Raw genomic sequence first — 260,592 nt, forward strand, 5'->3', positions numbered from 1 at the left:
GGGGAGAATAACTAAAAATACCCTTTATCACATTTGTATCATATAACAATAGAATGGGAAACACCAAAGATCTGTTCAAGAAAATTGGAGATATGAAAGGAACATTTCGGGCAAAAATTACCATAATAAAGGACAAAAGTGGTCCGGAGTTACAGTGTGGGAGGGGGGTGAGTATTTGACCCCCTGCTAAATTTGCCTGTTTGCCCTTTGATGGAGAAATAAGCCATCCCTCATTTTAATGGTATGTTTATTTGTAGCTGTGAGAGACAGAATAACAACAAGAAAAACCCCAGAAACCCAGAAGACAAAAGTCAGAGATTGATGTGCTGTGCATTATAATGAGTGAAATAAGTATTTGATCCCTTTGCAAAAGATGACTTCGTCCTTGGTGGCAAAACCCTTGTTGGCAATTACAGAGGTCAGTCGTTTCTTGTCGGTGGCCACCAGGTTTGCACACGTCTCAGGAGGTATTTTGTCTCACTCTTTGCAGATCCTCTCCAACTCAGTAAGATTTCAAGGCTGATGTGTAGCTACTCGAACCTTCAGCTCCCTTCACAGATTTTTTATTGGGATTAAGGTCTGGAGACTGGCTAGGCCACTCCAGGACCTGAATGTGCTTCTTCTTGAGCCATTCCTTTGTTGCCTTGGCCGTGTGTTTTGGGTAATTTCCATGCTGGAATACCTATTCTCGACCCATTTTCAATGCCCTGGTATGGTTGATTGCTTCTGTCAACAGGTGTCTTTTGTACAGGTACTGTAACAACCTGGGATAACAGGTAAGATCTCTGCCTTACAGCAGGTGCTTCTAATCTCAGTTTATTACATACAGTGAAGATACCAGGTAGATTTGACATCTGGCTGGTTGATAGGGGATCAAATACTTATTTCACTCATTATAATGCGCATCAATCTCTGACTTTTGTCTTCTGGGTTTCTGGGGATTTTCCTGTTGTTATTTTGTCTCTCACAGCTACAATAAACCTACCGTTAAAATTATGGACTGGTCATTTCTTCATCAGAGGGCAGCGATGGGTAATTTTGGGAATATATGCTCCCAATGAGAGGACACCTGAACTTTATAAAGGGGGGATATAAACTTTATAGGGAATATAATGTTAATGGGAGATCTAAATGGGGCCGTTTTATTAGGTTAGGACAGGATAATATGGAAATTAGGACACAAAAGGAGGGGGAAATGCCTAATTCCTTTTTGAACATGACAACAAATTAGTGGACCTACGGAGAGAAACATCTATTAGACAGGGAATATACATTTTAATAATAATAATAATAATATAATAATAATAATAATAATTTATTATTTATACCCCGCCCATCTGGCTGGGCATCCCCAGCCACTCTGGGCGGCTTCCATAAAACCAAAAATACAGTAAAATCACACGTTAAAAACTTCCCTGAACAGGGCTGCCTTAAGATGTCTTCTGAATGCCAGGTAGTTGTTTATCACTTTGACATCTGCTGGAAGGGCGTTCCACAGGCGGGCGCCACTACCGAGAAGGCCCTCTGCCTGGTTCCCTGTAGCTTTGCTTCTCGCAATGAGGGAACCGCCAGAAGGCCCTCGGCGCTGGACCTCAGCGTCCGGGTAGAATGATGGGGGTGGAGACGCTCCTTCAGGTATACTGGGCCGAGGCCGTTTAGGGCTTTAAAGATCAGCACCAACACTTTGAATTGTGCTCGGAAACGTACTGGGAGCCAATGTAGGTCTTTCAAGACTGGTGTTATATGGTCTCGGCGGCCGCCCCCAGTCACCAGTCTAGCTGCCGCATTCTGGATTAGTTGTAGTTTCAGAGTCACATTCAAAGGTAGCCCCACGTAGAGTGCATTGCAGTAGTCCAAGCGGGAGATAACCAGAGCATGCACCACTCTGGCGAGACAGTCCGCAGGCAGATAGGGTCTCAGCCTACGTACCAGATGGAGCTGGTAAACAGCTGCCCTGGACACAGATTTGACCTGTGCCTCCATGGACAGCTGTGAGTCCAAAATGACTCCCAGGCTGCGCACCTGGTCCTTCAACAAGTAGAAGAGATGTGGTGTGGGCAACAAAAAGAACTGGCTCTTTTGTTGGAAAGTGGAAATACAACTGAGAACAATCTTAAGTATTAGTTATATGTCAAAGGGAACAATTAACACATAGAAGATGGAGACTAAATGAAGCTTCTGGGAGGGGGCCAAGCTCACTAGCCATCAAAGAATTCATACAGGGGAGAAATCTTTTCAATGCCATGAGCGTGGAAAGAGCTTTTGTCACAGTTCGTCTCACTTCCCATCAAAGAACTCATACAGGTCAGAAACCGTATCAGTGCTTTGAATATATTTTCCAGTTTCTACCCTCAAGACTTTTGCCATGACATTCTACCCCTCTGCCAGAAGAGCATCTTTAGCTCCCTAGTTTCTGTGGCAACACTTTTTGGGATGTGGTTCTTTGCAGGCACAATTGTATTCAATAAAAGGCCTATCTTTCCACTTGGACACTTCCTCCTCTTCTTTTGGTTTTCTACGGGTAACCTCCAGTCTAGGATTCTCTTTTTGAATTTCTCCTGCATACACATGACTGAATGGAAAAAATAAATAAATATGAAAATGATTTATAATGAGACTGAAACACTAAATTTTTTGGTCGGAACAACTCTTTAAAACATTCAAAAAATGAATCAGCGACAAATTTTAAAACATATTTTTTTCATACTGTGAAGTTCATTTTACAGGTGGTTTGGGGGGGCATTATTCCAAAGCAGAACCCATCTTTTTCACAGGATCCTTATGAAATTTGGGGATGTCTGCATGTGATCCCATCTCTACAGCTCACATATAAACACCACAGAGAAGGTGGCCGGAGCCTGAAAGGCGAAAGCATCGGCCTCAAATGCAGGCCTCAGGGATGCTTCCCCTCCATGGAGACCTGGGACCCCTTCTCCTTCGGAAGGGACCTCCGAGAAGGAAGCCAGGGCAGATCAGTCCCTGGACCTTGGAGGCAATTCCTAGACTATTCTGTAAAGATGTGTGATGGAAATGACCGGGGGGGGGGGGGCACATCATTAAAATTGTTAAATGTTACCAGTATTCTGCCTGAATTTATCCTTTCAACTTGACAGCTCAGGGAAGATACTTAGCTTTAAAAATATAAAATTACCTCCTTTGCCAGTTTCCTCCATTCCATTGCCCTTGGAAAAAGGACTCTTTCCCCTGCCACCTCTCCAAGCATGAAGACATGTATACACACCTCCTAACCCAGGAAATGCCCAGAGGTGACAATTGCTGGGCTCACTGTTCTCCAAGGGAAGCCAGATCTCATCACCGGACTTGCCTCAGGCTCCAGACATGCAAAGGAAGTTCTGTTGTACTTTTGGGTGGTGGGTACTTAAGACATGTTTGCCTGTGCTAATCTTATACTTGGGTGTTGTCCTGACACATTTGCCTATGCTAATCTTGTGTAACCCTCCCCTTTCTGACATTTTAGCGATGTAGCAATGATGTATTGATGGTCGGCCAATTGGTGCCAAAGAAGGATAGAACTTTTTTTATGTATGCTACAGCAGCATCAAGAATACTCATCGCGAAGTATTGGAAGACACAAGATTTACCCACCCGGGAAGAATGGCAGGTGAAGTTGATGGACTATATCAGGGGTCTACAACCCGCGGCTCCGGAGCCGCATGTGGCTCTTTTACACCTTTGCCACGGCTCCGGGGCGGATACTAGCGAGGGGAGGAGGCGCATTGTGCGCCCCGACACTCCCCACTGTGGCGGGCGCTGTACTGGCTGTGATGTCGCATGGGGGCGGTGTGTGCGTTAGTCACCTTCCCGCCCGCCTGCTACATTGTAAGGGGCATGTACGCTGGTCACTGTTTTGAAGGGGAGTGAAGAACACACACACACAAAAAGGTAACTTGTTAATTTAACATTTATTTCTATGAGGAGGAGTAATTCTGAGGAGTCAAACAAAGAAATAATAAAAAAGTGACAAAAAAGTTATTTTTATAATGACGGGTTTTGCGGCTCCCGGGTTTTTTTAACCTTCAGAAACGGGTCCAAGTGGCTCTTTTTGTCTTAAAGGTTGCAGACCCCTGGACTATAGGGAATTGGCGGAAATGACTGGCAGAATCCGAGACCAGGGAGAAGAGTCGGTGGAAGAAGATTGGAAGAAATTAAAAGACTATTTAGAGAAATATTGCAAAATTAATGAATGTTAGAATGATGTTAGAATGAAGTAATACGGCTTTAGTAGAAATATTATAAGGAATTAAGTATAGATAGGTTAATAGAGTATTAAATGAAAAAAACAAGGTTAGAATGAGTTAAGATAATTATAGGATTGAAAACAGAGGAGGATGGAAAGGAATTGCTGAAATAACTAACAGAAGTGGAATACAAAAAGGGAGGTGTGAGGAGGTCGTGGAAATAAGTGAATGAAAGATGGGATAATGAAATTGGTTGATTTATTTTATTGCCTTAACCTTGTTTTGTTAATTTGATGTCTTGTGTTGTTGTTTTTTCTTTCAGTGTTTTTGGAAAAATAATAAATATTATTTTAAAAAAAGATGTATTGATGATTCTGTGCAATGTATTGATGATCCCCCCTCCCGCCGCGAAAGGCAATCAGGCCGTGTTTGCGGCCTAGCCGGTCCCGCGATGTCCTCCCGGGTCAGCAGGGGCCCCGGGCCGGCGTTAAGCGATGCCTCCCCTGCTGCCGCAAAAGGCGAGCAGGCCGCACTAGAAGCCCCGCCAGTGGAAGAGCAGTCAAGCTCCCTCCCACGCCGCGGAAAAAAAGCCGAAAAGGCCGCAACGTGCCCAACCGAGGACGCCAAAAATGCGGCATAGCCTGGCGGAGGGGCCAAATCTCTTCCCCCGCCCCCCATCCAGGGAAAGCAAAGAAGGCTGGCTACTTACCTCAATCCAGCCGCCTGGACACGCTCCTGATATTGATCCTGATCCTGGAAGGAAGAAGAGCAAAAGAGGCTTGAGCAACGGAGTCATCCTCTTTTCTTTTGGCCTTAGGCCCACCCCCGGCCGGCCGTCCATTGTCCTCCCTGGCCAAGGGCAGGTCAGAGCCCGGATCAAGCAGGTAGGTGGCACCCGCCTAGGTGAGCCCTGCTCGGTGCTGCAAACCCCGCCCACCTGTGGGGAAGGGAGGTTGGATATTCTGGGATATGGTGCGAAAGTTTTAAAAGTTAATGTCTCCCCATGCTCAGAGTTCATACTGCTATTTGAACCTGTTGCGCAACAATAAAGGCTCTAAGTCTACTGACTGCTGTTTTGCTCCAAATTACTTGGCTGCAATTTCCTTCTTTTACTGACCACATGGACCAGTGGGAGACTTGTACCCCAACGAGCTGGGCTGCTGAGTAGTCTCTCAACCCAGAGTTTTCTTTCACAGAGGCCATATAAAGTTCCTTTCCCCATTTGTCAGGAGCCTGATCTGCATTTGGGGTTCCTCCTTCCACACCCCAAGGTTCCTCCAAGGCCTTGGGAAAGGAAACTGATGCAGGCTCTGGTTGCTGCCCAGGGCCCTGCAGGGGATTCAGGCTGGGGGGGGGCCTGTCTCTTCCTCTGGCCATTGCAGCCCCCAGGAAGCCTTGGAAGAAAGGCAGGAGACCCTCAGCAGACAACAGCCAAGCTTGTTTCTTCTCCAAAATGGCTTCCTCTTCTGAAGCCGCTTGCCTGGCCTCTTCCAATGGAGAGGCCTTCTCTGTTGGGCAAACATGGCGAGGAAAGAGGCCGCCCTGCGGAGGCAAAGCCATCATGGCAGGAAGGCGGCTGTGGATACCCCGTGAGTGCTGGCACCCAAAGGTGCCACCCTCCTTCAGCCAGGAGGAGAAACCCCAAGACCGTGGGACCCATGTGGCCCACAGGGGAGCCATGGCATCTCTGGGAGCGGCTGGGGCCTCCAGAAGATACAATATGGTGTTCCTGCCTAATTCAGAAAAGGGCGGGAAATGCCATCTCCCAGCACTGCTGCCTCTGTGGGCTCCTCCTGGCCATGGGGGGGGACCCAGCTGACCCCCAAACAATGGGGGAAAGAGGAACAGGGAGAGAATGAAGGAGAAATGAAGAAGAAGCTGGGAGGGGGAGCAGACAAGACTCGGGAGGAAAACTCCCTCACGAAAGTGGGTGAAGATTCAGATGTCTCTGTGAAAGGAGTCACAGCACTGCACGGGCAAAGACCCCCCCCCCCCAGCTCATGCTGGAAAGAGGGAGTGTGCATTCCAGTTCACATCACAGATAATATTAGGTTAAATTTTTTAACCTAAGACCGTCCGAATATCCCTCCTCCAGTTCCTATTGAAGCCTTTTCTAATTGGGGATCCCAAGGGCCGGAGCCCATTTGCCCGCAATTCCCCAGGCCCGGAGGAGACAAAGGCACCAGGGAAGCAACTTCTTTGGAGAAAAGAGTTTTATTGAGATCGGCGCAGAGGCAGCCAGTGGAATATCTTCCAAAGACTGGCGGCCCCTATACTGTGTCCAGCAAGCATTCTTATACCTGGGAGCATGCATTCGTCTCCCCAATCAGCTGGCAAGGTTACAACTTATTATCTTATATGGCATATGGCTAGCTAAGCTCCCCTCCCTCCCTTGTATGTGTGCTCTTCTTCTCTTGCATTTCTGTATCTCTGAAGCAGGAAACAGCTTCTGGCCTACATGGCTGAAGCAATTGCGGTCTGACCACAGCTGCTGCTAGCTGCTTAACCACAACTGCAGCAGTTCGCTTGGGTCCTGATATTATGGAGATTAACCCTTCCCTCTCCCGTCACTATTGGTTAAGAAAATACACTTTACAGGCTTCCCGCAAGGCCTTCCTCATTTTGGCTCCTTAATATGTTCTCCCACCTGTTACATACATTACCTGGTCATTCAAATGAGCCATTTCTCCCGCAGAGGTGTGTTCTATAATATTCATGAAGCGTTTGAGCATGCGCCCTCATTCTTCAGCTACCACCTGCTATTTCCCCTTCTTATCTCGAGTCACCTCTCAACTGTAAATCTGTCCCTCTTTCAAGGCAAACCTCCGACTTCTGACACGTTCTTCACTTAGTTGTAACACCAGCAGGGAAAGGCGCCTCTGAGGGAGTCTTCCCACTTGTCATGTCCAACATCTGCTTTGCCTCATCTGTAGTGTCTCCAGCAACTCAGGTTGTCAAGATCCACCATTCCCCGAAGGGACCCCCTTCTTTTGCTTTTGCAAGCAGAGGTTGAAACAGAACCTCCGTATTTGAAGGCAGGCATGGTTGCTTCTTTTCTCCAAGGCCTTCCACCATGAGAGGAACGCCATGGGGGAGAGAGACGAGAGACCCCCCTGCCGCCCCCTTGTCTGAGAGCCCCCCTTTCTGCTCCCCTCACAAGAGGGTCCCCGTTGTGTCTCTGAGGGGCAAGAGAGGAGGAGCCCCTCCCCCCGCTGCTTCCTCCCCTCAGCGGCTCTGAGGGAAACGACTTTTCCCGCCTTTCAAAATCGGAGCCTCGCCTCAGGTTGAGGCGCCAAGGAGGCCGGTTCCTGGCAGGCCAGGCTGCAGTATCCCTGCAGGGCTGCCTCGCTTCTCGGGGGGTTTCTTCTAATCCGCCCTCATTTCTCTTCCTATCTCTCGCTTTTCAAGCTTCTCTCTCTCCAGAAAGGCTGTCTAAACAACCCCTTCGCCACTGCCTGCATCCCTCCCAGCATTTAAAAGTCCGACTTCTTTTCATTTGCTGCGTATAATCCTAACACCAGGACTTTTATTCCTTCCTGGCAATGTCTTTTTTCGATTTATCTGAAGGTATAAATTACTGGCCTCAAGCTTTACTGATTAACCATTTTCCACGGGTCCTTTTTACGTGGGTCTCCTGCAAGCTTATTAAATCTCATTTCTGCTTTCTTAATACATGTGTTATCTTATAGAATAGAATAGAATAGAATAGATTCTTTATTGTCATTACACAAGTGCAACATTGTACAAAGTGCAACGAAATTGGATGCCATCCCTTAAAACATCAAAAGCAAAACAACAACAACAACCAAACAAACCACATTCCAGCCACACCCACACCACACCCATCAAACTCCCAGGTCACACTATCGAGTTACAGCATTCAAAAAGGCCACAGCTCTTGGATAGAAACTGTTTTTCAGTCTATTTGTCTTTGACTTGATGTTTCTATATCTCCTGCCAGAAGGCAGTAGTGCAAACAGACCGTGTCCCGGGTGAGATGAATCCTGCAGGATGTTATTTGCTTTCCTAAGACAACGGGAACCGTACAGTTCTTCCAAAGATGGGAGAGGGTGACCAATAATCCTTTGGGCTGTGGTTATGACCTTCTGGAGCACCTTCCTCTCCCTAGCTGTACAACTGGAGAACCAAGCACAAATACAGTATGTAAGAATGCTCTCTATGGAGCCTCGGTAGAAGCACACCAGCAGTCTCTCACTCAGATTGTTCTTCTTTAAAAGTCTGAGGAAATAAATTCTCTGCTGGGCCTTCTTCACCAGAGCAGTGGTATGTGCGCTCCAAGTCATGCTCTGATCGATAGCTACTCCCAAAAACCTGAATTCCGCCACCCTCTCCACCCGTTCCCCGTTGATATACAAGGGCTGAATGTCCGCCTTTTTCCCCCTGTAATCCACCACCAATTTCTTGGTCTTAGCCGTATTAAGAGCCAGATTGTTCTCTCCACACCAAACACAGAGCCGCTCCACCTCGTCCCGATAGGCGGACTCATCCCCTCCTTATGCCTTTCGGAGTTCATATTTAGTCCATCACATTCCAGGCTAGAGATTTATAAGCCATATTTTAGAAACCCGAGTCTTTCTTTTCGCAAAGAAAACAACACAAGTCCAGCCCCAATAATTCTGACATTGCTCTTCTTCATGAGATTCCACCTGTGCAGGATCTCCCAGCTCCTTCTATTTCTTCCTCCAGAATTCCTCCGCTTTCAGAATCGTAACTGTCAACTTTTCCCTTTTCTTGCGAGGAATCCTATTCGGAATAAGGGAATTTCCCTTAAAAAAGGGAAACGTTGGCAGCCATGTTCAGAATCCACACACACTTTTCTTTCTTGGCTTTCCAAGTGAAGCAGATCCCTTCAGGAAACTCCCAGCAAAAGGGTCCCTATTGCATCACCTGCAGTTACACGCAGGGGTTTGTGAACCCTTGTATGTGTGAATTAATTTCGTGAGATCCGCACACTGATCCCATCACTTTTGGAAGCGTTGCTATGCAGCCCCACCCGATGCATGCTTACTCAGAAGTAAGTCCTACTCTCCGATGCAGACAGGCATGGTCATTTCTTTTCTCTTCCACATCTGCCCCCCCCTTGAGTCTCCCCCACCCAAAGGATCGCGTGGGCGTTTCATTCCTTGCATGGGACACTTTCTCCTCTCTTTTTCCTGGGATGAAAAGCGGCTGCAGAAGCAGGAAAATCCGCTTGGCGGGGGGAAGAGATCATTTTCGGGGGGGGGAATCTCCTGGCCGGGAAGCCACCCCCTCCTTCCTCCCCCCCCCACTTCCTGAGCTGTGGGGTTTTCCCCCGGGGGGGGTGTCTTGATGGAGCCATCTCTGAGCCCAAGACACCTCCTGCCACTGCGCAGACCTTCGCCTCTTCTCCATCCCAGCCTTTCCTTGGGATCCTGGAGCCTCTCTTTTGGGGGAGGGGCAGAGCCAAGGTAACCCCCCCCATGGCCACCCCCCGCCTCCCTTGCTGTTGGTCTGCTTAGATGTGGGCTCCTTGGGGCAGAGTCCTTGGCCCAGAGGGAGGGAAGGGGGCAGCCCCTGGAGCGCAGGCGCAGAAGCAGGAGAAACTGCAGCCAGGGAGAGGGAGGGAGGGGAGGATTTGGTGCTTTCAGCTTGGCAAGGGTTAAAAGGAGCCGAGCTGGATTCCTAGAGAGGACAGGAAGTGAAGGGGGCGCAGGTCCTCCCTCCCTGCCCAGTTCCCTTCCTGCCAGCCGAGAGGAGGCGGCTTTCTTCTCTCCCTTGGCCCAAGCTTCCTGGGTGAGTCTCCTCTCTCTTCCCCCGGGGGGCGCCGTGGGGAGAAGGGGGTCCCAGGGGGCGGGGAGGGGCATGGGGGGCCCTGCTCGGTGGGGGGAGACCCCCAAGTCATGGCAGAAGGCAAAGGAGGCGCAGAAATGGCAGGCAGGCGTCGCCCCAGGAGTTGGGGGGAGAGGGGCGGGGAGGAGGAGGGGGAGAGGGGCCGAAAGAAGCCGGGGAAGGAAGGTGGGGCGCCCGGGGGGGGGAGGGAGGTCATCAAGTACCTTTGGCTGCTTCCTTCCTGTGCTTCAGGGAGAGTTGCACCTTTGGTGGGGCAAAATACAGGTGGGGGGGGCGGAGTGTAATTGGGGGCTACAGATTCCTTGACCTGGTGCAGAAATCCCTTCGTGACCCCCTGGACCAGAGCAGGCCAGGCCCCCCTGTCTTCCACTGCCCCCCACAATTTGGTCAAACTCATGTTCATAGCTTTGCGAACCCTGTCCCACCATCTCGTCCTCTGCCATCCCCTTCTCCTTGTGCCCTCCATCTTTCCCAACATCAGGGTCTTTTCCAGGTAGTCTTCTCTTCCCATGAGGGAAGAAAAACCTGCAAGATCAGACTTTGATGGCTTCCATGCCAGGGTGGGGGCCACATTTTGAGACTGGAGACTTGCGAAGGTGGTGTATAAACACAGACAATATCTAAGGAGGAGCGGTGTATTCGTCTCATGATATTTCAGAAATGTGGCATCACCAGCTCCTCTGCTTCCACATACAGATTTGGTCCCCAGGCATCCCCTGACAGAGGCAAATAGGGCCACAACATCTGCCTGGCTTGCAGTGAGAGAGCTCAAAGAGTGTGAACTGGGCTCTCCATTAAAAGCACCTAGCATGGGGGCACCCACATGTAATAGCTACTTGTCTACTTTCTGCCCATGCTCTGGGGTTGCAGTTTTCAGGATTGGGGACAGGGGGCCACTGGTTTTGCCACCAAGTTCTGTCCAAAAGCCCCACTGAGTTCAATGGGATCTACTCTCTGGTCACTACTGTGCAGACCATGCCAGCCTTCGGAAGTGGGGTGAGGAGCAAACAGGTGAAATTGGAACCACTGGAGATGTTTAGAAAAAGGGCTTCTGTTGGGAAGGGGCTGCCCCATTTGTGCTTCTCCAGGGGCAGGAGAATATCTAGGGCAGGAGAATCCCTGCAGGGCCTCTGAGGTCCCCTTTGCTTCTTCCTCTCTCCCAGGCTCCTCGACTCCTTAGGAAGGATGAAAGAGACGGATCCTGCAAAGCTAGCAAGGATGGAAGGGGGAAGATGGACGGTTGACCTGATCAGGTTGTCTCCCGCATCCCTCCCCACAACCTCTGAGCGTTCCCTCTCAGGGACCTCCGAGAGATCTGGTGAGTTCCAGGAGAGTGGTGATGCAGACGTGGATGGATGGAGCTGGAGAGATATTGGAGCTTGTTCAGCTTGGGGGTGGGGGGAGACAGACAGGCAGATGGAGATGGAGAAGAGGAGACCTTTTCAGGCTCCTCCACCTGCCTGCCTGAACCTCCGCTGTTTGGATTCTGTCTGGGATTCTAACATTCCCACTGTGAACTCTGAATGGAGGGATATCAACTCTTTCCTCTGTGAATGTTCTCCATCTAGTCATGCCTTTTTAAACAAGGACCAGGCTTGTCTGAACCTCCCAGGCCTTCTTCAATATTGGCTTCAGAGCTTTTAGGGAAGTTGAAATAACTTCTGTGAGGTCTGTTGTTTTGGCTTCTGTCTGCATTTGACTGACCTCGGAGATGGAGTGGATTCCAGGATTGAGCCAAACAAAATCTATCCCAGATTAAAGCCAAGCAGTATGTCAGTTAATACCAATCAACAAAGGCAGTGAAAACTATAGTAAGGCCTCACACCTAACTCTCTCCAGTTCTTCCTCTGTCACAAGCATTTATTAACTTGCTTCAATAATGGATGTGAACCATGTCCCCTTCGCTCTGAGTGGGGTTTGGGTCCAGGACAGCGCTGCAGAGTTTGCATGACTTACATTAACGTGGCAGTGCATTGCTGGGGGGGGGGTCCAGGTGTTGGATTTGATGCTTCTGTGTCACCTGTCACAGTATGCTGGCAGTGTGGCCCCACCGGTTTCAAGAGAGTCATGTGCCCCGCATGCGTGCTGAAACGCTGAGGGGTTGAAGATGCCACACATCAACAATGACATTAAGTTAGACTCCATGGATGTCCGCTTGAGGCTGAAACGGAGCACTCTCAAGTCTCACAGTGTGGTGGGGGGAGGGATTTGTTCAATATTCTGGAGCACCATTTCTTTTTGAGGTTCTAATTAGCTTTTCTCTTCATTGCAGATGGTGATGAATTGGAAGGGAAGAACAAGGGGGACCAGAACAGAATCCACATAGCAGAGAAGTCATATAAATATTCAGAGTGTGGAGAGAACATCCGTCAGAGCTCCCAGTCCACCTCCCATCAAAGAAAGAGCTTCTTTAGGAGTGATAGCTTCACTTCACACGAAAGAACAAAGAGTAGGGAGAAATTGTATCAGTGCAGAGAATGTGGAAAGAGCTTCACTCGGAAGGACAGTCTCGGTTCCCATCATAGAATTCATACAGGGGAGAAACCCTATAACTGCATGGAATGTGGAAAGAGCTTTAGTTGCAGCCACCATCTGACTTCCCATCAAAGAATTCATACGAGGGAGAAACCCTATCATTGCTTGCAGTGTGGAAAGAGCTTCAGGCGGAAGCATCATCTCACTCCCCACCAAAGAATTCATACGGGGGAGAAACCCTATCAGTGCTTGGAATGTGGGAAGAGCTTCAGTCAAGGCTCCCATCTCACTTCCCATCAAAAAATTCATACAGGGGAGAAATTGTATCAGTGCTTTGAATGTGGGAAGAGCTTCAGTCAAAGTGCATCTCTCACTTCCCATCATAGAATTCATACAGGGGAGAAACCCTATCAGTGCTTCGAATGTGGGAAGAGCTTCAGTCGAAGTGCATCTCTCACTTCCCATCAAAGAATTCATACAGGGGAGAAACCCTATCAGTGTTTTGAATGTGGGAAGAGTTTCAGTCAGGGGATTTCTCTCACTTCCCATCAAAGAATTCACACTGAGGGACAACCAAAAAGGAAAAAAGGAAAAAATATTAAACAACCCTTACAAAACACAAGTGTATAAAAAAGAGAAGGGGGGAGAATAACTAAAAATACCCTTTGTCACCTTTGTATCATATATATCATATCATTTATCAACCCATAGAAAGGCAGGCTCCCCCAGCTCTCCCCTGGTGCCCCCCTCTTTTCCCCGTCTCCCACCCTGAGAGATCTTTCCTTCCCTGCATTCCTTGCAGGCCCCTCCCCCCTCTTCCTGTTTTTTTTGTTGTTGTTTAGTCGTTTAGTCATGTCCGACTCTTCATGACCCCATGGACCAGAGCACACCAGGCACCTCTGTCTTCCACTGCCTCCTGCAGTTTGGTCAAAGTCATGCTGGTAGCTTCGAGAAACAGGTATCTTCCTGTTTTAGATAATTTTTAAACCTTTATTATACCGAAATTTTAAAAATACATACAATATAAAACATTACATTCAAACATTACAGATTATGAATACACAAAAAGTATAAATGAAAGAAAAGAGAGAGAAAAAGTAGAAGAATAGAAAATAATGTTATTTACGATAAAGAAAAGCCTTCCGACTATACTCATTGTACTATTTTGAACTTATTTTTTTTACAGTTTCCTAAATCTTCGCCCCCACACACCTCACATTCTCCTTTTTGGTTCTAGTTTTCTCCAATATTTCCTTATATTAAAGGACTCATTCGATATACTGTTGTTACCTGCTCTGAGCCCGGCTTCGGCTGGGGTGGGCAGGATATAAATAAAATATTATTATCATCTGCCATAAAGCTTTTGTTATCACAGTAATCTTTAAGATATTCTTTGATTACTTTCCATTCTTTATTACCATCTTGTATTTCCTCTTACTGCTCTGGTTATTCTTGCTAATAATAATAATAATAATAATAATAATAATAATAATAATAATAATAATAATTTATTTATACCCCGCCCATTTGGCTGGGTTTCCCCAGCCACTCTGGGCGGCTTCCAACAAAACACTAAAATACAGTAACCTATTAAACATTAAAAGCTTCCCTAAAGAGGGCTGCCTTCAGATGTCTTCTAAAAGTTTGGTAGTTATTTTTCTCTTTGACATCTGGTGGGAGGGTGTTCCACAGGGCGGGTGCCGCTACCAAGAAGGCCTTCTGCCTGGTTCCCTGTAACTTAGCTTCTCTCAGTGAGAGAACCACCAGAAGGCCCTTGGAGCTGGACCTCAGTGTCCGGGCAGAACGATGGAGGTAGAGATGCTCCTTCAGGTATCCTGGGCCGAGACCGTTTAGGGCTTTAAAGGTCAGCACCAACACTTTGAATTGTGCTCAGAAACGTACTTGGAGCCAGTGTAGGTCTTTCAAGACCGGTGTCATGTGGTCTCGGCAGCCGCTCCCAGTCACCAGTCTAGCTGCTGCACTGTGGATTAGTTGTAGTTTCCGGGTCACCTTCAAAGGTAGCCCCACGTAGAGCGCATTGCAGTAGTCCAAGGGAGAGATAACCAGAGCATGCACCACTCTGGCGAGACAGTCTGCGGGCAAGGAGGGTCTCATCCTGCGTACCAGATGGAGCTGATAAACAGCTGCCCTGGACACAGAATTGACCTGCGCTTCCATGGACAGCTGTGAGTCCAAAATGACTCCCAGGCTGCGCAGCTGGTCCTTTAGGGGCACAGTTACCCCATTCAGGATCAGGGAGTCTTCCACACCCACCTGCCTCCTGTCCCCCCAAAACAGTACTTCTGTCTTTTCAGGATTCAACCTCAATCTGTTAGCCGCCATCCATCCTCCAACCACCTCCAGGCACTCACACAGGAACTTCACCGCCTTCACTGCTTCCGATTTGAAAGAGAGGTAGAGCTGGGTATCATCCGCTTACTGATGAACACCCAGCCCAAACCCCCTGATGATCTCTCCCAGCGGCTGCATGTAGATGTTGGAAAGCATGGGGGAGAGGACAGAACCCTGAGGTACCCCACAAGTGAGAGCCCAGGGGTCTGAACACTCATCCCCCACCACCACTTTCTGAACACGGCCCTGAACTGTAAGTATGCTGGCAATTTCGTTTGCCATTTGAGTTTTGAGGGGATGGTTTCGCTTTTCCAACTTTTCGCAATTCGAATCCTGGCAGCAGTTGTGGCATACATAAATAATGGTCTATTTGACTTCTTGATTTCCGTTGTCATGATTCCTAACAAAAAAGTCTCCGGGCTCTTGGAACGCGTGAATACTGGAAAACTGTCCTCCTCCTTTGTGTGTCCTCCTTCATTCAAAATAAAGGAATCTTAATATAAAACATGGGGCTCAGGCCAGCAGCCAGTGGCAGAGCAGTCAAGCTCTCTCCCACGCCGCGGGAAAAAAGCCGAAAAGGCCACAACGTGCCCAACCGAGGACGCCAAAAATGCGGCATAGCCTGGCGGAGGGGCCAAATCTCTTCCCCCGCCCCCCATCCAGGCAAAGCAAAGAAGGCCGGCTACTTACCTCAATCCAGCCGCCTGGACACGCTCCTGATCTTGATCCTGATCCTGGAAGGAAGAAGAGCAAAAGAGGCTTGAGCAACGGAGTCATCCTCTTTTCTTTTGGCCTTAGACCCACCCCCGGCCAGCCGTCCATTGTCCTCCCTGGCCAAGGGCAGGTCAGAGCCCGGATCAAGCAGGTAGGTGGCACCCGCCCAGGTGAGCCCCGCTCGGTGCTGCAAACCCCGCCCACCTGTGGGGAAGGGAGGTTGGATATTCTGGGATATGGTGCGAAAGTTTTAAAAGTTAATGTTGCCCCATGCTCAGAGTTCATACTGCTATTTGAACCTGTTGCACAACAATAAAGAATCTAAGTCTACTGAGTGCTGTTTTGCTCCAAATTACTTGGCTGGAATTTCCAACTTTTACTGACCACATGGACCAGTGGGGGACTTGTACCCCAACGAGTTGGGCTGCCGAGTAGTCTCTCAACCCAGAGTTTTCTTTCACAGAGGCCATATACGGTTCCTTTCCCCATTTGTCAGGAGCCTGATCTCCATTTGTGGTTCCTCCTTCCACACCCCAAGGTTCCTCCAAGGCCTTGGGAAAGGAAACTGATGCAGGCTCTGGTTGCTGCCCAGAGCCCTGCAGGGGATTCAGGCTGGGGGGGGGGCTGTCTCTTCCTCTGGCCATTGCAGCCCCCAGGAAGCCTTGGAAGAAAGGCAGGAGACCCTCAGCAGACAACAGCCAAGCTTGTTTCTTCTCCAAAATGGCTTCCTCTTCTGAAGCCGCTTGCCTGGCCTCTTCCAATGGAGAGGCCTCCTCTGTTGGGCAAACATGGCGAGGAAAGAGGCCGCCCTGCGGAGACAAAGCCATCATGGCAGGAAGGCGGCTGTGGATACCCCGTGAGCGCAGACACCCAAAGGTGCCACCCTCCTTCACCCAGGAGAAACCCCAAGGGTGTGGGACCCATGTGGCCCACAGGGGAGCCATGGCATCTCTGGGAGCGGCTGGGGCCTCCAGAAGATACAACATGGTGTTCCTGCCTATTTCAGAAAAGGGCGGGAAATGCCACCTCCTAGCACTGCAGCCTCTGTGGGCTCCTCCTGGCCATGGGGGGGGGGACCCAGCTGACCCCCAAACAATGGGGGAAAGAGGAACAGGAAGAGAATGAAGGAGAAATGAAGAAGAAGCTGGGAGGGGGAGCAGACAAGACTCAGGAGGAAAACTCCCTCAGGAAAGTGGGTGAAGAAAGCGGATTGGCCAGCTGTCCAATGCAGAGGCTTCTGAGGTGGGAAATGGGGTCAGATGGTTCTGGGAGCCCAGTATAAACTGGTGTTCTGGCTGGAAACACAGGGAAAGGATGGCAGGTGTCCCTCTTCTTTTTAACTGGCGTTGGGAGAGTCCCATGGTGAGGGGCTGCCCCCTGAGCAACATGCACCCCTCCCTCTCCCCACCTTCCTGGGCTTCCCCATTCCTGCCTGTGGGACTTTTATTGGGGGGGGCTTGTTAGACAAAAACTGTCCAGGGGATCTTTCCCAGAGGGATTCAGATGTCTCTGTGAAAGGAGTCACAGCACTGCACGGGCAAAGACCCCCCCCCCAGCTCATGCTGGAAAGAGGGAGTGCGCACTCCAGTTCACATCACAGATAATATTATTAGGTTAAACCGTCCGAATATCCCTCCTCCAGTTCCTATTGGTTAAGAAAATACACTTTACAGGCTTCCCGCAAGGCCTTCTTCGTTTTTGCTCCTTAATATGTTCTCCCACCTGCTACATACATTACCTTGAAGCCTTATTTAATTGGGGATCCCAAGGGCCGGAGCCCATACGCCCGCAATCCCCCTGACAAAGGCACCAGGAACACATCTTCGGAGAAAAGAGTTTATTGAGTTCTGTGCAGAGGCAGCCAGCAGAATAGTTTCCAAAGACTGGCGGCCCCAATATGATGTTCAGTAAGCATTCTTATACCTAACAGCGTTCATTTACTTCCCCAATCCGCTGGCAGAGTTACAACTTATTACCTTATGTGGCATATGGCTAGTCAGGCTAAGCTGCTCCCCTCCCTTCTATGTGTTTTCTCTACCTTGCATTTCTGCATCTCTGAAGCAGGAAACAGCTTCTGGCCTACATGGCTGAAGCAATTGCGGTCTGACCACAGCTGCTGCTAGCTGCTTAACCACAACTGCAGCAGTTAGCTTGGGTCCTGATATTATTGAGATTAACCCTTCCCTCTCCCTTCAAGCTGGTCATTCAAATTACCCATTTCTCCAGAATTCCTCCGCTTTCAGAATCATAACTGTCAACTTTTCCCTTTTCCTGCGAGGAATCCTATTTGGAATAAGGGAATTTCCCTTAAAAAAGGGAAACGTTGGCAGCCATGTTCAGAATCCACACACACTTTTCTTTCTTGGCTTTCCAAGTGAAGCAGATCCCTTCAGGAAACTCCCAGCAAAAGGGTCCCTATTGCATCACCTGCAGTTACACGCAGGGGTTTGTGAACCCTTGTATGTGTGAATGCACTTATCCCTGTGCATTTAGAAGAGCACGGCATTAATTTCGTGAGATCCGCACACTGATCCCATCACTTTTGGAAGCACTGCTGTGCAGCCCCACCCGATGCATGCTTACTCCGAAGTAAGTCCTACTCTCCCATGCAGGCAGGCATGGTCATTTCTTTTCCACATCTGTCCCCCCCCCTTGAGTCTCCCCCACCCAAAGGATCGCGTGTGCGTTTAATTCCTTGCATGGGACACTTTCTCCCTGGAGCCTCTATTTTGGGTGAGGGGCAGAGCCAAGGTAACCCCCCCATGACCACCCCCGCCTCCCTTGCTGTTATGCTAGTCTGCTTCGATGTGGGCTCCTTGGGGCAGAGGCCTTGGCCCAGAGGGAGGGAAGGGGGCAGCCCCTGGAGCGCAGGCGCAGAAGCAGGAGAAACTGCAGCCAGGGAGAGGGAGAGGCGGGCTCGGTGCCCTCGGCTTGGCAAGGGTTAAAAGGAGCCGAGCTGGATTCCTAGAGAGGACAGGAAGTGAAGGGGGCGCAGGTCCTCCCTCCCTGCCCACTTCCCTTCCTGCCAGCCGCGAGGAGGCGGCTTTCTTCTCTCCCTTGGCCCAAGCTTCCTGGGTGAGTCTCCTCTCTCTTCCCCCGGAGGGCGCCGTGGGGAGAAGGGGGTCCCAGGGGGCAGGGAGGGGCATGGGGGGCCCTGCTCGGTGGGGGGAGACCCCCAAGTCATGGCAGAAGGCAAAGGAGACGCAGAAATGGCAGGCAGGCGTCGCCCCAGGAGTTGGGGGGAGAGGGGCGGGGAGGAGGAGGGGGAGAGGGGCCGAAAGAAGCCGGGGAAGGAAGGTGGGGCGCCCGGGGGGGGGGAGGGAGGTCATCAAGTACCTTTGGCTGCTTCCTTCCTGTGCTTCAGGTAGAGTTGCACCTTTGGTGGGGCAAAATACAGGTGTGTGGGGGCGGAGTGTAATTGGGGGGCTACAGATTCCTTGACCTGGTGCAGAAACCCCTTCAAAGCAATCCGTTCTTGTTGTTGAGTCGTGTCCGCCTCTTCGCGACCCCCTGGACCAGAGCACGCCAGGCCCTCCTGTCTTCCACCGCCTCCCGCAGTTTGGTCACACTCATGCTGGTAGCTTCGAGAACACTGTCCCACCATCTCGTCCTCTGCCGTCCCCTTCTCCTTGCATCAGGGTCTTTTCCAGGGAGGCTTCTCTTCTCATGAGGTGGCCAAAGTCTTAGAGCCTCGGCTTCAGGATCTGTCCTTCCAGTGAGCACTCAGGGCTGATTTCCTTCAGAATGGAGAGGTTTGATCATCTTGCAGTCCATGGGACTATGCACCATAATTCAAATGCAGGTTTTTGCCTGGCACCTCAAGATGTCAGGAAGGGGCCAGGCGTGCCTCTCTTGGGAGAGCTTCCCCCAAATGGGGAGCCACTGCAGAAAAGGTTCGCTTTTGTGTTGCCACCACCCAGACCTCTCATGGAGAAGGCACACAGAGAAGAGGCTGGATGACCATCGGTCAGGGATGGTCTAGTGGAGATTGCTGCATTGCCCCAGGGGGTTGGCTAGATGACCCTCAGGGGTCCCTTCCTACTCTACAACTCTCTGGTGCAGGTTTGTGAAGATTTTTAGGTACAAGTTGGATGCAGGGGGTGCATAGGATTCTAGCCCACCTTATGCACCGTCGGCTCAGGAATAAGTAAGTCCCACTGATCATGATGAGACTCCCAGGCAGTGCAGTCTTGCTTTTTAAATAAATGTTTTCCTTTTCAGATAATACAGAGCATGGTGAAATCCCAATAAATAGTGCCTTTGCTAGACTCTTTTCAGGCACCTGCTAAAAGCAGTCTTGTTTAGGCAAGCTTACTCAGATGCTTGGGAAGCTGAAGGAATTTTAATCTGTTTTAATAGTTTAGATTTTGTATGTTTTAAAGTAGGGTTGTTAATTTTTCTTGAATTTACTGCTGTGATTTTTTGTTTTGTTTTATGTTTTGGTAAACAGTTTTGCAGGTTTTTAAAAATAAACTTTATTAAATAAACAATAAATATAAATAAAATAACAGAACCCATCCTGTGGATTTAAGTATCTGCCCCCAGTGGCCTCCTTGCTATCAGAGGCCCAGAATCCACATTCCTTTGTAAGAAAATATGAAATAAAGTCAAAACAAAATCAACGGGGGGGGGGGGAGTTACAAGAAATTTGCCGCACCAGCTAACACCTGACCTTGCTATGCCACTGCATGGGGGCATGCAAAGAAACCCCCTTCAGAATGAGGGATAAGTCACATTTCTGAACAGAGGCTGTAGCCAGATGGGAACATTTGCACATGGGAGGAGCACAGGGAGAAGAAAAGCCCTTCTGCATCTGCAGCAGCACAACTGGGCCACTTCCTCTGTCCCACATGCAACAAAACATGTCTCTCCCCTATTCAGGCTAAACAAGTAGACAAACTAATGTGAAAGCAGATTTATCCTCAGGAAATGCTAAACAAGGATAAAAGACTCCTCCCAACCTTCTGGGATTATCAGTCATTGGGTGGCTTGTACTATTAACAGAGGACATGGAACACATAAAATCCTTTTTGGCTATCTGTAATAAAATTCTAACCATCTTGAAAGGTACTTGTAAAACCTTCTGGAAAAATCTAGCAGAGCGTCTGTGAGTTTTGATAAAAAAGAAATGGAAATTGGTGCAGTCTCAAAATAGGCTAGTTCTTTCAAGCTACCCTCAGCCTTTGGGAATCTTGTCACAAGAGGAGTGTAAAGCTCACCTCAGGAGTTTATAAAGGGTATACATGCCTGGTGTTCTTAAGAACACTACAGATTTAGGACATGTGGAAGATCTATACTTTGATGGCTTCCATGCCAGGGTGGGGGCCACATTTTGAGACTGGAGACTTGCGAAGGTTGTGTATAAACACAGACAATATCTAAGGAGGAGTGGTGTTTTTGTCTCATGATATTTCAGAAATGTGGCATCACCAGCTCCTCTGCTTCTACATACAGATTTGGTCCCTAGGGAACCCCTGACAGAGGAAAATAGGGCCACAACATCTGCCTGGCTTGCAGTGAGAGAGCTCAAAGAGTGTGAACTGGGCTCTCCATTCAAAGCACCTAGCATGGGGGCACCCACATGTAATAGCTACTTGTCTACTTTCTGCCCATGCTCTGGGGTTGCAGTTTTCAGGATTGGGGACACGATGGTGACTGGTTTTGGCACCAAGTTCTGTCCATAAGCCCCACTGAGTTCAATGGGATATGTGAGAGAGTATAGGCCCATACCCCAGAACGAACCTAAGGATTAGGTTGTTCATAAGAAGAGGAGGGAGTGAAGGGAGAGGGAAGGGTTAATCTCAATAATATCAGGACCCAAGCTAACTGCTGCAGTTGTGGTTAAGCAGCTAGCAGCAGCTGTGGTTAAAACCACAATTGCTTCAGCTATGTAGGCCAGAAGCTGTTTCCTGTTTCCTGCTTCCTGCTTCAGTAATGCAAGAGAAGAAGAACACACATACAAGGGAGGGAGGGGAGCTTAGCTAGCCATATAGCAGGGGTCTGCAACCTTTAAGACAAAAAGAGCCACTTGGACCCGTTTCTGAAGGGGGAAAAAACTGGGAGCCGCAAAACCATTGCGACATTTAAAACAAATATATCTCCGGAGCCGCGATCTGACAGCGTGCGGGAAGGTGACGTCGGGACGGTGCGTGACTAACGCACACACCGCCCCCATGCGACGTCACAGCCAGTACAGTGCCCGCCACAGTGGGGAGTGTCGGGGCGCCTCCTCCCCTCGCTAGTATCCGCCCCGGAGCCGCGGCAAAGGTGTAAAAGAGCCACATGCGGCTCCGGACCCGCGGGTTGCAGACCCCTGCCATATAGCCATATGCCATATAAGGTAATAAGTTGTAACCTTGCAGCTGATTGGGGAGACGAATGCATGCTCCCAGGTATAAGAATGCTTGCTGAACACAGTATACGGGCCGCCAGTCTTTGGAAGATATTCCACTGGCTGCCTCTGCGCAGATCTCAATAAAACTCTTTTCCCCGAAGAAGTTGCTTCCCTGGTGCTTTTGTTCTCTCCTCGGTCCTGGGCAAACGGGCAAATGAATCCCCTGTAAGCTAAGGCTTCATTGTCAACCTACGTATACAAGCTGACGTGGTTGGAAGGAGGGAGAGGGTGCCTGGAGGGTATATATGCTGCATGTAACTTGTCATTTCTTTGGACTTGCTGTGGACTCACCATGCAAGTGCCTTCTGCTATCCGGAGAGCAGAATAAACTCTTTCTTTGAACCAACTTGGTGTCATTTTGACTTCCTTCCTCCTGTCACGGAGCAACGCAGACCCAGTCGGTGAACTCCAATAAGGCTACATTGGAACCACTGGAGATGTTTAGGAAAAGGGCTTGTGTTGGGAAGGGGCTGCCCCATTTGTGCTTCTTCAGGGGCAGGAGAATATCTAGGGCAGGAGAAGCCCTGCAGGGCCTCTGAGGTTCCCTTTGCTTCTTCCTCTCTCCCAGGCTCCTCGACTCCTCAGGAAGGATGAAAGAGACGGATCCTGCAAAGCTAGCGAGGATGGAAGGGGGAAGATGGACGGTTGACCTGATCAGGTTGTCTCCCGCATCCCTCCCCACAACCTCTGAGCGTTCCCTCTCAGGGACCTCCAAGAGATCTGGTGACTTGGATGGATGGAGCTGGAGAGGTATTGGGGCTTGCTCAGCTTGGGGGTGGGGGGAGGCAGGCAGGCGGATGGAGATGGAGAAGGGGAGCACCTTTTCAGGCTCCTCCACCTGCCTGCCTGAACCTGCCTGCCTGAACCTCCACTGTTTGGAGGCAGACCAGGCAGATGGAGATGGAGAAGAGGAGACCTTTTCAGGCTCCTCCACCTGCCTGCCTGAACCTCCACTGTTTGGAGGGAGACCAACAGCGTCTGGGATTCTAACATCCCCACGGTGAACCCTGAATGGAGGAATATCAACTCTTTCCTCTGTGAATGTTCTCCATCTAGTCATGCCTTTTTAAACAAGGACCAGGCTTGTCTGAAGCTCCAGGCCTTCTTCAATATTGGCTTCAGAGCTTTTAGGGAAGTTGAAATAACTTCTGTGAGGTCTGTTGTTTTGGCTCTGTCTGCATTTGACTGACCTCGGAGATGGAGTGGATTCCAGGATTGAGCCAAACAAAATCTATCCCAGATTAAACCAAGTAGTATGTCAGTTAATACCAATCAACAAAGGCAGTGAAAACTATAGTAAGGCCTCACACCTAACTCCAGTTCTTCCTCTGTCACAAGCATTTATTAACTTTGTTCAATAATGGATGTGAACCATGTCACCTTCGCTCTGAGTGGGATTTGGGTCCAGGACAGCGCTGCAGAGTGACTTACACTAACATGGCAGTGCATTGCTGGGGGAGGGGGGGCAGGTGTTGGATTTGATGCTTCTGTGTCATCTGTGCCCCGTCACGGTATGCTGGCAGTGTGGCCCCACCGGTTTCAAGAGAGTCAGGTGCCCCGCAGGTATGCAGAAATGCTGGGGGGGTCAAAGATGCCACACATCGACAATGACATTAAGTTAGACTCCAAGGATGTCTGCTTGAGGCTGAAACAGAGCACTCTCAAGTCTCGCGGGGGGGGGATTTTGTTCAATAATCTGGAGCGCCATTTCTTTCCGAGGCTCCAATTAGCTTCTCTTTTCATTGCAGATGGTGAAGAACTGGAAGAGAAGAACAAGGGGGACCAGAACAGAATCCACATAGCAGAGAAGTCATATAAATATTCAGAGTGTGGAGAGAACATCCATCAGAGCTCCCAGTCCACCTCCCATCAAAGAAAGAGCTTCGTTAGGAGGGATAGCTTCACTTCACACGAAAGAACAAAGAGTAGGGAGAAATTGTATCAGTGCAGAGAATGTGGAAAGAGTTTCACTCGGAAGGACAGTCTCGCTTCCCATCATAGAATTCATACAGGGGAGAAACCCTATAACTGCATGGAATGTGGAAAGAGCTTTAGTTACAGCCACCATTTCACTTCCCATCAAAGAATTCATACAGGGGAGAAACCCTATCATTGCTTGCAGTGTGGGAAGAGCTTCAATCGGAAGGATCATCTCACTTCCCATCAAAGAATTCATATGGGGGAGAAACCCTATCAGTGCTTCGAATGTGGAACGAGCTTCAGAAAAAGTTCCCATCTCAGTTCTCATCAAAGAATTCATACAGGGGAGAAACCCTATCAGTGCTTCGAATGTGGAAAGAGCTTCAAGGAGGGGGCAACGCTCTCTTCCCATCAAAGAATTCATACTGGAGACAAACCTTATAAGTGCCCAGAATGTGAAAAAAGCTTCAGCCAGAAGGGTAATCTCACTTCACATCAAAGGATTCATACAGGGGAGAAAACATATCAGTGTTTGGAATGTGGAAAGAGCTTCCGGACGGAGATTAAGCTCACAAGCCATCAAATAATTCATAGAGGGGAGAAACCTTTTCAATGCCATGAGTGTGGAAAGAGCTTTCGTATCCGGCTGAGTCTCACATTCCATCAAAGAATTCATACAGGGGAGAAACCCTATCAGTGCTTAGAATGTGGAAAGAGCTTTAGTCAAAGTGCACATCTCACTTCCCATCAAAGAATTCATACAGGGGAGAAACCCTATCAGTGCTTCGAATGTGGAAAGAGCTTCAGTCTCAGCCATAGTCTCACTTCCCATCAAAGAATTCATACAGGGGAGAAACCCTATCAGTGCTTGGAATGTGGAAAGAGTTTCAGGGATAGGTCAAAGCTCTCTTCCCATCAAAGAATTCATACAGGGGAGAAACCTTTTCAATGCCATGAGTGTGAAAAGAGCTTTCGTCACAGTTCCAGTCTCACTTCCCATCAAAGAATTCATACTGGGGAAAAACCCTATCAGTGCTTGGAATGTGGGATGAGGTTCAATCGGAAGGATGGTCTCACTTCTCATCAAAGAATTCACACAGGGGAGAAACCTTTTCAATGCCACGAGTGTGAAAAGAGCTTCAGTCAGAGCTCCAATCTCACTTCCCATCAAAGAATTCATACAGGGCAGAAACCATATCAGTGCTTGGAATGTGGAAAGAGCTTTCGTCAGAGAGGTGATCTCACTTCCCATCAAAGAATTCATACAGGGGAGAAACCCTTTCAATGCCTGGAATGTGGGAAAAGCTTCAGTCTCAGTCACAGTCTCACTTCACATCAAAGAATTCATACAGGGGAGAAACCATATCCATGCCTGGAATGTGGAAAGAGCTTCAGAAACAGTGCCCATTTCACAGTCCATCAAAGAATTCATACAGGGGAGAAACCATATAAATGCCTGGAATGTGGGAAGAGCTTCAGTCACAGGAAGACTCTCACTTTGCACCAAATAATTCATACAGAGGAGAAACCATATCAGTGCTGGGAATGTGGAAAGAGCTTTAGTCAAAGTGCACATCTCACTTCCCATCAAAGAATTCATACAGGGGAGAAACCCTATCAGTGCTTCGAATGTGGAAAGAGCTTCAGTCTCAGCCATAGTCTCACTTCCCATCAAAGAATTCATACAGGGGAGAAACCCTATCAGTGCTTGGAATGTGGAAAGAGTTTCAGGGATAGGTCAAAGCTCTCTTCCCATCAAAGAATTCATACAGGGGAGAAACCCTTTCAATGCCTGGAATGTGGGAAAAGCTTCAGTCTCAGTCACAGTCTCACTTCACATCAAAGAATTCATACAGGGGAGAAACCATATCCATGCCTGGAATGTGGAAAGAGCTTCAGAAACAGTGCCCATTTCACAGTCCATCAAAGAATTCATACAGGGGAGAAACCATATAAATGCCTGGAATGTGGGAAGAGCTTCAGTCACAGGAAGACTCTCACTTTGCACCAAATAATTCATACAGAGGAGAAACCATATCAGTGCTGGGAATGTGGAAAGAGCTTCAGTCAAAGTGGAACGCTCTCTCACCATCAAAGAATTCATACAGGGGAGAAACCCTATCAGTGCTTGGACTGTGGAAAGAGCTTCAATCGGAAGGATGGTCTCAATTCCCATCAAAGAATTCACGCAGAGGGAAGACCAAAAAGGAAAAGTAATGAAGCAAAAATTATTAAACAACCTGTACAAAACACAGTTGAATGGGAAAGAGAAAGGGACGGGGGAGAATAACTAAAAATACCCTTTATCACATTTGTATCATATAACAATAGAATGGGAAACACCAAAGATCTGTTCAAGAAAATTGGAGATATGAAAGGAACATTTCATGCAAAAATTACCATAATAAAGGACAAAAGTGGTCCGGAGTTACAGTGAGGGAAGGGGGTGAGTATTTGACCCCCTGCTAAACTTGCCTGTTTGCCCTCTGACGGAGAAATAAGCCATCCTTCATTTTAATGGTATGTTTATTTGTAGCTGTGAGAGACAGAATAACAACAAGAAAAACCCCAGAAACCCAGAAGACAAAAGTCAGAGATTGATGTGCTGTGCATTATAATGAGTGAAATAAGTATTTGATCCCTTTGCAAAAGATGACTTCGTCCTTGGTGGCAAAACCCTTGTTGGCAATTACAGAGGTCAGACGTTTCTTGTAGGTGGCCCCCAGGTTTGCACACGTCTCAGGAGGTATTTTGTCTCACTCCTCTTTGCAGATCCTCTCCAAGCCAGTAAGATTTCAAGGCTGATGTGTAGCTACTCGAACCTTCAGCTCCCTTCACAGATTTTTGATGGGATTAAGGTCTGGAGACTGGCTAGGCCACTCCAGGACCTTAATGTGCTGCTTCTTGAGCCATTCCTTTGTTGCCTTGGCTGTGTGTTTTGGGTAATTTCCATGCTGGAATACCTATCCTCGACCCATTTTCAATGCCCTGGTATGATTGATTGCTTCTGTCAACAGGTGTCTTTTGTACAGGTACTGTAACAACCTGGGATAACAGGTAAGATCTCTGCCTTACAGCAGGTGCTTCTAATCTCCGTTTATTACATACAGTGAAGATACCAGGTAGATTTGACATCTGGCTGGTTGATAGGGGATCAAATACTTATTTCACTCATTATAATGCACATCAATCTCTGACTTTTGTCTTCTGGGTTTCTGGGGATTTTCCTGTTATTCTGTCTCTTACAGCTACAATAAACCTATCGTTAAAATTATGGACTGGTCATTTCTTCATCAGAGGGCAGCGATGGATAATTTTGGGAATATATGCTCCCAATGGGAGGACATCTGAACTTTATAAAGGGGATATAAACTTTATAGGGAATATAATGTTAATGGGAGATCTAAATGGGGCCGTTTCATTAGGTTAGGCAGGATAATATAGAAATTGGACATCAGAGGGGGAAATTTGTTGTACATGACAACAAACTAGTGGACTTATGGAGACAAACATCCATTAGACAGGGAACTTATGGAGACAAACATCCATTAGACAGGGAATACACATTTTATTATAATGCTTTTTTTTTTTGCAATTAGATTTTTATTCAGTTTTCCTTTTACTTATATTGGTTACAACATAATTACATATTTACAGTTTTGGAACCTCCACCAGCACCTCCCACAATCATCCATTGTTCTTATTTTCTCGCATTTTCCTATATAATATTGCTAGCTTGCTATTAGTTTACACCTCTCTAATTCTATCTTGCAATATTCCTTACAGTATTACAAAGTCTCTTTAAATCCCACTAGCGTTGTTTGTTGATCACATATGGTTTCCAGATATACCGCAAACTTCCCCCAGTCCTCGATGAATTTTTGATCTTTTTGATATCTTATTCTTCCAGTCAATTTGTCCAATTCTGCGTAATCTATAAGTTTCATCCTCCATTCGCTCAAAGTCGGCATTTCCTCCTGTCTCCACCTCTGGGCCATCAGTATTCTTGCCGCTGTCACAGCATATTGGAACAATTTATAGTCCCGTCTTTTTATCTCTCTTCCTGTTATACCTAGTAAGAAGGACTCTGGCTTCTTAACAAACGAGTATTTAAATATCTTTTTCAGCTCACAGTAAATCGATTCCCAGAAACCCCTCACCTTCCTACAATCCCACCACATGTGAAAGAGAGATCCCTCTTTTTCTTTGCATTTCCAGCACTTATTACATGTCTTATACATTTTTGACAGTTTTACCGGTGTGATATACCACCTGTACACCATCTTCATTATATTTTCCTTCAGTGCTGTACATGCAGTGAATTTCATATTTTCGTTCCATACCTTTTCCCAGTCCTCTAGTTGTATGCTGTAACCAAAATCTCTGGCCCACTTAATCATGACCGACTTGATTTCCTCGTCCTTTGTTTGCCATTCCAAAAGTATTTTATACATTTTCGAAATTATCTTAACATCATTATCAATTATATCTGATTGAAATTTAGACGCTTTTTCTATATATCCCCTTTCTTTGAGATCTTTGTTAAACATTGCATTTGCCTGGAAATAGTGTAGCCAATCATAGACCTGATCCTTCACTTGTTCATATGGCTTAAATTTCCATTTCTCCCCCACTTTCACTACCAATTCACCATATGTTATCCAATTTGGTCTCATATTAATTTTTTTTACCGACATTACCTCTAGTGGTGACAACCAATGCGGAACTTTAAATTCCAAAATATTTTTGTACCTGTCCCAAACCTCTATTATAGAGCCCCTAATGACATGATTAGTAAAACTTTTGTGGATTTTCTTCTTCTCCCGCCACAAATAGGCGTGCCATCCAAACCTATTATCATGGCCCTCTAGATCTAACAATTTATTATTATTTAATTTTATCCACTCCTTTAACCAGCAAAGACAGGACGCCTCGTAATATAGTTTTAGGTCTGGCAGGGCAAAACCGCCTCTTTCCTTGGCGTCTGTCAACAGCTTAAATTGTATTCTTGGCTTCTTGCCCTGCCAGATATATCTCGAAAGCGTTCTTTGCCACTCTTTGAATACACTTGTTCCCCTGATTATAGGGATCATCTGAAACAGAAATATCATCTTTGGAAGCACACACATTTTGATCGCTGATATTCTGCCCCAAAAGGACAGTTTCATTCTAACCCCGGTTTCTAAATCTTTCTTAATTCCGTTCCACACCTGAATATAATTGTTCTGATATAAATCAATATTTTTGGGGGTCAACCATATTCCCAAATATTTTACCTTTTTGGCCACATCAATTCCTGATTCTCGTTGCAGTTCATCCACTATGGACTGCTCATTTCTTCGTCAGAGGGCAGCGATGGATAATTTTGGGAATATATGCTCCCAATGGGAGGACATCTGAACTTTATAAAGGGGATATAAACTTTATAGGGAGTATAATGTTAATGGGAGATCGAAATGGGGCTGTTTCATTAGGTTAGGCAGGATAATATAGAAATTGGACACAAAACGAGGGGGAAATGCCTAATTCCTTTTTGTACATGACAACAAATTAGTGGACTTATGGAGACAAACATCCATTAGACAAGGAATATACATTTTATTATAATGCTTAAAACTCAACAAGTAGAAGAGATGTGGTGTGGGCAACAAAAGAATTGGCTCTTTTGTTGGAAAGTGGAAATACAGGGACCTCCGGGTCAGTGCCATCGGCAATGGCGGAATTCCTCTGACCCGAGGAATTTGCCCCGTGAAAAATAGGGTCTGACTGCTATGGCGAAGGCAGAGACCCGGGAAAAATCACAGGCAGGAGAAGCCTGTGAACGTGGGACTCGGTGGGCACCTTCTGCGCCTCCCCTACTCGCAGGGAAACCCGATTTCGGGGTTCCGGAGTGATGTGGGGTGAGTAGCGCAGTGCTTCTAGTCGTCTGCTTCTTTAACGGAGTGAAGCTGCATAGCTGTTGCCGGAGAGTGCTGACTTTTTCCTGTGGACAATTTGAACCTAAAGTAATTACCCGTGAGTAGAGCTGGAACGGGAGAATTAGACTTTTAAACATACAATTTGGCATCAAAGCAGGGAGGATCAAAACAGGAAGTCCGCCTTCCCCTTTTTGTAAATAGACTGAGGCAAAAAGGCTGTAAGCTGAAGCCTTGGAAAGCCTTTCGCAAAAGACTAAAATTTCAAAGGTAAAGAACATTTCCCCCCCTCGAGGGCAGGAGAAGAGGGGGGAAGTTGTGGACTGAGCAGACCTGCAGGAGAGAGTGAAGAGAGTTAGAATTCTGCCACTCTGACCTGGAATCGGACTGCCTGCTGGATTGACGTTTTTTGGAATGTTCAGTGACAGCTAGCTGACAGCTAGCTAAGCAAGATAAATACTTTATTTCTATATTGCTTCTACAGTTTTGGGGTCTTTTTTTAAAAAAGAACAAATAGTAGCAGAAAACTGAAACTAATTTTGGATCCTTGAATTGTGTTTAAAAGGGCGGAAATGACTGGCAGAATCCGAGACCAGGGAGAAGTGTCGGTGGAAGAATATTGGAAAAAGTTTAAAGACTATTTACAGAAATATTGTAAAATTAATGAATGTTAGAAAAATGTTGGAATGAAGTTATATGGCTTCAGTAGAAATGTTATAAGGAATTAAGTATAGATTAATAGAGAATTAAAGGGGAAAATAAGGTTAAAATGTGTTATGATAATTATGGGATGGAAAGCAGAGGAAGATGGAAAGGAATTGCTGAAACAACTAAATAGAAGTGGAATACAAAAAGGGAGGTGTGAAGAGGTCATGGAAATAAGTGAATGAAAGATTGAAATTATTTCATGTGTTTTAAATTGTTTCTGTCTTGTTTTCTTAGTTTAAATTGTTTTTGTTTTGTTTTCTTAGTTTAAATTGTTTTTGTTAGTTTAGTGTTAGGTATTGTTTTTGTATTGTACTGTTTATTTTCTTTTTCTATGTATGTTCAATTTGTTGGAAAGTAATATTATTTTTTTTTAAAGGAAAGTGGAAATACAACTGAGAACAATCTAAGACCACTATTCAATATTAGTTATATGTCAAATGTTACAAATATTCTGCCTGAATTTATCCTTTCAACTTGACAGTTCAGGGAAGATACTTAGCTTTAAAAATATAAAATTACCTCCTTTGCCAGTTTCCTCCATTCCATTGCCCTTGGAAAAAGGACTCTTTCCCCTGCCACCTCTCCAAGTGTGAAGACATGTATACACACCTCCTAACCCAGGAAATGCCCAGAGGTGACAATTGCTGGGCTCACTGTTCTCCAAGGGAAGCCAGATCTCATCACCGGACTTGCCTCAGGCTCCAGACATGCAAAGGAAGTTCTGTTGTACTTCTGGGTTTCTGGGGATTTTCCTGTTGTTATTTTGTCTCTCACAGCTACAATAAACCTACCGTTAAAATTATGGACTGGTCATTTCTTCGTCAGAGGGCAGCGATGGATAATTTTGGGAATATATGCTCCCAATGAGAGGACACCTGAACTTTATAAAGGGGGGATATAAACTTTATAGGGAATATAATGTTAATGGGATCTAAATGGGGCTGTTTCATTAGGTTAGGACAGGATAATATGGAAATTAGGACACAAAAGGAGGGGGAAATGCCTAATTCCTTTTTGAACATGACAACAAATTAGTGGACTTATGGAGAGAAACATCTATTAGACAGGGAATATACATTTTAATAATAATAATAATAATAATAATAATAATAATAATAATAATAATTTATTATTTATACCCTGCCCATCTGGCTGGGCATCCCCAGCCACTCTGGGCGGCTTCCATAAAACCAAAAATACAGTAAAATCACACGTTAAAAACTTCCCTGAACAGGGCTGCCTTAAGATGTCTTCTGAATGCCAGGTAGTTGTTTATCGCTTTGACATCTGCTGGAAGGGCGTTCCACAGGGCGGGCGCCACCACCGAGAAGGCCCTCTGCCTGGTTCCCTGTAGCTTTGCTTCTCGCAGGGAGGGAACCGCCAGAAGGCCCTCGGAGCTGGACCTCAGTGTCCGGGTAGAATGATGGGGGTGGAGACACTCCTTCAGGTGGTCAGCACCAACACTTTGAATTGTGCTCGGAAACGTACTGGGAGCCAATGTAGGTCTTTCAAGACTGGTGTTATATGGTCTCGGCGGCCGCCCCCAGTCACCAGTCTAGCTGCCGCATTCTGGATTAGTTGTAGTTTCCGAGTCATCTTCAAAGGTAGCCCCACGTAGAGTGCATTGCAGTAGTCCAAGCGGGAGATAACCAGAGCATGCACCACTCTGGCGAGACAGTCCGCAGGAAGATAGGGTCTCAGCCTACATACCAGATGGAGCTGGTAAACAGCTGCCCTGGACACAGATTTGACCTGTGCCTCCATGGACAGCTGTGAGTCCAAAATGACTCCCAGGCTGCGCACCTGGTTCTTCAACAAGTAGAAGAGATGCGGTGTGGGCAACAAAAAGAACTGGCTCTTTTGTTGGAAAGTGGAAATACAACTGAGAACAATCTTAAGTATTAGTTATATGTCAAAGGGAACAATCAACACATAGAAGATGGAGACTAAATGAAGCTTCCGGGAGGGGGCCAAGCTCACTAGCCATCAAAGAAATCATACAGGGGAGAAATCTTTTCAATGCCATGAGCGTGGAAAGAGCTTTTGTCACAGTTCGTCTCACTTCCCATCAAAGAACTCATACAGGTCAGAAACCGTATCAGTGCTTTGAATGTATTTTCCAGTTTCTACCCTCAAGACTTTTGCCATGACATTCTACCCCTCTGCCAGAAGAGCATCTTTAGCTCCCTAGTTTCTGTGGCAACACTTTTTGGGATGTGGTTCTTTGCAGGCACAATTGTATTCAATAAAGGCCTATCTTTCCACTTGGAGACTTCCTCCTTTTCTTTTGGTTTTCTGCGGGTAACCTCCAGTCTAGGATTCTCTTTTTGAATTTCTCCTGCATACACATGACTGAATTAAAAAAATAAATAAATATGAAAATGCTTTATAATGAGACTGAAACACTAAAATTTTAAAACATTCAAAAAATGAATCAGCGACAAATTTTAAAACATATTTTTTTCATACTGTGAAGTTCATTTTACAGGTGGTTTGGGGGGCATTATTCCAAAGCAGAACCCATCTTTTTCACAGGATCCTTATGAAATTTGGGGATGTCTGCATGTGATCCCATCTCTACAGCTCACATATAAACACCACAGAGAAGGTGGCCGGAGCCTGAAAGGCGAAAGCATCGGCCTCAAATGCAGGCCTCAGGGATGCTTCCCCTCCATGGAGACCTGGGACCCCTTCTCCTTCGGAAGGGACCTCCGAGAAGGAAGCCAGGGCAGATCAGTCCCTGGACCTTGGAGGCAGTTCCTAGACTATTCTGTAAAGATGTGTGATGGAAATGACCGGGGGGGGCCACATCATTAAAATTGTTAAATGTTACAAATATTCTGCCTGAATTTATCCTTTCAACTTGACAGCTCAGGGAAGATACTTAGCTTTAAAAATATAAAATTACCTCCTTTGCCAGTTTCCTCCATTCCATTGCCCTTGGAAAAAGGACTCTTTCCCCTGCCACCTCTCCAAGCATGAAGACATGAATACACACCTCCTAACCCAGGAAATGCCCAGAGGTGACAATTGCTGGGCTCATTGTTCTCCAAGGGAAGCCAGATCTCGTCACCGGACTTGCCTCAGGCTCCAGACATGCAAAGGAAGTTCTGTTGTACTTTTGGGTGGTGGGTACTTAAGACATGTCTGCCTATGCTAATCTTATACTTGGGTGTTGTCCTGACACATTTGCCTATGCTAATCTTGTGTAACCCTCCCCTTTCTGAAATTTAGCGATGTAGCAATGATGTATTGATGGTCGGCCAATTGGTGCCAAAGAATGGCAGATGAAGTTGATGGACTATATGGAATTGGCGGAAATGACTGGCAGAATCCAAGACCAGGGAGAAGAGTCGGTGGAAGAAGATTGGAAAAAGTTTAAAGACTATTTACAGAAATATTGTAAAATTAATGAATGTTAGAAAAATGTTGGAATGAAGTAATATGGCTTTAGTAGAAATATTATAAGGAATTAAGTATAGATAGGTTAATAGAGTATTAAAGGAAAAAAATAAGGTTAGAATGAGTTAAGATAATTATACGAATGAAAACAGAGGAGGATGGAAAGGAATTGCTGAAGTAACTAACAGAAGTGGAATACAAAAAGGGAGGTGTGAGGAGGTCGTGGAAATAAGTGAATGAAAGATGGGATAACGAAATTGGTTGATTTATTTTATTGTCTTAATATTGTTTTGTTAATTTGATGTGTTGTATTGTTTTTCTTGTTTTTTCTTTTCTTTTTTCTTTCAGTGTTTTTGGAAAAATAATAAATATTATTTAAAGAAAAGATGTATTGATGATTCTGTGCAATGTATTGATGATCCCCCCTCCCGCCGCAAAAGGCAATCAGGCCGTGTTTGCAGCCTAGCCGGGCGCGCGATGTCCTCCCGGGTCAGCAGGGGCCCCGGGCTGGCGTTTAGCGATGCCTCCCCCGCCGCCGCAAAAGGCGAGCAGGCCGCACTAGAAGCCCCGCTGGGGCTCAGGCCTGCAGCCAGTGGAAGAGCAGTCAAGCTCCCTCCCACGCCGCGGAAAAAAAGCCGAAAAGGCCGCAACGTGCCCAACCGAGCACGCCAAAAATGCGGCCTAGCCTGGCGGAGGGGCCAAATCTCTCCCCCGCCCCCCATCCAGGCAAAGCAAAGAAGGCCGGCTACTTGCCTCAATCCAGCCGCCTGGACACGCTCCTGATATTGATCCTGATCCTGGAAGGAAGAAGAGCAAAAGAGGCTTGAGCAACGGAGTCATCCTCTTTTCTTTTGGCCTTAGGCCCACCCCCGGCCGGCCGTCCATTGTCCTCCCTGGCCAAGGGCAGGTCAGAGCCCGGATCAAGCAGGTAGGTGGCACCCGCCTAGGTGAGCCCTGCTCGGTGCTGCAAACCCTGCCCACCTGTGGGGAAGGGAGGTTGGATATTCTGGGATATGGTGGGAAAGTTTTAAAAGTTAATGTCTCCCCATGCTCAGAGTTCATACTGCTATTTGAACCTGTTGCACAACAATAAAGGATCTAAGTCTACTGACTGCTGTTTTGCTCCAAATTACTTGGCTGCAATTTCCTTCTTTTACTGACCGCATGGACCAGTGGGGGACTTGTACCCCAACGAGCTGGGCTGCTGAGTAGTCTCTCAACCCAGAGTTTTCTTTAACAGAGGCCATATAAAGTTCCTTTCCCCATTTGTCAGGAGCCTGATCTCCATTTGGGGTTCCTCCTTCCGCACCCCAAGGTTCTTCCAAGGCCTTGGGAAAGGAAACTGATGCAGGCTCTGGTTGCTGCCCAGGGCCCTGCAGGGGATTCAGGCTGGGGGGGGGCTGTCTCTTCCTCTGGCCATTGCAGCCCCCAGGAAGCCTTGGAAGAAAGGCAGGAGACCCTCAGCAGACAACAAACAAGCTTGTTTCTTCTCCAAAATGGCTTCCTCTTCTGAAGCCGCTTGCCTGGCCTCTTCCAATGGAGAGGCCTCCTCTGTTGGGCAAACATGGCGAGGAAAGAGGCTGCCCTGCGGAGGCAAAACCATTGTTGCCGGAACCCCCCCCCCCCACTCACTGACACGTGTTACACAAGCACCACACTCACACACGCACACATCTCCCCTTCCAGACACTGGAGATGTCCCTTTTAGAGGGCCATCCCTTAAAGCCTTCCGTAAATAAGGAAGCGCTGGCTTGACAGCTTCCCGCTATAGCGCTCCGCATAGTCCTATCTTTATTGCGAGTAGACCGGCCGGCCGAGCTCTGCTGTCAATCGGCGGCCGCCTCAGCCAATCAGTGTTACCGAACAGCGCCCCTTGCGGCGGCCACGCAGGTACTGCACGCTATTGCCGCTCTCTTCCCTTACCTTTGACAGCTCTCAATACAAAGTTTCCGTGTTCAATTGACCGTGACTGATTTAATCAAAATGTAGCAAGCCGCTTCCTGAAGGCAAAAGTGCTTTGAACTTCAAGGACAATATTCTTTATAAATTCACTAAAAATCAACCGTACTTCGGATTTTCACCGGACCACTTTTATTCTGCTGGATATTACAAAGGCTATCAAAGGGGGGTGGCCTGGTATCAAGCGGCCATAATCCTCTGACCGAGCAGTCACGTACCCTGCGCTCCCTCCAGGTAGACGTGACAACCTTGATAGCCATCGTGATGGGTTCAGACAGAAGGCTATCAAGGACACAATGGACTGTATACTTTAGTGTATTCCGCACGGACTTTCACAAAGGAACTGTGGCCGGATTCCCCTCAGGGGGCAGGAAACTTCGTCTTTCTCCTTTGTTTTCGCGTATGACTCATGCGGGGAGGGGGAAGGAGGCTTCGACCAGGTGTCAGGACACTCGGGTTACCTGTGCAGCCCCTCCCCGACTCCTCCTATTTTTAATATAATCATGATGTAAATATGATGTAATTCTGAGGGTGTAGCTAAGGGGATTAGCAACTAATAAAAGTTAGGGTCTCCCTTTGTTCAGGGCTTCCATTTTGCTTCACCTTGTGGGCGGTGGGAGCCCTGTCACGACAGTCTTTCTCTAAATAAAGACCGGGCCTACTGGCTGCTGTTTTGCTCTGAATTGCTCTGGCTGGTGTCTTTACTTTTGTCCAAGGGAGCCCTCAGATTTTTCCGTTAACACCATCATGGCAGGAAGGCTGCTGTGGATACCCCGTGAGCGCTGGCACCCAAAGGTGCCACCCTCCTTCAGCCAGGAGGAGAAACCCCAAGAGCGTGGGACCCATGTGGCCCACAGGGGAGCCATGGCATCTCTGGGAGCGGCTGGGGCCTCCAGAAGATACAACATGGTGTTCCTGCCTATTTCAGAAAAGGGCGGGAAATGCCATCTCCTGGCCCTGCCGCCTCTGTGGGCTCCTCCTGGCCATTGGGGGGGGGGACCCAGCTGACCCCCAAACAATGGGGGAAAGAGGAACAGGGAGAGAATGAAGGAGAAATGAAGAAGAAGCTGGGAGGGGGAGCAGACAAGACTCGGGAGGAAAACTCCCTCAGGAAAGTGGGCGAAGAAAGCAGATTGGCCAGCTGTCGAATGCAGAGGCTTCTGATTGGTCCAGCCCCGCTCTGGGGTGGGAAATGGGGTCAGGTGGTTCTGGGAGCCCAGTATAAACTGGTTTTCTGGCTGGAAACACAGGGAAAGGATGGCAGGTGTCCCTCTTGCTTTGAACTGGCCTTGGGAGTCAGGAGGGAGAGTCCCATGGTGAGGGGCTGCCCCCCTTATCAACATGCACCCCCACCTTCCCCATCCCTCTCCCCTCCTTCCTGCGCTTCCATGCCTGCCTGTGGGGCTTTTATGGGGGGGGCTGTTAGACAAAAACTGTCCAGGGACTCTTTCCCAGAGGGATTCAGATGTCTCTGTGAAAGAAGGAGTCACAGCACTGCACAGGCAAAGACCCCCCCCCCAGCTCATGCTGGAAAGAGGGAGTGCGCATTCCAGTTCACATCACAGATAATTTTTAACCTAAGACCGTCCGAATATCCCTCCTCCAATTCCTATTGGTTAAGAAATTGCACTTTACAGGCTTCCCGCGAGGCCTTCTTCGTTTTTGCTCCTTAATATGTTCTCCCACCTGTTACCTACATTACCTGGTCATTCAAATGAGCCATTTCTCCCACAGAGGTGTGTTCTATGATATTCATGAAGCGTTTGCGCATGCGCACTCATTCTTCAGCTACCACCTGCTCTTTCTCCTTCTTATCTCGAGTCGCCTCTCAACTGTAAATTATCTGTCCCTCTTTCAAGGCAAACCTCCGACTTCTGACACGTTCTTCACTTGGTTGTAACACCAGCAGGGAAAGGCGCCTCGGAGGGAGTCTTCTCACTTGTCGGGTCCAACATCTGCTTTGCCTCATCTGTAGTGTCTCCAGCAACTCAGGTTGTCAAGATCCACCATTCCCCGAAGGGACCCCCTTCTTTTGCTTTTGCAAGCAGAGGTTGAAACAGAACCTCCGTATTTGAAGGCAGGCATGGTCGCTTCTTTTCTCCAAGGCCTTCCACCATGAGAGGAACGCCATGGGGGAGAGAGACGAGAGACCCCCCTGCCGCCCCCTTGTCTGAGAGCCCCCCTTTCTGCTCCCCTCACAAGAGGGTCCCCGTTGTGTCTCTGAGGGGCAAGAGAGGAGGAGCCCCTCCCCCCGCTCCTTCCTCCCCTCAGCGGCTCTGAGGGAAACGACTTTGCCCGCCTTTCGAAATCGGAGCCTCGCCTCAGGTTGAGGCGCCAAGGAGGCCGGTTCCTGGCAGGCCAGGCTGCACTATCCCTGCAGGGCTGCCTCGCTTCTCGGGGGATTTCTTCTAATCCACCCTCATTTCTCTTCCTTTCTCTCGCTTTTCAAGCTTCTCTCTCTCCAGAAAGGCTGTCTAAACAACCCCTTCGCCACTGCCTGCATCCCTCCCAGCCTTTAAAAGTCCGACTTCTTTTCATTTGCTGCGTATAATCCTAACACCAGGACTTTTATTCCTTCCTGGCAATGTCTTTTTTCGATTTATCTGAAGGTATAAATTACTGGCCTCAAGCTTTACTGATTAACCATTTTCCACGGGTCCTTTTTACGTGGGTCTCCTGCAAGCTTATTCAATCTCATTCCTGCTTTCTTAATACATGTGTTATCTTATGCCTTTCGGAGTTCATATTTAGTCCATCACAATCCAGGCTAGAGATTTATAAGCCATATTTTAGAAACCCGAGTCTTTCTTTTCACAAAGAAAACAATGAAGGATGGTGAGGAGAGGTGACCCGAAGTCTAGGCCCGAAGTCACCCCCCCCCCAAAGCAGGCTCAAAGCTTCTCAAAGCTTTTTGAAATCATTTTCTCAGCCGCTAAGCATCAGAAACATTCCGCTTGCTGTAACTAAAAAGATTGCAACAAGGTAGAGAACAGAGCCCATTGTCTTCTCAGGCCTTTCTCAGAACCACATTGCAACTTGCTTTCTCTCCGGGAACCATGCCAAAGCCAAGAATGAAACAACGGGAACACTCTGAAAACCCCCTCACCCCCTTTCCTTGCCAAGAGTCCACAATGGTTCCAAGACAGCTTTCTGTTCATGCTCAGAGGAACCTCAACATGGGGCAGGACTCCTGAGGGAGGAGAAAGGAGGAGGGAACTGGAAAGGGGTAGATATGATTGTGCACATGATTGTGAACTCGTGCATGCTTTTTGTGACTTATCACACTTGCTCCTTCTACCAGTTCATGGATGGTAGAAATAAAAAGCCTTTTCTCCGAAACTATTCCTTGAGTGTCTGCTGACTCCCACTTCCCTTTCCCAGGCGCAATATTTTTCCCACCCGAGGGCAAAGCCTCATAAGGCTACATTTCTTGGTGCGTTGGCCGGGAGAAACTGAATCCCTGAGGATAAGGGATGTGGGTTCAAGGCGTCCCTGCGGTGACCAGCTCGGTTCGTGTCAGCAGTTCCAGTGTACATCCTGCCAAGTTCGTGGGAGGAATTGCCACCCGTTCCTGAGTGGACACACTGCAAGGACCGGAGAAAAAGCAACGGCCGAAGGAAGGGACCTCGAGGAAAAAGGTAGGCTCCACAGGGTATAGGTGGAAGCAAACAAACAGGGCCTGATCAGCCCGACCAGTAGGGCAGAAAAAGTGCCACTGGTTTTGCCCAGAAGCAGCAGTAAAGGGTGCTGCTGGGCCCCGGTCGAAGTCTAAGCGCTGCCGGTTGGTTGGTTGGTTGGTTGGTTGGTTTTGGTAAAAAAGGGGAATTTGGGGAGGTGCATGGATTTTTCTGAATGTGGGTGTGGGGACACTCCAGTGAATGTTTTGAGTGTGTGAGACGTTGGAAGCAACGTCTGGCCTGTGACTGAGTGGAAAAATAACGTTAGGAGGAGGGAGTGTCCCAGTATCCCAAGTGTCCAAGTGTTCCAGGGTCATGGAGAAAAAGCAGTAAAACAACTCCCACGACCCCCCTGCAATGTTTCCTGAAGAGAAAAAAATCTGATGAAAAATAGACTCCAACACTTATGTGAAGTTCCTGACCGTCCCCCATGGCTTAGGAAAAGCAGAACTGTGATTACCCGTGCCGTGCCAAACGGTGCCCAGTATGGCAGCAAGTACAAGTTAGGAAAAAACTAACTGAGGGAGGAGGGAACTGGAAAGGGGTAGATATGATTGTGCACATGACTGTGAACTTCATGCATGCTTTTTGTGACTTATCACACTTGCTCCTTCTACCAGTTCATGGATGGTAGAAATAAAAGCCTTTTCCTCCGAAACTATTCCTTGAGTGTCTGTTGACTCCCACTTCCCTTTCCCAGGCGCAATATTTTTCCCACCCGAGGGCAAAGCCTCATAAGGCTACAGCAACACAAGTCCAGCCCCAATAATTCCGACTTGCTCTTCTTCATGAGATTCCACCTCTGCAGGATCTCCCAGCTCCTTCTAATTCTTCCTCCAGAATTTCTCCGCTTTCAAAATCGTAACTGTCAACTTTTCCCTTTTCTTGCGAGGAATCCTATTCGGAATAAGGGAATTCCCCTTAAAAAAGGGAAACGTTGGCAGCCATGTTCAGAATCCACACACACGTTTCTTTCTTGGCTTTCCAAGTGAAGCAGATCCCTTCAGGAAACTCCCAGCAAAAGGGTCCCTATTGCATCACCTGCAGTTACACGCAGGGGTTTGTGAACCCTTGTATGTGTGAATGCACTTATCCCTGTGCATTTAGAAGAGCACGGCATTAATTTCGTGAGATCCGCACACTGATCCCATCACTTTTGGAAGCACTGCTGTGCAGCCCCACCCGATGCATGCTTACTCCGAAGTAAGTCCTACTCTCCGATGCAGGCAGGCATGGTCATTTCTCTTCCACATCTGTCCCCCCCCCCTTGAGTCTCCCCCACCCAAAGGATCGCGTGGGCGTTTCATTCCTTGCATGGGACACTTTCTCCTCTCTTTTTCCTGGGATGAAAAGCGGCTGCAGAAGCAGGAAAATCCGCTTGGCGGGGGGAAGAGATCATTTTCGGGAGGGGGGGGAATCTCCTGGCCGGGAAGCCACCCCCTCTTTCCTCCCCCCCCCCACTCGCTGAGCTGGGGGGGTTTTTTAAAAGGGGTGTCTTGATGGAGCCATCTCTGAGCCCAAGACACCTCCTGCCACTGCGCAGACCTTCGCCTCTTCTCCATCCCAGCCTTTCCTTGGGATCCTGGAGCCTCTCTTTGGGGGAGGGGCAGAGCCAAGGTAACCCCCCCCATGCCCCCCCCGCCTCCCTTGCTGTTATGTTAGGGGTCTGCTTCGATGGGGGCTCCTTGGGGCAGAGGCCTTGGCCCAGAGGGAGGGGGGAAGGGGGCAGCCCCTGGAGCGCAGGCGCAGAAGCAGGGAAAACTGCAGCCAGGGAGAGGGGGAGGCGGGCTCGGTGCCCTCGGCTTGGCAAGGGTTAAGAGGAGCCGAGCTGGATTCCTAGAGAGGACAGGAAGTGAGGGGGGCGCAGGTCCTCCCTGCCCACTTCCCTTCCTGCCAGCCGAGAGGAGGCTGCTGCTTTCTTCTCTCGCCTGGGCCCAAGCTTCCTGGGTGAGTCTCCTCTCTCTTCCCCCGGGGGGCGCCGTGGGGAGAAGGGGGTCCCAGGGGGCAGGGGGGTCCCTGCTCGGTGGGGGGAGACCCCCAAGTCAGGGCAGAAGGCAAAGGAGGCGCGGAAATGGCAGGCAGGCGTCGCCCCAGGAGTTGGGGGGAGAGGGGCGGGGAGGGGGAGGGGGAGAGGGGCCGAAGGAAGCCGGGGAAGGAAGGTGGGGCGCCCGGGGGGGGGAGGGAGGTCATCAAGTACCTTTTGCTGCTTCGTTCCTGTGCTTCAGGTAGAGTTGCACCTTTGGTTGGGCAAAATACAGGTGTGGGGGGGCGGAGTGTAATTGGGGGGCTACAGATTCCTTGACCTGGTGCAGAAATCCCTTCAAAGCAATCCATTCTTGTTGTTGAGTCGTGTCCGCCTCTTCGTGACCCCCTGGACCAGAGCACGCCAGGCCCTCCTGTCTTCCACCGCCTCCCGCAGTTTGGTCAAACTCATGTTCATAGCTTTGAGAACCCTGTCCCACCATCTCGTCCTCTGTCGTCCCCTTCTCCTTGTGCCCTCCATCTTTCCCAACATCAGGGTCTTTTCCAGGTAGTCTTCTCTTCCCATGAGGGAAGAAAAACCTGCAAGATCAGACTTTGATGGCTTCCATGCCAGGGTGGGGGCCACATTTTGAGACTGGAGACTTGCAAAGGTTGTGTATAAACACAGACAGTACCTAAGGAGGAGTGGTGTATTCGTCTCATGATATTTCAGAAATGTGGCATCACCAGCTCCTCTGCTTCCACATACAGATTTGGTTCCTAGGCAACCCCTGACAGAGGCAAATAGGGCCACAACATCTGCCTGGCTTGCAGTGAGAGAGCTCAAAGAGTGTGAACTGGGCTCTCCATTCAAAGCACCTAGCATGGGGGCACCCACAGGTAATAGCTACTTGTCTACTTTCTGCCCATGCTCTGGGGTTGCAGTTTTCAGGATTGGGGACAGGGGGCCACTGGTTTTGCCACCAAGTTCTGTCCAAAAGCCCCACTGAGTTCAATGGGATCTACTCTCTGGTCACTACTGTGCAGACCATGCCAGCCTTCGGAAGTGGGGTGAGGAGCAAACAGGTGAAATTGGAACCACTGGAGATGTTTAGAAAAAGGGCTTCTGTTGGGAAGGGGCTGCCCCATTTGTGCTTCTCCAGGGGCAGGAGAATATCTAGGGCAGGAGAATCCCTGCAGGGCCTCTGAGGTCCCCTTTGCTTCTTCCTCTCTCCCAGGCTCCTCGACTCCTTAGGAAGGATGAAAGAGACGGATCCTGCAAAGCTAGCAAGGATGGAAGGGGGAAGATGGACGGTTGACCTGATCAGGTTGTCTCCCGCATCCCTCCCCACAACCTCTGAGCGTTCCCTCTCAGGGACCTCCGAGAGATCTGGTGAGTTCCAGGAGAGTGGTGATGCAGACGTGGATGGATGGAGCTGGAGAGATATTGGAGCTTGTTCAGCTTGGGGGTGGGGGGAGACAGACAGGCAGATGGAGATGGAGAAGAGGAGACCTTTTCAGGCTCCTCCACCTGCCTGCCTGAACCTCCGCTGTTTGGATTCTGTCTGGGATTCTAACATTCCCACTGTGAACTCTGAATGGAGGGATATCAACTCTTTCCTCTGTGAATGTTCTCCATCTAGTCATGCCTTTTTAAACAAGGACCAGGCTTGTCTGAACCTCCCAGGCCTTCTTCAATATTGGCTTCAGAGCTTTTAGGGAAGTTGAAATAACTTCTGTGAGGTCTGTTGTTTTGGCTTCTGTCTGCATTTGACTGACCTCGGAGATGGAGTGGATTCCAGGATTGAGCCAAACAAAATCTATCCCAGATTAAAGCCAAGCAGTATGTCAGTTAATACCAATCAACAAAGGCAGTGAAAACTATAGTAAGGCCTCACACCTAACTCTCTCCAGTTCTTCCTCTGTCACAAGCATTTATTAACTTGCTTCAATAATGGATGTGAACCATGTCCCCTTCGCTCTGAGTGGGGTTTGGGTCCAGGACAGCGCTGCAGAGTTTGCATGACTTACATTAACGTGGCAGTGCATTGCTGGGGGGGGGGGTCCAGGTGTTGGATTTGATGCTTCTGTGTCACCTGTCACAGTATGCTGGCAGTGTGGCCCCACCGGTTTCAAGAGAGTCATGTGCCCCGCATGCGTGATGAAACGCTGAGGGGTTGAAGATGCCACACATCAACAATGACATTAAGTTAGACTCCATGGATGTCCGCTTGAGGCTGAAACGGAGCACTCTCAAGTCTCACAGTGAGGTGGGGGGAGGGATTTGTTCAATATTCTGGAGCACCATTTCTTTTTGAGGTTCTAATTAGCTTTTCTCTTCATTGCAGATGGTGATGAATTGGAAGGGAAGAACAAGGGGGACCAGAACAGAATCCACATAGCAGAGAAGTCATATAAATATTCAGAGTGTGGAGAGAACATCCGTCAGAGCTCCCAGTCCACCTCCCATCAAAGAAAGAGCTTCTTTAGGAGTGATAGCTTCACTTCACACGAAAGAACAAAGAGTAGGGAGAAATTGTATCAGTGCAGAGAATGTGGAAAGAGCTTCACTCGGAAGGACAGTCTCGCTTCCCATCATAGAATTCATACAGGAGAGAAACCCTATAACTGCATGGAATGTGGAAAGAGCTTTAGTTACAGCCACAATTTCACTTCCCATCAAAGAATTCATACAGGGGAGAAACCCTATCATTGCTTGCAGTGTGGAAAGAGCTTCAGGCAGAAGCATCATCTCACTCCCCACCAAAGAATTCATACGGGGGAGAAACCCTATCAGTGCTTGGAATGTGGGAAGAGCTTCAGTCAAGGCTCCCATCTCACTTCCCATCAAAAAATTCATGCAGGGGAGAAATTGTATCAGTGCTTTGAATGTGGGAAGAGCTTCAGTCAAAGTGCATCTCTCACTTCCCATCATAGAATTCATACAGGGGAGAAACCCTATCAGTGCTTCGAATGTGGGAAGAGCTTCAGTCGAAGTGCATTTCTCACTTCCCATCAAAGAATTCATACAGGGGAGAAACCCTATCAGTGCTTCGAATGTGGGAAGAGCTTCAGTGAAAGAACCAACCTCACTTCCCATCAAAGAATTCATACGGGGGAGAAACCCTATCAGTGCTTCGAATGTGGGAAGAGCTTCAGTCAGGGGATCAGTCTCACTTCCCATCAAAGAATTCATACGGGGGAGAAACCCTATCAGTGCTTCGAATGTGGGAAGAGCTTCAGTCAAAGTGCATCTCTCACTTCCCATCAAAGAATTCATACAGGGGAGAAACCCTATCAGTGCTTCGAATGTGGGAAGAGCTTCAGTCAGGGGATCAGTCTCACTTCCCATCAAAGAATTCATACAGGGGAGAAACCCTATCAGTGCTTCGAATGTGGGAAGAGCTTCAGTCAGGGGATTTCTCTCACTTCCCATCAAAGAATTCACACTGAGGGACAACCAAAAAGGAAAAAAAGGAAAAAATATTAAACAATCCTTACAAAACACAAGTGTATAAAAAAGAGAAGGGGGGAGAATAACTAAAAATACCCTTTATCACCTTTGTATCATATATATCATATCATTTCTCAACCCATAGAAAGGCAGGCTCCCCCAGCTCTCCCCTGGTGCCCCCCTCTTTTCCCCGTCTCCCACCCTGAGAGATCCTTCCTTCCCTGCATTCCTTGCAGGTCCCTCCCCCCTCTTCCTGTTTTTGTTGTGGTCGTTTAGTCATGTCCGACTCTTCATGACCCCATGGACCAGAGCACACCAGGCACCTCTGTCTTCCACTGCCTCCCGCAGTTTGGTCAAAGTCATGCTGGTAGCTTTGAGAAACAGGTATCTTCCTGTTTTAGATAATTTTTAAACCTTTATTATACCGAAATTTTAAAAATACATACAATATAAAACATTACATTCAAACATTACAGATTATGAATACACAAAAAGTATAAATGAAAGAAAAGAGAGAGAAAAAGTAGAAGAATAGAAAATGATGTTATTTACGATAAAGAAAAGCCTTCCGACTATACTCATTGTACTATTTTGAACTTAAATTTTTTACAGTTTCCTAAATCTTCGCCCCCACACACCTCACATTCTCCTTTTTGGTTCTAGTTTTCTCCAATATTTCCTTCTATTAAAGGAGTCATTCGATGTACTGTTGTTTCCTGCTCTGAGCCCGGCTTCGGCTGGGGTGGGCAGGATATAAATAAAATATTATTATCATCTGCCATAAAGCTTTTGTTATCACAGTAATCTTTAAGATATTCTTTGATTACTTTCCATTCTTTATTACCATCTTGTATTTCCTCTTACTGCTCTGGTTATTCTTGCTAATAATAATAATAATAATAATAATAATAATAATAATTTTTTATTTATACCCCACCCATCTGGCTGGGTTTCCCCAGCCACTCTGGGCGGCTTCCAACAAAACACTAAAATACAGTAACCTATTAAACATTAAAAGCTTCCCTAAAGAGGGCTGCCTTCAGATGTCTTCTAAAAGTTTGGTAGTTATTTTTCTCTTTGACATCTGGTGGGAGGGTGTTCCACAGGGCGGGTGCCACTACCAAGAAGGCCCTCTGCCTGGTTCCCTGTAACTTAGCTTCTCTCAGTGAGAGAACCACCAGAAGGCCCTTGGAGCTGGACCTCAGTGTCTGGGCAGAACGATGGAGGTAGAGATGCTCCTTCAGGTATCCTGGGTCGAGACCATTTAGGGCTTTAAAGGTCAGCACCAACACTTTGAATTGTGCCCAGAAACGTCCTGGGAGCCAGTGTAGGTCTTTTAAGACTGGTGTTATGTGGTCTCGGCAGCCGCTCCCAGTCACCAGTCTAGCTGCTGCACTGTGGATTAGTTGTAGTTTCCGGGTCACCTTCAAAGGTAGCCCCACATAGAGCGCATTGCAGTAGTCCAAGCGAGAGATAACCAGAGCATGTACCACTCTGGCGAGACAGTCTGCAGGCGGGTAGGGTCTCAGCCTACGTACCAGATGGAGCTGGTAAACAGCTGCCCTGGACACAGAATTGACCTGCGCCTCCATGGACAGCTGTGAGTCCAAAATGACTCCCAGGCTGCGCAGCTGGTCCTTCAGGGGCACAGTTACCCCATTCAGGATCAGGGAGTCCTCCACACCCACCTGCCTCCCCAAAACAGTACTTCTGTCTTGTCAGGATTCAACCTCAATCTGTTAGCTGCCATCCATCCTCCAACCACCTCCAGGCACTCACACAGGAACTTCACCACCTTCACTGCTTCCGATTTGAAAGAGAGGTAGAGCTGGGTATCATCTGCTTAGTGATGAACACCCAGCCCAAACCCCCTGATGATCTCTCCCAGCGGCTGCATGTAGATGTTGAAAAGGATGGGGGAGAGGGCAGAACCCTGAGGTATCCCACAAGTGAGAGCCCAGGGGTCTGAACACTCATCCCCCACCACCACTTTCTGAACACGGCCCTGAACTGTAAGTATGCTGGCAATTTCGTTTGCCATTTGAGTTTTGAGGGGATGGTTTCGCTTTACCAACTTTTCGCACTTAGAATCCTGGCAGCAGTTGTGGCATACACAAATAATGGTCTATTTGACTTCTTGATTTCCGTTGTCATGATTCCTAACAAAAAAGTCTCCGGGCTCTTGGAACGCGTGAATACTGGAAAACTGTCCTCCTCCGTTGTGTGTCCTCCTTCATTCAAAATAAAGGAATCTTAATATAAAACATGGGGCTCAGGCCAGCAGCCAGTGGCAGAGCAGTCAAGCTCCCTCCCACGCTGCGGACAAAAAGCAGAAAAGGCTGCAACGTGCCCAACCGAGCACGCCAAAAATGCGGCCTAGCCTGGCGGAGGGGCCAAATCTCTCCTCCGCCCCCCATCCAGGCAAAGCAAAGAAGGCCGGCTACTTGCCTCAATCCAGCCGCCTGGACACGCTCCTGATCTTGGAAGGAAGAAGAGCAAAAGAGGCTTGAGCAACGGAGTCATCCTCTTTTCTTTTGGCCTTAGGCCCACCCCCGGCCGGCCGTCCATTGTCCTCCCTGGCCAAGGGCAGGTCAGAGCCCGGATCAAGCAGGTAGGTGGCACCCGCCCAGGTGAGCCCCACTCGGTGCTGCAAACCCCGCCCACCTGTGGGGAAGGGAGGGTGGATATTCTGGGATATGGTGGGAAAGTTTTAAAAGTTAATGTCTCCCCATGCTCAGAGTTCATACTGCTATTTGAACCTGTTGCGCAACAATAAAGACTCTAAGTCTACTGACTGCTGTTTTGCTCCAAATTACTTGGCTGCAATTTCCTTCTTTTACTGACCACATGGACCAGTGGGGGACTTGTACCCCAACGAGCTGGGCTGCTGAGTAGTCTCTCAACCCAGAGTTTTCTTTCACAGAGGCCATATAAAGTTCCTTTCCCCATTTGTCAGGAGCCTGATCTCCACTTGGGGTTCCTCCTTCCGCACCCCAAGGTTCCTCCAAGGCCTTGGGAAAGGAAACTGATGCAGGCTCTGGTTGCTGCCCAGGGCCCTGCAGGGGATTCAGGCTGGGGGGGGCTGTCTCTGTTAGTATCTCGGCTCACAGGCAGAGGTACCTGGCCTCCCCCGAGGCAATTGAGCGAGATACTGTGCTTACCGTCCGTCTGCGACCTCGGCAGGCTAGGTAAACAAACCCGGCGATTCTTCTCATTAGTCGTGAGAAGAACACACCCTCTGCTTCTCCCTCCCTGCATTCTCCCAGGGAGGAGAAATGAGACAGACAGGAGTCCTTTCTACATGTTTTATTCCTGTCACTCAACAGTACATAGAAAAGTAACTGCACCCTTCAGACTCCATTAGAAGAGTCACACTCCTCCCCTGTACTTCCAGCACAGGTCATATGACACACTGAGCTAACATCCGGTGCTCAGTACAGAGAATAGGCTCCACCTTTCCTCCAACAGTACAGTGAGAAACCACAACATCCTGTTTTGCATTCCAGCTATCTGGAGCTGGCTTTTGCCTTGGTGCTTTTTCCTGACAGTCTCTTCCTCTGGCCATTGCAGCCCCCAGGAAACCTTGGAAGAAAGGCAGGAGACCCTCAGCAGACAACAAACAAGCTTGTTTCTTCTCCAAAATGGCTTCCTCTTCTGAAGCCGCTTGCCTGGCCTCTTCCAATGGAGAGGCCTCCTCTGTTGGGCAAACATGGCGAGGAAAGAGGCCGCCCTGCGGAGGCAAAGCCATCATGGCAGGAAGGCGGCTGTGGATACCCCGTGAGTGCTGACACCCAAAGGTGCCACCCTCCTTCAGCCAGGAGGAGAAACCCCAAGACCGTGGGACCCATGTGGCCCACAGGGGAGCCATGGCATCTCTGGGAGCGGCTGGGGCCTCCAGAAATGAATAATATGATGGACTGAGGAAATGGAAATGTAAATGTATGGGGGGTGGGTGGGAAGGCAATGGTCTTGACTTTGGTACATCTGTATTGTAAAGTACAGTACTGTAATATGTGAAAACTAATAATTAAAAAAAAGGAGCTGAGCTGGATTCCTAAAGAGAACAGGAAGCGGAGATTTCGCTGCACTTCAACCCCTGCATGCGCGCAGACACGCACACGTGGGAATTCACGCCAGTCCCGTGTACACCCGCCACCCTCGCGCGAGTCAGCGGCCATATGTCCGTTCTCAGCGGCTCCCACCCAGTTTCATGTTTTTCTAAACCCCAGAAGAGGCTGGCGGTGCTGCTTGGGCTGCGCTTGGCCCGGGATGCGAGTTGCAAGCCAGTCTGGTCCTCCTCACACACACCCCCAGTTCTGCCTGAGAGACTCAGCAGGGGGAGGGGGGCTGTTGCCACCTGCTGCTGCACCCCCAGAATTATTCTTCGGGGGGGGGGAGGCCAGGAAGATGCTCTGGGAGCAGAGCCCCCCCCCCCCGCCGTCAGGGGGCGCACAGAGCAAAGAGACGCCTGGCCGGAGAGAGAGAGAGAGAGGGACGAATGGGAAGAATCCAGACCCGGGACCCTGGAATAAATGCCTTGACATTATGACAACACTCGCCCCTTAGGAACAGGCTGCTTACAGACGAAGACATGGTTTGGAAAATCATTTGTATTAGTTTTCAGTTACAATATTCCAATAAAAGCCTCATTATAACTATGACAAATTATAATACCATTAATAATATGAATCATTCAAAAGCCAAATTGTACAATTTAGGTGCCCCCTCACGAGCTAGAATTAACAGTTTGATGATTTACTTTATTTCTGCTTTGCAAAATCTTATAGATTTCCACCACACTCCAGTCAGAAAAACAAACCCTTATACACCAACTGTAATTTTAACGACTTCCTTCTCATTAACACATTCAGTGATTTATAGTCCTGCAGGTGAAGCGTTTAAACTCTTTGTTCTTTTTGGTATTCTGTCCATGATGTTTCTTCCTGTCCTTGTAATATATTGTCTATCTTTTGTCAGTTGCTGTTCTCCATCATTCCTTGGGCAGAGCTAGTGTCCCATTGTTGTTTCAGAAGTTCTCCGTTGCTCTGTCCCCAGGTTCAGTGTTTTGCAACATTAGCAGCAGCTGCAAAAATCATAGTGTTCCTAAAAAATATCCTGTTTTCGCCATTTTTCTCTCAGCCCGGGGAGTAGAGCAAGCTGTCGAACTTAAAATAACTCAGTAATGAACCTTTTTTGGTAAGCTCACAGCTTCCTCTTATCCCTCCATTCAGCCAAAGATAAAGGGTTACACTTCCAATTACCGTATTTTTTGCACCATAACACTCACTTTTTTCCTCCTAAAAAGTAAGGGGAAATGTCTGTGCGTGTTATGGAGGGAATGCCTACGGGTGGCATGCCTACGGCTTTTCCTCCTCTAAAAACTACGGGCGTCTTATGGTCAGGTGCGTGTTATAGAGCGAAAAATACGGTAAATTAAATTCAGTTTAGTCCGAGGATGATAAAGACTAGGGAAGAGTCCGCTCTTAAGTTTCTGTAGCACCCTGCTTGTGGTTAACGCTTAGCTGGAATGAAATATTCAACGCAGCAATAGAGAAATTAAAATAATTATTTATTTGTCAGACAAATAAATGAGAGACACAGTGGTATATGGTTACCAAGCTCTGGCCTGCTCTCCTGCCATTATGGCCAGCACTTATATTCCCTCAGTCCAGCCCCCTTTGCTCCTCCTCTGGCTGCCTCTGTCCAATCAGCCTGGTTGAATTTCCTATTGGCTGTTTGCTAGGACCAATCATAAAAGATACACCCATTTCCTATTACCTTTTATGGGAGACAAAGAGCTATATTTCCTTCTATTTATAATTGGCAAACAAGTAGCCATTAACCTCTACAAGGCACCTTAATTACCAGATAACCTTTGGCCCCTCTTTCCCTATTCCCTACTGTTACGGAAAATCTGGGTGCGTGTTTACCCTGCCACCCAGCTAATCGGACCAAGTCCGTGGATTCTAGCGGAAGAAAAAGAAGCTCAGCCGGACGCAGGAGCAAAATGCGAAGATCCAAGTTTATTGCGCAACAGGTTCAAAGTGGAATTGAACCCCGAGCATGGGGTGACAAAGACTTTTAAAAGTTCCCCCCATCACCCAGAATACAGTGCAGGAAACGTCATGAATACATTATGGAAAGGTCATGTTTCGTGGGTTACATCATGAATACATTTCACACGTCATGAATAGATTATGGAAGGGGTGGGACCACATTCATTAACATTTCAGATGAGGGAGGGGGAATATGCGGAGGGAGAAATATGCATAGATAAACATTTATCAAGTACCGGTGGTGGCCAGACAATGGGTCAGAGATATGCATCGTCTGCCACTTAATATTGCCTAGAGGAAGGGTTTGGCGAAACGACCTGACAGGATTAGGAAGTTCCTGTGTACGTGACCCACCGCTTTGGGGATTATGGAAGTAGGGACAGCATCATGGAGTCCAGGGGGGGCTGAGTTGAATGACACCAAGTGTGAGGAAATCGGAGCTACGGTTGATTTTATATCAATTTATAAAGATTTCAAAGGTTTCCAGGCTATTCCGCACTGCAGGGTAAAAGGTAGAGCAGAATGGATACATTTTGACAGGCGGAAGAAGAATGGATACATTGTAACTGGATTTTGACAGGTTTACGAGGTTTCTGGTTTCGGATCCATTGTTCTCGCAGCGGGGGGCCGTCCGCAGCTTGTTAGGAGTGAAATGAGGCGTGCAAGAGCTCCTTGAGCTAGCTCTTGCAGGATGAATGCATGGCTGTGATTGGCTAAAGCGCGGCCATAGGAATAAGCGGAGAAGAGAAACACTCGGTCTACTCGTTCTAAGTATGGGGCGCAGATAGGCATAGGAAAGACAGGGAGCATATTTATATAGTCGAGCTTATTTCGCTCGGGAAAGGATCAGGAAAAGTGTGGTGCTTGTGTAACAATGAAGGGGGCTCCGAGGGTGGGTGTGTGGTGGCACCCTCGAGGTCATCGCCTCGGTCAGTCAAGAAAAGGGGAAAACAGGCAACGCCCCCCCTCGGTCCGTATCACCTACAAACCAGATGGTTTTTAATTTCATTTTAAACAGAGGCCCGGCAACCATATGTCAGGAGGGCAACCATATGTCAGGAGTGCTCCGATAGTGCTTCCCGCTTGGCATGGGTCTGTGGTCTCTTCCAACTCTAGGACTCTATGTCTCTATGAAATAAGAATCTAACATCTAAATTTCTTGCTTTCTAAATCCTTTGCATAATTACATTTAAGCCAATATATTTAATACATTAATATATATAGATTTTTAGAAGAAAGGGAACTTAGTAAAAAAACAGTTTCCAGAATCAACTTCCGAGAGAAGCCTCTTAGTTTACAGCCCCCCTTTTGCTGCTGAAACAGCTGCTGTTCTAAAAGCAACTTCTTCAATTTACCCTTTTGGCTTAAGTCTCAAATGGGAGGCATAATAATTGTGTTTTTGCAACTTGATTATTCTGTAATTTGTAAGGTCAGTGACCTCGCTTCTCAGCCTTTTTATGACCGCAATAAACCAAAGGGGCCCTCTTTAAGATGAGCACATCTGCCGATGCACTCACTGCCTGGCATGAGAGATGCTGCCTGGCATGAGAGATACAGATATTTTAAAATATATTTTAAGCTCATTTTAAGAATACAGGTATCTGATCAAAATATAAGCCTTGATTAAAATGCAGACTATGAACAGATGCCTCATTTCCATCATAAACCTTTTGTAGAATAGAGCTTCTCTCCCTTTCCCCCCTTTTTATTTTTACTTTACACACCCAAATCCATTTGATGTTATATTCCATCTCTGCAATCCATTTTTCACTGCTAGACATTGTTAAGATAAACATGACAACATCTGAAATGAGTTTATGGCTAGTAACATCTACATGTGTATTAGGATAACGACCCTGTATCAATTTATATAAGAATGTTTGAGAGTATATTGCATTGCATTTTTGTATATTGTTATTTTTTCTTACACATCTTTGTTATCCCCCCTTCCCCACTTTTTTCTCTGTATCACTTAATTTTTTTATACCTGAAATTCTTTCAATAAAATATTAACATTGCGGAGAGAGAGAGAGAGAGCGAGAGAGAGCGTGCGTGCGCACCACCCATCTAGCTCAGCATCCTGTTCTCCCGAAGGTTTAGCCCCCTGGCAGGACTCGAACGCAAGACCAGTGCTCTCCCCTCCTGCAGCTTCCAGCACCTGCTATTCAGAAGAACTGCTGCCTTCAGCTGTGGGGGCAGAGCATAATTATGACATGCAAAAGTAATATTATTTAATTATTATGCAATTCTACTTTTATTGTCCCCCCCCAAAAAAAAAAACAACTTCCACTGATTCCAACTAGTTAAAAGCTTTTCCAGATATATAGTGAATTATCCTAAATATTAAGAAAGCATGAGCTGTTTAACCATTAGGGCTGTGCAGAGTCACCCTGATCTCCCCTGGATCAGTCAGGCCAGGGGTCAAGCACCGAGATCAGTTCAGGGACAGAGCTAATGTTTAAGTAGGGGGTGGCATCTCTTCTCCGCCTACAGAGAGGAAGAGTAGCAGTAGGGAGACAGTGCTTTGATGGAGGTAAGAAACACCTTATTTTTCCAAGTCTGCCCTGTGACGTTTTAGAACAATATATCTGATATCGTTCTAATAACTTTGAACAGGTCAGTGTAGATCCAGCCTCAGAGTCCCTGCACTTAGCGAAAAGGATATGGGGGGGGGCGCTTATACAGAGATCTAAGGCTGAACAGGCGCTGTTGTGTTGCCCCTTCATTTAGGGAGAATATTCATCGCCCTTCTCTTCCAATATCTGGCTATCAAGAGGAATTTTCCTTTGTCCCCCCTTTCGCTCATCATCTCCTCCTCCTCTGGCAGAAGAGCCTCCTTCTTCGCAATCTTCTGTATGATCTCTGCTTCTTTCTTCACCTCCTTCAGCAACTGGATCCTTTTCTGATATCCAAGCTTGCATTCCTCCTCTTCAGACGCAATGAGCATGTCGATGTATTCTGGGGTGGAGAGCGGGTTGGGCTTCAGGGCAATTTCCTCCAGGCGCCGCAGGCTTTGAGATGCTCTCTCGATGTTTTCGAACAAATTTTCTCTTACTTTGATGTACTCCTGGCTGAGGTGCCAAATCAGCTGCTCTGCTGTCATAACCCCATGGTAGGCGTGCTCATACTTTTTCTTCAGCTCCGCATATGTCTTCTTCTCTTTCCTTATTTCGTCCTTAAATTGGTAATTCTGGTTGTGGTGGTCGCTGGCTGAGCACTTGCTGGGACAAACGTTGCATTTTCCTGAGAAGAAACTGATAGCGGAGCAAAGGCGGTTCAACCGGTCCCAGGTACCCCAGCAAGGATAGTGGCAGGTGACCTTGCAGTTCTTGCAGTTGGTTGCATATTGATGAGCTCCAGAGAGATCTTGCTTCACTTTGACGGTGACTGGGATCTCATACTCAAAATCTCTGTTGGCCGCCATGTCAGCTTTGTGCTGGTCAAGGACTTGTTCCGTTTCCTTCAGTTCTTCCAGTTTGACCAGCCCGGTTTTGATCTGGGGCAACAGGCCCTGCACAACCGTCTCCAACTCTTTCCGCTCCCTGAGAACTTCCTTCGTCAAAGACAAACTCCTCGTGTTCAGTTTGCTTAGCGAGTCAAAGTAGGTCTTCATGCTGATCATACCCATTTTCCAAAACATTTCGTCAAAGTTAGGGCTCTCCCCATCCCCCACGACATTGTTGGCAAACAGGGCGGAATTGTTGAATTTGAAATGCACGGGGTTCCCCTTGCCATCTTTGGCGCATGGAACGTTGGCCGTCTTAATGGCCTCAAGGACCAGGGGAGTCTGTGAATCTGCAAAGGTGATCAGGAACTGGATGTTCTCCTTGATATCTTTCCCAAAGATGGAGAGCACGGAATCAAAGACGTATTTCTCGGCTGCTGTTAAGCGGTTTGTGGAAGCCTTGACCACAAAGCAGACACAATCGATGTGGTCGATTCCTCCTGGGATGGAGAAAAACTCCCGGATCTTCTCCACTAACTTTTTGTCCTGTTCTATTCCTCTCGTGTCTCCGAATCCTGGAGTGTCAACAAAAGTGAGGGAGCAAGGGATCTTGAGACCCTCTTGATAGTTCACCACATAAGCCCTCACTTCAGATGTCTGGCTTTCTGCTTGGTTTCTGCCGGTCATTTCATGAATAAGTTTGAACCGGAATTCATCTCCCCATTGCACGCCCAGGATGTAGTTGATCATCCCATTGATGAGAGTGGTTTTCCCTGATCCAGACGCTCCCATCATCATGATCACTTTGTTGGCGATCTGCAAGTTCTCTTTTCCTAGATGGTACTTTGGAGACGTTTCAGATGCCTTTTTCAGTTTTAATGCATAAACAGAAGGTTCACCCCTTTCTACAAGGATACTTTCTTTGAGATATTTCTGAGGTGGTTTGTTCTCACTTGTTTCCTGTGTTCTGGAAGATGCCATCTTCTTTTTAACAAACTTGCTGTCACAATTAAAAGAGAAACACATGTATTAGAAAAATAAATGTACTTTTCTTCCTATCATTATGATTTTATTGCTTTCAACACAAAATGCAATAAAAACAGTTCAAAAATATTCTAAAACAAATAGTAGCAAATTACAAAATAAAAAACCCAGTGCCAAACAGACTGTCAAGGCAAAAACTTGTTGGAACAGAAAGATGTCTTCTATTTTTTTCTGGGTGCCTGTCCCATCTTGACAGAAATGCTGTTCCGCAGATCAGAGGCAGACACACTAAAGGCCCTGCTCTGAGTTACCAGTTGGAACCTGGGTGCATATCTCAGGTAAGAATTTCTCAGTTATCAAAGAAACAAACAAAATCAGGACTGTCCCAAGTCGGAACATTCAGGTGTGATTCCAGTAATGCAGAGGATCAGGCCCCTTCCAACTCTGCAATTCTATCACTCTATGATTTGGAGCATATGGGAGACCCAAATGCCATCATCCCACTCACCCCAAAGTAACATAACTCACACATCCCCCGTCCCAAAGTCTCTGCTGTGGAGCTGAAGGAACCAAATTGTTCAGAACGAAACAGACTTGATTCCCATCACTTGGGGGTAACCAAGGGCAGAGGTGAAATCTAGCCCCCACTGCTATGTTATGTCTTAGCCACCATGTTGCACTCTGAACCCTACGCATATGGAAGCCACCTTTTCCAAGAAGGCTTCTGGTCTCACCAAGCATCCACTAGTCTACTTGTGAGGTGACAAGGGTTAGGCCCAACATGACCACAGGGCTCATTCGCAGTGAGAGCCGGGCTCTCAACCAGGCCCTCTGGCTTGCAGCCAGCTGAGATGCTATGGTTGACACCCAGAATTTAAAATGTTAACTATTAGCAAAGAGGTTTTTGGATCCGGGGCTGTTATTCTTTGGCCAGAGTGTGTAGGTGTGTACTGCCTCCTCACACTTGCTTTGCAAAAAGCAAATAACCAAACATTTATTCTTGCATCAAAAGATACCTACACCCTGACACCAATCACCCTCTTCTTTCTGTTTCCAAATACACTTTGCCAGGTGCTCAGGTCACCTCTTAAAAATCATTTCCTTGTCTTCTCCAAGGGCAATGATGTGGGTTGGCCTTCCTAATCTCAGTCGTCTAAAGATATGGACAATTTGCCCTTTGCTTACTGCTCTCTTCCTCTGTTTACAGAGTCCCTCTCCCCAGCTATCCAACTCTTGTAGAAATATTGAATGTCGGAAACTGGAAAACATTCTTTTGTGTGTCTTGGGAGGGGTGTGTGTTTCAGAGTTTACTTTCAGACAGAGGGAGACATGCCGGGAGTGAGAGGCAGAGAGAAGCAATCCTATGCTCATGCAGAAAGTTGGCAGCAGCAGAATAGACCCAGCGGTGGAGAAGAAATTGAAATTGAAATACTTTATTGTCACTTGTACAACTTGTATACAGTGAGATTACACAAACACCCCCCACTCGGCTTGGTCTTAATTCCCATTGTTTACTGACCCACACCCACCAAACCCGAAAGTCAGTTGCCCTATTGTTCTCTTCATTCAGCAGCCTAACAGCCCACGGATAGAAGCTGTTCTTCACGTTCTTCGTGTTGGTGCGACTAATCCTGCTTCTACATCTTCTGCCCGAGGGCAGGAGAGCAAGAAATTGCCGGCCAGGGTGTGAATAATCATCCCTGAGAATTTTCCTCACTCTCCTGAGGCAACGTTCTTCTGCTATTTCATCCAGTGGATTTACGGGACAGCCCATAATATCTTGTGCTGAGTTTGGATTTGATACCCTGCTTTATCACTACCCGAGGGAGTCTCAAAGCGGCTAACATTCTCCTTTCCCTTCCTTCCCCACAACAAACACTCTGTGAGGTGAGTGGGGCTGAGAGACTTCAAAGAAGTGTGACCATCCCAAGGTCACCCAGCAGCTGCAGGTGGAGGAGCGGAGACGCGAACCCGGTTCCCCAGATTACGAGTCTACCACTCTTAACCACTACACCACACTGGTGCCCTCCCAGGTGCGGGATAGCTGCTCAGGTGCACGGAGCAGTGAATGCGCCGTGCAGCCGGGGGCGAAGCAAGCTGCTCACAGGGGTGGAATGAGACACCGATGGCGGACATTTAGTGCGCTGTCCGCCTGCGACTCCTAAGCCTCCCCCAGCTGGCAAAACGAAGGGGAAAGGGGGGAATGCCACCGGCAAAGTGGCGCAGCTCCCCCTGACAGCGAAGACACCCGGAGCGATCCACCCCCACCGCACCCCCTTCCTCTGCCCCTGAATAGACCATGTTGGCTGCAGTCTCTTATCCTCCTGTCTGTCTCTGCTTGTTTCTTAACTGAGTCACATGTCCACACGGGTTTTCACTTGCTGCTGGGATTTGGGACTCTTGGGCTTATTTTCAAAGTTTTTGGAGGGACTTCAGTGCAACTAACAGAGAGAGAGAGAGAGAGAGCCCTCTCTGTGCTGGTCTTGCAGTAAAAATTGCAGTTTTCGTGGTTTCATTTTGTTTTTCCTTTTAATTTATATTTAACTAACATTTCCACGTTAATCTTTCTGTAAAGCTGGTAAAAACTACTGTATGGTAGGCTTCAAAAGCAATAATGAGAGGTCAAATAATTCAAAAGTCATCATTAAAATAAGCAAAGGGAGAAGGCAACTTATGGTCCAAACTGAGCAGCTGTGGGGGTTGCTCTACAAAACCATTATAGAAAATTAGAGGGATTAAGAAAACAATATGGTCTCATAAACTGTGCTCAAACAGAAAAAAGCTGAGGTTTGTAAGACAGTGTTTCTTTGGAAAAGGAAACAAACCTGGCAAATTGTTACCAGATTTTCTAACAAAGAGCAATATATAAAAAAGCAGCACAACCATCTTCTCCACCCCTCCATTGTCTCTTGAGACAGACAGATGCCAACATCCCGTTCCCACGCAATCACCCTACAGCAGCTCCAATCTCACCTTTTCTCTCTCTTCCAGATTTCCAGGGTCCTGGTGAAATCTGAGAGGAGAAATCACACTCTCCTCTGCTCTTTGTGGTTCCTGGCTCCTGGCTGTTTGCTTCTCCTGGCCTACTTAAATACCCTTCCCACTGCACACCCCACCCAGCTCCTCCAGAGTCCTCATTGCCCTGGTTATTATGGGTGGCTGTCCGCAGAATCATGCATCCCACCCAGAGGCGGAGCTAGCTGCTCTGGCACCCAGGGGCGGGGGCATGGGGGCAGGGCAAGCATCCCAGGGGGCAAGATGCCCGTGGGGGCTGAGCAAGCCACCCATGGGGGGGGGGTGGAGCGAGCTGCCCATGGCAGGCTGCTTCCTGGGCAGCAGTGGGGAGGGAGCTGCACCGCTTGGCCAGCAGCCTTCCTCCCTTCCCTCTTCCTTTTGACAGCTTGGAGGGGACTTTCCTCCCCAAGGAAGCAGCCCGGGAGCGGGGGGCAACGGCACGCCACCCACCCGCGACTCCCAAACCTCCTCTGAGCTGTCAAAATGAAGGGGGAAGGGGGGTAGGCTGCCGGTAAGGCAGCGCAGCTCTGCTTCTTCCCTCAATGGCTCGGGATGGGCTTGGGAGTCTCAGGTGGGCAGGTGGCACGCCAAATGTCACCCCCCTCAGTGATGACACCCGGGGCGAACCACCACCCCCGCCCCTTTCTCTGCCCCTGATCCCACCTCCCCTGTCATGGAATCACAGAACTGAAGAGTTGATAGGTACCCAACTCCTGCAATGTCATGCAGGAATCTCAGCTAAGCAATCCAGCCTCAGTTTAATAACCTCCAATGAAGGTGAGACCAGCTCTTATCACCAGGAAGTTCTCCCTCATGTCTAGTAAGAATCACCTTTTGTGTACTTTGAAACCATTGGCTTGGGTGCAGCAAGAAACGAACTTTTTCCGGAAAGGGCAATCTGAAGTTTACAGCATGTTATTCCCTGAGGGAGAATTATCTAAAATGATTTACAGGTGTTATCTGACTCCGAGTAGGCTTGCTAAGATGTATAAGACTGAATCAGATAAGTGCTGGAGATGCAATGAGGTCGAGGGGACGTTCTTTCATATGTAGTGGACCTGTACAAGGGTAAAAGAGTATTGGGAAATAATTTATAATGAATTTTAAAAAATGTTTAAAAGCACTTTTCCAAAAAAGCCAGTGTCCTTTTTGTTGGGGATAATTCAGAAGGAAATTCCCACATGTCAAAAAAAGGTTATTTCTGTATGCCACTACTGCGGCCTGTGTTTTGTTAGCCCCAAAATGGAAAACCATCGAGGTCCCACCCAAAGAAGAACGGCAACTGAAGCTGATGGAAAATGTGCAGCTTGCAGACCTAACATATAGAATAAGAGAACAAGAAGAACATATAGTGGCACCTCTACTTACAGGCGCGATCCATTCCAGGGTGCCGTTTGTACCCCGAAAAGTCTGTAAGTAGAGCACTGCACATGTGTGTGGCACAATATAGCGCTCCTGCACATGTGCGAAGTGCACAGATTGCTCCTGCGCATTTGTGAAGTGGCGAACTTCCAGGTTTGCCGCATTCGTAACCAGAAAAAACACAACATGAAGCAAACGCAGCTCAAGGTATGACTGTGTATTTAAAGAAGACTGGGAGGTATGGGGGGGAATTGTGTACATCTTAAAACGTTGGCAGCATTAAGATAAATTCAACAATGTAAATAAGTTTTAATGGATGTAATAATGGAATACTGAATGGTTTAATTTATATAAGATATGTGAGGATTTATGTTATGCAAAATGAACCATGGGAAGAGAAGAAGGGAAGTCATCAGTATTTAAAGGTTGTTTAAATGAATATTCTAAATTGTAAAACAGAAAATTTAATAAAAATTATAACCACCCCCCCCAAAAAAAACTTCTATTCCCTCTTCTCATCCATGTAACAGCGCTCCAGCTAGTTGAACATGACTGTCCTATCACCTCTGAGTCTTCTCTTTTTCAGGTGAAACATACCCACTCTCTTAACAATTCCTTTCTTTTCATCTTCCAAATGCATTCCCCTCCATGAATGTAGCCAGGGGGTTGGGGTGAGGCACCTGCCCCCCCAAAAAAATCAAGTAAAAGAATGAAAATACTTAACTAAAAGTATAAATTGTAGAAAGATTTGGGCAGGTTGTTCTGAGCACTTGGGGTAAAAAGAAAAGAAAAAGCAATTTAAAACAACTGTTGTTGAGACATTTCATTCTGAATCTGCTAGACAGAGCCAGAGAGAGGATAATGACAGGCGGGTGTCCTGTCCTGTCCGCCCCCCCCCCCCAGCACAAATACTGGCTGCCCTTCTGGCCTGGGTGAAACTAAAAGCATTATTTTCTGTGTGCGCACAGGCTATGAGTCACTGAAAAGTCCCTGTGTCAGGGATGAGAAAGGACAACACAAATTCACAAGTTTTTAAAAACAACTTACCGTATTTCTAAGCACCCTGATTGGCTCTCAGCCAAATACGGAGGGAGGTGTGTTTCCTGCACCCTGATTGGCTCTGGGGTGGGGGGCAAACAGCCAAATATGGAGGGAGGTATCTTTCCTCCAAACCTTTTGCTCTTCCAAAAGTGTGTGCGTGTCCACACTCCCAAACACTTATCGGTGTTTACCTCCAACCACTTGTCACCACTCCCTTTCAGAACCCGCTTCTTTGGTCACCTTCCTGGAAACACACCTATTTCGAGAAGCTATTCAAATAAAAAGTTGGATGGCAGTGTGTGGGTTTGTTTGTTTTTTATATAGCTGGTTGAGTGACACCCCAGAGGACAGGATCACACTTCAAAACGACCTTGACAAATTAGAGAACTGGGCCAAAACAAACAAGATGAATTTTAACAGGGAGAAATGTAAAGTATTGCACTTGGGCAAAAATAATGAGAGGCACAAATACAAGATGGGTGACACCTGGCTTGAGAGCAGTACATGTGAAAAGGATCTAGGAGTCTTGGTTGACCACAAACTTGACATGAGCCAACAGTGTGACGCTGCAGCTAAAAAAGCCAATGCAATTCTGGGCTGCATCAATAGGAGTATAGCATCTAGATCGAGGGAAGTAATAGTGCCACTGTATTCTGCTCTGGTCAGACCTCACCTGGAGTACTGTGTCCAGTTCTGGGCACCACAGTTCAAGAAGGACACTGACAAACTGGAACGTGTCCAGAGGAGGGCAACCAAAATGGTCAAAGGCCTGGAAACAATGCCTTATGAGGAATGGCTAAGGGAGCTGGGCATGTTTAGCCTGGAGAAGAGGAGGTTAAGGGGTGATATGATAGCCATGTTCAAATATATCAAAGGATGTCACATAGAGGAGGGAGAAAGGTTGTTTTCTGCTGCTCCAGAGAAGCGGACATGGAGCAATGGATCCAAACTACAAGAAAGAAGATTCCACCTAAACATTAGGAAGAACTTCCTGACAGTAAGAGCTGTTGGACAGTGGAATTTGCTGCCCAGGAGTGTGGTGGAGTCTCCTCCTTTGGAGGTCTTTAAGCAGAGGCTTGACAACCATATGTCAGGAGTGCTCTGATGGTGTTTCCTGCTTGGCAGGGGGTTGGACTCGATGGCCCTTGTGGTCTCTTCCAACTCTATGATTCTATGATTCTATGAGTGTGGAGAGATTAACTGGACCGTCGTGGCTCATTTTCCCACAGAGCAGTTGAAACTTGAATTTCAGATGAGAGCAGGGAGACCACAGAGTGAAAACAGAGCAGAAGCTAAATGAGGTGGGGGAGAGCACAGCTACAGGTACAAGACTGATAATGGGGCTGGAACACCCCCTCTTAGTTCCTCCCTGGGGCTGCTAAAGGTTCTGCCACTGACCCCAGATCCACAGGATCACCAGCTCAGTTGGTAGGGCACAAGATTCCTGGGGTCATAGGTCTGAGCCCCACATTGGATGAAAAAATTCTGCATTGCAAGCATGGGCATTGTCAAGGGCAGGGGTGGGGGGGGGGCAGCTGCCCCCTTGGATCAAGTAAAACAATAGAAATACTTAACTGACTGCCACCGAGAACACATAACACCGGTCCTGAAAGACCTACAGTACGTTTCCGAGCACAATTCAAAGTGTTGGTGCTGACCTTTCAAGCCCTAAACAGCCTCAGCCCTGTAGACCTGAAGGAGCGTCTCCACCCCCATCATTCTGCCCGGACACTGAGGTCCAGCTCTGAGGGCCTTCTGGCGGTTCCCTCATTGCAAGAAGCGAAGTTACAGGAAACCAGGCAGAGGGCCTTCTTGGTAGTGGCGCCCGCCCTGAGGAACGCCCTCCCATCAGATGACAAGAAGATGAGTAACTATATAACCTTTAGAAGACACCCAGAGTCGTCCGCGACTGGACCTAATGGTCAGGGGTCCCTTTACCTTTACCGTTTACAAGTTACTCTATACAAGATACAGATACGGATCTCTCTCTTAACATACTCCAAACGACTCTCAGAACACCACTGACCAACAACCTAACGAACAAGGAAGGTCATGAGCCATCATGCCGATGTGGAGACCTTGACCAATAGCAGAGGCCCCGTATCTCTAGGCAGAATAACTCCCTCTGCTCAGTCTTCTTGGCCTCCAGCCAACTTCTTAATTGCTTTTGTGGGAAGCTGCATCAAACAGCACGTAGGCAAAAAAATCCCAGCATAACGATGGAAACCAGGGCGGGGCGGAGGAAAGTCTGCGGGTTCAGAGAATCCTATGTATACATGATTATGATTTATTTTTGATGATAAGAGAAAAATGAATAAAAATATTTGTTTAAGAAAAGAGAGTGACGGAGCCCAAGTCACCACGTGACCTTTGTGGCGGCGGGGGGGGGGGTTGGTACATGCCATAAGACCCTCCCTCCCTCCCTATCAGCCCCCCCACCCTCAGAGCACCCACTGCTTTCTTAGCTGGCACAGGTGAAGGGGCTTCTTTCAGAGCCAAGAAGCACTGAACATCCCTGTGACCAGGGATAGGCAACCTAAGGCCCGTGGGCCAGATGTGGCCCAATTGCCTTCTCAATCCGGCCCACGGACAGTCCGGAAATCAGCGTGTTTTTACATGAGTAGAATGTGTCCTTTTATTTAAAATGCATCTCTGGGTTATTTGTGGGGCAGAGGAATTCGTTCCCCCCCCCCAATATGCCGGTCCCCCACATGGTCTGACGGACGGTGGACGGGCCCACAGCTGAAAAAGGTCGCTGACCCCCGCCTGTGACTTTAATTTTAAGGCGCTTCTGGGTTCTCATCCCTGCTTATAAGAGCAGAGGGCGACGAAGTCTGCCAAATCCTTTCTTTTCTAGATTGCCTGCTGGGCTCAGCCACGGCTGCTACTGTTCCCGGACAGCCTTGAACACGTTTGAATTGCTTCCTGCACTTCAAAGAAGCACGAGATGAACTTGGCCGCGGAAGGTGAAAGTGAAAGTGAAAGTGCCGCGCGGCGGCGGGGGAGGCGCGTCTCCGTTGCCCGGACGGAGCATTGCAAAATCTTCCCCTTGCAGCCTGTCTGAGTGACGCGTCTCTCCCTCTCCGCGTCCGGGGCTTCCAGAAATCCCCGGGGACGGGGGGGGGGGGAACTCCCTGGTGGCCTCATCTTGCTCCCAAATGTCGCGGACTTTGCAGAAACCCGTGATTCCTTTTCAATCCCTTAACGTGGAACCGTTCCCCGAGCGCGGCGGCGGCTTAATATAATGGATCCTTGGAAACTTTTTGTGAAACAAAACAAAATAAAATTTACCGGGTTTTTTTTATATATAGGGGGAAATCATTTTTTGTAGTTGCGGTTTGCTGTTTTGCTGCTTGGGGTTGTCGGTTTCTTCTCTCATTGAATCCTGTCAATGCTTATCATTTAATTTCAAATTGCTTTTATATGTTGAGTGTGCCTCTCACATTTTTTATGCAGACTTTTGTGAAAGCCAAGAGGCATGTTTTCAGGGAATATAATATGTGAGGTATAAATGAATGAATGAATGAAATGAATGAATGGCTGGTATTTTAGTCTGGAGGTGGGGGATGTTTTTAGCTGTGGCCCATGAAGGAGATGGGTCACTAGCAGCTGCTCACATTCCTGATGTGCATTTTCACAGGAGACAAACAGATTTCAGGGGCATAAATTGGGTGGCAAATGTAAGGGAAGGCTTTGAGTCCCTGGGATTTAAATGGCACCGACCTCCCATCTCATAACAGGGAAAGGCAGATTCAGGTAGGTAGCCGTGTTGGTCTGACGCAGTTGAAGTACATTAAAACAAAAAAATTATAATTGTCCAGTAGCACCTTAGAGACCAACTAAGTTTGATGTGGGTATAAGCTTTCGTGTGCATGCACACTTCTTCAGCTACCAGGGAAAGGCAGGTGCAGGCAGAAGCAGCAGGCAGGAGGCAGGTGGCGCTGTGGTCTAAACCACTGAGCCTCTTGGGCTTGCTGATCAGAAGGTCAGCGGTTCGAATCCCCGCAACTGAGTGAGCTCCCGTTGCTCTGTCCCGGCTCCTGCCGACCTAGCAGTTTGAAAGCATGCCAGTGCAAGTAGATAAATAGGTACTGCTGTGGCGGGAAGGTAAACGACATTTCTGTGCTCTCTGATTTCCGTCACAGTGTTCTGTTGTGGCAGAAGCGGTTTAGTCCTGCTGGCCACATGAACCGGAAAGCTGCCTGCGGACAACGTCGGCTTCCTCGGCCTGAAAAGCAAGATGAGCGCCGCAACCCAATAGTTGCCTTTGACTGGACTTAACCATCCAGGGGTCGTTTACCCACCTTTACCTTATATCCAAACCCTTGGATCCCTCCTGTTGCTAACAGCCGAGGGGAAGAGAGAGGGAACCTTCAGTACTCCCAGAGACCGCATGCTGAGCAAGCCCGGCCCAGCAAGCAAGGCGGAGCTTAAACGCTCCTTTGGTACCAATACCCCAGGTGGACCTGGCGCAGAAAGAGCTTTTAAGCTCCCTGCCTTGCTTGCTGGGCAAAGCCCACTCTGCACTCCAGCTCTGGGGGGCTAAGGACGCTCACACCAGATCCTGTGGGTGTCAGAGTTAGGTCCCTGAGGGCTTTTGGGATCTGGGGACACTGGTGACCCTGGGAGCTGTCCTCCTTAGAGGTTTTCTGCATGGAGAAAGACTTTGGGTTTCACCTTCAGACTTCAGAAGGTGAATTGCAATAAAAACCTTTCCTCTCCCTATTTCTTTAGCCCCCTTTTCCTGCTTCCCAGCAAGATGGCTTTGCTGGAAGAGAAATTATTATTTTCTCCAACACACACACAGACACACCCCTGACCAGAAAACCCTGACCAGATGTAGGCTGGGATGTATTTACACTGGTGAAAGCAAATCTCTCCCTTTCTGGGAAAGGCTCTGGCTGGGGAGAAACCTTCCTTACAACTGGCCTTGACCGGCTGTGAACTTGAGCTTCCTGTGCCTTCGCCTCTTCCGCTTTCACTTCACTTGGCAGAGCCCAGTTTGAACCCCCTGCACTCTCCCCATTAGATCCAGCCAAATCTCGAAGCTGCCAAAAGGGAGAAGAGCAGGGCCAAGCTTACAAGACAAGGCTGCTAACATTTGCTCATATTTCTTTCCCTTTTTGTAGTAATTTAGATAAATGTGTTTTTGAAATGTGAGAAAACGTACACACGATGCCAGTGTCCACCAGGGCTGGTGAACCTCAACACAGGGCAGCAACTCTAACCCTGCAGCAGCAGGACCCAGTCTGGCCTGGCCTCAGGCTGTCCCCTCACTGGCCCTGCTCCATGCCTCCCATCCCAAGGGCTTTTTGCCTTGCCGGAATATGTACTTGGACTGTGATAACGTTGCAGTCCTCTATCAGGGTGACCAAGTCTGTTTCAGTAGCACCAGACAAAAGGATAGCCCAGGGTCATCCAAGAATATCTGGAGTTGAACAGCCCCAACCCACTCATGTGTTTTCCCTCACAGAGATGACTTCACAAGAGCCTGAGAGTTGGAGCTGTCTTTGCATCCGAGGAGGGCTTCCTTCAGAGGAGTCTCCTTACCCCCACATTCAAGGAGACCAGGACCACACCTGATGGGGCATTAGGTGTCTCCAGCACCCAGCTGTTCATCTCACCACAGACATGTCTGTGATGTTCTACCAGGGAAGGTCATCCTAACCACCTTCCAGCTTGTCAATCTCCTTCTTAAATTGTGGTGCCCAGAACGGGACACAGTATTCCAGGTGAGGTCTGACCAAGGCAGAAGAGAGTGGGACTATTACTTCCCTTCATCTGGACTCTAGACTTCTGTTGATGCAGCCTAGGATTGCATTAAGTTTTTTGTTGTTTTTACTGCTGCATCTCACTGTGGAGTCATGTTAAACTTGTGGTCCACTAAGACCCCTGGATCCTTTTCACATGTACTGCTAGTAAGCCCCATCCTATATTTGTACATCTGGTTTTTCCTGCCTAAGTGCAGAACTTTACATTTGTCCCTATTGCTACGAGCGCAGCAACAGCCTGCCGTGGAAGAACTCGCAGGGCGTGGGGGCACTGAGGGGGCAGTTCTGGCACCTTTTTTCTAGAGAGAAAGCGCTGCATTTACTGTTGCGGTGTACTAGGTTATGAAGTCCTCAAGCCCTCCTTGTCTGTCCCAGGATCCTTCGAAGACCATGAAATCCCCGAAGACTCCTGGCAAACCCTGCTCTCAGAGCGAGTTGGCCTTCTTGTCAGGATAGGATCACTTCTTCCCTGAAATTCCTCTCTGCCTCTTGACCTTCACTGTTCCCTTTTGGGCTCCTGCTCAAAATATGCTTGTCAGGCAAGCATTTCTGGACACATAGATGTTGATGTGTTTTAGTCTTGTACTGTTAATATTAATGTTGCAGTCTGCTATCAGAGTCTGTTTCAGTAGCACCAGACTAGGGAAGGTCATCCTAACCATGAAAAATTGTTCCCATAGCAATTTCCACGAAGCACAACTCTCTCTTTCAGGCCCTTGCTCCCTGTTAGAAAGGAAGGAGTTAGCTAATTCCCTGTTTAGGGAAGCTTTTAATGTTTGATGCATTACTGTATTTTAATATTGTGTTGGAAGCCGCCCAGAGTGGCTGGGGAAGCCCAATCAGATGGACAGGGTATAAATAATATATTCTTATTCTTGTTATTATTATTATTATTCTCTTTTTGAACCACAATACGCTCTGCTGCTTATGTCCTGCACCAGACTGGTGACTGGAATGTCATGGAGGACCCTTTGAACATCTGCAACAATCATCGCCCCTTTTGGAACTGGTTTCAGAATAACACTGCCACAGAGGCCACAAGTCCTTTCAAAAATCTCATACAATAATGAAAATAAATACCTCAGCAAAAATCTGCTCAACTGAGGAAGGAAGTTGAGAGGTTCCTCCAGGTCAGCAGCACTTCGTGGAAATCAGTCTCTTCCTCCTGAGTTGGAAGGGACCCCCCCCCCAAGTCTCATAAGAACGTAGAAAAGAACATAAGAAACCCCCCTCTTGTACAACCCTCTTTTAAATAATAATTATTATTATTATTATTATTATTATTATTATTATTATTATTATTTATACCCCACCCATCTGGCTGAGTTTCCCCAGCCACTCTGGACGGCTCCCAATCAAGTGTTAAAAACAATACAGCATTAAATATTAAAAGCTTCCCTAAACAGGGCTGCCTCCAGATGTCTCTTAAAAATAGGATAGCTGCTTATTTCCTTGACATCTAGTGGGAGGGTGTTCCACAGGGCGGGTGCCACTACCGAGAAGGCCCTCTATCTGGTTCCCTGTAACCTCACTTCTCGCAATGAGGGAACCGCCAGAAGGTCCTCGGAGCTGGACCTCAGTGTCCAGGCTGAACAATGGGGGTGGAGACGCTCCTTCAGGTATATTGGACCGAGGCCGTTTAGGGCTTTAAAGGTCAGCACCAACACTTTGAATTGTGCTCAGAAACGTACTGGGAGCCAATGCAGATCTCTCAGGACTGGTGTTATGTGGTCCTGGCAGCCACTCCCAGTCAACCAGTCTAACTGCCACATTCTGGATTAATTGCAGTTTCCGGGTCACCTTCAAAGGTAGCCCCACGTAGAGCGCATTGCAGTAGTCCAAGCGGGAGATAACTAGAGCATGCACCACTCTGGCAAGACAGTCTGTGGGCAGGGAAGGTCTCATCCTGTGTACCAGACGGAGCTGGTAGACAGCCGCCCTGGACACAGAATTAACCTGCACCTCCATGGACAGCTGTGAGTCCAAAATGACTCCCAGGCTGCGCACCTGGTCCTTCAGCAGCACAGTTACCCTATTCAGGACCATGGAGTCCCCCACACCCATCCATCCCCTGTCCCCCAAAAACAGTACTTCTGTCTTGTCAGGATTCAACCTCAATCTGTTAGCTGCCATCCAACCTCCAACCGCCTCCAGGCACTCACACAGGACCTTCACCGCCTTCACTGGTTGTGATTTAAAAGAGAGGTAGAGCTGGGTATCATCTGCATATTGATGGACACCCAGTCCAAACCCCCTGATGATCTCTCCCAGCGGCTTCATGTAGATGTTAAATAGCATGGGGGAGAGGACAGAACCCTGAGGCACCCCACAAGTGAGAGCCCAGGGGTCTGAACACTCATCCCCCCCCACCACTTTCTGAACACGGCCCAGGAGGAAGGAGCGGAACCACTGTATAACAGTGCCCCCAGCTCCCAGCACCTCAAGACGGTCCAGAAGGATGTTATGGTCGATGGTATCAAACGCCGCTGAGAGATCCAGCAGAACTAGGAAACAGCTCTCACCTTTGTCCCTAGCCCACCGGAGATCATCAACCAGTGCAACCAAGGCAGTTTCAGTCCCGTGATGAGGCCTGAATCCTGATTTGAAGGGATCCAAATGGTCCGCTTCCTCCAGGCGTGCTTGGAGTTGTTAGCAACCACCCGCTCAATCACCTTGCCCAATAATGGTAGATTTGAGACTGGGCGATAGTTGGCCTTATTGGCCGGGTCTAAAGATATTTTTTTTAAGAAGCGATTTAATGACCGCCTCTTTCAGCGGGTCTGGGAAGGCTCCCTCACAGAGGGAAGCATTCACCACCCCGCAGAGCCCATCGCCCAGCCCTTCCCGGCTAGCTTTTATAAGCCAGGATGGGCAAGGATCCAGGAGACAGGTGGTTGGTTTCACTCATCCAAGCAGCCTGTCCACATCCTCGAGGGTAACGCATTGAAATTGGCAGTGAGATATTTTACTTCCTTGGGTTCCATGATCACTGCAGATGGTGACAGCAGTCACAAAATTAAGACAACTGCTTCTTGGGAGAAAAGCAATGACAAACCTAGACAGCATCTTAAAAAGCAGAGACATCACCTTGCCAACAAAGGTCCGTACAGTGGTACCTCGGGTTAAGTACTTTGTTCTGGGGGTCCATTCTTAACCTGAAACTGTTCTTAACCTGAAGCACCACTTTAGCTAATGGGGCCTCCTGCTGTCACCGCGCTGCCAGAGCACAATTTCTGTTCTTATCCTGAAGCAAAGTTCTTAACCAGAGGTAATATTCCTGGGTTAGTGGAGTCTGTAACATGAAGCGTATGTAACCCGAGGTACCACTGTATAGTTAAAGCTAAGGCTTTCCCAATAGTGATGTATGGAAGTGAGAGCTGGACCATAAAGAAGGCTGATCCCCAAAGAATGGATGCTTTTGAATTCTGGTGCTGGAGGAGACTCTTGAGAGTCCCATGGACTGCAAGAAGATCCAACCTCTCCATTCTGAAGGAAATCAGCCCTGAGTGCTCACTGGAAGGACAGATCCTGAAGCTGAGGCTCCAAGACTTTGGCCACCTCATGAGAAGAGAAGACTCCCTGGAAAAGCCCCTGATGTTGGGAAAGATGGAGGGCACAAGGAGAAGGGGACGACAGAGGACGAGATGGCTGGACAGTGTTCTTGAAGCTACCAGCATGAGTTTGACTGAACTGTGGGAGGCAGTGGAAGACAGGAGTGCCTGGCGTGCTCTGGTCCAGGGGGTCACGAAGAGGCGGACACGACTAAACGACTAAACAATAACATGACTAGACATGACTCCAGCACTCACAGGACTCCAAAAGCTATTTGTGTAAGAGGACTTCTGCGCAGAAGAGACGTTTTTAAAATACACATACTACAAATGGGCCTTCGGTGGAGAAAGGGAGGCTGCATGTGGGTCAATGGAACCCAAAGCACATGGATGCCACATGGAAACAACGCCCCACAAATACATGTACTCCCAAGGGGCCCATCCTTGTGGGGAGATCACCGCTAGAGGCTTTTGAGGCCAGAATGCTGAGCACTGCAACTAGTTCATACAATCTCTTGACTTCCTTCTCATGCAAGGCATGTTTTTTGCCTACACGTAAACTTTCATTATCAACCAGATAAAAGGAGAAGTGGTCTGTGTGCCTTGAAACAGACTTGGGCCAAAGAGGAGACGCACATCTTTTGTAGGTTTCCTCAAGACGACGCGGAAAAATCTTGAGGCGAACAGGAGATTCCTCTGATTTCCACAGCCTTGGTAAGTAGCTGAAAGGCGGAGGGAAAGTATTGCTTAGAAATGCTAAACGTCTGCAGCAGTTCCTCTTGTGTGAAGGCTGTTATCCATTCAATTTGGGATACTGAAAGAGAACACCAACAGTGTGGGGCAATGGTTAGAGTGCTGGACTAGGACCCAGGAGACCCAGGTAAAAATCCCCACTGAGTCATGAAGCTCACGGGGTCAGCCTAACTTTCCTTGCAAGGTTGTTGTGAGGATAAAGGGGAGACAGGAGAAGCATGCAGACCGCCTTGAGCTCCTGGGGGGGGGGGAGGTGGCAGGTAAATTATTTATTTATTTATTTATTTATTTCATTTCTATACCGCTTTATATTTTTAAGAAAAATCTCAAAGCGGTTTACAAAATATTAAAACATCAATGAAACAATCTGAAGAAAGTCAAATATAGTACACAGTCAAAGCAACACAATTAACAGAAAACTAAAATATTATCTTAAGGATTTCAAAATAAAGACACTTGTGGAATATTTTTTGTAAATATTGTTATATAATAGATAGATAAGGGTAAAAGATGCAGTAAATTTAAAGATGGAATCCATGGAGGGAGGAAAGGATGTCTAAGGGTTCGAAAGAACTCTGTATTGTAATGTTGGAAATCGTTTTGTTTTATATGTATTTTCCCCCCAAAAAACTCATTTAAAAATTATAAAAAATAAACTTGCATTTTAATGACTGCAGCTGCAGCTAGTGCTGAGAGATATCTGGTTTCCCACATACACCACCAGCTAAATATCGCCATATACCAATATATCACAATGTCTGAAATAAGGGTGGAGCGACCTATGTAAAGGCATTGGCTGGCTTCACGGTTTTCCCCACATTGTGATTTTTTGCATTACACACATGCATGTCATGACTGCCAGCTCAGAAATTATGAAACTGATATCACAATAGGGACTTCAAACCCATTTTGGACGATATATTGCTATATCCCCCAGCGCTCGCTGCAGCAGCATTTTCCTGCAATGTATGTTTGCAGGAACTCTGGTTTTGCTGAGAAGCCAGCCGGGCAAATTCTTGCTCTCTTGGGCACTTTTTTCAGGGCAGTGCGTAGTTAGAACTATGGAACTCCCTGCCACAAGGGGCTGTGATGGCCACCAGGAGGAGAGAGGGCTTTGCGCTCCAATCCTGTCTGCAGGTTTCCCAAATAACCATGAGTGGTCACCACTTTGCTTCCAGCTCCATTCAAGGTGTTGGCTTTGACCTTCAAAGCCCTAAATGACCGAGGAACAAGTATCTCCCTGACCCTCTTTGGGCTGCACCTGCTGAGGAACTCAGATCAGATTGCAGGCCCTCCTTTCATACCCTCCTTGTTTCTCAGGTGAAAATAGAGACACCTTGAGACAATTACAACCTCTCCGCCAAACCTATCTCCCAGGATTGTTGTAAGGAAAAAATGTACAGGGGAAAAGGTCGTGTTCAACACTTTCAACAGATAAATGGACTGAAATATGATTTTAGCTGTAAGATGCCTTGAGTCCCTGTCAGGGAAAAGGTGAGTAAACATCATCATCATCATCAGTGTTTCTTTCTGGGGGTATGCAGGGGTACATATACCCCTAAACATTTTGTGAATCTTTGTACTTTTGTCCATTTACTGTTTTTATTTCCCCTGACTTGAAATATAAAATGGTGATTTTCTTGAGTCAAAATGAGAATACCCCTAAACATTTTGTTTAGAAAAAAGCACTAATAATAATAATAAAAATAAAAATAAAAATAATTGCTCTTTTCCTGAAAAAAAGAGGTGAACACCTTCCTTGTTCTCTTATAATGGCAATGGTGCCCACCTGAGAAGTGCAGGTGATTCTGGCTGGGGGAAAAAGCCCTGATGATGATGATGATATAAACTGTGATCATGATCAAGAACATACCAGAGAGTAAATCCTATAGAACTCAGTGGGACTTAGTTTGGAGTCTAAATGCTTTGGATTCAGTTGTAAGGCTGCCCATTCTTGACCCTGTTACCTGGGAGTAAGCTCCACTGAGTAGACGGTGTCAGGCTCCATTTCCAATAAAGGAACCAACACTCCCTGCGTTTCCCAAGACATGCCTGGCTGCTGAGGCATCGCAATTGCAGAATGCCAAGTGGTGACCTTTTCCTTCAACGATATAGGAAGGGCTTCGTACGCCAGCTTCATCATGTCAACGCGAGGGCCCTGATCCAGATTGCTCCCCGGCTTTAGAAAAAGAGAATCACAGAATCATACAGTTGGAAGAAACCGCGAGGGTCATCTAGTCTGACCCCCCTGCAATGCAGGAATTTTTTGCCCAATGTGGGGCTTGAACCCACGACCCTGTTAGGAGATCTACTTAAGGCTGAATGAAAGCCACACACACACACACACACACACACACACACACACACACACACACACACACTTTTTACTATTTGGATAGACTATATTTTCTTCAGCCTCTTTCAAACCACAGGCATTAGCACACTTTTTTTCTTTTCTCCTTTCTCAAAACTGGCCATGTTTTAAGTTCATCAAACCAAATACAAAGGTGTTGAGGTGTGCATGCATGTGCAAACATGGGGAGGGGGGTGTCAAACGGAGCCTTTTACCCAGATGAAAGAAAGTCTAGTCTTCCAAGGGAATTGGTTCCAAGGGAACTGTCAAACAGTTCTCACCCTCACAAAGTTACTTTATAATGTTTAGCCAGAATCCTGTCATTTGAATCCTCTGGTTCAGTCCTGCCCTTGGAGCAGCAGAAAACAAGCTGGCTCCATCTGGCATCTTCTTGGATAAAGGTAAAGGGACCCCTGTAGGTCCAGTCGCAGACGACTCTGGGTTTGTGGCACTCATCTCACTTTACTGGCCGAGGGAGCCGGCATTTGTCTGCAGACAGTTTTTTCCGGGTCATGTGGCCAGCATGACTAAGCTGCTTCTGGCGAACCAGAGCAGCACATGGAAATGCTGTTTACCTTCCCACTGGAGCGGGACCTATTTATCTACTTGCACTTTGACGTGCTTTCGAACTGCTAGGTTGGCAGGAGCAGGGACTGAGCAACGGGAGCTCACCCCGTCTCGGGGATTCGAACCGCCAACCATCTGATTCGCAAGCCCTAGGCTCTGTGGTTCAACTCACAGCACCACCCGCTGAAATAAGCATCTTATTTCACTATGCAACATTCCCCCCTCTTTTTTGGTTCCAGCCTTGCTGGCACCCCTCTTGATGGTGCCGCTAGTCCTCCTCATGCTTCAAAGTCTGCCCTGGCTCCTTCACAGCTCCTGTTTCTTGCAGGGAAGTGAAAGCGGGAGAGGAGCGTGACCTGAGCCATGGCGGGAACAGACAACACGATTGACATCCCGGCCCTGGGCCGCCCGTTCCAGCTGGGAATGCTGTACGACTGCCGCAAAGACTCCCTGATCCCAGGTAAAGCTGGCAGAGAGGTGGGAAGATCACTTTGGGTGGGACGTCTGGGGCAGAAAATGGTATTTCATGCGGTATATGAAATACAGAGAGACTTCGGGTGCATAAACGCCCCCACCCTCCAAAAAGGATCCTGGGAACTGTTTTCTACCCTCACAGAGCTACAATTTCAGCACCCGTAACAAAATGACGTTCCCAGGACTAGGGGGCTTGATTTAAATGCATCATACAGTGGTACCTTGGATCTCAAACTTAATCTGTTCCGGAAGTCCGTTCCAAAACCAAGGCGTTCCAAAACCAATGCGCGCTTTCCCATAGAAAGTAATGCAGAACGGATTAATCCGATCCAGACTTTTAAAAACAACCCCTAAAGCAGCAATTTAGCATGAATTTTAGTATCCAACAAGACTATTGGTCCATAAAATGAAAGCAATAATCAATGTGCTGTACTATAAAATAAATAAGACAGTATTGTAGATGATAACAACAACAATAATAATTATACATTTTTCTTACCTGCACTGATGATAGTCATTGTTTGAATGGGGGGCTTTTATTAAAAACATAAATGCAAAATAAATAGCAAAAACAAAAGTGCCAATCTTAATCCATTCCAGAAGTCCGTTTGACTTCTGAAATGTTCGGAAACCAAGACGCAGCTTCTGATTAGTGCAGGTGCCCCAGAAACAATAGCTGTCCCTATTTTAATTGGAAAAATGTTGGCGGGGATACAGATTATTCCAACAAACCAGTGTTAGTGGCAAGATGCATCACTTATGATGATGATCGTTTATTAAATTTGTTAGTCACTTTATGGAGCCCAAGGCAACTCCAAGCAACTGACAACCAACCAAAAGAAGCCCAAACCCAGGGGCGTCTTGCCCAGAGAGGCTAGTGGCACGGGGCGCCAAGTTCTGGAGGGCGCCAGGGAAGAGGCGGAGGCTGGACACGGCGCCTCCCGGCATCAGCTCGCAGCCCTCACCATGCCACGCCAAAGCAGCGCCATGCCCGGAGCCTCCGTCTGCCATGGCCACCGCGGCACAAAGCGGCCAGCTGCTGCGTCCAGCCTCCGCTTCTTCCCCACCGGAGTAGCCACCCTCCAGCCGCTGCCCGCCTCCTCCAGCCCCACCAGCCCCACCAAACCCCACAAAGATACATGAAAAACAATAGGGAAAGATACAGTTAAAACACCCCCTTTTAAAAGGCCTCAGATAGTTTGAGGCCAAAGACCTGGTTATAAAGATTCTGCCCGGAACCTAAAGATATGTAATGGTGGTGCCAGGCGAGCATCCCTGGGGAGAGAATCCCACAAATGGAGCTACTGCAGAAAAGGCCCCGTTCTCGTGTTGCCACCCTCTGGACCTCTTGCGGAGGGGACACACAAAGAAGGGTCTCACACGATGATCTCGGGGTCTGGGTTGGCTCATTTGGGAAGAGGCGGCCTTGAGATCCTGGGATCCACTTGCTTCCTTGTGGGTTAGCTGTGTTTGGTGGCTTCCTGCTGTTGACGCTGCCTTTCCTACCCTTGTTTGGGCACCCAGCTCAACAGGCAGGCAGGTGGTAGCAATGGCAGGCCTTGGGGTCTCAAATTCCAGCGGGACCCTGTGCAACAGCAGAATTTGGCGGCCCCTCTCTTGTGCTCCATTCTAACTGGCCATGCTCCCTTAAACTTGCCTCTGGTGGCAGAGGGGGCACCTCAGTGGGCCACAGCCTTTGCCTCGCTCGAGGGGTGCAAGAGGTTGGGCCTCCATCTGAGGTGCCTTTCCCTGCAAAGTCCTCCCATCAATTGGTGGCCTCACCAGTTCCCAGGATTCTTTGAGGTAAGCCATGTGCTTCGAATGGGCTCTGTGCAAGCTGAGCAGCATTAAGGATCCCAGAACAACCTGTTCCTCCATTAGGTTTCTAAGGGGCTAAGAGCAGCATAGGGTTCTTCCAGCTTCCTGGGTCCCGCTACACCTGTGGATGCAAACCTCAGGAATCATCTTTCACCTGCAAAAACGTCACAGGGTGGTCACCTTTTGCTCAGGTGTGAACAAAACCTTACAGGGAACCAGGCAGAGGGCCTTCTCCATAGTAACACCCATTCTGTGGAACACCCTCCCATCAGGTCAAGGAGAAGACATCTGAAGGCAACCCTATTTGTTGTTGTTGTTGTTTAGTCGTTTAGTCGTGTCCGCCTCTTCGTGACCCCCTGGACAAGAGCACACCAGGAACTCCTGTCTCCCACTGCCTCCCGCAGTTTGGTCAGACTCATGTTAGTAGCTTCCAGAACACTGTCCCACCATCTCGTCCTTCTCCTTGTGCCCTCCATCTTTCCCAGCATCAGGGTCTTTTCCACGGAGTCTTCTCTTCTCATGAGGTGGCCAAAGTACTGGAGCCTCAGCTTCAGGATCTGTCCTTCCAGGGAGCACTCAGGGCTGATTTCCTTCAGAATGGAGAGGTTTGATCTTCTTGCAGTCCATGGGACTCTCAAGAGTCTCCTCCAGCACCAGAATTCAAAAGCATCCATTCTTTGGCGATCAGCCTTCTTGATGGGCCCCTCAGCCCTATTTAGGGAAGTTTTTAATGTTTGATGTTTTATCATGTTTTTAATATTCTGTTGGGAGCCACCCAGAGTGGCTGGGGAAACCCAGGCAGATGGGCGGGGGTATAAATAAATTATTATTATTATAATTATTATTATTATTATTATCATCATCATCATCATAATCAGGAGCATATGCTAAAGAGAAAGCACCTCCTCGCTGCCCTCCATGTGTGGTTTGTATAGTTTTTTTCATCATATATTGCTCACTTCCTAAACAGAAGAGAACCATCACTTTAGATATTTTCAAGGGCTTGGGAAAATTTTCTGCTCAGGCTTCGGTAATTTCAAAGTTCTCAGACAGCAGTGGTGCTTATCAAAAAGGTATTCTTGGTTGAAATAGAAGATCAGAACGGGGAACAGGAGACATGTTCCCTATGCTCACCTATGAAGAGAAACAAATCCATCTTCTGAGAGCGTTGAAGGTGGCAAATCGGGGCTCATCCATACTTTCACTTGACCTGTATTTTGTGTACAGATCCCTGGGTCCAAGAGTTTTTCTTGTTCTTTGGCAGGTGTGACTTGCAAAAGCCTATCTCAGCCACTAACTGAAGCTCAGTTCAGCACAATCTCTCTTTGCATCTAATCCATGCATCTAATAAGATCTGATTCAGTGGCTAAGATCGGGTTTTTGCAATCACAGCAATGGAGCAACGAGAAAAGCTCTCGGACCCTGGTGGAATTAATTGGCACACGATACAATTAAAATAAAGGTCAAAGGAAAGTGTGGGCGAGACCCTGAATCACCTCTGGTCAAACAGCTTAGGAGTCATTTTGGAGACCTTTACAAAGCTGCACAAAACTGCTCAAGCGGGGATGATAATGGGAGAAAAGAAATGCGTGCCCCATTCTGGGCAACAATGGCTCTATAGGGCCACTTTTAACACAACTATTTCCCTATGCAGGCTTAAGCGTTTTGGATAGAGGGGATCGATATTTATCTGAACATCACTAAAACCTTGTGTGGTTGTTTCTCTGTTTGATTCCAGGAATCACCCTTTGGGACCAAGACTCCCTTCAGAAGGACCTGGATATCAAACCCCAGCCCAAGACGGAATCTGAGATCATTGCTTCCGACTCCATCGATGATAAGGCCTCTGCCCTCAATGTCTCTGCATCTCTCAAGGCCAGCTTTTTGGGGGGGTTGGTTAAAGTGGAAGGGTCAGCCAAGTACCTTCAAGACACCAAGCAGTCCAAGCAACAGGCCAGAGTCACTCTGCAGTACAAAGCTACCACCAAGTATTCACAGCTGACCATGAGCCATTTGGGAATCCAAAATGTCTCTTATCCAGCAGTTTTCGACCATGGCACAGCCACCCACGTTGTCACTGCCATCTTGTATGGAGCCCAGGCTTTCTTTGTGTTTGACCGAAATGTCTCTTCTTCCGAGTCCGTGCAAGGCATACAAGGAAGCCTCAAAGTTATGATACAGAAGATGGTCACTATTGAAGGCGAGGCAGCCCTCCACATGAACGACCAGGAAAGAAACCATGCAAGTCAGTTCAACTGCAAGTTCTATGGAGATTTTTCTCTGGAGAGCAATCCAGTGACTTTTCAAGATGCCATGAAAGTCTACACTGCTCTGCCCAAAATGCTGGGTACCAATGGGGACAAGGCTGTGCCTGTCAGAGTTTGGCTGTACCCACTGACCAAGCTGGATTCCAAAGCAGCTAAGATGGTGCGTGAGATTAGCTTAGCACTCATCTATGATGCCCAAACCGTCATGGAGCAACTGAGTGAAATTGATATGAGATGCAATGATCTGGCTGCTAATCCCATTGCTAGCACCTTCCCAGAAATAAAGTTGAAAATCAAGAGATTCCAGGATTTCTGCAAGCAACACAGGCAGACTTTCCAGCAAGATCTGGCAGGAATCTTGCCTTTGATCCGGGGAGGGGGGAAAGAGGAAAGAGTTCTGGTAGACATCTTAACATCCATTAATCAATCACCCTTCAATGGCCAAAGACTCAATGACTTTTTGGACACCAAGGAACGAGAGATAAATATGGTCAAGTCTTACCTTGATATCCTGAGTGGGATAGAAACCATCTCCTCCCAGAATAAACTGGAAGAGGTAGTGCTTAACCACCAGAATGAATTTGTTGTCTCATTTACATTCACCTCTTTGCATGATAAGGAACCATTTTTAACCAGCTTACAACACTTTCTTCAGAAACGATCAGCAGATCCTAGAGGAGTCCAGAATGCACTGGGGGACTGGAATGCTTGGTTTGAGCAAAAAGACATACAGAGAAAAGCTCGGAAAGCTGCCAAATCTATTATGGATTTTGCCCAAGTCAATGAATCCAATGGGAAGACCCGGTTTCTTGTGGCTTCTGTCCCAGATCAGAACAACCCAGGAGCTTCCATTTACCTCTATGAAGATGGGGAGATGGTCAACAGCAACTTTGAGCTGCCCTCAAAACCTCTCCCTCCCCTGGTTGGCCGAATTGGACATGACCATGTGCAGCTGACATTTCAACCAGCTGAGTATGGGAGGACTTCAATCTCCAGCTATCAGGTAGAATACAAGATTGTAGAAGAAGGAAACTGGCAGATTGTGAATACAGACAACAGTCAGGAGACATTCCACGTGAAAGGGTTGAGGCCGGACTCAGAATACCAGTTTCGATACACTGCTAGGAGCAAACCAGGACTTAGTGAGACTAGTGATTTGAGTAGATCTGTAAAGACACTTCCTACCAGCCCTCCTGGGAAACCAAGAGAGAGAACTGTAGAGTCGTCCAAAATCAGTCTTGTCTGGGAGAGGCCAAAGGTCATTGGAGCTGATATAAAGGAGTACAAAGTGGAGTACAGGGGGCTGGTGGGCGATAAGGACAGATGGAAAGAAAAAAGAACAGGGGCAAGAACAGAGTCCTGTCAGCTGGATGGGCTGAAGCCTCACAGAACCTACAGACTTAGAGTCTCAGCTGTATGTTTTGATGGGGCTGAGAGTGAGCCCAGCGAAGAGACTGAGATTTCCACAGCAATGGAAGAAGAAGAAGGGGCAAATATACTAGCTCGAAAATACCTCCAGGAAAGCACCCTGGTGGAAGATGGGCAACCATCCGTGTATGTACTTCCCCTGGAGGCCACCTCAGATCAATCGGCCCCCGTCCAAACGTATCAGCTAGGAAAAGAGAACATGCAGGTCCCCAACAAAGTAATTGTGATGATGGGGGCAACAGGGTCAGGGAAAACCACTCTTGTCAATGCCATGATCAATCATATCCTGGGTGTGCAATGGGAAGATGATTTCCGATTCAAACTCATTCAGGCTGAAAGTCAGTCCTCAGAAGTGACCGCCTACGTAGTGCACCACCAAAAGGGTTTGGAAGTCCCTTATTCTCTCACTTTCATTGACACTCCAGGATTTGGAGACATGGGAGGTAGGAAGCAGTACAAACAGATAACAAAGCAGATCCGAAAGTTTTTCTCCACCCCAGGAGGAACGGATCATGTCGATGTCATCTGTATTGTACTTCAGGCCTCCAGTGCTGCCTTAACTCGTGCCCAGAAATACGTCTTTGACTCTGTGCTCTCCATTTTTGGGACAGATATAAGGAACAACATCCAGATCCTGATCACCTTTGCAGATGGACATTCTCTTCCTGTTTTGGAAGCCATGAAGAAGGAGGATGTGCCATGCATTAAAGATTCCAGGGGTAGCCCAGTTCACTTCAAATTCAACAATTCAGCTCTGTTTGCAAACAATTCTGAAGAGAATGAAGGGAACCTAAATCCTAATGACAAGTTCTGGAAAATGAGCACTGCAAGCATGAAGACATTTTTTGACACGTTAAGCTTACTAGACAGTGAAAGTTTAACTCTGTCAAAGGAAGTGCTCAGGGAACGGAAGGAGCTAGAAGCCATCACGGAAGGGTTGCAGCCCCAAATCAGAGCTGCCCTTGGAAAGCTGGAAGAGTTGAGGAAGACGAGGCAAGCTCTGGAGGAACACAAGTCTGAGATGGCAGCCAACATAAACTTTGAGTTTGAAGTAGAAAAATCTGTGCCAGGGAAGGAAGACATCTCTGCCGCTGGAAGATTCACAACCAATTGCATGAACTGTCACTACACCTGCCATTATCCTTGCCCGATCCGGAGAGATGAGGGCAAGCGCCGTTGTGTAGCTATCAATGCAAATACGGGAAAATGCAATGTCTGTCCTGGCCGCTGCGTGTGGAACATGCACTTCAATCAGAAATACCTGTTTGAATATAAAGTAACAAAAGAGATTAAGTCCTATGATGAGTTGAAGCAAAAGTATGAAGACGCCTCTGGAGAGGCGATGACCTCAGAGAAGGTGCTTGGAAATCTCAACCAGGAATACAAAGAGGCTAAGCAAGCCTTAGAAGACCTCATCCAGAAATCATCTCAAAGCCTCCAGCGCTTGCATCAAATTGGGTTGAAGCCCAACCTGCTCTCCACCCAAGAATACATTGACCTGCTCATCATTTCAGAAGAGCAGGATCTGAAGCCTGGATACCAAGAGAGAATCCAGCTGCTAAAGGAAGTGAGGGAATCTGTTGTAAACAATGACTGCCCTCTGCTATTGGATCAAGATCTGTACGACCCAAGTGAACAAGAAAAGTCCTCCTCCCTGCGGGCCAGATTTAGGAAGTTTATTTGCTTCTGATGCCCATCTGCACCCGGGCATCTGACAGCTGTTATCAAGTGTTTTAAATAAGGGAGTATTTTCTAAATTGGCGCACACACCCTCTGATTGCTTTTGGCTACCAGTAGTGATTTCAAGTTATAGGGCTGTTAATTAGATCAGAGTTGGGATATGTGGGGGCTGGCAGATTATTCACACTGCCTCTTGTCCAGCTGCCTCTCCCCCACCACCCAGGAAAACCGCAGCAGTAATGTTTGCTGCTTTAGCTAAATTTGCACTATTTCCTCACCTGACTTTGAGGTCTGTCACCTGGCAGGTGACGAGGGGCATTTAGGTAGGTACCTAAAATGCTTTGCGCTTGGACTATTGACACAACTTTGTATACAAGTTCCATATGCTGATTTATATGTAGAGGTGAAAATCTGGGTCTCTGAGCAAATTGAGATGACGGTTGGCTGGGGAACACCCTGGTGATGTGCTTTCCGTCATGCCCAAGCACCCTATTAACCAAAATTAGAATAAAATAAAATAAGGGGAATTACTCCCAAACTACACCCTTACTTTGGACTACCCAGCATCTCACCTCCCTCCGTCTTACATTTTCCTGGAACAAAACTCTTAGAAGGTATTCCTTTTGACGCTTCCATTCCAACCAGTCCCAACCAGTCCCAACCCTGGGTTATAGGGTGTTGTGATGTTCTCATGATGAGGAGAACTTCTCAAGGAGCGCCTCATAGGCTGCAGGAGGGTCCTTTGTACCCACCTTAGCATAAGATGGTGGTTGGAAGTCATTCTCTGTATGTGCCTTCGATTTTTTGATTTATTCCCCCCCCCCTTTTGAAACTTCAGCTGATCCATAACATTCCAGCCTATTGACTGGAGCTACTTAGCTGGGATATATGCTCCCCCTTTGCTGCAACTGCTGCATTGGCGCCTCATTCATTTCCAAGTCCAATTCTAAGTGAAGGTTATAACCTCGGAAGCCTTAAAGGGCTTACGAACTGGGGAGGCTCCCCTCTGCATTCCGCCAGAATCAGAGGCAAGATGGCAACCCCCAGAAAGGCTGTTCCAGCCCATTCTCTGCTACTCATCTGCAAGATGACGCTCACCTTTGCTCTTCTATTTTAGTCACAGGCCTGGGCTCTTCAGGTCCGTGTCTAAACTCTTTTTCTTTGTTTTGCTCCACTACTTTCCCCATGAAAACCCGCTCTTTGCTGCTGAATCGAAACAAACAGACGCCCACGGAAAGCCTGAGTTGCTGTTTTCTCCAATTCAATAGTGAAAATCAGGTTTCCCCGGGGGAAGCTGTGGGGGGCGGGGGGAGTGCTTGGACATGAACCAGGAAAGCGTGGGCCTGTGCCTAGAAATTGCAGGTCAAAATGTGCATAATCCCAAAGACTTATATTGTGCCCTAGCTGTGTATTTCACCTTGCCATATTTGATCTATCCTGAGACAGGCTTTTACTGCTATATTCTGCTGTTTTCACTCGTGTTATTCTTTTTGATCATTTTCTTATCAATAGCCATGCTGAAAAAAATTGATATAAACTTCTTTAAATAGATAAGAATGCAACGAATAGTCCATCAACTTAGCCCTTGATATAACTGCCCTTGCAGAAATGCTATCCTGCTACTGCTTGTGCCAGCAGTACCTTCAAAGGAAGCCCTGGATATCTCAGCTTTGCTTTCTCCGTTTACACTAATGAAACATCCTTCAAATAAAAGTTAAGCTGTTCTTTAAAAACAGTCTCTGAGGTGTCTTTGGGTGGCGGGGGGTATGGCGGAGATATACGAACTTATGAGACTTCCTAGCACAAAGCAAAACCTTTGCTCCATCTTTCCCTCTATTCTCTAATCTGTCCAGCAGCATCAGAAAATGAGACGAGCTTGCTGGATCAGGCCAGCACCGCTCTCACAGTGGCCAAGCGCGTCCATTTCAGGAAACCAGCAAGCAGGATTCGAACCCAAGAGCCCTCCCTCCTCCTGTGGCTTCCAGCATGCCTTCCAGGGTAGGGCTGGGGGAGGAATCCGCATAACTCACGTTCAGAAGTGTGTAGAGTTCCCAAAGCAAGGAAGGATTGGACTCTGATTAATAAAATACACCTGAGGCTTGACCAGCAAGACTCTGGGAGGAGGTGCCAATAATAATCCCTCTCCACCCCTCAGCCAAGGTCGTTTTATTCACAAAAGAACTTTTTACACAGTGTTCGTAAGAACCAATCAGATTTCCTTTGAGCATTTCAAACAAACCCACGTGGGGACAAAGTAAAAGTTAAAACTACAAAGAAACTACCGTATGTTTTGCTCCATAACACTCACTTTTTTCCTCCTAGAAAGTAAGGGGAAATGTCTGTGCGTGTTATGGAGCGAATGCCTACGGATGGCGGGGGGATCAGCTGCAGTCGTGAGCAGAGGATCCATGGTTCCCCTTCCTTTCCTCCTCCGTGGCTCGTTTTGAAACAGCAAAGCGGGAGAAGAGCCGCGGAGTGGGGAGGAGAGAGGGACAGAGAGCCTGCTTCTTTAAAGGAGCAAAGCAGGAGAGGAGAGGAGCTGCTTACACGAGTGTAAGCGGCTCCTGTCTGGTTGGCTTCTTTAAAGCAAGCAGGCTCTCTGTCCCTCTCTCCTCCCCACTCAGCTGGCTAAATAGCAGCAAAGTTTTTCAGTGAGCCAGGGAGGAGGGAGAGAAGCAGAGCCTGCTTTCTTTAAAGGAGCAAAGCGGGAGAGGAGAGGAGGCTGCCCAGGAAGACTCCCTGAGTGAGTGCTTGAGGGCCCTGCTCTTGCCACTTACCATCTGGCCTGGGGCGGGGCCTGAAGCCTCATAAGGACTGCGTGCGGCTTGCTGCCTGCTGCCCAGGAAGACTCCCTGAGTGAGTGCCTGAGGGCCCTGCTCCTCCCTGCCACTTACCACCTGGCCCGGGGCGGGGCCTGACAGGCCTCACTAGGACAGTTGTTACTGCCGGAGAGGCACAGAGTGTTTTTAAAATGTTTTAAAAAATTTTTTTTCTGGATTTTTTGTATGTGGGGGGTGGGGGTGGGATTGATGTTTGGTTGGGCTTGGGGAATTATTATTTTTTTTATTTTGATGTTTCTGTAATTTTTACATTTTTTGTTTGTATTGTTTTATTGGTTTTGTTTGTTTGTTTGTTTAAGGTGTTATTTTGTTTTTAGGGGGAGGGTTCAGGGCTGCCGGGGAGTGGGCCCCAGCCCACAAAATGGCTGGGGCATGTTCCACAGGGGGGGATGCACTGGGACAACCGATCTCAGTGATCACGGGTAGGAGGAGGAGTTACGCTAAGACCAGACCATGTCATTACAGAGGAGGCAGGTTTAGTCGTTGTCTGAGGACTATCCCTGCCTCCGGGTCTGGTCCTGTCCGGATGGATACTAGAATCAGCAAGGGATACCCACGTGACCTGAAGGTGCTGCTGTGCAATGCCAGGTCAATGATTCGTAAGACCACTGCCATCCATGACTTGATCATGGATGGAGGATTTGACCTGGCATGTGTAACAGAGACTTGGTTGGATGAAGCAGATGGGCCTGTCCTTGCCGCTGCTTGTCCACCAGGTTTCTCTTACGCACAGCAACCCAGGTCACGTGGGCGGGGAGGGGGGGTTGCAGTGATTTTTAGGAAGTCATTAGTTTGCACCAGGCGTCCTATTGGGAAGACCCAGTTTTCTGAGTGCATGTTCTGGAAGTTGGGCAATAGGATTCCTTTTGGTGTACCGACCTCCCCGCTGCACCAAGGATTCCCTGCCCGAGCTGCTTCAGGTCGTGGCGGATGTTCTCCTGGAGACACCTAGCCTGGTCGTCCTAGGGGATTTTAACATCCATGCCGACACGACCTTACAAGGGGCCGCTCGGGACTTCGTGGAAAGCATGGCCTCCATGGGGCTGTCCCTGAATAAGTCTGGCCCAACCCATAGCCGTGGACATGCCTTGGACCTGGTGTTTACCTCTATGGATGTTGGTGATCTGACACTAAGTAAAAGCGAAATGAAAGAAGTGCCATGGTCAGATCACTTCCTGGTGCAACTGGACTTCTCTGCGACCCATCCCCTCTGCAGGGAGGTGGGACCAATTCGGATGGTCCGCCCCCGCCACTTAATGGATCCAAATGGTTTCCAGAGAGTGGTAGGGGATGCTTTATCCCATGTTGATGGCCTTTCAGCCGATTCCCTGGTGGCCCGCTGGAATGTGGAGTTAACCAGGGCTATTGACTGTTTGGCTCCGAAGCGCCCTCTCCGATTGCATGGAGCCCGGACAGCCCCGTGGTTTTCCACGGATCTGAGGGCAATGAAACAATCGTTGAGACGGCTAGAGCGCCGGTGGCGGATAACTCATTCCGAATCTGACCGGACACAGGTTAGAGCTCAACGTCGAGCCTACCAAGTGGCGATAGCGACGGCGAAGAAGAATTTCTTCACCGCCTCTATTGCATCTGCAGAAAACAGCAGCAGGAGACTTTTTCAGGTGGTTCACAATTTAGCGGAACCACCTGCAACATCGGGGCCCAGTACGGGCCACATGTTCTCCTGCAATGATTTTGCAAAGTTTTTTGCAGATAAAATCACCCAGATTCGGGAAGAAGTAGACTCCACCGTGGGAGCAGGGCCGGGGCGGGAGAGTGCTAGAGTTCTGTCTAGTCAAGTTGAGTGGGATCAATTTCAATCTGTTACCTCCGAGGATGTGGACAGGCTGCTTGGACGAGTGAAACCAACCACCTGTCTCCTGGATCCTTGCCCATCCTGGCTTATAAAAGCTAGCCGGGAAGGACTGGGCGATGGGCTTCGTGGGGTGGTGAATGCTTCCCTCCGTGAGGGAGCCTTCCCAGACCCGCTGAAAGAGGCGGTTATTAAACCGCTTCTTAAAAAACCATCTTTAGATGCGGCCACGATGGCCAACTATCGCCCAGTCTCAAATCTTCCATTCCTGGGCAAGGTGATTGAGCGAGTGGTTGCTGAACAACTCCAGGCACGCCTGGAAGAAGCGGACCATTTGGATCCCTTCCAGTCGGGATTCAGGCCTCATCATGGGACTGAAACTGCCTTGGTCGCACTGGTTGATGATCTCCGGCGGGCTAGGGACAAAGGTGAGAGCTGTTTCCTAGTTCTGCTGGATCTCTCAGCGGCGTTTGATACCATCGACCATAGCATCCTTCTGGACCGTCTTGAGGGGCTGGGAGCTGGGGGCACTGTTATACAGTGGTTCCGCTCCTTCCTCCTGGGCCGTGTTCAGAAAGTGGTGGTGGGGGATGAGTGTTCAGACCCTTGGGCCCTCACTTGTGGGGTGCCTCAGGGTTCTGTCCTCTCCCCCATGCTTTTTAACATCTATATGAAGCCGCTGGGAGAGATCATCAGGAGGTTTGGGCTGGGTGTTCATCAGTATGCGGATGACACCCAGCTCTACCTCTCTTTTAAATCAGAACCAGTGAAGGCGGTGAAGGTCCTGTGTGAGTGTCTGGAGGCGGTTGGAGGATGGATGGCGGCTAACAGATTGAGGTTGAATCCTGACAAGACAGAAGTACTGTTTTTGGGGGACAAGAGGCGGGCAGGTGTGGAGGATTCCCTGGTCCTGAATGGGGTAACTATGCCCCTGAAGGACCAGGTGCGCAGCCTGGGAGTCATTTTGGACTCACAGCTGTCCATGGAGGCACAGGTCAAATCTGTGTCCAGGGCAGCTGTTTACCAGCTCCATCTGGTACGTAGGCTGAGACCCTATCTGCCTGCGGACTGTCTCGCCAGAGTGGTGCATGCTCTGGTTATCTCCCGCTTGGACTACTGCAATGCGCTCTACGTGGGGCTACCTTTGAAGGTGACGCGGAAACTACAACTAATCCAGAATGCGGCAGCTAGACTGGTGACTGGGAGCGGCCGCCGAGACCATATAACACCGGTCTTGAAAGACCTGCATTGGCTCCCAGTACGTTTCCGAGCACAATTCAAAGTGTTGGTGCTGACCTTTAAAGCCCTAAACGGCCTCGGTCCAGTATACCTGAAGGAGCGTCTCCACCCCCATCAGTCTGCCCGGACGCTGAGGTCCAGCGCCGAGGGCCTTCTGGCGGTTCCCTCACTGCGAGAAGCAAAGCTACAGGGAACCAGGCAGAGGGCCTTCTCGGTAGTGGCGCCCGCCCTGTGGAACGCCCTTCCAGCAGATGTCAAAGCGATAAACAACTACCTGACATTCAGGAGACATCTTAAGGCAGCCCTGTTCAGGGAAGTTTTTAACGTGTGACATTTTACTGTATTTTTGGTTTTTATGGAAGCCGCCCAGAGTGGCTGGGGAGGCCCAGCCAGATGGGCGGGGTATAAATAATAAATTATTATTATTATTATTTTTATTATTCTCCCCTTATACCCCCTTCTTCATTATTAGCAGCATCCTTCTCCACCCACCCCACGCGTGCTTCTTGTCCCTTGAGTGCTTTTCCTTCCCTCCCCACTTAAAACATGGTTACAAAGCACGGATCCACATGGATCCTCAGGATTTTTGCACTGGGTCACCCCAAACTCACCATCAGATCACATAGCACGCACCCACTGTTGCCTGGGGTTGCAGTGGTGCAAAAATGTGGTTACAAAGCATGGATCCACATGGATCCTCAGGATTTTTGCACTGGGCTACCCCAAACTCACCGTCAGATCACGTGTCTGTGGCCACAGCATGAACCACAAAAATCATACATCCACTGTTTCGTTTAGAATATTTTTTTTCTTGTTTTCATCCTCTAAAAACTAAAATTATATTTCATCCTCTAAAAACTAAAATTATATTTAATCAACGTAATGAGTGGAATAATAATGCTAAAGTAAATATATACATAAATAAATGTATATGTAAAGACGCGCAAGACTGTGCAACGCCATAAAAGTACCGTCTATCACCTACAACAAAGTGACACGTCCATCACTTTCAGTGGGTCTACTCTGCATACAATGAGCATCAGATACAACTCGTTAATAAGGCTTCTTATTTTGATCCTGCCCATCTGCACATAGGAGTTAAGGGTGGAAAATCACAAAGTATCGCAACTCACAACGGGGGGGGGGGGGAAACAAACAAACTGCTGTTCCCTGGATGAGAGTTGACTGTTCTAGGATATAAATCCCCTCTGCAAGTTAATGGATATGGATTTATTAAATACGGATGAAAAGTCATCACACCAGCGGTTGCTAAAACAAAGGATTAAGATCGGAATTGTGGAATTCGGACTAATTAAGCGAACTGGAGCAGGACCAAGGATTAACATCAACTCCAGATAACCGGAATATGGGAAGTCACCCAAAAACGTTGAATTTGGAACTGATTAACTGGCTTTTTTTATTGTATTGTGATTTGGCACGATTTGGCATTGTATTAATGTGGCCTCCACTAGATTGTTATTAATTAAAAATTAATAAAAATGAGAGAGTTGGCTGTGTTGGCAGGGGTAGGGGCACCCGCTTGCCCTGACGCCAGGAGGCTGGCAGACTCACCCTCGCAGGGCTGTGGGCTGCACTGGGCTGCTTCCTCCATGGCATCGGCGGCGCAGGGGGCTCCCGCAGGGCTCTCGTGGCACTGCCGGTGCCGCAGGGTGCTGCCCCCACCGCAGCTGGCAGAGCAGGGGCTCCACGAGGACCATTCCCCGTAGGACGGGCACTCCTCAGGAGAGGAAGGATGGCAGTATATACCATCTCCCTGTGAACTCTCTTCCTGGCCCTTAAGATCTATCTAAAGATTTAAAAACTACATCAAAGTAACCTACTATCTTTATGTGCTGAGGATGCCCGGTGAAGCAACTGGCCTGTGTTTAGAATGCTTATACGTGCCTGTCAGGCGTAGAGAAAGCAAATGGCAGAGGTGCAGAGGCCTGTGGGATTCGATCAGAAACTATTGTCAATGAATCAAACCCAGTCAACGCAATGCGTTCATTGTGGACACAATGGCTTGCTCCATATTTCATAATTCCTCACAGCAATCCCACCTGACCCCCACACTCTCGATATTTGCACCCCTACATAAGCGGACTCACCCGATGCGATCCAGGCTGCAGCAACCCCATCCCAATGGAGTGCTTGGAGCATGATGCTACGACATGATTCAAAAAGTTGGGGGTGCTGCTGGGTTGAAGCTGATCAAAGCGGCGGTGGGTGGGAAAAAGAAAGTTACTTTCTGTTGCCTGATCAGTGAAAATATCCCCATGAAGATTCTGAAGTTTGCCCCCACCTCCATTAAAAAAACAAAAAACAAATAGAAAGCACCTCCGCGTCTAGGCAGCACCCACAATGTGATGGAGAGTTGGGGGGTTTTGCTGGCCCAACATGAGAATATATTTCACAAGCCCCATTTCTTTGCAGAAAGTCATGATAGTAAGAACATGGTGGGTGGGATATTTTTATTTAATAAAATGGATATGCTACTTGATGGTAATAAAAACATCTCAGCGGTTTACTGGAAATGTTAAAATTATCTATTAAAGGTAAAGGTACCCCTGCCCGAACGGGCCAGTCTTGACAGACTCTGGGGTTTGTGCGCCCATCTCACTCTATTGGCCGGGGGCCAGCGCTGTCCGGAGACACTTCCGGGTCACGTGGCCAGCGTGACAAAGCTGCATCTGGCGAGCCAGCGCAGCACACGGAACGCCGTTTACCTTCCCGCTGGTAAGCGGTACCTATTTATCTACTTGCACCCGGGGGTGCTTTCGAACTGCTAGGTTGGCAGGCGCTGGGACCGAGCAGCGGGAGCGCACCCCGCCGCGGGGATTCGAACCGCCGACCTTTCGATCGGCAAGCCCTAGGCGCTGAGGCTTTAGCCCACAGCGCCACCCGCGTCCCTTTAAAATTATCTATTACAAACAGTTAAAAACAAATCATTTAAATTAAACAGCTAAATAAAAATCAAAAACAGTAAAAACATTAACAGTACAAGACTAAAACACATCAACATCTATGTGTCCAGAAATGCTTGCCTGACAAGCATATTTTGAGCAGGAGCCCAAAAGGGAACAGTGAAGGTCAAGAGGCAGAGAGGAATTTCAGGGAAGAAGTGATCCTATCCTGACAAGAAGGCCAACTCGCTCTGAGAGCAGGGTTTGCCAGGAGTCTTCGGGGATTTCATGGTCTTCGAAGGATCCTGGGAGAGACAAGGAGGGCTTGAGGACTTCATAACCTAGTACACCGCAAGTTCACAGCTGGTCAAGGCCAGTTGTAAGGAAGGTTTCTCCCCAGCCAGAGCCTTTCCCAGAAAGGGAGAGATTTCCTTTCACCAGTGTAAATACATCGCACACTACAACTGGTTCGGGTTTTCTGGTCAGCGGTGTGTGTGTGTATGTTGGAGAAAACAATAATTTCATTTTGATTATTCCATTTACTTTTTGGTTTATGGCCTAGCTAAATTGAAAAGGTCTCTACCTGCCTTTTACAGTACAGAACTAGCTGCTTTTAGGGACTGCATGTAGTGAACGTCCGTTCCAGAACACGAAAAAGAATAAATTGTTATGGGCTCTATGGTGGTCACCGTATGCCTGAAAAGAGAATTGGCTAGACAGGGCAATTGGGATTAATCTTGAATTGTTTTGCAGACAAATGGAAAAGTAAAGGGAAGTCCTCTTTCTGCACATAACTGTTAGTTCTCCTTCTGCCCATAACTGCTGCATTATGGGGAAGCCTTGCTCCTTTTCTCTTGCATTCTGGGAAGTCTTGCTTATAATCTGCTTCCGCACAAACTGTACAAAACTGTTCCAAACACCAAGACATTCCTTTCCTTGTTCAAAATAAAAAAATTCCTTCCTGTAGCACCTTAAAGACCAACTAAGTTAGTTCTTGGTATGAGCTTTCGTATGCATGCACACTTCTTCAGATACACTGAAACAGAAGTTGCCAGATCCTTCTATATAGTGAGGTGGGGAGGGGTATTACTCAGAAGGGTGGTGGGAATTGGAGATTGGCAGATAGCTGAGATGAGCCTGTTGACGACTCTTAACGACTGTAATAGGTCTTACAGGAAAAGGAAAGGGGTGAGAAGATGAGAAATGGCTTAGTCATGTATAATGAGATAAGAATCCAATGTCTCTGTTCAGACCAGGTCTGTCCATTGTTTTAAGTTTGGTAATGAGTTGCAATTCAGCAGCTTCTCTTCAGATATATAGAAGGATCTGGCAACTTCTGTTTCAGTGTATCTGAAGAAGTGTGCATGCACACGAAAGCTCATACCAAGAACTAACTTAGTTGGTCTTTAAGGTGCTACAGGAAGGAATTTTTTTATTTTGACTATGGCAGACCAACACGGCTACCTATCTGTAACTTTCCTTGTTCAGTCATCCTAAGCTCATGGAAAACAACATGACCTGCTCTTCATGCCTAGCTGACCACATCTACAGAACTTGATTGTTATATTGTTTCATGTTATGATCAATCATTAGTAATTGTTTGTGCCATATCAATCTCTATTTACAATTTAATTAGGAGGCTTCATGCCTGTCTAGTTCTAGCTCCGATTCTCAGCCTTTAATGTATCAGTGATAAATGATCATATGTAAATCCCACCTCTCACATGTAATCTCCGCCTTGTACTTATGTTAACCAATCACAAGTTTCTTTGTGTATGTATCAACCAATCAATTAGCCACAGGCCCACCTGTGGCAATGCTTGCAATATTCAATAAAAGAGGCTCCCAGGGCCCGCCCTGACAGACGCCTCATGTTACACCTGCCTCTCTCGTCTCCCGTGATTTTTCATTCCTACAGAAAAGGGTATTGGGAGACATTTAATGAACAGGAAACCTAGTCAAAGTCTTAATAAAGAAAGACCCTGGAAATGGTTAAATGTAAACAGATGCTTTAGCTGAGATTCCTGCACTGCAGGGGGTTGGACTAGATTACTCTAGGGGGTCCCTTCCAACTCTACAACTCTATGAGTCTATGAAATAAACCACAGTCTCTGAGGTGCCTCATTTCCAAAGGAAACAAGAATCTGGGCAAGTGCCTAGACCACTGGAATCTCACACTGCTGTGGAGACTGGGGTGGCATGGAACAGTATTTTAATGTTACAGTACAGTCACATTCAAGAAGAGCTATGGAGAAGGACTGCAGGTGATAGGTTGGAAGACAGAATACCCATGGACAAAGTTATACATTGGACAGTATCGTTTCCCATTCTTGTGAAGAAGAGCAAGAGCATGAGAACCAATAATCTGTGGGGCACCAGACTTATGTGGAGAGGGTCACCACAAGGCCTTGACTCGAGACACAGCCGCCCAGCATGGTTTCAAAAATACCTTGTCCATTGTGACTGAGTCTCAGTTAACATTGGGGAGAAGTAGAACAGTGACAGCTGCTCAAGGAATATATGTGAGACACGGATAGAAACATTCCAATTCATCAAGATCTGTTGATATGTCCACATGACATGGGAAAAAGTGTCAGACACCTGCCACTGGGATGAGTTGTGTTGTTCAGAATCTTGGTTCACTCTAAGCCTTTTTCCATGTGTCGGATGTGTGCAGGTGAGGACTGGGGTTGGCTAAAGCAAATAAACTTTGCTTGCTGTTGCTCCCAACCACCTTTGAGTGCAATAAACACAAAACTCATTCTTCCTCGTGGATAACAATTATTTGCTCCTTGCATCCTCTCAGAATGTACTTTGAATAATCGGAGGAGGACAGCAGGAAGGGAATCCTCAACTTACCCTTCTCACACAGGGAAGCCTGGAACTTCTGGCTCTCCTGGGAGCTGTCCTGTGTCTGGTCAGGAGATACCAGGAAGAGCTTCAAGCTGACACCACTGCCATCCCGGACATGCTGAGGATGGAAGTAGTGCTCAGGAGCACCACAAATTTGTAAACTATGAATTGCTTGTCAACTTTTCAAAAAAAAAATTCAGCATTTTGGGCTGCCTCATCAGTGTTGCCAAATTGTTCTTTACCTTCTCCCCAGCGAGGACATTCAAAACCTTTGCCAATGACTTGCACCTCACAGATCTGGGTACACAGAATAAGAAATATTGGGCACAGGGTGTTTTATAAGACAAAGTCCACTTCTTTGCTGGGTTGACAAACGACAAATACACTAATGCAATCTTTACTCTCATACTAATTAAAGTCTTCTAAAATCAAATTTGTACACAGCCATTGATATGGTTTCTCCCCACTATGAATTCTCTGATGTTGACAGAAGTTTGTGCTTATATTAAAACTCTTCCCACATTCCAAGCACTGATATGGTTCCTCCGATGTATGAATTATTTGATGGGCTGTGAGACTTTCTTTCCGACTGAAGCTCTTTCCACATTCTAAGCACTGATAGGGTTTCTCTCCCGTATGAATTCTTTGATGGGAAGTGAGACTTTCCTTCCGGCTAAAGTACTTTCCACATTCTAAGCACTGATAGGGTTTTTCCCCACTGTGAGATCTTTGATGGGAAGTGAGATGGGCACTCTGACTGAAGCTCTTTCCACATTCCAAGCACTGATAGGGTTTCTCCCCTGTATGAATTCTTTGATGGGAAATGAGACTTTTCTTCCAGGTGAAGCACTTTCCACATTCTTGGCATTGAAATGTTTTCTCCCCAAGGTGATTACTTTCATGATTATGAAAGTTTGTGCTTGTATTAAAGCTGTTTCCACAGTCAAAGCACTGATATGGTTTCTCCCATGTATGACTTATTTGATGGGAAATGAAACTTTTCTTCCGACTGAAGCTCTTCCCACATTCCAGGCATTGATATGGTTTCATCCCTGTATGAATTCTTTGATGGGAAGTGACATTTTCCTTCCGGCTGAAGCTCTTTCCACATTCCAAACACTGATATGGTTTCTCCCCTGTATGAATTCTAAGATGGGAAGTGAGGCTTTCCTTCCGAGTGAAGCTATTTCCACACTCTTGGCATTGATATGGTTTCTCCCCGCTGTGAGTTCTTTGATGGGAAGTAAGATGGGAGTTCCGACTGAAGCTCTTTCCACACTCCAAGCACTGATAGGGTTTCTCCCCTGTATGAATTCTTTGATGGGAAGTGAGACTTTCCTTCCGAGTGAAGCTGCTTCCACATTCCAAGCACTGATAGAGTGTCTTCCCAGTGGGATTTATTTGATGGGAAGTAGAATGGGAGCTCTCACTCAGGCTCTCTCCAGAATCCAAAACTTCATACGGATTCTCCACTGGATGGAGTTCGTCATGGTCTCCCCTGTTCTTAATTTCCAAATCATCACCATCTGCAACAAACAGATAAACAGATTAAAGCCTCAGGAAGAAATGGAGGCCCCCACTATTGAGCAATGCTCATGAACACTTGTGATAGAGGAAGAACCGAAGGGAATCATATGTGAGGTCTTACTACAGGGTTCACTACCTTCATTTGAAAAGCCTAGCTCTCTTCCAGGATGGGTTTTGTTTGGCCCAATCAAGAAATCTGCTCCGTTTCCAAGGTCAGTCATCCCGTTGCTCAATCAAAAACCGACAAAAGCAAACACAAAAAAACCCTGACAGAAGCTTCTTCAACTCCCCTAACAACTCTGAAGCCTAGGCAATTCAGACTAGCCCAATCATTGTTTAAAAAGGAATAAATGGAAGAATATTTGCAGACCAAACAGTAGATAGCCTTCCATTCTGAATGTGCTGCGGTGGTGTCAGAAAAGCAGGTGCTATAGGTGGCCCTGTTGTGCTCCATCAAAATACAGGAAGTTCGTTACATAGATACGTATTGAATTCCAAAAGAGATATCATGATCCAACAGGGAGCCTTACTGAGAGAGTTCATGATCCCACAGTTCTCCTCCATGACTTCCTTATGCAGAGCTTTCTGGTCAGGATCCAGCAACTCCCACTCCTCATCTGTGAAATGAACAGCTATATCTTCAAAGCATACTAGACCCTAAAAGAAGAAGAAAAATGTCTTGCTCTCAGACAGCAGAAAGATTGTCTTCTACACATTGTTATGCTGTTTTCTGCCTGTTCGTTGCTGAGCTGTTTTAATGGGATTGTTTGGCTGCAGATGTTAAGTATGGATGCTGGTTGTAACATGTTAAAAGAATTCTTTTATTGTGTATTTTTATGATGGGTATTAATCTTTGTGCAAATGGGTGGAACTCCACATTGTGCTCTTCAAATCAGGTATTCCAGTTGGCCAGACTCAAGGATTCCCTCTCTCTTCTCCTCTCCCCATGTGCTGTTCTGGGGAGGGATACCCCCAGATGCCCTAAAGCCAACTTCCAGGAGCACAGGGGGGCACAGGGAGGGGGAGGAGACAGTGGGAAAGCCCCATTGTGCCGCTGATGGGACTGCTTAAGGGAACCCTGGCAACTGTTTTCTATGGCTTCTCAACTGCTTAGACGCCTATTTTAACATCCAATGATAAATATATAAGCAAAACTACAACAATTGAAAAACAATACTTGCAACACTCAGAAGGTTAAGTTAAACTGAGGCAGTTGTTCATTATTCTCAGCACATAAACCTTGAATAGCATGTTCAGGGCAGTTTTGACAGAAGCTAAAAGGAGGACAGAGGTTTATTTAGACCCAAAGGCTGCCCCACTCCTCAGCTGCTTTCCCCACAATGCTCCTTCTTCCTACCTGGTCTGGTTCCACAGCCACTGTTTCCCCTCCACCACAATGAAAAGGTGAATGCGGAGGTCTTTCTGGAATCCTTCTGTCACCTGACAAAGGTAAGTGGGAAGACATTAGTGAATGCTTTTCTCAGAGGTGAAGCAGTGCATCTCTAACCATAATAGTCATCATGGGGGACTTTAACTTCCCTGACATCTGCTGGGACTCAAACTCTGCCACGAGCGTAAGGTCTGACAAATTCCTCCATTGCCTCAATGACAATTTCATTTCTCAGAAGGCAGGCTGTTGTTGCGCTCATAGCAATAGGGACAAATGTAAGGTTCTGCAATTAGGCAGGACGAACCAGATGCGCAAATACAGGATGGGGGACACCTGGCTTACTAGCAGTACACGTGAAAAGGATCCAGGGGTCTTAGTGGACCACAAGTTTAACATGAGTCAACAGGGAGATGCAGCAGCAAAAAAGGCTAATGCTATTCTAGGCTGCATCAACAGAAGTCTAGATCAAGGGAGGTCATGGTCCATCTCTATTGTGCCTTGGTCAGACCACACCTGGAATACTTTGTCCAGTTCTGGGCACCACAATTTAAGAAAGGATGTTGACAAACTGGAAAGGGGGGAAGAGGAGGGCGACCAAGATGGTCAAGGGTCTGGAAACCGAGCCTGATGAGGAACGGTTGAAGGAGCTGGGTATGTTGAGCCTGGAAAAGAGGAGACCGAGAAGAGATTTGAGAGCCACCTTCAAATATCTTAAGGGCTGTAACAGGGAAGAGGGAGTCTGCTTGTTTTCTCCTGCTCTGGGGGGTAGGACTTAAACCAATGGCTTCAAGTTGCAAGAAAGGAGATTCCAACTAAACATTCGGAAAAACTTTCTGACAGTAAGAGCTGTTCAGCAGTGGAACAGACTCCCACAAGAGGTGGTGGACTCTCCTTCCTTGGAAGTTTTTAAGCAGAGGTTGGATGGCCATCTGTCATGGATACTTTAGCATCAGGTAGGTAGCCGTGTTGGTCTGACACAGTTGAAATATATAAAAATATAAAAAAAATTGTCCAATAGCACTTTAGAGACCAACTAAGTTTGTTCTTGGTATAAGCTTTCGTGTGCATGCACACTTCTTCAGATACGGTATCTGAAGAAGTGTGCATGCACACGAAAGCTCATACCAATAACAAATTTAGTTGGTCTCTAAGGTGCTACTGGAAGGAATTTTTTTAAAAAAATTTATATACTTCGGATGCTTTAGCAGAGATTCCTGCATTGCAGGGGTTTGGACCAATATCATTGGGGTACCTTCCAACTCTACAACTCGATGATTATATGAAATAGGCCTTAGAAAATGTCTCCCCTGCTGAGTGCAGTTTGAAGTTTGTACCTATTTCATATTTTAATTGTGGGGGGGAAATGTCTCCCTTCCTGAGGACTCTTGTCCCCAATTGTCTTCCCCAAAAAGATTAAAAGAACCCATGGATTAATTTTAAAATCCACAAAATGAGACCTAACGGAGAAAAAACTCCTTCCTCCTTACCCAGTGTCAACTCTCTGGTGTTCAGCTGAGTCTTCTCTGCCCCAGAGGAATCCGGGCCCATTTCTGCAAACAGATCCTTTTCCTGAAAGAGCAACAAGGATTCAAAGCAGAGAATGAGGAGAAAGATTAGGAAAGTACCGTATTTTTCGCTCTATAACACGCACCTGACCATAACACGCACATCGTTTTTAGAGAAGGAAAACAAGGGAAAAAATATTCTGAATGAAACAGTGGACGTATCATTTTTGTGCTTCATGCTGTGGCCACAGACATGTGATCTGATGGTGAATTTGGGGTGACCCAATGCAAAAATCCTGAGAATCCCTGTGGATCCATGCTTTGTAACCATGTTTTTGCACCACTGCAGCCCCAGGCAACAGTGGGTGCGTGATTTTGGGGGCCAGGCTGTAGCCATGGACATGCTGTGTGCTCTGATGGTGAATTTGGGGTGACCCAATGCAAAGATCCTGAGGATCCATGTGGATCCATGCTTTGTAACCACATTTTAAGTGGGGAGGGAAGGAAAAACACAGAAGGCTAAGAATGCAGGAGAGGGCTATAACGTGAGGAAAGGAAGGCAAAAGTTTCCCCCCACCCACCCACACAAGCCAGCCAGCGTGCTCTCTCTCTCTCTCTCTCTCCCTCTCCCTCCCACCCGCATGTTTTCCGGCTGCCTGATATATACGTATTTTTTTTAACTGCCTTGACAGAAGAAAGCATTTTAACTGCATTAAGAACTATTTAGCAGCGAAACCTAAGCTCTGCCATCCCTTAAGAGGTACAGACACTGTAATCTTCCAGATCGCATGAATTTACAGGCAAAACACTGTTTAAGGATTTCATCCTTTTAAATGGAAGAAAGCATATTTGAATGCTGTGTGTCTCCAAAAACAAAAAGCAGAAAGTCAAATCAGAATTTTAAACTGAACCTGTAATCTCTCTTCCCTTCACAAACATTGTTCCCTCCGGAGCAGGGAGAGGATAGAACGAAGGACGCTCCTTTCCTTTCCTCTCTTCTTGCCTGGAGGGGAGGGGCTTTCCCTGCTCTTTGTTCCGTTTGAGCAAACACAGCAACGAAACAGAGAGGGTGGGCAGTAAGACCCTGAGGCAGAATGCAGGAACGCAACCACTTCCTCTTTTCAGGTTTCCCTTCTCCCTGAAGCGCGGTTTGATTTTTGCCTGATTTTTCGGCTCCAGGGACCACACATTCGCTGCATAACACGCACAGACATTTCCCCTTCCTTTTTAGGAGAAAAAATCTGCGTGTTATAGAGCGAAAAATACGGTAATGGCAGAGGCAAAAACTTCAGGGGTATCTGATATCATTCTCTGGATACTTTCAAAGAAGAGGTGGGGGCCATTAGGAGAGAATTTTGGGATATTCACCCTCCTGTTCAGACCCCCTTGGGAGTATCCAGAGGGAAGTCTCTCTCACCTGCTGCTCTGCCTGCTTCCTCTCCTCTGCCTGACTCAGGAGGAAACCTTCGGCCAGGGCCACCGCCTGGGAACTGGTCTCTGCTCCACATTCCCTCACCCAGCTCTCCATCTCTGGCGGAAGGACAGCCAGGAACTGCTCCAAGACCACCAGGTCCAGCATCTGAGCTTTCGTGTGCCTTTCTGGCTTCAGCCACTGATGGTCAAAGTGGGAGAATCGACCACAAACCTCTCGGGGTCCATCAGCCTCCTGGTGGCACAACTGCCTGAACTGCTGGCTCTGCACATCTGAGCAGAGAGTGTCCTCCTCACCCAGGATCTTCTGCACAGAGTTTTCCCAGAATCTGCTCCCAATTTTGAAGGCACTGACTTTTCCTGCTTCAGTTCCAGATGAATCTTGCTCATCCATCTGGGCTCTCAGGAAGCCTTCAAGAGCCTCCAAGTTCTGACTGTGCTGCCAAACCCTACAAAGCAAATGCATTGTTTTTGTTACAGAATTGGTACACGGTCAAGATAAGCAAGTGTGGGCGAGTCTTGCTAAGAACCTGACCCGCACGACACTACAGCCAAGACTCTGAGCCTTCTTTAACAACAAAAGGAAGAAAATGGAGAAGCTATCCTCTAGCCTTCCTAGAAGGAAAGTTACTATGCAAAAGGTGCAGGCAATTTCAGTGTTTTCAGTCAATGAATGAATTCAGAACTGTGATTGACAAGTGAGTTATTTGTATCTTGTGTAATGTGGACACTAGGCTAGAGTGGGAGTGCTAACCCTGGGGGTACTCAAGACTTGCTCTCCCACCTGCCCTCACTTCCTGCTTCTGTCTCATTTTCTAGCACTTCAAATCTCCAACGTTCTCAAGATAGTCTATTGTGGAAAGATATCTATCTGTTATTGTTCTGCTGGCCAACCCCCTGAGGGCCAAGTGAGGGAGGCCAAAGGAGGTGCAGGTGAGGGCTAAGATGAAAACAGAACTAAAAAGCAGCTAGGACCCACCTTCTTTCCATGATGGTAAGTGGTTTAAACTGTTTTTAATATTGTGTTTTAATGTTGCAATCTGCCCTGGGGACTTGGGGTAAAGGACAGGTATTTGTTGCTGGCATCTGTCTGTCTCGAGAGACCATACAGAGCATCTCTGGGGATGAAGTCAAACTGCTAGGTTAGCAGCACTGAAGTAACCTCTACGGGGCACTAAGCCTGGGCAGTATGTACGGCAGTCCTAGGCTGCCCAGACCCTCCTCTCGGCCTCCCTGATGTGGTCCAAAGGAACGCAGAGCAGAATGTTTGGAAGAAGAAGAAGAAGAAGAGTTTGGATTTGATATCCCGCCTTTCACTCCCCTTCAGGAGTCTCAAAGCGGCTAACATTCTCCTTTTCCCTTCCTCCCCCACAACAAACACTCTGTGAGGTGAGTGGGGCTGAGAGACTTCACAGAAGTGTGACTGGCCCAAGGTCACCCAGCAGCTGCATGTGGAGGAGCAGGGAATCGAACCCGGTTCCCCAGATTACGAGTCCACCGCTCTTAACCACTACACCACACTGGAACCAGCTTGGCTGCAGGAGTTTCCAGAAGGAGGCGTACAAGGCACCATCCAACTGTCTTAGAGACTCGATTCTGACTCTACTCCTTATCCTTTCCTTCTCCCAAATATACAGTGGTACCTCGGGTTAAAGATGTTTCAGGTTACAGACTCCGCTAACCTAGAAATAGTACCTCAGGTTAAGAACTTTGCTTCAGGATGAGAACAAAAATCGCACGGGGGGGCACTAGGGGGCACATTGGAAGATGGCCGACAATACCATCTCTCCGGACCACACGGGGTAATTAAGAGGCTGTGATGGGAGTAGGCAGCCTCCCTTGTTGCCCCAAGGAAATGAGGAACACTGCCCTTGCCTGCTGTCCCCATAAATCACCCCCTAATTCGAAAGAAGGGGGTGAGGGCCCTAGGCAGAATGCCCCCGTGCGGACCTCGGCTCTCCTGGACGCTGTCTCTGATCGCGCACTAGCTGCAGCAATTTGGAATAACTAATTACAAAAGAAGCAAATGCACATATTTCAAGTGAAGAAGGGGAGTGAAGTCTGCTAATTTAAGTGACCTCTGCGAAAGAAGACGACGGGATGGAGAAACAGGAATATTTTACGATGAAGATACACCAAAGGCGGGGTATGTTGACAACAGGGCTGAATGGGGGGGACGACGACCTTTTTTACTTTCCTTCTATGTGATTTACAAGAACCCCTCCTCATTAGAATCGTCGGTTGAACTGACCCAAGCAGGATGATTAAGGTCTGTGTGGAGATAAACTTTAACCAAAAGTATGCTTTATGGAGACAGAGAAGCAATAAGAGCTTTTGGGAATGGCGCAGCAATTAATTCGGAGTCGCCATCTTGCCAAAGGATTTATAGCCGGGAGGAAGAATGGATTTGTTTTCAGACTGCATTCCTAGTGAATCTCCTCAGAGGTTTTGAGAAAGGAGGAAGATTGGTGAAGATTAATGATGCTAAGACTGTTTTGATGTATGGAAGTGATGTTATATGGAAAACATCTGGATATGGCTACTGGATAAAAAAAATATATCCATGCAGGATTACAAACTGTTCTAACCGGCTTGCGGAGACTATCAGAGGTCACAAAGTGAAAGGAAAAATATATGAAAATAACAACAAGAGGTGTGGAAAAATAATAAGAAAGGACTGGATAGTACTGTGAACATCATAAGGTTAGATTTGTGGACATTAAAACAGCAGTAAGAAGCAAGAAGTTGATTGGATCCCTTCGGAACTTGAAATATGGGTACCCCCAACAAAAATTTAAAATTCGGCTGTGTAATTTGGAATTAATGTAATTTGGTTTGATTTGATGTGATTGGTCGGTTAATAAAAAATTATTCTTAAAAAAAAAAAAGAGAACAGAAATCGCACAGCGGCAGCGGGAGGCCCCATTAGCTAAAGTGGTGCTTCAGGTTAAGAACAGTTTCAGGTTAAGAACGGACCTCCAGAACGAATTAAGTTCTTAACCCGAGGTACCACTGTATCCTGCAAGGCAGCGGAGGCTTATGGTCAGAGTTTTCCTTCTTCCAGATGGGCTACCTTCACAGGTTGACGAGCCCCACTTGCCTGTCACTTCCCTCTACAGCACAGGCAGAAGAGACAGTAGATCCCAGAAGGTGCCACTAATTTGCACAACAGAGAGAGACCAGCCATGCACACCCTTGGGGGAAGGGAGTTTGGAGGGAGGTGCTTTTGCTCTGGAGGACCTTCCCCCCCAATCATCTTTAATCTGTCCTCTCTAGGAATCCAGCTCAGTTCCTTCTAACCCTTGGCAAGCCGGCCTTACCAAGCTCACCCTTCTCTCCCTTTCCGGAGCAGGGGCCCAGGAGGAACCACTTGCATTGCACACACCCAGAGAAGTTTTATTTTGGGGGGCCCTCTTGTTCACCCCCCCCCCTTGGCCAGAAACAGGAGGAACGGCTTGCTGTGAAAAGGGCACTGCAAGGAGCAGGAAACCGCATCCTAGAATTGGAAAGGGAACCCCCTAGTCCTCCCCCTCCCCAAATCAGGAAGGAATCTCAGCTAAAACATCCCTGGCAGTTGCCCCCCCAGCCTCCTCCCCATCCCTCCCTCTGCTGCCGCTTTCCTCCTCGGGTGTCACTGTGGTTGTTTGCGTGGGACACGGGATCCCATCTTTGTCTGCTGGGCACTCCGGGAAGCAGGCCTTCCCTCTCCGGCTGGCTGTCCCGGAGCCTGCTTAGGCTTGGCCCACCTCCCCCCCCCCCCTGCCAGGGCCACGGTTCTGGGGCGCCCTCCCCGGGGAAGCTCCCCGAGGGAGGCGGGAGGGAATGCCCGGAAGGAGCCCGCCCGGGAGGAGGAGGAGGAGCCCTGGGGAATTCCTCCTCCGGGAGAGGATGCTAGCAGGAGGCTGGATCCTTTCCTTCCTGGGACTGCAAGGCGCACCTCTTCACGTTCATGCAACTGCGAGCAGCCGCCTCCTCGGCGGGCAACCTGCCCCGTGCGCGCATAGGGAGGTGCTGGCATCCGCGCCCTCGGCCAGGCGCGTCCCCTCCCGGCTGCATCACATCCAAGGACCCGAAACATCTGCACCCCCCCCTGCCCAGGGCAGGGATTTGGCTCCAGACCCCCCACCATCACCACGGGAGAGACAGAGACAGGCAGGCTCCGGGCGGGATGCGCAAAGCTGGAGCCGGCGCTCTCCAAAAGCGGAGGCCTTGGACTGCAGGCAAAAGACACCTGGCGGCCACCTGCGGGGAGGGGGATCCTGAGCCTCTGAGCACACGCAGAGCGCGCCTGGGAGCAGGAGGGAGCCCAGGCGCGCGGCCAGGGGAGGCCCAGTGCGCATCCTCCTCCTCCTGGCCCAAAGGATAGGAGGGAAACCACTGGCTCCTCTCTCTCTCTCCCGGGCTGGCGGGGCCACGCGCCCGCTTCTCCCCCCCCCCGCGCGCCCCCGCCACTCACCCGCCCGAAGAGCCCCGGCAGCAGCAGCCCCAGGCGCGCGCCCGCCTGCCAGCCCGGCCCCTCCAGCTCCGAGGAAGCAGCTGGGCTCGCCGAGCGGGAGGAGCGCATGCGCGGCGGGGCCCGGCGCGCTCCCGACTCTGCGGCGTGCACGACAGGGGGACGGCCCCCGCCTCCCGGGAGGAGAGCCGGGAGCCCCGCCCAGGCGGGGGGAGGCAGACAAAGAGACATCCCTCCCCCCACCCCGAGATAATCGTGATTGTTTTTGTTTGTTAGTATGTGACACGTTTCTGTGTTTTTATATTGAAAGCGGCCCTGTGATCCTCGGGGGGAGGGCGGTGTAGAAATGTCAGGAACAACACGCCCGGAATTTCCCGGACACGTCCCGCTTAATGCCGCTGCAAGCAGGTTCGCTTTTCGGAAGATGGCAACCCTAATAAAGTGAAAGTCGCACAACATCTTTGCGCATCTCTTGCTTTTTCAAATATTCTGCCCACCAAGAAACAGCAGCATCCGTGAGGGGTTTGTTTTGGGGTGGGGGGAGCAGAAGCGGGGTCATTTGGGCGGTGCTTGTTGCACTTTGGAGCAGTGGCGTAGCGTGGGTTGTCAGCACCCGGGGCAAGGCAAGTAATTTGCGCCCCCTAACCCGTGGATTTGCGCCCCCTAACCCTAACCCCCAGATGTTGCGCCCGGTGCAGCCAGCCCCCCCTGCACCCCCCACGCTACGCCACTGCTTTGGAGCAGTTGAGTTGGGGCAGAAGTGGCAAGAGCAGTGGGATTTGGGGCTGGCAGCAGCACCCGGGCTCTGATCTGGCAACCGTCTCCCTGCAGCCAGGTCTCCAGGAGAGCCTTGTTGCCACTCCAGCCCCCCCCCCCACCCTCCCTCCCTCATGCGCCGCTCGGCGAAGGCTTGAGAGTTGGAGCTATGGGCTCCAAGAATGGTTTCCTTCCATATGGTCTCACAAGCACCCCCTTTATCATCATCATCATCATTTTTGTATGCCACCTTTCCACAGTTAAAAAACAATGCTCAAGGCGGCTGACAGCATAACAAGATTTAAATAATTTCAAAAGTCATAAACAATAAATAAACCACATCAAAAAGCACACAACCAAATGGGAAACAATTTCCACATAAATCAAAATCTAAAACTAAGAATACAGCACTAATGCCACAGATTAAAATGACATTGGTAAAAAATAACAGCAATTTAAACAAAAACAAAATGGAGCCCTCTCTGCCCAGCAGCAGCAGCAGCAGTTCTTATAGGCCTGTCAGGCCCCGTCCTGGGCCAGGTGGTGAGTGGCAGGACTGGGGCCCTCAGGCGCTGAGCAGGGGAGTCCTCCTGGGCCACTCCTCCTCCTCAGGAAGCATGAAGCAGTTCCCTCCTAGGCCCAGCCATTCATCCCAGTGATACCCCAGTGATGCTCCTCCAGCGGGGATAATCCATGCAAAAGGACAGGCCAAAAGCAGAAACTCCCACAAAGCAGAGCTTCCTCTTTCAGGGTTTCACTCAATGTGAGAAAGCAAAGTATCAGCTAAATCTCTTTCTGGCCTACAATACACCCTGCTGCTTGTGTTCTGCATCCGATTGGCAAATGGAGTGTCACAGAGGACCCTCTGAACATCTGTGACCATCATCACCCCTTTCAAATTCAGTTTCAGAATAACTTGGTTGCAGGAGATATGTGCCCTTTCTGAGAACTCGTACAATAATGAAAATTAATACCTTTGCAAAATCCATCCCAACGAGGAAGAAGGTTGAGAGGTTCCAGAAACTGGTCCACCAGGTCCATATGTCATGGCAAGTAGCCTCTTTCTCCTGAGCTGATCCAGCCTTCATCCTACAATCCAGAGTGACACAGAAGCACCTTTAGCAAGGTGACCCCCAACCTCGTTGCTCTAATCTTCCTCCTGCAAATGGAAGTATTTGCCCAACTCTGGATGTGATCGGTTTCCTTACCTAGCAGCCATCTTCAACATAGGCGTCTTCGAAAGAGAATTAGATAAATTCATGGAGGAGAAGTCCATTGAGCTCTCTAGGCAAGATAGCTATGCTCTGCTGCCCCCACAGACGGAAACTGCAATGCTGCTGAATACCAGTTGCTGCAAATCACAGGAAGGAATAGGGTTCTTGCTCTCAAATCCCGCTTGTGGGTTTTCCACAGACATCTGGTTTGCCACTGTGATAACAGGAAGCTGGACTCAATGGGCTAGTGGCCTGATCCACAAGGCTTTACCTATGCCTGTAGAGTAAATGGCAATGTGTGCTCAACCTAGTAGATTATCTAAGGGCCCATACATACTACGACTTAAAGTGAATAGTCAAGCTTCCTGTATCTCCATTAATTCTCCATTGTCCGTATAATGTTCTCTTCCAAATCACTGCCTTCCAACATTTCCCCCTCCCTCCCTTCACATTTTCTCATACAGCCATACCTCATGTTACCTGTTTTCGGGTTGCGGACTGTGAGAAACCCAGAAGTACCGGAATGTGTTACTTCCAGGTTTCACCGCTCGCGCATGCGCAGAAGTGCTAAATCACGCTTCGCACATGCGCAGAAGCGCCAAATTGCACCGGTGTCCGCGCAGACACGGCGCTTCAGCTTGCAAACGTTGGGGAGGTGCCTCCGTCACGGATTACGTCCTCAACCCTGTTCCACTGTATTCTCTCTTTTTTGGAATATCCCTGTTGTGAGATAATCTGGGTGTTGCCCATCAGAAAGCAGACAGAGCAGGCACAATGGTAGTCCTCCCCACTATGGTGAGACATATTTATTATTTTTAAATATCTAGATTTTATTCATTTATTTCTCAATTCTTATTAATACATTGTGAACCACCCTGACATCTATAGGCAGTGCTTTTTTTCTATTAAAAAAAAAAGGTTAGGGGTACTCTCATTTTCCTACTCATATTGAAATACTGCCCCTCAATGAGGCCAAACGTAGATTCACAAAATGTTTAGGGGTATGCGTACCCCTGCGTCCCCCCAGAAAAAGCACTGTCTAAAGGTATAGGGCAGGATCTCACTACAAATCTCCACTCCCCCCTTCCTTAGTAGTGTGCATATATCTAGCATGGGACCTTTCCTACAAACCAAAAATTGACAAAACAGCCTTTGTAAATATATAAGAACACAAGAAGAGTCTGACGGATCAGGCCAATGGCTCATATGCTCCAGAGCCTTTTTGGGGTGAACTGCTGACTAGTGGGAACATTCTCCACCATCTCTCAACTTCCTTCTCTCCTTGAAAGTGATCTTTGTCAACTAGCAAACTTGCATCCCTGAACAGATAAAAGGAGAAGTGGCCTCTGGGCCGGAAACAGAATTGTGCTTAACAGGGGACAAAGGCAAGTTGCACGGCTCCCTCAAGACAACTCAGGCAAGGGAGATTCATCTGACTTCCATGTTTCTGGTAAGACTCATTTCAACTATTAGAATAAGGTTACCAGATTTTTTTCAATGAATCTGGGGACACTTTTCAACGTCAATGGATTTTGTATGGGGACTGATTTGTAAATCCGGGGACTGTCCCCGGGAAACGGGGACGTCTGGTAACCTTATATTAGAAGTTATCTCTGCAACCACTTCTTTTGCATGGCTGCTGGCATACTAGAGGGGATTTGGTGGTGGAGATCTTGCGCCAATGTCCTCGCTTAATGCTCTCTGGCTCTTTTGAAAGGTCACAATACTTAGAGCAAGCAAACAAATGAAGGCTGCAGCGGAAGGCTATCCCAGGTTTTGGGAGGGGCTGCAAGGACCCTCCCAGGATTTAGGGTTGGCCCAGAAAGAGGGAATGGCTGTGGTTGGGTAGCTAAGGAAGAACTTTGTGACAGAAAGTGCTGTTTGGCAGTGCAAAATGCTACCTTGGAAAGCTGGTGGAGATTTTTGATGACCACCTGTCAGGGATACTTTAGCAGTGATTCCTGCATTGCAGAAGAATGGACTAGATTGTGCTACCTCAGAGGGTTACAGGAACACCATCTGCAGCAACGCCCTCCTTCAGTCGATCTCATTATTTGCCTCCTTCCACACACAAGAGAGAGTGGGGTCTTGCTGGGAATCCATCAAGGTAGGATTGCTCTCTCAAGCACCTGCTTCCTCCAAAGAGGGAGCAGATGGGAGAGAGGAATTATGGGTGCTCCTGCTTGCTTCAGAACCTTCTCCATCCAAACCTTCGTTTATTTTTATTTTTTATTTCCTCACTTCCTACGTACATAAAAAGGTATGGCTGTCATCACACAGCCCCCACAGGAGAATTTGTAGTACCATATCACAATCCTGGATTTGCATGAAATCAGGGTGGGGGAGGAAAGCAAAAGAGAAGGCAGGGTTTAACAAGGTGACTTTAAACCACAACAGAGGACTGAATAAGCCCTGGTGGAGGAAAACCAAGGAGCTATGAGGGGATGAGGAGGTTGAAGGAGCTGCAAGGATATGGGGAACTTGAAAGAACTGGGGGGTGGGGTTGAAGGAGCTGTGACAGGGTGAGAGTATGCAGTGGCGAAGCTACCTGCTCTGACATCAGGAGTGGCGTACACCTGGGGGCGTGGCTAGCACGCGTCCCAGGGGGCATTGCGCGATGCTGCAAAGGGGCGTGGCACACGTTGGGTGTGTGTGCAGCAAGTGGCGAGCATCCCGGGGGGCAGCTGCAATGTCACACACACACCCCCCCAAATGGCACCTGGGGCGGACCGCCTACCCCGTCCCCACCTTCATCCACCAATGAGGGTATGAAGATGTGGGTTTGGCAGAGCTGGCAATCTACGCAAGCAGGGGCAGCAGCTCCTAGTATTGCATTTTATCGTATTACAATTTTCATCCAATGGAATTCAAATTGCAGGACAATAAATTGCAATGCAATGAATAGAATGAGTGAAAAATGCCATTAAAAACCAATCTAAATATGTGGTGCAGAGATGCTGCAGACCCCCTGAATGAAGCTTGTGGGCAACTGGTGGTCCACAGACCACAGCTGGGAAACCCCTCTTCTAGTGCAACATAGGACTGCAATGGAGACAGGAAGAGGAGGCGGCTGATGCTCAGATTCTTCCCCTGTGCTCTGGGTGTGTCTGCTACTTCCCTCAGCACTTCCAGCTGAAGCAGCATTTCACTGACCTTCCTGGAAGCAGTGCCATTGCTGGTGTGTTTAAGTACCTTGTTGGTTTGTTTTATCTTTTTGTGTGTGGCAGGCATCCTTCTTTTGATGGCATCACTAGTTCTTCCCTTTGTCCTCTCACACTCCACATCCATTAAAATCTGTCCTGCCTCCTTCACATCTCTTGTTTCTTGCAGGGAGGCAAAGGGAGAAAGGAGAGTGATTTGGACCGAAGCCATGGCCATTTCAGATGGAGCAGTTGAAATACCAGCGTTGGGCCGCCCATTTCAGCTTGGGATGCTGTATGACTGCCGCAAAGATGCCCTCATCCCAGGTAAAGCCGATGGGGAGATCACTTTGGTTGCCATGTCTGGGATGGAACATGGCACTTAAAATGAAACACACTTACGCAAAGACTCCAAGGGAGATGACTTCAGCTTCTTCCAGAATAGGGAAGAATTATTGGTTATATGATGAAGGCTGGGTTAGTGAGCCCTTTGTCAACAAGGTATCGTTACTGATGGAAGAAATGCTTCCTCCAGAAAATGGAACTCATGTCCAAAATAGAAGAAAAAGGGATAGAAACTGTGACAAAGGAAATGCAAGCAAAAATTAAGAGATGCTTTAAAAGAATTGGGGGAGTACCGTACTTTTCGCTCTATAAGACGCATCAGACCACAAGACGCGCCTAGTTTTTGGAGGAGGAAAACAAGAAAAAAAATATTCTGAATCTCAGAAGCCAGAACAGCAAGAGGGATCACTGCACAGCGAAAGCAGCGATCCCTCTTGCTGTTCTGGCTTCTGCGATAGCTGCACAGCCTGCATTCTCTCCATAAGATGCACAGACATTTCCCCTTACTTTTTAGGAGGGAAAAAGTGAGTCTTATAGAGCAAAAAATACGGTACATTATGAAAAACATTAAAACCAGCAACAGGAAGTTCTTTAAATACCTTTGTAGCAGGAGGCCATCTATGGAGGAGGTTGGACACTTTGATGACAAGGGAGTCAAAGGACTGCTAATGGAGTATAAGGAGATTGAGGAGAAGCTGAACGAATTATTTGCATCTGTCTTCATGACAGAAGACTGAGGGCCGATCCCAGTGCCTGAACTAACGTACTCAGGAAGAGAGTCTGAGAGGAAATGAGACAGGTTGTGGTGACAAATCAGGTCAGGATAGCATCCACTTGAGTTCTTAAAACACTTAATTGTGATATTCTTTGAGAATATCAGAAAGCATATAGATTCCTGTGGCACATAATTCACAAATGGTGCTCACCAAGAGGACATTTTTGGGGGCTTTAGCAAATCAGTATGGGACACAGAAAATGAGTTTCCTATGCTGAAGAGAAACAAAAAATAAAATTAAAATTGTGACAGTTGAAGGTGTCCACAGGGAAGCACAATCATCTACAGGGTTCACATGCCTCCTACTATCATCTCTAGTAAAACAATTTTTAAGTCTTTGCACAATGCTTTAGAAAAGGTGCAAAGCTGTTTGACTTGGGGTGAAACTGAGACCAAAGAATTAGTGTACTCACCATGGACAATGGTGGCTTTATTCTACCACAATTAATACCTGTTGTTTCCCCATACATCCTAAGCATTTCAGGCAGCAGTGCTGTTCATTTATCTGAACATAACTAAAGCTTTGTGTGTTTATTTTTCTGCTTCATTCAAGGGGTCACCCTTTGGGACCCGGACTCGCTTCGGAAGGACTTGAGTATCCAAAGGCAGCCCAAGACTGAAATTGAGATCATTGCTTCTGATTCAATTGAAGATAAGACCTCTGCCCTCAATGCCTCGGCATCACTCAGAGTCAGTTTTCTGGGGGGACTGGTTGAAGTGGAAGGATCAGGCAAATTCCTTGAAGACACCAAAAAGTTTGGGCAACAGACCAGAGTCACTCTGCAGTACAAAGCTACCACGAAATATGCTCAACTGACGATGAGCCATTTGGGAATCCAAAACATCTCTTACCCATCTGTATTTGAGCATGGCATGGCTACCCACGTTGTCACTGCCATCTTGTATGGAGCCCAGGCTTTTTTTGTATTTGACCGAGAAGTCTCTTCTTCTGAGTCTGTAAAAGAGATAGAAGCAGAACTCCGAGGTGCAATCCAGCTCTTTATAGTCTCTGCTGAAGGGAAACTGGCCTTCAAAACAACAGAGAGGGAGAGGAACTACACTGAGAAGTTCCGCTGCAAATTCCATGGAGATTTTGTTCTGGAGAGGAATCCAGTGACTTTCCAAGATGCCATGCAAACATATGCCATCCTTCCTGCAATGCTGGGGAAGGACGGGGAGAGGGCTGTTCCTGTAACCGTTTGGCTGTACCCACTGATTAAGCTGGATTCCCAAGCAGCTAAGATGGTGCGTGAGATCAGCTTGACCCTGGTCTTTGATAGTCAAGCCATCATGGAGCAACTGAACGAAATCAGGATGAGATGCAATGACTTGACAAACACCCACATTGTGAACATCTTCCCAGAAATAAAGATGAAAATCAAGAGATTCAAGGATTTGTGCAAGCAGCACAGGCAGGTTTTCCAGAAACACCTGGCAGGAATCCTGCCTTCTATCAGAGGAGGGGGTAAAATGGAACAAGCACTGGTGGAGATCTTCATTTCCATTAACCAGTCTCCCTTCAACAGCCAAAGACTCAACGAGTTTCTGGATGCCAAGGAACGAGAGATTAATTTGGTGAACTCTTACCTTAATATTCTACATGGGATGGAAGTCATCTCCTCCAAGAACAAACTGGAAGAAATAGTGCTAAGCCCTGCAAATGAGTTTGTTCTCACATTTACCTTCAATTCTTTACATGACGAGGAACCATTTTTAGCCAGCTTACAACAATGGCTTCAGAAACCAGCAAGAGGACAGACAGAGCATTGGAAAGCCTGGTTTGAGCAAAGAGAGAGAACCCGAAAAGCTCGGAAAGCTGCCAAATCTATTATGGATTTTGCCCAAGTCAATGAATCCAATGGGAAGACCCGGTTTCTTGTGGCTTCTGTCCCAGATCAGGACAACCCAGGAGCTTCCATTTACCTCTATGAAGATGGGGAGATGGTCAACAGCAACTTTGAGCTGCCCTCAAAACCTCTCCCTCCCCTGGTTGGCCGAATTGGACATGAGAGTGTGCAGCTGACATTTCAACCAGCTGAGTATGGGAGGACTTCAATCTCCAGCTATCAGGTAGAATACAAGATTGCAGGAGAAGGAAACTGGCAGATTGTGAATACTGACGACAGTCAGGAGACGTTCCACGTGAAAGGGTTGAGGCCAGACTCAGAATACCAGTTTCGATACACTGCTAGGAGCAAACCAGGACTTAGTGAGACTAGTGATTTGAGTAGATCTGTAAAGACACTTCCTACCAGCCCTCCTGGGAAACCAAGAGAGAGAACCGTAGAGTCTTCCAAAATCAGTCTTGTCTGGGAGAGCCCAAAGGTCATTGGAGCTGATATAAAGGAGTACAAAGTGGAGTACAGGGGGCTGGTGGGCGATAAGGACAGATGGAAAGAAAAAAGAACAGGGGCAAGAACAGAGTCCTGCCAGCTGGATGGACTGAAGCCTCACAGAACCTACAGACTCAGAGTCTCAGCTGTATGTTTTGATGGGGCTGAGAGTGAGCCCAGTGAAGAGACTGAGATTTCCACAGCAATGGAAGAAGAAGAAGACGGGGCAAATATACTAGCTCGACAATACCTCCAGGAAAGCACCCTGGTGGAAGATGGGCAACCATCCGTCTATGTACTTCCCCTGGAGGCCACCTCAGATCGATCGGCCCCCGTCCAAACGTATCAGCTAGGAAAAGAGAACATGCAGGTCCCCAACAAAGTAATCGTGATGATGGGGGCAACAGGGTCAGGGAAAACCACTCTTGTCAATGCCATGATCAATCATATCCTGGGTGTGCAATGGGAAGATGATTTCCGATTCAAACTCATTCAGGCTGAAAGTCATTCCTCAGAAGTGACCGCCTATGTAGTGCACCACCAGAAGGGTTTGGAAGTCCCTTATTCTCTCACTTTCATTGACACTCCAGGATTTGGAGACATGGGAGGTAGGAAGCAGTACAAACAGATAACAAAGCAGATCCGGGAGTTTTTCTCCACCCCTGGAGGAACGGATCATGTCGATGTCATCTGTATTGTACTTCAGGCCTCCAGTGCTGCCTTAACTCGTGCCCAGAAATACGTCTTTGACTCTGTGCTCTCCATTTTTGGGAAAGATATAAGGAACAACATCCAGATCCTGATCACCTTTGCAGATGGACATTCTCTTCCTGTTTTGGAAGCCATGAAGAAGGAGGATGTGCCATGCATTAAAGATTCCAGTGGTAGCCCAGTTCACTTCAAATTCAACAATTCAGCTCTGTTTGCCAACAATTCTGAAGAGAATGAAGGGAACCTAAATCCTAATGACAAGTTCTGGAAAATGAGCACTGCAAGCATGAAGACATTTTTTGACACGTTAAGCTTACTTGACAGTGAAAGTTTAACTCTGTCGAAGGAAGTGCTCAGGGAACGGAAGGAGCTAGAAGCCATCACGGAAGGATTGCAGCCCCAAATCAGAGCTGCCCTTGGAAAGCTGGAAGAGTTGAGGAAGACGAGACAAGCTCTGGATGAACACAAGTCTGAGATGGCAGCCAACATAAACTTTGAGTTTGAAGTAGAAAAATCTGTGCCACAGAAGGAAGACATCTCTGCCGCTGGAAGATTCACAACCAATTGCATGAACTGTCACTACACCTGCCATTATCCTTGCCCGATCCGGAGAGATGAGGGCAAGCACCGTTGTGTAGCTATCAATGCAAATACAGGAAAATGCAATGTCTGTCCTGGCCGCTGCGTGTGGAACATGCACTTCAATCAGAAATACCTGTTTGAATATAAAGTAACAAAAGAGATTAAGTCCTATGATGAGTTGAAGCAAAAGTATGAAGACGCCTCTGGAGAGGCGATGACCCCAGAGAAGGTGCTTGGAAATCTCAACCAGGAATACAAAGAGGCTAAGCAAGCCTTAGAAGACCTCATCCAGAAATCATCTCAAAGCCTCCAGCGCTTGCATCAAATTGGGTTGAAGCCCAACCTGCTCTCCACCCAAGAATACATTGACCTGCTCATCATTTCAGAAGAGCAGGATCTGAAGCCTGAATGCCAGGAGAGAATCCAATTGCTGAAGGAAGTGAGGGAATCGGCTGAGCTAAGAGAAAACATTGCAAGCAAGGAGCCTCTGCTGCTGGAGGAGGAGGATCTGTACAAAGACAGTGAAATGGAAAGGCATTCTGCCCTGCAGGCCAGATTTAGGAAGTTTGTTTGCTTTTGATGCACATTGCACCGGAACAGGTATAAATAAAATATGAATGGTTCTAGATTCAGGTAGGTAGCCGTGTTGGTCTGACGCAGTCAAAACATATAAAAAAATTAAAATTGTGCAGTAGTGCCTTAGAGACCAACTAAGTTTGTTCTTGCTATAAGCTTTCGTGTGCATGCACACGAAAAAAGCAAGGGATAGTATGCATGAGACAGGAATCCAATATCTCTATTAAGACCAGGTCTCTCCGTAGTTTTCAGTATCACTAAACAGAAAACCGTGTAGAGACCTGGTCTTAATAGAGATACAGTAGTACCTTGGTTTACAACCATAATCTGTTCCAGAGGTCCGGTTGTAAATAAAAACAGGTTGTAACCCAAGGCACACTTTCGCCAATAGGGCCTTCCCCCCAAAATTGGTTGTGATAAAAAAAAAATTGGTTGTAATCCAAAAAAGAGACACACACTTCCAGGTTTGACATGGTTGCAATCCAAAGCGGTTGTAATCCAAAGCGGTTGCAAACCAAGGTACCACTGTATTGGATTCCTGTCTCATTATATATGCTAATCATCTGCATACTATCCATTGCTTTTTCCTGTAGGACTAATTGCAATTGTTAACAGGTTTACCATACCCATTGAGTCAATCACCCATCTCCTAGTACCCTCCTGAGAAAAACCCCACCCCACCCTCCCACTATATATAATAGTCTGGTGACTTCCATTTCATAGAATCATAGAGTTGGAAGAGACCACAAGGGCCATCGAGTCCAACCCCCTGTTTCAGTGTATCTGAAGAAGTATGCATGCACATGAAACCTTATACCAAGAACAAACCTAGTTGGTCTCTAAGGTGCTACTGGACAATTCTTTTATACGTTAAAATATTAATTTTAAAACCAATATGCTGATGACACTCGGCTCTATCTGCTGATGGATGGCCACACCAACTCGGCCCCGAACACACTGACCAGATGCTTGGAAGTTGTGGCTGGATAGTTTCGTGGGAGCCGATTGATACTAAATCCTTCGAAGACAGAGGTCCTATGGCTGGGTCGGGATGGCATGGGGATGAGGGACCAACTCCCTTCTCTTGCGGGGGCCCAATTAGTGCCATTGCCTTCCGTTAAGAGTTTGGGTGTAATCCTTGACGCCTCCCTTTCCATGGAGGCGCAAGTTACAGCAACAGCCAAGGCGACATTTTTCCACCTTCGCCGCATCAAGCAGTTGATCTTTCCCGCCCCGACCTTTCCCGCCCCGACCTGGCCACAGTGATCCATGTGACGGTCATCTCCAGGCTTGACTACTGTAATTCGCTCTACGCGGGGCTGCCCTTGAAGCTGTCCCAGAAACTCCAGAGGGTGCAGAATGCTGCAGCGAGGCTCCTCACGAGGTCTCTGCCATGGGAGCATATTCCTCCAGTGCTTTTCAAGCTGCACTGGCTCCCGGTGGAGTACAGGGTCAGATTTAAGGTGCTGCTTTTGACCTTTAAAGCCCTTCACGGCCTAGGACCCTCGTACCTACGGGACCGCCTCTCCAAGTATACCCCACGGAGAGCCTCAAGGTCTGTAAATAGCAACACCCTAGTGGTCCCGGGCCCTAAGGAAGTTAGATTAGCTTCAACCGGAGCCAGGGCCTTTTCAACTCTGGCTCCGGTCTTTTGGAATGCTCTGCCTCATGAGACCAGGGCCCTGCAGGATCTGATTTCTTTCCGCAGGGCCTGTAAGACAGAGTTGTTCCTCCTGGCCTTTGGCTTGGAGCCAATTTGATTCCCTCCCTCTCTTTCTTTTTTCTTTTCCTTCTCCTCCTGCGATGAGGCTACATTTTAATATTTTAATGTTTCAATATTTTAATGCTGTATTTTAATTTTGTTTTTAAGTTGTAATCATTCAACTTGTTTTTATTATTGCTTGTAAGCCGCTCTGAGCCCGGCCTTGGCTGGGGAGGGCGGGGTATAATTAAAAATTATTATTATTATTATTATTATTATTATTATTATTGTTGTTGTTGTTGTTGTTGTTGTTGTTGTTGTATATTGTTGCAGACGGACTCTTGGCTATCAGCAGTGAGTTCAGGTCCTCTTGAGTATTATTCACATCATGCTGTGGGTGTGCACATGGGGGATTGTGAAACCCTTTTTAACAAGTACTGCAACAGGTTCTTCATTTTTCTGTTGCTGTAAATAAAATGCTTCTCAAACAGTGTTTAGGACTGTTCAAGCTCCACCCCACCCCAAATCCAGTTCAACACCCAAGTTGGCAGTTCAGCCCAGGCCACAATTTGGACTGAATTGATTGAGAACCAAATTGTTTTGACCCTCTGAATCAGAAATTTGAATCTTTGGTACTCCCATTTACTTGCATTGAGAAACCAAATACCGTAGCTACTTTCTGTTTCTCCCTCTTTGCTCTTTTCACCAGTTAGCCCCTCAAGATGGGATTGATGCTGCCAAAGGTTAGAAGGTTGGCTCCAGGGGTGTTTGTGTCAGCAAACAAACTTTTTAAAATACATGTATGGGATTTGATTTATTGGGAGAGGATGGGGGAAAGATGGCAAAATACTGTGTTAAGTATTTTGAAGAGTAAATTGAAGGCAAGTAAAGATAGGGTGGAGATTGACTGTGAAATGATGGAAAACATCAATATATAAACTCTCTTTTTATCTCTCTAGGGATTGGGCAAGGTACTGAAGGATGAAACAAGCTGAACAAGCCACCAAACTCTTTTTCTTTTTTTTAACATGTAACAATGAACTTGCAAAAGAGTGAAGGCAGTGGGACTGAACTGGGACTTTTAAGACTTCACCATCCCTCTTCCAAACCATTGTATGGAGACTATTGGGTGAGATTCTAGCCCCAGATTGGAAGCTAGAGCTGTTAATGAGCAAAGGCATTAACATGGCAAAAGGAGTTGATGGCCCATCTGAGAGCCTGGGTCTGAGCAGACAGAGGTTGTCATGGTGATGGGGTGTGGGTTTGAAGTGACAGGAAGAGAGAGTTTTTACCAAGGGGTGCTGGGAAGAAGAAGGGGGAGAAAAAAGACTGGGCTCCATCTTGGGCGGGCTGTCTGCAGGCTAGCTGAGAGAGATGCCTTGGACTCCGGGGCTGCACTGCTCTGAGGGACAAGCCCCTCTGGAAAAGACCATGCTGTAAGATCTGGACTCCCTCCAGGCAGACTGAAGGTGTAAATAGGGGAATAAAGCATATTTTTTAAAGCTACGACAGTCTCCGCCGTGTCTCAATTCTCCAAAGGAACACAGACCCAGGGTGAGTCCTGGGAAGCCCTGGAATCCTGCAGAGACTGGGGGTGGCACCCAACTTTTGGAACAATACAAAGTGCTTTGTATGTCAGCTTCACCATTTCCTTCATTTGGTGCAGGTATTTCATTTTCAGTATAAACAGGACTTCATTTTCATAGCTCATTGTACTCCACTGTTACGAAAAAATCTAGGTGCGAGGCTGCTCAGTCACCCAGCTCGTCGGGCTGAGCCCGCAGGTCCCTGTGGAATAAAGGAAGGAGTCCAGCCACCAACCAAAGCAAATAGCTGTAAACCAAAGTTTATTGCGCAACAGGTTCAAAGAGGAATTTTGAACCCCGAGGATGGGGTGACAAGGACTTTTAAAACTTTCCCACCATATCCCAGAATACAGATCATTAAGCATCATCACTACATCATTGCTACATCAGAAAAGGGGAGGGTTATACATGATGAACATAGGAGGAATGTGTTGGGGCAACAGGCAGATACAGGATATGTATTGGGAAGAACATTCTAAGCACCTGCTACAAAGGGACAAGAGAACTTGGGTTTGCATAGTCTGCCACCTGGGCAAGTCCGGAGGTGCCTTTGCCCAGCGATTGACACCTATGAGTACCTTCCTGTGAGTACGTGACCTCCCACTTGAGGGATTATGGCGGGGACCAAGTGGTTTCCAAGTCCTTGGCCAATGAAGCAAATTGGCGGTAGAATGAAGGAAACTGGCAAAGGAGTTGATTTTATATGATTTTTAAAGCTAGGTAACTTCCCTGAGCTGTCAAGTCAAAAGGATACATTTATGCATAATATTTGTAACATTTAACAACTTTAAAGATGTGCCCCCTCCCCAATTTCCGTAACAGCCACAATATCCTTTTCATGTATTAATGTGATGTAAACATGAATGTTGTCTTCTGGACACACACACACACACACACACACACCACATATTATAAACAAGCAATACTCCAATTCTTATCTTGCGAACTTGCCGTTTAAATTGTTCAATCATGGCAATGGCTCAGCTACATTAACTGCAAACTCCAAAATCTGGGATCCCCTCTAAACCAGTGCCAAAGTTTTGCAGCTGTTTTGCAGCATTTTGCAGTGCCCCACATGCTGTGGTCTAAACCACTGGGCCTAGGGCTTGCCAATCAGAAGGTTGGCGGTTCGAATCCCTGCAACAGGGTGAGTTCCCGTTGCTCGGTCCCAGCTCCTGCCAACCTAGCAGTTTGAAAACACATCAAAGTGCAAAGTGCAGGAAGGTAAATGGTGTTTCTGTGCGCTGCTCTGGTTCGCCAGAAGCGGCTTAGTCATGCTGGCCACATTACCCAGAAAAACTGTCTGCAAAAGCAGACAAACGTCGGCTCCCTCAGCCAGTAAAGTGAGATGAACACCGCAACCACAGAATCGTTCGTAACTGGACATAACTGTCAGGGGTCCTTTACCTTTACCTTACAAACCAATTAATTGATACAGTAAACCTGGGTTTGTAGTTAATGCCCCAAAACACAACACTGTCCAATTCACGCCAAACAAGCATCAAACTTTGGCAAACGTTTTGCAGTGAAAACCCTGTGGTTTGCTATGCCCCACAAAAAGAGTGATACACACTCTAAGCTGGGGGTCAAAAGCTCACCAAAAAACCAACACTGTCCAATTCACTCTAAACTGGCACCAAACTTTGGCAAACATTTTGCAGTGTCTTGCAGTAAAAACCCTGCATTTTGTAGCACCCCACCAACAGAGCAATAGTCCCTCAAACGGGGGGTCAAAAGGTCACTAAAAACCCAGCGTTCTCTGATTCACTCCAAACTGGTGCCAAACTTTGGAAAAGGTTTTGCAGCGAAACCCCCATGGTTTGCAACACCCCACAAAGAGAGCAATGCCCACTCTGCCACAGGCCGAGTGCTCTGTTTGTGGGGCGCCGCAAAACATGGGGTGTTCGCCACGAAACACTGCTGCAGACCTTTCGTTGGTGTTTGGCTCCACTTCGGAGTGAATTGGATGATGTCGGGTTTTCAGCAACCTCGTGACACACACACCCCCGACTTATGGTGCTGATTGCTCCATTTTTGGGGCACCGCAAAGCATGGGTTTTTGCTGTGAAAAGCTATCGCAGACCTTTTGTCAATGTCTTGTACTGTGAATCGAATGACGTCGGGTTTTGGGTGGCCCCGTGACTCCATGGGTTAGGGTGCCAATTGCTTAGGGCTGCCATACGTTTTTCGTGACCCCGCCATCTTACATTGACTCCACTTATCTGAGAAGTGTGAAGCTCCAGGGGTGCAGCGCTGCCTACACATAGAGCTTAGGTTTCATTGCTGGAATGCTATGGCATTTTGCAATATTTGAGTTCATATTTATATGATGGAAGCACTCAAACACACTGCCCCTGGAGTCCCACCCCAGGCAGCCTGTTCAGAAGCTACTGAGAGGTCCAGGAGAACTAAGACCATCATAGTCCTCCTCCAAGCCTTAGCCAACCAGCAGAGTGGCCATATCTGACCATGCCAAGTCTGGGTCAGATACCAAATTAAAATAAATCTATATAGTCCAGTGCAGTCTAAATATGTTGAGAATGAAACAGCCAGAACTCAAAAATCTTAGCCCCAAAACTGTACAGTAACAGTGGCATGGCAGAGGTGACGGGGTGGGGAGCATCAACTGTGCCATTCTGGGAGTGGGCACCGTGCACAGGTTAGGGCGGGGTGAAGTGGCGCTGGCAAGCCACCACCTTGCTCCCCACCTTGCCTGGAGAACACCACTTCTGCTCCCACCCCACCTCATGCGCTGCCACTGCTGAAGAAAATGTGTGACTGGAGGTCATCTGGAAGCATCCCTTGTGTCCAAGGACTTTGTTCAGAATAGTCTCACAACTGCCACATTTAGGGAAACCAGGAACACTCCTCCTAGGCCCAGGCATTCATCCCTCCACAGATACTCCTGTGATACTCCACGTGAACGGACAATCCAAATTGTTGCAAAAGGAGACGCTGCATTTACAGTTTACTGTACAAGAAGGACTTCCTCTTTCAGACCCTTGCTCCACATTAGCCCCTCTGAACGCCTGTGACCATCACCACCCCTTTCAGATTCAGTTTCAGGATAACCCGGTCGCAGAGGCCACATCCCCTTTCCAGTGTGCCTTGTACAATAATGAAAATAAATACCTTTGCAAAATCTGCTCAGATGAGGAAGAAAATCGAGAGGTTCCAGGAACCGGTCCTCCAGATCAGCATTTCATGGAAACCTCCTTCTTTCTCCAGAGCTGATACAAGCTTCATCCTACAGTTCAGAGCAACAGAAATGTCTGGAGGGACCTTAAGAACATAATATTTAAAATATCCACTACGTGTCAGTCCCACAATGTAATATGTGCCTGTAATACGACTGCCCTTGTTATTTTGCATTAACCCAAAGAGAGGCCTTCGGGGAACTACTGTGGCCATCATTACACTTTGGCCTTGTCCAAACTTCCACTTGTCTCGTGCTTCCCAGGCACAGGTCCGAGTGGTTTTGCCCTTGCTCCGCTGCTTTCCCCGGGTGAATCCCTTCTCTACCACTGGATCGTTAAGAAATGTCAATCGGGTTTGTTCAAATTCAGCAGTAAACAGCAAGTTTTCCCAGATAAGCAGCAAAGCAAAAGGAATAACTGTTCAGTCCTCTGCCTAGAAAATGTGCTTGAGCCTGATACCAGGAAATTGGAAGGGGGGGCAAGAGACCTACCAAATGTAGCAATTCCCTGATAAATGTCTCTATGTATTAGTTCAATGGGAAAACTTTAGAAATTCATATAAAATCACTCCAGTGACGCATTTACACCATTCCAATCTTGTTCTACTCAGAAGGAAAATGGCTATCAGAGGAGAATCTTGGGACCATGGGTAGGGGCAGCCATAATTCCTGAAACGTGAGACCACGTACCCAGCAGGCCCCACTGCCTGGGTGATAATTTCTGGCATCCTGGTAGTCATTCCAAGAACAATTGCAAACCCAACCCCAGTGGATTGGGGTCTCCTTCAAGACAAAGGGTGTGCTTAACTTGGCTGGGAAAACAGGAGCATGTAAATACTTTTGTTTCACCAGAAGATTGGCAGGTGAAGGTCAGGTGAGGGACAGGTCAAGCCTGGTGCTCAGGTTTCTGCCAGAAGACCCCTCCCAATTCAGGACATAGTCATGACAAATGTATGATGTTTTATGGGAAACTCTGGGAAATTTATAAAAAGTGGAGCCATCCTTTGTTTGGGGCTTCCCTCTGCTTCTTCCATGTGGTAGGTTGAAGTCTTGTTGCAACCATAAAGATCAGGCCTCCTGTTTTGCTTCAATCTCCTGGCTGGAGTCTCTTTCCTGTGACCCCCAACCTGAACCTATGGGATCCATGGCTAGGCAATTGTGGGGTGCTCCAAGGACTCCCTTATACAGGCCCCAAATTTCACTCAGCCATATTTTTTTTACCACAAGAAGCCACTGGGAGGCCAGACAGGGGGACCTGGTTTTAAATCAATCCCTAACAGAATCTCTTGCAAGGCCTTCTCTTATCACTTCACGAGGCGTCAGGCCTTGAAGAAAATACATCGCTCACTGGGGACTCGGGGCCTCCCCTCCAACATTTCTCCATGGAAACAGAATTTGCTTCAGGAAAGGAATGGCTGAAACCGGACCTGCTAGGCCCCTCAGTGAAGGGGTACAGTTAGGGTTACCCCAGAAAGCCCTAAAAACTGTTTGTGAATCCCCCCCCCCCCAGCCAGGCCTCGGAGTACGCATTTTAAAAACTGCATTTTCCTCTAGGACAAAAAGCATGAGCTAAGCAGTCCTCTCTGTAACAAAAACGCTGTAGCAAACCTACAGCTGAGAACAGTAAAGCTTTTCGCTTCCCAGATCCAAGATAACCTTGTCCTGGTACATTGTCTTGCAACGTACTTCCGGGAACAGAGCCAGAGAACGAAAAGAAACATTTCTATGTAAGAATCTGTGAAGGGGGAGAGGAAAAAAAGGGGTTTGAAAAAACGATAAAAGCTGCTTGTAAAATGTTTTCGGAGCGGCCTGTCTTTTGTGAACTGAATCACACAGGTGCCTCTGCCCCCCCCCCCAATGGCAGAATAAAACGCTCTTTCTCTGGATTTAACACCTTGGTGTTGTTTGGCTCCTTTTGTCTCTGCTCGGGTGCAACAATTATTCCTACCCATGGATTAAAAAGGCTTCATATTTCTGGTGCATCGGGTCGGGAAAAAGCACGTTCCCCGAGATCGAGGGACAAAAAGGTCCAGGGCGTCACTGCAAGGCGAGCAGCTCGGGATCCCGGGTCAACATAGAATCATAGAATCCTAGAGCTGGAAGGGACCACAAGGGCCATCGAGTCCAACCCCCTGCCAAGCAGGAAACACCATCAGAGCACTCCTGACATATGGTTGTCAAGCCTCTGCTTAAAGACCTCCAAAGTAGGAGACTCCACCACACTCCTTGGCAGCAAATTCCACTGTCGAACAGTTCCAGCGCGCATCCTGCCAGCTTCGTGGGAGGGACTGGCCACCCGTTCCTGAGTGGACACGCGACAAGTGACGGAGAGAAAGAGCAACGGCCGTGCAGAAAGAAGGTACCTCGAGGAACAAGGTAAGCTCCACAGGGTATAGGTGGGAGCAAAAAGAGAGTTTGATCAGCTCCGCCAGCAGGGTAGAAGAAGTGCCACTGGTTTTGGTGTTGCCCAGAAAAGCAGCAAAAAGGGTCTGCTGGGCCCCGGTCGAAGTCTAAGCGCTGCCGGTTGTGGTTTTGGTTTTTGGTAAAAAAGGGGATTGAGGGAGGTGCATGGGTTTTTTGTTGTTGTTTTTTCTGAATGTGCGTGTGGGGACACTCCAGTGAATGTTTTGAGTGTGTGAGACGTTGGAAGCAACATCTGGCCTGTGACTGAGTGAAAAAAAAATAACGTTAGGAGGGCTGAGTGTCCCAGTGTCCCCAGGATCCCAGAGTCATGGGAAATAAAAGCAGTAAAACAATTCTTGAGACACCACTACAGAGCTTTCTGGAAAACTGGAAAAGTGCCGCGAAAGGAGAAGAGTGGGGATGTAAACTCAAAAAAAAGCAGACTCCAACATTTATGTGAAGTTGACTGGCCTTCGTATTTACCAGAATGGCCTCCTGGAGGATCCTTTGATCCAAACTTGGTCAACATTTTATGGAGTAACATTTTCAAGGCCCACACAGATCAGATTCCCTATATTTCTATCTGGAAAGCCAATGTGGATCAAAATCCCTCATGGCTTCGGAAAAATAGAATTGTGACTGCCCAAGTCAAACTGTGTTCAGTACAACTACAAGTTAAGAAGCCACCAGTTTTGCCAGTCCTAGAAGAGGAGATAATTACCCCACCACCACCATATGCAGCCACTGCGCCAAGGCAACCAAATCTGGGAGCAAATAGGGCTGCTTCTCCGCCCAATGCCCAGGCTGAGGACCCAAAGGAGAAGATTCCCCCCTCTGACCCTCCCCAACCCCCTTGTGATGCAAGCAAGGAAGGTGAAGAGAAAGGTGATGATGATGGTGATGATGATGACTTCAGAAAAACTCTAGATAAAGAGATAAGATGGACTAGTAAGCAGTCTGACAGAGTGTTCCAGTATGTAAGGGGTGATATGATAGCCATGTTCAAATATATAAAAGGATGTCACATAGAGGAGGGAGAAAGGTTGTTTTCTGCTGCTCCAGAGAAGCGGACACGGAGCAATGGATCCAAACTACAAGAAAGAAGATTCCACCTAAACATTAGGAAGAACTTCCTGACAGTAAGAGCTGTTTGACAGTGGAATTTGCTGCCAAGGAGTGTGGTGGAGTCTCCTACTTTGGAGGTCTTTAAGCAGAGGCTTGACAACCATATGTCAGGAGTGCTCTGATGGTGTTTCCTGCTTGGCAGGGGGTTGGACTCGATGGCCCTTGGGGTCTCTTCCAACTCTATGATTCTATGATTCTATTCTATGATTCTATGTAGAACTGTTTAAAACAGGACTGGATGTGGCCCCCTGGGTTCTAGAAGCAGCCCAGTGCCAGGATGAGAAATGGAGAAAAAAGCAAAAGGTTTTGAGAACAGCGTGGGACAGGGCAACAAAACATGTAGAGACACTTAAATCGAAGGCTTTGTCCAAGCCCACTGTGGTGGCCCCTCTCCGGCAAGTGTATGATCCTTTGGAACAGCCAAATGGTCAGGGCGTTAGACCCCCCAAGGACCTTTACCATTCAGCATGTCCCTTTTACAAGCTCCGATGTTTGCAATTGGAAAAATCAAAATCCTTCTTTTGAGGAAAATCCTGCAAAAATAATTAGACTTTTTGAAGGTGTGTTCAATACCTATATGCCTACGGTTATTATTTCTGAATTGAGGAAATGAATTTGGATATTTTTTAGTGTTCTCTCTCGTCCTATATTGAGGGGCCCAGTAATGGCCCCCCGTGTCCCCTGAGGGAAGGCAGAGTTAGTCACGAAGGGGAGAGAGGAGCCCCACACAATGCTCTGACACAGCCAGACCTCCAACAGATTTTTAAATATATATTATGTATCTAATAATGCCAGATCATCCTGGAGCCAGAGGAAAGCCAAGGCCGGATTTGAGGATCCACCACAGCTCACAAACCTATTTAAGGGGAGATACGGGGCTTGGTTGCCCCATATTCTCCTCTCGGGGGCCTGTACAATGGGAGAGGGGTGCAGGCAGGAAATGGGGGGCGACCCCCACTAGAACCGCAATATCCACCTTGTGGTGGGCATTGTGCCCAAGGCCAAGTCAGCAGAGTTCAGGGTGGAGTGAATGGTGGGGGGCATCCCCCCCCCGAGGGTCCCCTCTGCCCTCCCCACCATTCTTATGGCACTGCTCTGCAGGCCAAATCCTGCCACTGTTCTTCATAAGGCCCTGGCCAGGCGGGAGCATCCCCTCAGCCTCCTCTTCTCTCCCCTCAGCAATGCGCCCCCAGGCTCCATTTTGTGAGGCCGGCATGGTGGGGGAAACAGCCTCCCTCCGCTTGCCAGGAAGGGCCACTTTGGGGAGTGGGCTTGGGGGTTCCCGACTCCTCTCTGGAAGCCCCTCTGGAAAAGCCTTCCCCGACAGGGCAGCCATTTTGGTGCAGCATCAATTCAGCCCCACACTTCTGATGCGTGAAATGGCGACCGGAGCCAAGAGGGCCACTCCTTAACTTCAAGAGGAATTAAGGAGTGGTGCTCTTGAGTTTTATGCAAACACTGCAGGATGGGCAGAAATCACAGAGCAAATATTGTTAACCTAGAAGCTGACTGTGCAAGTTTCTCTCCCCCTCAGAAGCAAAAGGAGTGAATTGCCCTAAGCGGTGTGAGGACTGGTTCTGAGGAGAATTTTAGACGCTTTCCCCTCAGAAACAGCTAGGATTTCCCCACTCTTTTTCCTGAGGCCACCAGAACAGCAGGTTCAAAATGTTTCCCTCCAGAGCACCATCGGAAGAGCCTTTGGCCAGTCAAAGAAATAAGATTTGTGAGGGGAGTTCATCATGAGGAGTCCAAAAGGTTCCTTATAATGTTATAATGTTATATGAATGTTAAGAAACTGCATGATTTTAGAAAATATAGCTCTAACAACAAGATTTGGTATACTGGAAATTAAGATATGATTATGAAAGGACTAAAGTTTAAAATAACATTGTATTTATCTCAGGGTAAAAGTAAATGGATAATAACTATTTTGAACCCAAAAGAAATTTATTTGAAAGTACTAATAACACAGCGAAACAAGGTATTAATTTGCTGACATTTTTATTGTAAAGAAAGCAGGGTGAGGGAGACGTGGGGAAGTCCAGTTGGTTATGAAAAAATGTATTGGAAAGTTGGATTTCTTTTACTCTTCTTTTCTTCTTTCTTCTTTTCTTATTTCGTCGTATATCTGACTTTATATCTGTATCTGGAAAAAAGCAATAAAATATTTAAACAAAAAACAAAAAACAAAAGGTTCCTTTCCCTGGGGCAGGCGGGGGGGGGGGGATTTGGGGCGCAAAAGATGTTGCCAAACTGCAACTCCCCCCGGCCCCAGCTAGCCTGGCCAAAGGGCCCGGTGGTGGGAGTTGTAGTTCAGCGGCCTCAGGAGGGGCCAAGGTTCCCCACGCCGGCCTGAAGGGAGGCAAACTCCTGTCAGCTCTTCCACCCTCTGAATACACAGAATTCCCTCCTTCACCTGTGAGGGGTTGGAAGGGTTCCCCCAGAGCATGGCCCTGATGCTGCTGCCCCCACAGTGCATAAAAATGGAAGATAATATTTACTGCTGTTGTTGTTTGTACACCGCCCTTCACCCAAACATCTCAGGGTCCTCCTTCCGGGTCGACTGCTTTTGCTCCAGAAAGCCTCTTCTCTCCTAATCTCATATAAATTGAGGCTGATTGTGGCTCGATGTCGAGGGAAACCTTCCTCTACTGCCAAGAGCCCACATATCTGAGGCCAAGATGGAGGCCCTGCTGACAACCTCTTTCCCAAAAGCCCAGGGGGGAGAACAGATCCCCCGTGATGTCAATCCCTGTTGTATGAAGCCAACTAGCTTCCATAGATCCATTTTGGGTCCGGATACCAGGAAAGGGAGGGTTGTGCAACTAAGGACCTTGATTCTGCATGGATCTGACTTGTGGGGAGGCTGCAGGAGGGGTTGGACTAAATGATCCTTGGGGTCCCTTCCAACTCTGCGATGCACCACTGAAGAGCCTTTTTGGAGTGAAATGCTGACGAGTGGAAATGGGTTCCCACTATCTCGCAACTTCCCTATCCCCCTGAAAGTGATTGTCCCCTCCCAAATAGATAAGAGGAGAAGTGGCCTCTGTGCCTGAAGCAGACTTGTGCTTTAAGAGGGGACCAAGGCAAGTCGAGACAAACTCAAGCAAGAGAGCCACTTGGAGGCAAGATTCATCCGATTTCCACGTTTCTGGTAAGACGCGTCTGCACGTTAGAAGTTGTCACGGCTTCTTTTGTTGTCAAAGGCTTCTTTTGCACGGCTGCTGCAAACCGTTCCAGCTGGCATATTGCAGAGGGGACTTGGTGACGGGGATCTTGCGCTGATGATGCCCTCGCCTCCTGCTCTCTGGCTCTTTGGAAAGGCCACGAATCCATCCTGACAGGGCCCAGACTTGGAGCAAAGCAATGAAGGCTGCAGTGCAAGGCTCTCCCGGGCTTTGGGGTGGGACTAGGGGAACCCCTGGCCTGACTCAGGATATGGCACCTTCCTAAGACGCTGAGCTCCTCTGCTGCTGCCAGTTGCTTCCTTGCAGGAGGGAGGGGGCAGGCGGATGTGGACCATCTGGACTATTGCATCCTGGACATTTCTGTGTGTTCCCTTGGTTTGTTTTACCAGTCTCCATCAATTAATGGGAAAGTATTTCAGTCATTGATGGCATCCCCCATTGTTTATTCTTCTCTGCTCTCTGCCCCTTTCTCCTATTTTAAGACTGCAACATGTGTGAGATTGCTCTTAATCCTCGCAATTTGGGGGAGACCTGCATCAGATCTCTTTCTCTCCCTATCTGCCCTACCTTTCCTTTGACCTCATCTTGGGGGAAAGCTGGGGGTGTCAAGAGAAACTGAGGGATCCTCAAAGGGTTGGCACCTGCCCAGTTTCTGCAAGCGCAATCAGAGCATAGGTGGAACTCAGCTCCAACTCCACTTCTGCTGTCTCACACCTTTGGCTTTTCCCACTCTGTATAGGAGGAATCTTCCCTCCTTGCAAAGTGATGGAATGAAAGGTCTGCTGCCCAGGAAGAGAGGCTGAGAGCAGGTGGCAAATTGCAGGACCCATTTCCTTGGCAGATCTGTTGTGCTGCTGAAATGTGTACTGCCTTGAACTCTGCTTAATTGAGGTGTGGTGGGGTGAACAGCTGGGTGCTGGAGGTACCTAATGCCCCTTCAGGTGTGGTCCTGGTCTCCTTGAATGTGGGGTAAGGATACTACTCTGAAGGAAGCCCTCCTTGGATATTGAAATTTCTACGAAAAGGGAAAGAAATAGGAGCAAACATGAGCAGCCTTGTCTTGTAAGCTTGGCCCTGCTCTTCTCCCTTTTGGCAGCTTGGAGATTATTCCAGCCACACTCTCCTGCCAAATCTGCAACTGTTTCCACCAACCCATTAATAGCCTGGCCAGTAATCTGGCTGCTGCATTTTGGACTGGTTGATTTTTCCAAGTGGGGCTGGATCTGGTGCGCAGAGTGCAGGGAGTTCAGACTGGGCTCTGCCAAGTGAAGTGAAAGCAAAAGAGGCGAAGGCACAGGGATCTCAAGTTCACAGCCGGTCAAGGCCAGTTGTAAGGAAGGTTTCTCCCGAGCCAGAGCCTTTCCCAGAAAGGGAGAGATTTCCTTTCACCAGTGTAAATACATCGCACACTACAACTGGTTCGGGTTTTCTGGTCAGCGGTGTGTGTGTGTATGTTGGAGAAAACAATAATTTCATTTTGATTATTCCATTTACTTCTTGGTTTATGGCCTAGCTAAACTGAAAAGGTCTCTACCTGCCTTTTACAGTACAGAACTAGCTGCTTTTAGGGACGGCATGTAGTGAATGTCCGTTCCAGAACACTGAAAAGAATAAATTGTTATGGGCTCTATGGTGGTCACCGTATGCCTGGAAAGAGAATCGGCTAGACAGGGCAATTGGGATTAATCTTGAATTGTTTTGCAGACAGATGGAAAAGGGTATTGGGAGACATTTAATGAACAGGAAACGTAGTCAAAGTCTTAATAAAGAAAGAGACTGGAAATGGTTAAATGTAAACGGATGCTTTAGCTGAGATTCCTGCATTGCAGGGGGTTGGACTAGATTACTCTAGGGGGTCCCTTCCAACACACCTGGAGTACTTTGTAAGGTTCAGGGCGCCACAGTTTAAGAAAGATACTGACAAGCTGGAACGTGTGGTGGGGCAGGAGACCAAGATGATGAAGGGTCAGGAAACCAAGCTTTTGGGGGGAGTGGTTGAGGGAGTTGGGTGTGGTTAGCCTGGAGAAGAGAAGACTGAGATGTGATATGAGAGCCATCTTGAAATACCTGAAGGGCTGACACAGGGAAGATGGAACAGGCTCTTTGCTGCTGGTCCAGGGGGCAGGACCGGAACCAATGGATTCAAATGTCAAGAAATGACTTTCCAGCTGAGCATTAGGAAGAACCTGCTGACGGAAGGAGCTGTTGGACTGTGGGACACACTCCCTTGCTGTTAGGTGGTGGTCTCTCCTTCCTTGGAGGTTTTCAAGCAGAGGTTGGATGGCCACCAGGGATTCTTCAGCTGTGTGTTGTAGGAGGTGGGACTAGATGACCTTTGGGTGTGCCTTCCAACTCTACAGTTCTGTGTTCCTCTACAAAAGATTTTCTTTTTTAAAATATATTTTTATTAAAGATTTTCTTTATTTACAAAGGTATGTGCAATGTCTCTCTCTCATATTTTTTTCCCATGTAACATTTTCCTTTTTACAAATCGGTTTCATTTGTTGAGAGATTAGGAAGAATAGGAGGAAAGAGGCTGAGGGGGGAAAGGTGAGTGGGGGTAGGGCGGTGATGTTTCTATTTTACTTAATATATGGGGGGTTTGTGTCAGTGTTGCTTGTGCAGGTTCTCTGCTATTCACTTGTGTTCCTTTGGTAGTGAGAGAGGTTGGGGTTGGCCTAGGGTGTGGCTGTTCATTTCTGGTTGGCTGTGGTGGTCTTTGTTTTCTTGTGTGACTGGGGTGGGTGTTTTGGATCAGGTTAGCCATATTATTTGTATGCTGTTGGTAGATTTTTGTCATTGTCTTGTTGGGCTGTGTATGTGATAAAGGGGAGCCATACCGGGGTGAAGGCGTCTTCTTCTATTTGTCCCCCTGACAGTTTCAGTTTATTGGCAATTTTTTCTAGTTTCCCATACTATTTGGTACCTTGGTCCATGCTTACTCCTGACAGGTCTCTCCAGCGTCTGGTTATTATGTTTCTGGCTGCTGAGAGTAGGTGCGTTATGAGTTCTTTGTGGTGTAAGTGGGCATTCTTGTTTAGTAGGGCCAATTCTGGGGTGATGTCTAATACTTGCTTGGTTATTTTACATATTCATCGTATGGCTGTTGTCCAGAATAGTTGGATTTTGGGACACTCCAACCACATGTGGTTGATATGTGCCTGTGGAGGTGACCCTCTCCAGCATTTTGGTGAGGTTCCTGGGCGTATTAGTGCTAGTTTCCTTGGTGTTAGGTACCACCTGCAGGTGATTTTAAGATTGAATTCTTTTTTCTTTTCTTTTTTGATATGGATTTTAAGGGGGGTTTAGACCACATTATGGTCCATTGAGGGGGGTTAATCTCATAGCCTATGTCATTCTCCCATTGTTTTTTGATTGCATCTAGGGAGTTTGTGAGATTTTGGAGTAGTATTTTGTATATTGCGGATACCATCCCTTTACCGTGTTATTTGACTCCCATTGTGCCATGAACTTCTTGGTGCAGCACAAGGAGTAATATAAGAGAGCAGGAACTTCCATTTCAGCTTGTATTAATCATGATCAGTGCTGTTTCCTCTGCAGTTTGTTTCTGCCAAATACTACTTTGTGTATCTCGCTGTTAGCTATGGCAGCATCATTCATAATTATTGTTGTTGTTGTGTGATTTGGCTGGCTGCATGTATGAGATCCCCACTTTGATAAGCCTCCTTGAATACTGTGCTAGATAGCTGGGATATAAAACTGGTGGTGGTAGAATATTTCTCTACCATCCGAAATGTTCTCAGGAGGCACAATTCTCGGCCAAATGGAAATTCAGTGTAGGAAGCACCCAGTGGTTGTGCATGGAAAATATTGATCTTCCCTTCCAGCTCCTGTGACCCCTTGTGCCCCCCCAAACCCTTTCCAGAGGGCCTGGATAGTGTAGTGTCTGCCATACAGGGCTGCAGTGGGATTCCCCTGACTTTGGGTCTAGGAATCCTGTCCTAGCAGAGCCCCCATTGGCACATGATCCCTTTGCCCAGTTTCAGGGTGATTTCCCTCCCACTACAATTCTGTGTGACACAGTCCGCTTTGTTCAGGGTGCAGGGATCACAGGATAGAGTTTTCAGCTGCTACAGGGGGCTGTGGATGGGAGGGAAGAAGAAGATCAGTTGCACAAGCTGCCTTGAATATGTGCAAGTACTGCATACAAATGTCTAATTCCCCCCATGTGACATTACCTCCCAACTCCCTTTTCGGGGGGGGGGGGTCTTGAAGGCATGTTGGCATCTCTCTTTGGATGGTAGTGCTAATCTTCCTCTTTTCCCCACACACTTTGCATGCCGAATAATCTTTCCAGAGTCCTTCACATCTCTTGTTTCTTGCAGGGAGGTGAAGGCAGGAGAGCAACCTGGACCAGAGCCATGGACAGATCAGATGACACGGTTGAAATACCAGCCCTGGGCCGCCCATTCCAGCTGGGGATGCTGTACGACTGTCGTAAAGATGCCCTCATCCCAGGTAGAGCTGGTGCAAGGAAGAGCTTATACTGAAAAGGGAAACATTATTCATATCAAGATTAACAGTCAGCCCAAACAGTGCAGTTTCAGTGCTAAACGTGCTCCTCAAATTCATTTTCAACATCCCTTACTGTCTTCTTTTGCCAACGTTTGTGTTCCTTTATGTTCTCTTCATTTGGACAAGACTTCCACTTATTAAAAAGAAGTCTTCTTGCCTGTGATAGCATCTTTGCTCCTTAACCTTGCTGGCATCGTCTTGGCCCAAATCATCCCCATCAACATCTGTCAATAAAGATTCAGCAGGTGTGTTCTGTTTTAATGTTTTAAAGCTTGCTGAAAACCTTTGTAGTCCACCAGGCCTATGCAGGCCATTAAGAATACATCTTTCCACAATTATTACTGTAGGTAAAAACAACCAGGACTTTTTTTCAGCCAGAACCTGCCAGAACTCAGTTCCGGCACCTCTCAGGTGGGCACAATTGCATTATAAGAGAACAAGGGAAGCAGTCGTGGAGAGTTCTTTTTTCCTTGAAAAATACCACATTAAACATAAAAAACTTCCCTAAATGGGGCTGCCTTCTGATGTCTTCTATAGGTTGTCTAGTTACTTTTCTCCTTGGCTCAGGGGTCACATAACTCCATACCCTCCAACATTTCTCTGATGAAAATAAGGATGTCCTATGCCTAAGGGAAAGTGGAACATTCTGGGATCAAATCAGAAACCGGGGTGGCTTCTGTAAATCCAAGACTGTCCCTGGAAAATTGGGACACCTGGAGGGACTGTAATCCATTGTTGTGTTCCTGTACCAATAATTTAACAACTTTCACCACTGTAACTAAGCCAAGTTTTACTCCCTGTGTTTTCCGACTGCTGTATGGAAAAGGACATGAATCTGACCTTTGGAGAGTTTTTAAGTAAACCATTACGAACTTACCAAACATGTGGTCTTTTTCAGTGCTGGGGGGGGACTATTTTGGAAGGAACTCACAAGCACATATTTTAAAGGTCTGACAGCCTAAATTTCCACACTTTGCTTTGTTGCATATTTTGTGATTTTAAATCTGCTGGGGTTCTCTGACCAAAGTGTTTTGTCCCAACTTGGATCTTGGCCCCCAGGGAATTCTCATTTTTTCCCGTGCCAGTCAACAACTAGCACCATCTCTCTAGGGCCTCAATCAGGACATGATCACAGCCCTAAATGGTGGTGACTGAATCTTATCCCTGCTGCTGAGTTGTGCCCACCCCCTTTCTGAGGCCTGTACAACAGAAGCTCATGAAATGTTCACACTTGTTCCACTATCATATATGGTCAAATATTTTCCCTGCCTTTTGCAAAGTTTTACAAAACTGCACAAACCTCTTTCGTTGTGGATGACAGTGGGACAAAATTCATGAGTGCAGACATTGTGGGCAATGATAGGTCTATTTTATCTCCTTGTTTCTCTGTACACCCTTAGGCATTAGGCTAATTGTGTTCTACATTTGTATGAACATACTCAAGCCTTGCATATTTCTCTGCTTTATCCCAGGAATCACCCTTTGGGACCAGGCCTCACTTCAGAAGGACTTGTGTATCAAACCTCAACCCAAGGCTGAATATGAAATCATTGCATCTGACTCCATCGATGATAAGGCCTCTGCCCTCAATGTCTCAGCATCACTCAAGGCCAGTTTTTTGGGGGGACTGGTTGAAGTGGGTGGATCAGGCAAATTCCTTCAAGACACCAAGAAGTCCACGAAACAGGCCAGAGTCACTCTGCAGTACAAAGCTACCACCAAGTATTCACAGCTGACCATGAGCCATTTGGGAACCCAAAATGTCATTTATCCAGCTGTTTTTGAGCATGGCACAGCCACCCATGTTGTCACTGCCATCTTGTATGGAGCCCAGGCTTTCTTTGTGTTTGACCGAAATGTCTCTTCTTCTGAGTCTGTGCAAGACATACAAGGAAGCCTCCACGCTGCGATCAACTTGATTGCAGTCTCTATCAAAGGGGAAGCATCTGTCCAGATAGAGGAGAAGGAGAAAGCCCAAACGGAGAATTTCAGCTGCAAGTTCTATGGGGATTTTTCTTTGGAAAGTAATCCGGTGACTTTTCAAGATGCCATGAAAGTCTACAGAGATCTGCCCCAAAAGCTCGGGGAGGATGGAGAGAAGGCTGTGCCTGTCAGAGTTTGGCTGTACCCACTGACCAAGCTAGATTCCAGAGCAGCTAAGATGGTGCGTGAGATCAGCTTAGCACTGATCTTTGATGCTCAAACTGTCTTGGAGAATCTGAATGAAATCAACATGCGATGCAATGATCTGGCTATGAATCCTGTTGCTGAAAAGTTCCCAGAATTAAAGAAGAAAATCAAGAGATTCAAGGATCTGTGCAAGCAGCACAGGCAGACTTTCCAGAAACACCTGGCAGGAATCCTGCCTTTGATCCGGGGAGGGGGGAAAGAGGAAAGTGTTCTGGTGGACATTTTAATGTCCATTAACCAGTCTCCCTTCAACAGCCAAAGACTCAGTGAGTTTTTGGATGCTAAGGAACGAGAGATTAATTTGGTGAATTCTTACCTTAGAATCCTAAGTGAAATGGAAGTAATCTCTTCCCAGAACAAACTGGAAGAAATCGTGCTAAACCCTGTGAATGAGTTTGTTGTCTCATTTACCTTCACTTCTTTACATGATGAGGAACCATTTTTAGCCACCTTACAAGACTGGCTTCAGAAAGATTTTTTTCAGGAAACAGCAAATTCCACCAGTGGCCTGTCGACACCCAAGAACAGTAACACCTGGTTTGAGCACCAAGAGAGAATTCGGAATGCTCGTAAAGCTGCCAAATCCATTACAGATTTTGCCCGGGTCAATAAATCAAATGAGAATACCCGGTTCCTTGTGGCTTCTGTCCCAGACCAGAACAACCCAGGTGCTTCCATTTACCTCTATGAAGATGGGGAAATGCTCAGCAGCAACTTCGAGCTGCCCTCAAATCCTCTCCCTCCACTGATTGGCCGAATTGGATATGAGAGTGTGCAGCTGACATTTCAACCAGCTGAGTATGGGAGGGCTTCAATCTCCAGCTATCAAGTAGAGTACAAGATTGCAGGAGAAGAAAATTGGAAAATTGTGAATACTGACGACAGTCAGGAGACATTCCAAGTGAGAGGGTTGAGCCCAAACACAGAATACCAGTTTCGATACACCGCTAGGAGCAAACCAGGACTTTGTGAGACCAGCAACGTGAGTGAATCTGTACAGACACGTCCTACCAGCCCTCCTGGGGAACTGAGAGTGATAATCGCAGAGTCTTCCAAAATCAGTATAGCCTGGGAGAGCCCAAAGGTCATTGGCCAGGGAGCTGTTATAAAGGAATACAAAGTGGACTACAGTGAAGCGGCTGGAGAGGCAAAAAGCAAGGACAAAGATGAATGGGCTGAAAAAAGAACAGGGAAGAAAACAGAGTTCTGTGAGATTGATGGTCTGAAGCCCCAGACACCCTACAGATTCAGAGTCTCAGCCATGTGTGCCGGTGGGGCTGAGAGTGAGCCCAGCAAAGAGATTGAGGTTTCCACATTGGAAGGAGACAAGAGAGTAGCTTGTAAATACCTCCAAGACAGCATCCGCGTGGAGGATGGGCCACCAGCAGTGTATGCTCTGCCACTGAAGCCCGTACAGGATGCCTCTGGATCCTGTCTAACATACCAGCTAGGGAAAGAGAACATTCAGGTCCCCAACAAAGTGATTATGGTGATGGGGACAACAGGGTCAGGGAAAACCACTCTCATCAATGGAATGATCAATTATGTCCTGGGTGTGCAATGGGGAGATAAATTCCGATTCAAACTTATTCCTGAAAATCCCAACAGAAGCCAAGCTCAAAGCCAAACATCAGAAGTGACCGCCTATGTTGTCCACCACCACAAGGGTTTCCAAGTCCCCTATTCCCTCACCATTATTGACACTCCAGAATTTGGAGACACAAGAGGAATAGAGCATGACAAGTTGATAACAAAGCAGATCCGGGAGTTTTTCTCCTCCCCAGGGGGCACTGATCATATAGACGCCATCTGTATTGTCGTCCAGGCCTCTTCTGCTCGTTTAACTCATGCCCAGAAATACATCTTTGACTCTGTGCTCTCCATCTTTGGCAAAGATATAAAGGACAACATCCAAGTCCTGATCACATTTGCAGATGGACAGACCCCTCCTGTTCTCAAGGCCATTGAGGAAGCCAATGTACCATGTGCTAAGGATGCCAAGGGCACCCCTGTGCACTTCAAATTCAACAATTCAGCACTGTTTGCCAACAATCCAGTGGAGCCCAGAGGCAACTTCAATTTTGATAAAATGTTTTGGAAAATGGGCACCATGAGCATGAAGACCTTCTTTGATTCATCCCACACGCTAGAAAGCAAGAGCTTAACATTGACAAAGGAAGTGCTCAGGGAGCGAAAAGAGCTTGAAGCTGCTATTGAAGGGTTGCAGCCCCAAATCAAAGCTGGACTGGCCAAGCTGGAAGAACTGAGGAAGACGCAGGAAGCCCTGGACAAGCACAAGGTTGACATGGCGGCAAACAGAAACTTTACATATGAGGTAGAGGTAACTGTATCAGTGAAGAAGGATATATCTGACATGGGAAAATACATAACTAATTGCATGAATTGTCACTTCACCTGTCACTATCCTTGTAGAATTCCTAGAGATGAAGATAAGCATGGTTGTGCAGCTATCAATAGCAGCACAGGAAGATGCAGAGTCTGTCCACGCCAGTGTGAGTGGAGTGTGCACTACAATCAGAAATACAAATTTGAATATACCACAAAAAGAGAGAGAAGGACCTATGAAGAACTGAAGCAAAAGTATGAACGTGCCTCTGGTGAGCTGATGACCACAGAGAAATTGCTTGAAAAGCTTAATGAGGAATATGAAGAAGTGAAACACATCTTAGAAGAGCTCATCAAGAAATCATCTCAAAGCCTCCAGCGCCTTCAGGAGATTGCACTGAAGCCCAACCCACTCTCTACCCCAGAGTACATTGATCTGCTCATCATGTCCGAAGAACAGGAGCTGAAGCCTGGATATCAGCAGCGAATCCGGTCCCTGAAGGAAGTGAGGGAAGTAGCTGAGTAAATACAGAAAATTGCCAACAAGGAGCCTCTGCTGCCTGGAGAGCAGAAGCTGTATGATCAAACTGAAGTAAAAAAGGCCTCTCGAGGCAAACTTAGGAACTGGGGGGAAGTTGTTCCAAACTGGTTTAAACAAGGGGATCATATATAGCTTTTCAGGCACGCTTTGTTTGCTTTTGGCTATCAGCAGAGAGCTCAGGTTCTGTGAGTGTAATTCAGACCAGAGTCTCTTGCTCTCTGTGCGTATTTGGGTGAAGGTGGTTATGGAAACATTTGCAGCCGTTGTGAGGTGAGCTTATCCACTTCTTCATTTGCCCGGCCAGTTTCGCTCGGGGAAACCTTTAGTGCTGAATCAGAACTAACAGAAATCGGGTTTTCCGTGGAATGCCATTTGTTCTGATTTAGCGCTAAAGAGCAGGCTGGGGGTAAGCAGTGGGGCAAAGACAAAATTGCTTGGAGCTGTGCCTGGAAAGTGTGAGACAGAGGAAAACTGCTTGGAACCATGCTTCCCAGGCACGGAACAGACAGAAGTGTGAAGGAGCCCTTTGTTGCTGCAGACAAAATGCTTCCTAGTCATTGTTCCTATCACCTTATTGTCTAACTGGTGCTGGGTGAAATGCTGTTCTCTCCAGGGATTTGTATTATCTCCAATAACTAATAATAATAATAATAATAATAATAATAATAATAATAATAATAATAGGGAAAGTGAATGGGGTCTCATATGGAAGTGCTGCTTCTAACCACCCAGCATAAGAATGTGGCCATAAATCTCCCTGCCCTAGCAGTCTTTGGAACGTGATTGGAAACTTGGGGTGTTGCAGGAATGCTCTGGACAGGAGCTGATTATGTCCCCTTTGTCCTAGCAAGCTTTTGACCTGCCTGATTGATCTCTCTCCCATTCTTCCTTATCCATAGAATCTTAGAATTGTAGAGTTGGAAGAGACCCTGAGGGTCATCTAGTCCAATGCCTGCAATGCAGGAACTCAACTAAAGCATCCATGACAGATGGCCACCCAACCTCTGCTTAAAAACCTTCAATAAAAGAGAGTCCACAACCTTCAGAGGCAGTCTCTTCCACAGTCAAACTACTCTTACCATCGGAAAGTTCTTCCTAATATCTAGTCAGAGCTCCTTTCTGGTAACTTGAATCCATGGGTCTGGTTCCTACCCTCTGGAGCACTTCAGATATGAAGATGTTCCTCCTGTCTCCTCTTAGTCTCCTCTTCTCCAGGCTAAACATACCCGGCTCCCTCAACCGTTCCTCATAAGGCTTGGTTTCCAGAGTATATTTTCAACTGGTGACTGATTGGAATCTCTGTGGGTGTGATTACTTGTAATATTTTTTCTTTCATTTTCTTATTGCTAGCCATCTAGATGTCTTTTTGAAGATCCAGTAGGATATAATTTCTTTTTGAAAACACCCCTTAGCATTTAACCCTGGATATATCTGTATTTTGGGGGAGCATATTCTATTGCTCTTTGTACCAGCAGTGCCAAAGAGGTTCCCTGCCAAGGAATTCCTGGAGCTGAATCAGAAATCCAGTCGGAAGGATCCATGCCTAGAAGCCATATTGACCAGAAGGCGACTAGGGCATGACTAGATCACCTCTGCTGGCTGACAACAAGATGGGACCAGATCCTGCCTCTTTCCCTGCACTGAGAGACTGCTGAGAAACTTGATTGCCGGAGATGTCTTGTGCACTTTGCATTTTGAACCCTGCACGCTGTAACCACAACTGCCCACTGATTTCTCCCATGTTTGGGGAGTCATGTTTTACTGATCCTTGCCTGCTTCCTGCAGCTGTGCCATGAAACAGCCTCTAAATAAAAGCTACTCTGTTCTTTAAGAATGGTCTCATCCGTGTCTCCTGAGCAGGGCCTGTGCAAGACATTTTGCTACCTGAGGCGAATTACAAGATGGCATCCGTTCCTCATACAGAGGTTGGACCAGCAGTTGGACCTTAACCCAGCCTGACTGCTGAGAGAGTGTCTCCACCACACCTGAGGCAGCACAATATTTTAATAGGGCCAGGAGGACATGCTGGGTAGCAGAGCTGGGCACCACATTCAGTTGAAGCCCAAATCCTTTCCCCTTGTATTTTATAATTAAGGTTTTATTCAGACTTTTCATATTACATTTCATTGAAAAGCAAACTGATCTAAAGAAGAAGAGAAGGAAAGGTGCAAAGTCTTCTTTGACAGGTAGATCTTAACTCTTATCCCACACAGAAGGGGGTGGAGCCTCCCAGCTCTCACCTGGGAGCTTCTCTTTCTTCTCCCAGCTTCCCACCTTGGAAGATCCTTACTTCCCTGCTTCTCACACAGGGTCCTTCACCAGCCAGCCATCAGCCCAAATCCTGAGCCAGTTCAGAGGGATCTGGGCTTGGGTCAAATTGGGTCGAGACAGCCCCAGATCAGGTCGGGCCCCTCGCTGCGATCCAGAACTGTCAGGTGGCCAAACTGGGCAGCTTCCAGCAAATATTAAAAACATAATAAAACATTAAACATTAACACCCAAAGCAGAAATATTAGCAGATTTGGGTGGGTAGCAGGAACCCCCAGGTTTGAAGAAGTACAACATGTACACACCCTGCCACCTTTCAGGAAGAAATATTTCCTGGGGGAGACTAACCAGCCCAAAGTCCAGCGGCCCAGGAAGGCTGAGTCGCTGCTAGGGAAGAAATGGAAAAGTGGGTGGGAAGAGGAATGGAATGGAGTGTCCTGGGAAAGAATGCCGAGCGGGAAGATCCCAGGTGGGCGTCTAAGAGAGTTCAGCTGAACGGGGCCACATGGGGTCTGCAACTCATCTCCTCTACCGAGTCTTAAACCTTCTGGTGGCCTTTGACCAGCTACAATTGGCCCAACAGCCATTCCTGGACCAGGGAAGCCTTGCCACGGTGGTTCATGCACTGAGCACTTCAGGACTGAGTTACTGCCATGCGCTCTATGTGAAGCTTCCCTCGTGTCTGATCCAGAAGCTGTAGCGAGTGCGAGATGCTGCAGCACAATTGCTGGCCACAGTGAGACCTTGTCTGCATAGGAAGTCTGGGCTCAGAGGTCTGGTTACCCGTTTGAGTTCAAGCCATTAATCTGAGCCCGTGGGGAGGGGTCTCTTTCTCTTCCTCTGGGCAGCCTGTCCATCTTTGAGAGTTAATATAGGATGGATATTGTGATAGGAAGTGATGTTTCCACCATAAGCGGAAGGAAGAGAGCTGCTGTCCTCCCTCACAAGGGTGGCTGTGGACTTGCTCAAGAAACCTGCCCGCCTCGGGGGCAGGGGAGGATGAGTTTGGAGCCCCTCCCTCCTGGGAGAAGCATGCGACCAGTGGGCGGGGCCTCTGCGCACACCTGGGGGGCCCTCCTCCCTCCCTTCAGAATCCCAACTGCCACCTGCGACCTGAGCTGTGGGGGGGTGTCCAGCTTGTTCAAATCTGCTCAGAAACGGTTAGTGTTAAAAAGAATGTATATGGTGGTAAATGTTTTGGAAGATTTAACAAAAATGATATGGAGAATAAGGAAACGGTTAGTGGAGAGGGAGGACCCCTACGAAGAGAGGTTGTGGGGAGCATCAGTGTAAGGGGGGGGCAGGGCAACAGTCCCAGGTTCATCATCTACTCAGAAGAACCTAAGGAGACTGGATCAGGCCAATGACCCGTCTAATCCAGCGTCCTCTTTGCCCAGGGCCCAACTAGACGCCCCAAAAGGAAACTGACAAGCAGGATTTGCACCCAGAGCCACCCAGAGCCCTTTCCTCCTCCTCCTCCTCCATTAATTTGCCTAACCCTCTTTTAAAGCAATCCAGGTTGGTGGCCATGGCTGCTTCCAGTGGCCAGGAGTTCCACAGTTAAACTCTGTGCTGCGTGAATAAGTCCCGTCTTTTATTGGACCCGAATCTTCCAACATTCAGCTTCACTGCATGTCCACAAGTTCTGGTGTTTTGAGAGAGGCATAATTTTATAAACTTCTAGTATGTCGCCTCGAACTCGCCTTTCCTCTAGACTCAAAGTGCTGTAACTCTCAGGGGAGTCGCTCCACTCGCTCAGTCATTTTGGATGCCCTTTTCCGAACCTTTTCAAATTCCACAATATCCTTTTTGGGTATTGTAGAATTTGAAAATATCCAGAACTGTACGCAGTACTCCAAACTGAGTTACACCATAGATTTGTGCCCCTCAGTTTTCTGGCTCTCAAGCACTAACAATCACTTCCTGAAATGAATCCCAAACCACTGTTGTTGTTGTCATCTAAAAGTCTGGCTGCCGAGATAGCATATTTGTAAGATTCAGTAGTCCTCTCTCCTGGGGGTTTGGTTCCTCCCCTGCAAAAATTTCCCCTTAGGGGTTCAAATATGGTGCCTTCACACTAATATTCCCGGTTGATCAGACATTATTCAGTACTGCATTGCAGGACAGAGTTCAAGGAGTCTGCAAGAGCTTTCCATTAGGACAAACTCCCTATATAGGACAAAGAATATACCGTATTTTTCCATGTATAAGACTATATTTTTCCCTAAATTTTTGAAGTTTAAAATAAGGGGTTGTCTTATACACGGATAGTGCATAGTGCATTTTCTTAATTTTGAGTCCCCAAAAATAGGGGGCATCTTATACACGGAAAAATATGGTACCTCATATTGGATGTTTCATCCTCTGGCCAACTGTCTTCTGCCACCCTGACACTTTACCATCTCTTCATCCAACCATAACTGGAAACACTTACTCAACCTAATTTAGTTTTGCTGTACAAGGAGAGATCTCCTTGTACCTCATCCGGAGTCGTTTTTCACTTTAGTAAGCAGTGCTAGGCTCCTCCTAAACTGGTCCTTACCCACTTTGTGCCTCGACTAATGCCTTGTGCCAGGGGTTCTCAGCCGGTGTGCCGTGGCACCCTGGGGTGCCTTGAAGGATGGTCAGGGGTGCCGCTGGCAACCCTGGCCTTTGCCCCTCTTTCCTTCCCTCCCTTCTCTGATGCCCTCTCTTGTCTCTGCCAAAGGCTTGTGTGGCTGTTGTTTGCAGCAGCCCTGGCTACAAGCTCCCCAGGTGAATGGTGCCACTGGGGCTGATTGCCAGGAGTTGAGGCGGCCTTGGAGTAAGCAAGCAAGCAGGCAAAGGGGTCCACCCAGCCAGTCTGCCAGCCCTTGCTGTTGGAAATGGACAGAAAAGTCCCAGGCCCCTGTGGGGCAGGGTGATGAGGCATCTCTCTATGGGGCAGGAGGGCAGCTCAGAGACCAGGGGCTGCAGCTGCCCAGAGGACTCCCAAGGAGAGGGGAGAGGAGGCTGAGGAATCACTCCACAAGGGAGGGTGTCCGAAAAGGGGTGAGCAGCTGCCAGCTCTGCAGGCAAGGGGTGACCTAACTGGGCTCCTGAGCCCCACAGGGGAGCTGCAGTTGGTCCAGGGAGCCATGGACTCAAAAAGGTTGAAAACCTCTGCATTGTGCAATTTCAATGCAGCTCTCTCCAGGACTTTTGCCTGAAGCCTGAAGATGACTGCCTTCTATGCCGAGGAGATTATCTACAACCTGATTCCCAAAGAGGAGAAAAAACCTATCAAGACTGTCAGGTATGGGGGCAAACTAGCAAATATTTTTTTAAAAAATTTAAAACACCCCTTGGGAAATAGTACAGAGAGGCTCTCACCACACTCCAAATCATTTTAAAGGAAATTAATTTGGTGGGTTGGATCCAGCCATAGTCAGTCGAACGTAGGCATTAGTGAGATCAATGGGGCAAGCTAGTCTTGTTGACTGTAGTGGGAGCTCTTTGCTTTATTTATTTACCTTTAGTTATTTATTTAAAGTCCTTCAGCCCCAAATGGCTCCCACTACCACCCCACCCCCCAGCACCTGCCACTTGAGACAGCTGCCCCACTTTGCCTGACAGTCAGCCAATGACTCTTGAAATATAAATGGTGTGCTTCTTTCCGCTACCTCTTGAACGAAAGGTTTATGTCGACCTTCAAGCCAACTGTGATACGCGAAATCCAAGAGAGGAAGACGGCGCCCTCCAAAACCATGGGCATCCCCAAGCTCTACATCCCCACTCCGAGAGAGTTTCTTCGGAAGCATGCCAACGAACCCAAGCTCTTAAAGCGTACGTTTTAGCAGAACCGTGGGGCCGGGGTGAGGTTCGTTGGAAGCACGAATCTCTGGAGCCATTTAAATCTTCTGTGCTGTGGGTCTCTCCCAATCCTCTTGGAAAGCATTTGAGAGAGGACCACCGTCTCTGGGAGGGAAAGATGCCACAACCACCACTTTGCATGTTCTGTACATTGCGGGGAGTTACACTAGTTGACCCTTTGTGTCCCTTCCAACTTTTCAACTGTATGATTCTAGGATTCTGCATCTGGTCTGAGAGAACAAGCTGGACACTGGACCAGACCAGACCTACCTAGAAAAGTTCTGCTTTCTTCTGGGGCTGCAAGTGAACCCAGTGTGCAACTGTGCTGTTGTTGTTTATTTCTGTATACCTTGCCTTTTCCCTGGTGGGACAAAAAATTGTGGGTGCCCTGCCCCTTCATGGGGAATGTTGTGAGGCCTGGAGGACCCACAAGCCCACACATTCGGCACCTACGTTGGGAGCAGAGGAATGGTGGGAGGAACCAGATAAGGAACCACCAAGGAAAGAAGGCTCAGCGCCCAGGGAGGGGTGGTGGGAGAACAATGAGTGGGAAGAAGGAGATGAGGGAGAAGACTGGGAAGAGGAGGTATCAGAAGCTGGAGAGGCAACAGGGCTTAGTGAGCGGGGAGAGTCTGTGGCAGAGAGGAGTCCAAATTCAGAGGCAGAAGCTGAAGCAGGAGAGGAAGGAGACCAAGAGGCAGAGATGGGTCTGGATGGTGAAGAGTCATGGGTGTCTCCCCCTCCTGCTGTGATCAGTTCACCTCATCCTGCTTTTGCTACTAAGGAGTTAACTCCAACTTGCTCAGTGTGATTTACTGCTGGCTCGCTCCTGTCAGCCAAACTGTAACTCTGGGAAGGGAATAAGGATCTCTCAACAACTCTCAGCACCCACAATTCTTTGGGGGAACCATTCATGAAGGAGATATCTATGGGTGGCCTTGAGCCAGGGTGGTTCTGCTCTGCCCTCCACAGTTGGAGGCAGTGATGCTTCTGAATCCCAGTTGCCAGAAACCTCAGCAGGGGAGAGGGCCTGTGTGCCAGAGAGTCCCCAAGGCAGTTCTTTGCTGATAAAACAGTTGCAAACGTGTGGCTTTTCCAAAACAATGCAGGAAGAAGGAACCAAGGCATGAAGAAGCCGCCAGGGCTGAATGTGCCCGAGAGGAACGACCACCCCATCATGGGCATCCGAAGCAAGAAGGATTACATCTCCTCAAACGTTGCCGAGGCCATCATGGCCGTGGCCAAGAAGCCTCTCCGGGCATGTGTGGACGTGCGGAAGGGAGACAAGTTCCTCCTGGATGATTCGGGGCTCATTCAAAGATACCTCCACAAAAAGGTATGGTTCAGAGGAGCGCAGGAAGCTGCTTTTTCTGGATCTGACTCTTGGACCATTTGGCCCAGTGTTGCCTACACTGGCTTGCAGCAAAGGCTCTCCAGGATTTTCAGATTTGGGGTCTCTCTCAGCCCTCCTTGGAGGTGCCCTTCTCTAGGCACATTTAAAAATCTCGGATGCTTTGGCTAAAATAATATTTAAAATGTGTTGCTAAGGTTCTAGAGGCCTTACATAGACTCAGCAAAGATGCTAATCCAAGAGGGCCTTCCTGTGGAACATCCTCCCACCAGATGTCAAGGAAATAAACAACTATCTGGCTTTTAGAAAATATCTGAAGGCAGCCCTGTTTAGGGAAGTTTTTAATATTTGATGTTTTATTGTGTTTTTAATATCCTGTTGGAAGCTGCCCAGAGTCGCTGGGGAGACCCAGCCAGATGGGTGGAGTATAAGTAATACTTTTTTGTTATTATTATTTTTATTAAATGGTTTTCTTTTATTCGCATTTTGCTCATGATCTGATTCACTGGGCGAATAATTGATTAATACACACATACATATATATATCCATAGTACCCAAACTAAAGTATTGGCCGCTGTGTTTATTCCTACAGTGAACATTTTCTCGGTCAATTTCTTGCCATGTTTTGTGGGCTTGGAGGAGAGGATCAGGGGGTGTTCAGGCGTTTTCTGCAATGCAGCGTTTGGGACATCCAAGTGTGTTTTCCTTGCAGGATTTTGGCGTGACACCAAAATACATTAAGAAGCGGATAATGGACGCCAAGAAGGCTCAGGAGGAGAGCGATGCTTACCTCCAGCAAGCCCTCATGCAGAAAGGCCTGACCAGACTCTCCAAGGCAGAGAAGGAGAAAATCATGGAGGTACGCAGGGGTGACGCAGATCAGACAGGACATGGGGGGAAATAAGTTGGCTCAGAAAAAGAACACCAAAATTGTCATGGGGCTGGAGAGGCTCCCCTGTGAGGAATGGTTGCAGCGTTTGGGGCTTTTTAGTTAAGAGAAAAGGTGAGGAAGAGGCAACATGATAAAAGTTTATCAAGTTATGCCTCCTGACACCAGGCGGACCCCTAGGCTGTCCTCTTTTTGGTGCCTGCTTAATACATTCTTGTCTAGACAAACTACCCAGATGCTTAGAAAGTTGATACGAGTCTTAATCTATTTTTAATCTATCGTTACTTAAAACTTTCAACATCTTAAATCATCGTACTTAATTTTTCTTAGTGATAATTTTATTATTTTGTCTCTTTTGAAAACGGCTTTGCAGGCTGTTCTTGTTTTTACAATCAAGCAGTGCATATGTTTTATGAAATAAATACATTCGTTTTATCCATGTTTAAATTTCTTTCTGCACTGCTGGCTGCAAAGGCACATCAAGCACATTTTGGCATTCTGCTGCCGCATACTTCATAAGTTTGCTTAGAGTTTGCTTTTCCCTTCCTTCGCACAGGGCCTGAAGAAAAACTGGGAGGAGATCAACCACGAATACCAAAGTCTTTCCGTTTTCCTCGATTCGATTCCGAAGAGACTTCGCAAAGAGAAGATGGAGGTGGAGATGATGCAGCTGGAACACTACATCAAATTACTCGAGAAACACGACATTGTGTATATTTCAAGCGTATAGGGATATCATCAGAGATATTGGGCATGATCCAGGCTCAGTCAAGCACCTTCAAGGCCCATCATTGGTAACAGGGTGGGAACGAAGGCATTGCTTACAGTTCTCCCTCTGAAATCAATGAAGCCACACAGGTCCTCCGCTGTGGATGGAATCTGCCCGTCGTGTAACAAGTTGTTTTTAACAAATTATTTTAATAGTTGCTTTTAGCCAACATGTAAGTTTGGAATGTTACAGCTTTGACAAAGGTGCAAAATGAAATAAATGTCCACACCAGTTTCATTCATCGCCTGTGTACTTATTTATGTACAGAACAGAATCGTAGAGTTGAAGGAGACCCACAGTATCATCTACTCCAGCCCCCGCAGTGCAGGAACCACAGCCAAGCGAATGCTGCTTACCCACACGCATTGTCCAAAGCGGCGCACAATAAATAAGACCGCAAAATATAAATGAAAAAGCAAAATTCTTTAAAACCCAAAGCCCAGGCTTAACCCACCTCTCCCTGACGAACAGAATCAGATTTACGAGCTTTTCTGTTTGATGCATATAGGTGGGGAAGGTTCTGGTGCCTTTATTGCACACAAAATGCTGGACTCCGTACATTTATTCGCAAGGACTTGTCATTGCAAGAACATTGCCTGATCCAGAGTCTTCCTCTGCCGCACACAGTCGCTGCAGATTCCTCGACTAACATTTCCACTTTAGTGCCGTGAAATATACTCGGAGTCGAGAGTGGATTTCATGCTCTTTATTCAGCTCATAGTGGTGAGGAGGAATGGAAGTTCCCCCAGAATGTCTGCTTTATATACATTATTTACACAATGGGCCCCATGTGATTGGCTAATTCCGGGATTCTCCTGTAGGCCAATCAGGTTGCGGATTCACTTCCACCAGGAGCTGGATTGGGTGGCTCCTGTGGACCAATCAGACTGCTGAATTCTGAATCCTATTGTTCTAGGACCAATCAGACTGCTGCATTCTGAATCTTATTGTTCTTTGGGGGGGTTTTGGCCAAAAGGAAAGGAAAGGAAATGAAAAGCTTTTTCCAGATTTTAACTTTTTGAAATATGGCAGCCCTACTCCATCAGCTGACAACTGCCGCTACGCCACTGGGTGGAGGAACTCCCCTATGAAGAATGGTTGCAGCCTTTGGGACTTTTTAGCACCGGGAACACAAGCTGCCGCCCAACACTCCCTTGCACTTAGAAGCTCCCTTCCGTCTCCCACCCATCGCAGCTCCATTGCTGAGCTTGGCGCATGTCAATGATATGCCTGTGCCGCTTCTCGTGATTAGAGAGAATGCATGGCGAGGGCTCACGGCACTGCACTTCCAACTGAGGTTCACAGGTCAGAAGACTAGAGGTCTTGAAATCTTTGCAGATGCTAGTTTTGGAAGTGACACCATGGATGGTACCGGCACTTCTGGAGTGTGCTACATGTACAACCACTGTCTGTTTGACTGGCTGTGCAAAAAGCAGACAACAGTAAGCCTAAGTTCCTGTGAAGCAGAACTCAATGCCTTGTCATTTTCACTCATGGATTGTGCATGGTTGATGCAACTGTTTCAGGACATCAAGGTTTCTGTGAAATGTCCGATACAGTGGTACCTCGCAAGACGAATGCCTCGCAAGACGAAAAACGCGCAAGACGAAAGAGTTTTCCGTTTTTTGAGTCGTTCCGCAAGACGAATTTCACTATGGGCTTGCTTCGCAAGACGAAACGTCTTGCGAGTTCTTGCGAGTTTGTTTCCTTTTTCTTAAAGCCGCTAAGCCATTAATAACCGCTAAGCCGCTAATAGCCGCTACGCCGCTAAGCCACTAATAGCCATGCTTCGCAAGACGAAAAAACCGCAAGATGAAGAGACCCGCGGAATGGATTAATTTCGTCTTGCGAGGCACCACTGTACAGGTGTATCAAGACAATAGGTCCTGTTTGGCTTTGCTGAACTCAGAGAGTTGCAAGCACAGGCACAACGGGGCAGGAGAAGCCCAAGGTCCTTCTCAGTCCCTCGTGTTCCCAAGCTGCCTGTCTCAGGGCTCTCTGTGTCCTTCCATGACTGCGGAACAAAATATGACACTTCTCTTCCCCAGACACTTCAGTCCTGCTGTGAAATCGCCTCCTCATATCAACTTTTAGGAAACCAACCAACCACTGACAGCACTATACACCCTTAATGCAGTTAGGTCCTCAGAACGTTACCGACAAAAGAAGAATGGCAGATGAAATTGATGGACTATGCAGAATTAGATAAATTAACAGCAAGGATTCAAAACCTGCGGGACCAGAGATTCTTAGAAGACTGGAGTAAATATACGCACTATTTGAAAAGTAACTGTAATGAACAGATTACGCTAGCATGACTGCAAGAAGTTTTGTAAGGAGGACTATTTGAAATATTGCAAGAAAGACTACGGCGAGAGTTATTAGTTAATGATAATTAAGAGTAATTGCGAAATTAAGAAATGCAGAATAAGTAATAAAGAACGAAAAATCATCATAGGTGTTGATGGAAGACTAAAATATTGTATAAGATAAGAAGTTATGTTATATGATTGTTGGAATTGATATGTTAAAAAAATCAATAAAAATGTATATTTTTAAAAAAAAACGTCTTTAATTTTTAAAAAAGATTTATAGGCTCTTTTTCCTTTTTGCTGTATTTATTTATTTATCATACTTATATACCACCTTTATCTTCCAGGCGTCTCAAGGCCGTATACATTTCATCATCACAACAACTCTGTGAAGTAGGTTAGGCTGAGAGGCAGCGACCGGTGAGCTTCGTAGCTGAGTGGGGATTCGAACCCTGGCCTCTCCCAGGTCTTATTCCGTCACGCCACCACCTTGATATCTGTAGTAAACAAACACAGGCGGGGAAACGGCTGTGTATTTTTACTTGGTCAAAACAACGCCTTGCAATGTTTCCTCGTCAAAAGGAATATTACTTTATTCTGTTATTTGATAGAGAAGGCGACACATCTTAACACCTTCCATCTCTCTTTCTGCTCAGCACACCTGGGTTCAGGTTTGTTGCTTTTTAAAAAAAGGAACACCCCTCTTTCCCCATCTCTTTCCACGTTGTAACATCCCCTTACGATGCAATGCTGGATAGGTCCCGTTTCAATTTCCTGTTACTATATATAAAATTCCAGTCTGAACTGTATTTTTATGGGTTGGGGGGGTCAGTGTGGATGATCTCCTGAGTCCCTTCCAATTCTTGGGCTCCTTCATCTGTGTCAAAGTGAATTGCAGCTCCTCTCTGATCAGATATCCTAAGGATTGCCACTGTCTGCCTTAAGGTAGTCTCCCCTGATGAAATTAATGTCTGAGACGGGTTTTGAACTAGTGCCCTTAGTCATGTGAGCACTAATTTCAGCAGGTCTACACCGAGTAAAGTCAGTTGAAAAGAACCCGATGTGGATATTTCCCCCAGTGCTGCCCTGTAAGAATATTGCTAGACTCATTGTTCTTTCTGCATCGTTTCTTTGTACCTGCTCTTACTCCTTGTCTCACCTCCCCCTTGGTGACAGTTCTAAAAATATCTTCTTTTTTGGTGGCTTTTCTAACAGTGGCAAGAATATACTAGGGATATGCACAGTGCATTCACTTATTTATTTATAAAGTGTTTAGCCAAAAAAAAAAGGCTTCCAGATCAATGAAATGCAATCTAAAATAGATGGCATAAAAGGAAAGGGGAATGGGGAGGGAGGAGGAAAGGAATAAGCTCAGGTACTAGATCTTAAAGTTATAATGACCAGTTGGGGTGCAAACAGTGCAGGGAGCTTGGTGGAAGGGCTGCTGCGAGGTGACAGTTGCGGAAGAGGCCAAGGCAGCTCTGAGCAGCCGTGATAGAAACACCTGGCTTCCTTTTCCCCTCTTTCTGCTCTGCAGCCTCCTGGAATATGGGCATTTGCTCAGTGCCCTGTATGACTATTTCCAGCATGGTCTGCTTTTAAAATGTTTCAGTCTAAGCCCTGATCCATAGTTTCAGACTGCATTATGCACCTTCAAACAGCCTTCCTAGACATGCATATTTCTCCCATTGTTCTTCTGCATTCTGACTGCAAATGCAAGAGAATGCAAGAGAAGTGTTTTAGGGACACAGCTAACAACCTTTGGGGGGGGCGCAATATTCCAGCCAAAATGGCCACTCGTCAGCTTTAAATCCTGGGCTCCCCAACACGGCACCATGGTAGTGGAATAAAAAATTTAAAGATAAATGTTCATAAATGCATATATAAACCACATGTCTGAAACCCCACAGAAAAAGTCCTGAAACCATTTTGTCCCTCCCAAATTGACCCCAAATAATTTCTCTGCAAGGTCGAAGGAAAATGGAAAAGCCTCCCCATTGTCTTTTCGTTCACAAATCCTGTCTTAAGGGTATGTCTGTGTATGAATAAGGTGAGCCTGTGACCTGGCTCAGGAACTAAGTATTTATCATTACAAAAGACTGGCCAGGCTCCCCAGGGTATCCAATCAAGTGAGCATTAACAGGTAATCTGCCAGACAGGAGATAAACAACACACTCAGATTTCTGTTGTAGACCACCCTTTCTGCGATGTAGGTATGATGTTTCTGGGGGTGGTCTTGGACTCGAAGGCGGGCAATTTAAAATGTCTATATATGGGTGGGCACACCTTGGTTCTGGGTCCTCCTCTTTTCCTGCGTGTGAGGGGAGCACCCTGTTGCAACAGTTAATAAAGATCAGGCTTACTGGCTGCTTTGCTTCTCAATATTCTCTGGTTGGCCTCTGTTATTTTCTGCTACCGATAAAGAACCTGCAAAGGACTCTATAAGGGCTCTTGTGTCCCCCATAAGGGAATAAGGGCAGATTTTTGTTTATTACAGTAGCCTCATGCCCAGGCCCTTGGCCTCTCCCATTTTTAATGATTGTTTTTATGGGTTGCCTTTTTAACCAAGGATGGGGCTAAATAAAGTCATATTTATGTATGTGACCACAGCTGTGCGGATGCTATTAGCCCAGAGATGGGAAGAAGATAAAGTCCCGACCAGAGAAGGCAGGCAGATCAAGTTGACGGATTATGCCAAAATGGCCAAAATCACCGGAAGAATCAGAAATCAGGAAGACCAAAATTTCAATAAGGAATGAGGAACATTTATAACTTATCTTAAAGACCATTGTAAACAGTTCAAATCCTTAGTAGGATTGGAATATCACTCGTAGTTTAAAGGTGAATTTTGGACACAATGGAGAGGTAAAAGATTTGGATTGTCATAAAGGATGCAGGAAGAAACGATTAACAGTGGGACCCACAAAGGGGGGAAGGGAAGTCTGGGAGATTCCTGGGAGTCTAGTTTTTATGTTGTATGTTGGATATGTGGCTGTAAAATCTTAATCTGAAAAACAAAATAAATACTTTAAAAGTAAAAATGAAGTGACTGGAAAGTGGGGTGCAGGCATCTCGTGACCCCTTGACCTTCCCCCAGAATGTCTCTGTGCCCCACATGGGGCCCACAGGGAAGGAAGAGCAGGCAGACAAGCTAGACTAGAGGGATAAGGTGCACCTGATCAGGGCCGGGGCTTAGCTGAGGCCCCCAATCTTTAATTCAAGTTGGTGCCTTTGGGGGGGCGCGTTACAAAAACATATTCTATTAGTTAAGTTGGTTGCAAATGTATGTGCATTATGCAATAGTACATCAGATATGTGTGCACTAAAATTCTGCTAAATTTTCAAGAATACTTTTTGGAAACTGATGCAGACCTGTGGAGAACTGGAAAAGAAAGGGAAAACGAGAAACCACATTTGACAGATTCATCCGTTCTTCATTAGGGCAGAAAAAGTGTTGCTCACATATGAAAGTACGGATATTGCTGTCATACATGTCCAATAATCAGGGAGACAATTCCAAAAATCCAATTGATTGTAGACTTTTATTTGGATGAAACGTATTTTCAGATTTAAGCTCTTTTACGCTTGTTGAGGATTACATCATTTATGCGACTGTAAACTGGGCGGTGGGGGAGCCTGCCATGAAGAATAAATTTTGGCAATATAATAATTTACATGAAAATTATTATATTAGCAACTGTAAGTTAAAGATCCGATCCATATGTGCTTATTAAACAACTCAGACATACACACAAAACAGGGTTGGGGGAGATTATTGTGGAAAACTGAGACCACGGGGGGGTTATGTGACTTTTGCAGAAATAAGCCAGAAAAATCTGCTCCATCAGGGTGGCAACTGGAACATAACATCCACTTCCGCTTCCCTTGCCAGGTTCATTATTGCCGAGAGCTTCACGGCCATCTTGGCGGCCTTATCCAGATCGTCGCAGGCCAAGATCCTCAGGCCGCTCTCGGCGATCAAAACCTTCGCGTCTTCGACCCGCGTGCCTTGCAACCGCATGACGATCGGTACTTTGAGATCCAGGTCTTTGACCGACATGATGATGCCGTGTGCGATGACGTCGCACCTCATGAGCCCCCCAAAAATGTTGACCAGGATGGCCTGCACGTTTCCGTTGGATGTGATGAGCTTGAAGGCCTCCGTCACTTGCTCCACGGTGGCGCCGCCTCCGACGTTGAGGTAGTTGGCCGGGGTTCCTCCGTTGAGCTTGATGATGTCCATGGTGGCCATTGCCAAGCCGGCGCCGTTCACCAGGCACCCGATGTTCCCGTCTAAGCCGATGTAGTTGAGCTCTGCGTGGGCGGCATCTCTGTCTTCCTCCGTCACCTGACTCCAGTCCTGCTGGTCAAAGATCTTCTTCTGGCGAAACGCCGAGTTGCTGTCGAAAATGATCTTGGCATCCATGCACATCACTTTCCCCGTCGAGTCCTCCACCATGGGGTTGATCTCCACCATGAGGGCGTCGTGCTGAATGAAGAAGTCGTAGAGCTTCATCATATTGTCCGCAGCGTCGTACGTCAGGTTAGAAGGGAAGCCCATCTTCTGGGCGAGCTTCAGGGCCTGGTCGTTCCGAAGGCCTTCGACAATGTCGACGGGCTCCTTGATGATGGCCTCAGGTTTTCCTGCTGCGATATCTTCGATGGCAACGCCCCCCTGGGAGCTGGCGATGATCACGGGGCCTTGGAAGGACCTCTCCATCATGATCGCAAAGTAGTGTTCCCTCCGGAGGTACCTGCGCTCGCAGATGAGGACTTGGTTGCAGATCCGGCCCTCTTCTCCCGTCTGCTTGGTGAAGAGCTTTTTGCCAATCATAAGGGAGGCGATCTCCCGGGCTTCTTCCGGAGAATAGACGATCCTCACTCCTCCTTTCAGGCCGCCCTCAAAGGTCCCCTTCTCCCGCCCTCCTGTCAAAACCTGCGCCTTAACCACCAGGTCCGTGGTGCCCATGTCTCTTGCCACCTGGTAGGCTTCTTCCGGTGTCCTCGCAACCAGTCCGTAGGGAACGGAAACGCCGGCGTCTTTCAAGAGCTTCATGCACAGGTACTCATGCAGAGACAAGCTCCTTTGTTGCTGCATGGGCAGCCCGTGGCTATTAAATCCTGGGTTCCCACCCAGCACCCTGGCCATGGCGGTCCTCCCCAGCAGCTTCACCATGCTCACTGCCTGCCTGCAGATCATGGAGGTAGCTTTCACCCACTTTCCCCAACTTCTTCTCCTTCCCAGACTTGCCAACTGGCCCCTGGAGAGAGACTTCCCAAAGTTCCTTTTCCAACAGTCCACCTCCCTGGCCTTCTCATTGGCCAGGGCAAAGACTTCTCAGTGACATCATAGAACTGTAGAGGTGGAAGGGACCCTGAGGGTCATCCAGTCCAGCCCCCTGCAATGCGGGAATCACAACCCAGTGTTATAAGAATTCTAAGGTCCCGAATCCCCTTCATGCCGTGGCAAAGGGGCTTGAATAACTCAGAGAAGCTATGAGCTACGCCCAAATATAAACGCTCATAAATGTACAAGGCAAACACATACATAAGTACATAAACCACGTGCCTGAAATAGTACAGGAGAGCAGCCCTGAAGCCATTTTGACTCTCGCAAACCATTTTCACTCCCAAATTGACTTCAAATATTTCTCTGCAAGGAAGAAGGCCACCCTTTTGTCTTTTTGCTTACAGATCCTGTAACTTGTGTATGAATAGGGTGAGCCTGTGGCCTGGATTCGGGAATTGATGCATTTACCATCACAAAAGAACAGCCAAGCTGCCCAGGTAAAGCAATCAGTGACCATTATCAGGTATCCTGGCAAACCGGATTTCTGCTGTAGACTATCCCCTTCTGTGATGTATGCATGATGTTTTTTGGGGTGGTCTAGAGCTACAGGGTGGGCAGTTTCCAAAGTTTATATAAGGGCTTGTGCACCATTGTTTTGGGTTCCTCCGCCCTCCTGCGTGGGGTGAGCGGGAGACCCTGTTGCAACAGTTGATAAAGATGAGGCTTACTAGCTGCTTTGCTTCTCAATATTCTCTGCTTGGCCTCTGTTATTTTCTCCGACCAATAGGGAACCCATGTAAGGACTCTGTGCAGGCTCTGGAATACCCCATAAGGGAAAAGAAGCAGCGTTTTTTATATAACACCAGTGACTGCAGAATGCTGCAGCACAATTGCTGATGGGAAGGTGGCCTTGCCAGTGTACCACACCTGTGCTGAGAGATCTGCCCTTGTTGCCCATTTGCTGCCGGGCCAAGTTAACTTTATTAGGGCATGCTGAACTTTCCAACGTTCACATTCCAAAACTGAGGGGTGCTAACAAGTTGCAACACAACTTGGGAATTCAAAAGCTATTTTAGTTAAATTAATATAATTAGTAAGCGAAATATATGTAGAACTGCATAGAAATAACTGCCAAGTACTTGCAGTTTTATTTTATATTGATTATTATTTATTTAGCATTACCTGACATTTTCAGAAGGTCAAATTAAAATTCTTTGGTTTTCCAAGGGAAGTTTGTGTGATTTTTAACCAAACGTAGATTTACCAAGCTAAATGTTGTCCGGTCACTAAAATAACAGCAAGCTTTAATTCCTCACACCCAAAAACATATTTTTAAAAATTCTCACTGAAGAAAATTTAAATAATTAAGTTTCACCCCCTAAAACGACATGCCCAATAGGCATATGTACATTCCTTGGTAGAACAATAAACTCTGCACTTCTTCAGGGTGGGGAAAGTAAATATTGCAAACAAACATCACATCCCCTCCTAAAGGTAAAGGTAAAGGGACCCCTGACCATTAGGTCCAGTCGTGACCAACTCTGGGGTTGCGGTGCTCATCTCGCTTTACTGGCCGAGGGAGCCGGCGTACAGCTTCCAGGTCATGACTAAGCCGCTTCTGGCGAACCAGAGCAGCGCACGGAAATGCTGTTTACCTTCCCGCCGGAGCGGTACCTATTTATCTACTTGCACTTTGACATGCTTTCGAACTGCTAGGTTGGCAGGAGCAGGGACCGAGCAACGGGAGCTCACCCCGTCGCGGGGATTCAAACCGCTGAACTTCTGATCGGCAAGCCCTAGGCTCTGTGGTTTAACCCACAGTGCCACCCGCATCCCCACATCCCCTCCTACCTACCCACAAATCTTGAGGGGTATCCCACTACAATAACATCATTTAGACACCAAAGGGGCGTGTCCAGTCAGGGTGGTGATGTCATCGTGGAATCTTGGCCCTAGCCAATGGGAAGGCAGGTTGAGGACCGTTAAAGAAGGAATCTTGGGAAATGCCCTGCACCTTAAAAGGACAGTTGGAAGGTCTGTTGGAGGAGATCTGAGCAGGAGCAAGAGAAATCTCCAAAGAAGGGAACGGGAATCGCCCCTCATGATCTGCCGGTGGACCTTGCGAGTGGCTGGCCTGATGGCCAAAGAAGGTTGCCTGGTGTTTGGTGGGAGCCCAGGGTGGTTTAAAAGCCTTGGGCTGCAAACACAGCAGCGGAGGCGCTTGTCTCTGCATGAGTACCTGAGCATGGGGCTGCTGAAAGAAGCCGGTGTTTCCGTTCCTAACGGCCTGGTGGCCAAGACGCCGGAAGAAGCTTATAAGGCAGCGAAAGAGATTGGGACAGAAGACATAGTGGTGAAGGCGCAGGTTTTGGCGGGCGGGCGGGGCAAAGGGACATTCGAAGGAGGCCTGAAAGGAGGGGTGAAGATTGTCTCCTCTCCGGAAGAAGCCCGGGAGATCGCCTCCAGGATGATCGGCAAGAAGCTCTTCACCAAGCAGACGGGACAGCAGGGCCGGATCTGCAACCAAGTCCTCGTCTGCGAGCGCCGCTACCCGAGGAAGGAGTACTACTTTGCCATCACGATGGAGAGGTCCTTCCAGGGCCCCGTGCTCATCGGCAGCTCTCAGGGGGGTGTCAACATTGAAGACGTGGCCGCCGAGGACCCCGAAGCCATCGTCAAGGAGCCCGTTGACATCGTGGAAGGCATCCGGAAGGACCAGGCCCTGAAACTCGCCCAGAAGATGGGCTTCCCCGCCAAGGTGGCAGATGAGGCTGCGGACAATATGATGAAGCTCTACAATATATTCATTAAGTACGACGCCCTCATGGTGGAGATCAACCCCATGGTGGAGGACTCGACGGGGAAAGTGATGTGCATGGATGCCAAGATAAATTTCGACAGCAACTCGGCGTTCCGCCAGAAGAAGATCTTCGCACTGCAGGACTGGAGCCAAGAAGACATGAGGGACCGAGAAGCGGCCAGCGTGGACCTGAACTACGTGGGGCTAGATGGGAACATCGGGTGCTTGGTGAACGGCGCCGGCTTGGCAATGGCGACCATGGACATCATCAAGCTCCACGGAGGGACACCGGCCAACTTCCTGGACGTCGGAGGTGGAGCCACAGCTGAGCAGGTCAAAGAGGCCTTCAAGCTCATCACTTCAGACGACAGGGTCCAGTCCATCCTGGTGAACATTTTCGGCGGCATCATGCGCTGCGATATCATCGCGGAAGGGATCATGATGGCGGCCACTGAGCTGGAGCTGAGCATCCCGATCGTCGTGAGGCTTCAAGGGACGCAGGTGGAGGCAGCCAAGGCCTTGATAGCAGAGAGCGACTTGAAGATCTTAGCCTGCGATGACTTGGACAAAGCTGCTGAGATGGCCGTGAAGCTGTCGGAAATCATGACCTTGGCAAGGCAAGCTCACCTGGACGTGAAGTTTCAGCTGCGAACCTGAGGGAGTACCAGGTCCTCCTGGCTCATGTTCCCAACCCATTGCAGAATTCCGCTTTCAGTTGGTTCCCACCCACCCCAAATTTTGTGTGGTTTTTTCACTTAATAAGTACGTTTGTTTCTGGTCTTTAAGTCATGGTTGATAATTAAAATTGTCACTATTCATATAAACGTATTATTTTGCTAATATTTACTGATTCTTATATTGCAGTTTTTATTTTCTCCAGTTTACAGCTTCATAAATGAAGTCAATTTTAATAAGTTTGTTTGTTGTCAAACAGAGTTTGAAGCTGAAAATGCAGTTATCCCTAATAAAAGTCTGAAATCAATTCAGTTTACATCCCTGATTATTTGGCTAGAAAGTCTGCGCAACAGCAGAGTCCATCTCCACATTACCTCATTGAAGTCGAAAGGGATCTTTGATATTTCTGCGTTCTTCAGCAAGGTGAATAAACCCAAACATACCATGTTCTTTGTGTGAACAGGCTATTTTACACTTGGCCTATTTGAATCAGCAACTGTTTTACCATGATTCTTGAGTTGCCACAGAAAGTCCTGTAGCTTTTCTGGTTCTGATTTACTTTCATTTATTTATTTATTTAGCAGGGAAGACGCAGTTGAATTTGCAACTCACCATTGAGGATGTGGAACTGGTCAGCCGAGTCGCAAAACCCTGAGGGAAAGGGCCAAAGGAAGGAAAATGAGCAATTATCTCAGTTGTGGAGAGTAAAGAAAACCTGCTGGGGAACTCTAACCGCACCCAAACAGAAGATTTCATCAATGACAGCAACATGGCATACCATGATGCATGAATTTCTTTATATATTGAAATTAAAGGGGGGGGTGCAAAATCCACAGCCTGGAATCTTTTGCAGCATCACAACTTTATGATGATAAGGGGGAAACACTCTGCACAGGTCCAGGGGACTCAACTTGCCGGGCTCTGCAAAACATGGGGTTTTCACTGCAAAACTGTTGCCAAAACCTGGCACCAGTTTAGAGTGATTTGGACACTGTCGGATTTTTGAGTGTCAGCCTCGTATTTGAGATATGGATTACTCAGATTTGGGGTGCTGCAAAATGTGGGGTTTTCGCTGAATAGCAGCAGCAAAACTTTGGCACACAGGGGGGCATGCCAAATTTTGGCTTTCTTGGTTAATTGTCCGGGGGGGGGGAGCGGTAACCTCACGGCATTTAAAACCCCGAATGGGCCCATAGCCTTTTGTGGGTGTGAAACGACCTCATAGTCAATCACTCCTCTCTTTTACGTTGAAAGTGCTAGCAGCCGGGGACTTTCTAAGGGCAGAACGTGAGCCCTTGACTGCAGCCTCACCCCATAACGCATTCATTGAGGCATCCGATGGTGTCAGGATCCGCAGGGACCCCAAATCCAGAGACCTGTCAAGTCCACTATGTCACTCAAGAATAATGGCACCAACGGGATGGGCCTCTCTGACAGAGGGGGGTCTTTCCCCATCACTTGTGGAGGGCCACGGGATTTCTGCATGTTCAATGTTAGGTATTCAGGGGTCTGTGTTTGCCTGAGCTTGAGTCTGGACTAAGGATTCTGAGCTCCTGTGTTCTGATTCGATACATGGTGTCCAATCACAGAACACTTCAGGATTTGGGCCTCTGCCATTGGCCCTTGAACTCTGAGTTGTGATTCGCAGCTTGGAAGCTTAGACAGCCAATCACATTGGGAGTGGGAGTGGCCCAGGCCTTCAGAAATGTATATAAGCAGTTGCTTTGCCCCTGTTTCCCAGTTATGTAGTTCAATAAAGGTTCTTGCTGTTATCACTATGCCTTGCCTCGTGGGAAACCTACCTACTCTTCACTATCCCAGCCGGACCCCTGAAATTATAGCCCCATCCTCTACTCACCATAGACAGGGAAGTAGTAGGTCGTGTCCTCGTTCAGGCCTATGCCAGCCACACGCTGCTCAAATTTAGCCGTGACGGCGTCGTTCACCCGGATGGCTCGTCCTTTCATAAATTTAAGTGAAGCGTTAATGCTGTCTTTGTTTCCTAAGCAGCCGACAGGCAATCACAATTCCCCCCTCCCATGGAAAGGTCCAGTTCTGCAATGTCTGAGGTGAGTATGCACTGCTCTGTCAACAAGTCTCTGCTCCTGGAATGCCTCTGGTGTGGATGGAGAGATGCCTAGGGCAGTGATTCATACAGAGAAGCAACGGGAAACCTTGGGGCAATTTGCCTGCATCTCTGCAGGGTGAGCGGCTGAATGCAGGCCCCCCAAGTGTCCCAATTTCCTAGGGACAGTCCTGGAACTACAGAAGCCGTCCCGGTTTCTGATTTGATCCCACTGTCCTGCTCACCCCTTTTCCTCCACATCTCGGAGAACAATTGAAAGTGTGAAAACAGAGTCCTGTTTCTATGGAAGGAGAAGCAAAAGTCTACCCCTAGCATTTAGCACTTTTGAAGTAGACTACCCCTGAGCTGAGGGACGCGGGTAGCGCTGTGGGTTAAACCACAGAGCCTAGGACTTGCCGATCAGAAGGTCGGTGGTTCAAATCCCCGTGATGGGGTGAGCTCCCGTTGCTCGGTCCCTGCTCCTGCCAACCTAGCAGTTCGAAAGCACCTCAAAGTGCAAGTAGATAAATAGGTTCCGCTCTGGCGGGAAGGTAAACGGTGTTTCCGTGCGCTGTTCTGGTTCGCCAGAAGCAGCTTAGTCATGCTGGCCACATGACCCGGAAGCTGTACACCGGCTCCCTCAGCCAATAAAGCGAGATGAGCGCCACAACCCCAGAGTCATCTGCAACTGGACCTAATGGTCAGGGGTCCCTTTACCTTTACCTTTACCGCTGAGGCTGGGGGCTCCATTCCTATCCTGGCTAACAAGGGCATAAGCAGAGTCCTGCTGACCGAGACCACGGGCAAACTGGGCCAGTGTCCTTCTTGCCACTGCTTCCAGGGGTCTCCCAAGAGGGGCTTGAAGACCTTTCCTCATTTTTGCCCCACCACTGATACTTGGAGGTACACTTCCTCTGTAGGTTCTCTTTAGCTCTCAAGGCTGAGCTTAGACAGAGCTCCCCTCCCTCCTTCAGGAATGTTTCCAGCCCACAGCGATTCCAAGGAGTCCTCACCATAAAGCTTCACTGAGATCTTCCGGGCTTTCTGGTAATACACGATGGCGTAGCTGCTATAATCCGTTTCCCCCACCACCACGTCCACAGGGCTGCCACGGCCTGTGGGAGGGAATACACAGAGCGCCCTAGGTCAGCGCATGGAGAAATGGCGCTTTGCCTGCTCCCCTGCAAGCAAAGGTGCTTCTGAGGTGCTTTTGCCCCTGTGCCTTTAAAGAGCAGCACAGCAGGCAGAAATCCAACAGGTGATGTTCCCCCAGTATAGAGACCTGGTGAAGGAGAGTTTGGCTTGCTTTGCGGAATATTTGTCGTAAAACGAAACGGGTTGCACTCCTGCCTGGGCAGCGACAGCGTGGGGTCCTATAAAAGGCCCCAAATGAATGAGACATTGGGGTTCAGTTAAAAACCTTTGGCTTCCTTGGCTCATAGCAGTTCCTTTTTGTTCATAAAAGACACATAGCCCACTTGCTGCTTGGCTGCTGAAGACACCAGATAAGAATGGCATTTTGAAGTAGAGGATTTATGGAAGTCTGGCCGTGCCAGCTTACCAAGGACGACTCCCTTATGCATAATAATAATAATAATAATAATAATAATAATAATAATAATAATTAATAATAATAATTTATTATTTGTACCCCGCCCATCTGGCTAGGTTTCCCCAGCCACTCTGGGCGGCTTCCAACAAAGACCAAAAATTCACTAAGATGTCACACATTAAAAACTTCCCTGAACAGGGCAGGGACTTGTTATCTATGTAAACATAAACCTCAGACTACAATTCTCCCTTTCTTTTAAGTATGTAGGTTGTATCTATGTAGGCTTCAAAACTTTAGAAGCGAGGGGGGGCCCTAGAAGGGCTGGACACACGTCAAGTTGCAGGCTGGCCATCCAGACAGTTACATCCAATGGGTGTTTTGCCAGCTACCCTCTGTGATGTTTGCAGCATTTTGATTGGACTTTATATGGATTCTTGGTCTGCAAACCCTATAAAAGTTCCAGGGGGTAACACCCCCCCCCCTCCATTCAGCCTTTGTGGAAGAGACTGCGCTGAACCTATTTACTGCAGTAAATAAACTTTTGGACTCTTTCTTCAACCCAACTCAGGAGAAGTTAATGGCACTAGTGAGACAGCAGATTTGCCCTTCAACAACATGGCAGCAGAAGCATTAAGACATAGACCTTCAGGCTCCACCCAAAACTCCCTTGGCCAGCCCTACTTTATTCTATAAATGCGCCTGGCGACGTGGGAATGATGGTTGTGCCCAGGGTTGCTGTGCAGGAGTCAGCAAACTTTTTCAGCAGGGGGCCGGTCCACTGTCCCTCAGACCTTGTGGAGGGCCGGACTTTTTTAAAAAAAAATAAATACATGAACGAATTCGTAAGCCCCACAAATAACCCAGAGATGCATTTTAAATAAAAGCACACATTCTACTCATGTAAAAACACGCTGATTCCCGGACCGTCCGCGGGCCAGATTGAGAAGGTGATTGGGCTGGATTCGGCCCCCGGGCCTCAGGTTGCCTACCCATGCTGTAGGTGTTCTAGAGATATCAACTGGGAGTGCTTGAAACACGTGCAGTAGTAGAAAAGCTGAGGATTATTGCTCAGAGGAAGGGGAAACTGGGAGAAATGTGAGGGAGGTCCCCATGGGCAAAACCACCCCAATCCTCACCCACCTTTCAAGAGGAACCTGCCAGGAATCTTGGTGGGGAAGTAGGTTTGCTGGATGTTCCAACAGACGCCGTCCCTGCAGAGATGGAGGAGAAGACCAAGCATTCAGGGCTGTATTCCAGCGGCCGGTCCACGTCAGGCCGGATCCTGTTCCATAGGCTGTTTGCCTAGGAACAGCCAGCACCAGAAAAACACATCCCTCCTTCCGCAGAAAAAAACAAAGGCATTGGCTCTATGTGCGCATGCAATAGTTGCTTGAAAGAGCATTCCTTTGGGTTACCACATTTATACCTCACTAGATTTCCTCCAAAGGTGGCAGACAGAGTCCTCCAGGGAAAAACTTTCTGACAGTAAGAGCTATTCGACTGTAGAACGGTCTCCCTCGGGAGGGAGGTGGTGGACTCTCCTTCCTTGGAGGTTTTTAAGAAGAGGTTGGATGGCCACCTGCCAGGGATGTTGTAGCTATTGGTGTTTTGCAACTTTGACCTGTTGCAGGACCTTAGCCAGACCTTAGCAGAGCATACGCAGAGTTCTAGAAATCAATCAGTTGCAGGCAGGATGGATGAAGCAGGAACAAGACGCTGCTACCAGTAACTTGGTTACTTAGAGGTGGTTATTAAAAACAGCAGACTCTACAAGTTACTATGTACAAGAGCAGATGCGGATCTTAACTAGCTCTCTCTTAACAAACTTCAAACGACTCTCAAAACACCACACTGACCAACAACACTATCCAGTCAGTAAGGTCAAAAGTCATCATGCCTGTGTGAAACATCAACCAATGGTAGAGCTGTATCCAAGATCCCATATCTCTAGGCGGAATAACTCCTCTGCTCAGTCATCCTGGGCTTTTGGCCACCTTCTAATTGCTTTGTGTGAAGCTGCACAGAATGGCATGTAGTAGAAAAATCCCAACAGTAGCTGAGATTCCTCTAATGCAGCTGGTTGGAGTAGAGGAACCTTGGGGTCCCTTCCAACTCTACCATTCTATGATTCTTGGGGACCAACAAAGAGGATGACCTTTCCTCCACACCCCATTCATCTGGGCCCAGCGGATCCCGCCGGCTTCCTCGGATACTCACAGCGGGCGGAAGGTGCTCACCAACAAGGATCCCTGAGAGCTTGCACCACCCACAGAGACCACCAGGTTGGTTGCTTCAAGCCGGTGGCTGTTCTCACTCAAGTAGCTGCATTGCGAGGCCACCCCGACCAGGAACCATTTCCCAGCAAACTGGAAGAGGGGAGAGAGAGAGAGTCAACTTGGGACAACCTAGGACATCTCTCTTTTCATTGGAGAAATCTTGGAGGGGGGAAAGCAATGACAAACCTTGACAGCATCTTAAAAAGCAGAGAGATCACCTTGCCAACAAAGGTCCGTATAGTCAAAGCTATGGTTTTCCCAGTAGTGATGTAGGGAAGTGAGAGCTGGACCATAAAGAAGGCTGATCGCCGAAGAATGGATGCTTTTGAATTCTGGTGCTGGAGGAGACTCTTGAGAGTCCCATGGACTGCAAGAAGATCAGACGTATCCATCCTTAAGGAAATCAGCCCTGAGTGCTCACTGGAAGGACAGATCCTGAAGCTGAGGCTCCAGTACTTTGGCCACCTCATGAGAAGAGAAGACTCCCTGGAAAAGACCCTGATGTTGGGAAAGATGGAGGGCCCAAGGAGAAGGGGACGACAGAGGATGAGATGGTGGGACAGTATTCTTGAAGCTATCAACATGAGTTTGACCAAACTGCGGGAGGCAGTGAAAGACAGGAGGGCCTGGCATGCTCTGGTCCACGGGGTCACGAAGAGGAGGACATGACTAAATGACTAAACAACAACAAAAAATTTCCATCGGAGAATGTTGAGGGGGTGTACATCAGCGTAGGTCCTCTGAAATGGATGGATATGAGTCTGACTTCAGTTCATTAATTTCAGTGTGTATCCTCTTGAGTAGAACTTGGTTGGATACAGCCCACTGAATGTGAGAGGGTAAATAACACTAACAATATTGCTGAGCGATTTTAAAAAATAAGATTTGTGTGGATGGGGGAGTTCGTTTGTTCGTTCCTCCAAACCAAGGATATCCAACCTGATGTCCTCCATCTCTTTTGGACCACAACTTCCATAAACCCCAGCAAAGGTCAGGGATGATGGGAGCTGTCCATCACCACCTGCAGGTCACCCTGTTAGCCTTTTCTGCCCCAAATCACACTGGAAAGCATAGACAACCTGCAAAAGCATTGAGTCTTGTAGCACCTTAACAACCAACAGGTTTTCGGTCCCTTGCATTTTAAACTTTGTCATGGGGTGCGACAGGTGGATTTAAATTATCTAAGCTAAATGGAATTACTTGGCATGGATCAAATTTAGAATTTGAGAACCAAGGTGTGCCCCATATCCCGCCAGTGTGTAAATATCACATTATGGAGCGGGGTTCTTGACAACGCACACAAGCTCAGGGGTGTTTTTTCAAGAGGTGGGGGTTGTTGGGAGGGAAGTTCCCACCTGGCTTCCCCTTCACCTGTGGACCCAGGACTGAGGACGCCTTTGTGACTGGCTTGACACCTGCCAGGTGTGCAAAACAGAAACAGAAAGGTAAAGCACAACGCTGTAAAAAACGCCATCATGCGAGAGGGCAGGGACAGGGTCCAGATTGCTCCGGGGCATTTGGACAGAGCTCTTTCTGGAACCTTCCTTCTGACGCAGATATTAAAGAGGATTTGCTGTCAACAGGGGATGAACGAAAACCCTTCCGGTGAGATCCAGGAGCACCGGCTGGTGCGACAGGGGAGGAAAACACTCTGATTAATATCTTGCAGCCACCTTTAGAAACATCCCGGAGGGTAAAGAAGCAGGGCATTCCATGACATCACAGCATCTCAGCCAATGATTGAGAGGCAGTTTTGGACAGCTCTAGTCGGCTATCTTGCCCCACTCCAACCCCAGAATAAATTGTGTTTCCCTTTCTAAATCCATCTGCTCACCTGGCCAAGATCGAAGTTGGCCTGGACGTCAATCTTGTCGATGGGATTCTCTGAGGCTGGGCGTTTTTGGGGACGCCGGGCAGCGCCGGGTGCAGCAAGGAGCAGGGGGAGCAAGAGGATGAAAGGGAACGAGGTGGGACCCATGGCTGGACTGCGAAGAGCTTGTGGGGCAGGAGAGGAGGGGGCGAGAGCTGGTCGGTCATTAACCAGCCTTATGAATCTTCCTGGAAGTCCGAAGCCAGGGCTGACCCAAAGGGAGCAAAGTCTCACTAGCTTGTGAAATCGATGCCTGTCAGCAGACGGCAGAGACTTCCCTGGCGCCACCATGAAAAGGGAAGTGGAGCAGAGGTGTGTACATCTGTCTTATTCTGCTTTAAATAAAAATACAAGTGGTCTGCATAGATTGTCCACCCCACCTCCCATCCCAGGATCTTCATGGCAAGACCTCTGGTTCTCTACAAACCTGGAGGTTCCATATTGCCTTTGATCAGTTACCATCAAGGCTGCCTTTCCCCCATGAAATTTGCCTAATCTCTCCTCCCCTTGACAAAATGATCACTACCTTATCTTGTGGCAGTGAGTTCCATCAATTAGCCTAGGTGTTGTGCTGTGATGTGCCTGCTTTCGTAAGGAAGGAGTCCTGCAGACATCAGACCAACATCTTAGTTTCCCACAGTGGTGTGTCAGATGGCCAAATGCAGCCTTGGCCAACTGGGGGGGAGGGGGGTATCCAGTTGTTTTGGACCACAGCTCCTGTCATTCCCCCAGCAGCACATCTGGAGGCCACCAGCTTAGCCAAGGTTACCCCAATAGGAAGGCTGCGCACAAGGCAAGATGGCAACAGCTCTCCCCAGTTTTATGCCTCCGTTTCAGGGCTACTGAGATAAGGCTACATCTAACTCCCCATTCCTTTTCACACAGTGGACACAGCTGGACAGGTGTTGCCGCCTTGGGGGAAATAGCCGCTCTCCACGGGTAAAGTACCTTTGGAAATGGAGGCTCTGTGGAGCATACTATTTCTTTCCCTGGCGATTTCCTTCCTTGTTGCAAGAGGGAAAACGGATTTACTTCTTTTCCCCTGTTACAATTGACTTTAATATGACCAGGGTGGAACAAAGGTTTCGGTGGGAAATGGCAGAGTTACAGTTCAAGCTCAATTCTGAATCTGAACCAAGCTTTGGTTTGCACAGTGTAAATAGCTCTGCATGTGCTCATTGGTGTACCAATGCCAGGATATTTGTGTTATCGGCAACTCTCTCTCCCTCTCTGGCCATGGTTAATTGTGCAATTATAACCTCTGCCCATATCTTTGTCTCATGGCCTTCTGACCTCACAATTCACAATCCTTAGCTCTAAAACAACAACAACAACAACAACAACAACAACAACAACAACAACAACAACAACAACTTGTGCATATCTTTTTTTAAAAAAAAGTATTGCAAGGACTGCTTCCGTTTTGTGGAAACATCCCATAAACACAAAGTTATGAGAGAAAAACTGCTCCTTTTCCCTTATGGGGTACCCAAGAACCCATATAGAGTCCTTTTGTAGGTTCTCTATCGGTAGGAGAAAAGAACAGAGGCCAGCCAGAGAATATTGAGAAGCAAAGCAGCTCGTAAGCCTGATCTTTATTAAAGCTGTTGCAACAGGGTGCTCCCCTCACACGCAGGAGGAAGGAGAGGAACCGAGAACAGTGGTGTGCAAACTCCTATACATTGGTGCCTCGCAAGATGAAAAGAATCCGTTCTGTGATTCTCTTCGTCTAGTGGTTTTTTTCGTCTTGTGAAGCAAGCCCATTGAAGGATTAGCGGATTAGCGCTATAATAATAATAATAATAATAATAATAATAATAATAATAATAATAATAATAATAATTTATTATTTATACCCCGCCCATCTGGCTGGGCCTCCCCAGCCACTCTGGGCGGCTTCCATAAAAACCAAAAATACAGTAAAATATCACACGTTAAAAACTTCCCTGAACAGGGCTGCCTTAATAAGCGCTATTAGCGGCTTTTAGAGGCTTTTAGTGGCTTATCTGCTGATCTGATCAGCTGATAAGCAGCTTAGCGGCTTGGAAAAAAGGGGGGGAGGAAAAAAAACCAGCAGGAACTCGCAAGACATTGTCGTCTCGCGAAGCAAGCCCATAGGAAATTCGTTTTGCGAAGCACCTCCAAAACGGAAAACTCTTTCGTCTAGCGAGTTTTCCATCTTGCGAGGCATTCGTCTTGTGGGGCACCACTGTATAGACTTTTGAAATTCCCACCCTCCAGTTCAAGACCAGCCCCCATCATACATACATCACAGGAAGGGCGGACTACAACAGAAATCTGAGCGCGTTGTTCTGCTAGGTTGCTTGACTGGATTCCCTGGGCATCCTGGCCACTCTTTTGTTACTCCATGCCTGAATCCAGGTCACAGGCTCACACCCTATTCATATCTTTAATGTGCCCTTAAGACAGGACTTGTGAAAGAGACAATGGGGAGATTTCCCATTTCCTTCGACCTTGCAGAGAAATATTTGAGGTCATTTTGGGAGAGAGAAAATGGTTTCAGGACTTTTCTGTGGGTTTCGAACATGTGTTTTACATATTTGTATGTGTTTGCTTGGTACATTTATGAACATTTATATATATATATATATATATATATATATATATATATATATATATATGCTTTCGTAGATTTTCACGGGTACAGGAATGCAGGTTTTGGTGTCTTCGGGTGTCTTCCCGTGTAAGAGTTGGGGTGTCTAGGCGACGTTTCGACGAGGTCTCACTCGTCATCTTCAGGCTGGTGCTTTCAGCTTCTTGTTACTGGAACTCACTGAGATCCTGCTCTGTTCCAGTAACAAGAAGCCGAAAGCACCAGCCTGAAGATGACGAGTGAGACCTCGTCGAAACGTCGCCTAGACACCCCAACTCTTACACGGGAAGACACCCGAAGACACCAAAACCTGCATATATATATATATATATCTATCTCGATGGCTTCCATGATTATTCTCTTGTGGTGGTGTTCCATGTTAAAGAGCAATTTGGAATCTGAAAAATTAATTTCGTGTCCTGTTTCTTTCATGTGTTGGTAAAGAGAGGAAGTTTTTTCTTCTTTTTTGACGGCATTCTTGTGTTCTGCGATACGTGCATTTATTCGTCTGTTTGTTTGTCCAATGTACGTGGCTGGGCAGACTTTGCAGGGTATTTCATAGACCCCTTGGTTTTCTAACTGGATTTTATCTTTGGGGTTTCTGAGGATATTGGCTATTTTTTGGTTGGTGCAAAAGGCTGTTTTGATATTGTGTTTATGGAGGATTTTGCTAATTTTATCTGTAGTGCCCTTGATATAAGGAAGGAGGGCCATGCCATTGTTTTCTTCTGTGTCTTGCTTTTTGGGGGGTGTTTCTTTTTGGATTAGCTTCGTAACCCTGTTTTGCTGGAATCCGTTGGCGATATATATATATATATAACCTTAAACTTATTATAACAGTAACATAATAATAATAATAATAATAATAATAATAATAATAATAATAAATAAATTTTATTTATATCCCGCCCTCCCCAGCCGAAGCCGGGCTCAGGGCGGCTAACAACAATCAAATAATCAAACAGTCAAATAGTCACACAATCTAAAAATATTTCATTATAAAAATTAATTAACATATTAATTAATTATATTAATTAATTATAAAAACATAATGACCCATATGTTTTAATGTGGACCCATCTTCTTCCCCCTCTCTCAATTAAACCCGAAACCCCCATTTAATTCTGCAATGCACAATATTCCGCCCGGGGGCGCCGCAGCCGAGCTCCCTCTTGTGGCCAAACAGCGAATTGCCCCCCCTTCGCCGTCTCCGGGCTCGTCTTCTCCCGCCGCGCCTGCGCAGGGAGAGCGGCGGACGACGGAGGGGAACCACGGAGACAGGATGCCTAGAGGGGCTAAGCATAGAGCAGGGAACGGAAGGCGGCTTCTGACGGTAGCGGCCGGAAGCGGAAGGGCCCTTCCGGAAATGATGTAGGAAGCAGCTGGTAGGAGGTCTGTTGTTGTGGGGGGAAGGGTGGGGGGAGTCGCCTGGGATGCGGGGGGAGGGGAGGCCGGGGGGGAGGGGTCCCCAAAGAGATGCGAGGGGGAGGGGAGCCTGTATGGATGGGGGGGAGGGGGGCAATTTGGGGAATAGGGGGGAGGGGGGCTGAGAACCAGAACAAACCAGTCAAAAGGCCCAAGAGGGGAGCTGGGAAGGGGGGGGAGGGGGAGAGTATCTCTATAGGGGGGGCAGGAGGCAGTTTTGGCTGATTGGTTATTTATTATAATTTATTTCCTAACATTTATGCACCCCTCCTTTTGAGCTCTGGGCGCAGTAGGGCGCCTAAGATATGAGATTAAGACTGCAGAGTGGGAGGAAAGGAGGACCCCCAGCTACTCTGAAGACTGGAGAAGAGACCCTCTTAAGAATATTAGGAGATGGGCAGGGGAAGGACTAGTCCATGTGAAAAATGAGCATAAGATTTTAGCTGCAGTTTATTCATTTTCAGCTTTGTATTCTTGCCATAAAAAAGTGGGACATTCCATTGTTGCTCCCATAACCATGGTTTAAGGTGCCATTTAGCTCCTGGCTTCCATATCTCAGTTTCTAACTGGCAACAAGAAATTGTACAGATTGCTGCTTGAGTTTGCTTCTCCCTCCGCCCTTCCATCCTCATCCATTTCTCCTCTCATGTGTCTCTCTTTCTTGAAGAACGCAAGCCTGCAGGAGCAGGCACTGTTTTGTTTTCACCAACTGTGACCAGGGATTTGAACCCTGGTTTCCAAGTTCCTAGTCCAAACACCACACCACGCTGTCTCTCTTTTTTGTCGTAGCCGCTTCTTCGCCTACCGTTCTAGAGCATCCTTTGCCTAAACCTGTCCCCCTTTCCCTTGGTCTTGCAGGGCGCTTGGCAGTGACAGGATGCCACGATGGACAGTGGGGTTCTCCCTGACAGCATCCTTTTTGAGATATTCCTGTACCTGGACTACTCAGACGTCCTTTCAGCGGGGCTTGTGTGCCGGCAGTGGCATGCCGTGGCGCTGGACGAAGTGCTCTGGAAGGACCTTTTCTACAGATACTATCCAGTAGCCCGGGACGTCCCACGACACCCAGGTATGTCCTCCCTTGCAGAGCAGGCAGCCTCAAAACTGGAAAAGAGTCATTGCTGTGCCCCTCATCTGTTGCCCCGTACTGGGGTCAGCTCAGTTTGGAGGTGAGGCTTATAGCTGAGGAATGAGGAAAATTGGAAACAGACTGGAGAGTGAATCTCGCACTCAAGGCAGAGAGAGGAAGCAAGGAATAACACTTGTAGATCTTCAGCTGGGATAGCTTAGCCTGTAGAGCAGACAACTCTTTATCTCAGGGTTGTGGGTTCGAGCCCCATGTTGGGCAAAATATTCCTGCATTGCAGGGGGTTGGACTAGATGACCCCAGGGGTCCCTTCCGACTCTACCATTCTGTGATAATCGCAGCAGAAAGAGAGGCCAGCTGGAATAATGCAGAATAGTGGAAATGCTGCCTGAGTCTTGGTCTCTGGGTATTTATTGATTTCATTTATTTGTTTGGAGCAGGGGTCAGCAACCTTTTTCAGCCATGGGCCGGTCCACCGTCCCTCAGACCATGTGGTGGGCTGGACTATATTTGGGAGGGGGGGAAATGAACGAATTCCTATGCCCCACAAATAACCCAGAGATGCATTTTAAATAAAAGGACACATTCTACTCTTATAAAAACACGCTGATTCCTGGACCGTCCGCGGTCCCGATTGAGAAGGCGATTGGGCCGCATTTGGCCCACAGGCCTTAGGTTGCCTACCCCTGGTTTAGAGCATGTATGCTGGGCACTCCTCCTGAAAAGGCTCCTGGAGCAGCATATATACAAACAAAACAAGACAGTCTCTGCCTCTGCAGGCTTACAGTCTACAGCGCAAGACAAGCCCATGGCACACAAGGAAAGAGGGAGGAGAGGGAGAAGGAAAATCACAACCTGGGCACCAGTTTCTGAACAGTTGCTCCCATGATGGCCAAATGCTGGCCCATTTCCGGGGCTGGAGGTGCCTGAGGGAGAGGCAGCCTGATGCAATGGCTGCCCCTTGAGGGAAAGGAGGCTTGATGGAGGTGGTCTGGTAATCCCTTCAGATTTTCAGCAAGGGGTGGTGCTGCCCTCCTCCTCCTCCTCTTCCTCTTTCCTCTGCAGCTGCCACTTCCTGGTATGGCGAGTTCCAGCGGCTGTCTGACACCATCCCCTGCGTGGAAGTTCAGACGTTGGCGGAGCACAGTGACCAAGTCCTCCACCTCAGCTTCTCCCACAATGGCTACCTGCTGGCCTCCTGCTCCAAGGACTGTACTGTTAAGGTGACGCAGGGCAGAGGGGGAACGAATCCTAACTATAACGCAGTGTGCTTCAAGCAGCTGAAGCTTTGCTCCATAATCCTCACAGCAACCCTGGAAGGTAGGTTGCTTGTTTTGATCCCTGCGTCGGTGACGGGAATTGAGAGCAGAGAGACCCAGCTTGAGAGCGCCGCCTCAGCCCTGAAGAGAACAGGGTGATTTGGGCCCAGTCATCCTTTCTGCTTCACCTACCTTGCAGGGTTGTTGTGAGGATGGCATAAGCAGGCGAGGGAGCCTCATGTGCGCTGCCGAAACCTTCCTGGACAAAAGGCAGGTATTGCCGTGGGTTGGGCTGGATGACCCTCAGGGTCCCTTACAGCACTAGGGTTCTGTGAAAGGGCGGGGGGTGGCATTCTAAGGCAGGACTGTGTCCTGTACTTTAAATACACACGTAACCTCTCAGGGTCATGAATTTGAGTCCCATGTTGGGCAGAAGATTCCTGCATTCCTGCAACTCTTCCAATGATTTCCCATAGAAACACTAAATTCTCCAACTCAAGACAAACATTCATGGTCTCTTTTATACAGTCAAACCTTAGTCACCGGACATAATCCATTCCGGAAGACTGTTCGACTTCCAAAACGTCTGACAGCCAAGGCGTGGCTTCCCTTTGGTTGCAAGAGCTTCTTGCACTCAAACAGAAGCCGCGTTGGACATTCAAGTTCCGAAAAATGTTTGAAAACCAGAGCATTTACTTTTGGGTTTTCGGCATTCGGGAGCCAAAGCATTCAAAAACAGCCGTTCAAGAACCGAGGTTTGACTGTATTGCATTATTTCTGGAGTGGGTTTTGCTGATCATGAGAGGGACAAAAATCTAAACCAGGGTTTCCCAAACTTGGGTCTCCAGCTGTTATCATCATCCCTGACAACTGGCCCTGCTCTTTGGGTTGATAGGAGTTGTAGTCCAACAGCAGCTAGAGACCCAAGTGAAATGGTATATCAGTGGAAAGCTGCACTGGGACACAGTGGAACATTTCAGAGGAGAGACAACCAGAAGATTGGACCCTCAGCTCCTTAGAGGACATCGCCCGTCCTCTTCCAAGTGTGTCTCCCCAGCGATAAGGACTAGTAACTTAGAGCTGCCCTTTTGCTGCCCAGCCGTCTTGATGGGCCTCCCTTTCCTACTTTCTCTTGGCAGATCTGGAACAATGGCCTGCCTCTTTCCCTGCTCCACAGCACCAGCATGAAGAAGTACAACTGGAAGTACACCCAGTTCTCCCAGTTCAACGCAGACGATTCCCTCCTCCTTGTCTCTGGGGTCTTCGTGGGGCCCCGGACTACTTCCTCAGGCGAGATAGCTGTCATCGATCTGGGTAAAAAACAATGTGCTTTGCTGTTCCTCCCTTGTCACCCCTCAAAGCTTAAGAATGAGCTTCCTGGGAGTTGCCGTCCTTTATCAAAGTCTGCTGGTGTCAAGGACTGGCTGGATGAGGAGGAACAGAGGGAAGTACCTGCCAGAGAACCCCCTAGGGAAGCCACAGAAGGGGGGGGGCTCAGAGCTCGGGGAGTGGGGTGGTGGACTGGTCAGAGGGGAAGGAATGGTTGGGTGCTGAAGAGGCAACAGGCTTTGGCAAGCAGGAGGAGCCAGGTGCAGAAAGCAGTTCACCCTCTGCAGAGGAAGCAAAGGCAGAGGGGAGAGGCGGCAGAAGCTGCACAGGAACTGGCCGCTCTTCCTGTGCTAAGGTCCCCTCCCCACTTGACCCCAGGGACATGGAGGGCGTTGCAAGTAGCAGAACAAATCAGAACAAATTATTATTATTATTATTATTATTATTATTATTATTATTATTATTATTATTATTTGTACCCCGCCCATCTGGCTGGGTTTCCCCAGCCACTCTGGGCGGCTTCCAACAAAGACCAAAAATACACTAAAATGTCACACATTAAAAACTTCCCTTCTGATGTCTTCTGAATGTTTATCTCTTTGACATCTAATGGGAGGGCGTTCCACAGGGCAGGCGCCACCACCAAGAAGGCCCTCCGCCTGGTTCCCTGTAGCACAGATTCCCCCCACCCCCAGCATAGTTTTAAGGCTGCTTGCGAAACATCTATCTGTGAAGGAAGAGACTTAGAGCGAAGTAGAAAGCAACCGGCAACAGTTTGATAGGGGTCAGTCCTACTTCACAGGGTTGTTGTGAGCATGAAATGGGGAGGGGGAGAACCACGTGGCCACCTTGAGATCCTTGGAAGATAAAAGGCAGTTTTTAAATGTCATAATTTTTTTTTAAAAAAATCCAAAAGCCATATTAGGTTCTCCGACTTTTCTCCTTCCAGAAAACTTTGCCCTCCTGTCCCGGGTTCGCAACAAGCCCTACGACGTGTTTGGCTGCTGGCTGAACGAGACCCACCTGATCTCTGGGAACCTGCACCGTATGGGGAACTACACCTCCTGCTCTGTGCTGTGGCTGAACAACGCCTTCCAGGTGGGCGAGGGGGGGGCTGCCCACTAGGGCTGGACGAGATATTTGAAAACAGTTTCAAAGTCCATATCGTGATATCGGTTTCATAATTTCTGACCTGGCAATATATATTGCCAGTCATGGTCTCTGTGTGTGTCCGCTATGCAAAAATCACAATGTGGGGGAAACTGTGAAGCCAGCCAATGCCTCTCTGCAGCTCCATCCTTATTTCAGGCATCGTGATATATCAGTATATTGAAATGTTTAGCTGGTGATGCATCACGATGCAGAAAACCAAATATTGCCCTGCCATACTGCCCGGGTGCCGGGGGCTGTTGGCTTTTGCAGGGAAAGGGAACCAGCTACCTCACCATCCCTCTGTATTCGGAATCCGCTTTGATAGGCAGCAGAGAAATGCAAAAAATGAGTGCGGGAAAGGACATCGTTGAGGGGATCTGCTTGCTCTGGCAGTATGAAGTGTGTTTGGGCAGGGAAAACTCAGCCTTGAGCTGGCCTGGTGGAGAGGAGGAACCCAGCTCTGAGAGCACGACTTAATTTCTATGTGTGTGTAAAGCTAAAGTGAGGGGCTGCCTGCATAGAAGCCTGTGTGGTTTACAGGTGTGTTGGGCTCCCCTTTTGTGGTTTCCCCCGTGACCAAGTCAAGCTGCCTTAAACGCCACAGCAGAAGGAGACCCACAGCACCTCCCTCCTCTTGGGCTTGCAGGGCGTCGAGTCTGAGAACATGAATGTGGTGAAGAGGCTGTTCAAGATCCAGAACCTGAACGCCAGCAAGATCCGGATGGTGACCGTGGCAGACTGCAGCCGCTACGACCCTTCTGACCTCCTCCTGAACCACGGGGAGCACTTGGAGGGCGGGACCAGGAGCCCCTGCCAGGCCCCCAACCTCGGCAGCGACAGCGAAGAGGAGGAAGAGCAGGCGGAGGAGCAGCAGCAGGCCAAGCAGAAGGCAGCACCAGAACCGGGCTCCTCGGGGGCAGAGAGCCAGGTGGGCGCTGGCAGTGGGCTGAGCCGCTTCCTGACGGACATCATGGAGGGGCGAGTCCGGCCGGTCATGACGGAGCTACAGATGGAAGCCAAAGTCGCCCAGCTCCTGGCGCAGAACAGGACGAAGCCCCCCGAGCCCAACCTGCTGCCCACGGAGGGGAGCACTAAGAAATACTTGATCTTCACCACCGGCTGCCTCGCCTTCTCCCCACACCAGATTGGTAAGGGGGGGGGTATTTCTGTGGGGCTCAGGCAGCCCTGATTAGGGAAGCTTTTAATGTTTGATGCATTACTGTATTTTAATATTCTGTTGGAAGCCACCCAGAGTGGCTGGGAAAGCCCAGCCAGATGGGTGGGGTATAAATAATAAATTATTATTATATGATTATTATTGGGCAGTGTGAAAAACAGCCTGCAAACGACTGCTAGCTGTGATAGCTAAGGGGTACCTCAAAGTTTCAGGGCTGCCTCTCTCCTACATTGGCTCCCAGCATGTTTCCAAGCACAATTCAAAGTGTTGGTGCTGACCTTGAAAACCCTAAACGGCCTCGGCCCAGGATACCTGAAGGAGCGTCTCCACCCCCATCGTTCTGCCCAGACGCTGAGGTCCAGCTCCAAGGGCCTTCTGGTGGTTCCCTCCCTGCGAGAAGTGGGTTTACAGGGAACCAGGCAGAGGGCCTTCTCGGTGGTGGCGCCCGCCCTGTGGAACGCTCTCCCATCAGATGTCAAGGAAATAAACAAGTATATGACATTTAGAAGACATCTGAAGGCAGCCCTGTTTAGGGAACGTTTTAATGTTTGATGTTTAATCATATTTTTAATATTCTGTTGGAAGCCATCCAGGGTGGCTGTGGAAACTCAGCCAGATCGGCAGAATATAAATAATAAATTATCATTATTAAATTATGTTATTATTATTAGTTTCTGGGGAGAAAAGGGGGAGGTGGTCGTCATTTTCATACTCCCCGTTTTCTGAAAGCAGGACCTTCTGGTCTGACCCCAGGCACTGAAGACTGCCAGAGACACACTCGTGTAAAAAATGGAGACCCTGGTGTCGGTTTTTTATTTTGATAACATTGAATCATAGAGTTGGATGGGACCCTGAGGGTCATCTAGCCCAACCCCCTGCAATGCAGGAATCACAGCTGAAGCATCCATAGCAGATGACCACCCAACCTCTGCTTAAAAACCTCCAAGGAAGGAGAATCCACAACCTTCTGAGGGAGACCGTTTCACTGTTGAGCATCTCTTGGCCTCAGAAAGTTGTTCCTGATCTTCTTGCCTCTTGCCCCCCACCCTCTGTGTTCCCCCAGGGATCAAGCAAATCTCGCCTCACCAGATGACAACCGCAGGCCCTGTCCTTGGAGAGGAGAGAAACTCGGACAAGTTCTTTGATTCGCTCGACCACGTCATTGATTTCCACGGGCATATTATCGGCATGGGCCTCTCCCCTGACCACAGGTAAGGAGGGGGGCGGGGGGCGGGGCTGCCAACCATATGGGAGGAGGAGGAGGAGGAAGGGGGAAATCTCGTCCGAAGGGTAGGAGGCAGCAGGGTTCTTTTGCAGGCAGGAATTCCCCAGGTGTCTTCCCCGGAAGCTCCAGGGAAAGGAGGGTTGGGTGGCAGGGATGAGAAAGCCCCTTTGCCTGAGGCTGTGGGTGGATATGGACCCCCCACCCCCATTTGTCTCCAGAAGGCCCAGGCAAGTTCGGTTCCCAGTGGTATCTGGGAAAGACCCTGCCTTGTTTCACACCCTGGAAATTGAATTGAATTGAATTTTATTATTACGGTCACAGACCAGTTCCGGCTCACTTACGATATCAGGAAAATCATAAAACACAACAGGAATACATTGAATTGCAATTGGGGATAACAGAGACAATTCAGATATAGCAGCAATTAAAAATATATATTAAATCTTGACCACTAAAATATAACCTAAAATTGTCATTTAAAACCTTAATCATTTTGGTAGTACAGCTTGTTCCCTAAAGTTTTATGGCAGACGCACAGAATTTGGATCTCTAGATCTTTGTCCTCTACCCGGAGTTTTAGACAGACACCCTGGAGAATGTGGTCTTGGGAAGTTTAAAAGGGGAAATCCACTCATCCTTCAAACGGTTGGGAGATTTGGGACAGATCAAAGTCCTGCTTCGCACAGCGCCTACTGAACCTGTGGAACTCCCTCCCACTGGAAGCGGGGTTGCCCACCGGCCTGGTTGGCTTCAAGAGAGGATTAGGCAAATTCATGGAAGAGGAGAGGGCTGTCAGTGGCTGCTAACCAAGATGGCTCTGCTCTGTTGGAGGCAGCTGTGCTTCTGAGGACCAGTTCCTGGAAACCCCAGGAGGGGAGAGGGCTGCTCCTGTGGTCGGATCCTGCTCGTGGGTTTCCCTTTGAGGCATCCAGTTGGCCACTGTGAGAACAGGATGCTGGACAAGATTGGGGCCCCTTTGCCCTGATCCTGCAGACGCTCCCCACATTCTTAGTCATGGAAGGCGATCTACTGGGGGAGCAGCTTGCCAGAAGAGACAGCCCAGTCTCCAAGGGGAGGCACCCTCCCTGTGTCAGGTGCAGAAGCCTCTTCAGAGTGACAAGAACTTTATAGAGCCCCCCCTCGTCGCCACCTGTGCTGGTCACAGTCCTGAGCTTTAGCTATTCTTGGCTGAATGGATGAAGCTGCCTTATCTCAGGGGTCCATCTAGCCTTGTACCGCCTGCCCCAATTGGCAGCAGCACCTCTTCAGGGGCAGAAAAAGGTCTCCTTCCCCCCCTTAACTGCTCCCTTTCCTGGGTCATGAGGAGGCAAGTGGGGGGGGAGCCCAGTGAACCCCCTCTTCCAGCGTGGTGTAGTGGTTAAGAGCCGTACAGTGGTGCCCCGCAAGACGAATGCCTCGCAAGACGAAAAACTCGCTAGACGAAAGAGTTTTCCGTTTTTTGAGTCATTCCGCAAGACGAATTTCCCTATGAGCTTGCTTCGCAAGACGAAATGTCTTGCGAGTTCTTGCGAGTTTGTTTCCTTTTTCTTAAAGCCGCTAAGCCGTTAATAGCCGCTAAGCCGTCAATAGCCGCTAATAGCCGTGCTTCGCAAGACGAAAAAACCGCAAGACGAAGAGACTCGCGGAACGGATTAATTTCGTCTTGCGAGGCACCACTGTAGTCTCATAATCTGGGGAACTGGGTTCGTGTCTCCACTCCTCCACATGCAGCTTGGGCCAGTCACACTTCTCTGAAGTCACTCAGCCTCACTCACCTCACAGAGTGTTTGTTGTGGGGGAGGAAGGGAAAAGGAGAATGCTAGCCGCTTTGAGACTCCTCAAAGTGATAAAGCGGGATATCAAATCCAAACTCCTCTTCTTCTTTTTCCTCCCTGCCTTGCCTGCAGGTACTTGTATGTGAACAGCCGGGCCTGGCCCCAGGACTCTGTCATTTCTGACCCTTTGCACCCGCCCCCCATCGCCGAGGAGATCGACCTCCACGTGGTGGACCTCAAGACCATGACGGAGGCCCAGGGACCCTTGCGAGGCCACCGGGCGCACACTCCCAGCAACGACTTCTTCTTCATATTCTTGGATGTCAGCAGAGACTTTGTGGCCAGGTGAGCTGCAGGAGGAGCTGGTCAGAGTCCTGTGGTCTGTGGGGTGGAGGGGGGGTCCGAACAGCACTTCCCTGCTCTTTCAGCCTTTCCCTCTGCTACCCTCCCCTCAACCTGAATGCCCTTCCTCACCGCAGTGGCCTGCAGGCCGTCACGAGAACCAGCAGTGGGGAAGTCCAGCCTGGCATCCGAGCCCCCGGCTGATGGACCCGCTTTACTGAAAGTGACTGGCCTTTGGGCTGACCCTCAATGCATCTCTCTCAATGCAGGCTGCAGCTACAGAGCTCGTTGCAACAGCTTTTGTGGATGCCTTAAAAAAAGAAAGAATTGTTGGATTTAGTCCTCATAATCACAAGATTTTGAGGCTGAGAAATCAATAACCGAAAGGGCTGTCTCTTCTCTTCTCTTGAGCAAAGGAGGGGAGGAGCTTCCTGGGACAGATACTTGTATAAATTAAATCAGGATATTGATTGATTGATTGATTGATTGATTGATTGATTGCCTTCCCTTCACCGCAAGATCCCAGAGCAGGGTACAGCATTATACTGGAGTAGGAAAATAATGCCAAGATATTTCACATCTGGCAACCAGTGCCCCACTTTTGTTGGGGTGTACAGTATATGAGTAGACAAGTCTGAAAAGCCCAGCACACAAATTTTCACAGCCCTCTAGCGGCTCTGGTGCCTCATTAACCAGAAGTTAGGTACAGTCGTACCTTGGTTGACGAACACCTTGCGAGTCGAATGTTTTGGCTCCTGAATGCCGCAAACCTGGAAGTGAGTGTTTCGGTTTGCAAACTATTTTTGGAAGTTGAATGTCTGACGGGGCTTCCAGGGCTTCCGATTGGCTGCAAGAGCTTCCTGAAGCCTATCAGTAGCTGTGCTTTGGTTTCCAAACGTTTTGGAAGTTGAACAGACTTCCAGAACAATTTTCCGTTTGACTTCCAAGGTACAACTGTATTTAGCATTAACTATGGAAGTGTATACTTCATTCTGAACAAGCAAAGCTTCCTGATTTATATTTTGCTCTTGGAGTCTTCGTTTGGTCAGAATCGAGTATACAATTGCAGAACTAATGCTAAATACTTTACTTCTGGTCAGTGAGCCTATGCAGCTGCTAGAAGCCTGTGAAATATTATGTCCCAGGCTTTTTAGACTCATATAAAAATGTACTATCTGAAACCCAAGGAGTGCATTGGTTACCAGATGTGAAAAATATGGGCATTATTTTCAGCTCTCCTACCCCACTATTAAAAACAGTTTAAAAACACCTTGCAACTGTAAAAACAAGGTGGATCCTCACTGCAAGCAAGATTTACCTGCCCCTGTAGTAAAAGGCCATTTGCCGGACCTGGTACCAGCCACTTAGTAATAATACTGAGGACTAGAATCTTGATGTTTTCTGCAGCCGCTCAGTGGCGACAGCCTCTGCGGCAGAAGGCAAGTCCCCCCTTTGTTACGACCGTTCTCTCTCATATTCCTCGCAGTGGGGCGGAGGATCACCACGGCTACGTCTGGGACCGGCACTACGGGATCTGCTTGGCCAAGCTGCAGCACAGCGACGTGGTCAACTCGGTGGCCTTCAGCCCCGTGGAACAGGAACTCTTGTTGACGGCCAGCGACGACGGGGCCATCAAAGTGTGGCGCTCCCCCCGCACTGTAAGGCTCCTTCAGGCTGAGAAGCCGCGGCCACAGAAGCTCTCCTTCTCTTGGGTTACCAACCGGAGGAGGTGAACCGAGCCGTCGTGGCCCTGCAACCTGCAAGGTCACCGTGTCTGCTTGCTGCGGCCGGGCTCCCTCGTGAAAAACCCTGCCGTAGACAGACAGCGGGCCCAGTGTCCTGGGGTGAGGTCAGAAGGTGGTTCTGGAGTTTTTGGGTGGGGTTCGCTGGCTAAGAGGGGAAACCCGTTCGGCTGCAGTTGCCCTGGGCTCAAAATGGTTAGGGGTGCAGATTTTGACACCCGGGGCTGCCTCAGCACAGCTATGTGCTTCCACCACTGGGGTCGGTTCAAAATGGCTTCTTCATGAGAACCAGGAAGTGACCTCTCCAGACACCGGAACGACTCTTCTTTTCTTATCTCTGTGGCTGCGATCTCCGGGATGAAGCAGGCACCATTAGGCAGTTGAATTCACATGCGTATACTCCGTTTGTTTCCATCGCTCCCACCACCACCACCCTCCGCACAGCCCTGGGCACTGGCAACCCACGCTATGGCACTGCTTCTCAGTTAAGGAAACTATGGCAGAGCCCTGGGGAAATCGCAAGAGGGCACAGTATTAACATGTCGTACCAGAAACCTCCAAGCCCCTCTCTCCTGCCACCCAAACGTTGATCTCCTTCTGCTTACATGGGCAGAAACAGAAACGTTTCCACAGTGCTCCTGTTCTACAGCCGATCATGAAATCGTGCCCTGGCCGAGCCCCTCCCACTCACATTTAACTTATTATTTTCCCTTGGCACCTGGACCCTACGATCTGGCAGGTTTGTGTTTTAGCCAGGAATCAGTCTGTGGGGAAGCCTCGCACTCCAGAGAGTCCAGGGTCTCTGTCTCTGCCCAGTAAGCCAATCGGAAACATGCCTTTGGCTGTTTCTGGGCTGAGCCACCACCTGCTCCTCGTTCCCTCCTGGTTGCAGAGCTCACCCTGGTTTGAGCACCCTGGTTGCAGCAGCTCTTTGCTTTTGTCCAGAGCACTCCCAACCACCCACTTTGCCTTTACACAGAGGCCAGGAGGGAAAGAGAGTGTTGCCGAGCGGGAGGAGGGGGGTGGGCAAGCACAGTGCCAAATGGGGAGGGAATTTGAGGATTAGATTTTCCTTTTTCCTAGCTGCCAAGTCCCTACTTGCTAGCTCGGATGTATCTCTGGGTGCCCCATCTGGCTTCCTTTCACCACTTGAAAGCTTGCGTGGAAATAAAGCAGCCTCTCCACAGACCTCTCTCCTGGGTGTACCTTTTGGGCACTTCCCCGCTTCCTGCGGCATCCGTGGAAACGTGCGGCTTCTGTTTCCAAAGTTGTAGCAAGACAGGGCTGCTGAGCCATTAGCAGAGATCAGTGGAGCCATTTAAAAAGAGATTTCAGAAGCCTGGGAGCTTGGAGGGCGGGGATGGCGGGTCAGGGCAGGGAAAGGAGCTATAAAGGAAGAATAGAAATAAAGGCTGGTTGGTTGTTCTCGTAGGTCCTCCTGAAGAACAGGGCGGGAGAGAGACTGGCAGATATTGGTCCAATACTGTATTAATTGCGGAGTCTGGCTCTCCTTCTAAGATGTGGCAAAGTATTTTCCATGGTGTTGCTAGAGGGTGCACTTTGAAAAACCCACACGAAAGATTTGCATGGATCAAAGAATTGGAAAACTGGCATAATTACAAGTAACGGCAGAGACTGTTCCTGCTGGATACTTGGATCCAGGTTTTGGGTTTTTTCTAGAGAAAGAGGTGGTGGAACTTGCTGAGCACCCACCCAAAGTTGTTGAGCCCCAGACGCTGTGACGCGCCCCCCCCCCCCAGCACACGGCTCCAAGAGCTGGTAGAACGCACCAGAGAGGTGCTGGAACTCTGTTCCTGTGAGTTCCAGCTGGAGAAAAAGCCCTGCTTGGAACCACAGAATTGTCGAGTTGTAAGGAAGCCCAAGGCTCAGCTGGTCTAACCTCCTGCCATGCAGGAATTCTGTGAAGAATATTGAATGTGGGGTGTATATGAAATATGAAAGAAGACTCTCAAACAACAACAAAAGCCCCATTCAGTGTTTTAAAAGAACAGTTTAAGCAGTTCCAACAAGTGAAAGCATCGGCCCTCTCTGTCACAGTCCGGTTCACGGGCGATCGACGTCCCGGCAGGGGACATCAGGACCAGAGGCAAGATGGCGGGGTGGGAGCAGGAACAGGGTCCAGAAGCCAGGAAGCCAAGAGTCCAAAGGTCAGAGAGCTGGGAGTCAAGAAGCCAAGGGTCTGAGGATCAGGAAGCAAGGAGTCACGAAGTCAGGGGTCTGAGGATCAAGATGCAAGGAACCAAATGCAGCAAGGCAGGGAACGAGTTGCTGTGGCAAAGAGCTGGAGGGAATTGCTGACCTTATATCCCCTCCCAGCTCTTGCCACCAGGTGCTGTGAGTTACCAATCGGCCTCACCTGTGCGGCCGTGCCTTGCCTCTTCAGAACAAACTTAGGAAGGCCCCAGTCCTACAAAGTCCTACTGGTCACAGGGCCTGGCTCCTGCACGCACACCTGACACTCTCTGCTTTGCAACTGGTGCTGCAGCCGGGAGGTGCAGATTGACTGCAGGTGCAGAGATCATAGAATTGTAAAGGGACCATCTAGTCCCAACGCCCTGCTCAGCAGGTGCAAGGATAGCGGGAGGGAGGGGTAGTTGCAGATGGCAAGCAGACAGGTCTCTGACTCCCCTCTCTCCTGCTGACCACCTTGCCACAAACAGCAGTCTCTTGCTACCCGGAACCCAGTGGGCTCCGACCAGATGCAATTTTGGCTTTAGGTGTGAGCTTTGAAACACAACCCCCTGTGTCAGTTGCAAACCTAATGTAGAAATAAATATCTAGCAGGAAGAGCTGATCAGCCATGGGATGGAAAGTGGTGGACATTCCTTCCTTCCTTGGAGGTTGGGTGGCTGTCTGTCGTATATGCTTGGATTGAGATGCCTGCATTTCAGGGGTTGGACCAAATGATCTTCAAGGTTTCTTCCGACTCGTCAAATTCCATGATTCTTTCCAAAAAAGGGTGCATGTTCAGTTTTAAGTGTTCAGGGTGAGAGTGAATTTCGCGCAGCAAGTACGAGAGGCTGGCATTTTAAATATTTTGAGTGTGACTAAATACAACCTATCAGCGCTTAAGAATACAAAAAAACACCCACATCTTTTTTGAGCAACTTCTGCTTGTCTTGGTGGTAGTCCTTATTTGTGAATAAAAGAAGGAAATGGCGAAGTGGAAGTCTGAGATTGCAGCTTTCTGAGAATGCAGATGCACATCAGAACCGAGGGCGGTTGCAGCAGTTTTTGCATCCTGAAGTTTAAAGTTAGGAGATGACCTTCCCAGAGGGTTTGTGCTATGAACCAGATTATATTCAAAATAAAAAAATTCCTTCCAGTAGCACCTTAAAGACCAACTAAGTTAGTTCTTGGTATGAGCTTTCGTGTGCATGCACACTTCTTCAGATACACTGAAACAGAAGTTGCCAGACCCTTCTATATAGTGAGAAGGTGGGGAGGGGTATTACTCAGAAGGGTGGTGGGAATGGGAGATTGGCAGATAGCTGAGATGAGGCTCATCTGAGGTGCTACTGGAAGGAATTTTTTTATTTTGACTATGGCAGACCAACACGGCTACCTATCTGTAACCAGATTATATTGTTCACATGGCTTGTTTTCATATTATGGGAACACTTCTCAGGATTATGTTGCCCCTCTCCTTAAACAATGATTAAGTAGCCACAAAAATCTTTACGTTAGGAAACATTCCATTATCTGGAACGCACCAGAGGCTTTTATTCATTTGTTTAGGAGCACGTGCTGAAGTACTTGATCCAAATGCTCCATCTCTTCTTCCAGACTCCAGAACCAAAACCAGAACCAATTTCAATCCATGTGCAAACACTGACGGTTTATGGCGTCATTCTGTACTTTGGTGCTACGTTTGCAGTCCTTGATGCAGCCACCTTGGAGTAACCACCACGGAACTTAGTGGAACTTACTTCTGAGTAGGCAAGGATAGCCTTGCCCTGTTAAAAAAAACACAACAAAAATTGGGTTGAAAGAAAAATTGCATTTGGCTTGCACTGTGGGTCTTGAAACTCTGCCTTCGATGAAATTGGGACCAGTTTTGTGGCAGGCAAACCATGCCCCTCTGTACCAAAATTTTGTGTGCTGGGGGCCCTCAGCTCTGCCTCCCATGAGCTGCCCTGCCTCCCCACAAGGTCCAGCAATCGCTGGTGCTTTGCTGCGCTTGCCCACATAAAATAATAATAATAATTTATTATTTATACCCCGCCCATCTGACTGGGTCTCCCCAGCCACTCTGGGTGACTTCCAACCAAATATCAAATACAGGTGTCTTTGAAAAGTAAAATAGTTGTTTATTTCCTTGACATCTGCTGGGAGGGCGCCACTACCGAGAAGGCCCTCTGTCTGGTTCCCTGTAACCTCACTTCTCACAGCAAGGGAACCGCCAGAAGGGCCTCGGAGCTGGACCTCAGTTTCCGGGCAGAACGATGGGGGTGGAGACGCTCCTTCAGGTACACAGGACCAAGGATCACAGTCTCACAAAATTGTAGAGTTAGAAGGGATCTCAGGGGTCATATAGACCAACCCCCTGCAATGCAGGAATCTTTTGCCCAAAGTGGGACTCACAACCCTGAGATTAAGAGTCTCCTGCTCTGTCAGCTGAGCTACATTCGCTGACTGGGAATCAAACCTGGGCTGCGGCAGTGAGAGCACTGGATCCTAACCACTAGGCCACCCACAGGTGATGGTCTCTGCCTGCGGGGGAAGCAGATACTCTCTCACTTCACCTCCCTCTCCCTCCAGGCTGGAACAGGGGGCAGGTCCTGAGATGATTTACAGCCACAAGTCAAGCGGGAATCAAGCCTCCCTTCCTGAGTTTGTGCTATCAAGTCTCAGGAGATCTGGGACAGGTATATAAAGGGAAAAACGGCTTGCAGCTGCATGAACACTGCAAGCTCAGCCTGGGTTGTGGCTGCTGTGCTGGATTGAGTTTCGCTCCGTTTTGCAGAGCTAACGGCCGGCCATTGGGCTTCCTGCTCCATTTCTAGGGTCTGTCTCGGGTCCTGCATTTTGGCCAGGAAGGACACCCCTGCCCAGAGAGGCTTTTGGAACTGCAGTCTGCCAGGGAAGGTCCTGAAGGAGCCCAAATACATGGAGAAGTCAAAGAGGAGGAGGAGAATTACAGCAGTGCCCCTACCCTTAACCCAAATTGGCAGGAATGAGAGTGGCCAGTCCCTCACCTCTTTTTATTAATGCCCCCAGACACCCCTCACTTCATCTCCTTTCAAAAGCCAGACCAGGCAAAGCAGGGAGGGTTTTATTTTCTCACACAAATAACCACGTAGCACCTTTCCTTCCTTCCCCATCTATGCAGCCACCCCCCAGCTGCTGCCCAGCCCAGGAGCAGCTTCCTCAGAGCAACCAGCCTTGCAAAACTGCGAAGAAGGTTGAGCCAGGAAAATGCCAACAAGTCAGGGCAAGGAAGTCTCGGAGGTGGCATCATCCAGTTGCCCTGCGCGTGGCCGGGCTAAGCTTGGCCTGAAAGCCTCCTCCCTGTTTTCCTTTAGAAGCAGAGTAGGGCCTTGAGCAAGGGCAAGCGCAACTCCTTTCTCAGGGCAGCAACTAGCTGACTGGGGTTAGGGACTGCTAAGCTGCAGCTGTCCCCATGTTGCTAGCCCCCACCCTGGTTTCCAACCCCCCTGAACTGCCAGGTGTAGGAAGCCTGGCTCTTTTCACCCTCCCTTTCCAATGATTCAGCACTTGGTGACTCCTTGCCCCAGAGCATGTACAGAGTAACACCCACATTGGCTGATCACATACCCTCCAAAGTGTCCCTATTTTCCTTTCTCTTTTTTAAATTCATTTTTATTCAATTTTGCACTTTAACAATCAAATCAAATCACATTGAATATTCCAAATTATACATATCAAATAATCCAAATATTCTGCCAGATTATAAATTTTTTAATAGGACTTCCCATGCTTCAAGTTCGGAGGGCTCTGATCATCTCATACATCTGCTGCTTTTCATAGTCATTTCCGGTGGTTCTAATTCTTTCTGTTGTTAGCCTTCCTTCTTTCACGGCCTTTGAGTTGTTCCCACAAGCGAGTTGAAACAAGCAATGATATGTTTCTGTGTGGATTTTATGTCTATGATTCCCCTCTATATGTTTACAGCATCTCAGCCACCATCTTCACTCAGTTCTGATGAAATCAAGTCTAAGCGTCTGCTCATTATTTTTCCCAGACCAGTTGCGTCAAACATTAACCTTTCCAGGGCAGGTTTACGAAATCAAACTGGAAATACAAATATAATGACATATTAAAGCCTCACCTCCCCCTATGGCTATTTGTAATTCTGCAGCTCAGTCTTGACTTCCATCATGGCAGATTTCCAAATTAAAAGTGCGACACAACTCCTACACAAATTCTAGGAAACCGTCCAAAGTTTTTTAACATCTCTCCAGCAGCTAATGAGAACCTGCTTCTGTCTAATATCAACAAATTGGAGAATCCTTTATCCTCTTCCAAGCAAATCAAAGATAAAAAGCCTTAATTATATAATGTTGTTATTTCCACACAGTTTATAGTTTTTTAGAGCCATATTTATGTCAACAAATACAAAACTTTCCAGGCTCGCTTGGTTAATGTAAACGGTACTTGGGGGGGGGGCGGGGTTTGCCGAATATTATATTGAAGCAAAGTACAATAGTAAGAGAGGCTTAAACCCCCCCTTTCCGTTCCATTCCAACATACCAACTTAGATGTTAATCCTTCTTCCACTCAGTCTTTTAATTGGCAGAGTAATTGCTCCCTCCTCACTCAAAGCATGTCCAAAACTTAATCTCATGTAGCAGAAAAACATAAAAGAGTATTAATAAATAAAAGATTGGGGCTTGAGTTTATTGCATCAAGTAAAGAAAAAAAGAGAGGGGTGGTAATCTATGTAAAACCTCAGCTGGAGCCAAAACTGCTTTACAATGATGAAAAAGGTCGAAGAGTGATTATAGAGGTTAAGATCAATAATGAAAAAATTATAGTTATTGGAATTTACGCACCAAATGAAAGAAAATCCAAATTCTATCAATTCCTGGGGGAAAAAGTCATAAAATATTTGGGGGGGGGGAATTATATTATTAGGAGATTTTAATGGAGTAGTTAATCCAAACATGGACAGAACAATAAAGAAGAAAGAAAAGCGGCAGAACAAACTTCCAACTACATTTTTCCAATTACAGATAGGTAGCCGTGTTGGTCTGCCATAGTCAAAATAAAAAAATTCCTTCCAGTAGCACCTTAAAGACCAACTAAGTTAGTTCTTAGTATGAGCTTTCGTGTGCAAGTATCTGAAGAAGTGTGCTTGCACACGAAAGCTCATACCAAGAACTAACTTAGTTGGTCTTTAAGGTGCTACTGGAAGGAATTTTTTTATTTTTCCAATTAATAGAACTCCTGAATTTGTTTGACGCTTGGAGGTTTAAGAATCCAACAGAGAAAGAATTTACACATTATTCAGAGCCACATAAATCGGTGGGACGAATCGACGCGATTTGGACAACAAAGGATTTATTAAATAATATTACAAAAGCAGAAATCCTTCCAAGGACAATTTCAGATCACAGCTCACAGATCTGGGTTAACTTTAAAGGAAAAGAAGAAAAGGTTAAAAGGTGGCAACTTAATGAGAGTATGCTAAACGATGAAAAAACTGTACAGAAGGCCAAGCAAATCTTAGAATATTTTAAGTTTAATTTAAATCAAGGAATGGATCTAGAGACGGTTTGGGACGCGGGTAAAGCCATCATAAGAGGCTTCTTTATCCAACAAAACGCATTCCAAAGGAAAGTAAAAGAGAAGAAGAAAATGGAGATCTGGGAGGAAATTAGAAAAAAGGAAAGGATCCTTTTCCAAAAACCAGATGACGAACTAATTAAGCAAAGTATAAAATTTTTACAGACGCAATTCTCCATGATAATAAATGAAGAGATAGAATGGAAGATAAAATGGTTGAGACATAGAAATTTTAAGTTTGGCAAACTTCTGGCCTGGCAATTAAAGAAGAAAAAGGAAGATAGAATTATCAATAAAATTAAAATTAAAGACAAATGGATTCAAGAACCAAAGGAAATTAGTAAAAATTTTGCTAGTTTTTTCGGAAAACTATATAAAGAAGGTCCAGAGACTCTAGAAAAAATAATTGATTATTTGGGCAAAAATAAACTACCAATAATACCTAAGGAAAAAACTGAAATCTTGAACTCACCAATAACAGCTATGGAGGTGCAACAAGCTATACAGAGATCAAAATTAGGAAAGACACCGGGCCCAGATGGTCTCCCAGCTAATTACTACAAAAAATTAGAACAAGTATTATTTCTTCCCATGAAAGACCTAATGAATAATATTCTGGCAAATGGAAAGCTACCGAAAACCTGGAAGGACAGCTTTATTACTCTTATCCACAAACAGGGAACAGATGCCTCAAACATGGCCAATTACAGACCCATTGCACTGCTAAATAACGATTACAAGATATTCGCAGACATTCTTGCAAATAGATTAAAAATGGTGCTGAAAGAGGTAATTTATAAAGATTAAACCGGATTTCTTCCCGGACGATTTATGTAATCCAATAGTAGATGTGTGATTAATGTATTAGAATATTTGGATATTAAAATTGATAAACCAGCAGCTATTATGTTGGTGGACGCTGAAAAAGCTTTTGGCAATGTGTCCTGGAAGTTTATGAAAAAATTAATGGAAGAAATTGGACTGGGAGAAAATATTTGTAAAGGAATAAATGCCATCTATTCGGAACAATATGCAAAATTGATTATCAACGGAAGAATTACTGAGGAGTGCAAAATAAACAAGGGAACCAGACAGGGCTGCCCACTGTCACCACTGATATCTATCTTGGTGATGGAAGTCTTTAACAATCAGATAAGAAGGGGTCAGCTTGTTAAAGGCATCACTCTGGGAAGCAAAACATATAAAATTAAAGCTTTTGCGGACGATTTACTTGTTATGACTGAAAACCCTAAAGAAAGTCTGAAAAGAGTGCTGGAATTGATTAAACAATTTGGAGAAGTGGCAGGCTTTAAGCTGAATATAACAAAAACAAAAATGCTTCTTAAAAATGTAACCACAGAAGAAAAGGACGACTTAGAAAAAATATTGGGCCTGAAAATCTCCTCAAAAGCGAAATACTTGGGTATTTGGATCACCCCCAAGAACATAAACTTATTTCAGGATAATTACACCAAAACTTGGTTAGAGATTAGAAAAAACTTGGTAACCTGGAGTAAACTAAAATTAACATTTCTGGGTAGGATTTCCATTATAAAGATGAACGTGCTTCCAAAATTAATCTTTTTATTTCAAATGATTCCAATACGGGGCGAAGCAGGTTGTCTCAAGATATGGCAAAGAGAAATTTCCAAATTCCTGTGGGAAGGGAAGAAAGCTAGGATTAAACGCCTGATCTTAATAGACATAAAAGAGAGAGGAGGCTTTTCCCTACCCGACCTAAAACTCTATTACGAGGCAGCCTGTTTCACCTGGCTAAAAGATTGGTGCACGTTGCAGGATCCGGACCTCCTGGACCTGGAAGGTTTTGACAACCGTTGGGGATGGCATGCCTACCTAATATATGGAAAAGCGAAAATTCATAAAAATTTTACCAACCATATAATAAGAAGGTCACTCTTTGCTGTATGGGAAAAATATAAAGATCTGATGGAGCCTAAAGTCCCGTGGTGGACTTCTCCAGTAGAAGCCATAGCAGTAAAATGGAAAAATACTCAGGAAAGCTGGCCAACATATAAAATACTTCTAAAAAATGAAGATAACCAAATAAAATTTAAAAACTTTGAGGAAATAAGAGACCACATTTCAGACTGGTTCCAATACCATCCGTTATTTGAAAAATTTAAATCTGACAAACAAAAGGGGTTCTCAACAGAAATTTCCCGATTCGAATCTGATCTTGTAAATTCTAAAAGAAAAACTCTTTCCAAAACTTATCGACTCCTCATTGACTGGACAGTCAAGGAGGAGGAGGTAACAAAGGCAATGGTGAGGTGGTCCCAGGATTTTGGCCATTCAATAACCATGGCCCAATGGGAAAATTTATGGAAGATCAATTGGAAATTCACAAATTGTTACACAATTAGAGAGAACTTTCAAAAAATGCAACATCGATGGTATCTAACACCATGGAAACTTTCAAAAATGTATAAAAATGTGTCAAGTAATTGTTGGAGATGCGGAGACTCAGGAACATTCTACCATATGTGGTGGACATGTAGGAAAATACAGGTATTCTGGGAGAGTATACATGCAGAACTGCAAAAAATGCTAAAGATCTCTTTCAATAAAAAACCAGAGGCCTACCTCCTGAGAATAACAGATTTGGATATTCCACAAAAGAGGAAGGGTATCTTTTTATATGCGACGACGGCAGCAAGAGTTTTGATCGCAGCAAAATGGAAGAGTAATGAAATCCCCTCTATACAAGATTGGATCCAAAAGCTGACAGAATATGCTGAATTAGATGGTTTGTCAGAAAAAATAAAGACTAAATCAAAACAGGAATTTGTTTCTAAATGGGAGGTTTTCAAAGAATATCTGAAAAATAAATATAGTAGTTTAAATTATGTTGCAGCATTCGAGGAACTTCAGTAATAGTTGCAAGGTAGATATAAGAAATTAGAATTACTGAGAATAAGTTTAATTATGAAAAATATGTGTATTGGCAATAAGTAATATGAATTTGAAATATGGAATAGACGGGAGGTTGGGTCTTTAGTGTTAAAACCAATACATGTTTTATTGTTTGCTAAGAAAATTATGTGTCTTTGGTTACTTTTGTAATTTGTGTGTAATTTGGTATTTGGGTTTTTTGTTGTTGTTGTTTTTCTTGTTGTATAAATAAAAAACTTTATTAAAAAAACTTAATCCAATTTTTCATCTTAAGAAATGGAACTTGATTTGCTCGCAGAGACCGCGTCCAGGAGAGCCAGACTCTCTTGGGGGCTTTCTATCCAGTGCCCCAGCCCCTCCTTCCTTACAAAATTGGGGCTGTTTTGTTGGGTATCTGCGGATGAGACTGTGTCTTCCCGTACCCTGGGGAGATTTTGGGAGGCTGATTACTCCCATCTCAGCCTCTAATTACCCCGTGGTATTTTCAGCCATCTTCCGTGGTGCCTCAAGCGGAAGTCAAAGTGTCCCTATTTTCCAGGGACTGTCCCAGTTTCTGATTTGATTCCGAAATGTCCTGCTTGTCCTCAATAGGACATCCCTATTTTCATCGGAGAAATGTTGGAGGGGGTGGGAATAGGAAAAAATTCTGAATCAGACCAAATGGCAGAAAATCCCATTCAGCTTTAAACCCATGGGTTTTCCAGGGGGCGGGGGCAGCAGGGCAAACAGAGGTTTGGATAAGTCCTACATCTTACATAAAACATTGGTAACCTCCAATATATGAACCTATACATCATATTATGGTGAGCATACTTCTTCTCCTCCCCATTTTTTATCCTCACAACAACCCTGTGAAGTAGACTTTGCTGGGAGAGAAAGAGGGAGAGATTCTTCAGGGAGATTCACGAGGTTTGAACTGGGGTCTCCCCAGTCTTAGCCTGAGACTCCAATCCCACACTTGGGGGCCTCATTACTGCATGTCTGGGTTGGTTGGTTGGTTGTAGGTGCTTTTTAAAGCAGATTACAGACAAGTAAGTGAAAGGTATAATCATCAGTAGGGCAGAACAAGAAGTGTGGTTCACCTGATTTACAAGATATCCAGAAACATACATCTATAACTGAACACATCAGAGACACCGGAGTACCAATAATAAAACGCTCTATATTACATCATGAAAAAAAATTACACCAATTAAATGTTACTTATCCCAAATTTCTTGAGAGACTTGTGGAAGGGACAAAAGTAGATTTTCCTCTTTTTTTCGTGTATTCAAGAAAATACCACCAAACTGAGACAAAAGCGATTGCCTTTGTTTTGACTTTCAAAAAATGAATGTGCCGCTAGGTTTTACATGTAATGCGATGGTTCATATATTATCCACCATAATGAGGTGTTAATTTCAGACAGTGTTTTCCATCTTTGGGCAATCGACAGTCCTGCAGCAATAAGAAAGTAATTCAACAAATCTTTTGATTTTGCATTTTTATTCTCTGCTAATAATAATAATAATAATAACACCAACTTGGGCAAGAACAACATTTTCTTTTGGGATCTTATTTATTTCACCAAAAACCCTCTGCCAAAACTGCTGCACCCCTGTGCAGTCCCACCAAAGGTGGTGGTAGGTGCCCTTCATGCCACAATTCCTCCAGCCATCCAGAGAGGCACTCGAGGACATTGCTGTGTTTGTGTTGAAGGTACTCGATTATCTCTTTAGACCAGGCTTCCTCAAACTCGGCCCCCCAGATGTTTTGAGACTACAATCCCCATCATCCCTGACCACTGGTCCTGCTAGCTAGGGATCATGGGAGTTGTAGGCCAAAATCATCTGGAGGGCTGAGTTTGAGGAAGCCTGCTTTAGACCTTCTGCATTCCCCATTCTGCCCCAGGGGCTTCAACATTCTGGGCACGTTCTTAATACAGTCCAAGGAAGCAGATTCTCCCCCACCTTATCCTATTGCTCAACATCCTCTTCATGCTCAGGGTTGATCCAAACATCCTCTGGTCCCTCTGCTTTCCCTTGGGGAAAACCGCTCTTTAGAGCTCTGTTGGAACAAACAGCAATCTGGGTTTTCTACAGATTGATGTTTGCTCCGATCTAGAACTAAACAATGGGTTTTCCCTGGGAAAGGAGGGGGGCAGGGGGGAAACTGCTTGGACCCATGCTTTCTTGGCATGGGACAAGTGTGGATAATCCCTCGTGTAGTTTGAAGGGGTCCTGAGGGTCATCTAGTCCAACCCCCTGCAATGATAGATAGATAATAATAATAATAATAATAATTTTTTATTTATACCCCGCCCTCCCCAGCCAAGGCCGGGCTCAGAGCGGCTTACAAGCAATAATAAAAACAAGGTGAATGATTACAACTTAAAAACAAAAATAAAATACAACATTAAAATAATGGAACATTAAAATATTAAAATGTAGCCTCATTGCAGGAGAAGGAAAAGAAAAAAGAAAAGGGGGGAGGGAATCAAATTGGCTCCAATCCAAAGGCCAGATGATAGATAGATGATAGATAGATGATGGATGGATAGATAGATAGATAGATAGATAGATAGATAGATAGATAGAGATATCTTTATTGTCATTGTCCCGTGCAGAACAATGAAATTGAAAAACTACTACAACACTACATAAAACTACATAAAAACTACATAAAACATTCAAAAACCCCTAAAAACTCTAAAACCCCATTTTAAAATACACTATACTATAGAGACCAGGAATCTCAACTAAAGCATCCTAATGGCCATCCGGCCTCAGCTTGGAGACCTCCAAGGACGGAGAGTCCACCACCTTCCACCACTTTGACTGCCTTGACATCTTGGGCTATCCATCAATGCATATAACAGCGTAACTTTCCTACTACATCAGGAAAGGATGGCATGCACTGGAGAAAGGCAGCACAAGGGGGATCTCCCACCCAAAGATGGGTCCCATCTAAAACTCCCCTTGGACCAGCTCCTCACTGGGCTTGCTCTCAAACCCGTCTCCGTAAACTGCAATGACCCGAACAGCGGCCACCTTCTTCAGAGACTGCTTGGGGAGCCAACAGCTCTCAACTTTCTCTCCCGTTCTCTGCTCTTTCCATGTGCCGTCTGCTCTTCTCCTGAGCTGCACCTTGTACTCTTTTATCACGATGCCGGCTGCAACGAAGTTGGGGCTGCCCCAGGTGACCTGGAGTCGTCTGCTGAAGCAGGAACTTCTAGGTCTCAGGGCTGGTTTCCCTGGGGGGCTTGAATGGCAGGTGGTCACCACTCTGCTCACATCACTGAATGGACTGAGGCCTGTTTTGGTCTCTGCAGCATATCTAAATTCATATTTTGTTTCTGGCTCCAGTCGTGTGGCCCAAAACTTTTCCTGACTGCCTTTTACATGTGCAAACACCCATTTTTCCTCCCCCTGAACCCTGTGCTGGACATAATATCCCGAGATCACCCCTTTCTCAGACTCTGTCGGCTTAAATGTCAGCTGGAACCGGTCCCAGGAGACAGCATCCGCCAGCAGAGGGCGAGGTTTAGAGAGAAGGTCTAATTTGGTTCCTTCCAGAGACCCACTTTGGTATCGGATGATCACAGCACCTGGATCACTCATATTGGCCTGCGAGGTCACCACAAACTGAGACTCCCCAGGTTGAGAAAACAGAGAGTATTCTGCAAAGACCATGGCTGCCTTCTGGACTCTCTTTAATAGGTCTTCGTCCTCAAACCACGGAGCAAAGCTCTTGTCTCCTGCAGAAGTCTCTGGCTTGAGTTCAGATACTTGATTCAAGGCTGCGTTTAACTTCTCCAAGTAGGGCTCCTTCGCTTGCAATGAGGTGAACGTAAATGCAAGGACGATGTCAATTTTGTGATCGAGCACCCTCTTCACCACGTCATCCTGGGAGGATACCTTCCCCTTCGACAAGCCCAGGAAGAAGTTGACGTAATAGATCTCTCGGAATTTCAGATCCAGGAATTTGTGGAGCCACTGGCTTCTGAATGCCGACTGCTGGTGCTTCCTCACGGTGTCCCCCAAGGCACTTTCTTGCACTGTTCCGGCACGAATCGCAGGCAAGAGCCCTGCCACCTGCTTCTGCAAAGCCCGCCTGTACTGCCAGCACAGATCTTGGAACTGCAGGATTTTCTTCTGGATTTCTGGGAAGACGGTGGCAGTTGGCTCCTTCAGGAGGTCGTTGCACCTCCTGTTGACTTCCCCCAGCTGCTCCAGAGCTTCCTCGACGTCAGAGATCAGCTTAGAGCTGACCTGACGCACAAGCCTTGCAGCCTTGGGCTCCAGCCTGTTCAGTGGGTACAGCCAGACCTTCACAGGCACTGCCTTCTCCCCTTGGTCACCCAGCATTTTGGGGAGGCTGGAATAGACTTTCAAGGCTTCCTCGTAGCTGGTTGGGTTGCTTTCTAGCGCAATGTCCCCATGGAAGGTACAGCTGAATTTTTCAACCACAGCCTCTTCCTCACCTTTCAGCTTGGTCTCTGCCTCTCCTTGGCAAACCAGAGGAACTTTGGCCACCATCACATGGAGTTCGGCTTGAATATCTTGGACACTCTCGGAGGAAGAAGACATTTGGTCAAACACAAAGAAGGCGTGGGCTCCATACAGGATGCCAACGACCACGTGGGTGCTCAGCCCTTCGCTGAAGACCTCTGGGTAAGTGATATGTTGCAGCCCCATATGGTGCATGGTCAGCTGCTCAAAATGTGTGGTGGCCGAGTACTGGAGGGTTATTCGGGCCTGGCGTGTGGACTTCCGGGCATCCGAGAGAAATTTGGCTGATCCGTCCACCTTGACCAGCCCTGCCAAGAAACTGGCCTTCAACGATCCTGAGACATTCAGTGCACGGGTTTTGTGTAAGATCATGTCGTATTCAACGACTTGCGTTGCGGTGTTGGGCTGTGGCCGCACATCAATGTTCTCCTTCAGCACCCCTGGATCCCACAAAGTGATGCCTGCAATTGAACAGAGACGCAGCAAGAGGTCAGTGCAATGGGATGTGGAATTGCATGTGAAATATTGGATGCTCTGTTATGCGCAATCCCTTCGCCAATGTGTATGCAGACAGTTCTATTGCGCTTGCAAAAGACTACGACAATCCTCATCTTCCTAGGTTTGGCTACTGGGAGACAATAAAGACTTATGCAACATAAGAACATCAGAAGAGCCTCTGCTGGATCTAGTCCAGGATCCTGTCCTCACGGTGGCTGACTAGATGCTAGATTTGGCTACGTGCTACCATCACTGATGGCAAGTGAAGTCCAATGGAGAGTGAGGACAGTGTGATGCAAACGAGCATAAGAGTCTTGCTGGACCCTTCTAGTCCAGGATGCTGTTCTCACAGTACTGCCTCCATCTGTGATAACCGTCATGGCTAATAGCCATCAAGAGCCCGCTCCAGCTGTTTGGGTGCACAGCTTTCGTCAGCCCCAGCCAGTACAGCTGTATGATGCTGTGGGGCGGCTGGGAGTCACTGCCGGGTGAAAGGACAGAAAGCAATATAATAATAATAATTTATTATTTATACCCCGCCCATCTGGCTGAGTTTCCCCAGCCACTCTGGGTGGCTTCCAATCAAGTGTTAAAAAACAATACAGTGGGTTCCTGTTTCCTGCGGTGGAAAATGGCGGATTCCACACGATCAGACTTCAGCCTTTCCGATAATTCAGGGCTGATATGGGGGTAATTAGCCGTGGCAGCCTCCCCACGGCAGGGGCGGGCTGTCTCGCGGTTTGCCCCAGATTGCCGATGTGGCAGGCGGCAGGGGCACTGGGTCACAGAGCAAGGGACGGACTGACACTCCTGCGATGCCACCCCATAGCCGGACGCATCTGTTTGGGGAAATATAAAGATTTGGAAAACAAACAGACACGCTCTGAACTGACGAAGCTGGGGGGAAACCTGCAGAATGTACAGTCTCTGGTGCAAAAGATCAAACTTCAAAGAGATCCTCATCATGATGTTGGGAATCTGGAGGGGCTCGGTACGTTTTTTCTTCTTCCTCTAACATTAACAATCCGTATTGCATGCCAAGCCTCATTAAGAACCTAAATTGCTCTTCAAAAAGTGAGTACAGATGGACTTTCATATATAATTGGGACTTATCCGCAGCTGCTTTTCTTCTAAGATTTGAAATGCCTGTTAAAGACGAAAACAAAAGAACAAAGAACAAAAATGGCGTCTACCCACTATGCATTTATGGAATATCTGAAATACTTCCCTGATTAAGAGAAACAGGAGCTAACTGATGGTTGGTTATAAAGACTGGAAACAATATTATATATACAACTGTTTGCAAAAATAAGTTTTTTATTATGAGCGACAGAGAGGGCTAAATGGATGTTTCGCAGCCGCCCTCTAGGGCCCGGAGAGGGGAGTGGGTGGATTCCAAAGGCCAATTGTTAACTGTCTGATACATGGCTACATTGCAAACAGTCTGCTCAAGAATAAATCAACAAGGAGTTTCAGAAGGAGGTTTCTCTCTGTTTCTTTCATAACACCTGGACGGGAAAGATTAACGATTTGGGAGCTGCCAAAATAACAATTCTCAAAGAGCTGGACAGAACTCTGAATTTGGATGCAATTAAATGAAGCCGTGCGATATACGGACGATATACAATATATGGACAAATCTGCACTCCATAGGGAAAAAAAGTATCTGTTTTCTGACATGAATGAGGATCGCAGAACCAGAGTCAAAACATGGAGGAAAAGATCGGATATGGAATTATGAAAAACATTGATGATGATGAGAGGCAGGACTATGATGTTGAAAGCGCTTCGGAATTCAGACCGTGGGAAGCCAAAACAAAAATTATTACAATTTGGAAGACAATTGGACTTTTTTATTTTAGTTTTTTATTTTCTTTGGATTTGATTTGATATGTTAATTAGATGTTTTAATTGGAAAATTAATAAACGCTTTAAAAAAAAGTGTTAAAAACAATACAGCATTAAATATTCAAAACTTCCCTAAACAGGGCTGCCTTCAGATGTCTTTTAAAGATAAGATAGCTGCTTATTTCCTTCACATCTGAAGGGAGGGCGTTCCACAGGGTGGGTGCCACTACCGAGAAGGCCCTCTGCCTGGTTCCTGTAACCTCACTTCTTGCAGTGAGGGAACCGCCAGAAGGCCCTCGGAGCTGGACCTCAGTGTCCGGATTGAACAATGGGCGTGGAGACGCTCCTTCAGGTCTACTGGACCGAGGCCGTTTAGGGCTTTAAAGGTCAGCACCAACACTTTGAATTGTGCTCGGAAACGTACTGGGAGCCAATGCAGATCTCTCAGGACCAGTGTTATGTGGTCCCGGCGGCAAAATCAGTGACTGCACCCCTGATCTCTTCCCTGCCTTCCTGCACTTGAGGCTGAAAAGCAGAGGCTTCTGTTGAGGAGGAGGAAGAAAACTTTAGAGGAAGTGGAGAACAGGTTTGTGTCCGTTTGCATTTCTTGGTACAGAAAGTATTGATCTGATGTGTAGAGATCTTTCCTATTCTAATTAGTTCAAGGGGATATGGGAAGTTTCTCTGTGTGAAAGAAACAAGCAGAAGGTTCCTGATGTTTGGGTTATTCCTTCAGAGAAGCAGTCCTGTTATCTTTTTCTGTCACAGTCATGCTGACTATACAGTGGTACCTCAGGTTAAGAACTTAATTCGTTCTGGAGGTCCGTTCTTAACCTGAATCTGTTCTTAACCTGAGGTACCGCTTTAGCTAATGGGGCCTCCTGCTGCCGCCGCTGTGCGATTTCTGTTCTCACCCCGAAGCAAAGTTCTTACCCCAAGTTACTATTTCTGGGTTAGCGGAGTCTGTAACCTGAAGCATCTGTAATCTGAAGCGTCTGTTACCTGAGGTACCACTGTAATCATAAGGCCAGAAGGAGCCTGGGTTTCACTCTTTTCTAGCTTTTCCTTCTGGTGTGGTGTTCTGTATGTAGTGTTAAGTTTTAATCTTATTGTGTTATTGTAAGTTTAAGTTAAGTCTGATGCAACTGGACTTCTTACGGGCAGTGCCAATCCTGAATGGATTTGTGACAGTAAAGCTCTGCTGGATGAAGTATTCATCGCCTCTGGTCTATTTTTGGGGGAATCCTGCAACGTGTTTAAGTTTTTACTCTGCTAATTATAATTGGAGTTCTGATTCGGATCAATAAGAGTAGAATTCCAAGACAGTTTTGGCGCCTTCCAGAAAGTGGCATCACCACAACATTACAAACTGGAGCTGAAATGTTGATGGCCAAATAAAATCCCAAGACTCTCCGGCCACCACCTTTGAGGCCTTCTTAGAGGGTTGAGAGGAAAGAGGGTTGCCACACACACACCCACTACCCAGCCCCCATAATGGCTCATGGTGGTTTGCCAGAAAATCTCCTTCTCTCTGGGCACCGGGAGAGGCAGAGGGATCGTCCATTTACCTGGGATGAGGTTGTCCCTTCGGCAGTCGTAGAGCATCCCCAGCTGGAATGGGCGGCCGAGAGCTGCCATCTCGATCACCTGCTCTTCTTCAGCCATTGCGTCACCTGGGTTGCTGCCTGGGCCCAGGGGTGGCTTTTCTGCAAGAGATGGGACAGGAAAAGAACGGCAGGAGGTGAAAGTTCTAAAGAAGCACAAGAGGAAAAGGTGGAGAAACCGAGTCCTCCTGGGAAGACTACCTAGCCATTCCTCTGACTCTTTCCCTCCATTACGTTGACCAAAAGTGGTTGAGGATATTCCAGCTTCCAAGATTCACCTGGCTTTGCCCCTGATAGATCTGTGCTTTGCGCCGCAGAGGAGCTAAAAGCCTAGCACACTCCCTCTTCCATGTGACAGCCCTTGAGATATTTGAAGATGGCTGTCACGCCTCCTCTCAGTCTCCTCTTTTCTCCATTGTGCCTTATTCCAAAAAGAAACAGGAGTTTGTCAGTTTGCATCTCTTGGTGCAGAAAGTATTGATTTGATGTGTAGAGATCTTTCCTATTCTACTTAATTCAAGAGGGTTCTGGGAGCTTCTCTGTGTTAAAGAAACAAGCAGAAGGTTCATGATGTTTGGGTTATTTCTTCCGAGAAGCTGAGTACAGCTGGCTTAAAATGGTTCTCTTATCTCTTCTGTCACGGTCATGCTGACTATAATAATAAGGCCAGAAGGAGCCTGGGGTTCACTTTCTCTTTCTGACTCTTTTCCTTCTGGCGTGGTCTTCTGTACATAGTATGCTTAGCATTAAGGTTTTAGTCTTATTATAAGTTATTGTAAGTTTAACTGGATTTCTGATGGGCAGGGCCAATCCTGACTGCATTAGATTTGTGACCATGATGCTCATTTGCCTTCAGTAGCAGTGAAGCTCTGCTGGATGAAGTATTCATTGCCTCTGGTCTATTCTTACTCCGCTAAGTATACATTGGAGTTCTGATCTGGATCAATATTGAGTAGAATTTCATGACAGAGTTCTGGGCAAGTGCCTGGAACCCCTGGAATCTCACAGCGCTTGGAGACTGGCGTGCAAAACTATCTTCCTATTTAAATTGCCCTTTATTCATTCATAAGGACTGCGGTCTTACTGAGGGTTGCATGCAGAGGGTCCTGGATTCAATTCACGGCATTGCTGGGTGGGGCTGCAACCCCAGGAAGCTTCTGCCAGTCCGCCCTGCACTCTGCTGAGCTCGATGGAGCAACTCAGTGCAGAGCAGGTTCCTGGTGAGGGACTGGTTGGTCTCCTCTGGATGGGGGTAGCAGTGGGATCTCACTTCCTCGTAAGAAGCAGGTCCTCCCGGATAAACCCAGCACTGCCGATGGAGTCTGAGGGGGCATCTGAGGGCCTTTTTTATCTGCTTGCACTGCTGTGCCAACTGCACCCTTCCTGGAAGAGAGAGGGATCTGGCCCCTGCAGGCAGACATGCTGGCCAGATTAGATCAGCTAGGCGTTCTCTGCAGAGCGCTGCCTTTGGAAGCAGTCCAGAACGCAGTAGAACCCCATGTTGTTATCAGAGTCATTTTGCTAGCGGAGTTTCTAGACTGGTTGACATTAAAAGCCCAACAAGGAAACACGTCATATAAAAGCAAAGTTTTGATAGCTCAAGGATGGAAACATCAAGATCTGCCGACTATCGAGGAATGGCAAACAAAGATGGGAGAGTACGCAGAATTAGCCGGGCTGACCGGACGAATCTGTGAGCAGGACGACTAGACATTCCAAAAAGACTGGAAGAAATTTATAACTTACCTTGAGAAACACTGTTTACATATAAGAACACTGCAGGTCTGAGAGAAACCTTACAACGTATAAATGATGGAGCATTCTATGTGAGATTATAGAAAGAACTATGTATAGCTATGAACAGTATGCTGATATAAATCAACATGTAAATATTATAGTGTGGAAACAAGAAAACCAGAAGAGGGGTAGAGGGAAGTGGTAAACCTGAGAGTTTTAGGTTACCAATATTGTAAGAATGTATACATACATAATATGAAAATCAATAAAAACAATGGCAAAAAAATAAATAAAAGCAATCTCCCATAATGAAAACAGTCCCGTGGTCACAACGCTGCCTGCAGCTGGGTGTGGGGAATTAACCATCCTAAACTGGGATTGCCCAAAGGAACGGAAACCCCCCAGTCGTAGGTGGCTGTCTTGAGTTGTACCCTCCAACATTTCTCCAGTGAAAATAGGGATGTCCTAAGGAAAATCGTTAAGCAGTATGTGGACCGAGAACTCCCAGAAGTGCAAGCTGGATTTAGAAGAGGCAGAGGAACCAGAGACCTAATTGCAAACATGCGCTGGATTATGGAGAAAGCTAGAGAGTTCCAGAAAGACATCTACTTCTGCTTCATTGACTATGCAAAAGCCTTTGACTGTGTCGACCACAGCAAATTATGGCAAGTTCTTAAAGAAATGGGAGTGCCTGATCACCTCATCTGTCTCCTGAGAAATCTCTATGTGGGACAAGAAGCTACAGTTAGAACTGGATATGGAACAACTGGTTGGTTCAAAATTGGGAAAGGAGTACGCAAGGCTGTATATTGTCTCCCTGGTTATTTAACTTATATGCAGAATTCATCATGCGAAAGGCTGGGCTGGATGAATCCCTAGCCGGAATTAAGATTGCCGGAAGAAATATCAACAACCTCAGATATGCAGATGACACAACCTTGATGGCAGAAAGTGAGGAGGAATTAAAGAACCTTTGAATGAGGGTGAAAGAGGAGAGCGCAAAATATGGTCTGAAGCTCAACATAAAAAAAAACGAAGATCATGGCCACTGGGACCATCACCTCCTGGCAAATAGAAGGGGAAGAAATGGAGGCAGTGAGAGATTTTACTTTCTTGGGCTCCATGATCACTGCAGATGGTGACAGCAGTCACGAAATTAAAAGACGCCTGCTTCTTGGGAGAAAAGCAATGACAAACCTAAACAGCATCTTAAAAAGCAGAGATATCACCTTGCCAACAAAGGTCCTTATAGTTAAAGCTCTGGTTTTCCCAGTAGTGATGTATGGAAGTGAGAACTGGACCATAAAGAAGGCTGATCGCCGAAGAATTGATGCTTTTGAATTATGGTGCTGGAGGAGACTCTTGAGAGTCCCATGGACTGCAAGAAGATCAAACCTCTCCATTTTGAAGGAAATCAGCCCTGAGTGCTCACTGGAAGGACAGATCCTGAAGCTGAGGCTCCAATACTTTGGCCACCTCATGAGAAGAGAAGACTCCCTGGAAAAGACCCTGATGCTGGGAAAGATGGAGGGTACAAGGTGAAGGGGACGACAGAGGACGAGACAGTGTTCTTGAAGCTACCAGCATGAGTTTGACCAATCTGCGGGAGGCAGTGGAGGATAGAAGTGCCTGGCGTGCTCTGGTCCAGGGGGTCACGAAGAGTAGGACACGACTAAACAAGAACAAAAGGAAAATCGGGACCTTCCAGGTCAAATCAGTAACTGGGATGGCTTCTGTAAATCTGAGACTGTCCCTGGAAAATAGGGGCACTGGGAGGGTCTGCTGCCTTACACGTTAGGTGTCGCCACACTGAAGGAAGTTCCTAATCTGTGCAACTGACTGAGGTGCTGTGAGAGCCGTCTTCAAATATCTGAAGGGCCTCACATGGAAAATGGAGCTGGCTTGTTTTCTGCTGCTCCAGAGAGTAGGACTTGAACCCATGGATCCAAATTGCAAAAAAAGGAGATTCCGACTAAACGTTGGGAGTAACTTTCTGACTGTGAGAGTGTAACTCGGATGCGGCAGACGCTCCTCCCTTGCAGGTTTTTAAGCAGAGGTTGGGTGGCTGCTTAGGGATCCTTGAACTGCGATTCTTGCATTGCAAGGGGTTGGACTAGATGGCCCTTGGGGGTCCCTTACCTCTCTACCATTCTGTGTGTCCAGTGCCACCGGCAGGTCCTCAGCAGCAGCCCACAGTATTTTAATATTTTGTTGGAAGCTGGCCAGAGTGGCTGGGGAAGACCAGCCAGATGGACAGGGTATAAATAAATTATTATTATTATTATTATTATTATTATTATTATTATTATTACATATTATGGTGTCTCTGAGGTTACCTCGTCCCAAGCTGTAGAGGACTTGCTGAGATATGGAGGGAACTCGGCCCGTCACGCTCCCATTGTCCCTCTCCCAAATAAAGGTCCTGCCCCAGGGCTGATTTGGGGTCTGGATTATCAGCCTCATCCCTGCAGGGCCTGCAGCCGGGCCCCCAGGACTCCTTCAAGACCCTTCCCCCAAAAGTTTTCGTGATCAGGCGTTGTCAAGAAACAGTGGGTGCAAGGTGGGCTTCCTTAAGGGCAGGCAGTCACTCCCTCCTCCAAGGAACCCACACAGGCAGGTGTGTTTGTCTTCCACTTTTCCTCGCAGGAGCTCAAGGTGCCCTGCACGACCCCACCGCACAAGACCCCTGTGAGGTAGGCTAGTCTGGGAGTTGGCCCCAGGATCTCCCCCCCCCAGCTGGAACTTGGCGGAATTTAGTTCCGGTTCCTCTCCAGTGGAGAGAACAAAGGAGAGATTCATTTCTTTATCTAGAAAAATAGCCCTGGTTGGCCCCAAGATCACCCAGGGATCTTCACGGCCAGGTGGGTCTCTCTGAACCCTGGTCTCTCCCAGGTCCTCTTCCAACACGCTAACCACTAGGCCACCGTGTCTCCTCTGATCACAGGTATGCTGACAGCAGCCTGGACCCAGCCAGCCACATATGCAGAATCCCTGCCTGGCTTGAAGAAGCCAAGCAGGGTCAAGGGTTGAGAGAGGATGGGGTCAGCCACAAGACCTGAAGGATCCTGTCTATGCTTATTCCTGCGTCGCAGGGGGTTGGACTAGATGCCCCCCTGATGCCCCCGTCCAGCTCTATGATTCTATGTCATCAGCAGCGACAGCTGAAACAGACGCTGCCAAGATAGAGAAGTGGGTATTACAGGTGAGGACATGAATAGACAAGATGTTAATTTGTTTTTATATGCAACAACAGCAGCAAGAGTATGTTAGCCCAGAAATGGAAGCAAGAAGAAATTCCGACGAAAGAAGAATGGCAGACGAAATGGACTACGCAGAATTAGATAAAATGACAGGAAGGATTCGAAACTTGCGGGACCAGAGATTCACAGAAGATTGGAAGCAATATATGAACTATTTGAAGAGCAATTGTAATCAACAAATTGCACTAGTAGGACTACAAGACGTTTTGTAAGGAGGAATATATGAAATATTGAAAAGCAGAGAAAGAATAGAGAGATTAGTTTTGAAATTTAAATGTAGTAGTGAAAGTAAGAAATGTAAAGTAAGTGAACAGATTGGAAAATTTTCAGATGTGATTGACGGAAGTCAAAAAATTGTATAAGGTATAAATGTATGTTTAATTATTGTTGAAAATGATATGTTAAAACATCCGTAACCCGAAAAAACACAACCTGAAGCGCCTGTAACCCGAGATATGACTGTATAATCAGAGAGTTCAGCAAAAAAACCCCAGACTTCTACATGAGATGTATCTCGGAGACCCTCCAAGGGGACACGAAGCCCAGAGCCCCCTCCTGTTGTTTCTCCCCCAGCAGCAAGAGGTAGACTTCCTCTGAAGCGGGAGGTCCCAATGTTCCTAGATCCAGATAGGTCTGTTCTAGAGTAGGTGTGGGTCCAGGACTTCATGGTAGTCGCAGCTCCCTCCTGCCCTCTCTGAACTGCGCCCAGTCTCCATCCTTGAATGCCATTCCCCACAGATGCTTCTTACCTGGGAATTCCAGACCTGGGCCTTGCCTTCTGCGTCCGGGATCCAAAACAAAAATATATACACCCCACAGCTAGCGCTGGGTGAGGCAGGGCCCACGAGGAGCCAGACCCCACAAATTTAATCCGTTGTTATGAAGTGGACTGTGCCCCAACGTTGCAGCCACAGATCCGAGCCCTGCCAGACTCCCAAGCCGCTTCACCTACAAAAGTGCAAGTTTGGCCCTTGAGATACGTTGTGTGTTCCACCCTGATAAGGCCCGTGCTCAGCCTCACGAGCTCTGGGTGGAGGCCCTGGCTGGGAGGTGGCGCAGCTGGTTTCTCCTTGGCCTTCTGGCGCACGGCAAGGCCGTCCTCTGAAGGCCCTCCACGAATCTGCCTAAATCTCCAGGTTTAAATCTCCTAAATCCTCCATGAATCTGCCTACATCCCCTGCGGCAGGGAGTTCCAGGGTTTACCAATGTGCTGCATAAAGATTTTTCTTTTCTTTTCTCTGCCCTTCCCAGCTTCCAAAGACACACACATACCAGAAATGGGTTTTCCCAACGTCCAAATTAACCCGCCTCCTGACAATATTGCATTTATTCACAGAGCGCCTTTCCGATAGGGAACCTCAAGGCAAAGCAGATGGGAATTTCTCAGTGGTCTCCCATTCAGTGGCTGACCAGGGGACCAGGGTGAGGGGGTCGCCATTCACCCCACAGGGAAATCACCAAAGGAAAGTTTGAAAGAATATTGGAGGTTACTCAGGAACAGATTTTAGATGAAGATTGGGAAAGAATCTTTCGACAACCACCCTTTGTTGCGACCTCTAGGATAATCCAGGAACAGGGGTTGAAGCTGGTACAAAAATGGTATTATACACCTGTAAAGTTATATCATATTACAAAATATGGAAGTAAGAATTGCTGGAGGAAATGTGGAGTGATGGGAACGTACAGTCATATGTGGTGGGACTGTCTGTTAGTTAATGAATTTTGGAAACAGATTGGTAGAGAAATATCGGGAATTGTGGGAAGGAACGTGGAAATAACTAAATTAATGGTTCTTTATTACCCTGAGTAGTACTTAGTTAAAAACAAAAGAGGAATGCAAATGGGTAATACTGATGGTAACTGCAGCCAGACAGGTTATAGCGAGTAATTGGAAAAATGCAGAAGAACTAGGGGAGAAAAACTGAATAATATTATAATGTTAGAATACCTAACTGTGAAGATACATAGAATGAAAGGGTTTAAGGTCTGTGAGAAAGAGGAGGATTGGTTTGAGAAGATATTGAATTATTTGAGTAGGTTTGAACAATTTGGGGCAATTAAAATGTTTAAAGTTAAATAAACCTTGTGGAAGGAGGAGCGTTAAGGTATATAGAAGAGTACATATGGTTGATTTGAATATGTTATTATTGAATATGTATATTATTGAATATGTATACCCAATGAATCAGCCGCCTGGGGGGTTTCACTGTTTCCGTTTTGGTGGTTGGTAAAAAAACAAAGACAAAACAACCATTCACCCCACAGGCAAAAGCAACCGCAGTTGGCAGGTGCCACCAACCGGGAGCTGCAGACCCCGTTTCCTTGGCCTGTGCAACCTGAAATCAAAACTGTTACTAGCAGATAAGAGATCTGCCCTTCACTGACCAGCTCGGGTTCAAAAGAAAATAAAACACCAGGCAGCTGGGAAACCCCACTCCTCGGCCGGAGTGCCCCACTGGGATTGCAGGGCCAACAATGGAATAAACTTGCAATAAAGGAGATTCCAACTAAACACTGGGAAAAGCTTTCTGGCAGCAAGAGCTTTTCGACCCTGGAAAGTGCTGGACTCTCCTTCCCTGGGTGACCCCCCCCCAGCGATTCTTGAACCAGGATTCCTGTATTGCATGGGGTTGGACTAGATGACCCTGGGGTGCCCTTTCCAGCTCTGTAATTCAGTTTTTAAATTTCAGATCCCCTAGAGTGCCCCTGGATCAAGACTCTCTTGCCCACCCCCCGCAGGGTCCAAAGAGGCCATTTCCCAAGCAGTCACATTCAGCCACTTCCAATTTAGTCATCGTTGGTTTATTTGCTTTCAGCTATCTCAAAAACTGTACCAGGGGAGGGGGGAAGAGGGGAGTTTTTGCTACTTTTTCACTCACTCTACTGCTTGTCCTTCAACCACCACTTTAATCTTCAAACGAACATTTCCTTGAAGTGCCTCAAGCCTAGCATTTCGAGCTATTAAAAAACATCAATGAATTTGATCATGCCGGCATCGCCGGCGTCTCCTATAATTGAAAACTAACCTGGACTTCAAACAAGCCTATCAATTTATCGTCCCGATTCACACACACCCTCCTCTTCCATCCGCCCCCGATAAAACCCCCTGCCAAAGCAAAAGCCCCCCTACCCCGCCCTCTGCGTCCCCCATGGGGCAAGTGCATCGCTGCTCCTGAACTCTCCAAGAGTTTGGGAACCAACCAAGCTGCAATCGCTCCTGCTTGCTACTGCGAGGAAGACGTTAACAGACAGCTGTCAGTCCGCTGGGGCATGGGCTGCAGTTATAGCTTTGTCCTGAAGTCATGGCCCACAGCCAACATTTGCAGACCCATGGCCTGTGCGCCCCACAAAAGAGGAGTTTCCTCTGCTCCGTTCGTCTGCCCATCTCTGGGCGCCAACCCCCGCGAGATCTCTGGGGCCAGGAGGTCTTCCGGTTGCCCGCTTAACCGATAAATTAAATCAGCCCCTTCTCTCCCTCCTCCCAGGTCCCGCTAAGGGTCTGTGAAGCCCGCCTCCTGTTTGAATTTCGCCAGGGTCTCCATGGGCGAGCAGGAGAGCAACAGGGGGTGCACCTGCAGGAAGGGGTTCAGGTTTCCCCCGTCATCTCCATAGCACGGCAGCAGCCGGCTCTCAGCATGCGCCGCCTGGTGCGCCTTGAGCTCCTTGCGCTGCCCGAAGACGGCGCCGCACTCGGTGCAGGGGTAGACCCGCTCGACGGTGTGGGTGAGGTGGTGCGTCCTCAGGTTGCCCTTGTACTTGAAGCTCTTTCCGCACTCGAGGCAGGTGAAGGGCCTCTCGCCGGTGTGGATGCGCCGGTGCTTCATGAGGGTGGTCTTGAGGTTGAAGGTCTTGCCGCACTCGCCGCAGACGAAGGGCCGCTCGCCCGTGTGGATGCGCTGGTGGGTGATGAGGGTGCTCTTGCGGTTGAAGCTCTTGCCGCAGGCCGTGCACTCAAAGGGCTTCTCGCCCGTGTGGATGCGCTGGTGCTTGATCAGCTCCCCATTGTGGCTGAAGCACTTGCCGCACTCGCCGCACGCAAAGGGCCGCTCGCCCGTGTGGATGCGCTGGTGGCGGGTCAGGTCCCCGTTGCGGCTGAAGCTCTTACCGCACTCGGCGCAGCCGAAGGGCCGGTCCCCCACGTGGATCTTCTGGTGCAGGATGAAGGTTTTCTTGGCGCAGAAGCCCTTCCCGCACTCGCCACAGACGAAGGGCCGCTCGCCGCGGTGGATCTTCTGGTGCGTGACAAAGTTGGCCTTGCGGTTGAAGGCCTTGCCGCAGTCGGCGCACGAGTAGGGCTTCTCGCCCGTGTGGATGCGCTGGTGCAGCACGAAGGTCTGCTTGGAGCAGAAGCTCTTACCACACACGGTGCACTCGAAGGGCTTCTCGCCCGTGTGAATGCGCAGGTGGCGCATCAGGTCCCCCTTCTGGCTGAAGCTCTTCCCGCACTCGGAGCACGGAAAGGGCTTCTCCCCCGTGTGCACCCGCAGGTGGGTCACCAGGTTGCCCCGGTGCTGGAACCGCTTGCCACACATGCTGCAGGCGAAGGGGCGGTCGCAGGCCGCGTGGCTCTTGGGGCGGCGCGCTCCCTCGGGGGTGCCGGCAGCGTCCGGCGGGGTCCGAGGACGGGGCTTCTCCCGAGGGCTGCCGGAGCCTCCGGGGGCAGGCGGTTTCTTCTGCTCCGGGTCTGCCTGCTTCGCCCACTGGCTGCCACTGCCCTTGACGCTGCGGACGCTCTGGGAGGAGGCGGCTGCTGCTTCCGCTCTCCTCCGACTCTGCTGGATGTCGCCATCTGGTGGTGAGGAAGGGAAAGGCATCAGAAGACAAGGCAAGAGCTTTGAAATGAAATGAAATTTCTTACGGTCCCAGACCAGCTTCACATACCGTACTAAGCGAACACTAAAACACAATAGAATTAAGTCTGAATTAACAATTGAATATAACAACAAACAATACAAATATGACAGCCATTAGAAATGTGGTTTAGGTCTTAGTCTCTAAAATAATATCTAAAGTTTGCATCTGAGGCCTTAGTCTATCTATGTAATAGCACAGCTTGCTCCCTGAGTTTTATGGCAGCTGTGCAAAATTTGGCCACCCCTAGTGTGATCTCTGGATCTTTATCCTCTAGCAGGGATTTTAAGCGATAAAATGTTTAAAAGGACTTTCCCCCAAAAAGCAGAGTCCTTTTCATTGGGGATAATTCAGTCAGAAATTCCCATATGTCAAAAAAAGGTTATTTCTGTAGGCCACTACTGCAGCCCGAGTTTTGTTGGCCCAAAAATGGAAAACGAGTGAAGTCCCAACTAGAGAAGAATGGCAACTGAAGTTGACAGAATTTGCGCAGCCTGCAGATTTAACATATAGAATAAGATAACAAGAAGAACATGCGTTTAGAGAAGATTATAAAACGTTTATTGAATATATAGGGGGAAAATTGTGTACACTTGAAAACACTGGTGGCATTAAGATAAATTCAACAGTGTAAATAAGTTTTGATAGATGCAATGATGGAATGCTGAATGGTTTAGTTTTTGTAAACTAAGATATGGAAAATGAACCATCTCCTAGCACCAGAACTTGTGGAAATGGCAATGAATGTCGGGAGATTTGGGACGGGAAAAAGAAATTCCTTTGTCATGCAGCACATTGTTCAACTGTGGAACTCATTCCCACTGGATTCTTATTATTTGTTAAATGTGTATACCGCCCTCTACCTGCAGGTCTCAGGACAATGACGCAAAATCACAATATAAAAACACTAGGGCCCTTCAGGATTTAACCTCCTTCTGTCAGGCCTTTAAGACAGAGCTATTCTGCCTGGCCTTTAATCTGAATTCAGCCTGATCTTTTATTTCCCTTCCCTTCCCTCCCCCTCCTCTTTTATGAAGATCACCCGCTCTGAGACCCCACAGCTAATTCTCCCCTCGCTGGCCCAAGTAGGACCAATTCAGCCAGCTAGACTTGGGGGTTATCTAATGCTTATTTCCCCTAAATTGATTTCTGAATTTAGAATTTTATTGTTATTCATGTTTTTATACTGTATTTTATGCTGCTTTTATAATTAAGTGTTTTAAATTTGTTGTTAGCCGCCCTGAGCCCGGTTTTTGAACCGGGAAGGGCGGGGTATAAATAAAAAATGATGATGATGATTATTTATTATTATTAGAAACATAAGAAAAACAATAACAAAGAAGACCTAATAGACACTCCTGCACGTCTCCTTCAGCCAAGATGGGAGAGTCGCAGAACTCACCCCTGAGAAGGGTGCCAGGGGATGCTCCTGTTTCCATCTCTCCCGGGGGGCACCCAAAATCATCTTCTTCCTCCTCCTCCTCCTCCTCTGGCTCCATCTTCACAATAATGTCAGGTCGGATGTCGGCTGTATGGAGGGAGAGAGAGAGGATTCGTCAGGGATTCTTCAGCTGCCATTCCTGCACTGCAGGGGGTTGGGCCAGATGACCCTCAGGGTCCCCTCCCAACTCTCCAACCCTTTGGTTCTGCGAGGCAAGGGGCTGCAGCATCCGGGAGCCCATCTGCTTGGACAGAAGCACCCCCAAATCGGCCGGCCTGCAAGGCTTGGCCATGCGCCTTGACAGCCTTCCTCACGGCCACAGACAGGCTGTGGGGCAGAGACCCAGCTGCCCCAAAGAGGCTTATTATAGCCCACCTCCCACCACGGACACCTCACCCCTCACGCCAAAAGCAGCACAGGCTTCCTGGACTCACAGGAGTCTGTGTCGTCGCCGGATTCCCCACCGCTGTAGTCCCAAGGGTCTTCTGCATACGAGTCGTCCTCTGGCTCCATCTTAATGGCCACCTCTGGCTTGATCCCTGAAAGAGGAGAGAAAATCCAGGCGCCTCATTTACTGCTCTGGCCGGGTGCCCTCTTGGGGGGCACAGACCTCTGCCTCTGACACACAGTTCTGAACAAGGGGGGCTTGCACCCCAAAAGACGCCGGCAAATCCATAGGCAGAAGGGAATCAGGTGTGGAGTGGCGTCTCCTCATTTCATAAAACTTATACGCCTCTTAAGACAAAGAGAAGAGTTTGCTGGTTGAGGCCAATGGCCCATGTAGTCCAGGATCCAACCAGATGCCCCGCAGGGAAACGCTCAAGCAGGATTCACACACAAAACCAACCATCTCCCCTCCTGCGTTTTCCAGAAACGGAAGCGTTTGCTGCCTCCAATGGCAGAGCGTAGCCATTGATAGCCCTCTCCTCCGTTAACGGTAAAAAATACTCTCCAAAGCGGTTTGCAAAAAAAGGCAGAGCAATAACATTACCGAGAAGAAGAATTATCAGCAATTAAAAACTTTCAAACAGTTAAAACAGCAGACTATGAACAGGTTAGAACTCACAGCGTCTTTCTAAACATCTGCTTCTCTAAACAAGAATGCCAAAAAGAGAATGGTGAAAACGCCTGCCTGGTGTTACTAGGCAGGGAATTCCAAAGTGTACAGGTGCTGCCACACAAAAAGGACGAGTTTGTAATGAATGTGGAGCAGGCATTATGTGACATGACAAAGCATTCGCCCCAGGAAAGTGAAATAAAAAAAATTAAGGTCTTATATATATAATAAATGTTCATGGATGTGCCGGGCAAACATGTACATAAATGTATGGGCCACATGTCTGAGGCAGCACAGGAGGGCACCCCTGGAGCCATTTTGGCTCCCAAACTGACCAAATGTTTTTGTTAGGATATAGTTCCGTTCCACCTTAAAAGGAGCAGGCATGACTGGTGTATCACACGCCTGTTTACTTCCAGCTCTCGCTGGGAACTTCCGTTTGTATATCGCTTTTGTATCATGGCTGTTTTCCTCGGCACGGAGGCAAGCACTCATGTTTTTCCTTTGTTCTGAACTACGTTGAATAAAGCTGTAAATATGCTCTCTCTGTGTCTGCATCTTTCGCTGTGGAGACTTACACACTCTGCTGAAAGGGTGTGCATGGGTCTTGGAACGTTTCTGAGGCTCGTGTTGCTAATTGCCTAATGCTGTTCCACGGGAGACCGGTGATCGTCTGGAGACAACTGGGGGCCTGCCTGATGCCTCCGTCTCCCTGGCAGAATCCCAACAAGAGGGTTATGGGCCCAGAATCTCACAGTCTTCAGCAGTCTTACTCTCCCGTAAGCGCCGTGATACAAAAGCAGTATACAAACGGAAGTTCCCAGCGAGAGCTGGAAGTAAACAGGCCTGTGATACACCAGGGTATTCATGACGGACTCTCAGTCCATTAGGTTCACAAAGAGTGTTGAGTACAATCCTAAGTGGGGGGAAAATGTGGGAATTTTCCAGAGTCACTCAGAGGAGGATGAAGATGATGTGGAAGAAGAGGAAGATGATGAGGTAGAAGAGGAAGCTGAGGATGATGATCAGAGTTCGGATTCCAGCTCAGTGGGCAGCGCTGCTGCTGTTGTCAGCGACAGTGATGACACAGCAGACTACAAGAGCGCAAAAGCCTCAATCAGACCATCTGATGCTTCTGACACTGAACTGGAAGAACCACTGTTCACCATTGGTCACTTTTCTCCTAAGAAGGAGGAGCTGAGTGCAAAAGACTTGCGTCTAGTACGCAGATCTGAAAGGGCCACAAAAGGCAAACCTCCAAAGAGATTTGCTGATGGGTTTGCTAAGACAGCAACTGCTGTTCTTAGTAGCTCAGAGAAGGTGTGGGAACCTTCAAGCTTAGGAGTGCAAGGGGGCCAGCGGGCACTGGGGGCCACCGGTAGCCAACTCCAGGGGGCCCCTCAACTTGCTCTGGGTGTCCTGGGGGCTGTGTCATGCACCCCTCCACCTGCTCCCCAGGGAGGAACCCCAGCCCGTCTCACCTGCCGGGGAGTCAGGAAGTGGCTCCCTCCCTGCCTCCGCCGGGTCCTGGGGGCATCCGATGTGCAGCTCCTCCTCTGGCTCCACCTTCACCACCACTTTGCGCCCCGAGGGAACAGCCCAGCCGGCAGCTGCAAGGAGGAAGAATATTATATTAATTTATTTGTGCAGCCGAAGCCGTTACCAAGAAACCCCCCAAGATACACAAGACAAAATAAAATGCATTCCACAGTTATTGAAACCAGGACGTCCGGGGGGGGGGGGGGAGTTTCTTCGCCGGAAGAATTTAACTTATCCCTAAGTTGCCGTTCTAAAGGCAAAACAACCCTCACCTTTTCAGAGATGTGAGGAGCACATCTGTCCCCGAATAAACAGTTAATCATTTCCCTCTCCAACATTTGCCTTTTGCTGCTCTCAGCCCCCTCTGGACTAAGGACATGGGAGCCAGCTTTGGGCCACCCCCACCCCACCCTCTCTGAGCTGCATTGTGCTAGAACCTTTATTGTCAGTTAATTCTTGTTTCCCATGTACAGTGGTACCTCGGGTTAAGTACTTAATTCGTTCCGGAGGTCCGTTCTTAACCTGAAACTGTTCTTAACCTGAAGCACCGCTTTAGCTAATGGGGCCTCCTGCTGCTGCCGCACCACCACCGCACGATTTCTGTTCTCATCCTGAAGCAAAGTTCTTAACCCGAGGTACTATTTCTGGGTTAGTGGAGTCTGTAACCTGAAGCGTATGTAACCCGAGGTACCACTGTATTCATGTACTGAAGGAGCTCGGGATGTTTAACCTGGAAAAGAGGAGACTGAGAGGAGATGTGTTGCTATCTTCAAATATCTCAAGGTCTGTCACAGGGAAGTTTGCTTTCTCCTGCTCTGGAGGGTAGGACTCAAACCCGTAGCTTCAAGTTACAAGAAAGGAGATTCCAACAAAACAACAGAAATAACTTTCCGACAGTTAAGAGATGTTCAGCAGTGGAACAGTCTCCCTTGGGAAGTGGTGAACTCTCCCTCCTTGGAGGTTTTTCAAGAGAGTTTGAATGGCCCTCTGTCTTGGATGCTTTAGCCGAGATTCCTGTATTGCAATGGGCTGGACTAGACCCTTGGAGTCCCTTCTATGACTTCCAAGCCTATATTTATTTATTTTGTGCAATATTGAATTTATTCTGCATTGGCCAAATTGCTGGGGTGGTTTGTTGTTGTTTCTTTGATCATTTTTGGATTTGCCAAAACGTTCCGCATTTTGCATACAGTCATACCTCATGTTACGTTTGCTTCATGTTACGTTCTTTCAGGTTACGTCCCGCGGCAACCCGGAAGTACCGGAAAGGGTTACTTCTGGGTTTCGCTACTCGCGCATGCACACAAGCGATAAATCGCACTTCGCGCATGTGCACAAGTGATAAATCGCACTTTGCGCATGTGCACAAGCACTAAATCGCAACCCGCGCATGTGCAGACGAACTACTGCAGGTTGCGCTCTTTTCATGTTGCAAATGGGCCTCCGGAACAGATCCAGTTCACAACCAGAGGTACCACTGTATTTCTATTTCCAATGCTCTGCGTTTGGAGGTTGGGGCTGTTTGCCATAAGCCGCCTTGGGCAAAAGCTCATGGTGGAAAAGCAACCTACAAGTCAATCAAATAATCTTGGAAACCCGCCCCCCCCCCCCCAGGAGGGTACCAACATCCAGCTAAACAAATCAGACTGAACAGGGATTGTGTTTAGGCTCCGTTCTGCATCTCTGCCACCGGCAAGCTGGGTTCCTGCGACTCACGGAGGGCTCAGGAGGGAGGTCTCCCCGTTACTAACCTGGGCTGGGGGGCTCCAGACTCTTCTCCTCCATCTCCTCTCCTGGGGGGGTGGCCTCCCCTCTCGGTCTGCTCCAACGGCTAATGGGGGCTTCGCATCAACACCACCTGCCCAAGGGAGGGAATTTGATTTGATTTATTATATTTCTATGCTTGCATGTCATTCCAATAAACCCCAAATTCCAAACAATAAATTATTATTATTATTCCAAACAATAAATAACAACATGACAGAACATAAGATGGGCTGCTTCAGAGTAGTGAAAAACTGATTTCTGCAATGTACATGTTACTAGAATGGGGTGCTAAAGATGAAATGGTTAAATCAACCACGATACAATGGCCTAAAGACTCAGGTCATAATTTGGATAGGGCTTCCGGGGAGAAGTTATGGGGAAAGGATATGAAGTTTACTGCTTTTTATACACTTAGAGGAAATTATTTCAAAATGATGTACAGGTGGCATTTAACACCAAATGAACTAGCCAAGATGTAGAAAATGCTGGAAATGTAAGCAGGTAGAGGGGCCATTCTTCCATATGTGGTGGACGTGTAAAGAAGTGAAATGCTTTTGGGAAATGATATTTCTATGTTCCCCAGACAGGCATGTGATAGGAGCTGAAGGTCACAGAGTTTTCCTGCAAGTTTGCTAGAGAAAACTCTGCCGGAAATATGAAGGACGTCTGCAAGTCTGAGTTCCAACGCTCAGAAACAATTTTAAGTTAGACTAAAGTAAGTCTTTGTAACTGAATTACCATTTTAAGCCTGCATGAACACAGCTGCTGTATCTGGTTCTGTATTCTGAGTGAGTGAATCAGTACAGTGGTGCTCCGCAAGACGAATGCCTTGCAAGACGGAAAACTCGCTAGACGAAAGAGTTTTCCGTTTTGGAGGTGCTTCGCAAAACGAATCTCCTATGGGCTTGCTTCGCAAGACGAAAATGTCTTGCGAGTTCCTGCGGATTTTTTCCCCTCCCCCCCCTTTTTCTAAGCCACTAAGCCGCTTATCAGCTGATCCGATAAGCCGCTAAAAGCCACTAAACCGCTAATCCGTCAATGGGCTTGCTTCGCAAGACAAAAAACCGCTAGACGAAGAGAATCACAGAACGGATTCTTTTCGTCTTGCGAGGCACCACTGTATTAGGAACTAGGTGCCAAATGGCTCCTTAAATCAAGGTTGGAGTCACCAAAACGGAATGCCTGGTTAATATTTGGGGGCCAGACAGCTCTGAAGTCTTATTTTTCAAATGATGGACCGACTGTGATTGTCTGCCTTGAAGCATCCTGGATTTCTTAAGCAAAAAAGCTAAAACTAATCTAGCTAAGCTTCCCTTTTTAAGCTGCACGGGGGTACACTCTGATGAACTCACAAACAAGAGCAAGGAAGAATAATATCTAACAAATATACCCTCTCTTAGCCTCCCTATCCACATCCCTCCATAGAGGACCCCTGGGGTCGCTTCCAGCCGTACAATTCTGTGATTCCACAGCGCCCAGGACTCACCGAAGGGGAACGAGAGACATGGAACTCGCAGCCTCAAAGAGCCAACTTGCCTTGCGCACAGCGTCAACGCACCACAACGCTAAGCCCCACACGATGTGGGGGTGCCCGCCCAGCGCTCTCTGGACCACATCACTGGGGCCCTTGTTGCTCCCATCACCACGTTGCCTGCTGTGGCTTCAGTGAACATGCGCAGAGCTTCATCCCTGCAATGAGGAGAAAGAGAAGGAGGAAGGAATTGTACGTCAGGCCTGCTATTGCCTGCAATTTGGGAAATGGGGAAGCAAATTTATTTGTTTGATTTGTACACTACCCTTCATCTGAAGATCCGAGGGCAGTTCACGTCATAAAAATACAAAATAAAAACATTGGACTAGGTGAGGCTTGGACCCCTCCCGACTCTTTAGGACTATGTTAGGTCAGCCACATTATAAGGAAGAGGAGAGTTAGAGAATTAGAGAAAAGTAGCTTTTTTATTATTGTTATTGTAACTGCTTCATTTGCGAAACGATCGCAATCCTTTGTGCTAAGTTTTCGAAATCATAAGACAAGCATTTGCTGAATCAGGCCAGTGAACCCAGCATCCTGTTCTCTCAGTGGCTGACCAGATGCCCAAACAACAACAACAACAACAACAACAACAACAACATATTATTTTTTCCCCAGTCACTCTGAGCGGCTTCCAACAAAGATTAAAAATACATTAAAATGTCACACATTAAAAACTTCCCTGAACAGGGCTGCCTTCAGATGCCTTCTAAAAGTCAGATAGTTCTTTATTTCCTTGACATCTGGTGGGAGGGGGTTCCACAGGGCGGGCGCCACCACCGAGAAGGCCCTCTGCCTGGTTCCCTGTAACTTGGCTTCTCGCAGGGAGGGAACCGCCAGAAGACCCTCGGAGCTGGACCTCAGCGTCCGGGCAGAATGATGGGGGTGGAGACGCTCCTTCAGATATACTGGACCGAGGCCGTTTAGGGCTTGAAAGGTCAGCACCAACACTTAGAATTGTGCTCGGAAACGTACTGGGAGCCAATGTAGGTCTTTCAAGACCGGTGTTATGTGGTCTCTGCGGCCGCTCCCAGTCACCAGTCTAGCTGCCACATTCTGGATTAGTTGTAGTTTCCGGGTCACCTTCAAAGGTAGCCCCACGTAGAGCGCATTGCAGTAGTCCAAGCGAGAGATAACCAGAGCATGCACCACACTGGTTAGAGACAGTCTGTGGGCAGGTAGGGCCTCATCCTGCGTACCAGATGGAGCTGATAAACAGCTGCCCTGGACACAGAATTGACCTGCGCCTCCATGGACAGCTGTGACTCCAAAATGACTCCCAGGCTGCACACCTGGTCCTTCAGGTGCACAGTCACCCCATTCAGGACCAGGGAGTCCTCCAAATGGGAAACCTGCTAGCAGGATCCGACCACAAGAATATTCTTGGCATTCAGAAGCCCTGCTGCCTTGCAGAGCCATGCGCTAGCAAGAGACTCCTCCATGTCAGTCCTTCAAGCCACAAGTGAGAGCCATCTCCCCACAAAATCTCTCTCGCTCCACCTCCGCCTCCATTTATTCCCTGCCTCCAGGCAGCCTCCGCACTTTCGAGAACAGCCCGGCCCTCGCCTCCCTTTCCCAACCCGCCTGCTGTTATGCAGGGAAACCGAGGCAGAGACCCTTTGCCCCAGACGCTGCCCCTCCAGGCCTCTGACCTCCCAAGGCAGCGTGCTGCGGCCCCCACAAAACGGGGGAACTCTGGAGAGGTGTGGGGCGCCCAGGAACGTCCTGGCAAGCGGGCCTGACCTCACCAAACTTCAGCTGGCAGTGGTTATGAATGCTGGATAACCACAGGAGCGGAGAGTTGGATTTGTATTCGGATCCTGCATCCGGCTGGGCGCTGTGAGAAGAGGAGGCTGGGCTCTACGGGTCCCCCTTTGGCCTGATCCTGCTTCAAGGCTCTCCATATGCAAGTTCTCCTGTGGTGGCAGAACCTCCATGCCCAGGGGCAGTCTACCTCTGAATAACCAGCTAATGGGGTACAAGAGGAAAATACTGTTGTGTTTGGGACCTGTTTCTGGGCTTCCCATAATAGGCAGCTGGCTGCCCACTGGCATTTTGACCTCCTGCCCTCTGCTAGTCTTACTCCGTGTAGGTCCATCCCTTTCCATTTCTGCAAATTGAATTCCCCAAGCGAGGCTGGGGCCTTGGCAATTTCACCCTCCAAGTCACTCCTGCTGCACCCCACACATAAAAGGGGGGAGGGAAAGGACCCCATGGACGGCTAAGTCCAGTCGAAGCTGGCGGAGGCTTGCCAGGAGTGCGCGAGTGGCACTCGGCACATGCCCAGCAGCCCTCTCGTCCTCAGGTGCCAAATCACCCCCCCTCCAATGTGCTATATGGGCAGGAAATCTGGTCCTCGGAATCGGGGCCGAGCTGAGTCAGACCAGCCCTGAACCCAGAAGGGGTTTTTTTGGGGGGGAACCTTCTGGAGCGGGCAAGGCGGGCATCGCCCGACGGAGCGGGCGGCGGAGACAGAAGAGGCTGCGCCCCCATGGGCCCGATCCTGCAGGATCGGAGGGGGGCGCAATCCCATGGGCGCCCCTCTTGCAGAGCAGGGCAGCCGGGCCGCCCCCTCGAAGGGCAGCCGCGCTCCTGCGCCCCCTTGGCCCGGAGAGGGGCGCGCGGCTTGCATGCCCCCCTGCTGAGTTCCGCAAGGGGCTTTTATTGCAAAAGGGGGGCAGAAGCATCGCTGGCGGCGGGGGGGGGCTTACCTGGCCTGCAGAGGAGGCGGCGTGGGGGGCGGCCTCCCCGCCAAGGGGGCGCGGGGGGAGGACGGGGAGCAGCTGGCTCTGCCCGGGCCCCTCCGCGCGCGCGCCCGGCACTCCGGCTGGTGCCCCTCGGGCTCTGCCTGCCTTTGTTGTGGGCGGGGAGAAGACTACAACTCCCGGCAGCCCCCGCGCCGGCGAGGGCGGGGGGAGGGGTCTGGAGAGGGCGGGGGGGGAGCGGCGAGAGCAGCACCCGACTCTCCACCCCCAGGTTACCTGGCTGGGGGCGCCCGGGAGAGGCTTCTTCCAAGGGGGCTGGGTGGGGATGGGAGCCCCCCTCCCAAGCAACGCCGCCCTCCTGGCTCCCCCCCGCCTCCTCCTGGCAGGGAATTGGCCCCCATCCAGACGGGGAGGGGGCTCCCCATGGCGCAGTGGGGAGGGATGATGGAGGTGCACCCAATGGATGAACTCTGGGGGGCCGGGAGGGGCCCCTTTCCAGCCTCAGCTGCTTTTGGACAGAGGCGATTGGCCCCATTAAGTCCCTGCCCTGCTCAGTTGCCGGCTGGACCACTGCCATGATCTCTGTGTGGGGCTGCCCTGGAAGCGGAAATTTCTGCTGCTCCAAAGCACAGATTATTCGGTGGGGTTGGTGGTGTAAATCAGGCAACAGCCAGTTTGTTTCGGGGTCCCACTTCAAGCTGCTCAAATCACCCCTTGAAACAGCGAGTGGTTTATGCCCCACATCCCTGAAAAGCTCCTCCTTCCCTAGAGACTCCCTTGGGGGCTGAGGACCGCCACTTATGCACAAACCTAACTGTAGCTGGATGATGATCATGGATCTCCCCCCCCCCCAAAAAAAAAAATATCAAAACCCCAATACCCTTAATGCCCATTACACAAAATCTATGTTGCAACCTCAGTTTGGAATGACAGTTCTGGTTGCCTCACTCCCAAAGGGATACACTAGAGTTGGAAAAGGTTTCAAAAAAGGCAATCGAAAACATCAGTGTCTCCTTGCAGGGTGAAAGCCTTCTCAGTTTTCAGTTTTCTGTTGCAGCAGAGAAGAAAAAAACACCGTGTGGTCTACTCATATGAAAAGCGGTGCAGGGCCGAAATGTTCAAACCAGGCTCGTTTCAGCATTTGGGGAGGTCATGCAACGATGCCGCCCTAAAGACTTAATCAATTTTCCTTGGGTTAGAAAGTATCTCAGAATGTTTGCGGGGGGGGGGTTGAAAATAATAACAACAATAATCACTTCTTCAGACAGTAGCTGAGCTGCTCTCATAGAATCCTAGAGTTGGAAGAGACCCCAAGGGCCATCGAGTCCAACCCCCTGCCAAGCAGGAAACACCATCAGAGCACTCCTGGCATATGGTTGGCAAGCCTCTGCTTAAAGACCTCCAAAGTAGGAGACTCCACCACACTCCTTGGCAGCAAATTCCACTGTCCAACAGCTCTTACTGTCAGGAAGTTCTTCCTAATGTTTAGGTGGAATCTTCTTTCTTGTAGTTTGGATCCATTGCTCCGTGTCCGCTTCTCTGGAGCAGCAGAAAACAACCTTTCTCCCTCCTCTATGTGACATCCTTTTATATATTTGAACATGGCTATCATATCACCCCTTAACCTCCTCTTCTCCAGGCTAAACATGCCCAGCTCCCTTAGCCGTTCCTCATAAGGCATCGTTTCCAGGCCTTTGACCATTTTGGTTGCCCTCCTCTGGACACGTTCCAGTTTGTCAGTGTCCTTCTTGAATTGTGGTGCCCAGAACTGGACACAGTACTCCAGGTGAGGTCTGACCAGAGCAGAATACAGTGGCACTATTACTTCCCTTGATCTAGATGCTATACTCCTATTGATGCAGCCCAGAATTGCATTGGCTTTTTTAGCTGCCGCGTCACACTGTTGGCTCATGTCAAGTTTGTGGTCAACCAAGACTCCTAGATCCTTTTCACATGTACTGCTCTCAAGCCAGGTGTCCCCCATCTTGTATTTGTGCCTCTCATTTTTTTTGCCCAAGTGCAATACTTTACATTTCTCCCTGTTAAAATTCATCTTGTTTGTTTTTGCCCAGTTCTCTAATCTGTCAAGGTCGTTTTGAAGTGTGATCCTGTCCTTAGCTGCACGCGGTCCAGGTCTCAACTCCCTCCATCCAGTAAGATGGCCTCACCTGTCTCCCTATTTTTATAGCACTGGGCCAGGATAGGGGGCCAGGTTTTCCAACACACCTGGGTATTTGATGGGAGGGGCAGGGTCTGTTCCAGGGGTCACCCTCCAAATGGGGCTGGACTACAACCCCCGGACACGGCTGGTGCTGCCGGGACGGAAGTCCAAGAACAGGTTCTCTTCTCCACTGATCTCCTGGAAGAGCTGCAATTCTTTCGATAGCCCTCTTCAAAGATCTGAAGGCATAGGAGCCAAGTCCTAGGGGCCAGGGTCCCTTCGGCCCCCCAATAAAATATTGCAAGTTTGCACCCCTGTCTGAAGGGCTGTCGCCTGGAAGATGGAGCAAGCCTGCTTTCTGCCGCTCCAGAGAGCAGGACCCTTAACCAATGGATCAGCGGTTCTCCACCTGTGGGTCCCCAGTTGTTGGACTACAACTCCCGTCATCCCTAGCTAGCAAGGCTAGGGATGGTGGGAGTTGTAGTCCAACAACATCTGGGGACCCACAGGTTGAGAACCGCTGGATTAAAATCACAAGAAAGGAGATTCAGACTAAACAGCAGGAAGATCTTTCTGCCGGTGGAACGGTCTCCCTCTGAAAATGGCGGACTCTCCTCCACTGGAGCTTTTTAGACAGAGGCTGGATGGCCTTCTGTCAGGGATGCTTTGCTTGAGAGTCCTGGATGACGGGTTGGACTAGATGACCCTGGGTGTCCCGACTCTTAGGTTTCTACAAAATTGGCCCAAGTCTTCCCTTTGGCACTTGGCTCCCGAGCGATCGCAAAATGCACGAGAAACAGTATGTATTTCCTGCAAAAACCTTTGATTCCCGAGTAGGCTAAAGCTATCCAATATTAGAAGCGCTGGCAAAGGCAGCAGTGGGTTCTTTTATTACAGATTTCCTCTGTGATTGATATCACACGTTTTCCCCAAAGGAGCAAAAAGGCACAGAGAGGCCCCTTGGAAGATGTGCAATAACCCTCCACAGCTGCCCAGAACACTCGCCTTGGAAGGATGACGTTGCAATACACCTTGGGGTGCATAAAGAGGAAATGCGATCCCCCCTGGAGGTGTTTGGTGGGCACAAGGCTGCCTGCATCTCTGGACCCCACCTTCCCCCCACCAGGCCCCACCCAGCCCCCCAAGGACCTCAGGTGAACATGCAAGGTGGTGTGATATTGTGCTCCAGAGTGTCGGCCTGGGACCTGGGAGAGAGCAGGGTTCAAATCCGGCCACTTGGCCATGGAGCTCCCTGGGCGTGACCTTGGCAGCCAGTCCCTGCCTTCTCTCATCCTGAGCCACTTCACAGAGGAGAACCCTGAGCTTGGAACGAAGGCGGGAAGCCGAATGCCGCCACATCAGCAAAAATGTTGATTGCACAAAATTGGAAGGCTGGAGAAGTACCAGCTAAAGAACAATGGCAAGAGAAGTTGATGAACTGTGCAGAACTGGCAAAAATGACAGACAGATTAAGAGAAAGAGACAACAGTGAAAAAGAATGGGAACCATATTTGCAGAAACAAAGAAAGTCAATAGACTTGCTGGCAGGATCTAAATAAACATTTACATTATTAGTATTAGAAAATGTTTAGAAGATGGTGAAATATTATGGTGTATTTACTTCTATTTTGTGTTTTTAGGCTGGATGTTATGTTATTAATATTTTTTTCTCTTAGGAGACAGCAAAGTGGGTGAAAAGAAAAACAAACCAGAAGCGGAGGTTGGGGGAAGCCCTGGAAGGGAAGGAGGATTATATAGAAAATGTTAAGAATTGGAGATGTATGTAGTGAATGAAAAAGAAAAATGAACATTTTTTTATATTTTTTTTAAAGAAGAAGGTGGGAGGCTGAGACAACAAACAAAACAAACCAGTCAAGGTGCGTTTTTGAAAAACAGATTTATGACAAGTCCGAGATAATGGAGAGAGAGAGAGAGAAGAGATTCCCCGAGTCTGGCTTGCTCCACCTACAGGCAGAACGGGGGCATTACGCCTCGCCCTCCTCCTTGACCCCGTCCTCCTCTGGCTGCCCGTTGTGGTGGCTCTGGTGCTGAAGGAGCTTCTCCCGCGAGCGGAAGCAGCCGCCGCACTGCTGGCAGGCGAAAGTCTTGCCCCGGAGGTGCATCTTGCTGTGAGCCACAAGGGCGACGTTGGTGGGGAAAGCGCGCCCGCACTCGGAGCAGGCGAAGGGCAGGTCGCCGGTGTGCAGGCGCTGGTGGGTCAGGAGGTTCCCGCGGCGGCTGAAGCTCTTCCCGCAGTCTGGGCAGCGGTGGCCCTCCTCCTGGGCGTGCGCCCGCTGGTGCAGCCGCAGGCCCTCCTTCCAGCTGAAGGTCTCCGGGCACAAGGCGCAAGCGAAGGCTCGGCGCTCCTCGTGGTGCGCTGCCAGGTGCTGCGCGAGCTCCGCCTCCCCGCCCACGGCCTCCCCGCACTCAGGGCAGTCACGGCCCGCCCTCCCAGCATGCTCCACTGCCTCGTGGGCCAGCAGGTGGGCCTTGCGCTGGAAGACCTCGCCACAAGTGCCGCAAGGGTAGAGTTCCTTGGCCGCGTGGCTGGCCCGGTGGCGCAGGAGGTCCCCCTTGAGGCAGAAGCGGAGGCCGCAGGGGGCGCAGGCTAGCTGAGCCTTCACCCGGTGCTTCTTGTGGGTCAGGAGGTTGAGGCGGTAGAGGAAGAGCTTCCCGCAGGAAGAGCAGGCGAAGGGACCCTTCTGCTCCTGGTGGGTGGCCTGGTGGTCCGCCAGGGAGCCCCCGTCCTCAAAGCTCCTCCCGCACTCGCCACAGATCAGCAGCTGGGGCTCCTGCAGCGCGCCCGTCTCCAGAGGCCCCTCTTGGGCGAGGCTCCGGATGTTTGTCAGCTCCACCTGGCACCACGTGGGACACAGCTCTTGGAGGGCAAGGAACTGGGGTCCCGAAAGGGACCAGGGAGGGGAGGCAGGCGGGTTCCAGTCCCCCCTTGGCTCCTCCTTCATCGCCAACTCCGGCCAGCTCATCCTCGACTCTCCTGCGGGAAGAAGAAGAAGGTGCAAAACCCAAGCCTGGGAATGGAGTCGAAGACATAAAACCTACATAAGGAGCACCTGCTGGATCAGGCCGCCACATACCCTCCAAGTGTCCTGGTTCTCCAGGAACACTCCCAGAGTTACAGAAGCTGTCCCAGATTCTGATTTGATCCTAGAATGTCCTGTTTTTCCTTTTTCCACCCGCTCAAAAAGTGGTGTGTGTAGGTGCAAAAATAGAATTCTGTTTATACCAATAATAAAAGCCCTGCACTGAATGAAGGGTGAAGTTGGCATAAGAAACCCTCCCTACAATTTTGAAGGAAAAGGCCACCAAACTAATTTAAATTCTTTCACTGCGTTGCTTCCGCAGCCAGACATTTCGGAGGAAACGCAGGGAGTGTTTATTCCTTCGGAACTGCTCTGTTTACTCAGAAGTAATCCCACTGTTTTTAATGGAGCTGACTCCCAGGTAATGGGGTCAAGACTGGGCATCCTTACACTGCAATCCCATTGAGTTCAGTAAGATTTACTCTCTGGTATGTTCCTGAATATTCCCAGTGTTTCAATGATCCCTTCCCTTGCACATGTTTTTTTTACAACACTCCTGCGAGGGAGGTGAGGTTGTCCTTGGGTGCGTCACCAGATCAAACGCAGGAGAAGGCTTCCTGCCGCAGAACGGAATGTCCCTATTTCCCTGGAGAAAGGTTGGAGGGTGGAACATTGGCCCATTCGGCCCAGCACTCTGGCTGCTTTTCCAACGCAAGGATTTGATTCATTGGAGGGTTTTACAAGAGAGGTTGGTTGCCAAAATGAAGCAAAATGAGCACCTGCGTAGGACATCAAGGGAAAGGGAGGGACCATGGAAAATTTCCCCTGCCAGATTTCTAACATCAATGGTCACAAATTGCTCAGTGGAGCGTTAGCGTTCTCACTTGAAGCCTATTAAAAATCCCAACAGAAGCAACTCTGCCACAGGGCAGGCCGGGTGCCTAGATCTCTACTAAGTATAGAAGCAGGTATGTGACCGAAGATTAGTTTTCGGGATCTGAGCAATTAGAAAAAGGAAGAGTTTTTTTTCCAAATTTAAATAAAGCGGAATCAGGGGTCAGCAACCTTTTTCAGCCATGGGCCGGTCCACCGTCCCTCAGACCTTCTGGGGGGGGCAGACTATATTTTGGAAAAAAAATAATGAAGGAATTCCTATGCACCACAGAGATGCATTTTAAATAAAAGCACACATTCTACTCATGTAAAAACACGATGATTCCCAGACCATCCACAGGCCAGATTGAGAAGGCGATTGGGCCACATCGGCCCTTGGGTCTTACGGTTGCTTACCCCTGGTGGAAGTATAGCAAAACAAACATTGTTTTTCATCCTATTGTAGGTTTTGTTTCATTTTGAAAAATAGAGTTTTATTTTACAGTTTATTATCATTTGTAAGTTGAATGAGATCTGTATGGGGGCTCCCAGGTACGCATTTTGACTCACAGCTGTCCATGGAGGCACAGGTCCATTCTGTGTCCAGGGCAGCTGTCTGCCAGCCTTATCTGGTACGCCGGCTGACACCGTTCCTGCCCGTGGACTGTCTCACCAGAGTGGTGCATGCTCTGGTTATCTCCCGCTTGAACTACTGCAATGTGCTCTATGTGGGGCTACCTTTGAAGGTGACCCAGAAACTGCAACTAATCCAGAATGCAGCAGCTAGACTGGTGACTGGGAGCGGCCACCAAGACCATATAACACCGGTCCTGAAAGACCTACATTGGCTCCCAGTACATTTCCAAGCATAATTCAAAGGGTTGGTGCTGACCTTGAAAGGCCTAAACAGCCTCGGTCCAGTATACCTGAAGGAGCGTCTCCATCCCCATCGTTCTGCCCAGATACTGAGCTCCAGCTCTGAGGAACTTCTGGTGGTTCCCTCCCTGTGAGAAGTGAGCTTACAGGGAACCAGTCAGACCTTCTCTGTAGTGGCGTCCACCATGTGGAACGCCCTCGCATCAGATGTCAAGGAAATAAGCAACTATCTGACTTTTAGAAGATACTGAAGGCAGCCCTGTTTAGGGAAGTCTTTAATGTTTGGTGTTTTATCGTGTGTTTAATATTTTGTTGGGAGCTGCCCAGAGTAGTGGGAGCAACCCAGTCAGATGGGTATAAATAAATTATTATTATTATGCCTCTAAATTCTGAATCTGGCCCTCTTGGTTGGACATCTGTCTCAGGGATTCTTCAGCTGAGATTCCTTCTTTGCAGGTACCCCGGGGGTCCCTTCTAGCAGCACAATTCTAGGATTCTATACTCACCAGAACTGGCACTCCCCTGGGTTTCTCTGCACCCTTGCCCAGGGCGACCCACAATGCCGGGCTCTTCCCCTCGCTCAATCCGGGACAGAAGCTCCGGTCTGGGAGGAACAGCTCCTGTGTGCAGACAGACAGCAAAGAAAGGTCAGCCTTTGATAGCAGCAGGAGAATGGACAAAAGGAAACCCTGCCTTTCCAGGGGTGCAGGAGCTCCTGGCGTGGGCAGGCTTGGGTCTTTCAAATTCCAGGGCCACCCTGTGCGAAGCCAGAATTCGGAGCCCCCTTCCTCTCGCCTTCCATTCTGCTGCACTCACTACATCATAGCTGTGATGCCCTGCAGTGCCCCAGGGGGACAGAACCAGTCGCTCTGCCCTCCGTTCGCCTCTGAGGCAGGGCAGGTTTTCCACCTTAAGTGCATGCACTTAAAGACAGCCTTTGTCAGCCTGGTACTGTCCAGGCACTGTGGACTCCACCTCCCAGTAGCCACCGCCAGGAAGACCTGAGCAGAAGAGTCCTCCTTGGGATTGGCAGTGGAATTCTCTCCTGCGCATACTTTCCCTGCACAGACAGTATCCAGAAAACTGCACCTGTGCACACTCCGGTTTCTCCTTAAATATAGTCGTACCTTGGATCCCGAACACCTTACAACTCGAACGTTTTGGCTCCCAAACGCCGCAAACCCAGAAGTGAGTGTTCCGGTTTGCGCAGGCTCTTTGGAACCCAAACATCCGACGCAGCTTCCAATTGGAGCTTCCTGCAGCCAATCGGAAGCTGCACCTTGGTTTCTGAATGTTTTCGGAATTTGAACAAACTACCGGAACAGATTCCGTCCGACTTCTGAGGTACCACTTTACATCTGTTTTGAACATCAGGCCCCAAAACCTCTTGCGGGAATCTCAGCTCCAATAGCTATAAGGCCGTTGACTTATCTCACTCTTTTCAGATGTTATTTCCTTCAACGCCCAGCTCCTCTGAAGTAAGCCACTGCTATTCCCATTTTGCAGATGGGCAAGTGAGGATGTGGGGTTTGCACTTTGCCCCGTAAGGGACTTCCTCCCATGTTCCTTGTTCATAAGGCAGCCAGTGTGGAGCAGTGGTTAGAGCATTAGACTGGGGCCCTGGAGACAGAGACCAGGCTTCAAATTCCCACTCAGCCATGAAGCTCAATGTGACCTTGGGCCAGTTACTCTCTCTCAACCTCACACTGGAGCACATTTATACAAAATATAGCAAGGTTAAAAATAAACATATATCTATTTGGATAATAATATCTATATATTAGATTAAACTCTATGGAATTGTAACTGTGAATCTTATAGTGATGTAGTATCCCTGTCTCCTTTTTATGTTCTCATGTTTATTTTTATTCTGTGTTGTTTAAGTGTTGTTAAAAATAACAATAAAATGTATGTAATTAGCAAATAAAAACAGAGTATGGCCCCTTTGTTTTTGTTTTGTTTTTTAAACGTACAGCACCTGGAGCTCCTTGAAGAAAAAGTTGGGGTACAAATGCAACAGCTTGAAATAAATAGATTCGTCACGCTGGTAATAGGCCGAGATCACAAATCACCCCGACCAGGGAAATATTCCAGAAGAGGAGAGGCCCCAACTGGGATGCAGTAAATTGCAAAATCCATGACTGCTGCTTTTTAAACACACATCTCCACATTTCCATCCCTGGGAAAAGGGGCGGAGTCTCCCTTGCAGGAGGCTTTTGAGCAAAGCTTCGATTGTCTCTTCTCAGGCAGGCCTCAGCAGTGCGTCTTACGCATCAATGGGCATTACTCTGAGCATTAACATTTTCCATGTCTGCATTCATATCCCATGGTCCACCCCACCCCCACCCCCACTGTTAATCCCTAGGTTAAAAGGTTGTGTCTGGCTCCAACATCACCCAGGGAGAGCTTCATGGCCCGGTGGGGATTCGAATCCAGGCCCTCGTCCGACACTCTAAGCACTGCTCCACGCTGGCTTCCTAGAGCGCCTGCTATGGGGCAGCTTTAAATTTAGGTAAATAAATACAGTTGTACCTTGGATCCCGAACGCCTTGCGACTCGAACGTTTTGGCTCCCAAACATCACAAACCCAGAAGTGAGTGTTCAGGTTTGCGAAGGCTCTTTGGAACCCGAACATCCGACGCAGCTTCCTCCTGCAGCCAATCGGAGGCGGCGCTTTGGTTTCCAAACATTTTGGAAGTCAAACAGACTTCTGGAATGGATTCCGTTAGGCTTCCAAGGTACGACTGTATGGGGAAAGCAAAATGTCTCTTAGAGAAGGATCGGAAATAATTTCCTCGAAGCGTGAATTTGTTTTACGCTCAGTGTTTTAATGGGTTGTAAAACCGCTTTGAGGTTGTTTTTCTTTCAAATATAAAGCGGTATAAAAATTAAATGAATAATAATAATAATAATAATAATAATAATAATAATAATAATAATAATAATAATAATAGATTTCTCCAAGTCTCTTTTCTGATGAGAGCAGCTTTTGCATCTCATCTGGAAACCAAAGACCCAGAGTCTGGAGGAAGAATGGGGAGGCACACAATGCCCGATGCTTGAAGTTTCCACAGTCTGTTGATTTGGGGAGCCATATCATCAGCTGGTGTTGGTCCACTGTGCTTCATTAAGTCCAGGGCAACACAGCCGTCTACTGCGAGATTTTGGAGCACTTCATGCTTCCTTCCGCAGATGAGTTTTATGGGGATGCTGACTTCATTTTCCAGCAGGACTCTGGCAGCTGCCCACACTGCCCAAAGTACCAAAACCTGGTTCAATGCCCATGGGATTACTGTGCTTGATTGGCCAGCAAACTCGCCTGACCTGAACCCCATAGAGAATCTATGGGGCATTGCCAAGAGAAAGATGAGAGACATGAGACCAAGCAATGCAGAAGAGCTGAAGGCTGCTATTGAAGCATCCTGGTCTTCCATAACACCTCAGCAGTGCCACAGGCTGATAGCAGCCATGTCATGCCGCACTGAGGCAGTAATTGATGCAAAAGGGGCCCAAACCAAGTACTGAGTACATATGCATCCTTCTACTTCTCAGAGGTCCAATATTGCTCTATTTGCAACCCTTGTTTTGCTGATTTAATTTAATATTCTAATTTTCTGAGATTGTTAATTTGGGGTTTTCATCAGCAGTACACCATGATCATCACAATTATAACAAATAAAGGCTTGGCATATCTCGCTTTACATTTCATGAGTCTATCTCATATATTAGCTTCATCTTTTAAGTTGAATTACGGAAATAAATGAAATTTTCCATGATATCCTAATTTTCCGAGTTTCACCTGTATCTGAGTTTCTAACGCTGGCCGTGGGGCCCTGAAGATGCTTTGCCCCCAAGATGCTCACCCAGTGAAGCCACCAGCTCAAAGTTGCCCTGCATGACATCATAGTAGAGGTCCCTCTGCCAGTCCGTCAGCAGGGGCCACTCCTCTGGGGAGAAATAGACGGCCACGTCCTCAAAGGTCACTGGAAGCTGAGAGAAAGAAAGAAAAGGGGGACCTGACTCCTTAGAGAAATCTCTTCCCATCGCGTGACACGAGGGGGGTTCACGGACCCCCTGGAACTGTGGAACCTCTTGGCACAGCCCCTGTAGATCAAAGAACTGTACAGTTGGAAGGGCCCCTGAGGGTCATCCAGACCAACCCGCTGCAAGGCAGGAATCTCAACAAGCAGGCAGGGATGGCCCCCCAACCTCTGCTTAAAAGCCCCCAAGGAAGGGGAGTCCGCCACCTCCAAGGGAGCCCCTTCTGGTCTGGCCTTCAAAAGGTTTAGTCAGAATCTCCTCCCGTGTAACTGGATTCTGGACTCTGCCTTGTTTTCCGTGCTGGGCTTCGGCCCCAGAGCAAGGGAAGCAACAGTGAACAAGAGGGGCCAGTGATAAATGAAATGGTCTCCTGAGCATGGGCAGAGCGCCTTTCCCCATAGATCAGGAGCCCAGAGCTCAGACAGGCCTCAATCTCAGTAACTCCCTTGGCAAAGAAATCCATCTGTCCTGGAGTGGGGCTTACCTGGTCACCCCCCAATATTTTAATCCATTTGGCACCCCTGCTGCCCCCCAACAGAAGGTCGCCCGCTCTCCACCGGAGGAGACGCTGGAGCGCCACGGCCCATCTGGATCAAGGCCCTCGGGCCCCGCGGCAGAGGAGGGGGTCCCCCTTCCCTTCCCCCCGCGGGCGCCCCCTCGGCTCCCGCATCCCCGAGGGCGCCCGGACGCCGCCGCGGCGCGCAGCCTCCCGGGGCTCGGAGGCTCTCCAGCAGCGGCAACGCCTCCCGGGCCGGGCGCGGTCCCTGGACGCCGCGGGCGCCTCCCCTCGAGGGCTGCCGGTACCTGGCGCCCCGCCGGCGCCGCCATCCCCGGCCAGGCTGGGCGGCCGCAGCCGCGTAGCCTCCGCTTCCGCCGGTCGGAGTGCAAAGGGCGCTCGGGGAGGCGCTGCGAGCCGGCGCCGCCTTTTTATCCCGCCCCGTCGAGCCGGGGCCTGGCGGAGACTCCGAGCTCCGCGCCGGGCGCCCCTCCGCGCCCTCCCCTACCTGCCGGGCTGCTGGGAGAGGCGGCGACGGGACGGCGCCCCGCGCCCCCCAAAGCGCCTTCCTTCCCGTCCCCGCCGTCCAGGCTCCCGGGGCGCACGGCGGGCTGGAAGGCAGCCTCCCTCTCCCGGAGCCGGAGCCTCGCCTCGCCGCCTCTCCAAATCGAGAACAAAGCCCGGGGGACAGGAGAGAGGGGGGCGCGGGACCCCCGACAGGACAATGGGGGGCCGGGGAGGGGAGGGGGCTTCCAAAGGATTAGGCAAATCCGTGGAGAGGGCTCCCCGCGGGGATCAGAGGCCGGGATGCCTCTCAGCACAGCTACGTTTTTAATTTAAAAACAAACACTTTTCAGGTTGATACATTTCCTTAATTTTACAGTCATTGTAACATTTCAAAACTTGACTTCCCCCTTTCTGCGGTTCCTTAAAGTTATTATATATAATATAACTAAGGAACCGCAGAAATAGGAGGAAGTTCTGAAATGTTAGGAAAATTAAGGAAATGTTTATATATAATAACTTTAAGGAACCGCAGAAACGTTATTAAAATTAAGGAAATGTATAAATTAAGGGGGAAAATAGTAAAATTAAGGAAATGTATCTCTCTCTACTGCATATCCAAATTCATTTAATTTGCTCACTTGTTTATCTACTTTAAATATAACTGCAGGTTAATACAATAATCCTGCTAATGTTTTTATCTGTTTGCAATTTATCTGTAAATATTTATTAAACCATTTCCATTCCTTTATAAAAAGTTCATCTCTATTTTTTCTTCGTAGAGTAAGTTTTGCCATTTCTGTATATTCCTTAAGTTTCCTTAAGTCCCTTTGCTGGGACTTCTGCTTCTTTCCATTTTGGGGCGAGCAACATTCTTGCTTCTGTAGTAGCAGACATAAATAAATTTCTATATGATTTAGGTAGCTCTGACCCCATAATTCCCAAAAGAATACAGCTCCATTAGTCCGAAATTTCGGATTCCCCCAACCCGATGCCAAAGTTTAGTGGCCTGTAATTCAAATTCCATGTTTCCTGCTGTCCCCTAAACTGAGCAGATGATACAGGTAAATGCCAAAATAATCCACTGATTGACTCCAAACTGATGCCAGTCTTGTGCTGTGAACCCATTTTGTGCCAAACTGAGTAATCGACACTCAAACCAGGGTGACAAGTAATAATAATAATAATAATAGTAATTTTATTTATACCCCGCCCTCCCCGTGCTCAGGGCGGCTAACACCAATAAAATCACAGTAAAAACATAATAGGGGAAAAAGAAAGGGGGAAAACCAATTTAAAATACAGGTTAAAATGCAATTTAAAATGCAGCCTCATTTTAAAATAGCTGATAAATCAAGACCATAAGGGAAGGGAAACATAAGAGTCAGACTGAGTCCAAACCAAAGGCCAGGCGGAACAGCTCTGTCTTGCAGGTTCTGCGGAAAGATGTCAAGTCCCGCAAGGCCCTGGTCTCTTGTGACAGAGCCTTCCACCAGATTGGGGCCAGTGCTGAAAAGGCCCTGGCCCTAGCTGAGACCAATCCAACCACCTTGCGACCTGGGACCTCCAAAGTGTTGTCATTTGTGGACCTTAAGGTCCTCCATGGGGCATACCAGGAGAGGCGGTCCCGTAGGTACGAGGGTCCTAGGCCGTGAAGGGCTTTAAAGGTCAAAACCAGCACCTTGAACCTGATCCTGTACTCCACCGGGAGCCAGTGCAGCTGGTAGAGCACTGGGTGAATGTGATCCCGTGGCAAGGACCCCGTAAGGAATCTCGTGCGGCATTCTGCACCCGCTGGAGTTTCTGGGTCAGCTTCAAGGGCAGCCGCACAAAGAGTGAGTTACAATAATCAAGCCTGGAGGTGACCGCCGTGTGGATCACAGTGGCCAGGTCAGGGTGAGGAAGGTAAGGGACCAACTGCTTAATATGGCAGAGATGGAAAAACAACACCTTTGCTGTGGCTGCAACCTGCACCTCCATGGAAAGGGAGGCGTCAAAGTAAATGGCCCCAAACCCAACCTTGTCCCATTGACTCCGAACTGGTGCCAAATTGGTGTTTCTGAATACCTATTTGGTGGAAACTGCAGGCAGTTCTTGGGTTCTGTTTGAGGGTTTCCCATAATAGGGTCTCTGGCCGGTCCCTGTGAGAACAGGATGCTGGACTCGACGGGCCATGGACCTGATCCAGCGGGCTCTTCTTGTGTTCTTCTGAGCGAAACCTTCAGCGGCAGAGGCAGTCTATCTCGACTCCTATTGTATTATTATTTATTGAGTTTCTATATCGCCCTTCATCCGAGGATCACAGCGCAGTTTACAAAATGAAAACCCAAAAATACATATCATGGTAACAAACAAAACAATGCCTTCCCCAGTGTAAAATACCGTATTTTTCCATGTATAAGACTAGGTTTCCCCCCTAAAAAATAATGTAAAAAATTAGGGGGCGTCTTATACATGGGGGCGTCTTATAGACGGAAAAATGTGGTAGATTGTTTAATTTGCAGAAGGCCTCAATTGCCTTGAAATGATATACAATGAGTTGGAAAAAAAAATGTTTAAACTAACTTTTGTTTTAAAAAAAACAATCAGAGGCTTTTCTATTAGGAATTGTAAGTGCTGCTATTCCAAGGGAGCAGAAAAGACTTTTTATGTACACGACGACAGCCACACGGATGTTATTAGCCCAAAGATGGAAAAAAGAATGGCAAATTAAGCTGCTGGATTATGCCGAAATAGCAAAACTGACCGGAAGGCTCAGGAACCAAGAAGAACAAAACTTTAACAAAGAATGCGGAAAATTTATAATTTATCTTGGAGACCACTGTAAGCAGATGTAATGTAGCAAATACTATAGAGAAAATGGAGACATAAAACATGGACCACTGAATAATATGCAGTTGATAAAGTTGACCATAGGACCCATGGAGGGGAAGGTGTTAAGTCCTGAGATTCGGAGGAATCTTTAAATATGGATGTGTTTGACTGTATTGCTATAATTTCATACTTGTAAAACCAAATAAAAATTATTATAAAAAATAATAATAAAAGTTTTGTTTTGCATAACAAACAAAAAATAGCTGAAGGCCTGGGAGAAGAGGAATGTTTTCACACAACACCTAAGATATCACAGAATCATAGACTTGTCCAGTGGGAAGGGACCCTGAGATGGTCTAGTCCACCCCCTGCAATGTAGGAACACGTAGCTCTTGGGGATCGAACCCGCAGAAAAGACCCCTTCTTGTGTCACCACCCTCCTGACTTCCCCTGGAGGTGGCACATGAAGTTGGGCTCTTAGGGGCATTTGGCCACTATGAGAAGAGGGTGCTGGATCTCACAGCCAGGCTCTGCAGTGAAGAAGTGATCCTATCCTGACAAGAACTCCTACTCCTGGCTTCCCCAGGAACCTCTGGAGAGTTCATGCTCTTCAGAGGGTCCTTGGGGGCTTCGCACTCTGATACATCGCAACAGAACATGCAACCAGAACCATCAATGTATTTTGCAAATATTTTAATGTTGCAATAAAGACATTAGCACTCAATAATAGCTGATGGGAAAGAACCACAGGTAAGATAAGATTGGTAGACTGGATACACATAAAGAAAAGTTAAACATTGGGCAGAGCAGTTTCCAAACCTTGAGAAAAGGAGCAAGACTTTTTGGGAGTGCGAGAACCGACAATCTCTGGAGCTCAGGGGTTCATGGGAAGAGGGTTACAAGGCCTTGGAGACACACGCACCCGGCATGATTCCAGAAATACCTGGTCCGTTGCGACGGAGTCTCAGTTCACACTGGGGGGGAAGCAGAACAGGGTCCCCTGCTCAAGAAATAGATGCGAGACACAGGCAAAAATGTCCCACTGGTTGAGTTCTGTTACTCTGTGCACATGGCCTGGGAAAAGGTCTCAGATGCTGCCACTGGGATGAGATGTTTGGAATTTGGGTTCAATCTAAGGCTTCTTCCATGTATTGGATGTGTACAGATGAGGACTGGAGTTGGCTGAAGAAAACAAAATGTGTTTGGCGTTGCTCCCAAGCACCTTTGAGTACAACGAACAAATAACTCTTTCTTCCTCAGGGGTACAATCCTGGCATCCGCTCAGAATGTACTTTGAATAATCGAAGGAAGACAGCAGCAAGGGAATCCTTGTCTTAAGCTTCTCACATAGGAAAGCCTGAAACTTCTGGCTTTTCTGGCAGATGACCTGGGAGTGCTCAGCAGATACCAGAAACAGCTTCAAAGGGGGCACCGCCACCATCCTGGGCATGCCAAGGAGAACAGTGGCAGTCAGGAGCACCGCAAATTTGCAACTTGGAGGTTCCTGAAGTACACGAATCACTTGCCAACTTCTTTTAAGAGCTCAGCACTGAGGGCTATCTCAGCAGTGTTGCCATATTGCTCTTCACCCTCTTTCCAGATGTGATGGATGCGGAGAAGGTATTCAGTACCATGAGCACATGACTTGCACCTCCAAGACCTGAGTATGTAGTCTGAAGAAAGACTGGACACTGGTTGTGTACTCTATAGCTTTGAGAGAAAAGTCAACTTCTTTGCTAGGTTGCCACATGACACTGTTGCAGTGCTCACCCACAGAGTCATTCAAATTTCTTAAGTTTAAATTTGTACACAGCCATTGATCTGGTCCCGTCCCCCGTATGAATTCTTTCATGGGCCATGAGACAGGCCCTCTGTCTGAAACCCTTTCCACACACACACTGATATGGTTCCTCTGATATGGGATGGATAACAAATGGAAGAAAGGGCAACTCACGAAGAAGGAAGAGTATTCTCCAGGAGCCAAAAGTTGCAGGGAGAAGGTCAGGCAAGCCAAATCTCAAAATGAGCTCAGGCTTGGAAGAGAGGTTAAAACTAATCTCAAAGGGTTTCTTTGGCTATCTTGGAAGCAAGAGGAAGAACAAGCAAGGAGCAGGTCCTCTTCATGGAGAAGACACAGAAATGCTATTAAGCGATAGAAGGCGGAATAACCACTCTGCCTCTGTCTTCACCCAAAAGGAAAGCTGTGTCAAACCCGGTGTTAACAGAATAACTGCAGCCCAGGATAGGAAGAGGTGGTAAAGGAACATCTAGCTACTTTAAATAAATTCAAATCTCCAGGGCCTGATGTGCTGCACCCAAGGGTACTACAGGAACTTGCTTATGGAATCTCAGACACTATGTCTATAATCTTTGAGAATTCCTGGAGAACAGATGAGGTCCCTGCAGGCTAGAGAAGGCCAAATATTGTCCTCATCTTACAAAAGGGTGTGGGGAGAAGACCCAAGACCCAGGTAACTACTGAACGCTCAAGTTTGGCATGGATACCAGGAAAGGTTCTAGAACAGATAATTAAATGGTTGGCTTGTGAGAAATTAAAAAGAATGCTGTGATTATTAAAACACAGCACTGAGATTCTCAAAAACTAGTCATGCTAGATGGATCTCATCATTTTCCTGATACAGTTACAAGAGAGCCATTGGAAAAACAGACAACCGTGGAAAGTAGTGGACTCTCCTTCACTGAAGATTTTTCAGGAGATACTGGGTGTCCATCTGTCATGGAATGCTGTAGTGGAGATTCCGGCATTGCAGGGAGTTGGACTAGATGACCATGGTGGTGACTTCCAACTTTACCATCCTACGATTCTGTAATTTTGGCCGGTGAGTTTTTTGATGGGAAGTGAGATGGGCGCTCTCACTGAAGCTCTTTCCACATTCAGAGCAAACATATAGTTTTGTCCCTGCATGAATTCTCTGATGCAAAGTGAGATGGGCATTCTGACTGAAGCTCTTTCCACACTCCAAGCACTGATAGGGTTTCTCCCCTGTATGAGTTTTTTGATGGGCTGTGAGATTTTGCTTCTGGGTGAAGCTCTTTCCACATTCCGAACACCGAAACGGCTTCTTCCGTGCATGAATTTTTTGATGGGAAGTGAGGCTTTCTTTCCAACCGAAGCTCTTTCCACATTCCATGCACTGATAGGGTTTCTTTCCACTGTGAGTTATCTGATGGGAAGTGAGATGGGCGCTCTGACTGAAGCTCTTTCCACATTCTGAGCACTGATACGGTTTCATCCCGCTGTGAGTTCTATGATGGGAAATGAGGTGGGTACTCTGAGCGAAGCTCTTTCCACATTCCAAACACTGATATGGTTTCTCCCCCGTATGAATTCTTTGATGGGAAGTCAAGCTATCCTTCCGACTGAAGCTCTTTCCACATTCCAAGCACGGATATGGTTTTGCTCCTGTATGAACTCTTTGATGTGAAGTGAGACTATCCCTCCGAGTGAAGCTCTTTCCGCATTCCAAGCACTGATAGGGTTTCTCCCCTGTGTGAATTCTTTGATGGGAAGTGAGACTCTCCTTCCGTTTGAAGCTCATTCCACATTCCAAGCACAAATATAGTTTCTCCCCTATATGAATTCTTCGATGGGCTGTGAGGTTGGCTCTGTGGCTGAAGCTCTTTCCACATTCCAAACACTTATATGGCTTCTCCCCTGTATGGATTCTTTGATGGGATGTGAGAATTTCCTTCCGACTGAGGATCTTTCCACATTCCAGGCACTGATAAGGTTTCTTCCCAGTGATATTTCTTTGATCGGAAGTGGCATGGGAGCTCTGACTGAAGTTCTCTCCACACTCTGAATTTTCATATGACTTCTCCACTGTGGGGATTTTGTTGTGGTCTCCCTCGTTCTTAATTTCCAAATTGTCACCACCTGCAACAAAAAGAGAAATGGATTATAATAATAATAATAAAAATTTAATACCCCACCCTCCCCAGCCAAGGCCGGGCTCAGGGTGGCTAACAAGCAATAATAAAAACAAGTTGAATGATTACAACTTAAAACAAAATTAAAATACAACATTAAAATATTGAAACATTAAAATATTAAAATGCCTCATTAAAATGCCTCGTCGCAGGAGGAGAAGGAAAAGAAAAAAGAAAGAGAGGGAGGGAATCAAATTGGCTCCAAGCCAAAGGCCAGGCAGAACAACTCTGTCTTACAGGCCTTGCGGAAAGAAATCAGATCCTGCAGGGCCCTGGTCTCATGAGACAGAGCGTTCCACCAGGCCGGAGCCAGTGTTGAAAAGGCCCTGGCTCTGGATGAAGCCAATCTAACTTCCTTAGGGCCCGGGACCACTAGGTTAGATTAGAGCCTCGGGAAGAAATGGAGTCCCAAATAATTGAACAATTCTCATGAATGCTTGTGATCTGAAATCAGTTAGCAGTTTACAATATAAAAATAAATTTACAATATTAGATTTTAAAATTGGGAGTGCATTCATACAGCTGGAACGGAGATTCTTGGCTGCCAGTGCAAATTTGGCTACCTGGTGTACAGGTATACAGTAGTACCTTGGATCCCGAACACCTTGGTACTCAGACATTTTGACTCCCAAATGCCAGATACCTAGAAAGTGAGCGTTCCGGTTTGTGAACATTCTTTGGAACCCGAACATCCACTGGGGCTTCCGCCACTTCCGATTGGCTGCAGGAGCTTCCTGCAGTCAATCTGATGTGGTGCTTTGGTTTCCAAACGTTTTGGAAGTCAAACGGATTTCCGGAATGGATTCCATTCAACTTCCAAGGTACGACTGTATAGATGTTTATCTGCTAGTCGGACTTCTGTTTTTTGTTTGTTTTTGCTTCTGTCTATTTTCAGTTGACTAAAGAGATGACTGACCATCTCCAAGGTTAACCGAAAATGGACAGAAGCAAAAATAATCCCCCCAAAAAAGTTACTGCACGTTCCCTAACTCTGAAGCCTATCTTTTAAAACAGTGATCAGCAACATTTTTAAGCCATGGGCCGGTCCACTGTCCCTCAGACCATGTGGTGGGCCAGACTATATTGGGGGGGGGGATGAATGAATTCCTATGACCCACAAATAACCCAGAGATGCATTTTAAATAAAAGCACACATTCTACTCATGTAAGAACACCAGGCAGGCCCCACAAATAACCCAGAGATGCATTTTAAATTATTATTAATAATAATAATAATAATAATAACTTATTTATACCCTGCCCATCTGGCTGGGTTTCCCCAGCCACTCTGGGCAGCTTCCAACAAAGTATTAAAATACAGTAGTCTGTTAAACACATTCTACTCATGTAAAAACACGCTGATTCCTGGACCGTCCGTGGGCCAGATTGAGAAGGTGATTGGGCCACATCTGGCCCATGGGCCTTAGGTTGCTACCCCTGTTTTGAAAGGTGTGGGCAGTTCAGACCAGCCTGTTCCTGGTTTTAAAAGGCACAGCTGGAGGAAGAATATTTGCACACAAATCATTCAAGGTGAGCTGTGGGAGCGTCAGAATCACAGATGTTTTGGTAGTACTCTTGAGCTCCTTCAAAATACTAGAGGTTTGTCATATAGAGCAGTGGTTCTCAACCTGTAGGTCCCCAGATGTTGTTGGACTACAACTCCCATCATCCCTGAGCTCTGGCCTTGCTAGCTAGGGGTGATTGGAGTTGTAATCCAACATCATCTGGGGACCCACAGGTTGAGAAAGGCTGATATAGAGATACATATTACATTTCAAAACAGATATCATGCTCGAACAGGGAGCCTTACCGAGAGAGTCCATTCTCCCACAATTCTCCTCCATGACTTCCTTATGCAGAGCTCTCTGGTCAGGATCCAGCAACACCCCCTCCTCGTCTATGAAACAAACAGCTACATCTTCAAAGCACCCCGGACCCTAAAATAAAAAGGGAAAGGTCCACTTCTTAGAAAACATACAGATTATCTACTACACATTGCTCTGTTGTTTTCCGCTTGTTCCTTGGCATCTTGTTTTAATAAGATTGGTTTGCTACATTTTAAGTATGGATGCTTATTTTAATGCCTTAATGGAATGGTACCTTGGTACTCGAACGGCTTGGCTCCCGAACAAATCGGCCCCCAAACGCTGCAAACCCGGAAGTGAGTGTTCCGGTTTGTGAACATTTTTCGGGAGCTGAACGTCTGACGCGGCTTCCGATTGAGTGCAGGAAGCTCCTGCAGCCAATCGGAAGCCGAGTCTTGGTTTTCGAACAGTTCCAGGAGTCGAACGGACTCCCAGAACGGATTAAGTTTGAGAACCAAGGTACCACTGTATTTTGTATTGTACTGCTGGGGTTCCTTAGGTGAATCCTGGCCACTGTTTTGTACAGTTGGTGAACTGTGCTTAAGAGCTTATTTTAGCATTCAACCACAAGTATAGAAATAAAACTGAACTAGTGATAAGTAATACTAGCAACATTCAGAAGCCTAGTGAAGGTGAGGGAGCTGTCCATTTTTCTCAGAACATAAACCTTGACCAGCATGTTGACAGAAGGCAAGGGGAAGAGAGAGATTTGTTTGGGCTCAGAGCCACCTCTGCTTCCCCCACCCTTTGGCTTCCTTCCCCACAAGGCTCCTTCCACCTGCCTGATCTGGTTCCACAGCCTCTTCTTCCCCTTCACTATCGTGGAAAGACGGAGGAGAAACTTTGGTCGGCAACGTTCTGTCCCCTGCAAGAGAAAAAGGTAAGAAGGAAGCCATGAGTGTGCACTTCTCTTAGAAGTGAAATAGTGCACCACCAACTACAGGTGGGCCTTAGAAAAAGCCTTATCTACTGAGTGCATTTTGACATTTGTATTTTAGCTATGTAAAAATACACCTCCCCCACTTTGGGCTCTTGGCCCCAAGTGTCCTCCCCCAAAAGATGGAAAGAACCCACAAATCAGTTTCTAAATCCACAGAATGCAACCAAACAGAAAAAAACCTCATTCCTTCTTACCTGGTGGCCTCTCTCTGGTGTCCAAGGGAGTCTTCTCTGCTTCAGGGGAATCAGGGCCCATTTCTGCAAAGATAATCTTTCCCTGAAAGAGCAACAAGGATTCAAAACTGAGAATGGGGAGAAAGATCAGACAAGGAATGGCCGATGAAAAAACTTTAGCGGTATCCGGTTTCATTCCTTGGATGCTTTCCAAAAACTGATGGTCCAATGAGGGAATTTGGGGGTTCTCTCCCTCATGTTCTCAGCCCCTTGGGAGCATCCAGAGGAAAGTCTCTCTCACCTGCTGCTCTGCCTGCTTCCTTTCCATTCCCTGACGCAGGAGGAATCCTTCGGCCAGGGCCACCGCCTGGGAACTGGTCTCTGCTCCACATTCCCTCACCCAGCTCTCCATCTCCAGTGGAAGGACAGCCAGGAACTGCTCCAAGACCACCAGGTCCAGCATCTGAGCTTTCGTGTGACTTTCTGGCTTCAGCCACTGATAGCAAAGGTGGTAGAGTTGGCTGCAAGCCTCTGAGGGTCCTTTGGCCTCCTGGAAGCAGAACTGCCTGAACTTTTGTCTCTGCGCATCTGAGCTGAAGGTGTCCTCCTCACCCAGGATCTTCTGCACTGAGCTTTCCCAGAATCTCCCACTGCTCTCGGTTTTGATGGCATGGCCTCTTCCTGCTTCTGGGCCAGCTGAGTCTTGCTCATCCATCTGGACTCTCAGGAAGCCTCCAAGAAATCAGAAGGAATCCTTTTTTTCTTCTGCCAAGTTGTCTGTCCTAATGAGAGGTGCTACCAAAGCAAATACTTTGTTCTGTTATAATATTCATACACAGTCAAGAGAAGAAAAAGGTTCCCTGAGCAAGCGTGGATGAGTCTTGCTAGGAACCAGGACTGGACAGCCCAGACTCTGAGCTTTCTTTAAGGAACAATGAGAAAGATAAAGGAATCCTCTAACCCTCCTAAAAGGAAAGTTACTATGCAAAAGGTGCAGGCAACTGAAGGGATTTCTGTGAGATGAATCCGACTGGTTGCTCCTCCATTTCAGTGTCTCCCGTCAGCAAATGAAGTCAGAGGTGTGATTGGCAAGTGAGTCATTTGTACCGAGTGTAATGTGGACACCAGGCTAGAGTGGGGTTTCCTAACCCTGGAGTCCTCTAGGGTTGCTCTCCCTCCCACCCCCACTTCAGTGCAAATTTCTTTCCTGCTTCAGCCTCATTTCTAGCCCTTGAAATCTGCAAGCATACTACTGGAGTGAAGTGCCTTTTTGTTTTTTATTCTGAGGGCCAGATATTTATCTGGCCAACCCCCTGAGAGCCAAATGGGCGAGGTAAAAGGGCATGTGGGTGGGGCCACAGGACAGCGCTCAAAAGCAAGCAGGAGTTACCTCATTTCTGTGGTTGTACGTGGTTCTGAACTGGTTTTAAGACTGGGTTTTAATGCCGTGATCTGCTCTAGGAAATTAGAGTGGTCCTGCTCTATCCTGTTCCCCCTTTTTCTTATGATCCTTTTGTTTAAATAAAACCCAATAAAAAGTTATTCCAAAAAGAAAGAAACAGACACACACACCTGGGGCCCATCTGCCATGTATCTGCAAAGCAGGTCCACCCCACTTTTAGAGAGCCAAAGCTTCTTCCAAAAATCCTGGGGACTGTAGTTTGCAAAGGATGCTGAGAGCTGCTAGAAGACACCCTCCTAGAGCGGTTTAACAACCTGTCACTTTGGCCAGAGAACTCTGGGAATGGTAGCTGGTGGGAGAGGGTCTCCCAGTAACTCTCAGCAATGGGGGGGGGAGGCTGCCACTTTCACCCCCACCCCAAGTTTGCTTCCTTCCCAGCAGGGCCTCCCCTGTCTTCAATTCCTTGGGAGGCTTCTCATCAGGTTCAGTCTCAGAAGATCCTCTGGACGCCTGGGAGGTTGCATTTCTGAACGGGTGCATATGGGTCAGCCAGGAGTCTAGATTATGCCGCTGTCCTGCCTGATGAATGGGTGGTGGGGAAAGCTTTCCTTCTAACTGAAGGACAAGGGAGGGTTCGCTTGCATCCAGAGGAACTCAGCATCTGAACGGAAGACAAGTCCTGCAGGATCAGGCCATAGGGGTCCCCTATTGAGTCCCCCCTCCTGTTCCCACAGGGGCCGAGCAGGGGCCTCTTCTGGGAAGCCACAAGCAGGATCTGAGCCCAACAGCAGCTCTTCCCCTGCCTGTGTTTCTCCAGCAACTGGGATTCAGAACTGTGGCTGCCTCTGACCACAAGAAGGCAGACATGGCCCTCCCGGCTAGGAGCCCCCATCGCCCTCTCCTCCTCCATGCATTGGCCCCCAACTCCTTTGGAAGCCACCTGCTTTGGTGGCCATCCCTGCCTCCTGCGAGAGGTAGGTTTAACTCTGCACCAAAGGAATAAGCTTTTTTCTTTCCTCTGCCCTCCGTCTTCCAACACTCTTTCTTTCTCTACTGCATAGGTCAGGTTTTCTTTTTTTTAATTATTTCCTGCATGTTTTATGTCCGAATGTTTCCGCCCAGCTACAACCCTGGTGAATAATAAAGGTGCCTTTTCCCATCCACCTGAACGGGGTTTATCTGCCTGCCACTTTCCCCGTGACCCAAAGACCTCCGGCAAACTCCTCCTGGCTTTGCAGAGAGGGAGGGGGAAGGGACGTCTTCTCCCTGGCTTGGGGGTCCTCCCCACCCCCCATGCATGAGCTGAGCACGCACACACCCCATGCACACCCACCCCTGGGACCCCCTTCTCCCCAGTGCACCCCAAGGGGGGAGAGAGAGGAAGCTCACCAGGTCGCTGGAGGCGCCCCCGACACAGCGCTTGCAGAGAGAGGCAAATGCAAGCCCCCGCGACCCCGGGCAGAAAGAGACGGGGGAGGGAGGGAGGGGGAGGGGCTTTTGCTCTGGAAGACCTCCCCCCCGCCTTCATTTCCTGTTCTCTCTAGGAATCCAGCTCAGCTCCTTTTAACCCTTGGCAAGCCAGTGCAGCAAGCTCCCCCCTCCTTCCCCTCTCTGCGCTTTCTCTCTCGCCAGAAAAGCTTCATTTTATTCACCCCAACATTTGGGATCCTCTCCAAACCTGCGCCAAAGTTGTGCGGTCGTTTTGCAGCGAAACACCCGTGTATTTTGCATCTCCCCCCCCCGTAAGTGATGCTCTGAGGGTCATAGATATCACCCCAAAGTTTGGCAATGGTCTTATAGGAAGCGCATTAAGGAATACATCCAAGTCAATGCCAAAGTTTTGCTATCGTTCTGCAACCAACCTGTTTGCACTGAACCCCCCCCCTTTCATCACACCCCCAAAAGTGGGTTACCACGCTTTATTTTGGGGGGCCCCTCTTGGGTGGACTTCTGAGCTGCCCCCCCCCGGCCAGAAACAGGAGGAACTGCTTGGTGTGAAAAGGGCTCTGCAATAAGCAGGAAACCCCATCCTAGAATTGGAAGGGGAACCCCCTAGTCCTCCCCCTCCCCAAATCAGGAAGGAATCTCAGCTAAAACATCCCTGGCAGTTGCCCCCCCCCCCCAGCCTCCTTCCCATCCCTCCCTCCTGCTGCCGCTTTCCTCCTCGGGTGTCACTGTGGTTGTTTGCGTGTGACGCGGGATCCCATCTTTGTCCGCTGGCCAGAGGCTGCTTAGGTTTGACCCTCTCTCCCTTCCAGGGCCACGGTTTTGGGGGCCCCACGTGGAGACTCTGCACACACGTCCCACCTGTGTCAGGAAGGTTTTTGAATATAAACTGTTAACGGAGAAATCTGAGGGCTCCCTTGGACAAAAAAAACAAGGAGACCAGCCAGGAATACCAGAGCAAAACAGCAGCCAGTAGGCTTGGTCTTTATTGAAGACTGGACAGGACTCCCACCTGCCACCAGGTGGAACAAGATGGAAGCCCCGAACAAAAGAGAACCCAAACTTTTATTAGATGCTAATCCCCCATGCTACACCCCTAAGACTACATCACTCATACATCATGAAAGGGGAGGTCTGGTGGCAGGAATCTGAGCATCCTGGACCCTGCCCCATGGTTCCCCCTGCCCTCCACCAAACACCCATCAAGTGTAAGAAAAGAGATCTTTACATTTCCCTGTTTCCCGGCCAAGTTCATCCCACCCTTTTGCCTTCATCTGGGTTTGTTATTTCTGGAATGGCTACCTGTCTGGCCCTCAGGTATCAGGATGCCAGGGATTATCACTCAGGCAGAGGGGCTGCTGAGGAGCTAGTCTAGATGAATTTCTGAGGATTTCCCAGTGAGCCAGTACATAGATACATTGATCAGTGAATTCTTACATTTGGTATCGTGCAGCAAAGGCCCTTTGAACAGATAGGAAGAAACTGATGAAGTGTTTTGTGGGGACAAGTCACAAAAGTCACAGTAGTGATTGTGCTGATTTTGGTAGTGGGCTGCATGTGCATGATATCTGCTGGAGGGGCAAAAAGCCCCCCAACCTATACATAAATTCCTGCAACAATACAATCTGATATATTTGAACAGGTAATGACAGAAGATACATGGAGAAACAAATGTCAAAAGATTTTGAATAAATGGACAAGTTATAGGAATTGGATAGCACCGGGAGAAGCCAACCCAAGCATCCAAATTAGAATGAATAATCTGTGCACATGGTTAAAGATCTGAAGAGAGAACATGTTTTTAGGGAGGGGTTAAAGGGGAGGGAGGAGGGGGGAAAATAGGATAAATGAGCAGGGACAAAAGTATATACGGTTATCAATAACTAGGAGGATTTTGATGCATGTTATTGTTAGATTTTTCGACTGAATGTTTTTTTGTAAGTTATTCGACATCACTGGATGAAAGGGTATTATAAAGAATGGAAAAAATAAATTATTAAAAAGAGAGAGATAGAAGTGGAGGGGGGGAGAGAAGGAAGGATTCACCCCTGGAGAATTAATTCCTCCTCGAGGCTTTGAGCAGGAGTCTGGATCCTTTCCTTCCTGAGAATGCAATGCCCACCTCCCTCTAAGGTCAGGCGAGCAGCTGAAACATCCAGGGGCAGGAAAGATTTGCATCCCTTCACTCCAGAGAAATGGTTCCACATATACACACAAGTTCCCAGACTTCTGGAAGCCCCTCCAGCCCCTTCCCCAAATGCCCTCTGCTTGCAGTGTCCTGGATTCTGATCCTGCCCTGTTGGTATAATTTAGAAGAAAAAATGGGTCAAATTGCGCTTAACTGCTCAGTCCATCTTGTGAGCGGCCCATCCCCCACGTCTGGATTTTGCTCAGAAAAACGCCCAGCTGCCCTGCCTGGTTTAGAAAGAGTTCAAGGCTAAATGCCTGCAGCGTGACTCATGCAGCCTCCTTTTCTGTGTGCAGAGGAGGGTACAAGGCAGTGGGCATGGGGACACTGCGATCTCCAAGGTGCCAATTCCTACTTTCTTGAGACACTTTCGCCCTGTAATGCGTAGCTTTGAAAAAAGAGGTTTGTTGTTGTTTTAGCTCCTGGCATTGTGTGAACAAATACTTACACATTCGTAATTTTCATAGGCGGTCAAGCTTGCAGGACCATGAGTAAGTGCTGGAATTCTGCATGGTGTTTTCTAGATTCCCAAGATTGAGGGAAAAGGTGTCAGCAAAGGGGTGTGCTATAAGAATTTTTTGGTCTTGTATATATGTAATAAATGTTCATAAATGTACCAAGCAAACACATATATAAATATATAAACCACATGTGCAAAACCCACAGGAAAAGTCCTTAAGCCATTTTGACTCTTTCAGTCACCTCAAATATTTCTCTACAAAGTCGAAGGAAAGGCAGAAACCTCCCCATTGTCTCTGTCCTCACAAATCCTGCTTTATGGGCACATTTAAGGTGTGAATAGGGTGAGCCTGTGACCTGGCTCAGGAATTAAGTATTATCATTACAAAAGAATGGCCAGTCTCCACAGGTACTCTAGTCAAGTGACCATTAACAGGTAACCTGGCAGACAGGGTAAAAACAATGCACTCAGATTTCTATTGCAGACCACCTTTTCTGCGATGTATTTATGATATTTCTGGGGGTGGTCTTGTACTCCAGGGTGGGCAATTTAAAATGTCTATATTAGGGCTTGCACGGCTTGGGGTCCCTCCCCCCCCTTGTGTGGGGGGGAGCACCCTGTTGCAACAGTTAGTAAAGATCAGGCTTACTAGCTACTTTGCTTCTCAATATTCTCTGGTTGGCCTGTTATTTTCTCCTACCGACAGAGAACCTACAAAAGGACTCTATATGGGCTCTTGGGTACCCCATAAGGGAAAAGGAGCTGTTTTTTTACTTATATCAGGTGTGATATGATTTCTGTGACCAGTTGCTTAATTCCAGGTTAGAAGGTGGGTGCCCTAGTCCAGGAGCACATGGACTGTGCCAGATGTCTTTGGGGCAAGGCTCCATCTTTTCATGAACTTCTGAAATACTTTATTTCGATTGCACGTGGTTGTTTTGAGGAATGTCTTCTATTCTGGTCTTGCTTTCAGATGTGACCATGGACACTGCAAAGTTACCCTGGCAACTGTTCACTTTGCGGCAGAAACCACCATTTCTTTTTATTCATTTAGTTTAAAGATGAAGGGATTACAGGTCATATGAAGGAGGGAGAAGACCTGGGAGGTAAGAGAGAGTGTCTCTGCTCAGCTGCGAAGCTCAGTGGGTGACCTTGGGACAGTCAGTCCCTGTGGGTAGATCCAAACACAGGAAAAGAACGCTATAAATAAGCCAGAAAGAAAACAAGAGAAGAAACTTGCCATGGGAAATGTTTTAAACCATTCCTGCTCTCTGGTGCCACCTGGTGTTGCATGTTTAAAACGCATTCAATTCGTTGCTTCTTTACTAAAGTAGCTGAGACCTGTCTCTCAGCCCAAATTACCTTAAAGAATTGCTTGTTTGTTTAAATATTTATACACAGATGTATCATAAAATATACCACAGTGGTTTACAGCAATATAAACCCAAAAAATAACATAATAAAAAGACTAAAATAAGGTAAAAAAAATTTGAAAAAAACCCCAGCATCGATAGCCCCTTGTGGGGGATGTACAGTCATACCTTGGGTTACAGACGCTTCAGGTTGCATTTTTTCGGGTTACGGACCGCCGAAATCCGGAAGTACCGGAACGGGTTACTTCTGGGTTTCAGCAGTCACGCATGCGCAGAAGTGCTAAATCACGCTCTGTGCATGTGCAGAAGCGCCAAATCACAACCCGTGCGTGCGCAGACGCGTCACTGCGGGTTGCAAACGCTGCAAGTTGCGAACGTGCATCCCGCATGGATCAGGTTTGTTTGCAACCCGGGAGTCCACTGTACTCTTAATTACCTGTACATGCAGGGCAGAATAGGAAATTTTTCAGCAAGCATTAAAAGGCTGGCACAGCAGGCACCCATTGAATCTCTAGTGGCAGGACTTTCCACAGGACACAGAAGACTAAAGTAAAGGCTTGAAATTAACACTGGTAAAAGGATACTTCCTTGACCAACTTGTAGGGAAAGTGGAATAGATATAGCCGTAATGCAGCTAAATAATGATAGCAAATTTAAAAATTCATCTCCAGCCTGCCTGTCCCCGATTTTGAATTGGTGTGTGTGTGGCCAGGAACAGACTCATGAAAAGCCCTCCCTCAATATCAAAGAAAAGAAGAATCTGGGACGCAACCGGGATATTCATGGCTACAGTATTCAGCTCTGGCTCTCCGCTGGGAGACGTCTCCTGCCCATTCTTCACAGCAACTCGCTTCCCTCTGCCTCAGTATTAGGGCAATGTCACAGTCACCTTTCCAGCTCAAAGGAGCCTACATAAATCAACGTCGTCCCCCCTCCAAAATACCCCCACCTTAAAATCACAATTTAAAAAAGCAACAAGTATGAAACACTAAAAAATAGCACCTAAACTGGGGCAGCAAATGCCTGGGGGATTAAAACAGATGTCAACGGTAGCCGAAATCAGAGCGGATTGTGTGGGATAACAACGCTGTTCCTCTACTCCTTATCTAGCCAACGCTGCTTCACAACTACCACCCCTCTCACACCCCAGCCTCCAACTGTCTCTGCTGAAGAGGCCAGAAACCATATTGGCTGAGTCCTGGAAGATCTACTCTCTGCCTTGCAGGCCTTTTCCACCTGGCCTGGACTGACTCCAGCTACAAAAGCTGAGGCTGCTGAACAAACTCTTGGGCTTGGGAGTATTTGAGGGGGGTTCTTGCTGTTGATTTTTTGTATCTTTATTTTAGATCTTGTATATTTATTGTATATCACTACTTTTGTTATGTTGTAGTTATTCAAACCCCCCTTAAAACTTTCGGCCAATCACCTCTCTCCCCCAGCATTCCAAATTCATTCTCCCCATCTCCCTACCTAACACTACCTTAAATCTACTATTATACTGTACTTACCATTATTATATTAATTACATGTGTATACAACTTTGAATACAAACACCATAACATCACAGGCAAACTTTAAGGAAATGCACACACATGCACACTTTCAGAGAGGCTCTTTAGAGAGGAAGTGTGGTTTAGTGGTTAGTGTGTCAAGACTACGACCTAGGAGAAGTGGGTTCAAATCCCCACTTGGCAATGAAGCTCACTGGGCGACCTTGGGGGCCAGTCACCGCTTCACAGCCTAACCTACTTCAGGAGGTTATTGTCAGGATTAAAGGAGCTTGGGGGAGAAACATGTGACACCACCTTGAGCTCCCTGGAGAAAAAGGTGGCATATAAATGCAGTAAATGAATTTCAATAAGGACAAATGTCAGGTTTTGCACTATCATTCAGAATCTTGGTTCAATCTAAGCCATCTTCCATGGGTCAGACATGTGCAGATGAGAACTGGAGTTGGCTGAAGCAAATAAACTGTGCTTGCTGTTGCTCCCAACCACCTTTGAGTACAATGAACACAAAACTCATTCTTCCTCATAGATACAATTATTTGCTCCTTACATCCTCTCGGAATGTACTTTGAAGAATCAAGGAGGACAGCAGCAAGGGAATCTTTGACATACTCCTGGCTTTTCTGGAAGATGTCCTGTGTGTGTTCAGCAGAAACCAAGAAGAGCGCAAGGTGGCACCACCACCATCCTGGACATGCCAAGGAAGACGGTTGCAGCCAGGAGCACCACGAATTTGAGAGTTGGAGGCTCTTGGAAGTACGTGAATTGTTTGTCAGCTTCTCCAAGGAAGAGCTCAGCGTTGATGGCTAACTCACCAGCACTGCCAAATTGCTCATTACCCTCTTGTATATAAGCTGGTAAAATGCGAGATTTGTAGCTGGTTGATTGACCGAAACCAAAGAGTGCCCACTAATGGTTCCTCGTCTTCCTGGAGAAAAGGAATAACTGGGGTGCTACAGGGTTCTGTCCTGCGCCTGTTTTTGTTCAATGTCTTTATAAATGACTCGGACAAAGGAATTGAGAGGATGCTTGTTAAATTTACAAAGGACACCAAACCAGTGGGGTGGAATAGGGTAGCTAATACTGAAGAAGAGAGAATCGGGATTCAAGATGACCTTAACAGGTTGGGAAACTGGGCTGAAACCAACAAGATGAAATTTCAATAAGGTCAAACATAAGGTTCTCCACTTCGGCTGCACAAATATAAAATGGGAGATGCCTGGATTGGTAATATTACATGTGAAAGGATCTAGGTGATTCATAGCAGACCACAAGCTTAACATGAGTCCACAGTGTGATGCAGCGGTAAAAAACCCCTCATGCTATTCTAGGCTGTTACCAACAAAAACCTAGTGTCCCAATCGAGGGAAGTCGTAGTACCACTGTATTCTGGTTTGGTCAGACTACGCCTAGAGTCCTGTGTCCAGTTCTGGAAGCCACAATTTAAGGATACATCAAGCTGCAATGTGTGCAGAGGAGGGTGACCAAGGTAATAACAGGTCTGGAAGCCAAGCCTTATGAGGAACGGTTGAAGGAGCAGGGTACGTTAAACCTGGAAAAGAGGAAACTAGGAGGAGTTTTGATAGACATCTTCAAATATCTACTGTCTCTTGGAAGATGAACCAAGCTTGATTTCTCCAGCTCTGGAGGATAGGATCCATACTGGTGGATTCAAGTTACAAGAAGGGAGATTACCTTGACACATAAATAAGAACTTTCTGATCATAAGAGCTGTTCAACATTGGAATGGACTCCCTCAGAAGATGGTGGACTCTCCTTCCTTGGAGGTTTTAAGCAGATAGCCACCTGCAATGGATGTTTTAGTTGAGTTTCCTTTATTGCAGAGGGTTAGACTGCATGACGCCCAAGGTGCCTTTCAATTCTACAATAATATGATTCCATGATTCTCTCCATTGTGAGTTCTTTGATGGGCTGTGAGATGAGACCTCTGACTAAAGCTCTTTCCACATTCCAAGCACTGATATGGTTTCTCCCCTGTATGAATTCTTTGATGGGACGTGAGACCTTCTTTCCGACTGAAGCTCTTTCCACATTCCAAGCACTGAAAAGGTTTTTCTCCGCTGTGAATTCTTTCATGTGAAGTGAGATGAGCGTTCCGGCTGAAGCTCTTTCCACATTGCAAACATTTAAATGGTTCCTCCCCTCTGTGAAATCTTTCATGCGAAGTGAGACTTTCCTTCCGACTGAAGCTTTTTCCACATTCTGAGCACTCATAGGGTTTCTCCCCTGTATGAATTCTTTGATGGGCTGTCAGATGGGTTCTCTGATTGAACCTCTTTCCACATGCTAAGCACTGATAAGGTTTGTCCCCTGTATGAATTCTTTGATGGGAAGTAAGATTGGCCTTCTTACTGAAGCTCTTTCCACATACCAAACACTGATATGGTTTCTCCCCTGTATGAATTCTTTGATGGGAAGTGAGACTTTCCTTCCAAGTGAATCTCTTTCCACATTCCAAGCACTGATACCGTTTATCACCACAGTGAATACTTTGATGTTGAACAAAGTAAGCGCTTGTACCAAAGCTCTTTCCACATTCCAAGCACTGATAGGGTTTTTCCCCTGTATGAATTCTTTGATGGAAATTAAAACTTTCCTTCTGGGTGAAGCCCTTTCCACATTCCAAGCACTGATAGGGTTTCTCACCTGTATGAATTCTTTGATGGACTGTAAGATTGGCCCTCTTACAGAAGCTCTTTCCGCATTCCAAGCACTGATATGGATTCTCCCCTGTATGAATTCTTTGATGCGAAGTGAGACTTTCCTTCCAGGTGAAGCTCTTTCCACATTCCAAACACTGATATGGTTCCTCACCACTGTGAATTCTTTGATGGATAGTGAGATGAGATTTCCGAATAAAGCTTTTGCCACATTCCAGGCATTGATATGGTTTCTCCCCACGGTGAATACTCTGATGTCGACGGAAATTTGTGCTTGTATGAAAGCTCTTCCCACATTCAAGACATTGATATGGATTCTCCCCAGTATGAGTTCTTTGATGGGAAGTGAGACTGAACTTCTGAATGTAGCTCTTTCCACATTCCAAGCACTTATATGGCTTTTCCCCGGTATGAGTTCTTTGATGGGTTGTAAGACTTAACTTCTGAGCGAAGCTCTTTCCACATTCCAAGCACTGATATGGTTTCTCCCCACTGTGGGTTCTTTGATGGGCTGTGAGGTGGTAGTTCCGACTGAAGCTCCTTCCACATTTCAAGCACTGATAAGGTTTCTCTCCAGTGTGAGTTCTTTGATGGGCTGTGAGGTGGGCCCTTTTACTGAAGCTCTTTCCACATTCCAAACATGGATAGAGTTTCTTCTCAATGGGATTTCTTTGATGAGAAGTATAATGGGAGCTGTGACTGAAGATTTCTTCACGCTCCAAATAGTTATATGGTTTATCCACCGTGTGTATTTTGTCATATTCTGCCTGGTTCTCAATTTCCCATTTATCGTCACCTGCAAGGGGGGAAAATGGATTAGAACCTCAGGAAGAAATGGAGCCCTAGATAACGGGAATCTGAGATTTGAAAAGCCTGGATCTTCTCCTAGATGGATTTTGTTTGGCACATTCATGGAATCTGCTACATCTCCACTGTCAGTCTTCTCTTTGTTTATTTGTTCTATCATTTTTGGGTAACCAAACAAGTAAAACCTGACTGAAGCTACGTTAACCTCCCTCACTACTCTGAATCCTACATTTTAAAAGGCCAGGTTAGTTCAGACCAGCCTGATCATTGCTTTAAAAGACATAAATGGAGGAAGACTATACACAGCCAAACAGTTGATAGTCCTCCATTCCAGGTGAGTTGTGGGGCTATCAGAATCCCAGATGCTGTAAGTGGTGCTGTTGAGCTACATCAAAATCTTGGAGCTTTCTCACAAGGAGATACGTATTGAATTTCAAATCAGATATCATGATCCAACACAGAGCCTTACTTAGAGAGGCCAAGATCCCACAATTCTCTTCCATGACTTCCTTATGCAGAGCTCTCTGGTCAGGATTTAGCAATGCCCACTCCTCGTCTGTGAAACGAACAGCTATATCTTCAAAGCAAACAGAACCCTACAAGAAAAAGGAAAATGTCGCCCTCTTAAACAGCATAAATATCATCTACAGTCTTACCTCGCAAGACGAATGCCTCGCAAGACGAAAAACTCGCAAGACGAAAGAGTTTTTCGTTTTTTGAGTTGCTTCGCAAGACAAATTTCCCTATGGGCTTGCTTCTTGCAAGTTTGTTTCCTTTTTCTTAAAACTGTTAATACCTATGGGAAACCGTGCTTCGCAAGACAAAAAAAATTCGCAAGACGAAAAAACTCGCAGAACGAATTAATTTCGTCTTGCGAGGCACCACTGTACTACACATTGCTCTGTTGTTTTCTGCCTGGTAATTGCTGCGTTGCCTTAATGGAATTGTTTTGCTGCACATTTTAAGCATGGATGCTTATTTTAACAACTTAATGGAGTTCTTTTACTGTGTATTTGAATGAAGTGTGTTAATGTTGTTGTAAATGGGAACTCCACATTGTGTTATTCAAATCAAGTATTCTCTCCCTGTGCAAGGGTGGGGGTGGGGGTGAGCAAAGTGTCCTGATGCCCCAAAGTCAAGGGGTGCACAGGGGCATGGGGAAGGGAAATCTCTGGTGTGAAACTAAGGGAGATGGTTAGATGAATCCTGGCCACTGTTTTTTTCCGTGTTGTCAGCTGCTCAGAAGCCTATTTTAGCATTCAACAAATATAGAAATAAAATTGTAGCTAGTGACAAATAATACTAGTGACATTCAGAAGGCTAGTCAAAATGAGGTGGCTGTTCCTTGTTCTCAGCACAAAAGCCATCTGGAATGACATTTTAAGCCCAGAAGCCAAGAGAAGGAGATTCATTCAGGCCCAGAGGCAATCTGGTTGCCCCGTCTCTCAGCCTCTTTCCCCCCCCCCAATGCTCCTTCTCCCCACCTCGCCTGGTTCCACAGCCGCGACTTCTCCTCCGCCACCAAGAAAAGATGGATGAGGCGGTCTTGCCAGAATCCCTCCGCCATCTGTGAGACAGAAAGGTGAATGAGAAGTCAGAGGTGGAGCTGTGCATGGCGAGCAAGAGATGGGCCACAGAAAAAGCCTCACGTGCCGAGGGCATTTGGACATTGGCAGCCATTTCATATTTTAGTTTTGTGAAAATTGATGCACCCTACTTTGGGCTCTTGGATCCCACCAATGAGCATCAACTAATAAAGGAGTGGATTCACTCCACTAACTGCCCCCCATTAAATATACCAGACCCACCTCATGGTATGCAAATTACACCAATTTCTGCAATTTCCCACAGGCTCCCTTGTGAGTATCTTGTGTGAGGGGAAACTTAAGTGATTTAGAGTCTTAGGAAGGAGCTGAACAAAAAGAAGAGGTTTGGGGGGGGGAATCGTAAACTAAATATAAAGATGTCACTGTAGTACATGCACAGCTTTTCTTAAACTTCAGTTGCTAAAAGCTCACTTGCACTTCAGTTAAATGTTCAGGTTTCTACCATAGGTAAAAGGCTATACTCGGTTTCTGTTTCTTCTCTCTCGTTTTTTTACTTATTTATGACTTTTAATGCAGCGCAGCTTCCTTCTCAGCCTCATACTTTGGTTCCTGAGTGAGGGGCATTTTTTGTCTGCCCTCCTCTCTCTTAGCCACCCTGAGGGATTTCCCACAGACCCAGGGGATCCTCTCAGGCCTTGTTCTTGGTTTGGGGGGGGTCTCCTTTTCCTAGGAGATCTCTCCCCTCCTGACTGGAAGGAGACCCTGGTTTAGTCCGTCTTCCCACAGCTTCTCCCTCTCTTGCCTCAGACTCAGACCTCCAGATTAAATCCTGTCTCCATATTCTCCCCAGACCCTCCACTGGGTCGTCTTCCTATCTAAGCTGCTGCGAGGCTCCTTCTCCTCTTGGATCAGAGCCAGTTCTCCCCCAGACAGAGCCTCTCTGAATAATGGCAATTACTATTATTGTTTTATAATCCTCATTTCCCCTCTCTGACCAGGCCCTGCCCAACTCTTTCCCTCAGAAAGGGCTCCTCGGATTTTCCCTCCAAAAGGGCTGGCAGCCAATCAGAGACAGAGAGAGGCTCCCGCCCTCTGCTGGAGCCTCAGAGGCACTGCAGCCCCACACTCTGCTCTGGCTCCATTGTCCCTCACAGGCCATCAAGTGTGTTCTCCAGAAAGATTAAAAGGACTTATTTCAAAACCCAAAGAATGTGGACTAAGTAGAGAAGAAACTCCTTCCTCCTTACCCAGTGTCCTCTCTCTGGTGTCCAATGCAGCCCTCTCTGCCTCAGAGCAATCAGGGCCCATTTCTGCAAATGGATCCTTTCCCTGCAAGAGCAACCAAGATTCCAAAAAGAGAGCAGGGAGCAGGGTTAGAAAAAGGGTGGCAGACACACAAAAATGATGCATCTCTCAGACCATTCAGAGCCCCTTGGGAGTATCCAGAGGAAAGTCTCTCTCACCTGCTTTCTCTTTGCCTGCTTCCTCTCCTCTGCCTGACTCAGGAGGAAACCTTCGGCCAGGGCCACCGCCTGGGAACTGGTCTCCGCTCCACATTCCCTCACCCAGCTCTCCATCTCCGGTGGAAGGACAGCCAGGAACTGCTCCAAGACTACCTGGTGCAGCGTCTGGGCTTTCGTGTGCCTTTCTGGCTTTAGCCACTGACGGTCAAGGTGGTAGAGTCCTGCTGCAAATCTCTTGGGGTCCTTTGGCCTCCTGGTAGCAGAACTGCCGGAACTGCTGGCTCTGCAAATCCTACAAAGCAAATGCACTGTCAGGAGAGGGAAATGTTCTCTGAACAAGCCTGGCTGCGTCCCGCTAGGAACCAGGCCTGGACTCCACCACATCACAGATTCTGAGATTTCTTCAACACAAAAAGGAAGAAAAGACTCTAGCCCTCCTAAAATGTGGGTTTCCTAACCCTGGGGTTCTCCAGGGTTGCTCCCTCCCCCAATTCAGGGCCCATTTCCTTCCTGCTTCTGCCTGATTTTCTAGCACGTGGAACCTGCAGAGTTCTCAAGACAGACGACTTCGGTGGCGTCTCTTTTTCTTTCTCCTTATCCAACCCACCCCATGAGGGCCAAGTAGGTGAGGCCAAAGGGCAGTGCTAGAAAGGAATGTAAAGAAGGGCTCTCTTTTCTGTGGTTGTAAGTTTTAAACTGTTTTTAGTATTGCGCTTTAACGTGGTTGTCTGCCCAGGGTACTTAGGATAAACAGCAGGTTAATAATACTACTACTAATAATAATGTTGCATAGCTTAACCCACACGCAGCCATATATGTTTGGGGGTATTCCTGGATCCAGAATGGTCACTGAGTGTCCCTTTCCAGGTCTGGCTAGTTTGCCAACCACTGTCCCCTTGGAACAGAGATGACATGGCCAGTGTACTTTCTGCTGTGGATCAGATAGGATCATCGCAATGCCCTCTGTGTGGAACTGCTCTTGAAGATGGTTCATGTGATGGCCTGGGACTCGGGCTCGGACTCGGAGCCAGAGGAGTCTCAGTCCACACCAGATCCTTTGCCTCAGGCGGCATCTGAACCTAGTCTGGGGCCTGATTCTGAAGAGTCCCAGTCTGCACAGGTTCCCCTGCAACAAACTCCACCAGGGCCAAGTCAGGGGCCTGATCCTGCCCTGGCTCCAGATGCAGGGATGACCTCGTTGCCTCCAGCTGGGCCATCACTTACAGCTGCTCCACTACTGGTTGGGTCAGGGGAGGCTGAGGTGGCCCCTGGGTCTAGTAACCCACCGACGTCTCCCAAGCTGCAGAGACTGAGGTCTGAGAGAAGAAGAGACCTGAGGACTCGCAGGAGGAGGGCTCACCTTCGGGTGAGACAGGGAGGTGAGTCGCTGGGGAATCAGGACCGACCATTAACTCGACAAAGATAAAAGGCTGTCAGACCCCGCCCCAGGTTGCGGGAGCAATATTGCTATATGCCAGATCCTGCCTGTGATCCTGTGCCTGACCTTGCCTGGTTTCCTGCCTCGTGTCCTGCCTTGGCCCTGTCGGACTGACTCCTCATGGAACCCTTGGATTCAGGAACGGACCTGGACCGCATTACTTGGGCTACCCCCGGGCCCAGCACAGTTCAGAATACGCTCCAAATTGCAGAAGCCAGATTGTTGGCTGGGCTCCCTTTCTTTATGAAGGGCATTTCTTTCCCCCCTTTTTCTCCAAGGAGCATCCATGGGTCTCCCCCTCCTCATTGAATCCCACCCCCATTACAACCCTTGAGAACACATTTAATTCCTGTTTTAAAACAGCGGCATTGGTGGTCCCTTCATTTCCAGGTCCAATTCAAAGTGCTCACAGGAGGACTTCACTGAGGCCCCCAGATATGTGAAGAACCACCTTCTTCCCCACAGACCCTCTTGGCTGTGAAATTTGGCAGACGGGGCCCTCTTGGTAGCTTCACCCCCTTGAGAGTCTTGGGTGGGGTGGCCCAAGAGAGGGCATCCTGGGGGCAGGACGCCCATTGGGGGATTCTCTCCCCACAGAGGCACCCCAGGCACCTTCCCCTCTTTCCCAAGGCCTCTGACAAAGGAGACGTGTGTTTTCAGGACCCAGCCTATTCCTCCGATTGTTATTTGTTTTGACTTTTAAAAATATTTTTAAATGGTTGTAAGCTGCTCTGGGTAACAAATGGAACAGTGGTAACAACAGCAATAATAATAACAAACAACTACACTAATGAAGCCTCCAGCATGGGAGAAAGATAAAGCCTACTAGAATCATAGAAATGCAGCAGCAGGAGGAAGAATAGGCAAAACAACATCCAGTACAAAGCCTAGAGCTTCAAGCATGTGGGAAAATAGCCTCAAGGTACGTGGAGAGAATCAAGAAACAGGCGAATCTGCAGACTTTTGAAAATTTGACTCAATCTGGTTGATCTGAATTTAAATTGAAACATAAAGCATTACCTTTGCTTTGAACCTCCCTCCCACGTTCATCAATAGACTAACACTTTATCATAGATTTGTAGAGTTGGAAGGGACCCTGAAGGTCATCCAGTCCAACCCCCTGCAGTGCAGGAATCTCAGCTAAAGCATCCATGACCGATGGCCAGGCAACCTCTGCTTAGAAGCCTCCAAGAAGGAGAGTCCACCACCTCCCAAGGGAGACCACTCCACTGACAAACAGCTCTTTCCACCAGAAGATAATTTTTGATGTTTAGTTTGGAATCTCCTTTCTTTTAACTGGAAGCCATTCATTCGAATACTGCCCTCTGGAGCAGGAGAAAACAAGCTTGTTCCATGTGACAGCCCTTCAGATATTTTTTTTTTGCATAAATACTTTTTATTATATTTTCTTCATCATACACAACCAAAGAAAAAGGGGAAAAACCCCTCCAAGAAAAACAATACACATTACAGAAAAACATTAAGTAAGAATAGACGATTAGAAAAGAAAAAAGAAAAGAAAAAATGTTGTTTCTTTGGTAACATAAGAAGAAAAATGACTATTACTCACATTTAACCAAAGCACAAACCCAAAGGCTCTTGACTAGGTGTTTGGCTGTTGACTGTTATCTGTTAACTCCGTTTCCCCTTTGTTTCTGTTTAAACCAATTCACAAACCTACAACTCATCCATTGACCACTAATAATGTTGCAGATATCCCTGCAAATCTATTACGCTATATTTGTGATATACAAATGACATGAGAAGACTTGGCCTATTTATTTGTGTCCTTTATTCTTTCTACAAACCTTGTTTATAAAACTCAATTAAAAGTTCTTCCCAAAAAAAAAAGAAAAAGGCAACACACACACACCCCTCATCTGCACTGCATCTGCAAAGCAGGATCAGACCACTTTGAAGAGTCCCGGCTTCCTCCAAAGAATCCCGGGAACTGTAGTTTGTTAAGGATGCTGGGAGTTGCTAGGAGCCACCCCCTCAGAGTGAGGTGTCTGGACACCTGAGAGGTTGCATGTCTGAACAGGCACACGTGTGTCACCCAAGAGTCTGGATGACACTCCTGTCTGATGAAGGGGCTGGGGGCGCAGAAGCAACAGAGATTTCGCTTGCATCTGGAGGAACATCAGAAGATGAGACCGCAGGATCAGGCCAAGGGGGCTCCACTGAGTCCCCTCATCTGTTCTCACAGGGACCAACCAGGCAGGGGCCTCTTCTGGGAAGCCCACCAGGCGGATCCGGGCCCAAGAGCCTCTCTCTCCCTGCCTGCGGCTTTTCCAGCAACTGGGATTCAGAAGCATCCCTGTCTCCGACTGGCCATCCTGGCTAGGATCCATAGCTGTCAACGTTTCCCTTTTTTAAAGGGAAATTGCCTTATTCCGAATAGGATTCCTCGCAAGAAAAGGGGAAAGTTGACAGCTATGCCCCCATTCCATGCATTCCTTATTCATTTTCTGCACAGGTCAGGTTGTGCTTATTGTTTGGGTGCATTTGACACCTGAATGTTTCCGTCTGGCTGCAACCTCTCTTGCCAAACGTGACTGGTTTATAAATCTGAAACGGGTTCGGGTTTACCTTCGTGCCCGCGAGCAGCGCATTGATACACAGGAGGAACATAGTTGCAGACCTCCTGCAAAGTGCCCCCGCCCTGGCTTTGCAGAGAGGAAGGGGAAGACCCCCCTGCTGCCAAACTTGGAGGTCCCCAGCATGCATGAGCCGAGCAGCCCCCCATGCCCCCTCCCCCGCAGCCCGGGGACCCCCTCCCCCAATGCACCGGGGGGGGGGAGAGAAGGAGACTCACCAGATCACAGAAGAGGCCCCCCGCCCACCGCTTGCAGGAAGTGACTTGGGAGGGAGGGAGGGACCTGGCCCCACCCCCACCTTTCTCTCCTGCCCTCTCTAGGAATCCCGCTCCGTTCCTTTTAACCCGTGCAAAGCCGGGCGCACCAAGATCGCCCCCCTCTCCGCCCCCCCTCCCTTCAGAAAATCCCTGCAAAACAGAACACTCTGAGCAACAAGCAGAAGCAGCACGTGGGCTAATAAAATAACATGTATTGTTTTAAAATTCATAAACAGAAAACATGCATGTTTCTTCCCGAAGTATCCGCGAAGAACTGTCCTGTCCTGTCTGCTGCTGTGCGTGGAAGAGCCTAGCGACCTTCAGACGCCCATCATCTCACTTGGGGAGGATAGGGACGGTGGAAAGGCATTCGGCCTTCATTATAGCGCTCATTTAAGTTACTTACCACTTCTACCATTTCTGTTTATGGAACATTTATACGATTCGCATTAACTTGTGACTCCATACACGTATTTTGTTCTCTGTTTATGAATTTTGAAACAATATGCAGTATGTCATATTAGCCGATGTGTTGCTTGTGGTGGTTGTTTAGTGTTTTCTCCCTTCAGAGCAGGTTTTGTTTTTATTTCTTGGCTGGTTCTGAGCTATTCCTTCCCTTGTCCAGAAAAGCCATCCAATACAATCCCCTGCAAATGCAGAAACCTCAGCTAAAGCCAGTGGCGTAGCGTGGGTTGTCAGCACCCGGGGCAAGGCAAGTAATTTGCGCCCCCTAACCCGTGGATTTGCGCCCCCTAACCCGTGGATTTGCGCACCCTAACCCGTGGATTTGCGCACCCTAACCCTAACCCCCAGATGTTGCGCCCGGCCCCCCCTGCACCCCCCACGCTACGCCACTGGCTAAAGCATCCCTGGAAG

General features: G+C 47.8%; 16 protein-coding genes, 4 long non-coding RNA genes and 2 pseudogenes across 43 annotated transcripts; 10 read left to right on the forward strand and 12 right to left on the reverse strand.

Annotated features, from left to right (window-relative positions):
- Positions 1 to 9,205: 9,205 nt before the first annotated feature.
- On the forward strand, positions 9,206 to 15,471 carry LOC308569660 (uncharacterized protein). 4 transcript variants are annotated; one of them, XR_014000757.1, is made up of 4 exons: positions 9,280 to 9,649; positions 11,195 to 11,349; positions 12,304 to 13,464; positions 14,822 to 15,471. XR_014000757.1 is itself a non-coding variant. In XM_081163852.1 (3 exons), the coding sequence occupies exons 1-3, from the start codon at positions 9,221 to 9,223 to the stop codon at positions 13,134 to 13,136; spliced, it is 1,002 nt and encodes a 333-aa protein (XP_081019978.1). In that variant the 5' UTR covers positions 9,206 to 9,220; the 3' UTR covers positions 13,137 to 13,880. The 4 variants fall into 4 exon arrangements, 3 of the variants coding, with proteins under 3 accessions (XP_081019978.1, XP_081019977.1, XP_081019979.1); XM_081163852.1 differs by lacking the exons at positions 9,280 to 9,649; positions 14,822 to 15,471 and adding an exon at positions 9,206 to 9,234 and having other exon boundaries at positions 12,304 to 13,880; XM_081163851.1 differs by lacking the exon at positions 14,822 to 15,471 and having other exon boundaries at positions 12,304 to 13,880.
- A 3,381-nt stretch (positions 15,472 to 18,852) lies between these two features.
- LOC308569528 (uncharacterized protein) lies at positions 18,853 to 27,371 on the forward strand. The gene is made up of 3 exons (XM_081163555.1): positions 18,853 to 18,936; positions 22,535 to 22,716; positions 23,715 to 27,371. The coding sequence occupies exons 2-3, from the start codon at positions 22,557 to 22,559 to the stop codon at positions 26,174 to 26,176; spliced, it is 2,622 nt and encodes an 873-aa protein (XP_081019681.1). The 5' UTR covers positions 18,853 to 18,936; positions 22,535 to 22,556; the 3' UTR covers positions 26,177 to 27,371.
- A 1,842-nt stretch (positions 27,372 to 29,213) lies between these two features.
- LOC308569750 lies at positions 29,214 to 38,704 on the reverse strand. The gene is made up of 3 exons (XR_014000801.1): positions 37,573 to 38,704; positions 32,313 to 34,708; positions 29,214 to 29,495 (listed from the first exon to the last, which is right to left on the reverse strand). It is a non-coding gene; the product is annotated as an uncharacterized lncRNA (long non-coding RNA).
- A 3,017-nt stretch (positions 38,705 to 41,721) lies between these two features.
- On the forward strand, positions 41,722 to 46,675 carry LOC308569644 (uncharacterized protein). The gene is made up of 3 exons (XM_081163809.1): positions 41,722 to 41,772; positions 42,748 to 42,902; positions 43,858 to 46,675. Exons 2-3 carry the CDS (start codon positions 42,770 to 42,772, stop codon positions 44,997 to 44,999), a joined length of 1,275 nt encoding a protein of 424 aa, XP_081019935.1. The 5' UTR covers positions 41,722 to 41,772; positions 42,748 to 42,769; the 3' UTR covers positions 45,000 to 46,675.
- Positions 46,676 to 50,398: 3,723 nt separating this feature from the next.
- On the reverse strand, positions 50,399 to 58,663 carry LOC308569594 (uncharacterized protein). The gene is made up of 3 exons (XM_081163712.1): positions 58,422 to 58,663; positions 52,001 to 55,464; positions 50,399 to 50,860 (listed from the first exon to the last, which is right to left on the reverse strand). The coding sequence occupies exon 2, from the start codon at positions 55,443 to 55,445 to the stop codon at positions 53,742 to 53,744; it is 1,704 nt and encodes a 567-aa protein (XP_081019838.1). The 5' UTR covers positions 55,446 to 55,464; positions 58,422 to 58,663; the 3' UTR covers positions 50,399 to 50,860; positions 52,001 to 53,741.
- Positions 58,664 to 70,806: 12,143 nt separating this feature from the next.
- Positions 70,807 to 83,261, forward strand: LOC308569509 (uncharacterized protein). 2 transcript variants are annotated; one of them, XM_081163490.1, is made up of 3 exons: positions 70,807 to 70,902; positions 74,190 to 74,321; positions 77,892 to 83,261. In XM_081163490.1, exons 2-3 carry the CDS (start codon positions 74,225 to 74,227, stop codon positions 81,536 to 81,538), a joined length of 3,744 nt encoding a protein of 1,247 aa, XP_081019616.1. In that variant the 5' UTR covers positions 70,807 to 70,902; positions 74,190 to 74,224; the 3' UTR covers positions 81,539 to 83,261. The 2 variants fall into 2 exon arrangements, with proteins under 2 accessions (XP_081019616.1, XP_081019617.1); XM_081163491.1 differs by having other exon boundaries at positions 70,841 to 70,902; positions 74,174 to 74,321.
- A 7,555-nt stretch (positions 83,262 to 90,816) lies between these two features.
- Positions 90,817 to 91,991, reverse strand: LOC308569809. The gene is made up of 2 exons (XR_014000875.1): positions 91,799 to 91,991; positions 90,817 to 91,253 (listed from the first exon to the last, which is right to left on the reverse strand). It is a non-coding gene; the product is annotated as an uncharacterized lncRNA (long non-coding RNA).
- Positions 91,992 to 92,122: 131 nt separating this feature from the next.
- On the reverse strand, positions 92,123 to 99,628 carry LOC308569573 (uncharacterized protein). Its single transcript, XM_081163669.1, has 5 exons — positions 99,016 to 99,628; positions 97,581 to 97,662; positions 96,061 to 96,143; positions 95,234 to 95,360; positions 92,123 to 94,702 (listed from the first exon to the last, which is right to left on the reverse strand). The coding sequence occupies exons 1-5, from the start codon at positions 99,493 to 99,495 to the stop codon at positions 93,585 to 93,587; spliced, it is 1,890 nt and encodes a 629-aa protein (XP_081019795.1). The 5' UTR covers positions 99,496 to 99,628; the 3' UTR covers positions 92,123 to 93,584.
- Positions 99,629 to 99,815: 187 nt separating this feature from the next.
- Positions 99,816 to 117,122, forward strand: LOC308569507 (uncharacterized protein; the record flags this gene model as incomplete). Of its 4 annotated transcripts, XM_081163485.1 has the most annotated exons (4): positions 99,816 to 100,023; positions 108,783 to 108,919; positions 110,266 to 113,971; positions 116,576 to 117,122. In XM_081163485.1, 2 exons carry the CDS (start codon positions 108,823 to 108,825, stop codon positions 113,916 to 113,918), a joined length of 3,750 nt encoding a protein of 1,249 aa, XP_081019611.1. In that variant the 3' UTR covers positions 113,919 to 113,971; positions 116,576 to 117,122. The 4 variants fall into 4 exon arrangements, 3 of the variants coding, with proteins under 3 accessions (XP_081019611.1, XP_081019609.1, XP_081019610.1); XM_081163483.1 differs by lacking the exon at positions 99,816 to 100,023 and having other exon boundaries at positions 107,487 to 108,919; positions 110,266 to 113,938; XM_081163484.1 differs by lacking the exon at positions 99,816 to 100,023 and having other exon boundaries at positions 108,694 to 108,919.
- Positions 110,366 to 120,606, reverse strand: LOC308569749. The gene is made up of 3 exons (XR_014000800.1): positions 120,335 to 120,606; positions 110,565 to 110,667; positions 110,366 to 110,450 (listed from the first exon to the last, which is right to left on the reverse strand). It is a non-coding gene; the product is annotated as an uncharacterized lncRNA (long non-coding RNA).
- Positions 120,607 to 122,646: 2,040 nt separating this feature from the next.
- On the forward strand, positions 122,647 to 138,561 carry LOC308569512 (uncharacterized protein). Of its 3 annotated transcripts, none has more exons than XM_081163501.1 (4): positions 122,647 to 122,774; positions 126,954 to 127,080; positions 131,461 to 131,593; positions 133,123 to 138,561. In XM_081163501.1, exons 3-4 carry the CDS (start codon positions 131,497 to 131,499, stop codon positions 136,710 to 136,712), a joined length of 3,687 nt encoding a protein of 1,228 aa, XP_081019627.1. In that variant the 5' UTR covers positions 122,647 to 122,774; positions 126,954 to 127,080; positions 131,461 to 131,496; the 3' UTR covers positions 136,713 to 138,561. The 3 variants fall into 3 exon arrangements, with proteins under 3 accessions (XP_081019627.1, XP_081019629.1, XP_081019628.1); XM_081163502.1 differs by lacking the exon at positions 122,647 to 122,774 and adding an exon at positions 125,581 to 125,681; XM_081163503.1 differs by lacking the exon at positions 126,954 to 127,080.
- Positions 138,562 to 139,982: 1,421 nt separating this feature from the next.
- LOC308569696 (enkurin-like) lies at positions 139,983 to 146,071 on the forward strand. The gene is made up of 6 exons (XM_081163939.1): positions 139,983 to 140,155; positions 142,161 to 142,269; positions 142,651 to 142,799; positions 143,936 to 144,162; positions 144,891 to 145,037; positions 145,624 to 146,071. The coding sequence occupies exons 2-6, from the start codon at positions 142,193 to 142,195 to the stop codon at positions 145,795 to 145,797; spliced, it is 774 nt and encodes a 257-aa protein (XP_081020065.1). The 5' UTR covers positions 139,983 to 140,155; positions 142,161 to 142,192; the 3' UTR covers positions 145,798 to 146,071.
- A 2,364-nt stretch (positions 146,072 to 148,435) lies between these two features.
- Positions 148,436 to 164,869, reverse strand: C8G (complement C8 gamma chain). Its single transcript, XM_081163924.1, has 7 exons — positions 164,641 to 164,869; positions 162,748 to 162,896; positions 161,671 to 161,741; positions 159,992 to 160,093; positions 158,772 to 158,873; positions 157,526 to 157,564; positions 148,436 to 148,645 (listed from the first exon to the last, which is right to left on the reverse strand). Exons 1-7 carry the CDS (start codon positions 164,782 to 164,784, stop codon positions 148,626 to 148,628), a joined length of 627 nt encoding a protein of 208 aa, XP_081020050.1. The 5' UTR covers positions 164,785 to 164,869; the 3' UTR covers positions 148,436 to 148,625.
- On the reverse strand, positions 151,672 to 153,527 carry LOC308569635 (succinate--CoA ligase [ADP-forming] subunit beta, mitochondrial pseudogene; annotated as a pseudogene). The gene has a single exon. The product of its transcript is annotated as a succinate--CoA ligase [ADP-forming] subunit beta, mitochondrial pseudogene (transcript).
- Positions 155,330 to 157,220, forward strand: LOC308569623 (succinate--CoA ligase [ADP-forming] subunit beta, mitochondrial pseudogene; annotated as a pseudogene). Its single transcript has one exon. The product of its transcript is annotated as a succinate--CoA ligase [ADP-forming] subunit beta, mitochondrial pseudogene (transcript).
- A 3,704-nt stretch (positions 164,870 to 168,573) lies between the features above and the next one.
- FBXW5 (F-box and WD repeat domain containing 5) lies at positions 168,574 to 180,496 on the forward strand. 2 transcript variants are annotated; one of them, XM_081163693.1, is made up of 9 exons: positions 168,574 to 168,682; positions 169,574 to 169,784; positions 170,868 to 171,025; positions 172,201 to 172,375; positions 173,340 to 173,488; positions 174,189 to 174,690; positions 175,783 to 175,930; positions 177,852 to 178,064; positions 179,548 to 180,496. In XM_081163693.1, exons 2-9 carry the CDS (start codon positions 169,601 to 169,603, stop codon positions 179,792 to 179,794), a joined length of 1,776 nt encoding a protein of 591 aa, XP_081019819.1. In that variant the 5' UTR covers positions 168,574 to 168,682; positions 169,574 to 169,600; the 3' UTR covers positions 179,795 to 180,496. The 2 variants fall into 2 exon arrangements, with proteins under 2 accessions (XP_081019819.1, XP_081019820.1); XM_081163694.1 differs by having other exon boundaries at positions 168,654 to 168,675.
- A 3,155-nt stretch (positions 180,497 to 183,651) lies between these two features.
- LOC308569808 lies at positions 183,652 to 185,999 on the forward strand. Its single transcript, XR_014000874.1, has 2 exons — positions 183,652 to 183,742; positions 183,956 to 185,999. It is a non-coding gene; the product is annotated as an uncharacterized lncRNA (long non-coding RNA).
- A 6,750-nt stretch (positions 186,000 to 192,749) lies between these two features.
- Positions 192,750 to 205,817, reverse strand: LOC308569560 (verrucotoxin subunit beta-like). Of its 4 annotated transcripts, none has more exons than XM_081163628.1 (3): positions 204,673 to 205,817; positions 198,891 to 199,028; positions 192,750 to 195,437 (listed from the first exon to the last, which is right to left on the reverse strand). In XM_081163628.1, the coding sequence occupies exons 2-3, from the start codon at positions 198,985 to 198,987 to the stop codon at positions 193,432 to 193,434; spliced, it is 2,103 nt and encodes a 700-aa protein (XP_081019754.1). In that variant the 5' UTR covers positions 198,988 to 199,028; positions 204,673 to 205,817; the 3' UTR covers positions 192,750 to 193,431. The 4 variants fall into 4 exon arrangements, with proteins under 4 accessions (XP_081019754.1, XP_081019755.1, XP_081019756.1 ...); XM_081163629.1 differs by lacking the exon at positions 204,673 to 205,817 and adding an exon at positions 199,205 to 201,439; XM_081163630.1 differs by lacking the exon at positions 204,673 to 205,817 and having other exon boundaries at positions 192,750 to 196,620; positions 198,891 to 199,197.
- An 892-nt stretch (positions 205,818 to 206,709) lies between these two features.
- LOC308569597 (uncharacterized protein) lies at positions 206,710 to 218,966 on the reverse strand. 2 transcript variants are annotated; one of them, XM_081163717.1, is made up of 7 exons: positions 218,821 to 218,966; positions 216,115 to 216,267; positions 214,563 to 214,669; positions 212,754 to 212,882; positions 210,650 to 210,754; positions 210,177 to 210,302; positions 206,710 to 208,712 (listed from the first exon to the last, which is right to left on the reverse strand). In XM_081163717.1, exons 3-7 carry the CDS (start codon positions 214,594 to 214,596, stop codon positions 207,415 to 207,417), a joined length of 1,692 nt encoding a protein of 563 aa, XP_081019843.1. In that variant the 5' UTR covers positions 214,597 to 214,669; positions 216,115 to 216,267; positions 218,821 to 218,966; the 3' UTR covers positions 206,710 to 207,414. The 2 variants fall into 2 exon arrangements, with proteins under 2 accessions (XP_081019843.1, XP_081019842.1); XM_081163716.1 differs by having other exon boundaries at positions 216,065 to 216,267.
- A 3,887-nt stretch (positions 218,967 to 222,853) lies between these two features.
- LOC308570348 (zinc finger protein 671-like) lies at positions 222,854 to 230,728 on the reverse strand. Of its 7 annotated transcripts, none has more exons than XM_081165071.1 (4): positions 230,611 to 230,728; positions 229,629 to 229,755; positions 226,272 to 226,385; positions 222,854 to 223,970 (listed from the first exon to the last, which is right to left on the reverse strand). In XM_081165071.1, exons 1-4 carry the CDS (start codon positions 230,632 to 230,634, stop codon positions 222,961 to 222,963), a joined length of 1,275 nt encoding a protein of 424 aa, XP_081021197.1. In that variant the 5' UTR covers positions 230,635 to 230,728; the 3' UTR covers positions 222,854 to 222,960. The 7 variants fall into 7 exon arrangements, with proteins under 7 accessions (XP_081021197.1, XP_081021199.1, XP_081021198.1 ...); XM_081165073.1 differs by lacking the exon at positions 230,611 to 230,728 and adding an exon at positions 230,291 to 230,452; XM_081165072.1 differs by lacking the exon at positions 230,611 to 230,728 and adding an exon at positions 228,298 to 228,509.
- Positions 230,729 to 234,278: 3,550 nt separating this feature from the next.
- On the reverse strand, positions 234,279 to 243,405 carry LOC308569584 (uncharacterized protein). 2 transcript variants are annotated; one of them, XM_081163691.1, is made up of 5 exons: positions 243,367 to 243,405; positions 240,571 to 240,677; positions 240,219 to 240,301; positions 239,382 to 239,508; positions 234,279 to 237,518 (listed from the first exon to the last, which is right to left on the reverse strand). In XM_081163691.1, the coding sequence occupies exons 2-5, from the start codon at positions 240,629 to 240,631 to the stop codon at positions 236,401 to 236,403; spliced, it is 1,389 nt and encodes a 462-aa protein (XP_081019817.1). In that variant the 5' UTR covers positions 240,632 to 240,677; positions 243,367 to 243,405; the 3' UTR covers positions 234,279 to 236,400. The 2 variants fall into 2 exon arrangements, with proteins under 2 accessions (XP_081019817.1, XP_081019816.1); XM_081163690.1 differs by lacking the exon at positions 243,367 to 243,405 and adding an exon at positions 240,851 to 243,024 and having other exon boundaries at positions 240,571 to 240,652.
- Positions 243,406 to 247,056: 3,651 nt separating this feature from the next.
- LOC308569564 (uncharacterized protein) lies at positions 247,057 to 259,716 on the reverse strand. Its single transcript, XM_081163639.1, has 6 exons — positions 259,678 to 259,716; positions 255,425 to 255,716; positions 255,209 to 255,290; positions 253,899 to 253,981; positions 252,884 to 253,010; positions 247,057 to 252,403 (listed from the first exon to the last, which is right to left on the reverse strand). Exons 2-6 carry the CDS (start codon positions 255,536 to 255,538, stop codon positions 250,809 to 250,811), a joined length of 2,001 nt encoding a protein of 666 aa, XP_081019765.1. The 5' UTR covers positions 255,539 to 255,716; positions 259,678 to 259,716; the 3' UTR covers positions 247,057 to 250,808.
- Between the last annotated feature and the right edge of the window lie 876 nt (positions 259,717 to 260,592).

This window comes from Podarcis bocagei (assembly GCF_964188305.1).
Source record: "Podarcis bocagei genome assembly, chromosome: 12".
In the NCBI taxonomy this organism is placed as follows: Eukaryota; Metazoa; Chordata; class Lepidosauria; order Squamata; family Lacertidae; genus Podarcis; species Podarcis bocagei.

What these genes read in the sequence shown, in the direction of transcription:
- LOC308569660 (XM_081163851.1), top strand. Translation starts at nt 9,531, where the DNA reads ATGGAGCCATCTCTGAGCCCAAGACACCTCCTGCCACTGCGCAGACCT. An exon ending in GGGGGAGGGGCAGAGCCAAG is followed by an intron (nt 9,650 to 11,194) that starts GTAACCCCCCCC and finishes CCTCTCTCCCAG; the next exon opens with GCTCCTCGACTCCTTAGGAA. An exon ending in AGGGACCTCCGAGAGATCTG is followed by an intron (nt 11,350 to 12,303) that starts GTGAGTTCCAGG and finishes TCTTCATTGCAG; the next exon opens with ATGGTGATGAATTGGAAGGG.
- LOC308569528 (XM_081163555.1), top strand. Translation starts at nt 22,557, where the DNA reads ATGAAAGAGACGGATCCTGCAAAGCTAGCGAGGATGGAAGGGGGAAGA. An exon ending in GGATGGATGGAGCTGGAGAG is followed by an intron (nt 22,717 to 23,714) that starts GTATTGGGGCTT and finishes TTTTCATTGCAG; the next exon opens with ATGGTGAAGAACTGGAAGAG.
- LOC308569644 (XM_081163809.1), top strand. Translation starts at nt 42,770, where the DNA reads ATGAAAGAGACGGATCCTGCAAAGCTAGCAAGGATGGAAGGGGGAAGA. An exon ending in AGGGACCTCCGAGAGATCTG is followed by an intron (nt 42,903 to 43,857) that starts GTGAGTTCCAGG and finishes TCTTCATTGCAG; the next exon opens with ATGGTGATGAATTGGAAGGG.
- LOC308569594 (XM_081163712.1), bottom strand. Translation starts at nt 55,445, where the DNA reads ATGGCATCTTCCAGAACACAGGAAACAAGTGAGAACAAACCACCTCAG.
- LOC308569509 (XM_081163490.1), top strand. Translation starts at nt 74,225, where the DNA reads ATGGCGGGAACAGACAACACGATTGACATCCCGGCCCTGGGCCGCCCG. An exon ending in CAAAGACTCCCTGATCCCAG is followed by an intron (nt 74,322 to 77,891) that starts GTAAAGCTGGCA and finishes GTTTGATTCCAG; the next exon opens with GAATCACCCTTTGGGACCAA.
- LOC308569573 (XM_081163669.1), bottom strand. Translation starts at nt 99,495, where the DNA reads ATGCATTTGCTTTGTAGGGTTTGGCAGCACAGTCAGAACTTGGAGGCT. An exon ending in GGAAGCAGGCAGAGCAGCAG is followed by an intron (nt 97,663 to 99,015) that starts GTGAGAGAGACT and finishes TTGCTCTTTCAG; the next exon opens with GAAAAGGATCTGTTTGCAGA. An exon ending in TGGCTGTGGAACCAGACCAG is followed by an intron (nt 95,361 to 96,060) that starts GTAGGAAGAAGG and finishes TTCTTCTTTTAG; the next exon opens with GGTCTAGTATGCTTTGAAGA.
- LOC308569512 (XM_081163501.1), top strand. Translation starts at nt 131,497, where the DNA reads ATGGACAGATCAGATGACACGGTTGAAATACCAGCCCTGGGCCGCCCA. An exon ending in TAAAGATGCCCTCATCCCAG is followed by an intron (nt 131,594 to 133,122) that starts GTAGAGCTGGTG and finishes GCTTTATCCCAG; the next exon opens with GAATCACCCTTTGGGACCAG.
- LOC308569696 (XM_081163939.1), top strand. Translation starts at nt 142,193, where the DNA reads ATGACTGCCTTCTATGCCGAGGAGATTATCTACAACCTGATTCCCAAA. An exon ending in CGAACCCAAGCTCTTAAAGC is followed by an intron (nt 142,800 to 143,935) that starts GTACGTTTTAGC and finishes AAAACAATGCAG; the next exon opens with GAAGAAGGAACCAAGGCATG. An exon ending in AAAGATACCTCCACAAAAAG is followed by an intron (nt 144,163 to 144,890) that starts GTATGGTTCAGA and finishes TTTTCCTTGCAG; the next exon opens with GATTTTGGCGTGACACCAAA.
- C8G (XM_081163924.1), bottom strand. Translation starts at nt 164,784, where the DNA reads ATGGGTCCCACCTCGTTCCCTTTCATCCTCTTGCTCCCCCTGCTCCTT. An exon ending in CTACTACTTCCCTGTCTATG is followed by an intron (nt 157,565 to 158,771) that starts GTGAGTAGAGGA and finishes CCTTTCCCTCAG; the next exon opens with GGTTTTGCGACTCGGCTGAC. An exon ending in CCAGTTCCACATCCTCAATG is followed by an intron (nt 148,646 to 157,525) that starts GTGAGTTGCAAA and finishes TGTTTACTACAG; the next exon opens with ATATCAAGGTGGTGGCGTGA.
- FBXW5 (XM_081163693.1), top strand. Translation starts at nt 169,601, where the DNA reads ATGGACAGTGGGGTTCTCCCTGACAGCATCCTTTTTGAGATATTCCTG. An exon ending in CCAAGGACTGTACTGTTAAG is followed by an intron (nt 171,026 to 172,200) that starts GTGACGCAGGGC and finishes TTCTCTTGGCAG; the next exon opens with ATCTGGAACAATGGCCTGCC. An exon ending in GGCCTCTCCCCTGACCACAG is followed by an intron (nt 175,931 to 177,851) that starts GTAAGGAGGGGG and finishes CCTTGCCTGCAG; the next exon opens with GTACTTGTATGTGAACAGCC.
- LOC308569560 (XM_081163628.1), bottom strand. Translation starts at nt 198,987, where the DNA reads ATGGCTGAAGAAGAGCAGGTGATCGAGATGGCAGCTCTCGGCCGCCCA. An exon ending in AAGGGACAACCTCATCCCAG is followed by an intron (nt 195,438 to 198,890) that starts GTAAATGGACGA and finishes GTTCAATTGCAG; the next exon opens with GCATCACTTTGTGGGATCCA.
- LOC308569597 (XM_081163717.1), bottom strand. Translation starts at nt 214,596, where the DNA reads ATGGAGGAGAAGAGTCTGGAGCCCCCCAGCCCAG. An exon ending in TCTGGAGCCCCCCAGCCCAG is followed by an intron (nt 212,883 to 214,562) that starts GTTAGTAACGGG and finishes TCCTCCTTGCAG; the next exon opens with CTGCCGGCTGGGCTGTTCCC. An exon ending in CGGCGACGACACAGACTCCT is followed by an intron (nt 210,303 to 210,649) that starts GTGAGTCCAGGA and finishes CCCTCCATACAG; the next exon opens with CCGACATCCGACCTGACATT.
- LOC308570348 (XM_081165069.1), bottom strand. Translation starts at nt 229,809, where the DNA reads ATGGGAAGAGATTTCTCTAAGGAGTCAGGTCCCCCTTTTCTTTCTTTC. An exon ending in TGAGCTGGTGGCTTCACTGG is followed by an intron (nt 226,386 to 229,628) that starts GTGAGCATCTTG and finishes GTCTGCACACAG; the next exon opens with GAGCTGTTCCTCCCAGACCG. An exon ending in CCAGGGGAGTGCCAGTTCTG is followed by an intron (nt 223,971 to 226,271) that starts GTGAGTATAGAA and finishes TTCTTCCCGCAG; the next exon opens with GAGAGTCGAGGATGAGCTGG.
- LOC308569584 (XM_081163690.1), bottom strand. Translation starts at nt 241,264, where the DNA reads ATGGATGAGCAAGACTCAGCTGGCCCAGAAGCAGGAAGAGGCCATGCC. An exon ending in AGGCTGTGGAACCAGATCAG is followed by an intron (nt 239,509 to 240,218) that starts GCAGGTGGAAGG and finishes TTTTTATTTTAG; the next exon opens with GGTCCGGGGTGCTTTGAAGA. An exon ending in TGGGAGAATGGACTCTCTCG is followed by an intron (nt 237,519 to 239,381) that starts GTAAGGCTCCCT and finishes TTTTTGTTGCAG; the next exon opens with GTGGTGACAATTTGGAAATT.
- LOC308569564 (XM_081163639.1), bottom strand. Translation starts at nt 255,538, where the DNA reads ATGGAGAGCTGGGTGAGGGAATGTGGAGCGGAGACCAGTTCCCAGGCG. An exon ending in CACCAGAGAGAGGACACTGG is followed by an intron (nt 253,982 to 255,208) that starts GTAAGGAGGAAG and finishes TCTGTCTCACAG; the next exon opens with ATGGCGGAGGGATTCTGGCA. An exon ending in CGGCTGTGGAACCAGGCGAG is followed by an intron (nt 253,011 to 253,898) that starts GTGGGGAGAAGG and finishes TTTTTCTTGTAG; the next exon opens with GGTTCTGTTTGCTTTGAAGA.